The sequence below is a fragment of the Eschscholzia californica genome, unplaced genomic scaffold, assembly GCF_041429995.1.
Source record: "Eschscholzia californica isolate CP2 unplaced genomic scaffold, dmEscCali1.0.p SCAF_3, whole genome shotgun sequence".
Taxonomy (NCBI): Eukaryota; Viridiplantae; Streptophyta; class Magnoliopsida; order Ranunculales; family Papaveraceae; genus Eschscholzia; species Eschscholzia californica.
Window position 1 is genome coordinate 43,998,490 of NW_028238420.1, and position 235,859 is coordinate 44,234,348.

At 35.6% G+C, this 235,859-nt stretch overlaps 22 protein-coding genes, 2 long non-coding RNA genes and 3 other non-coding genes across 33 annotated transcripts; 8 read left to right on the forward strand and 19 right to left on the reverse strand.

Annotated features, from left to right (window-relative positions):
* Window positions 1–10,037: 10,037 nt before the first annotated feature.
* LOC147550661 (uncharacterized) lies at window positions 10,038–14,136 on the reverse strand. Its single transcript, XR_015236714.1, has 3 exons — window positions 14,048–14,136; window positions 13,829–13,928; window positions 10,038–13,035 (listed from the first exon to the last, which is right to left on the reverse strand). It is a non-coding gene; the product is annotated as an uncharacterized LOC147550661 (long non-coding RNA).
* Window positions 14,137–27,932: 13,796 nt separating this feature from the next.
* LOC147550662 (2Fe-2S ferredoxin-like superfamily protein) lies at window positions 27,933–29,888 on the forward strand. The gene is made up of 6 exons (XM_086665656.1): window positions 27,933–28,211; window positions 28,304–28,405; window positions 29,048–29,101; window positions 29,283–29,345; window positions 29,443–29,505; window positions 29,609–29,888. The coding sequence occupies exons 1-6, from the start codon at window positions 27,978–27,980 to the stop codon at window positions 29,642–29,644; spliced, it is 552 nt and encodes a 183-aa protein (XP_086521782.1). The 5' UTR covers window positions 27,933–27,977; the 3' UTR covers window positions 29,645–29,888.
* Window positions 29,889–30,010: 122 nt separating this feature from the next.
* Window positions 30,011–35,527, reverse strand: LOC147550663 (aromatic aminotransferase ISS1-like). Of its 2 annotated transcripts, XM_086665654.1 has the most exons (9): window positions 34,845–35,527; window positions 34,691–34,738; window positions 33,678–33,806; window positions 32,995–33,054; window positions 32,214–32,370; window positions 31,497–31,600; window positions 31,310–31,368; window positions 30,985–31,093; window positions 30,011–30,724 (listed from the first exon to the last, which is right to left on the reverse strand). In XM_086665654.1, the coding sequence occupies exons 1-9, from the start codon at window positions 34,905–34,907 to the stop codon at window positions 30,272–30,274; spliced, it is 1,182 nt and encodes a 393-aa protein (XP_086521780.1). In that variant the 5' UTR covers window positions 34,908–35,527; the 3' UTR covers window positions 30,011–30,271. The 2 variants fall into 2 exon arrangements, with proteins under 2 accessions (XP_086521780.1, XP_086521781.1); XM_086665655.1 differs by lacking the exon at window positions 31,497–31,600 and having other exon boundaries at window positions 31,310–31,358; window positions 34,845–35,444.
* Window positions 35,528–38,608: 3,081 nt separating this feature from the next.
* LOC147550664 (cyclin-A2-2-like) lies at window positions 38,609–45,089 on the forward strand. Its single transcript, XM_086665657.1, has 12 exons — window positions 38,609–38,817; window positions 40,127–40,480; window positions 40,797–41,094; window positions 41,857–41,984; window positions 42,123–42,215; window positions 42,884–43,017; window positions 43,464–43,539; window positions 43,642–43,718; window positions 43,812–43,845; window positions 43,942–44,091; window positions 44,195–44,329; window positions 44,637–45,089. Exons 2-12 carry the CDS (start codon window positions 40,199–40,201, stop codon window positions 44,688–44,690), a joined length of 1,461 nt encoding a protein of 486 aa, XP_086521783.1. The 5' UTR covers window positions 38,609–38,817; window positions 40,127–40,198; the 3' UTR covers window positions 44,691–45,089.
* Window positions 45,090–45,580: 491 nt separating this feature from the next.
* LOC147550665 (integral membrane protein (Protein of unknown function DUF92, transmembrane)) lies at window positions 45,581–50,581 on the forward strand. Its single transcript, XM_086665658.1, has 5 exons — window positions 45,581–46,015; window positions 46,109–46,222; window positions 47,997–48,219; window positions 49,359–49,607; window positions 50,360–50,581. Exons 1-5 carry the CDS (start codon window positions 45,876–45,878, stop codon window positions 50,489–50,491), a joined length of 858 nt encoding a protein of 285 aa, XP_086521784.1. The 5' UTR covers window positions 45,581–45,875; the 3' UTR covers window positions 50,492–50,581.
* Window positions 50,582–50,954: 373 nt separating this feature from the next.
* LOC147550666 (uncharacterized) lies at window positions 50,955–55,678 on the reverse strand. Its single transcript, XR_015236813.1, has 2 exons — window positions 55,444–55,678; window positions 50,955–51,240 (listed from the first exon to the last, which is right to left on the reverse strand). It is a non-coding gene; the product is annotated as an uncharacterized LOC147550666 (long non-coding RNA).
* A 2,079-nt stretch (window positions 55,679–57,757) lies between these two features.
* On the reverse strand, window positions 57,758–61,320 carry LOC147550667 (serine/threonine protein phosphatase 2A 57 kDa regulatory subunit B' kappa isoform-like). The gene is made up of 2 exons (XM_086669050.1): window positions 59,640–61,320; window positions 57,758–58,413 (listed from the first exon to the last, which is right to left on the reverse strand). Exons 1-2 carry the CDS (start codon window positions 60,780–60,782, stop codon window positions 58,069–58,071), a joined length of 1,488 nt encoding a protein of 495 aa, XP_086525176.1. The 5' UTR covers window positions 60,783–61,320; the 3' UTR covers window positions 57,758–58,068.
* Window positions 61,321–76,776: 15,456 nt separating this feature from the next.
* Window positions 76,777–77,286, forward strand: LOC147550668 (uncharacterized). Its single transcript, XM_086668483.1, has one exon. The coding sequence runs from the start codon at window positions 76,777–76,779 to the stop codon at window positions 77,284–77,286; it is 510 nt and encodes a 169-aa protein (XP_086524609.1).
* Window positions 77,287–83,419: 6,133 nt separating this feature from the next.
* Window positions 83,420–88,521, forward strand: LOC147550669 (diacylglycerol kinase 5-like). 3 transcript variants are annotated; one of them, XM_086665686.1, is made up of 14 exons: window positions 83,463–83,679; window positions 84,089–84,235; window positions 84,336–84,549; window positions 84,657–84,779; window positions 84,870–84,998; window positions 85,388–85,473; window positions 85,597–85,720; window positions 85,896–85,944; window positions 86,487–86,569; window positions 86,700–86,767; window positions 86,977–87,051; window positions 87,152–87,239; window positions 87,391–87,507; window positions 87,946–88,521. In XM_086665686.1, exons 3-14 carry the CDS (start codon window positions 84,349–84,351, stop codon window positions 88,270–88,272), a joined length of 1,470 nt encoding a protein of 489 aa, XP_086521812.1. In that variant the 5' UTR covers window positions 83,463–83,679; window positions 84,089–84,235; window positions 84,336–84,348; the 3' UTR covers window positions 88,273–88,521. The 3 variants fall into 3 exon arrangements, with proteins under 3 accessions (XP_086521811.1, XP_086521812.1, XP_086521813.1); XM_086665687.1 differs by having other exon boundaries at window positions 84,089–84,224; XM_086665685.1 differs by lacking the exon at window positions 84,089–84,235 and having other exon boundaries at window positions 83,420–83,679.
* A 2,144-nt stretch (window positions 88,522–90,665) lies between these two features.
* On the forward strand, window positions 90,666–91,279 carry LOC147550670 (uncharacterized). Its single transcript, XM_086672076.1, has one exon. It carries the CDS (start codon window positions 90,898–90,900, stop codon window positions 91,174–91,176), a length of 279 nt encoding a protein of 92 aa, XP_086528202.1. The 5' UTR covers window positions 90,666–90,897; the 3' UTR covers window positions 91,177–91,279.
* Window positions 91,280–96,300: 5,021 nt separating this feature from the next.
* Window positions 96,301–98,202, forward strand: LOC147550671 (uncharacterized). The gene has a single exon (XM_086669044.1). It carries the CDS (start codon window positions 96,638–96,640, stop codon window positions 97,991–97,993), a length of 1,356 nt encoding a protein of 451 aa, XP_086525170.1. The 5' UTR covers window positions 96,301–96,637; the 3' UTR covers window positions 97,994–98,202.
* Window positions 98,203–99,218: 1,016 nt separating this feature from the next.
* On the reverse strand, window positions 99,219–101,048 carry LOC147550672 (ARM repeat superfamily protein). The gene has a single exon (XM_086669043.1). It carries the CDS (start codon window positions 101,046–101,048, stop codon window positions 99,279–99,281), a length of 1,770 nt encoding a protein of 589 aa, XP_086525169.1. The 3' UTR covers window positions 99,219–99,278.
* Window positions 101,049–109,285: 8,237 nt separating this feature from the next.
* Window positions 109,286–111,240, reverse strand: LOC147550673 (uncharacterized). The gene is made up of 4 exons (XM_086668484.1): window positions 110,496–111,240; window positions 109,823–110,225; window positions 109,516–109,603; window positions 109,286–109,300 (listed from the first exon to the last, which is right to left on the reverse strand). The coding sequence occupies exons 1-4, from the start codon at window positions 111,238–111,240 to the stop codon at window positions 109,286–109,288; spliced, it is 1,251 nt and encodes a 416-aa protein (XP_086524610.1).
* A 3,010-nt stretch (window positions 111,241–114,250) lies between these two features.
* On the reverse strand, window positions 114,251–123,569 carry LOC147550674 (cyclic nucleotide-gated ion channel 4-like). Its single transcript, XM_086668889.1, has 7 exons — window positions 122,629–123,569; window positions 121,470–121,685; window positions 120,980–121,299; window positions 120,731–120,839; window positions 115,794–116,030; window positions 115,420–115,506; window positions 114,251–115,216 (listed from the first exon to the last, which is right to left on the reverse strand). Exons 1-7 carry the CDS (start codon window positions 123,208–123,210, stop codon window positions 114,701–114,703), a joined length of 2,067 nt encoding a protein of 688 aa, XP_086525015.1. The 5' UTR covers window positions 123,211–123,569; the 3' UTR covers window positions 114,251–114,700.
* Window positions 123,570–139,604: 16,035 nt separating this feature from the next.
* Window positions 139,605–144,946, reverse strand: LOC147550675 (external alternative NAD(P)H-ubiquinone oxidoreductase B2, mitochondrial-like). The gene is made up of 10 exons (XM_086669400.1): window positions 144,090–144,946; window positions 142,809–143,085; window positions 142,345–142,551; window positions 141,832–142,082; window positions 141,472–141,691; window positions 141,265–141,369; window positions 140,894–141,157; window positions 140,686–140,807; window positions 140,391–140,540; window positions 139,605–140,032 (listed from the first exon to the last, which is right to left on the reverse strand). Exons 1-10 carry the CDS (start codon window positions 144,179–144,181, stop codon window positions 139,945–139,947), a joined length of 1,776 nt encoding a protein of 591 aa, XP_086525526.1. The 5' UTR covers window positions 144,182–144,946; the 3' UTR covers window positions 139,605–139,944.
* A 3,871-nt stretch (window positions 144,947–148,817) lies between these two features.
* Window positions 148,818–153,820, reverse strand: LOC147550676 (external alternative NAD(P)H-ubiquinone oxidoreductase B1, mitochondrial-like). 2 transcript variants are annotated; one of them, XM_086669402.1, is made up of 11 exons: window positions 153,653–153,820; window positions 152,921–152,955; window positions 151,513–151,789; window positions 151,189–151,392; window positions 150,841–151,091; window positions 150,197–150,416; window positions 150,001–150,105; window positions 149,637–149,900; window positions 149,418–149,539; window positions 149,193–149,312; window positions 148,818–149,095 (listed from the first exon to the last, which is right to left on the reverse strand). In XM_086669402.1, the coding sequence occupies exons 1-11, from the start codon at window positions 153,707–153,709 to the stop codon at window positions 149,008–149,010; spliced, it is 1,743 nt and encodes a 580-aa protein (XP_086525528.1). In that variant the 5' UTR covers window positions 153,710–153,820; the 3' UTR covers window positions 148,818–149,007. The 2 variants fall into 2 exon arrangements, with proteins under 2 accessions (XP_086525528.1, XP_086525527.1); XM_086669401.1 differs by having other exon boundaries at window positions 151,189–151,395.
* A 1,516-nt stretch (window positions 153,821–155,336) lies between these two features.
* Window positions 155,337–157,804, reverse strand: LOC147550677 (mitochondrial carnitine/acylcarnitine carrier-like protein). 2 transcript variants are annotated; one of them, XM_086671255.1, is made up of 4 exons: window positions 157,595–157,804; window positions 157,420–157,475; window positions 156,234–156,625; window positions 155,337–155,967 (listed from the first exon to the last, which is right to left on the reverse strand). In XM_086671255.1, exons 3-4 carry the CDS (start codon window positions 156,623–156,625, stop codon window positions 155,466–155,468), a joined length of 894 nt encoding a protein of 297 aa, XP_086527381.1. In that variant the 5' UTR covers window positions 157,420–157,475; window positions 157,595–157,804; the 3' UTR covers window positions 155,337–155,465. The 2 variants fall into 2 exon arrangements, with proteins under 2 accessions (XP_086527381.1, XP_086527382.1); XM_086671256.1 differs by lacking the exon at window positions 157,595–157,804 and having other exon boundaries at window positions 157,420–157,556.
* A 2,296-nt stretch (window positions 157,805–160,100) lies between these two features.
* LOC147550678 (uncharacterized) lies at window positions 160,101–163,674 on the reverse strand. Its single transcript, XM_086669663.1, has 7 exons — window positions 163,114–163,674; window positions 162,727–162,791; window positions 162,589–162,618; window positions 161,137–162,493; window positions 160,923–161,057; window positions 160,619–160,843; window positions 160,101–160,349 (listed from the first exon to the last, which is right to left on the reverse strand). Exons 1-7 carry the CDS (start codon window positions 163,240–163,242, stop codon window positions 160,278–160,280), a joined length of 2,013 nt encoding a protein of 670 aa, XP_086525789.1. The 5' UTR covers window positions 163,243–163,674; the 3' UTR covers window positions 160,101–160,277.
* Window positions 163,675–171,947: 8,273 nt separating this feature from the next.
* Window positions 171,948–173,651, reverse strand: LOC147550679 (uncharacterized). The gene has a single exon (XM_086669963.1). It carries the CDS (start codon window positions 173,306–173,308, stop codon window positions 172,616–172,618), a length of 693 nt encoding a protein of 230 aa, XP_086526089.1. The 5' UTR covers window positions 173,309–173,651; the 3' UTR covers window positions 171,948–172,615.
* A 953-nt stretch (window positions 173,652–174,604) lies between these two features.
* On the forward strand, window positions 174,605–174,677 carry TRNAF-GAA (transfer RNA phenylalanine (anticodon GAA)). Its single transcript has one exon. It is a non-coding gene; the product is annotated as a tRNA-Phe (tRNA).
* Window positions 174,678–174,872: 195 nt separating this feature from the next.
* LOC147550681 (F-box protein At1g61340-like) lies at window positions 174,873–176,370 on the reverse strand. Its single transcript, XM_086671904.1, has 4 exons — window positions 176,139–176,370; window positions 175,673–175,907; window positions 175,499–175,573; window positions 174,873–175,415 (listed from the first exon to the last, which is right to left on the reverse strand). Exons 2-4 carry the CDS (start codon window positions 175,877–175,879, stop codon window positions 175,158–175,160), a joined length of 540 nt encoding a protein of 179 aa, XP_086528030.1. The 5' UTR covers window positions 175,880–175,907; window positions 176,139–176,370; the 3' UTR covers window positions 174,873–175,157.
* A 566-nt stretch (window positions 176,371–176,936) lies between these two features.
* LOC147550682 (uncharacterized) lies at window positions 176,937–177,494 on the reverse strand. The gene has a single exon (XM_086668485.1). The coding sequence runs from the start codon at window positions 177,492–177,494 to the stop codon at window positions 176,937–176,939; it is 558 nt and encodes a 185-aa protein (XP_086524611.1).
* Window positions 177,495–187,567: 10,073 nt separating this feature from the next.
* TRNAF-GAA (transfer RNA phenylalanine (anticodon GAA)) lies at window positions 187,568–187,640 on the reverse strand. Its single transcript has one exon. It is a non-coding gene; the product is annotated as a tRNA-Phe (tRNA).
* Window positions 187,641–188,266: 626 nt separating this feature from the next.
* Window positions 188,267–190,212, reverse strand: LOC147550684 (Tetratricopeptide repeat (TPR)-like superfamily protein). The gene has a single exon (XM_086669664.1). It carries the CDS (start codon window positions 189,957–189,959, stop codon window positions 188,682–188,684), a length of 1,278 nt encoding a protein of 425 aa, XP_086525790.1. The 5' UTR covers window positions 189,960–190,212; the 3' UTR covers window positions 188,267–188,681.
* A 4,102-nt stretch (window positions 190,213–194,314) lies between these two features.
* LOC147550685 (myosin-1-like) lies at window positions 194,315–206,604 on the reverse strand. Of its 2 annotated transcripts, none has more exons than XM_086665254.1 (24): window positions 203,959–206,604; window positions 203,303–203,404; window positions 203,072–203,215; window positions 202,830–202,980; window positions 202,673–202,700; window positions 202,323–202,488; window positions 202,070–202,133; window positions 201,931–201,944; window positions 201,759–201,843; window positions 201,502–201,605; window positions 201,263–201,401; window positions 200,937–201,055; window positions 200,691–200,843; window positions 200,512–200,601; window positions 199,605–199,682; window positions 199,106–199,264; window positions 198,776–198,985; window positions 198,060–198,265; window positions 197,840–197,975; window positions 196,984–197,113; window positions 196,713–196,859; window positions 196,521–196,636; window positions 195,785–195,985; window positions 194,315–195,261 (listed from the first exon to the last, which is right to left on the reverse strand). In XM_086665254.1, exons 1-24 carry the CDS (start codon window positions 204,463–204,465, stop codon window positions 194,779–194,781), a joined length of 3,732 nt encoding a protein of 1,243 aa, XP_086521380.1. In that variant the 5' UTR covers window positions 204,466–206,604; the 3' UTR covers window positions 194,315–194,778. The 2 variants fall into 2 exon arrangements, with proteins under 2 accessions (XP_086521380.1, XP_086521379.1); XM_086665253.1 differs by having other exon boundaries at window positions 195,785–195,997.
* A 21,976-nt stretch (window positions 206,605–228,580) lies between these two features.
* TRNAQ-CUG (transfer RNA glutamine (anticodon CUG)) lies at window positions 228,581–228,652 on the reverse strand. The gene has a single exon. It is a non-coding gene; the product is annotated as a tRNA-Gln (tRNA).
* Window positions 228,653–231,716: 3,064 nt separating this feature from the next.
* LOC147550687 (uncharacterized) lies at window positions 231,717–233,785 on the reverse strand. The gene is made up of 2 exons (XM_086672252.1): window positions 232,946–233,785; window positions 231,717–232,282 (listed from the first exon to the last, which is right to left on the reverse strand). Exons 1-2 carry the CDS (start codon window positions 233,601–233,603, stop codon window positions 231,855–231,857), a joined length of 1,086 nt encoding a protein of 361 aa, XP_086528378.1. The 5' UTR covers window positions 233,604–233,785; the 3' UTR covers window positions 231,717–231,854.
* Between the last annotated feature and the right edge of the window lie 2,074 nt (window positions 233,786–235,859).

A 235,859-nucleotide genomic window follows, 5' to 3' on the forward strand; every position in this document is an offset into this window, starting at 1 on the left:
ATAAAATCTCCCCAAATTAACGATTATTGAATCCCTTCTTTCAAATTTCCAATACGTTTCTCTGAGATCTTAATAATTTCCACCATGGTTCGATCTCATTCTCGTCATCTCTTACCAATGAAAAAAAGGAACCCTAAAAATTACACTGTGTTTTTCTTTATTCAATGAATCAATCCGTTCGACCTTCATCTTTAATATCATCTTTGACAACAAATTAATTCTCTAAAATCCTAACCCCTAAACGACTTGGCTGATTCATCTCTATCTCTCTATGGGTTTGGCAATCCTTATGGAAAGATATGTTTAGAAACCGAGGCTGACTTCTCTAAGATCCGTCTGTTCTTGGTCTGTTCAAGAATAGACCGTGAAGGTCTGTTCTTGGACAGATCGAACTCCGGCGAAGGGTTTCCCTTCACCGGAGTGTTTAGAGAGAGAGGAGAGAATTAAAAAAATAATTTTTTTTTAGAGAGAAAAAAAAAAGTTTGAAGGCCGCCGGCCGGCCCCTGCCGGTGAAGACAATGATGTGGCGTGCTCAAATGATGTGGCAGAGAGAGAAAATGAGACGGAGGAGAGAGAGTAATGGAAAGTTAAAGATAACTGAAAAAGGGGGTCATATGGGTATTTTTGCTAAAGTAGGGGGCCAGACAGGAAGCTGGTCACAAAGTTGGGGGTCATTTGGGAAATAACCCTTTAATTTTAGATAAATTTCTATTTAGGTTTACGAACAAATTTTATTTTAGATAAATTTTTATTAATACATTTATTTATTATCTTCAGATTCTAACCCTTTGATGTATCGTGTTATTATTTCATATCTACGAATTTGAAAAATAATGCTGATTTTAATATATAACAAAGTTGATGTGTATATTTTATGCAAAAAAAAACGGGGGATGAGATTTAAGTCCAAAATCGCATGATCAACGAGTCTAGAGACCAAAGATAAACTGAAATAGAAAATAAATCCACTCAAAGTAAATTACATGTTTATCCTCTTAATCTCTTTTACTGCCTAACCTATCCTAAGTTAAAAAAAAAACATCCCAAAATAAAAGATACCATAATATATAGAGATTCATTACATTTATTTCTTCAAAAACAAACTTTCTTTCCCTGAAAAAATTTGCCTTTTTCGTTTAGAATAACAAAAAAAGAGTAGCCTTTTCTATTTCAAAAAAATAACCAAAAAAAAAGTGGTCTTTTCCTCAAATATCAAACCAAAGAGAGAGAGAGAGGGAAACTCTTATCTTAAACACGCCCAAAATAAACCTAACAGAGAGAGAGTGCATCGAGTAGGAGAGAGGGAGAATCCATTGTTGGTTTCGTTCATCATCATCAACAGTAAAGAGTAAGTTATTTTAGTTTTCATCATTTTTGTTGTTCCTTCAACTTTGTTTATGATTTAGATTGATTTCTACAACACAAAACGAATTAGGCTTTGATTTTTACAACTTTAACTATGATTTATTTTTCTGAAATTGATTAGTTAATAACAAATTTCTAGAGTTTAGTTGTTTCGAAGTGGTTTAATGGAAGTTATTTTCAAAACCCTAAATCAGTGCAAATTGAAGAGTATGTTTCTTTTTTGCATACAACAAAAAATTTGTATTGTCACCTTGTCTCTGTTGTTGTGTAATTTCTTTGAAGAAATGGTTTCTACTTAAATTTTTTATTTTAGACCGACAATTTAGGGTTCAATCTAATTTAGGATTTTGTATTGTAGACTTTCAAGCATAGTGTTAGATCCAGAATATAGTTACATTCAATAAAAACTTAATATTTTGTCTAGCATTATTAAGTTTCTTATAAAACTTTATCAATGGTTACCTGTCAAACCTGATTTTTTGACAACCATAGAACATTAAATTGGATTGTAAAAACAATGTCATTTTCTTTGTCTAGCATTTTTGAAGTTTATCATAGAACCTTGAAATGGTTACTGTTCAAAACTGGTTTCATAAGAAAAATGACTTGTTTGACTAGCATTTTTTAGTTTCTTATAGAAACGCATAAATGGTTACAACCCAAAGATGTTGAATTGGTTTGTTGTTTGAACTTTGACAGGTCTGATTGTAGGTTGTATGTGATTTTGCACATGGAAGAACTTTATATCGAATCGAACTATAAACATTTTCCTAAAGAGATGCCAAAAGATGATTGGACAAAACTAGCACAAAGGAAGAGGGGTGAACTAAAATGGTTGTTGCTGAATGAATCGAAGGAGATATAGAGAAAAAATGTTTAAGTACTTTAACTTGTATTTTGTAACGGACTATGTGATAAAACGTAGCAAACATGTTTATGTTTTAAGTTTGAATAACATCTTGAGAAGTTATGGGATTATTTATCAATGTTCTATAATACCACAATTAAATTATATTTTAGATGTCGTTCAACAGATTTATAGATACGATAAAGATGTTACTCAAATTTCTTGGACACTACTGAAACTATACAATTATAATACGTGGTAGGGCAAAGGCATGATGAACTCAAACAGTTAATGCTGAATCCATTGATAACATATATAACTAAGGAAACAAATAGTTCGTACAAAACAATATCAAAAATCTGGACATTTTGATTAAAATATAAGAAAGGCTAAAACCAACCTGCTTTGATTGTATTGAAAATTGCTAAATTGCTAGAAACATCAAACAAATTTTTCTAGCATGGTCCAATGGTATAAAGATACCAGTAAGATGTTGACAAAATTTCTCCAACACTACCAACATTTTTCAGTTTTCGACATTTTGTAACTTACTCTAGCCAAATGCATATGAGTATAACTACGATAATATCGCAACCACTGATAAAATTTAATAGGAAATAGGAAAATCCTCTTGTTTAAATACGATAATCTGGTAACATTGATCAAATTCTCTAAACATATAAAAGACATAAGTAGAATATTTATGTTTCTAGCAGAATAAGTAAACCTGCATAATCAAAATTTAAGTTAGTTATTATATAGCTGCCGTGCATGAGGCACTATTGTGATAAGCCGGTTTTTTACACCGACCGCAAACCCTCATTTTTTTGGGTATGTTTCCTGAGCTCTCTCTTCTTACTCTCTTTGGTCTTCCCGGTTTTCTCTTTGTTAACGGAGGTAGTGTTCTTGTTTCATCGATGTACTCCATTGGCTCATCATAATTTGGTATTGGGTAGACATAACATTGATAAGTGTTGACGAACGCTTGTTTGGTGAAAATGATCAAAAAAAACTTGTCGTATCACCATCATTATTCTTGATGCACAACATGGCATGTTGACAAGGGATACCATCTATCGACCACCTACTGCAACTACATGTGAGATCAATGAGATTGACAGAGTAGAATACAAATGTAGAAAATGCTAGTAGATGTCACTAGAATCGATAAAATGCTAGTAGAATACGAAAAATGTAACAAAAACAATTTCACCTTATACATTTTAATTACTAAAAAGTATTTGTTAACCTACTGTAACAAATTCATTCAACAGATACTGATAGAATGTAGAATATGCTAGTAGAATCAATATGATGCTAAAAAAATAGTATTTGTATTTTAACCTACTGCAATAAATACATTCAACAGATGCTAATGGAATGTAAAAATGTTATTAGAATCAATAAGATGCTAACAAAATAGTATTTGCTTTTTAAACTATTGTAACAAATTCATAACAGATGCTAATAGAATGTAGAAAATGTTAATAGAATACCGAAAATGTAGCAAACACAATTCCACTTTATAAAACTTTTTTATGAAAAAAATATTGAATAAATAGATATTTCAACATTCACTTTTTACCAAAAAGTGATAAAAATGTTACATATAAGTTTTTTGTTAGAATAAATAATTTTTTTAAGAAGATTGTAGTAATAGAGATTTATAGATTCTGACGATCAATTTAAGTTGGACATACCTCACAAACAAATTTGTAGATGTCTAATTAGATCGAGGTAGAGATAAAACGCAAATCACAACTTCATACTTTCTTGAAGTTCAATGAACAAAGAGTTACAGAGAGAGAAATTCGTTTTTGGGATTGAGCATCTCGTTTTTGGTAAATATCCATTGATTTGGTAGGTTACTTTAATCAAATACAACGGATTTAGAAATAATATACTTTCTTGAATTCAAAGAATATAGAGTTACATAGATGGAAACTCGTCTTTTTTAGAGTGCAACTCATTTTTGTTAAATATCCACTGATTTGGTTAAATATTTATGGAGTTTATGGAAATAAAGATTGGTATTAAATATCCGACATAAATATTCCTTCATAAAATATATGGAAAGAGTTATTAACTTAACCAGTATAAACCTTTGGTTTACCAATGGTTAAAAAATATTTATGAAAGGGCAAAAATGAGAGATAATTAAAGGATTGATGCATGGGGCCCACCAAATAGTTAATTTTTGGACTTATCTTACATTTTCGGTTTATTTTGGTTTTATTTTATTTATTAATTTAAAAGTGGATATATGACTCATTACCCCTCTTATTTTTGGACCTTAAACTCAAAAATCCAAAAAAAAATGACTATTAGTTTAAGTAAGGGTAAAAGTGAACTTTTATAAATATTTACATTCCTATTCCTATACGAACCAAACACCTAATTAGGAATATGTCAGGAATCAAATTCTCATTCCTGGTCAAACCAAACATCAAACTACAGTAATCTGATTCCCAGGGATCACGTTACGAGAATGTGATTCTTGGGAATCACATTCTATTCCCGCGCGCCGAACATGGCCTAATTAGCTCAGAGCATTTCCAATGCAACACTCAATTTGAATTTGAATCTGTTAGATGATATGTCGAATGTGGAATCAGAGGCAGCCCGTGATCAAAGCCACCAAAGCGGTCGTTTTGGGCCCCAAATGATCAAGGGCCTCATGTTGCCTATTTCGTTTGCAACTTTCGAAAAACTAATTATACTTTAAACCAATTTCAAACAAAGTTTAAGCCGTAACTTAGTTGTAAAGAGTTTAGATCTTGGTTAAAAGGTCAAAGGTTCGATTCCTACCTTTTGCATTGTTTAAATTTTTTCTAATATCTATTGTATGGCGCCCTAACTTGTAATTTCGCTTGGGGCCTCCAATATACTTGGATCGGCCCTGGGTGGAATAGAGATAACTCACGAGGACACTCCATTTCCAGAGTGTCCTCTTGAGATATATCTAATTGTCTAACTCATCAATCTTTGATTTCCAACCAATAGAAATCTAGTCTTCTATATTTTTTAAATAACTAATTATTTATTTACGAAAATAACTATGTCACATAAGTAAATAAGATAAGTTTGGAGTTTTGCATTGGAGACATGAAGATCTATATTTTCGACACTTAGGAATGAGAATCTCAATTGGAACTTGGAACATAGGATGATTAGAGTTTTTTGTTTTAGTTTTGTATTGGAGATGCTTTTATATGTGAACTCTCAATTGAGATTCTCTTTCCTATATGGCTAACTTGAGTGTCTCTAATTCAAGTCATTCTCCAATGCAATCAGTGGCGTATCCAGAATTATTTTGAGGGGGGCCTAAAATATTTTGTCCCTTCCAAAAATTACAATGACCAAAACATAAGTAAATAATAAATATTTTGTTGATAAAATTAATAATTAGAAATAATTGACACTAAGAGATTCAAAAATTAAATATTTTTGATTAAAAATTGATACTTTTATATAATCCCCAGATTCATAATTGACCTCAAATTTTCATTGCAAGTTCTTAATTATTATGTCATTATCAATCTCGAAAAAATACAAAATTTAGTTGTGGGACTTGAACCTACGACTAATATAGTTAATCTAGGAATTAACTTAATAATTTTTGAGTTTATAGCCCAAAAACGGGTCCTAATAGGAGAGATATAGTCCTCTATAATCCTATAAAGGGTTTCAAAACCAAAATAATAATATAAATGGATATCTAGTCTATTTGGTCTCATCTAGAGAGAAAACACAAATCTCTAGAATACCAAATAAATCATAATTCCTAATCTATCCTTCCTCATATATTATAACTGATTTATCTTCAAAATCCATAAAGATCTTCTTCCATTTTTATCTCCCACATTCTCTCTCCAATCACGTTTCTAAACAAAGAAATATATATTATAACTGATTTATCTTCAAAATTCATAAAGATCTTCTTCCATTTTTATCTCCCACATTCTCTCTCCAATCACGTTTCTAAACAAAGAAACGTGATTCATTATTTTCAGTAACCGAAACCTCTTTATTCTCTCTCTCTAAATCCGATTCACATTACAAAACCTCCATTAAACTCAGAAATCTTGTTTCATCTTCATTAGATTGTTTTTCAAACATTCGTCTTCTAATCCAAAACACAAGCTCAGAACTCCATTTCCATTTATATCTCTTCATATCAAGTTTATTTTCAAGATCTACAGTTTCATCTTATTATAAGGTAAGAAACCATCTTTCAAATTTATGTTTTCGCTTAACATCTTCTAACATTTATATTATTTTGTTTATAAATGGTTGTAATCACTTTATCATTGAATCATCATATCATATTTCATTAGATTTAGTTTTCCTATTGATAATAAATCGTTTTAATTATTTTGTTTACAAACCAGATTTTGATTCTTTCTAAAGCCGAAATATCTTTCATTCTCTTTTTCATACAGAAGATTTCAGATTTGTAATTTAGATTTTTGATTTTCTGATATTAGGTTTTTAATTTTCTGACATTTCTTCACATCAGAACTTTGCATCCGTACAATTTTTTTATCAAGATATTATTCCGTACGATTTCTCTTAACAGAAGGCACATTATAAGTAATTCGTATTAAATTTTTCATACTTTAAAGTACATTACGCCAATTTCGGCCGTACTGCAACTGTATAACAGAATGTAAAATATATGTAATCTGTTAACAGTTATACATACTTTAGCAGCCTTATCTAAAAAGAATGTTTAATTATTCATAAAGTACGTATAATTGCGTAGTATCTGAAACAGTACATGCAATTTATAGCAAATTACACATATTTGTGTTATATTACAGTGTCAATGTGATTCAAACTAAAATACTATTTATCTCCAACACATGTTGAAGTTTATCAAACATTATGGATAATTTATTCATTGTTTAATGTCGTTTATGATCAATTATAAGTTTTTCTAACTAATGTACATGTTTTTTTTTCTTGTAGTAAACCAGCACTGATGGAATTTCCTACAGAATCATCACATAAACTATAGAAGTATAAATTACGATGAAGAAGATTGTTTCTATGATCCTGTTTAGATAAGAAGTCTTATGTGAAGACTTACAAGGAACATATAAGTCCCGCCCCTAACTTTGATGAACCACGTACATTTAATGAAGAGTCATAAACACTACCATGTTTGATTCTCCGTAGACTTGGAAGACCAAAGACAGTAAGGATCCAGAGCTCGGGCAACATTCCAACGGAGTTTGTTTTTAAGTTACCTAGTCTACTATGTTATTTTTATTTACAATAAAACACAGATTATTGTTCAGTAAAATTTCATTTCAGTTGTACAAAGGTTGTGTTATTTGCTATACAGTATACGTAATTTATGATAAATCACATACTTTATAACAAAAAACATGATTTCAGATTTACATTTCCTAACATGTTACCATAATTTATGGTACATAATAGACATGTACGCGTAAAAAACAAGTAATTTATGTCAGAAAATAATCTAAGTATTCAATGGTACATAATGGACATGACACACGTACATATGATAAATTACGTTGTATACATGACAAATGATGGTTTCCTCGTCATAAATAACACATAATTTACGAACTTGTTTCATAATTTGTATTCGATGTGTGTTTATGTATGAGTAAAAACGAAAGTTAAGTGAGAGAAAGTTGATATATATGTTTCGAATATTAACCCCCAAATCACGCTAATTGATCTGTTACTTCCTATAAAAACCCCCAAATCACGGAAGATTGGATCCTAAACCCTTTTTGAACATTATTTTGGGGGAAATTTGGCCAAAACTCCCTAAAAACTTTGGCCTTTGGTTAAAAAGGATTGGACAATTTTTTATGGGCTTCAGCTCCCTGTGGCATTTTTGTAAATTATCTAATATAGGGAAAAGACAAAACTGACCTTATTGCAAACTAGTTTGCAAACCAGTTTGCAAACGAATTTGCAAAGCAGTGCAAACTAGTTTGCAAGGCAAACCAGATTGCAAACTAGTGCAAACCAGTTTGCAAATCAGTTTGCAAAGCTTTGCAAGGCAAACCAGATTGCAAACCAGTTTGCAAATCAGTTTGCAAATCAGTTTGCAAAGCTCTGCAAGGCAAACCAGATTGCAAACCAATTTGCAAAGTAGTGCAAACCAGTTTGCAAATCAGTTTGCAAACTAGTTTGCAAAGCTTCGCAAAATCAAACCCTAACAAAATAAGTAACTAAGAAGTAAGATTATATAAAATGTGAGGGTTTTTGGAAAATCTGAGGGTGTTTTTAAAATTTTCCTTTATACAAAGGTCAATTCAGGTATACAAAATTAAGGGATTTTTAGAATTGTCCTTCAAGCCTATTTCCAAACTTTTCATGGTGCCTAGAAGGAAAAAAAGATAACTTGTCTTTTTGACAAAAAAAAACAAAAAATTGGGTCTCCAGCCCAATTTCCTGTTATTTTGGACTATATACTCATAGACTCTTAACTTAACTCTAAGCATTCTATTATTTAGCAAGTTATATTTATGTAATAAAGGGGCAGTTATCTCCTTCCAAACAAAATAGTAACGTAATTGCATACAGGTGTTTTCGAACCCGTGACCTGAATGACAAACAGACGACCCTTTTCTGTTGAGCCAACACCCAAGTAGTGGTTGAACGGGCAACTAAGCTACTTATATATTATAAATGATAATAATTTTTTTCTTAAAATTAAACATCCTATGCTTCGCCGTAGAAGTTGAGAGGGGTCTATAGACCCCCCTAGGCTCTACATGGATCCGCCACTGAATGCAACACTCTAATAGTTACACATGTCACACATACATTTAATAGGGAAAAATAGTTATTAGTCCTAAAATTAAATTTAATGACTTGGACACTTATAACTCTCAAAAGAGATCTCAAAGATAGAGTTTCTTGTCCACCGTCCTTTGGGTAGTGGTAGGACATCCCTCTTAATCCCATGAGGCCTTGGTGGAAGCAGTTTATCACCAAAATTTATCCCATATAATTTAGGCACTAAATAAAGTAGATGTTGTCGGGCTTTAGGCTTTTTATTGTCGGGTTTTAGGCATTTTAATTATTGGTTTAACTTAGGTGGTTATCGGGTTTATCACATATTAATGATGTACCAATGTCTTGCAACGACTAACGTAGATCTTAGTCGATTTCTCAAAAACAATAGAGTTTTTAATTGAGACATCGTAAAATTAATTGTTTCCACATCATCTTAAGATCTCAATTGAGTTCTGCAATGTAGAAATTTTCTCTTCAAAAATTCTAAAATCTTAAGTGTCACTTAAGATTTTAAGATAGAATCTTGCATTGGAGATGCTCTTATATTACGTAGGAGATGCTCTTATGCTAGAGAATTTATTTGGTGTCGGAAGTTTGAAACTGACACCTGAAAGTGGCTGGGTAATTTCAAAAGCGCTTCCATAAAGTGTTATCAGTCCATTTTCTTCACACTATCTAAAATTTGTCTCCAGAATCACACCAATAACACTTGAAAGAGACGCCTTTGTATAACAGAAAATTTGCTACAAAATGTTATCAAAATTCCCTTACAATTATCCAGAGCGAAAATCAAGGTCAGGGCAACTTTATTGAGAAGTTCTTGACAGGTGATTGAGTCCAATATCTAATTTTATTTTATTTTAAATAGAAAGGACAATTTATATATTGTTTGGTTAAAAACAACATTCATCTTGTTTATTTAAAAGTTCAAATATTTGTATTTTGTTTAGTTAGTAATTCAATTTTTTTGCAACTCTTTTGCAAGTTATCGCAAATTTCTTGCAAGCTGTTACAAATTATAAAAATACATAAGAAGTTGAATACTAGAGAAAATTGAGTAATCTTTTTTCACCAAAATATTATACGGCGGAGGTTTAACAATATTCGAGAAAGAAAATGATCAAGAAAAGAAAAAAAATTAACGGCACATCAGCGATTTGTTCGCCATCTTGATTGGTGTTGGAAAGAAATAGAAGTAGGACGCTTTGAGAAACAAAAGAAATTAACTTAATATTATTGATGTTGGGAAAAAGTAGAAGTGGGACGAAAGAAAAAGGAAATAATGTATTTTTGAAACATATCCATTGTCTTGTCAACAGTTGGTTGCCCAAGTGGTTGATAGTGTTGGCATAAACTCTAACATCCTAGAAGTTTTTGCTTCGATTCTCAGAGGAGGTGGAACCCATGGTTATGGAATTTAGATTATCGGCACGACGGAATCCATTGAATATGTAACCTACATGAATTTCCGTGCTGGTAGAATATATCTTGATAGTATTTTTCATGAATTTTAATTGGTAAATGACTTTATTAAGTATGAGCGAATAATACTTCTATTTAAAAGTGCAAGTGTCGTCTAATTAACTTTGTCAAAATCAAAGAACTTTGACTGAGATATGTTGATTAAAGTAAGAGACTATAGAAATGTATCTAAGTTGTTATAAACAAAAAGGAAAAAAAAAATTATCCAAGTACAACAAATAAAGGGAGCCAAAGACTGTCTAAATATTCGTGTAAATATAAATATCATACAACAAATATGAATTAACTCGAACATCACTTTTGTTTGTGCAGAAATTGAAATTTCTCACTTTGTAATATGTTTTGTACCGCTTTATAACCCGTTTATGTACAATTTATGATCCACGGTTCACCATCAAGTACCACAAAACTCAATAACAACAAACATGTGTTATTGGCAAAAATAAATAAATGTAAAAACTGTTTTTTTTATGTTACAAGTTAAAAATATATGTAATTTTTGCACTCAAAACATATAATCCTTCATGCAGTGGAGCATCACCCTTAATTGTTCATCTCTCTTTTGCCGAATTTTTTTTTAAAACAATACTAAGATATATGATTTAGGTAGATAGATACAAATCGAATATAGAATATAAAAAAAGTCAAGCGTCTCAATGGTAAACTCGTGGTCGAGGGCGTCTTTAATATGTTCTTCAATTCACCCTCTAATGAGTTCATAACTGGAAATGAAACCCAAAATCAAAGAAAAAGAATAACAGAAGTCATTTTATTCTCATTAAAATAAATTAAAGGCCAAAAATAAAAGTAGTTCTTCCATACATATTTAAGAGTATTTGTCCGTTCTAAATCGATCGACATATGAAAATTTGATAAGATTAGCTAGTTTGAAAAATCCATGTGATTATATAAAAAAGCGATCAACCAATTAACACAAACTTGAGGACTAAAACAATAATAATAAAGAAGTAATCTTAAAGAATAACAATAAAATTTATACTCTAAACTTCAAAACAAATGGAACCACAGAACTTAGAACCCATGAGCCTCACAAATCGAACTACACTGTAACAAACTCGTTCTGATATTCAGACTTTTCAATCCAAATAAACTAAAGATTTGATCACAATAGGTAATATTACACTATTAAGATGATGGTTGAACATGATTTAGGCCTTATTAAGATGATTCATCTAGCTAGAATTGTTAATAAGATAAAAGGTTAATTTATGTGTGTCTGTGTGGGCGCTTGTGTGAATTTGTTCATCTTTCATCTTTAAGCCCATTTCTCTATTGCATAATCTCTCTTTAAGTGCATACTACGTTTGCCTCTTATGATTTAACGAACATAGAGTACTCTTCCACCTTACTTCACTATTTTCCAATATTTAACATTCAATATAGGACCAGACAGACGAAATGACGAGTTTCTTACCTCATTTCAGATATAGACTATAGAACAAGAGGGGGGAACAGAATTGCCCTCAAACAGGGGCGGACCCACGTTGGGACCTATGGGGTCACGTGCCCCACAGGTCCCAAAGATCAGAGTCTAGTATTTCAGTATTTCACCTAGAATAAACTTTAATAAATAAGAAATAACCCAGTTATTTATCTTCAAAGTTGAGATGGTGTAGTGGTGTCAGCTTGGGTTGTACGCATTTTACCTCTTGGGTACGATTCCCCCAATCCGCATCATTTTTTTTTACCATATTGCCCCTTAATTTTTACTTAGCTATGGTTTTAGCCCAATGTTTTCCATTTTAGCCCCTATTTAAAAATGTATTCACCGGTTAGCCTTTTTCTTGGTAAATTCCATAGTGACTCCCGTTAACATTGTTAGAGCTATTTTTTTTTCTCTCTCTATATATATATATGTGTGTGTATGTAAATTTTTTATTATTTTTCTAGAATGAGCATGCCCTGTATCTTTCCTTATCTGCTTTATATAATTCGAATGTGTATAAGACTATTATTTATATTGATTACAGTCGACACAACTCATAAATTAACAGAGTTGAATTGGCTTAGAATGTCAATGAATGTATAAAAATTACCCGCTCGGATGTCAATCGAAACTTTTGGACGATTTCGAATTTTTTATGATAACTAAAAGTGCCCCCACAATGAACTTTTTTTAGGTCCGCCACTGCCCTCAAACCCATCTTTCCTTCACTTATTCTGTTATCCAAGTAGAAAATAAATTAAGTTCGAAAATAAGGCAGATGTATTTTATCATGTTTTGCTAATGATTTGTGTAGGGACTTTATTTCACCAATAGATATACCTATTTGTTTAATCAATATTGAATTATCGATAACGGCTAAATCTTCGGTCATTAAAAGTTAGTACAAAACTGAAACTCAGATCCAATAGAAGATATTTTTCATAAATCGGCAATCATCGTATCAAACTTTTCCAATTTCAGAAACTCAAACCCAAAATCATAATTTAGTAATAATTATTCATAATAAGATCAACTTTTCACCTTCCATTGGTTCTGAATCCTGAACCATTTCTGAATCCAGAATTAATATCTCATCGTCTTCTTACTGTAGAGATAATCATAAAAGAAAGTTTAGATTCAGTAAAAAAGAAACTCTGTAATAGATTTTCCATATTAGTAATCATAACTACTTACGATATCAAAAACTAAAACCCTAAAACAATCAAATAATAGATAAAAAGACTGAACAAAAAAGAAAAATAAACTTTTGTAGGTTGAAATTTGAAAGTGAAGATAGAGAAAGAGACGGGATTTGAGATTATACCTAGACCCAGAAACAACAATTTGACATTGAAAAATGATGAGATATTTTACCTTCAATGTTGGCAAAGACACGAGAGAGAAGGGAGAGAGAACGACCTAAAGAAGATGAGAAGAATAAAGTCGTGATGAGAGGTAAAAAGAAAATGGAGGGTTTGGGAGCGGAACGGACATTGGAGCATGGACCGTCGGATTGATCCGATATGTAATATAGATGGCTGGATTTGTTTTTGTCTTAGTGAGACTGCCTAGTCATATTGATTCACATTAAATTTGTCCTAGTCATATAGATTTACATTAAGATTTTGGCTTCAAAGAGAAAAACTGATAAACTAAAATCAGTCTCAATCAACAATTCAATGAAATTGGTGAAAGAGTCGCGAAAAACTCAAAACAACCTTAAATCCACGAACTCAATTTCAAATATCAAATTAGATTTATGATCCAATTTGAATAAAAACAAACACTACCTAAATCTTCGCAATCGAGAAAAGAAATTGGGTAAAGAAAAAAGATTGATCTACAAAAATAAAATTACATGATCAAATACCATGAATTATAAGGAGAGATTTAGTTACCTTATTTTAGAGGCAATCAGGTTGGCAATTGCTTTCCCATACCACACATTCCTAGTTTGTTTCAATTCACCAACATCGCTACTGGGATGACATTTCGATTCTATAAAAAAATGTGAAAGAAATTTTAGAAGGAACTTAGATCTAAAAATAAATTATAGGATAAAATTCATTCAAATTAAAATAAACTGGACAAAATCAAAATCAGAGAAACTTAATTACCACCATTTTCGAGCCCCTTAGACTTGCTCTTTGTGTATCTCAAACGCCATATCCATCATTCCAGTTAGAAATTTTCTTAGGATGACAGAAAGTGACTATGGTGTATCCTCCTTTTATACAGACCTAAAGCCCATAGTTATTTCTCCAACCCGCGGTGATGAGCCCCTAGTTTTACAAAACCATGGTTTTCAAGAAATACTTCGTCCGTCTAACGTGGATCCTAAAGTTCTAGTTTCCAGAAATACCTCTCTTACTCAATGTGCTTCTATTTTATAATATATTGTTTTTCATATCACGATGTAAGAGGCTCAATTTTTAGAACTATACAACTTTCATCTCACGTGACTCCAATGCAGTAATTTTAAAAATAATTCTCCAGTCTCTTGTTATCCAAGTATCTTACGTAATAATAAAGCTCTTCGATTCAAATTTTTTTGTTAAAATGTAAACTTTTCATGTCATTCTAATTTTCTTGTAACCAGAAAAAAGAAGGAATGGGATGCGATGATAAAACAAGATTTTTTTTTTTTTCCCCTAAGGAGCGTGGATAATCTCCTCATTTTGTGAAAGAGCCATGATATTTTGTTTAATTAGGAATAAGGTCATAAATATTAACTTTAACTGATAGTCGTGGGTGAATTTGTTAAATACAAGAGAATTACTTATCATTTTGTAAAGGCTATGTTAGGTATTGTTATAAAGGTTCCGTAATCACGACAGAAGATATGCTACGTGCGGAAATGCAGTTCTTCATTCACATGTTTTTTTTTTGGAAGTCGACTACGATTTACGTATGTCGTTACATTTGGCACTTGTTATAGTATCATAAATTGTTAAACGGTAATTACTAATAATTATTAGGAACAAAACAAAAAATCTTAAAAATTAGGACGTTAGCGTTTTGACTATATTCTCACATGTTAAGTTATAAATTATAAAGTTCCGATGCAGCTTTTGGTTAGTTTCTCTTGGTGATTTTAGTTATATGAGAATGATATTGCATGCTCCTCTAGGGCTCTTATGAAGGTGTGAGACCCCATATTATTCAAATTTTGCATAGTGCGATATTCGACTCCAGATATGTTCAATCAGATGTTTCATAAAATTAAGAAAAGTTCATATGTCCATGAATCATAATGTAGTGTAAAATAACCTAGAATTTTTAAGAGGTGACAATTATTCTTCGTGTGAAAACTAAGAAGGGATATTCATTCATACCTAATTAACAACCCTTAAAACAAATCAACCATTGCCCTCCCTACACCGAAGGGAAACAATTTTTTTACCACTTACTGAGAATAGTCCCACATGGGAGAATGGGTAACTAGCAATCAAGAATATAAAGTATAGGTCCTCTCCACTCATAGCCAATTAGTTTTGAGTTGGATGGCCACAAACATGGTATCAGAGCTAGGCCCACACGTGATAGGCTTAAAAGTCACACGTGCTCCACGTCACCCGTAACGAAAAAAAACACGTGTTAGGCTCAAAGAACGCCACACGTGAGGGGGCGTGTGAGAATAGTCCCACATGAGAGAATGGGTAATTAGCAAACAAGAATATAAAGTATAGGTCCTCTCCAATTATAGCCAATTGGTTTTGAGTTTGGATGGCCACAAACTTAACACTTACCAATCAAGTAAGAAGTTGGTCTTTAGTATTTACAAAGAAATTGGTTTAACCTCAAAAAAATCTTTGCAATATTAATATGTTCGTTTGGACAAAAATTATATAGTTTAGTTGTTTTTTTTTTGTTGAAATGATACTAATATATTAAACAACAAGAGTTCTATTACAATAAATTTTTGAAATACAGTAAGGGATATTCTTCCATGACTGTGATTTTTTCCTCTTCCTAGCCCACTTTGCCAGCTTATCTGCAACTTGATTGAAGTTCTTGTTCACAAACGAAAATTTGACTGATTTCGATAGGGATCTGATTTCTCTTATTTTTTGAATGTTCCTTTTGGTTTGCCATTGTATTTCATTTCTATTATTTTGAAGATATTGAATTACATTGATATTGTCGTTTTCTATGATGATTTTCCTGTAGTTATGGGCCAACGCCCATTCCATTCCTTTTAAAATGGCTAAAGATTCGCATTCCTCTGCACTTCGACTTCTAGTGGTTGTAACGTGAGCTTCTATGTATTCCGATTCATGGTTATGTATAACTATTCCGATACCTGCAGTTTCATTTATGTTACTGAATGATGCATCTACGTTTATTTTTACCCAATCTTGCATAGGCGGTGTCCATCTTTCTTGCACCACATTTGTTCTGTTTTGAGAATTCTTTTTATACTGAGGGAAATTTGTAATGATTGATATTATTTGTTCTAATGAGTTGATTTCATGCTGAAAGCAATGATCGCATCTAATTTTCCAAATGATCCACATTATAGTCGCCAAGTGAATGCCATTATGTGTTTGATTGAATTCAGGGTTATGTTCCCAAGAGAAAATCCAATCTCGAATCGAAGGAATCTGTTCTGAGATGATATTAAAGTAAAACCAAATGTTTTTAGCTAAAGGACAGTGTAGAAGTGCATGTTCCATAGATTCCACTACGTTGCAGTTAGGACAATTTAGATTATTATCAATGTATTTTCCTATCCGCTCCCGAACCGGGAGGGCTTTAACACATATTTTCCAAATAAAAAATTTAATTCTAGGAACTACTTGGAGAGACCAAATAAAATTCCAGTTGGGTTCCAGCTGAGGAGGAGAGTTCATACTGATGGAGAGATGTCTATACATAGATTTGACCGAGAAGTTACCTGACTTGGTAAGGGATCACCTAAGTTGGTCTTCATTATTACAGTCGATAGGAATGGATAGGATTAAGTTTTTGTTTTTTCGTCGAAAGTGCTATTGAGAATATCCTCATTCCAATGGTTCTGGTCTATTAGTTGAGAAACCTTAGTAATCTGTGAGTTGTAAATATTCTCCGGGGGGTTGTTAAGAGTTGGAATCCAATTATCTTTCCAAACCTCTATGTTCTTCCCGTTTTGGACCTCCCAAAACGAGAGTTTATCTATATTATGCAAGTGCTTACTGATGTTTTTCCAGTGCCACGAGTGATGAGTCTTAGCTAAACCCGGGTGATCGCTATTGTTATAATATTTTGACTTAAGGAATTGAACCCAAATAGCTTTAGGCTCAGATTTGATCTTCCAAGCTAGTTTGCTCATCAAAGCTTGATTGTCCAAATCTGTGTTGTGAATTCCTAGCCCCCCCCCCCCCCCCCATTTTCTTAGGGGAACAAATGGAATACCAACTTTTAGTGCATATACCCTTAGACTTACCCCACCAGAACGACTTTTGCAGAGTCGAAATGCTTTTGCTTATGCCTTTAGGAAGGGCAAAGCATTGCATCTGGTATCGGGGTACAGCTGCCGCGACTGTCGAAATGACAATAGTGCGACCCGCCTGAGAGAGAAAGTTATAATTCCATTTATCTAATTTGTTTTTAATTTTCTCAATAAGGTCATTAAAGACCTTCTTCTTTTGTGCTCCTATGAACAATTGCGCTCCTAAGTATTTTTCCGATGTGGAGGCGTATTTAACTTTGAGGGTTTTCGTAATTAATCTCTTGAATTTAGGGTGTGAATTCTTAGAATAGAAGATGTTGGACTTATTATAATTAATCATTTGACCCGACGAGTCGCAAAACATCTTAAGGATGGATTTGAGAGTATGGATATTATCTAAGGAGTTTCTCCCAAAAATAATACAATCATCAGCGAAGAGGAGGTGAGGTATGTTTAGGCTGGGATTATTAGTGGGAAAACCCTTAAAATTGCCCCCTTCGTGATTAGCATTGATGAGTCTGCTAAGAGCTTCCATGGCGATGGTGAACAGAAAGGGAGAAAGAGGGTCGCCTTGTCTAATGCCTCTCGAAGGGTGAAAAGTTGGACCTGGGCGACCATTCACAAGGACTGCCATAGTGGAAGTGGAGATACAATGAGTGATCATGTGAATCCAATGACTCGAGTACCCTAGTTTAGACATGATATCAGTCAAGAATTTCCATTCTATTCTATCAAACGCTTTGGACATATCCAACTTAAGTCCAAAGTATCCGGTGGCTCCTTTCAAAGTTCGAAGAGAGTGGATGATTTCCTGACTTATAATCACATTGTCCGTAATCTGCCTACCAGGGATGTACGCTGCTTGGAATGGGGATATAATATTTTTTAAGGAGAACTTAAGTCTATCTGCTAGTATTTTGGTGATGATCTTATAAGTGGTGTTTAGAAGGCTGATAGGTCTAAAGTCTGCCGGATTCTGTGGCGTTGTGGTTTTAGGAATGAGACAGATATGGGTATGATTAGTTTTCGCGGGAACTCTGCTGAGGTGAAGAAATCTTGCACGAAGTTCAGAGTGTTTTCACTGACTGTGTCCCAATTTGTCTGAAAGAAGTAGGGGGGATATCCGTCCGGTCCCGGAGCAGCCTCTTTTTTTAGGCTATTTATAGCCCTATTAATTTCTTCTAGGTCAGGGATTTTGTCTAGTTCTCTATTTTGTTCTTGTGTGATCATACTGGTGAAGAGATCTAAGGTTTTTGGATTGGGTTTATCCCCAGAAGAGGTACTAATGTTAAGCAGGTGCTCGGTGAAGATTGTCTGAATGTCACTCAGTTCCTCACACCAATCCCCTATTTTGTTTTTGATCGCCCTAATTTTATTGCTCCTATTATTTTGAATCGCCTGAGAGTGAAAGAATTTAGTATTCTTATCACCTAATGATGGGCCTAGAAAGTTTCCTAAATAGGTCACCACCCGCAAGTATACGGGCGTCAAGTGATAATTCCGGTAAGTCCAGTTCGTTCCTCAGAGACTAGTCAAACCTATTCTAAAATTAGGAAGTAATAAGATTGTAAAATGATTTGGTTTTGGTTTTTAAAATAAAATAAATAAAATATTAAAATAAAATTACGGAAATGAAAATGAACTCAAATGGGGAGAGGAGTCTAGGGTTTAGGATTTCACCACATAAAATCACTTTTAGAAACAAATACTTAAAATGGTTAATTCTCTTTTTTATAACTCAGAATTTCGGATAATGAACTATCCTAATTCCGGGAGATGTCTTCGATAAAATCGGTTTTTAGATCATAAAATGGTATTTGTCTTCTTTTGAAAAATATATTTCTAAACTACTATTTATCAATTAATAAGTATGAACCGTCAAATGATTTAACATAAGCACGATGCATCAAATCGAAAAGTATAAATAGTGAAAAGATAACCGATTTAACAAATTAAAACAAATTAAACTTTATCATTCAATCAAAAGAACTAATCAATCAAGAATATATCTAAAAGATCAAGAATTAGTTTCTTCATAAAATCCTAGATGAGAGATTATTAATTAATCATGATCGAGATTTAAAATAAATACGAAAAGTAAAAGAGAGAATGGAAGAAGAATCATAACTTTTCTTGCTGATTTCCTGTCTGGCAGCCAAACAGACCCTTAGGGAAGAGTTTTCCTTTTGTTTTTACGATTTTCCAGGAGAACAGACCAAACAGACCCTTAGGGAAAACGATTTTCTCATCTTCCCGGAATCGATTTCTCTGTTGGAAAATGATTTTCCCACTGATTTTCTCATCTTCTCCAACTGATTTTCTCTCTCTACTTTCTGGAAATTCTCTTTAAATCCTTCTAAAATGTTCCTTTCTCTCTCTATAACTCTCTGTTTCTTGATTTCTCTCACAAAAATTCAGAAAACAGTTGCAAAAGAAGAAGAAAAGATAATGAACTTTGATTTTATTGGATTTCTCTATCTCTTTCTCTCTCTATACAATCACTCAATCCCTCTCTATCAATCTCTGTTTCTTGATTTCTCTCACAAAAATAAAGAAACAATATAAGAAGAAATAGAAAAGATGAAGATAATGATGATGATGGTTTCTCTCTCTATCTCCCTCTCTCTCTGTAATTTCTTGTTAGTTGAGCTTGAGAGGTTGTCTTCCCAAATCCGAGATGTTCTAAACTCCCTGTTCTCCCCGATATATATAAGAGAATAGAGAATAAAATAGCAGCAGCTCATCCTCTCTCTCTAAAATAAAATCTTCAATCTTCATTCGAATCTCACTTAAAATCAGTAGCAATCTCCTTCTTTCTCCATTTCCCGGTTTCTTCTAAAAGAGAAAGAGATTTCTTTCTCTCTCTTTCTAACAGTATATCTCTCTAGAATCAAGCCAATCCATTGCTTTTTTTAAGAAAACCTTCCATCTCTGTTCTTGTATACTTCTTCCATATTTAAGAATAGTGATATTCTCTCTCTAGATATATTATAAACCTTCCCCCTTTTCAATCAAAAATAAAATAGGGAATAAAAGGAATTCCCATTTTTTTGGCATCAAATTCACGTGGAGATGCTGTTATAAGAGAGGTTTGAATTTTAAATTCAATAAAATCTCATACGTGATTGATGGGTGATGTTGGCGTAAGATTAAGTGTAGCCAGGTCTACCGAGTTAATACGCAACTACGTAGGGAGAACCGTCCGATCAGCATGAGTATTACCTACTTCGTTACATATGCATGGGGTATACCGAAGCTTGGATACGTCTAAGTACTGAATCATATTCTCGGGAAAATCCCGAGCGCCGTCCTCAAGGACCCGAAGGTGTACCACGTGAACATCCCACCATCCATCTTTTGTTTCTGAACTCGCCACGTGTCGATGAAAGGATATATGCTGACCTTTGGTCAATTAATTTTGACTCGAACTTTGACCTTATCTATTTTTCTCATCCGACATCCGAATTAACTTCTGTTTTCACCGTTGGGATCGTCTTGGGTTCTACTTTTCGTCCGAGCACTAATGTTAACCCAAATTACCAGAATCAAGAAATGACCAAAATACCCTCAAGTGTGTCTTTCTCCCGATTTTATTCGTTTTCCGCATTCAACTCTGTAAAAGACACCTGGACAAAAGAAACGCACAATTCATCAGAGTAACTGCTCGAATTGGACTAACTAACCTAAATTAAGATATTCAGATGAGGCATTTTCATGACTCATCACCTAACTCTAGAAAATTATTTCTCGATTTTTCTTTCCAAAGCGATTCTTGAAGATTATAAATCTCTTCTAGCTTTTGACTTAATTTATTATACTCACCTCTATCGGTCGTATTGTTTATCTGTGCAATAATGTTTTTAATATTGTTCTCTATATTACTAAAAACTTCCTTGTTCCATTTAGTTAGATGTCTACTTAGATTTTTAAGATTAACTTGAATATTTTTATTATTTGTCCATTTAGTGGATATGAAATTATGGCAGTCTGGATGGGACATCCAGGTACGAATAAATTTGAAAGGTTTTGGTGTGGCGTGGAGAACTTCATCTACTGAGAGGAAAATAGGTAGATGATCCGAACCCACTGCTTCTAAGTGTTTAACACTGAGGCTCTTGTTCTTGGAGAACCAAGAGAGGTTCGCCAGGGCTCTATCTAGACATTCTTGGATAAAGTTTTTCCCAAATTGCTTGTTATTCCAAGTATAGGGGTATCCTTTAAAACCTACATCTAAGAGATTAAGTTTGTTGATATAAGATAAGATTCGGGGGATGTGAGAATTCGATGCCAAAGAGCCTCCCTGTTTATCTTGGTTATCTAGAATCGTATTCAGGTCTCCTATCAAGAGCCAAGGCGAATTCTTGTCTATATTCAAATTGTCTAATATTTTCCAAGGTTTACATTTGTTTTTATGGTGAGGACAACCATAAAAATCGGTAATCGAATATTGAGAGTTGTTACTGTTATTCTTTATGGAGGAGTGAATAATATTATTATCAGAGAACTCGATATGTAATTTTAAATTATGTTTCCAGTACATGACAAGTCCTCCCGCTTTATTAATAGGTTCCACAAAATGATTTTTATATTGTTTATTAAGTTTGACATATTTATTAATATTTAGCGATTTGGTTTTAGTTTCAGATAAAAAAATGATATCCGGGTTGTGCTTATGTATCAGATTCATCAAGTATTTTCTGGTGATGAACGACGATATACCTCTAACATTCCAGCTTAGAACCGAGATATCATAGTAAGAGTCGGTCGCCATAAGGAAGAGCTCTGATTAAATATTGAGCTAAACTAAAACGGTTAGAGGGCCCAATAGTCTAGCTGCTAAGGATCCTATCTAAAGGCACTCCTATGTGAGTTCTCGATTATAGGCCTCTATTGTAGTGATTAATGTGGGTGATAAGCAGGACAAACCTAATGAGGGATAACTCCTAAGGGCTCTTATCAAAAGGAAACCGCTTGCTTAAAACTAGATTTTTAGGGGCACCTACTGTTTTGGCTGGTAACTGAAAGATACCAGGCCCTATTGTTATCCTGCTAGGTCTACTAAAGCCGCCTACTTTGAGTAAGTAAAACAGTAAAACGAAGAGAATCTAAATCTTTCCATTAGGGATTTGCCTAGAAGGCTCTTCTAGCAGAAAGGCTCACGAAGATCTAACTAATTAAGCTAATGGTGAGGAAAACCTAACATAAATACAGGAATAGACAGAAACAATTTCACTAGCACCATCAACTATTAGCAAGATCTGTAAAACCTTAACAATTGGGATCAAAGATATAATCTTAACTACTTAACAAATTGAAATTAGAACTTAACGTTGTCTTATATAACCATTGAAACCCACAAAACAGAAGTAAGTATTATCGACTTCTATCCTTTAAGAAGAAATAGAAGTCACAAAAGACAAGTTTAATACTAAATTAACCAGAAAACAAGATTAATACCACTTAACAGTGGCAAACTGACCAAATAAACTATAGCTTTAAACTAATTAAAACATAAACTTAACCAACTGGACTGAGATGCAACTGGACCAAGAACAGACTACTCTTTATCACCATCACTTTCCTTATCGACTGAAAGACCCTGGGATTCAAGCAAAGAATCTGCGAGTTTGTGCCTACGCCTTTCCTCAGCACTATCTATAGACTCTGGAGGAGGAGTATACCAGCTAGAGGGGCCCATACCCAGTGAAAGAGGACGATCCTGAAGAGTTACCTGAATTCCAACTATGCTGACTACCCGAGAAAGGAGAGGAAAAATCCTCCCTATAATCCTTCAACCTCTTGGTCATAAGTTGTCTCCTAACATCTTCTTCTATTTTAACTTCGACTAACTTGTCCAAGTCCTTCCTTTTTCCCTTCTGTCTGAACAGTTCATGAGGTGGGATAGGATTGGAATGAGCATGAGAGGGAGGGACTATAGTGAGAGCCCAATTATCTGCAAGACCATGGGCTACGAAATTGACCTCCATAGGGACACTATCCAAATGATCTCGAGTTTGAATGCATGGAGTAACTGGGTGTTCCACTATTCTACATTTGTGACAAATAGCTGTAGGGAACTTAAAGTAACTGAAGTTTACAGGCTTTCCACCGTCTGTAAAGATCGAGTTGAGTGTAGCTAGAAGTGGGGTACGAACATCATATAAGAATTGGATACGGATATTAGAGTTAGTGACCTTACTGAAATTTTTCGGTTGGATTTGTAAAATGAAGCCCATGCATGAGAATATGATCTCCAAGTCATGTCTATTCTGAATTGAGGATGGAAGACCTGAGAAACTACACCACATAGGTTCCTGCATGAGAGCAGGAACCTCTCCCTGAAAAGGAAAGTCCACTTCTTGAATGACTACCAGGTACCCTCTAATGATCCAAGGACGACCTTGGTTAATTTCGTTCATGGCTATAAGGTTCCTGGGTTTGATCATGAAATGGTTTGGACCATTCGATGAAGGGATGATCTTACTTTCTCGAAAAAATCTAGACTGGGCTGATAGATGCTTGCGAATGAATCCTATACCATAGTCATACTGACAACAAAGACGGGCCAAGAAACCAGAAGAGATGATGGGGAGTTCTTTGTTTACAGAGGGTTTGGGGTAGTTGATGGTGAGCTTGCCATAATCAGACATACTTAGTTGTATCGACATGAGCCTACCAAATGGAATTTTTGTCCCGGCACGTGAGTCCAGTGGCGAGGCCAGAACTTTTTGCCGATGGGGGCACAGGTTAAGGGTAGTAAATAAAAAATCAAGCGAAAAACAAGATCTTTAGATACACTAAATATTCTAACCGATTAACATATTCACTAAATTAAGCAGGATTAAGCCTTCGTGTTTTTATTTTCCAAAGTTTGTCGTAGGAAAAATATGGTTTTGAAGTTTTTTTTTTTTATGAGAGGGTTTTGAAGTTGACAAAGCCTAAAATATTTCTCCATGAGTTTTGAAAAACGAAGAAATTAAGTCGAAATTAAGTTTCTATTCTCCAACTTTTAATATTAAGCAATTCTAATATATCATATATTTATTGTTGATGAATTCAATTAGCTAATATATCATATAATGAATAAAGAATTTAAGAGACAATGAGAGTGAGAGGTCAAAGGGTCCGAAGCACACGGACAATTAAAAAAAAATTACTATAAACTCAAATATAGAAAAAACTAAATTATTATTAAAAATTAAAAAGAGAGCTGAGATCGAATAAAAAAACCGTTCAAGAAGAAATGGGAAGAACACAAAAGAAAAAAAAGACAAAGAACGAAATTTTATGTTTATGAATTGACACAACACAGAGATAAAGCCGCCAAACATAAAACTAAAAACCCCTGAGACTTAATAGATTGGTGGCTTGTTTTTGTTTGAATTTGAATATTGAGGGTAACATGTGAAGTATGAGTTGGGTAACAAAAGTGGGGTTAAGATTAAAACACGCTGGAGTTTTATGTCAAATATTGGGCTGAAATATGAGTTGCCCTTTACAAAATGTTTAGAGTTAGGTTTTAGTTTTATTTTTCAGTGGTTTTATTTCTTCTCTGCCTCTTTTTCTCTTAATTTTTTAATTCTTTTTCCATCGTCTAAGCAAAACTAGATTAATTTAAAAATGAATTTGAAAATAAATTTTCTACATTTCTTCCGGCAACAAATCGAACAACAATCAAAGTCTTTTTATGAAGCTCGATTTAGAGAGAAGCGATATGGAATGAGATCTTCAAATTTTAAACTGATTGTTTCTCTCACTAGATTATATGATTTGAAGAACTTGATCTTATAAATATCTTCGATTTCCTAAACTAATAAGAGAACTTGTGATGAAGAAGAAGATAATACGATTTGTTATTTATTTCCTTACTAATAAGAGAGTAGTTGTTTGTTTGATACAAACTGTTTTTTTTTTGTGACACCAGTACATGGACAATCAAATATCTTATATGAGCAACAATTTTCAGATCCGGTAAAATCAATTATGCTTGAATTAGTTGACTTGTATATAATAGGGGGACACAAGTATGAGACCTTAAATGTGAAGACTGAACAAATAAAAAAAAATCTAAAGTCTGGTCTTCTTCTTCTTCTTCATTTTTCACGTTCACATTCTGTCTCTTTCTGTAAAATCAAAACCGGCACTCTAAATCTTTCTCTCTAGAAAAATTCCATATTATATAATGGTGACCCATCTAAGGCGGGATCAAGCTTATCAGTCAACAAATGTTGTGTATGAGTTAAATTGATCCACCCGCTACGAGGGTTTTTGATTTTGACTGCGGCTTTGGGGCATAAAGAATAATCTCTGAAGAATAAATTCTCTAGGCTCGGGGTCATATTTTATTTTACCCCAAAAATCCACTTGATCAAACATTGCTCCCTAATCTTCATCTTATTTATCACCTTCACCACCAGAACTTCCCACCACTATTGCCACTTCTCCTATCTTCTCATCTCTCTCTCTCTCTCTCTCTCTCTCTCTCTCTCTCTCTCTCTCTATCCTTCTGTCTTTCTTTCTTCTCTCTTGTTCTTTCTCCATCAACCTTTACTGTTTCTCTCTAGGTTGCTTTTTATCTCTCGGCATCTCTCTATCTCACGATTTCTCCCTCTCTCACACATGATCTTCGGCGAAGGCGAAGTGATGAACCCCCCTTTTTCTTGTATTCATCTTGGGGTTGAAGATTCGAACCTTGGAGGGTTTGAGACATGTTATCTTCTTAACTTCCTTGGATCTCCACAATTCTCTATTGAGCTTTCTCGATCGGTTAACCGGTAATATTCATCTCTGTCTCTCTCTATCAATCTTCCTTCAAATGTTTGTCATAGCTTTGGATCATCACAAATAGGCAGTTTAAAAGATTCCTCAAGCAGAGAAAATTCCTGGTAATCTTACTTTTGTTACTAATCTTAATGAGAGTAGTTCTACCATTGTATACAAGTATTTCTCCAATAAACTTGGTGCTACAAAATTTAGTAATGTAAGTACTAAATTTGTTATTTAAACTATAATGAGGGTAACAATATTTGTTTTAATAATGGAGATAGAGAGATGAAGAAAGCAAAAATTTTGGATTAAAAAAAAAATATGTCCCTAACTCATTGTTTACTGACTAAGTTTTTATGTCTAGGAGGTTTTCTTTTATTCCCCAAAGTTTTTTTTTTTCGAATTGAGTTTTATTCCCCAAAGTTACCGGCCTAGATTTTTTATGGAGTTAATTCCTATATGGCCCCCCTACTTTGTGACCAGCTTCTTTTATGGCCCCCTTTTTTTCGTAAATTCAAATATGGCCCCCTTTTCTTAACACTGTTAGTCAACTTTTATGGTTAATCTTTTTGTTTCCATATTTACCCTTCTTATAAGAATGATTTCAAAATTCAAAATTGACCCCCTTTTGAATTTGGGTCAATTTCCAAAAACTTATAACTACTTTAGAAAAAACTAGGGGGCCAAAATAGAATACATATAAAAAAAATTTGAAAACACCTCATCTCTCCCTCTCTCTCCTCCATCTCATCGCCTCTCTCCTCCACATCATGTATCTCGCCACCTCATCATCTTCTCCGATGAAGGTCGCCGGCCGGCAAAATTTTCCGGCGACCTTCAATTTTTTTTTTTTTTTTTTTATCTTTCTCCAACTAATCTCTCTCATCTCTCTCTCTCTCATTTCTCTCTCTCTCTCTCCCATCTCTCTCTCTCATTTCTCTCTCTCACCTCTCTATAATTCCGGCGAAGGGGAGGAGCCCCTTCGCCGGAATAACCAGACCTTCAAGGTCTGGTTAACGACCAGACTCGGTCTGGTTTCAAACCAGACCGAGATCTGGCTTCAACCAGATCTCGGTCTGGTTTGAAACCAGACCGGGATCTGGTTTCAACCAGCCAGACCGAGTCTGGTCGTCAACCAGACCTTGAAGGTCTGGTTATTCCGGCGAAGGGGCTCCTCCCCTTCGCCGGAATTATAGTGAGATGAGAGAGAGAGAAATAAGAGAGAGAAATAAGAGAGAGAGAGAGAGAGAAATTAGAGAGAGAGAGAGAGATGGGAGTGAGAGAAAGAGAGAGATTGGTTAGAGAAAGATAAAAAAAAAAAAAAAAAAAATTGAAGGTCGCCGGAAAATTTGGCCGGCCGGCGACCTTCATCGGAGAAGATGATGAGGTGGCGGAATACATGATGTGGAGGAGAGAGAGGGAGAGATGAGGTGTTTTTAAATTTTTTTTATATGTATTCTATTTTGGCCCCCTAGTTTTTTCTAAAGTAGCTATAAGTTTTTGGAAATTGACCCAAATTCAAAAGGGGGTCAATTTTGAATTTTGAAATCATTCTTATAAGAAGGGTAAATATGGAAACAAAAAGATTAACCTTAAAAGTTGACTGACGGTGTTAAGAAAAGGGGGCCATATTTGAATTTACGAAAAAAATGGGGTCATAAAGGAAGCTGGTCACAAAGTAGGGGGCCATATAGGAATTAACTCTTTTTTATGTTATCTTGGTCCTCTTGGATATAATTTTGTACATCATAAATGACCAAATTGCCCTTCAAACTGGAAAAGAAAAACAAAAACAAAATCAGTACATAAGAATCACAGAAAAAACGAGAGGAGAAGAAAGAAGAAGAAAAATGGCAGCCATATCTTTGGCCTGTTTATCCATTACACACCCAGAAATCTCATCATCATCAACAACAAAAACAAAATCAGTACATAAGAATCACAGAAAACCCAATTCATCTTTATTTCCGTCATTACACAAAACGAAGAGATCAATCATAGTTTCAGTTGCAGGAAATTCTTCAGAATCATCAACTCCATTACCCATACCAGAAAAACCAGAAATTGAGTTTCAGTTCATAGGAGTAAGAACTGTTCTTTCTTCTTTGGTTCTCAATTTTCATTTTTGATTTCTATTTATGATTGGAATTGGGTTTATATGATTTGAGGGTTAAAGCCAAAAGCAGGAGATCCAGTTTTGAAAGCTTCTGCAATTAGTGGAGAGAAGCTAATGAGAGATATCATGGTTGATAATAAGATTGAACTTTATGCTGCTTATGTATGTACAATTACTACTTAAGAGTTTGATTTTAGAGTCTTAATGATTGATTGGTGAGACAATTTTGTTCGTTTTATTTTAAGGTATTGAGCTTTTCAAACGTATTCGATTAGAGTATGTGGTCAGGAAGATGTTACATTAGCTCCCGAGTCAAACTCTTAGGCCATGTTTGGCAAACGAGATAGGAATGTGATTACCAGAATTTGCATTCCATAATGGTGTTTAGTGCGCGGAAGAGTGATTACCATTCCCTTGGAATTGTTAATTAAATAGTCTACGAACAAAATCATCTCTCTACCAATCAAATTCCTGATTAAACCAAACAACACAGTACGAAATCTCCCACATTTCGGAGTTCTATTCGCGGTAATTGCAATCTCCCACATTTTGGAGTTCTATCAGCGGTAATTGCATTCAATTCTCACGCGCCAAACATGGTCTGAGGGATGAAACTATTTCTATTTTAGGAATAGTCTCTAGTGTTTCATCTGATAATGAAGATCAGCCCAAAATTTGTTCAAACGCACATTTTAGCCCTCAACTTTATTCAACTTCTTCAAAAGGGTGCACACACACTACTGAGTCTGATATAACAAATTGTTGAAAGTAGTCTAAAACAGGGAATTTGTATCTGTTTTGTAGGGAAAGTTGATGAATTGTGGGGGTGGTGGAAGCTGTGGAACTTGCATTGTAGAGGTAAAAACTATGAACATTTCTCATTTTCTCTAATTAAGAACTAGTAGATAAAGAATGTACTGTGCACACATTAATCCACAACCCATGTTAGATAAAGATCAAGAAATTTACAACGTATATTTTGTTTTCGGACGATGGAGTCTTATAGACTCGGAAATCTATATTTCATGTCTCACTGCAGATTATTGATGGAAATGATCTTCTAAATGAAAGAACAAACACAGAACTTCGGTATCTAAAGAAAGTATGTACTTGGTTTAAACTCATTATCGTTTTCGGGAGCTTCCTTTTTCTCTCATCTCTCATGCTCATGTATGTACATGTTCTTTCCATTATTACAGAAACCTGAATCTTGGAGGTTAGCTTGTCAAACTATAGTTGGAGATAAACAGAATTCTGGCAAGGTAAGAATAAACTCGTACAATCAAACTTGTTGAGTTTTTACAGGAGAATACCTAAATATAGTAGATTCATCTAATGAAACTGTCTCACTAAAACTGGTTTCAGGTTGTCGTTCGGCGATTACCTCAGTGGAAGAAATGATAATCCTCAACCATTTCAGTTTTTCATAGAAGTGAAGAATGCAGATTCATCTTTATCGCTCACTGCAAAGAAAAACCACCAAACAAAATCGAAGTTAGCTTGGGACTCTTATTTGAGAGGATTACAATGAATAATATATGTAAAAACCCATAGCCCAGTGTCAATTTTCGCCCGTAAAGAGAGAACTGGTTTCTTCAACTTATGCCCTAAACATTAATAATCAAAATCATGAGCATTCTCGTTAGGGTTTCATAATGTTTCAAGAGCTCAAATAAGAGCTTCCCTGCAAATTCCATAGATTAATTACTAAAATCAGGCAGCATAACCTCTGAAATAACCCTGACATTCAATACAAGAGCTTTTGAATTGCAGAAGAGATGATTTCATTATAAATACTGGAAATACAGAAGAGTAGACGAATTTATACTTCAATAAACGATAATCTAAGACGTAATTCCTGCTAGGTATTTATTTAATGGACATTTAGAACTGTTACTAATTTTTAATCCGTATCTTGTGGAAATGATCACTATTGAGTCCTACTTGGTTGAACAAGCCAGACAAAGGACAGATTAATCGATCTAAGAATCATAGACACGTCTGGGTTCTGACCACTGATTTTTTTATTCACTGTATCATCCCATTTGTCACCAGCTCTTCCAACCCTTTCCTCAACCTTAAAGCTGCAACTTCACAATCTGCCTCTTTTAACCCACCGAAGGAGACACGGATGCACCCAGGGCCACCACAAGCATTTCCAGGAATTACGACTACTCCATGCCTCTTGGCAAGCCAATGGGTAACCTCAAAGTCGTCTTGATATTTATCTGGAAGTTTTGCCCAAAGGTAGATTGCACCTTCTCCGCCTTTCACTGATCCCTGTCCAAGGGGTGATAATGCCTCAGTTAGGATGTCTCTGTTCTTGAGGAGACCTTTCACCTGTTCGATGACCCATTCGCGCCCTGCTTCTAAGGAATATAAGGCCAGGTGTTGTGAGATTATCGGAGCACAAATCGGTATGTTATCCTGGATTTTGAGGAGTTGAGCTCCAAGGCCTTCTACCTCTGATGAATATGCTATCTGCGTACAAGATTGAAAAGATCGTCCAAATTTAGGAAGATAAATAAAATGAAAAAAAAAATGAAGTCAAGATCTACTAAAAGAGTTGATGGCTATGTCAAGGCGATTGGTCCTTATTAGTCTCCCAAAACAAATCAATTTTTTTTAATCCCCATACCCTCCATGGACGGAGAGAAAGTTTTATTAGTAGCTAAATTATGTACTTATTCAAAAACAAAAACTAAAGTCCACTTTCGAAGTGACGGAAATAATGTTCTTACATATCCAACACGCCATCCCATCATTCCATAGGCTTTTGAGAAGGAAAAGATATTGATTACATGGTCACCCTCTATACATGAATGTTTCAATCCATCATACATGAAGTACCTGCAGCCATGAACTCAAGGTGATCTTCATCATCAACAAGACAACAAACGAACAGTTTAGCTTTCAATTCATATTACAAGTATTGTAAACCAATACTTGAGAACACTATAACGATGATTAATCATCTCTTTCTGCAACTAAGGAAACTCAATCACAATTATTACTATCGCCAAGAACATGTTTAAAGCAAATTTGGTTATGTGAATGTCTGCTTACTCGTAAGTGTTATCTACGACAAGCCAAGAGCCAGCTCTTTCGCATAGATCTGAAATTCGCTAGATAAAAAAAGAAATCCACCAATTAAGAGAGTTGACAAGTTGAATCAAGAAAGCTAAATGTTTCTTTCAACTACTTGTTTCACTGCTGTTTATTACATATTATTGGCTAAGGCCAGAGAAGTTACCTTGAGAAGAGGCTTTGGTATGTAGGTCCCAGAAGGGTTGCCAGGATTTACGACATTAACAAACTTCGGGACAGGTTTACTGGATAGAACCTTTTCTAACCAATCTACATAAACCACCACAATATTATTGTCTGTGAGAATAGTCTCACAAGGAAGAGGGGTGATCTAGTGACCACAAATATAATGTCTAGGTCCTCTTCACTCATTGCCAATTGGTTTTGAGTTGGATAACCACAAACTTAACATAGTATCAGAGCTAGACCCACATGTGATATGTTCAAAAGGCACATGTGTTCCGCGTCACCCGAACAGAAGAAAAAAAATCGTGTTCGGCTAAAAAAGTGGCACACGTGAAGGGGCCTGTGAGAATAGTGATACATGAGAGAACGGTGATCTGGTTACTATGAATATGTCTAGGTCCTCTACACTCACTGTCAATTGGTTTGGAGTTGGATCACCACAAACTTAACAATGTCAACTAGATAAGCAGACTGAATCCTTCTAATTGAAGTAACGGGTAACGTGGGTGGGGATGCTGACCAATTGGGTTTAGGGAGTTAGCTTGTTAGCACCTCTGTGTGTAAGATAAAGACAATAGCGATCTAAAGTTTTAAACAGCAATGGAACTCTACAAATTTCCGTGGAAGATGGATAAAAGGGAAACAAGTCTTGTACCCATGCCAAGTGAAACGATAAATAAGAAAGGAATACTAAAACCTGCATCAGGCTGAAGAGTTTTGGGATTTCCAGGTCCGACCAGTATGTTAGTGACTCCAGCCATCTGGAAGGACATATATGAGTTGAAGTAATATGGTGCAAACATAACTACAGAATCCCCAGCATCACACAGAGCAAGCACCAGATTCACAAAAGCCTGAGAATCAGATGCACATATCTTAGTGAAATTCATGAGTTCTGATACAGCAATATATTCAGAAATGAAATCTACAAAAAAAAAAAAGAAAAAAAAAAAAGATAATAGTGTCACAAGTTTAGGGTTTTAGACTAGAAGATTGAGTCATAACGTCGGGACTTTCATTATAAAACCTCCAATTATTATTCCTCTCAACGGCCAAGGCAAGTCCTACAGGAGCTACGAATTTTGTCTGTTGTTTATACAAGGCCAGGAATGGGAAAGGAACAATAAAAAGAAACATATTGTGAACCTCTTTTGGGACAAATAGAGTAGCTACTGAATTACCAATCTCAGATAATTGCATTATAATCAACTGATCTGTGATTTACTCTCTCTATGTTATAAGAGATGTGTAAGATATCCAACCCATTGGAGATCCAAACTCAAAATAAGGTCCATGAGTTCATGTCAACCCGATACCGAGATATTCTAACCTGATCAGAGATACAACAGCATGGGCAATTTTGGTGTCAAACATGGACATAGAACCTAAAACTAGAATTTGGACACGCATAGAGTTGCATGAAAATACCATCAAACCAAATATGTGTATAAGAGAAACAGAGAAGTTAAGGCAGATACCTGATTCGCACCAGCTGTAATCATTACTGAAGACTTGTACAGCTTATTTTCCTGCTGTAACTGTAGATGCAGGAAACAACAATTTAAAGAGGATACACAAATCTAACATCACAGATTTTCCATCAGAATTCTTAAGACGTTTTATGCTTTCCATCTAAAATAATTTTAAAACCTTCATTTTGCATACACCGATAAAGGATGTCACAACATAAGTTCTTGGAACAAGTATATCACTACAACAAAAAATTGTCATCACTTGTATTTCAATTTTCTAATGGTTTTCTCATTTTTTTATCGTGATCAACTGTTAGGCTAGGACAGCATATTTTCGGCAGATACTTGGAAAGTAGAAGATTATTTTTCTTTGGGTAGCAACATGTATCCAGCGGAGATATTAAAGCTTGAATCTTGCTGTTCCCAAAAAAAGTTCTTTTGGAAACCACAAATACCCATCCATAAAATGAATTCATTACTGTTAACCTAAGCAGACGTGATTGCATATGGTGGGTCAAGTGATGTATCAAAGCAAAACCAGTGGTTGATGCTAATAGAAATTAGGTTCTTACTGTTATTGTCATTTCGTTTACTAAATTCTTAGGACTCACCTTGATGCTAACTCGTATGTGACATATTTGATCAATATATAGAACTAGTACCCTGAAAATCTGCAGTTAAATGAATACCTTTTTAACCAATGCCTCCCGAAGCTCTGGTAGACCTTCATCACCACCATAACGACTAGTGAAAGGTTCATCTACAATTGTTTTAACCTTCTCCAGAGCCTTTTCAGGTGGCTTCCAGTAAACAACTCCCTGCAACAGTGCAGCAACACCAACACCATGAAAGAATGAATATTACCAATGAGGTTGAAAAAAAGTTGTTTCTTCAGATTTCGAGGTTTCCTGTGCTCTATGCATATTTATGATGCCATCCCGGATTAATGAATAATCTTATTACTACTAGGATTTTTAGAGTGGTGTCTGTCTGAATTTGACTCGTCTGGATCTGAAGCGTCTGACTCAAACACCGGCGCAAATTTAGGGGTGGGCGACGGTTGGTTACTAACCAAATTTTCCTCAACCAAAAAACACCAAACAAGCCTTCACTTCATTTGGTTCGGTTGAGTTTAGTTTGGTTTGGCTTGCTTCAGTTAATTGGTTTAACTGATTGCAAAATTTTACCTTTTCCATCGCATTAAATTAAATTTATCCATATAAACATGGTCAAATTGCATTTTTCATTCCTTCACAATAAATATCATCTTTATATAAAATCACATGATAATATAACTTGGGAATAAGATATGAAATTCGCCACATAATCTTTGTTATGGACTAATAAGTATATAATTTTGTTATGGACATCACGAGCCAGATAAAAACAAACATTTTAACATCTGACTCAAACTCGTGTCAAATCAGACTTCAATTCCAACTCAGAAGAAACTAAACACTATTTCTACTCTGCTAGGATCCACACAATTCTCTACTACTTATCAGACCCTAAATTTTCCCAGTTTGTGTCTTTATGATCAATTGGGCTAAAGCCTCTAAAAGCTAAAATCCCAGTTTTCATAGAAACCTTCTAAACTATGCTCTCAGATTTTAGTAGGAACTAAACCCTCTCAAACTACAAACTATTCATAATTGAAAATTAAAGATGAGAAGGAAAATTTGAACTGCTATAATTAACATGCCTGAGCAAGCGAAACAGCATCTTTAACTCCTCGAAGAATTTCTTGTATCTGCACAAATTTCATACCTTAAGTTAATTTCCTAAACTGGATTCTCCCTAAAAAGTTCACTTTTTGATGGAAATTGTCTCAAAAGAAATCTAATTCAATTCAGTACCTGAACCATAACGGGTGATTCCGTTTCCAAAGCTCTCCTAGCAAGCTTCCCATACGTCCCCATCTTCTTCTTCTTCTTCTTCTTCTTCTTCTTCTTCTTCTTCTTCTTTCTCTATCTAAAGTCTAAACCAGACAGCTTTTCAGAATGAATAGTGATTTTTGAGGTCGGCACTATAGGAGGCACAGAAGGCTTGCCTATTTGCATGTAAGATTCTACTAGTAACAAAATGTTTTTGACAGGAAAACACCAGCTAATGCTAAAAACTTTTATCCGTACATACATGGGGGTGAAAATGGTTCCGGATGGGCGTCTCATGAATAAATATCCATCTGGTTAGGACCGAACAGACACACTTGTTTGTTCGAACAACACGATGAATTGGACCAACATTTTGGGGTTCTCTTCTACGAATAACATCAGGTTTGGGAGGAATGGACACAACTCACACTTGTGTGTTCGGACAACAAGATGATTCAACGGGTATTTTAGAAGTTCCGTTCGTAAAAGTGTTTGTTCGTATGATGCCTACACATGGAGTCAAAATTTTGAATTTTTAGAACTTTGGACAAACAATTTGGTAGCTACTCTTCACATTTTCACGAATACCTTAAGTAATGACTTGGTACAGAATAAATAGATAAAAAGTAGATTGAAATCAAGCTGAGTGTTGACATGCAAAGAGCAGGACCAAGTTGGACACAAACCCTAATACTAACAAAAAAAAACTAGTTTGTGTATGTCGGCTGAAGAGGATGCAGGTTTTGCCCAACTCGGTTACTGGGCGCCCACAGATCCTTCGGACGCAGGTATCTCGCGGGCGAAAACCTACCCATGCCCGTAGAGAAAGTTGTATCATTTGGTCTGTCATGAAGGTGGAGTTCACGAACGGATATCCATCCTTTACATATAGGTAGAAGAGAGAGATAGGAGATGATCATGGGGGTTCTCAAGGTTATGGATCTTGGTGGTGGTGGTAGTAGTGTTGCTGCTGATGGGGATGTTGGTGGAGATAAATTCCCAAATAACTCTTACCATTTGACTAAATCGAACATTTAACCCACATATTTTAATCGATATACTGTTTGATCTCATTGTGGAGTTATCTTTTTCTCTTTAAATTTTTGCTTCGCGTGTCCCTCTCTCTTTTCCTCTTGTATATTTCCACCTGATAAAAGAAAATGACGAGACAATACAGAAATTAGAAAATGACAAAATGCAAAGCGATGAAAACAAAAAGGTAATCTAACATAATAGTGATAATTGATAGTTACGTCAAATGATATATTAATAAAATAATGGTCAAACAGTCTTTTAGTCTAAAGAAACACTAACATATGAGGTGGCCAAATATTGTTGTACATTTGAGTACACAAATTTATAGAATAAGGGAAAGTTACAAGTATGTATCAAATAAAATTATCTTCTATATAAGGAGCATGGACTTCAATGTAAATAGGTAAGACATCTCTTCGCTAATATTTTGAATTCTTTCACTATCTAATTCTAAGTAAAGATGTTTTAACGTGATTCTACTGTGCAATTGTTATCTTTCCGCAACAACAAAATTTCAATCATGAACTCCACAAGGAAAGTGACGCATAAATTATCACACAACACCTATTTGAAAGTGGACTTCACAACTATATAATTGTGATTGTCAATAGTGAATTGTCATGTCTATACTTTTAGAATCTCATTTAATTACCAATTACCAAAAAATGAGAGTAAAAATCTGTCATAAAGTTGGAGATCATATGCAATTCCAAATCCCTTTTATATCTCATGATTCCCATCAAAATTGGGGTGGACTCTTTGAAATTTTCAGATCAAGCTTAGTGGATTATAGTAGGAACTTTCATAAACCGTTTTAAAATATTAAATACCCACTTCCCTCCAATCTCAATTTAAATTATCCATAAATGACAGGAATACCCTACACTTATGAATATTTAAATTGAATTGTAGTTTTTTTTTGTTGAAACAAATTGAATTATAGTTGTATATATAAGTAACCTTAAGGTCAAAGTTTGTCAATTTCGGAGTATAACAAAGTCTATTTTATAAAGTAAAGAAATTCTATTAGGTCGAAGTTGAAGAGTGACTACCGCTCAAAAGTTGATATGACCAGTTTCCAGCGGTCATGGTGTTTTTGTTTCCACATTTCCTGACCGATGAAGCCGATCATATCAGTTTTCAGTATGTAGTCGGCTCTCATTTTGGGGCCAAACATTTATGTATAAAATAAATCTACATAATGCATCCCACCCTGCCCCTTAAACCATCTATGTATCTCAAGGAAATATAGGGTGAGATTGCTGAAGGTGGTCTAAGTGACTGTCTTAGAGTTGGTTGGTCTAGCATTGTCATTATGTATACATCCTAGTGTTAGGGTTTAAATTTAGATAAATTTAACTAAATCATGAGACTAGGAGTAAAGATAGTCTAGATCCCGAACAAGTAGGAAACACACAAGTTCATCATTGACCAATTTGACACACCAACCAAGCAGTCTAAAAAAATTGAGTTGGATGAGTTTTTATTTTATTTTAGGTTAATTGCAATTTGGTCCTAAAAATGTAAGAACTAGAAATTTTGGCCCCTATGTTTGTCCAACATACTAAATTGACCCCTAATACCATATTTTCGTTAGTGTTGCCGACAAACATCCGATGATCATGGCGACGACCTCCAAAATTATCTTTTTTTAACTCTCTTGTTGTTCTTCCTTTCATAACCCCAACCACCAGGTCCGCCACTCCAGTACGACCATTTTTCTCTTTACTTATCTGTACTTGTTATTCATTTCATCATCACCACCACCACCGCCACTTTATTGGGGTTTCTTCAATTGAATGTGTGAGAGATAGAGAAAAAGAACAAAGTTCTTTTTTTTTTTAAATAGTTATGGTTGTTTGTCGAACCTTTCCGTAAACACTTCCTGCAAGTAACAAAGAAGAAAAATATAGAAGGAAAACTTTTAAAGTAGGGGTTAAAAGAAAGAAAAGATAAACCACTAACTTTAACGGATGGAAATATGGTTTTGGAGGTCGAATAAGGACCAACCAATTTTTCAGTGGGTGGAAATTGAAATCAACCCTTTTGTTTATTTTTATCTCACTCGTGTGACGGTGTTAGCATCGAAATGAGATAAACATTTTAATGGGTTTGTGTTTCAAATATGTTTGAAATCGAATTTAGTGACTGTAAATATTCAAGCGGTACCACTGAATGCTCGAATATATTTATATGTAAGATTAACTCATGTCCCTGCATTGTTATTTGACTTCTATCTCGATAATCCACAGTTTATTATCAAACTTGCAAAATATAATGCTGCCACAATTTTTTTATTTGTTAACTACGTATCAAATATAATTACTAATATATAACAAAATACGAATAAGGTAACTTACTCCAATCAAAATGCAACCAAAATATTTGAGATGATTTATAATCGAACCAAACAAGATCATACACAGACAATCTTACGCACACGTGCTTAACCATTCGATTTTTTTCTTCAAATCTCGAGAACGACTGAAAAAGAATCTTATCAAATCAGCCGATCAAAGAGTCACAAGCAAACCACGTACGGTTGTACAAACCATTACGTATGCACATTGTACTTATTACCATATAAATAATCATTTAAATTTGTTTTAATTATTATTAGAAATTCTTAATTGTTTTGTAATTTTTTAATTTTTGAAGTTTAAACTTTGAATAGTATAGTTATCCCGCTCAGCCAGGGCACAGCCTATTTCAAGGAAAGTTTGTCACACACCATCCGTCTTTGCATTCACTCATTGGTGGTGTGCACAGTTTCTATCTCTTCCCCCCTTTTCTTTTTTTTACTTTCACTTTCTCTCTCTAAATTTCTTCTTCTTCTTGTATGCTTATAAATATAAAACCCTACTTACTCTGTTCTTCGGTGACGCCAATAACAGTCTCGGAGTTCAAAAATCAGAGTAAGGTTAGAAGTTCATCCTCAATTTAACTTATTTATCTCTTTATCTTTTGAATTTTATTATTTTTTTTGATATTTTTTTTAATCGATTAGGGTTTTGTGGATTTATTAGAGCTTTTGAAATCCATCAGTTTTAAGAACATAGATCTATTGTGGAGATAGTTTTGATCTCTACATTTGTTCTTTTGATGCCTTCAGCTCAATTTTTGCATGTTTTTTTTTAATCAACTCTTTCTACTCATCTATCTCTAGCTGTGGGTTAATTCTTGTTTGTGATTGAGCTATTGCTAGGCATTTGATGATTTAACCTTTACTAAATTTTGGGTAGATAGTTTAAAAGAAGAGGGGAAGTTGGAATTCTCTTTATTAGAGGTGTTGTTTGATTTTTGTAATTTGTTGGATATTTGTATCATTAGGTATTTAGGTGAATCTTATATACTAGATATTAGAATTGGGTATTTGATTTTAGTGTTTGCCCTTTGAATTTTATGAAAATGTCTTTTTCCTTGTTTTTTCCTTTCCCTTCTTTGATTTTAGTTAGAAGACTCTGAAGCCACAACTTTCTGAGACTTATTTAGGTTTATAGTGGATAAGTATCAGTTGTTGAGAATGGTGGATCTATTGTTGTAAATTTTCATTTTAATCTGATCATCAATATAATCCTATTTATATGTGAATATGGTCTCTACATAATATTGTACAAATCAAACTCAAGAAAGCTTCTAGCATACCATCTATTGTTGCGGTGTTGAATAGCAACCACAATCGTGTTCGGAGAAATGTGTGTGTAAAAAGTGTAAGAGAATAAGTAACTAATAAAAAGTATATATGAATGAATGACAGGAGTAGCTTGAATAGGAGGTAAGTGAAGTGTACAGTCTGTATAACATGGATTCATGAACAAACTGGTGAGAAGGGGTTCTTTAGTTCATGATCATGGTTCTTGAAGGGCATTAGGACAGTAGAGATGAATTTACTTCAAGTGGTAACTAGTAAAGGAACACGATCGAAAACTAATTCAAAATACGAGCTTTAATATAATGTTAAAGGTGAAAGCAAGTTGTTTGTGTTCTTGAAATGGTAGGAGTGTGAAAAATCACCTCTCTTATCTGAACTGTGCATTTGTATTCCGGTTGGGTGAGAAAGAGGGCCATATATATCTGATATCATTTATCATGATGTTTATTCTGGTTTTGCCCGTTTTAGTTCATACATTTGAATGCCATTTGCTGAATTTGAGTCGTCTTCACTTGCTGCTGTTGTTGCTTTAAGTGTCAAAATATTTATTAAATTTCAAGTTTTCCTGTATATGCAGGTTTTATCTCTGTTGAACTCTTTGTAAAGCTTAAAAGGGTTTGAGTACTTTTACAAGGTTGACAAAAAAAAAATGAAGAGAGAAAACAGTCTTGCCGCTATTGCCGAAGAACCTCCTGTCAGAATAACAAGAGCTCGTGCTGCGGCAAACCGTGCATCTGGCTTGATTCTTCCCCCTAAGGCACCCACGAAACAGGATCAAGATGAGATACCACGCAGAAGTTGCAAAAGAGCTGCCTTAGATGCTCCTGTTGGTGCAAATCGTCAAAATAAAAGGAGGGCAGTGCTTAAGGATGTTACCAATGTTAGCTGTGATACTTCGTTCAGGAGCTGCATTAATGCATCTAAAATGCAGGTTTGTTAACTGCCAGTTAGTGGCCACGAAACTTAGAGTTTAGATGAAAATACAAAAGCAGTTGCTAAACTTTAGATTGCTGTTGCTTTAATCGCTTATGATCATTTCAGCACTAAAAGTGAACTAAACATTGAACTCATTGACTAGTGTGATGTCTCACTTGCTACACAATTCCTGAACTTGGAGATCAAATTCTGATCTCGGGAACTTTGTATTCTATGTTCCTCTTTCTTTTCTCATAATTCTTAGTTCCAGAAGCTTATTGTCTTGTTTGCACAAAATCTTATTCCTTTTTTGCCATCTCTATTTGTTTCAGAAGAATAACCGCAGTCAGGTCAAAGGGCGTCCGGTTAAGAAGGATTCAGAGGCGATTCTTGCCGTTTCCTTAGAAAATTTGCAGGTTCAAAAGGATACAGGAAAATTGATGTCTACAGAAACAGTGAAAACTGGCTTTTCTGAAGCACAAGATAGTATGTCATCAATGAATGTGGAAGAAAATGTTATGTCCCAGCAAAGTACAGGGAATGACCTAAGAGAGTGCACTTCAGCTAATCTCCGGCTCGAGGAACAGATTTCCAGAAGGGCCTCTCAACATCTGACCAGTTTCAGGAAAGGTGTGTATTTCGTCATTCTATTATGTGACGATTTGCTTTAACCAGAGATAAGATTAAGTGGCGTTATGAATCTGGACGCACCAAGCTTTTTAGTTGATAAATTTAGAGATTAGCGTTTACCACTTGTTTTTCATCACGTATTTTGGCAATAAACTATGTATAATATGAAACGTGTCTCTGCAAATGTTTCTCATAGGAGTTTAAGAAAAGACCTTTGAAGTCTAAATCTTGTTCCTATCGGTGCTGTTTCAGTTCTTACCCACCGGAAGTGAGACCCGTTACGATATAGGGTCTGGTACCATAATATGAGGATTCAATACGTAGACAGTGTAACCTAGCTGCAGTTTGGCATTGGATACTTTATGCTTGTGTACGCAACTACCCATTGCACACCAACAAATTATGTAATAAGTGGTGGTAGATATGAGAAGATTTTGCTGTTCGGTCTGTTTCTATTTAGCAGTTGTTGCCTATAGAAAAAGCAAGAACTCTTTTAGCTGAAGTGGTCTTATATACAATGTTTTTATGTTTAGGAATCCATAATCCCACACGCACTATGGTGCCAGCTCAAATGGGGGATAATGGGAATGATTTACTATAGTATTACATTCATAACTCCAGGAACGTGCTTGATTTTCTGTGAATAAATCTAAACTGCACGAAGAAGTTGTCGTACATCTGAATGTGACTATTTGTATGGTCAGCTCATTTTTCTGTAAAACACTATGTTCCTAACAGTATGTTCTGATTTGGATATTGCAGAGAAAAACTGTCTTTCCCAGAATGTGGAGCATGATCCCGACATTACAGATATTGATTGTGACGTTAAAAATCCTCTAATGTGCAGCCTCTATGCTCCTGATATCTATAGCAATTTGCGAGTTGCAGAGGTTTGTAAGCACAATATATCCCCCTTATTTCATAGGGAGTAGGGATAAACTATATTGATTTAACTTGTCCCTTTCTTAGATATAGCCTGATTTGCGGGTTGCAGAGGTACTGACTTATTCAAAATTTTATTTTCTCAGCTCATCCGAAGACCTAGTTCTGATTTTATGGAAACATTACAACGAGATATTACTGAAAGTATGCGAGAGATTCTGGTTGATTGGATCGTGGAGGTTAGTTTATAATACCAAAGCATGCATGGGTTCGTGTTATGGTGTAAACTCATCATGTGTATGCAATCCTTACAGGTTTTTTTCTTGCACACTTTGTTATATGGACGATCTTGGGATGTAGTGTACAGTAATTTCCCTTTATGAAATGGAGCAAATAGACAGTAGTGCCTCTTAGGCAATCCGAACGAGAGGGTCTAGCATCACATTTAGAAAGAACTGGCTGATAGTTCCTTGCTAGTGTGTTCTATTCATAGGGTCGTAGGGTAACATTGACGAGTTGGGACTGTTTAACAACGCACTAGTTTTGGCAGAACCAGATCCTGTTCCAATAAGACCTTATCTTCATAATCTATTTAAACTTTGAATACTTTGTTCTAGTTTTCGCACTCACCACTCTAATCTCGTGTCATTGCTAGGGTTGTAAGAAGTTTATACCTGTTTTTTTTTTAATTATGAAGTTCTTGCGGCTTTAAGAAGATAATTTTTTGTTTTTATCGTTGTAGAGGTATGATATAAGTTACTAATAGAGAAACAGTTATGTGCTTGCATGTGGTTACATGTGTAACTTAAAAACCATTTCCTGTTTTTTTACTTTTCACCATAGCTTTATGGGAAGACCCATACTTGATGCTAAAGGGTGTTCGCACAAACCATCTTTTCTGTTTCAGGTTTCCGAGGAATATAAGTTAGCTTCAGACACACTTTATCTCACTGTATATTTCATTGATCGGTTTCTCTCGCAAATTTACATAGAAAGACAACGTCTTCAACTGCTTGGGATTACTTGCATGCTCATTGCCTCGTAAGTTTTCCCTTTGTCATCAGATTCATAGTTCTTTTTCTGAAATTGGAAATCTCTAATATGTCATATAATTAAACATCGAATGTTCTAAATGAGATTTGAGAAAGGTCTAGGAGTTGGAACTTTACCTTTTCTTACTTCCAAATAAACAAAAGCACCACAATCAAACAAGGCAGTATTAAGGAATAAGGATACAGGCTCAAGGTAGATGGCATAGGCTTGGTGGATTTTGCCAAACATCAATTTGACTATAGTTTGTGCCTAAGAAGTAATCAGGACCAAACGGCTGATCCCCGGTCTGCGCCCAGCTGAGTAATCAGGCCAAGTTTTCACTTACACGGAGATACTATATAATTTTATGCATCTACAGAGTATGATTATTGACATTCTCGGGAATCTGCACGTTTAATGCACTGATGGTTATCTTACTTCCTTGTTTTCTGAAGAAAGTACGAAGAAATTTGTGCCCCTCGCGTGGAAGAGTTCTGCTTCATTACCGACAACACTTACACGAGAGCAGAGGTATGCAACTAAGCTTATTGCCGCTTGAATTATATTTTATCCTCAAACTCCTGCTTCGGTATGTCGACATATCCACTTTACTTACGTATTTTACCTTGGCAGGTACTGAAAATGGAGACTGAAGTGCTGAACTACTTAAACTTTCAACTATCAGAACCAACAGTTAGAACTTTTCTCAGGTAAAAACTAACAAATTTCAGTCCCCCTAAATTTTTTTCTCTCAGTGGTGCGTAAGTGACTGATCCATACGTTTTCTTGACCACAATTTTCAGGAGATTTCTTCTAGCGGCACATGCTTCCTATAAGGTATTATAGTTACTTAAAACCGTACCAACATGAAACAAGCAAGACTTATGCCTTATATCTGAACAGTTCTCTTACGTTATTTACTCGTATTTGCAGGTTCCAAGTACTGAGTTGGATTTCTTGGCATATTATTTAGCCGAATTAACTTTGCTTGATTACGGGTTCTTGAAGTTCCTTCCTTCTCTCATTGCGGCATCTGCAGTATTTCTTGCGAGATGGACTTTAGATCAATCAAGCTACCCATGGGTTAGTACTCTCTTTCAGATGTCTTATTTCCTTCGCTTTTCTTTTATATGTCAAACCCACATTCTAATCGAATTTGCAATTTTTTCTTTTCTTTTTGGAGCAGAGCTCAACTCTAGAACACTATACAAATTATAAAGCATCAGATATGAAAGCAACAGTTCTAGCATTACAAGATTTGCAACTCAATACCAGTTGTTGCCCTTTAAATGCTATACGTGAAAAGTATAAACAACAAAAGGTAACAAAAAATAGAAATTCAGCATTCAAGTTGAACTTAGGTAGTGGATTTTTGCTTTTCTAAGAACTGAAATCTGACTCTGAGGTCTGAAATGACTTGAGTAAGATTTCAGAACGTTTGTTTTTGCCTAACTCGTCTGAATGGTTAAGTTGGATTATTTTCGGTTCCATTTGAGTCAAGACTTTTCAGATTCAGACAAGTCATATTATGCGAAAAAACTAACACCACCTTATAAATTATCAATTTATTTGAAGGCATTCGCGTCCTAGAAACACTTCTAAAACACAATCTGTTTTTGTTTGGACAGTTCAAGTTTGTGGCTACTTTGACATCACCAAGAACACTGGAAAAGCTCTTCTAAGTTCTTAAGATCAAGCACAGGACTTCTCCATTCTGTCGAAGACCCATATCGTTATCAGTAGAAGTCATCTATTGCATATCACTATGTTTCGATACCGAATCTTCACATTTCATTCGTTTGTTCTCTCACCTCCTGTGTTATGGTGTTGTTGTTAGCCTCTTTGATCAGTCGTTTGATCGATCTTTTTTGGGTTCTGGCTCTCACAGACCTATTGAGTTTGTAATTTTCGAGTTATAAGTGAGTGGGGGTGTAAGTTATGAAATTTAATGGCTTAAAAACACACTGATTTGTCTCAAGATATCTCATCTTTGTAAAGAAATCTCAATAGAATCGGATCAATTTTTTTGGGTCTGTATTAAGGATTGTAATTAGTTGAAGGTAATTTTTCTCTCTCGCTCAGATCGCTATTCCTATTTCTCTATAGGTTGTGTTTAATTACATTTGTTCTGTGGAAACAGTTGGATTCTAAAGAAATAGCCTAGTTATATTCTTGATTGACTGCAGTTTTATGTATATAAAAGTGTGAGCCCATTAGTTTAAGATTTCAACTAAAATGTAGTTTAAACGATTTCATTCGATACAATTCTTATCCTCCACCAATACTTCTACTAAACATTTCGTTGTTATCAAACACATAGTTATACAGTTATACATACGAATGAAAGAAGAATGTTAAAAGTTGGACCTTTTAGCTACTTCCATGAAAGAGGAATGTTAAAGTCGGACTTCTTTAGCTACTTCCATGAACGAGGATTGTTGAAGTTGGACTTCTTAGCTACTTCATTATTTTGGATTCTCAACTAAAATTTTTTGGACCTAGTGGCGATTGGGGATTGTTCATACTTCTATCGTTTGGATGAAAAAAAACCTCTTAGAATTGTCGTGCCTTTGGGCATCTAAAATGGTCTCCGAGAATAAGACTTGATCAATCAAGATTGACTTAGGAGACATCTTCAATTTCACCCCAATTGGACCGGACACAGATCAACAAAAAAAAAAAATTGGACCGGACACCACCACCATATTTTTTGCATTTTTCACCTTACTTTGGGCTTTGAGCTTGAGATTCATTCGTTTGTTCTCACTCTCTCTCTCTCTCTCTCTCTCTAAGCAGTTGCCAGTAAAAAAACGATATCACGCTTACAGTAAGTAGAGAGAGAGAGAATTAGTGGGCGAAAGAAAGAAATGGAGATGGAAAGATTATTAGTTAGTGTAATAATCTCATCACTAATCGCTATTAGATCTTACAAGAAAAACTCTCTGGATCGATCAGGTGCTATTGCTGGATTTCTAATCATGTCTGGACATATCTCAATCGGATACAGGTTTATTATCCAAATCCAAACTACTAACTTATTTTCATTTCTTCTTGAAATTTAAGTTTTAAAAAAGTTCTAAATGATTTAAGACTGAATTAGGTTCGGAGCTCTTATACTTGTTTTCTTCTTCACTTCATCTAAGCTTACCAAAATTGGAGAGGAAAAGAAACGAATTATCGACGCTGATTTCAAACAAGGAGGACAGAGGAATTGGTAATAATATTATTTGAAACACTATTATTACTTTCAACTGAATTTTGTGAATTTGTAGTGAACTTTTTATTTGATGACATTTTCTAAATCTAAAGCTTATTGAACTTTTTGGGGGGCTTGAATAAACCCTACTTACGATTACTAGGGATCTGGAGAAGCTGGTCATTTTGGAAGAATGATTTGAGTTCTTAGAGGACTCCGATTTCTCTCAAGTATCTAGAGCTAGGGATTGCTTTGAGCACTCTAATTTCTTCAAAGTAACAATGCGGGAGGCATGACCCAACCACTTAAGGTCAGGAATGCATCACTGGCAAAACTACCGGTGCACGCCCGAGGTTGAACCGGACGACCCCAAAGTCCAATTACAAATTTTTTAACTGCAACAACTTAATTATATGCTATTGGAGTTGAAATTACTACGGATGTTAACACCAGACTTGTCCTCCAATGGATCCTCGTTAAGGGATTTAGTACTGAATCCAATGACTGGACTTGATGAGCCTGATTACTTCATACTAGTATCCCCATCACAATGAGATTTTCGAAGATTACGCGGGTTTCTCGGCCGAGGCTATATACTCGTCACATACATTAGTTTAGCGTGTGTGCGGCCCAAAACATCTAAGGGCATCACATACTTGTTATTGCCTCAACCTTCTGTGGCCTTAATGGCCATAGTCCATATGAGTGGAACCTTGCTAAAAGACTAGGAGGAACTCAATGTTGTTAAAGAGCATTTGGTTTTCCATTTTTAAAGGTTTCTTATGTAAATAATTTGGACAATTTCTGTGAGGAAGGGGTGGGAAAAAGATCCGGAAGACCGCTATCCGACCCGTTCGACCGAGATAAAAAGTGTCCATGGACACCCGATGGTCATAACGGTCAGTGTCCGACCGGCCCGAAAGAATTGGCGGACGGTCATGGTCAAAATTTTATGTCGAAGGACCGACCGCTGACCGACCGGTACGAGTGACAGAATAGGTTGACCGACTAAATTGTCCTCATTTTTAGAAATTGACCGTTGAATTTTATAGACATATAAATATATGATGTTCGTTGGCTATAGTCATATAGTCCTCTGGAAGACCAAACATTAGTGAATGGCTTAATTATATCTTGTCGAATGATGATCAACTGTATTTTTTCTTTTTTATATTTACTTTTGATTTCTTGGCTAAACATCTTCATTTGTAAGTAATTTTGTTTGTGGTAATAAAAATAAAGTTCTGAATTAAGTAAATTTATTGGAAAGTCCGGACCGAGACCGTCCGGTGTCCGACTGAACCGGTAAAATAAACGGTCTTGGACGGTCAATGGACAAAGAATTCTTGAGAGTGACCGTCCGAGTCCGCCCGAGTAAATAGGTGGTCACCAATAGTTTATGTCCGAGCGACCGGTTCGATGAAGTCAGAGTCCGATACCGACCGGTCCGGACCGATTCCCACCCCTAAGCACCAATAATGGAATGGTAGTTCTAAAGTAAAATTTGATCTATATGTCTTATGGAGAGTTATGTTACTGCTACACCATGTCAACTGTTTCTGTGTCATGATTTCGAAGAGTGTATTACAAGGTCAGAAAACTATTGATGTTTGCCTTAGATGTTGATCGACTTGTTTCTAAATTTTGTAACTTTAAGATGACCAATAATCAAACTGAGACGAACAAATTGCTAATACCAAATACAGATTAGTTTTGATATCTGTGATTTTGTGGTTCTAGAACATTAGGATTTAATCATGGTCATGCACTCATGCTCTTTTCTTCTTGTCAGGATTCAAGTTCTAGCAAACAGTGGCATAGCGATGGTTTTGCTTGTGATTCTTGGGAATTTGACTGGATGGCAAGATAAGTGCTTAGACTCTAAAGAATCATCACTTGTTACATGTCTTATTGGTGGTATTATTGGACACTATGCTTGCTGCAATGGTGACACTTGGTCGTCTGAGATTGGCATGCTTAGTAACGCGCAACCTCGACTGATTACAACTTTCAAGGTATTCACTAATTATCGCATTTTTAATAGATTTCTCTAGACATCAATCTAACTTCTAGTTCGTGTGATTTGGGACTCGGTTTTCTCTTATTTGTTGCAGTTAAAGAAAATGGGGTTAGAAGCAACCTTTTTATCACTCGACTGAAAAATACTTCTCTATGTAGCGTTTTAGACCCCTTGAAGCAATCACTGAGGAAATAGTGTGCAATTGAAATGAAACTAATTTACATATACGAAAATGACTACTGTCATGTCATGTTTACTTGTTACGTTCGCATTTTATCTGCTTTTCTAGTGAAACTATTAATTTTTTTTTTCACTTTTCGTTGCTTGCAATTTCGGATGCACGTATGAGTATATGACCGAACTTGCAATAGTTTATTGGCAAGAACTCTTTGACTGAACGACTATGTAACATAGTTACTTCTCTTTAACATCTTACTTCAATATGAACTTAGATATTTATCTGATACTGATAGTCACTTCAATGAGTATAATGTGAGATTATGATGTATACCTTGTGCCTACTTGCACAACATTGTGTTAAAATGCTCTAGCTTAATGCCTTTAATGTTTAATTTAGCAATGGTTGAACCTAGTAACTAAGACGACACACTTGCACGGACATTTATATATATACATATTTCTGAAACCTCGTACTGGTACGCGACACTTCTCAAAGTTCAATCCCAACTCGCAAGTACTTCAAGCATGCTAGCTTTTTGAATCACGATGCAGAACGTAGATTCCGTTTTCTACTGCGGTTTCTTTCTTTAACGACTCGGCTCATTTGTTCCAATAGTTGTTTGTTCATTTATTTCCAAATTTCCCATTTTATAAGAATGTGAATCCCACATTATCTTTTTTATGGATTTCCCTGATGGACATACTGACATACCTGTCGGGCTAAGTTCTCCATCACATCCTTGCAGCCTGCTTTTCCATTCACGTGCACAAGCATTCATGTAGTGTTTGTGAACTACTTTTTAATTGGTAATCATCAACTTACTGAAATTCTTCAAGGAACTTTCATATGACACTGAATTTTTATACTCTCTATTTACTATATCGGCACTGATAATGCTTACTTAATCAACATATCGAAATCACAAACTCTAATATTCTTTTATAACTTTTCAGCCAGTTCGGAAGGGTACAAATGGTGCAGTGACAACAACAGGGCTCCTAGCAGCTGCAGCAGCAGGCGGCATCATCGGAGTAACATTCGTCATCATTGGCTTGTTTACAACAAAATGTTCTTCTGATGTAGCTATAAAACAGTTACTAATTATACCTTTATCGTCACTGGCGGGACTATTGGGAAGTGTGATAGACTCTCTATTGGGAGCAACACTACAATATAGCGGCTTCTGCACTGTTCGGAACAAGGTATCAGTGATTTCTCAGGTTACCAAGCTTTATTAAATTTTGATATAACCTAGTACAGTGTAAAACCGGAGTTTCTTGTGCACGGCTCTTGTTTACGTATTGCATAAGAAAACCTCCCAGACCTAGGTTATAGCTTATAACATAATACTTGGTCTTAGATATTGGTTACAACTTTTTGGCAGGGTTGGCACCTAGATTGATCATGTGGAAAAGCCTGGCTAGGGTTGTTTTAGGCAGTCCCGTACCACGAAAAAAAACCTTATAACATGTAGAACTAGGTCAATGAATGTATTTTGCCCCAAATCAAGGACAATATAATTGGTACCAAGACGGAGTTACATCAGACTTTCTGGAAAAAAAAGGCTCATTAGTGACACTGGAAAATTGTTCAAAATAGTATTTGCGGCGTTTCGGCTACTAGCGCCATAAAACATCTCCCTAATGAGCCTCGTTGCTGTAGTGATAGTGATACATCATATCTTGCAAACACGTTTCTTCTTATTAAGGGGAAACATTATGAACTGTGAGAATCACCGCCATGAGATTTCTGATTTCATATCGAAGTTCAATTAAATTCCTCCATACGTTTTTGTTTTCGTTGTCATAAACAAGTGAAGATCTACACATTCTTTGCAGGAAAACATATTTGCCAAGTAAACCTAATGTGTTTTGTGATAATTTTACTAGGATCTTTTAATTTGAAATACGAAATATGTAACTTGGGAGAGTTTGTTTTTGTTGGAAATCGGTAGGTGGTGGCAAAGCCTGGACGAACGGTGAAGAAGATATCAGGACTGAGCATATTGGACAACAATGCTGTCAACTTCGTATCGATTTTGCTAACATCACTTCTAACTTCCATTTCTTTCCTCTATATTTTCTGATGCTAAGGAAATTGTAGAAACGATCAAAATCTTCCATTCATGTACAACACCATAAGATTTCTGTTAAGATAGTGATTTTTTCCTCTGAAATATTGATCTTAACCCGGTGTTAACCTGTCACTTCTAATTCAACCTTCATTTCTAAGGTAGTAAATGTTTTTTCTTTCTGTAAGTTAGATATGAAATCTGACTAGAGGTGTGTGCGAGTCGACTCAAGTAAGATTTCAGAATGGTTGTTTCTTACTGACTTGTGATGTTAGATTCATCTGAATGGCTGATCTGGCTGATTTGGTATCAGTTTGAATCAGACAATTCAAATTCATGATCAGTCTGAAGGAATTAGGTTGGTAAATGAGATAAGACAACCACCATCTAAGCTAACTAATACTTTTTTATTATCTTAAGAGTACTTAAAACCCTAAAGCCAAATGAAAACCCAACTACTAAATCAAACCATTCTTAATTTGCTATGATAAAATCATGCATGTTTATTGATCATTAAAAATAAACACATACACATCTGATCCATCAATGACCTAATTGATGTTTTTTTTTTATTAAAAGAAACACAACAACAGTGACCATAAAATACTTTGAAACAAACTTCATCGTCGTCCATCAACCCCCAGCATCATTCATCGTCATCCATGTTCAAGGAAGAGAAAAACTAAGAGCAGCAACAACAGAGAGTGTCCAAGCAACACTCACATGTCTCAAAACAGCAGAAGCAACAACAAACTGCAAATGCACTGCAACAACACAACCACATTTTTTAATCACCAAACTAAACTTGTCGTAGTGGTGTGATTCTGTCTCTGGGTAAACAAACTTAATATAGTATCAGAGTCAGACGCTTAATATAGTATTAGAGTAAGACGTTTATTAGTTTATACTTATTTTTAGACTCTACTTCACATGATACAGCAAGATAAATAATTTCTATAGGCACCCATTTACAAGTTAGGCCTCCGGCTGAAAAGTTGGTTGTGAAAGGGGCCTACAACAATTATACTCAAAGACAAGGCCTCTTGAAAAATTGGTTGTGAAAGGAGCCTATGAGCAATTATATTTGGCAGCTATAGACCTTCCCACATTTAATGACAGCTTCACTCCAAAAATCCTTTACATTTTCTGTTTCTCCAATAACCTCATCCATATTCATCTTATCTTTTTCGCGACCACCATCACCAACCACCCTCACCACCGGTACCATTATCAACCATCACACCACCACCACCACCTTAGCACGAGATAGAGCCACAGAGAGAGAGAGAGAGAGGGTTCGATTGTGGTGGTTGCTAGGAGCGGTTGTGGTTGGCTACGGTAGGTGGTTGGCTGGTGTGTTTGGTTGCAGGATTCCTAAGTAGGAATCCTATCAAAAGAGGAATTTGGTAGGAATTATGAATCCTTGGTCTGTTTGGCTACCAAGAATCCTAGGACTCTTGAATCCTAAGGATTCCTAATTCCAAAATTTGTATTGGACCAAAATCCCACCCTACCCCTAGGATTTGCTAGGATTTTGGTTTAATGAACCTAAATTTCAAACTTAAAATCAACAAAAAAGTATTTCCTTATACAAAATCATTACTATTTTTCAAAATCATTATTGTTTTCAAAAATCATATTTTTTCTAAAGACGTTTAAAAATACTCAAATAATACTAATAAATCATAGGATTCTTAGTTGCCAAACAAGCCAAAAGATATTACTTGGATTCATGAATCCGTGGAATGATGAATCCCAAGGAATCATGAATTTGCGGATTCATGATTTCGCCATTCAAACACACCATTAAAGTTAAGTTCTTAAAATAAGTTTGTTATCCAAATTAAAATAGGCAATTGGGTGAAATTAGATATGAAAATCTCCCTTTTATCCGAGCCTTGTTTTCTTTCGAAACAAATGGTTTCACACCAATCAAACGGACCCTTAATAAACAAACAAAAAAATCATAAAATCAAGGTGTGTAGAAAGAGAGAGGGAGGGAGAGAAAAACAACAAACCAGGCATAAAGGCAGCCTTTCTCTTCTCTGCGGTTATTAATATGACTAATGTATGAAATTTCCTGATAATCGGGTGCATCCATTTTCTCTCTTTGATTCTTCTACTTACCCAACTCTCTCTAACAGATTTCAAATTCTCTCTCTTTCTGGTTATGATCACTTAACAAGAAAAACTGACTCACTTATTCTTAGGCTGGATATATAATGAGAAGCTTAAGAGCTTAATAGTACTTTTATAGGCTAAATAATAACAACAAGACAAATACACTTGTTAATATTTGTGATCTTTAAGATTTTTTCAGTTGTGATCTTTAAGATTTTGTTATTTTAATGTTGTATTCCTTTAGTTTCATGTTGTACTTTACTTTTGTAAGTTTCGTGTTGTAATTTACTTTTGTAAATCTCATGTTGTACTTTAAAGAATCTAAAGTCTCAAAATCATGTAATGTAATGGATTGATTTCCTACGTATGAATGAAAATTCTGGTTTTAATTTAAACAAAAATCATGTTGTATTCCTACGTATGGATTGATTTCCATACGTATGATTTCCTACGTATGGATTGATTGCCAATTGGTTTTGAGTTGGATGGCCACAAACTTAACATGGTATCAGAGCTAGGCCCACACGTGATAGGCTTAAAAGCCACACGTGCTCCACGTCACCCGTAAAGAAAAAAAAAACACACGTGTTAGGCCCAAAGAACGCCACACGTGAGGGGGCGTGTGAGAATAGTCCCACATGGGAGAATGGGTAATTAGCAACCAAGAATATAAAGTATAGGTCCTCTCCACTCATTGCCAATTGGTTTTGAGTTGGATGGCCACAAACTTAACAGTAAGTGTGGATTGAGAGGGGCATTTCATGACAACAATAATGGACTTAGTCATTTCTGATACAAAATTGTTTTTTTATACAAAATTGTTTTACATTGAGAAACATGACAGAAGATCCAATTTTATGCGTTCTGATATGTTCACGATTAATGTCATTCTTTTTACAGGAAATAGGACAGAAGATCTAATTTTTATTTTATTTTAAGTTAAAAAGACTAGTTATTTTTTGTAAAGCTCTTTGCAAGTTGTTGTAAAGTTCTTTGCAAGTTGTTGCAAAGCTTTTCAAAATTTGTTGCAAAACTCTTGCGAAACTGTACAAGGTGTTGCGAACCTCTTGCAACGTTGTTGCAATATCCAAAGAGCTGAAGATTTAAAAAAAAAAGTTGAGTGACTATTGTTCTCCAAAACAAAAAAGTTATGAGGAGTTTTGATAAAATTTCTCATCTTTTTATTTGATTGAAAATTTCAGAGAAATTTGGTCGAAACTCCCTATAAATTTTTTTGTTTTGGTGAAAAATAATCAGTCAATTTTTAAGACTCTACTTCACATGATGCGACAAGATACATATTACATGCTAAAGACTGACTTCTTGAATTTTCCCATTCACACTAAGCATACATAAATTAAAAAATCCCTCCTCTGTCATAGATTGAAAATGAATTAGGAAGCCAACAAAATTAACTGTTAGGATAGGCAATTTTTTTTCGGGAAATAAACAACGATCTACGCTAGGCCACTGGTTTCGGGAGGAAATAGTGAGAGGAAAATTGCTATAGGTACTCATTTACAAGTAAGACCTCGCGAAAAATTGGTTGTCGAAGGGGCCTACAACAATTATACTGAAAGGTGAGGCCTTCAGAAAAATTGGTTGTGAAAGAGGCTTAGAGCAATTATATTGGGCCACTATAGACCTTCCCACATTTAATGACAATTTATTTTAGGTGGGTGATTTGGGGTAACAAGAAAGTTATCCGGAGTACAAAATTTTGGGTGGAAACAAAATTTTTTTGACACATTTTGTTTCTTCCAAACACTGCAACCTTTCAACTTCTTCTTCCTCAACAGAAATTTCGGCAACCCTCCACCATACTCCGGCGACATCCACCATTAACGCCGGCCAAACACTTAAACCTTCGTTTGTCTGTCTGTCTGTCTGTCTCTTTCTCCCCTCTTCCTTTTCTCTTACCTCTCTTTCTTTCTTTTTCTAAGATCCGACGAAGGGGTTCTTCCCTTCGTCGGAAACTCATCTCCCTTTCCAGACGAAGGAACCCCTCCTTCGTCTGAAAATCAGACGAAGGGTTCGGACGAAGGGACTCTCCTCTTCGCCGGAACTTACAGAAAGAAAGAGAGAGAAAAGCCAGGCAAGGGATGGAAAGAGAGAGAAAGAGGAAGGGGAGAGAGAAAGAGGAGAGAGAGTTGTTGCCAGCGAAGAGTCGACTCTCTGTCGGCAACAAGTAAGGGCGTGTTTGTTTATTTTTGTTTTGTTTTTCGTCTTTTAAAATTTTGCACCCGGATAATTTTCTTATTTCTCTAAATCATCCACCTTTATTTTATAAATTCTTCCATTGTTTTTTTTCAGTTTACAATAACCGTCCATATTTATCTTCTTCATGACCACCATTACCAACCACCACTGTCAGCTGTACCATCACAAACCACCACACCACCACCTTAGCACGAGATAGAGCCATAGAGAGAGAGAGAGAACGGTCAGGAGAGAGAGGGCTCGATTGTGGTGGTTGCGAGTGGTGGTTGTGGTTGGCGGCTGTGGTAGTTTGTGGGCAGTGATGATTTTTAAGGAGATAAACAAGAGGAGAAAGAGAAGATGACCAATTAATATACTACATAAACTATAGTTTGAAGTTGTTCTCCAAATAAAAATAGCCAATTGGGTGGAAATTAGATGGAGAAGTTCTGAGTCCTATCTATCAAGGACTTCCTAGCTCCTTTCCCTTCCCCAGTCTATAGAAGGAGATGGAAAACACCAGAAGCCACCAGACAACAATGGAAAATTATCATCTGACACAGATGATGCATGATGATGAGACTAAATAAACAAACAAAAAACATGATAAAATCAAGATGTGTAGATAGAAAGAGAAGGGAACAAACCAGGCATAAAGGCAGCCTTTCTCCTCTCGGCGTTTATTAATATGATCAGTGTATGACATTTCTTGATAATCTGGTCCATCCATCTTCAATCCTCTCCTCTTTGATTCTTTCTACTTACCCAACTCTCTAACAGATTTCAAATTCTCTCTCTCTCTCTCTCTGTAGTCTGGTTATGATCACTTGACAAGAAGTGACTCACTGTCTCACTTATTGTTGGTTGGATAATGAGAAGCTTAAGAGCTTAATGGTACTTTTATAGGCTAAATAATACCAACAAGACAAATAAAGTGATGGGATCCCTAAAGTGATTAACATTAGTTAGTGAGGGTAAGGGGTGGATTGAGAGAGACATTTCATGACACAACAATAATGGTGGACCTAGACACCTTGTAGTCATTATACAAGCCATACAAAATTCTCTACACTCAGAACAAACTTTAAAAATGTCTACAGAATCATTCTCTAAAATTTAAGATTTTTGTTCTGTTTTGATCAACATGTCCAAAATTTATGGTATTTTTTTTACTCGAAATTTGACAAAAATATCTAATTTTAGACTTCTTTTAAGTTACAAAAACAAGTTATTTCTTTTTAATTTAAATTTAAAATTTGTATTATTTTTTTGTTAAAAATTTAAAACTTGTTTTGTTTGATCAAAAAATTAATTGTGTTTTTAAAGCTCTTTGCAAGTTGTTACATAGCTCTTGCAAATTGTTGGACAATTCTTGTAAGGTGTTCCAAGTTGTTGTAAAACTGTTTGAAGGTGTTGCAAATTTCTTGCAAAACTGTTGCAATACCTATGAAGCTGAAAAAAAAAAAAAATTGAGTAATCATTTTTCTCCCGAACAAAAAGTTTATAGAAAGTTTTGACAAGATTTCTCATTTTTTGTTTGCTTGAAAATTTAATTGCATTCTTAAGAATACATTATAAAATGATTGATGATATTCTTTAATACTATGTATCCCTGTTTAACTGTTTTACATTCTAGATGCTATTATTTCTTACGAAAACATGTGTTTGTTGTGTTTGAAATGGGTAACTTACTACTAATCTGAACTCTCCTCTAAAATTTTACCATAACAAAATCCCTTTCGGGTTTTCTCCCTTTTCTCCTCACTTATTTATTTATGTAGTCAAAATATTATAATAGAATTTGTAGGTGTGTATGTGTGAGTCCACAAGTCTACTCTAATTTAATGTTATAAGATAAGAAGTATCAATCACCTTTTATTTGTGTTCTTAGTAATGTTGGTGGAGCCACTACATCAACCATTGAGATTGATTTCATCATGTCAACATCTATAATTCAAGGATTCAAGAGTGGCCTTAGTAAATATCTGAAGAAAAATAGAAGTCTGGTTTGCATTAAGATAACATGTGAACTTGGGGAATTTTATAAACTAGTTAGATTTACGATAAATTGATCTAAATTACCCTAACATTTTCTTAAAACATGAACTTATGAAAAGTTATTTTGGATTTTCTCACATTAATTTACTTACACACACATAGTGAGAAAAGGAAAAACCTAATTCAAATGATGTTATCTCTAGTCCTCGGAAACTTTCATGGTCGCCGGCCGGAAAATTTTCCGGCCGGCGACCTATCGGAGAAGAGAGAGAGAAGATGATGTGGAGAGAGAAGATGATGTGGAGGGAGAGAAGTGAGGTGGAGAGAGAGAGAGAGCTGAGGTGGAGAAGCTATTTTGCTTTCCCCCTAAATAAAATTGTCAAACAAAGTTGACCAATTTTTGACCCAGTCTTCACACCCCGGAAACAATTTAGCTTTCCCCAAAGCGCTGGCCTTTATTTATCATACCTAGAGTAGGAATCTACCTTCCCTTGATCACATAGTTGTTGGTTTCTTAATATATTAACTTTCTTTGTTACATTAGAAGACTTTGAATGATTTTGAAAATAAAATTCTAAGATGAAGAATTTTTTAACAGAGATTAGGGACAATCACAAGTCTATGTCTTGGTGACACATTAACAAAGAGATTAGTAGCCTGCCTCCATCAGAGGTTAGGTATTTTGCTCATATCAAGGAAATTGGAGAGAAGGACAAAATCATAATTTTTAGACGAGATTTGCTAATATCCACTCTAAGGGAAGTCGTTCGAAAAATCATAATTTTAGAAGTCTCGTGTTTCATGCCAGGTTATCTTATTTGGAGCAAGGCGGAGAATGATTCGTTGAGATGAAATTGTTTACCCCTTTAGAGAGCCTTGAAGAGTCATCCTTGTTTTCGGACGCAATTAGATAGAACGATAAAAAACCATTTACCCGATTCGGTATAAATTAATAGTTCAGTGTTGAGGATAATTCAGATTCATAAACTAAAAACACCATCTAACATATAAAGATCAATAGATACATTTAAAAGGGGAAAAGGAGGAAACAAGAAAAGAAAAGCAATGTATACGTAAAAGATGTAATGATTACAGATTGGAAGATGACTTCGAATTTTAGGGTAAGAAAAATCACATCCAAATCCGATCTCCCACTCATAAGACCATCCGGACTATACTTCCCTTGCTATCCTAAGAAAAGAAAAGCAAGAAACAAATTCGAACAAGCTTGGTGGTATATATATATATATATAATATGGTGAACCCTTGGAAGATTAGCCTGCAATAGATGGTACAAGAACTGCAGTATTTTCTGTTACTGGCTGGAATCCAGCGACATTCTCTAGGCGTTCCCATGCAAACTTCCGCTTCTCGGCTGCTGCTACTAGTTTTGTTGCTTCCTCTTCAAACTTTCCTTGGTAAGACATGACTAGGTCATTGTCCATCTCTGAGAACATCTTCTGAACGTTTAGAGTCAGATTTAGCACAGATTGGTTCCAGTGGCTCTGGGTGTTCCTCTCGAGTGCTGGGAAAATTAAGGGTAGGATCACCTGTCGGTTGTGCGCTACCAAGCTCACAATGTGATCGTTGTTCCATAAAAGTAGTGCTCTTTCAGCCACCTGAAATGAATACAAAATGCATAGGTTACTTGTTTTCTCCCTTGAATCTGTAACTTCAACTCACTGATATGCTCAAAGATTAAACAGATGATAGTATTTAGGTAGCAGAAAGACAGACAACCAGTAATAGTGTTAACAGTGTTTGAAACTCACAAAATTTCTACATAAAAGTAAGCCTGAATCCAAAGTTCTTTCTTCTCAACCTAAAATCTCTCTTGAGATCAACTATTTGATCATACAACTTACTCATATTTTGGCGAGTTTGGTACAAGTGCAACCTAAGCAGCAGCAGCGAGACTCAAGTTCTTAGAGACAACAAAGTTACTGTATCTAGAACCTTACAAGTATACTTGCTCAAATTGGAGCATAGCATGCACCAATACAACTTAATATTCAATGAGCGAAAAGAGCATCCTACACCAAATCCTGTAGGTGAAAAGAACATCCTATACCAAACCATGTAGGGAAGTTATAGATATTAATATATCAGTTTCCGTCTGAACAAAGTCACAAACAATATAATATCTTTAATACTAAAAGGAATCCAACGTTAATTGGTATTTGAACTTAGCCCAAGTACAAAAAATCATGTAGTATGAAAAAAAATAAGAACATGATTACGGATTATCTCAGCACAGAGATGAGCAGGAAGAGTCCTTAAGTTATCTAGTGTCATCATTTATCAACATTTAAAATTTTGGCTACACCAACCAAGAACTTCGGTTAGTTGAAGAAAAAAGACATCGCAACCAAACGTAGTAGTAACACAGAATACATTTGGAAATATCCTATAATCTGCAAGGATAGATAGCATTCCCCTACAAGTACACACCAGCAGAAAACAGTTTACGCTGATAACTACATAATCATGAAGTTTTAACCATGACAATAATGATCTTTACAACTTTCTTAGGAGCTGGTTTCTTCTTCATAAGCTTCAATAAGCAGTAGCCTTGTCATATTTTAACCATTAGAACATTAAAATTCAAGTTGATAATACTAGACTACTAGAGAATGAGATTATTCCAAGATTCTACTTATGGAACTCTTGAGAAATTATAACAGTATTTTCATTTCAACTAATTGGTTCTTCCACAATGAAGAAACCATCACAGAGAGTGCAGAAATAATAATATAAACCCTAATTCACTCCTGGGTCGGTCTACAGTAAGTGGATACAATATAACCGAAAAAAATAGGTAAGGGTGGAAAAATAAAGAAAGTACCTGGAAATGAGAACTACTGAGACAGCATCCAATCCTCTTGAACAATGGGACCATAATCTTTTGGAATTCAACCATGTTAGTAGCTTCCAAGACCTCTTCCAACTCACCCAAGAACATTATTTCCTTCTGACTACTTGTTACTGGCCAATATTTCAATAACCCTCTAATCACAGAATTTACCAACTTTGGGTCCTTTTCTAGATACTGAGATATACAATACGATAACGGTTGAAGATAAAAACCCACAGATTTTGGTTTATGTAAAGGAATCAAAGCCCTCCATAAAAACATCTTGTGCTCCTCCTTCAACGGTAAAGCAAACCCACTTATTACACTCCCAAAAATCTCCAGTAGTTCAGCAATTCCATTATGTCGTTCAGTTTCAAACGCAAAACGATAAAAGATGTTACTTACAGCCTTTCGAATAAACGGTCTGTGAATCATGAACTTCCCATAAATCCTGTGTAGAATTGTTTTCAAACAATCCCTTTCTCTTGGATCATCAGAATCAAAAAGTTCTAGCAATTTCAAGATAAATGAATGATCAAAATGCTTTTTTGCAACTTTTGCATCAAGTGAAGATGAAGTGATAACTCTAAGCAGTAACTCATAAACTAATTGTAAATGAGACCAAGCAGGATCAAACATGGGTTCATCATCATCATTTTCCCCAACATTCGAGTTTGCTCGATAATTAGGTGGAAAAACCCTAAACAAGTTCACGGCAGACATTCTACATATAGCTGCAATTACTGGTTCAGTAAATCTAGCAGAACCAGAAGCAGCAAAATCTACAAGCTCTAGTAATGTCTGACGCTTAATATCTTTCTCTACAGAGTTCTTACTTGGATCACTGAAATCAAAAATCACACAACATAGGTTTAACTTACTGAGTACCAAGTTCTGTTTCTCCGGATTCGAAACATCTTTGAATGTTAAAAAAGGTTCAATTCCAGCTACAACACTTGACGGAAAAACTGCGGATGACATTCTTTTAACAACGGAAACAGCATTCATACTATTACCACATTGAATTTCATTACCACCAGACAACCCATTGTTGCCAGAATCACTTCCAACAGAATCACTATTATCAGATTTTGAAGACTTCCGATGAAGTTTATTGAGAAATTGCTTGAGCATTGTTGCCAATTGATGTCAAATTTAAGAGGGAAACCCTAGATCAAGGTCATGATACACCTAAAAACAATCCCAATAAATACACCTCCACCCAGATAACCTAAATCTGATCCCTAATATTCCAAAATTGAAGACCTAAACCGCAGATCTGATTCATAAACAACAAGTACCATGAAGATATTAATCAGAAACCCTAATGGTATTGCTGAAAATCCCAATTTTGATTAGAAATATCAGATCTTGCTAGAAATCTCCATAATGTTGACATATAAAGAGAGAAATAAACGAAAAATCTTAACTTTTTTACTTTCTGAGATTCGGTTAACGAAGGCAACAGAAATCAATTAGGGAAAAAGTTAAGAGAGAGAGAGAGAGAAAGACTTCACATTAATGGCTCAGGAAATAATTATACTCAAACGTGAGGATTCCGATTCGAATGAGACGACGGCAGTGGCGATGACGGCGGTGGTGGTGGCGGTGGTTTTAAGAGAACTCCTCCGTGAGGAACAAATGGAGGTTTCTAACTAAAATGAAGGTGAGTAAAGTGGGGGTGTAAAATGGGGCATTATTAATATTAGGGCTTATTGATTTGTTAATCTGGAGATGGAAGCCACTTTATTTCATTCTTTTTTGTTAATTTGTTAAGCCCAAGTTTAGATAATTTGGTTCAAATTCTAATCCTATTTGTTTGTTAAGGCCTTTGTTAATTTGTTCTCTTATCTTAATGGAGTAGAAAATTTTGTTTACATGCAACGTTCGTCGAATTAATGTTCTCATCTCAAAGCAGTGACCGATATTATTATAGTAAGTTACTTTCGTATAGAACGAAAAATGAACTTATTACAGAAGCATGAAAATAAATATGATGATAAAACGTATAATATGAAAAGCACATAACTATATCGAAATCTATATGGTTGTAATTCATTAAAAATCCATTCAGAAGCTTATGTTCCAATTAGGAATATAATTAAGGTGGATTTGGGCATTATGGCATATGAATTGCGCTTTTAGTTTGTGAACAGTTGATCTTAACCTTAATCCAGATTATAAAGGGTGGAAGCTACATGTGTGAATTGTGATAGACCGAATGGTAAATCTTATAAAGGCTAGAGAGTGCTTCTAAAGGTACCATGGCAAAATGTTCTTAGCATCCAGAAATTTTATTGTCTCGGGTCAATGACCATTGACCCGAGTTCTCTATAAACATCTGTTTTTAATGTGGTGACGTTCACCTTCGTTTGCTTTTTTTTTTTTTTTGATTATGATAAGCGGGAGAAGCCCGATCGAATACAAAGAAATAAGATATAAAAAACAGCTAAGAAATCAAATTACATCATATCGTTAGCCCCACCCTTTCCTCATTCTCACTGTTCATCTAGAATCCGCATTAACAATATTGACTAATTCCACTGGAAGTTGACTAATATTCAAGTGAGTTACCCCCGGTCCGAGCTTCATCTTCGACAGGAAATCAGCAGCCTAATTGGCTTCTCTATAGACATGAAAAACCCGAAAACTATGAAATTGACTCCGAAGCCTCTGAACTCTCTTCCACAGACGCCTCGCCCTCCATGGTAATTGCTGATGTGAAGTAACTTGATATTCATCGAGTCAAGACCAAGTTCAACTTCCTGCAATCCGGCACTAAGTGCTAACTCCAATCCCAACTCAACACCCTGTAGCTCGTGTATGAAGATAGTCTGTCCATCAACCTGACCTGTGGCTGCTTCACAACAGTCCCCTCCGAGTCTCGAATAATGGCTCCATACCCCGCCTCCACCTCGTTGAGTGCACCATCCGTGTTAATCATATATCTCCCGGTTGTCGGCCGAGTCCATTTACATGAAATATAAACCGGCTTGTGGAGAGAGATAGTAAGATTCCAGCGATCGATGGTTCTTCGATTCTCCTCTGTGTCTTCAAACCGTTTGGTAACGGTATTCAGCTTGATCCTCACTTCATCACAAATAGTGTGTATAATCAGCCTCGCTGACATCACATTACTTCTAAATACCCTATTATTCCGCTCCTTCCAAATATGATAGACATAGGCATTTAGAAGCATACGACCCACTCGGGCAGCAATAGAAGGCCCACCAAAGTGATTAATACACCACTGTAGCTCCCCTTCCCAATCAGCAGCACATACTCTCTGAAAACCCATCTTGAGTAATAGAGATTCCCATATAATCTTTGTGACCGAACAACCAAAGAATAAGTGGAAATCCGTTTCTTCATCTCCCCCACAGAATACACATGTAGTGTCTATAATCATACCCCAACTAGCCAGTAACGATCTGGTTGTGAGGCGTCTTCGACAGGCAAGCCACGTGATGAAGCAATGTTTGGGTATACCTTCCGGTGACCATACTAAGGAAGTCCAGCTCAATCGAGTCCCTTTAGGTCGAACAACTTCATACGTCTCTTTGAGAGTAAACTCTCCATTCTGGTTGGGCGTCATGGGTTATGTCTTTGTTGACATACTCCACGAAGAGAGATTAAATTGGGGTGGGGTGAACAAGAAGTAAAAAAGTTCCTTATTGGTACCACAATAGGTTCACTTGTTTGATAGCTATGACATGCTTTTTCAACGGTAAGATTCATTTTTATACTTTCTCTTGATTTGTGTTCCAGATCACGAGGAAATCTTAGCTGTTGATTTGGGATTCCGTCCGAAATCTGCCTACAAATTTCATGGCTCTATCATTACTCATAACAAAATTATTGTCAGTTTTGGTAAAACTTCATAATTATTTATTATGTTTTCCCTTTCAATTATAGCCTTGGATTTTGACTTTTGAGGCATCATAATCATAGATTGGAAAGTATAATGCGGGTCTGTCCCATGCCTTCTGTGTGATGGGCAAATTAGGGTAAGAATCTGTTGGAATTTGACAATAGCTTCCACACTATACTCCAAGGGTCTGTTTGATACGCGAGAAAATGTATGGGTAAGAAAACGGCTTTCTTTCCTATTAGAAAGAAAATAGATTTCTTACCTCAAAGTCAAATTTTAGGTGTTTGATGAGAAGGTGAGAAAAAGAGTGCCTTTAGACAAATATTTATTAATTATGTTTTATTTATTAGAGTTAATTCCTATATGGCCCCCTACTTTGTGACCAGCTTCCTTTATGGCCCCCAAATTTTTGTAAATTCAAATATGGCCCCCTATTTTCATGGAAATGTCATAACTACCCTTCCCATTAATATATTTTCAAAATAAAATTAAAAACAAAAACCTAAATTCCACCTCACTTCCCTCTCCACCACTCATCTCTCTCCACGTCACCTCTCTCTCTCCAAGTTAGCACTCTCATGAAGGTCGCCGGCCGGAAAATTTTCCGGCCGGCGACCTTCAAACTTAAAAAAAAAAAAAAAAAAATTTTTTTTTTTCACTCACCTCTCTCTCTCTCCAAGTCAGCACTTCATGAAAGGCGCCGGCCGGAAAATTTTCCGGCCGGCGATCTTCAAACTAAAAAAAAAAAAATTTTTTTTTTTTTTTTCACTCATCTCTCTCTCTCTCTAAAGATTCCGGCGAAGGGGGTTTCCCTTCGCCGGAATCTGGTCTGTTGAAGAACAGACCAGATCGGCCTGTTCTTCAACAGACCAGTTCGGTCTGTTCTTCAACAGATCTGGTCTGTTCTGTTGGAGAACAGACCGTCTGTTCTTCATTTAAACCTATTGCAGGAACTTCTTTAAACCTTTTCATCCATGAATTCAAGTGAGGGAAAGTATGGGCTTCAAATATCTTCACTCCAATTACTTCTTCAAAAGGTCCTAACCAATGAGCTATAACTACAAATGCCAAGTCTGCTAATCCAATTTCATTTCCTCCAAAGAATTTCTTCTCACCAAGTCCTGCATGTTCTTCAATGGTCTTCAAAATTTCTTGGGTTTCTTTTATGGCTTTCTCTTGTTCTTCTCCACTTGTGAAGAAACATGAAAAGATAGCAACCTATATGCCCCCAAAAGAAAGAGAATATATAGTTAGGAAGGCATCTTATATGAAACTAAGATTGATTTTAGCTATGGGTAGAAGTTAAGTCAGATAAAAGTTAGAATGAAAATGGAATTTTGCCCATCATATTTCAATGAACCCGTAGCAAGAAAGAGAAGGTGATAAAGTTCTACAAATTAGAGTTCAGAGTAATAACTAGATGCAATCACTTGTCTTTAAACATGTATGATAAATTGTCAACAAAGAAAGATTGAAATCAAAATGAAGAAAGGGTTTTGAATTCATTTACTTGCTTGTTGCTCTTAGATTGCTGATCATTCTATCGAAAAACGACGAATCCTCCATATTTGATTGCAATAACTTCACAGTCCCATGAACTAAACTGATTCTAAAGAAACAAAATTATGTATTAAATTGCTATATCTTTACACTTCAATATTTCACATACTAATATTCTATGAAAAAACAAAAATGGGGAAGTAGAAAAAATCAAATTTGAACTCATACTTGATAAAAATCAGTTCACATACTAATATTCTAGGGTTTAGGGTTTAACAATTCCATGATACTGAATCTTTTACAGGACTTTCATCGAACAGTTTCCGTGCATCTCTCATATCCCCACAAACACCATACGTAGTAACCAAAGTAGTTTATAACATGAACATCTAAATGAAAACCCAGTCTTCAAAACATGATTATGAATTTTAGTAGTTTATAACATGAACATCCAAAGTAGTTCGGTCCGTTCTTCAACAGACCGAACTGGTCTGTTGAAGAACAGGCCGATCTGGTCTGTTCTTCAACAGACCAGATTCCGGCAAAGGGAAACCCCCTTCGCCGGAATCTTTAGAGAGAGAGAGAGAGATGCGTGAAAAAAAAAAAAATTTTTTTTTTTTTTTAGTTTGAAGGTCGCCGGCCGGAAAATTTTCCGGCCGGCGACCTTCATGAAGTGCTGACTTGGAGAGAGAGAGAGAGAGGTGAGTGAAAAAATTTTTTTTTTTTTTTTTTTTTTTTTAGTTTGAAGTCATGAGAGTGCTGACTTGGAGAGAGAGAGGTGAGTTGGAGAGATAGGTGACGTGGAGAGAGATGAGTGGTGGAGAGGGAAGTGAGGTGGAATTTAAGTTTTTGTTATATATTTTTTTTGAAAATATATTAATAGGAAGGGTAGTTATGACATTTCCATGAAAATAGGGGGCCATATTTGAATTTACAAAAATTTGGGGGCCATAAAGGAAGCTGGTCACAAAGTAGGGGGCCATATAGGAATTAACTCTATTTATTAACTAGGGTATATCTCGTGCCCTAGGGCTCGGACACTTGAAAGAGATTTTAATTAGTTATTATTTTATTGAGATAGAGATTTTAATTAGTTATTATTTTTTTGTATTATATTTTTTGTTTATTTTCTCTTAAATTAGTTATTATTTTATTGAGAGAGAGAGATTTTTATTTCTTTTTTTAACCCTTGAAATTTATTTTGTTTCTTTTTTTCTTACATGAAAAGATTATTGTTTTTTAAATAGGTAACTTTATTTCTACGAAGGACTATATTTTAAATTTTGAGAAGGGCTTCAAAACAATATCCTTTATTAGAAAAGGATGTTTGTCCCAGTCATCGTTTTCCCTTCTGTTTTATATAATAGATTGGGCCTTTAACCAATATATAAATGCCTTTAGAATTTAAGGGGTGCCTTTAGAATTTAAGGGGGGCCTTTAGAATTTAGGGGGGTGGCTTTAGAATTTAGGGGCCTTTATTAATTGGGTCTATTAACTAATATATAAATGTTAAGCATTTCAGGAGTGCCTTTAGAATTTAAGGGGGTGCCTTTAGAATTTAAGCTTGTTTTTTAATTCGGTTTTATTTATTAATTCGACAGAGATGAATGGAGAGAGTTACGGTAGGACATAAATAAAGAGAGAAAGTTACGGGAGGAGAGAGTTATGGGAGGAGGGAGAGAGTGAGAAATCAACTTTCACATCTAAAAGGTGGGAAAAAATTAGACCATTTGAACACTTTTTTTTTAAAGGAAATCGATTTTCTTACCCAAAGTGGCCAACCAAACAACAGAAAACTGATTTTCTTAGAAAAACGACTTTCTTACTCACATTTTCTCACGTATCAAACAGACCCTAAAAGTAAGTTTCCCTAGTCACAATAGCAATAGCTTTTGAATTATTCATTCTTTTTCAAATTTCAAAACAAATGATTATGGTAAATAAACAATAGTCATGCCAAATGAAATCTTTGTCACAAGCTACCTCAAGGCTCAAAGTCTCAAACTATGCCCAGCTGTATCATAAATTTTTTATTTTGGAGTGTTGGGTACTACAGTTCTTTTACCTCCTCATTCTCTTATTTTTAAGGGTTATTTTGAGTTCGCCCCGAAATGTTATGCTATAATTGACCCCCCATTACATTTTTTTGTGCCAATTTAGTGTTAAGTGGTGGCGTGTGATTTTCATGATTTCAAGACGACCTTTGTACCCGTCATGTCTCTCTCTCTATAGTGTTTCCAGAGATGAAAACGATGGACATGATGAAGACGTCGATCGGATGAATGAATTTTGATTCAATCCTAAAAATCAACCGCCCCTAAAAACAGACATAAATGAATTTGATGTTTCTCATAATGCACAAGATCCTTACAAGAACAACATTGGTAGTATCCAAGAGAGAGAGAAATTAATCACTTTTTTCTCTTTTAATCTATGCGCGGTCACATAGCCAAGGAGGGATCAAACCCAGATAATAGCATGGCATAAGGAATATTTCTAAAAATTTGGTAATTTTGAACCATTTAAAAAATCCTGAATTTGGTGACGGGGCTGGCTTCACGACTCGAGATATGTTAACAGGTGGTTCTACGATCGGTGGGATGGTAACGGGTGGTCTTACGGGCGGGTTTTTACAGTTGCACCAAGATAAGGTACCACAAAATTTAATGAGATATTGGAGTCGAACTGATCGGATTTGATTCAGACATTTTGGTTTCATTTTTTATGTTTTCAAAGGATCGGATTTTGCCGAAAATCATTAAAAAAAAAAACTTTTTTTGCAAACAAGAGTAGTAATAAAAACGATATGCATCAAGTAACTCTGGCCAATTTCATAAAAAAAAAAGTAACTCTTGGCCAATATAAATTTAAATAGTCTAAGGTTGGAGGATTATTTGGAAAGGCCGTAGAAGTCACGGCAGGGCCGACCGCAGCCCAAAGACACCCAATTTTATGGGGCCTCCTGATGAAATATTTAACATTATTTCAATATTTTTGTTCAACATCTAACACAGAAATTTAGTTCCTCAACAAAAAAAAAACACAGAAATTTAGTTAGCCGATTGGTCAATATACTTTTTTTTTAATAAAGAAGAGAGAAAAGAAAAAGTGTAACAACTCAATAAATGACAATAACAACCCTCTTGAAACTCATACTGAGGCAGTTAAGCGGTTATAGTTGTTCTTTTAAAGTGATTGTTTCTTCTTGAAACCGTAATTCTCTGAAGGTAGTTAAGCGGTTATGGTTGTTCTTCGCTCAAAACAGTCGTTTCTGTTAGTTGAAGGCTGAAGGCAGTTATTCTGTTACTTGAAGACTGAAGGCAGTTATTCTGTTAGTTGAAGTTTAGGCTACAACTAAAACTTGTACTGAACTGGCGATCTCCCACTGAAACCCTAGATTTTACAACGAAGCTAAATCCATCTCTCTCTCTCTCTCTCTCTCTCTCTCTCGGGTTAAATTACAAATATATCCAGAAAAAGAGAAAATTAGAGGCAGTTAAGCGGTTATGATTGTTTTTTAAATTGATTTGGTTTCTTGAAACCGAAATGGCGGTTATGATTTTGTTGTTATATAAAGTGATTGCTTAGTCCTGTAATCTTGTCGTCAAACATTATCTTCTATTTTCTAATTCTCAAGGACGAAGAAGAAAATTGGCGACTCCTACTGAAACCCTAGATTTTCCCCTACGAATCTGTATTGGCAAAAAATAGCATTGGGCCTTCCGTATGCGCCCACCCTCATGTACACGAGAGGAGTGCTTTCAGTAGCCTCTATGGTCTAGCAAGGAAGCTCACCGGAAGCCCAACACGCCTCGCAAGCCCAGAAAGTCTAAGTAGGCTTACCCAAGCCCACATTCCTGACATGCCAAGATAAGGTCTGCCATGACGATCCACACACACTCCAGCTAGTTGTGCGTACACGTGACCAAGTTGTTAGAGATTGAGTCAGTCCAATCCTAGCATTCTGCTACACGTTGGAGTCGTGGTAAAAGACCGAGTCTTGCGCTACTTTAAAGGAGTAGTGGACCATTTCTACTGGCAACGAACAGGTTAGGGCAACGGGTATCGTAAGGCTACCCTTCCCTCTCAAGAGATCAACGGCTACGGAAGCAGTCTAGTGTGATCCTACTATTGCGGATCCAACAACCCTGCGCCCCCAAGAGCGGTTATTATCCCCTACACTCTATAAATAGAGGAAGCCTCACTCTTGGAAGGGGATCAGACTCTCCCTCGAAAACTACTTACTTATTCTCTATTTAGCACTCTAGAAGCTCTACTCCGATCACTTCACTCATTCTATATTGAGCTCTGGCTACAAATCACCTACCCCGACGACCTCTGGTCTAAGCTAACCTGAGGCAGTGATTCCGGCTAGAAGCTTCCACGAAACCACATCGAAACTTGCTAGAGGCTTCTCGTTTATCTCATTCCTCGTCAGTCTATCCTTCTGTAAGCAGAGATCTACCCTTCCGTAAGCAGAATCCTACTCTTCCATAACCAGAAGTCTACTCTGCTGATCAAGTAGTCCAGAAGCTACCACAACTCATCATTCCGTAGAACCGAGCTCCGGCCACTCTACGAGTCGTGCCACCCCGACGCTACAACGACACTACCATCATTAATAACTCTATCTTCGGTTTATTCACTTTATTACATCGAACTAAGTTACTGACTTGACCGTCGGAGGGTCCTTGGCCGACACCATCTCCGGTGCCCCCTTGGGCTTCACGGTTGTGTTTCCCTTGTGCAGGTTTACAGGCTACTGGTACCCATTTTCTACCCTGACGTTAGCCCGACAGTAGTTGTTTCCTTCTCTGACGTTTGCGTACCCATCTACCCGACTACCAGAACCGACCTTCTGCCCGTCAACCCGTCTATTTGAAGGCCCGAAGCCTAGTTGCTGGTGCCCACCCGACGATCCTTCTAATCATGTGACTTTCTATCCGTCCACAGTTTGACGCCCACCGTGGGGCCTCAGCAACAACTATCAAAGACGACCTTTGCAATGGCAGATGACACAGTAGCCACTCCGATCAATGTTTCAGCCCAGATAGCTGCTCTCACAGCCCAAGTACAGGAAAATGCCCAAAAGTTCAAAGCTCTAGAAGAAGAGAATTCTCTGGTGAGAGCAGAAAACCAGCTACTTCAAGAGAAGATCACCGAGTTCTCTGTACCAGGATCAACAGGGATAAGGTTTTGAGCTCCTGTTACTTCGATGCAACCTTTCACTCTAGAGCCAGGAAGTTCTTCCAGCCAACCACTCATGCAATCGACTACTATCAGTGGTTCTACAACACTACCCGCAACTCAAGCTGGCTCTGCAACACCCTTCATAATGTCTCTGCCTTCATTCCAGAGCTCTGGTATGCCCCTACACTCTACTCTGCCCATACACTCTACTACTGCTCCTCTTTTCTCCTCTTCAATGTTTACTGTTCCCCCGTCACACACTGTGGCAGGTGGGACAACCCTTAACTCACAAGCTGACATCCTAAACTTGTCGCTTACAGGATCTCCTCTGGAGCAGATCATGGCTAGGAAACTCGCAGAGATGAAGGCAATGATCACTAGGATCCATGGAGTTCCAGCCCCGCTAAGGAAGAGTCTGCCCGAGAGCTACGCAGACTCACCTTTCGTTGATACTATTGCCTTGGTAGAAATGCCTAAGAAGTTTTTGTTCCCTAACATGAGGATGTACGATGGAACATCCGATCCAGACGATCACATCGCTTCATATAAGCAGAGGAAGTTCACCGCTGCAATACCCAGAGATCTCAGAGAAGCGTGTATGTGCAAGAGCTTCGGTTCAAGCCTCGTCGGACCAGCTTTGCAGTGGTACACAAATCTGCCCAACAATTCGATCGCCTCTTTTGCCCAGCTCACAGACACATTCGTAGAGCAGTTTGCCAGTAGCAAAAAGCTAGAAAAGCTATCTGGCGATCTCTACCGAGTCCACCAGAGAAAGGGCGAGCCACTCAGAGACTACGTGGGGAGGTTCAACCGAGAGAAGGTGTCGATTCCCTACTGCAACCAAGAGACTGCCGTTGATGCGTTCAGAAAAGGCTTACTGCCAGAAGGAGAGTTGTACAAGGAGCTTACCAAATTCAATTGCACTACTATGGAGGATGCCCTGACTCGCGCTTGGGTAGAAATTCGGTGGGAGGAAGATGAAGCCCACCGAAGCAAATATTATTCTTATGATGACAGGAACAGGGACCGTCGCTCTAGACGACCAGATCGGAGAACAGATAGCAGACTAGGGGAGCCCTACCTAACTTCCAGACGTGGCCCTCCTAGGGAGAACAGAAGGCCACTTGACCCTCCATCAGGTCGCCCAACAGAGAAGCCTCAAGGACCCGTTCGTACCAGGATTCCAGAGTACAACCTAAGCATTGAACCAGTCGAACTAGTAGCGGTTATGAAGGGCATGGGCAGTACTGTAAGATGGCCAAGAAAGACAAAGACTCCTAGCGAGAAGATAGACACAACCAAGTGGTGCGAGTTCCACGGAGATCACGACCACAACACTACAGATTGCAAGAATAGAGTTGTGTGTGTTGTACTTTGTTTTGGTTGATTGTATGTGTTAAAAAAAGGAAAGAAAAAAATGAAAAAAAGTGATATAAACAAGAAAAAGAAAAAAAAAGCGAAATAAAGTGATTTTTGTGTATGTTTGAGCATGTGTTAGCTCTTTTGTGTAAGTGATATGTGTTGGTGTTCGTGTTCATGAATAAGTATTCGAAGTAAGAAACAAATGTTGAGATGCTTAAGAGGTTCTACCATCATGAAGAGGTCAAAATTCTCGGGAATCCACCATCGTCATCCATCTCTAGTATCCGCTAAACTTTAGAAGGCATTTTTAGAGGGTAGAATGGTTGAGAAGGGCGAGCGAGCTTCCCCACTCTATTTAGTGGCTAATTCCTTTTCGAAGATCATTTGTTCCAAAATGTTGTCCTCACCCCTTTTTATGTGTTGAGTCCTTGTTAAGTGATCACACTCACACATACGAGCGAACCATTCTTGAGTGATTTTATTTTTGGAGTGTATGTCCGTGAGGCCGAAGTCGAGGCGAAATGTACTAACTTGGGAATCAACGTTTTGTGACTTCGGAACATAGATGTGCTCATTATGGTATGACACTTGCATTTTAGGGTAAGACCATTAGTGAAGAGATCTTTAGCTTTTACAAGAGCTTATTTACTTGATTCATTATGTGTTGACATGCTTAAACCCTTTACTATACCAATCATGCTTATCTACGATTTGGATTTTGGACCCTTGTGTATTTGAAACCATGATGTTTGTGGGTGTCATCTATGGAAACCCTCACGAGACCACACTTGTCCACTAGGGAAACCTAGGGGTTTAACGGCTGGTTGCATACGCTAAATGCAACCGGGATGCCTCCGAAAGTGAGTTAGGTTTTTCTTTTATTTTGTTTTGCTCGAGGACTAGCAAAATCTAAGTTTGGGGATGTTTGATGGGTCATGAAAATGTCTCATCTAAGTCGTTTAATTTAGCCAAGTTAGTCGGTTTCGAGTCTTTATTATAATAAAATGGTTGGTTTTCTTGATTAGGTGTCTTTTGCAGAGTTAGGTGTGAAAAACGATTAAAACGAGGAAAAGGTGCATGAAGGATATTTTGGTCATTTGGAGTGAAGGAAATTCTGGTAATTTGGCCAAGGTCAGTGCGTGGTTGAAAAGTAGAGGTCGAGACGAGTCCGTAGGAGAAAATGGAAGTCAAATCGGAGTCCGGACGAAGGAATAAATCAAGGTCAAAGTTGAGTCAAAGGATGTTGACTGGTGGGACACCTTCGGGCAAGATTCTGCCCCGCGGTATGCCTAAGGACACGTGGCGCGCTCTAAAGGACGGTATATCCAATTCTCGTGTTAGCGCTGAGCAGCGAAATGGACCCTATAGGTCTGATCTGGTGTGGCGCGTTGCAACTTAGTCTGGTAGTCCCGCTCTCACGTTTTAATCGTCACCGTTACCTTCCGTGTTTTGTAGATCCAATGGCTGATGTGTGTCCCGTCCTTTATCATTATCCCGTGTTACCCGGAGCTACTTAGATCCGTGCTCCCAGACGCATGTCTTCACTCCCGTCCCTCCGGATCCGCGTGCCTCAAGATCTAACGGCGGTTGTTTCATCCCATCGTACTATGCTACCTCCGGTTACACCCTAGCATCCGGATTTGAACCAATATTAACCAGCCGCCGACCATACTTGTGCTTTAGGGTTTTTTTATATTTTAAACCCCCATAATTCCAAATATAACCCTCTCTTTTATTCTTTTTTACCATTTAACCCAACCAAAACCCTAACTCTATTTAATAGCACTTGTTCCTCCATTAAAACCTAGACTTGGAAACCCTCTCAATCTCCTCTTACCTATTTCTTTCTCCAACCTATTTTCTCTTCTACCAAATCCATTTTTTCCATTCCTTTTCCATCTTTCTCTACTATTACTACTACTTCCTCTCTACCACTATTATTCTTCCATTAGTAGTCATCTCCTACTTTCTTCCATATTCTTCTATCATCTTTATCCCCTTTCATCTCCTCTTTCCAACTTCTTTCTACATCATCTTTCTTTTTCTTTTTCTTATTTGGGTGGCAATAAAATAGCTATTACTTGGATTTCTTGGAGTAAAATTCTTGAGCACAAATGGAGCAAATCTTGGACAAATTGGAGATACATGGGGATATGGAATTTGAACATTCTTGGTGATTTCTTTCCATTAATTTCTTAGTATTTTCATTTATTTTACAATGTCAATGAATGTTACTCTAGATTCCATGTATAGTTAACTTAGCAGTCTAAGGTTGTGAATGAAACCCATTTTGGATCTTTATAATACTTGTTCTTGATTAATTAAATCCTTTGATGTGCTTTAATGTCTATTGATTGTTTATATATACGGATTGGATTTTCTTTCCATTACTCATGCCTCATAATTAGATATTTCATACTTTCGTTAAGTTGTTAGATGAAGTATGCTTTTTAGATGATGAATAATAGTTGAGCAATCCGAATCTCTATAAGGTACACAATTAGAATTAGTAATTATAAAAATTGTTTTATCTAGAACATCATCCGGAATCTAAATAGTTCATTATATTGGATCCCGAGTAAATACAAAAGAGATTTAAGTAATTAAGTACTTGTTTTATAAAGTGAAATTATGCGATGGATTTTATAACCTTAGATATCCTCTCACCTCTCTCTTAGATAGTTTATTTAGATTTATTTGTTTTCTTATTTCTTACAAATCAATCATCAAATTTATGAAGTGGGGTGTGTGTGTGTTTTTTTCTAAGTTAGTTATTGACATTTTGATTATTGGGCTAAACTCGCCGTCAATATCCGAAGTTCCTAGCTATCCCTTGGGACGATTCACGAATTTACTAAAATACTATAACTTGACCCCGTATACTTGCAGGAATAGACCTATTTTAGGCCTATCAGTGTCCGAGAGATCAGAGGGGAGCAGAGTACCTCAAGGAATTGCTACAAAAATGCAATGAAAGCCCCGAAGTCAGCCTTATAGCAATTACAGAAGGAGAAACTCAGTAGCACCGATCCAGACTGCCCAAGTATGGAAGAGCTAGATGAAGTCCAGATCCACCCAGACTTTCCGGATCATAAAGTACAGATTGGTTCTAAGCTCAATCCTACCCTACGGAGCAAGCTCGTCGAGTTCCTCACAACCCACCACGATTGCTTTGTCTAGTCTCATGCTGACATAACTGGAATCGACCCTGAGGTAATGGTACATAAATTGCAGGTAGATCCTAGCCATCCTCCAGTAAGACAGAAGCGTAGAAAATTCGCTCCAGAACGAAACAGGGTAATAAATGAGGAAGTCTAGAAGCTGATCGAAGCTGGGTCTTTCCGAGAAGTCAACTACCCCGACTGGTTGGCTAACGTAGTCGTGGTGAAGAAGAAAAATGGGAAGTGGAGAGTCTGTATTGACTTCACAGATTTAAACAAAGCTTGTCCCAAGGATTCATTCCCGCTACCTCACATCGACATACTTGTCGATGCCACTGCAGGCCACCAACTACTCAGCTTTATGGACGCGTTCTCTGGGTACAACCAGATACTGATGCACCCTGCAGATCATGCTCCTGACGGGCTTCGCTCCTAGCTGGATCAGGCTTGTCCAGTCTTGTCTCAACTCTAGTTCCATGGCGGTTCTGATCAATGGGCGTCCTGGGCGCACTTTTAATGTTAGCAGGGGGATTCGTCAAGGCGACCCGCTTTCGCCTTTCCTCTTCGCTATTGCGATGGAAGGCCTTAGCCATCTCCTTGATAGTCATAACAGTCAGACCCCCTTCATTGGTTTCCTGGTTGCGAATTCGGATCTCACTATCAATCATCTTCTCTTAGCAGACGACTGTATTATCTTTGACCAAAATTCTCTTGATAACATTCACAATCTCAAAATGATTCTTAAAGAATTTAGTGATGCGTCAGGACAGATGATTAATTATTCGAAGTCCAACATTTTCTTCTCCAAGAACTCGCATCCGAAATTCAAACGGATGATCATCTGTGAACTTAAGGTCCACCAATCCTCGAATGGCGACAAATATCTCGGCACTAATCTGTTCATTGGGAAAAACAAAAAAAACTATCTTTCAACCCCTTCTCAACCAAATAAAAAACAAACTCGCCAAATGGCAATCTAATCTTCTCTCTCAAGCTGGTCGCTCGGTAGTCATTTCAACTATCGCAACGGCTGTTCCCCGATACAAAATGCAGTGTTTTGCTATCCTGAAAGGAATATGCAACAGCATTGAGTCCCTCCAAAGGACTTTCTGGTGGGGAAAATCCAAAACTTTCCATACTATCAATTGGTCGGCTATTTGTAAGCCTAAGAAGCTAGGTGGTCTAGGGTTATGCCTACCTCATCTTGATAATCAGGCCTTTCTCAACAAAATAATCTGGCGTATTATTCATAACCCTAATGCTGTGTGGGTTCGTGTGCTCAAAAGTAAATACTTCTCTGATACCCATCGGCCCACTCCCCCCAAAACCACTCATTCTTGGCCTTAGAAATCTATTATTAAGCATTATACTACTATGGAAGGTCTTATCTTCTGGGACATTAATACAGGAACTAAATATACATTTGGTGTGATTATTGGATCCTAAACCACCCCCCTCCCATAACTAATCATACGAGGTCTAGCATTAAATGGTGGCCCAACTTATAACTAATAATACTTGGAATTTTCAGATGTTGCGCAATGTTTTAATGATGAGATATGCAGTGCTATCCTTAGCATCAACCTCCAAAGTAATCAAGAAGATATACCAAGATGGACATTAACCAAATCAGGTAATTTCTCGATAAAATCAATGTATTACTATTTAAGAACGGAAAACATGAATGTTATGCAGGAACAACTTGACTGGGGATTTATCTGGAATTTAAATACTATACCAAGGGTGAAGCTTTTCCTTTGGATCATGTGATGAATACGAAACTTTAGATCGTGTGATGCTTCACTGTACTTTTGCTAAAGCAATTTGGTTCAATTATGGCGTGAGAACTAATCAGATTAGCTCGACTAATCAATGGATAAAACAATGGAAAACTCTTAATGAGGATACTACCAACCAATACGCCAAAATACTATGGTTCATTTGGAAAGCTAGATGTGAAAACAGTTTTAACACGAACAAACAGAATCCTCGACAAATCATAGACCGTATTAATAATGTGTCTATCACTCCACTCAAGATTGAGATGGCGATCACTAACAAATGCAGGAAATCTACTAAGGAACAAAAATGGAGACCTCCATCGACACCATATTTAAAGCTAAATGTTGATGCTTCGTTTACAAAAGCTACAGACCCGACCGGAGTTGGATGTATTATCAGAGATGAGGAGTCAAAATTCATTATAGCTGCAGCATCGTCTGTGCGCAGCCAGAACGCGGAAGAATGTGAAGGATTGGCTATCCTATCTGGAATGCAATGGGCATTACAACTAAATATTACCCATGCTCATATAGAAAGTGATAACCAAGCACTAATAAATTTCATTAATGGTCAGAGTATCGGTCTACACTGGCAATCCTTAAAGATGATACAGCGGATTAAATCCCTTATGAACAATTTCGAAAGAATCATGTTCACCTATGTTTCTAGGGAATGCAATGCTCCAACTGATGCGATTGCGAAATGGGGAAGAAGGAATGTAGTTAGGAAAGAGTGGAATTCTGTACCGTCTTTTATTTTGAATTTACTTTAGTTGGTGGGTTGGTTTGTAGTACTCTTGTTTGTTTAATGCAATGTTTCCTTATCAAAAAAAAAAAACTATAATTTTTTTTTAGTAAAACAAAAAAAGCTATAATTTTTTTTTAAAAAATTTTGTATACAATGTCCTAAGTTATAGAAGGCAAATTTATTAAAAGCAATCCCTCCAATGGTTAAAAGATACGTGTAAATAGGACTCAACCAATATTTGACCGACACAATTGACGTTAGGTGGTAACCAACCTACAATCTTCAACCGACGACCTTCGTACATTTAACAAAAAATCTTGTCTTTTCCCTTTTCTTTTCTATCCTCTTCTTTTTTCTTCTTCTGTTAAATTCAAGATTGTATGACATCGAAAATAGACATTGAAATAACGACACGATATTATAACGTGGATCAGTCTGTTAATCACGACCTACATCCACAAAGAAATAATTGTTTCATTAATAATCACCACAACTCGTGCATTAGATCGGTTACATTGATCAACCATAACTCGATAATTAAATTCTAGGACCCTACTCTTATTTATAAAGATGTTAGGGTTTAGGGTTTCCCAGTTTTCCCTAACTAAACTAGGAAACTATATAAACTCTATCTAATGATAATATTAGATACATTAAAAAATACTAGGGTATATCCCGTGACTTAGTGCACGGACAACTGTATTAATCAAATGTGACGAAATTCTAACTTAGTTCTTCTAGAGTCGCCCCATAGTATTGTTTTAGGCGTTCTTTCCAAACATGTCACCCAACTTTCCATGTTTAAAAATGTTATATTGTGGATAGTGGATAATTTTTTTGTATTATTTTATTTTGTTTCCCTTTCTTAAATTAGTTATAATTTTATTAAGAGAGATATTAATTTCTTTTTTTAACCCTTGAAATAGTTTTTGTTTCTTTTTTTAATTAAATTAGTTATTTTTTCTAAAGATACAGTTATTTTATTTCTAAGAAGGAAAATATTTTAAATTTTGAGAAGGACTTCTAGACAATATCTTGTATTAAAAATGGATGTTTGTCAGAGTCATCTTTTTCCCTTCTGTTTTATTATATAGGTATTTTCAAATATTAAACTAAATATTCTGGATCTTCATATATCTTGGAATAGTCTTGATCGTCGGATGCCTTATCTCATCCGTCTTTTATATCACATGTTTACACGTCCATGTCAACATTCGAACTCATCTTGATTTTCAAATATCTTCATATCGATCTGTCTTACATCACGTATGGTTACATGAAACGTGTATGTAGGAGGCAATGCCTCAACCAATATTTGACCTCCGACACAATTGACGTTGTTAGGTCGTCGTCGACCTACAATCTACGACTGACGACCTTCGTAAATTTAAAAAAAAAAAAATCTTGTTTTTTTCCTTTTCTTTTCTTCCCTCTTCATGTTTCTTCTTCTGTTAAATTCACGATTGTATGAAAATCGGAGATATACATTGAAATAACGATACAATTTTATAACGTGATTCAGTCGGTTAATCACGACTTACATCCATGCAGAAATAACTGTTTTATTAGTAATCACCACAACTCGTGAGTTTGATTGGCTACATTGGTCAGACATAACTCGATAAAACTCTAAGACCCTACTCTTATTTATAGAGAAGTTAGGGTTTACGGTTTTCTAGTTTCTCCTAATTAAGCTGGAAAATTATATCGAATCTACCTAATAATAATAATAGATATATTACAACATATATTACCAATATATTAAACTAAATATTCTGGATCTTCATATATCTTGGAATAGTCTTGATCGTTGGATCTCCTTATCTCATTTGTCATTTATATCACATGTTTACACACGTATCTCAACATTTGAAGTCATCTTGATTGTCGGATATCTTCAAAGTGATAGTGTGCATACTATTTACACATGTACAATCACAAACAAGTGAGAGAACTATCTTAACTATTCAAGATGATACATATATAATCTTAACGTTATGATAAAGTCGTGGTTCAATCTTCTAATGAAGTTTCTTAGGTTTACTTCCACAGTATATAATTTCAAAAACAATATTGTGAAAAAGCTTAACATAAACTTTATTTTTCTAAGAAATCAAAAAGTACAATTTCAAATCTATTTTCGGTTTCTCTCTCTAAAATTACGTTTTTTGCATATCTTGGCTTTTACCAGACAAATTGACGGGTGCTTTAAGCATTTTAAAATATGTTGTCAATACAATATTAATACAGCGAGCAAACTCAAAAATGCTTTAGTTTTTTTTATAGATGTTACCATCAAAAATCAGATTTTGTATCTTACAGAAATCGGTTGGTGTCTTAAACACTTTACGTATGTTTTAAGAACTTGTAAACATTGTTCAACATTTTCTGTAGTGTTATTAACATAATGCTTAAGTTCAAATATTTTGTCTTTTGCATTTTTCGACATTTGTAAACATTTGATAAATTGTTATGTGCATTCTTAGAATTGTCATGTGTATTTTGTCTTTCCCGTAGGCATATAATTCTGTGTTGATTCTTCGTTATACAGATACAATCATATTTACATGAACATTTTTTGTCGTGTTTTAAACATAAATCTTAATCATTAAATGTTTTCGTTGCTATACCGACACAAATACATCAATTAGAGCATTGTATCTTATGTTATTAATATAATGCTTAGTTTCAAATATTATGACTTTTACATTTTCTCAAATTTGTAGACATTTAGCAAGTTGTCGAGTGCATTCACAGAAAGGTCTTGTGCATTTTGTGTTTCTCATAGGCATATAATTATGTATTGATTCCACTTGCAAGTCTTATATCAAGAGAATGATAAGAAGGTTTCTAATGCTGCAAACAAATCCAAAAAATCTGTGAATGGGCTTCTAAGAGAATGATAAAAAGGGTGTCGTGGCAGAACCCACACGTAGAAAATGATAAAGATGGTGTCGTGGCCGAGAGAATGATAAAGAGGGTGTCCTGACGGATCGAATTGAAAAATGCTTTAGTTTTTTGGTGTTATGCATACACAATCATGTTTACGTAAACATTATTTAAATTGTTTTAAACAAAATCCTTTGTTTCTGCAACATTTTGTATCCTCCGTACATATTTTGAAAATTATTCCTAGAACTACTCTTTTTGTTCTGAATACTCTATTGTTGTGTAAACATTTTAATTAGTTGCTGAAACATTATATAAAATGCAAGAAGCATTATGTCCAAAATGTTTGAAACAGAATCCCAAATGTCTTCAACATAACTGTAAATGTCTCCAAAAACCCCCAAAATGCTTAACGATAAACAAAAGATTATTTTTACCAAGCAAAACACCCCAAAATCACCTACAATACCCTAAATGTTTGAAACGGAATCCCAAATGTCTTCAACATAACTGTAAATGTCTCCAAAATCCCCCAAAATGCTTAACGAAGAACAATAGTTATTTTACCAAGTAAAACCCTCAAAAATCATCAACAAACCCCTAAATGTTTGAAATATAACTCAAAATGTCTTCAACATAACTTTAAATTTTTTTCCAAAACCCCCAAAATGCTTAACGAAGAACAAAATTTTTTTTTACCAAGTAAAGCACTCAAAAATCACCAACAATAACCAAATAAATGTTTGAAACAAAATCTCAAATGTCTTCAACATAACTGTAAATGTCTCTAAAAACCACCAAAATGCTTAACGAAGAACAATAACTTTTTTATCAAGTGAAACCACCCAAAAATCACCAACAATACCCTAAATATTTGAAACAGAATCCTAAATGTCTTCAACATAACTGTAAATGTCTCCAAAACCCCCCCCAAAATGCTTTAACGAGGAGCAATATTTTTTTCTCAAGTAAAACACCCAAAAATCATCAACAAATCCCTAAATGTTTGAAACAGAACCAAAATGTCATCAACATAACTTTAAATTTTTTCCAAAACCCCCAAAATGCTTAACGAAGAACAAAAGTTTTTTTTTTACCAAGTAAAACACCAACAAAACCCTAAATGTTTGAAACAGAATCCCAAATGTCTTCAACATAACTGTAAATGTCTCTAAAAACCCCCCTAGAATGCTTAACAAAGAACAATAGTTATTTTACCAAGTAAAACCCCAAAAAATCATCAACAAACCCTTAAATGTTTGAAACAAGACCCAAAATGTCTTCAACATAACTTTAAATTTTTCCCAAAACCCCCAAAATGTTTAACGAAGAATAAAAGCTTTTTTACCAAGTAAAACACCCAAAAATCACCAACAATACCCTAAATGTTTGAAACAAGATCCCAAATGTCTTCAACATAACTATAAATGTCTCAAAAAACCACCAAAATGCTTAACGAAGAACAATAACTTTTTTACCAAGTAAAACACCCAAAGATCATCAACAAACCCCTAAATGTTTGAAACATAATCCAAAATGTCTTCAACATAACTTTAATTTTTCCCAAAACTCCTAAAATGCTTAGCGAAGAACAAAAGCATTTTTACCAAGTAAAACACCAAAAAATCATCAACAAAACCCTTAAATGTTTGAAACAGAATCCCAAATGTCTTCAACATAGCTGTAAATGTCTAAAAAAAACCCCAAAATGCTTAGTGATGTGAAATCTAGTCAACCTAAATAATAACCTAACTAGACCAAATTAAAACTCGCAAGTGCATGAACCGTATGTGAATATGGAAAGTATTACGAAGTCGATCCCACGAGGATTTGTTTGGAATTAAACCTAACCTAAAATTAACTAACAAACTAGGAAAGTGGACAATTGATTTTAGAGAAGATATTTGAAAAACTAAAAATTGGAGAATTTGGAAAATAAAATAAAGTTGTGAGGAATAACTATGAGATGGTAAATCTAGGATATTGGAATTCACCACTAACAATCATATTCAAATCTAATATCTAATTCAAATTATTATCCCTCTTTTGATAACTCAAAAATTGTTAGAGATCAATCTTCAATTTTCGGAAAATAAGATAATTAAACACTTTAACAATGATCAAAACCCATAACCCACTTCACTTAAAATATATTGCAAGTCAAATCCAAGTTGTTAGATTATTAGACTAACCGAAGTACGATTAATTATGAAACATTAAGGCACATTAACAAGAGATAATAAAATAAATATGATACTAGAATTCAAATACTCTTGTTAGGGTTTCATCCTCTATCCTAGTGGAAGAGTTGGAAACCCATGGATATTAAATACATGGTTCAATTAATGATAAACAAGTAAAGGAAAAGAGTGAAGAAGATAAAATCGAATTGATATTGATGAAGCTCGTTCCTCTCGTCTTTCTCCAAAACTTGTCTTCGATAGAGCCCTTGAATCTCCCAAATTCTTGCACCCAAAGAAACTAATTTATCTCTAATGTTGCTCCTCTGAGCTTGCTCTTTTCACTAGTGTGTGGGGGTGTGTTTTTCTTCATTGATATTGGTTGGCTTTTATAATGTCCTAGTAGCTAAAAATTTGTAAACAATTAAAAAAAATAGGAAAGCATTGAATTTAGAAAACCTGTCAAATTCCGGAAACAATACCACCACCTATGTAATTTTAACTGTTAGTGGATGCTGGCGTCATCTAACTTCTTTATTTGAGGATTGTAAATTCTCACTTCTGCAGGACAACCCCATATGTGCAAATGACTAAAACTCAGTTTCCATCCGTTCCATAATTCAAATGGTGTCTTAGGAACAACCTTAAATAGAACTCTGTTTAAGATATACACAGCGAAAATCGTGTGAGTACATAAATTGATGATGGAATAAGATGTTATTGTTCTCTTGATTCAATTGATGTTGTTAATCATCTCTTGATTCTCTGGAAAAACTAATCGCCGATTCTTTCTCCATGGCAACCACTCCAATTCTTTCCCTCCAACATGAAGATAAGCGATGATGCAAATTCAGTCAAGAAAATCTTAAAAAAAGTTTATTTGATCCGGCGAACGAGGAGAAGATGAATCATCAATCGAAAGAAATCGTCCCACACATCAACTTACTACGTTCTTTCATCTACAACAAATAACTAAAGTTAGAAGATGGATAAAATTGGAAAATAAATAGTAGATAACACTTCAAAGGTAGTTAGTGGGGGAAACCAAAAAGTATTAAGTATTAATCACATTTTAGGGGGCAAACTAACAGGATTAAACCCTTATAATAGTAACTGTAATATAGGTTCTGACGTAATGAATTCAATAAGAAAAACGTGATCTCTAAACAACAATTTCAACTCTAGAAACTCCTCGTTGAGAGATAAGACCTTCATTGGATTGTTCGATCGAATTCATCAGATCTGACGAACAAAATCATCGAATACCCCAAACTCCCTAATCGAAAAGTAAAAAGCAATTAGAATCGGAATTCACTTGAGATCTTCCCAACTTTTTCAACCTCGTTCAGGTTCTTCTTCCTTTTCATCTTCTTTTGTCTTTGCTCTTAATCTTACTTTTTCTCAAAAAAAAATTACCACCCATGAATTCATCATTCATTTTGAATCATGGGTAGTCATCCTAGACTTTTCATTTTGTTAATGTCTTAAGTAATACGCTGATTTGAGACTAGTTAGGTTTCGACATGTTTTTGAATTGTATATGTGATTAGTTTGAGAAGGTTGATCGGGTTTTCTTATATCTACATTTTGATTTTAGGTACTATAAGGTTTTTGATTCAACCCTGATATTGAACGATTAAATTCCTAAATGAACTTCCCCAAATCTTTAAATTTAATTACACTTTGTTAATTCCACATCACCTTGTTTAGATAGATTGGTTGGGTGGTAATATATATGCGTGTCTCTCCTGTTTCCAGTGGGGAGACCAGGTGTAATAATCCCATATTGGTCGGGAGAGCGTTCCTAGTCTGGGTTCTTTGTGTCTGCTCAAACTTAGTAATTGTCGCGGCCTTTTCGGTGTGCAAGTGGAGCCTTCACCAGGAACAAAACCCCGTACCTGTCAGGCTAAGTGTCAAAACTGGGGACAATATACCAGGTTTCTAATCTTATTGTTTCGAAAAAAAAATCAAGATCTTGACGGTTACTTCCAATGTTACTCTGCAGCTTGGACGTAGTAATGGGTGAAGGCAATCCTGAGACAGACTCATTCTTAAAGGATTTTTATATCCCAAATTACATACTTTTGGGGGATTCGGAAGGTGAAACTAGTTCCCATTTTCCAGCCTGCCCAGTAATTGTGTTCATCAATTCCAAAAGTGGAGGTCAACTTGGTGGCAGTCTGCTGGAGACTTTCCGTGGTCTGCTGAACGAACATCAGGTTTTACTTTCAAGACTATAAGAAGGATTCTTAGAGATTAATATCGATTACTTGAAATACTATCAAAGCTAACATATCTTGTTCTTTGTGTTCCCGTATTTTTTCAGGTTTTCGATTTGGGTGAAGAGACTCCTGATAAGTCACTTCAAAAGCTTTATGCGACACTAGAAAAGCTTAAGCTCAGTGGAGATGGTTTTGCTGCAGTCATTGAGAAGCATTTGAGATTAATAGTGAGTTCAGATTGGAATTTTACTACCTTAAGGATAGTGATGTCCTTTGTTTTGTCGTGGTTATAGTTTCGAGATTTTTGTGCTTTCAAGGTTGCAGGTGGTGACGGTACAGCTGGTTGGCTTCTCGGAGTAGTATGCGACCTTAAACTATCTCAGCCCCCTCCCATCGCCACAATGCCTTTGGGTACTGGAAACAACCTCCCATTTTCATTTGGCTGGGTAAGACGCTGACTTAATTAAAAATCATAGGTTCTTGAAAAGTGCTCGCATTGTTGTATGAACTGCCTCCTCATAGCTTGATTACTTAAGCACGACAAATGTTTGAAACTTTCGCTGCCTTGTCTCCATTTAACATGGATCTTTTGCTCTTTCTAATCCAGTAACAAGAAATGTTTGAAACCACGCCTCATTATTTTGTACTTTACATTCAATTTTTTGTTTGAACTGGCACTTTCATCTTCCCTAAATACTTTGGGTCGCAAGATAGCTTAATCACAATTATAATAATATTTTGGACAATAATCATGTGAGTGGCTCATTCGTCATATCAAATGCATCTTAGTGCAAGCAATTGTTAATTAGATAACAAGTACCTGGTTAATATGCAGGGTAAGAAGAATCCTGGCACGGATGTCCAATCTGTGAAATCATTCCTGGAGCAAGTGAAGAATGCAAAAGAAATGAAAATTGATAAGTAATGTTTTTTACTTTGTGCAATTGAAGTAACAAAACTAGACGAACTATGATGAATGAATTCTTCAGATGATTCTCTAATGAGATATTTGCTACCTATACTGATTCTTCCCGTTTAATCCAGCTGGCATATTCTTATGAGGATGAAAGCTCCCGAGGAAGGAACATGTGATCCTATTGCACCACTAGAGTTGCCACATTCCCTACATGCAGTCCATCGTGTCTCCCAGACAGACTCATTGAACATGGTACCTTTAATATCTTATGCATCTATATACCTTATGTTGGTCACATTTTTTGTCAAAACAAATAGCGTTATAGTTGTTCCTAGTTGCATAAGTCTCAAGATATATTTTCTGCATCAAGTGAATTTTCATAAATATTACGACTGATACGCATGTTTTCTAAACGGTTGCTTATCAGGAAGGTTATCACACATTTCGTGGAGGATTTTGGAACTACTTCAGCATGGGTAAGAGGAGTTCCCCTTTTCACTACAACCTTTTATAACTTGTCTATAAAGTTATATGAAAGGTTTGAAGCTAGTATGTAGCTTTAGAGATAGATAACAGATCCTATTCAAGGTACGGTTCTTGCTAAAACTATTGTTTCCACACAACCAAAATACACGCTATAGTTTACGGGTATTACCTGAGTTGGGCGCAAGCAGCAAAAAATGCTCTTTCTTCGAACACGATGGACCCGAAAGCATATACTCAAGTACTTTAGAAACTTGTAAACTATGACAGGATTAGTTATACATAAGAAAAGCTCAATAACAATAACTAGTATATCCCAATCTCAGTGTCGACTTTGTGTATGAATCTAGTCCTGTAAGAGATTTGTGAATCTAAGGAATGAAAGAGATATTCTGCATTTTGCACTATCAGGTATTACTCACTGCTTTCATAATGCCTTCAAGATAAATACCAAAACAAAATTAGTCGTGGTTAGTTAATAGATCCATTGTTTTAGCTAATTATATTCTATATGATCCGTACCTATTTGCTGCAGGAATGGATGCTCAAATTTCATATGCATTTCACTCTGAGCGAAAATTGCATCCTGAAAAATTTAAAAATCAACTTATTAATCAGGTAGTTTTTAATGACAATATTTATGCCTACAATTAATTCAAATTAAAATTACAGAATTTAAAAATTAGGTATACGAACTCATCAGCTATTACATGGTTGTTATGTAAGGAAAATTTTCTTTTGTATTCAGAGTACTTATGCAAAGCTCGGATGTACACAAGGATGGTTTTGTGCTTCGCTATTTCATCCTTCCTCGCAGTGAGTTTTCAGTTTATAGTTTCTGCTGGAATTCCATATTGCTCTTATCTTCTTATTCTCTGGAAACCAACAAAAGCTATATCGAAAGATCTTAGTAAAAAAGTCAGTCGGGCAAGCAATGTCTTTAAGACGCACGGTTTCTGTATAACTTGCATTAGGCTATACATTTTTGATTTATCTGATCAGATTGATGTCTATATTGTGTGCAGCAACATCGCTCAGCTTGCGAAGGTTAAGATCATGAAAAGACAAGGTCACTGGGAAGAGCTCACCATACCTCACAGGTTTGTGTTATTCTTTTTCTTTTCTCCCTTCATTTTTCGGATTGGTTATATAGATGTTAGCTATCATACTGCTGACTTGGATCTGCTTATGATATTTCAGCATCAGGTCAATTGTTTGTCTGAATTTGCCTAGCTTTTCTGGTGGACTAAATCCTTGGGGGACACCGGATCAGAGGAAAAAGAGAGATGTAAGTTTCAATTCACAAGTCGCTTTCACCAAATTTGTTATGAAGAGATAATAGAAAGCTGATTTAAGTCGGTTCAATTATTTCTGTTTCTTTAGGCTTTTTTGATACTAATTAAACTGTCTGCCATGAAATTCTGTTTGTGTTCTTGCAGAGAGACTTAACTCCGCCATATGTAGATGACGGCCTTCTTGAGGTTGTTGGTTTTAGGGATGCTTGGCATGGACTTGCTTTGCTTGCTCCAAACGGACACGGGACTCGTCTTGCACAGGTTTGAGATTATATTTTTTAGCAGGAGTTTGACTTACTCAATTTCACGCGTACCATGAACATAAACCCAGCATCCCCGAAGCCTGAATCCAGACCAATAGTTACTGACGACCCAAGCCCTAGCAGTTCTCGCTTTTGTCACCCAGACCCTACCAATTAGGCACAAAGTTTTGTTTCTGGCAAAGGCGCTAGGAGCCCACCCAAAAAGGCCTTGCACACTTACTAAGCCTGGGCTGATACGTGTAAGCCAGTCTCCAAATGCTCCCCCAAGCAATGTGGGATATTATATAGGCTCACCCAAATCACGCTCCAGGAAATAGGACCATCATCAATGGGCTACATTACCTAATGTGGCATGTACACGTAAGCTGTCATATTTACGTGATCAAATAATGTTGTCAATATAGCACCACATTAATCCAATCATTCCTTTATTCAGGCACATCGAATTCGCTTTGAGTTTCACAAGGATGTAGTAGACCATACATATATGAGGATCGATGGTGAACCATGGAAACAACCCCTTCCTCTTGACGATGATACCATTCTGGTCGAAATTTCCCACCTCGGTCAAGTCAACATGCTTGCAACACATGACTGTCGCTCCAAAAGTGTTCAAGATCCCTCAACTCCTATGAGCAGCCATCATGGTGAAGATGAAGGCCACGATGAAGAAGACTCTGAGGAGTTGGAAGAACAGAAGAAGTTTGGTGCTGCAGATACTTTCAAAATCCCTGATGAAGTCGACATAACTCGCCTTGTCTAATAATTTCTGTGACACCGTCCTCAGTCTAGGTGGGGAGTTGGATTTCAATGTCTCAGTTCTTGAAAGAGAACAAGCTACGTATTTTCGAACAACGACTACCAGTATATAAACTATAATTGATATCCCTATTTTAGTATTGTTTGTTATTTGATTTCAATGTTATTTGTGAATTGCTTGCCACATTTACAGTAAGTTTGAGTTTCAATCAAAGACTCCAACTTCAAATTGAAAGTTGCTTATTGTTGACAATGTCTACTGTTGTATTGTATCTATATGCATGTATTTAACTATGGAAAGATTGGGCCAAAACTCCCCAAACCAATATTTAATTTTCTCGATACAAAAACACTATATACCACAAGATTTTTTTTTATGAACAAGGTTGATTCACCACATTTTCATTAATTATTTTTGTAGTTTGAAAATTTGTTGAAGAAAAAGATTAACCACAGAAATAAAATTTGTTGTATATTTGTTGAATCACTCTTTACATAGATATGCACAAGGAATAGTTGGCCGGGGTTGATTTGTAAGAACCTACACCTATTTGTAAGAACCTACACCTATTAGTAAAGTTTAAAGTTTGCATAGGTTGCACCTCTGTGAGATTAAACATCGGCACCTAAGAGCATCTCCAATGGGGGACTCAATCTCTAACATTTAGAGTGCCATATATGACTTTTTGGAGTTTTTGTTAAAAAACCATATTCAATGGAGCACTTTGTTAGACACTCTATTATGAGGTGGACACATTTATCATAGAGTGTCTAGAGAGAAAAACTCTAAAATGAGAGTGTCTACTTGGGACTCTCTAAGAGCATCTCCAATGGGACACTCAATCTCTAACACTTAGAGTGCCACATATGACTCTTTGGAGTTTTTGTTAAAAAATCATCTCCAATGGAACACTTTGTTACACACTCTATTATGAGTTGGACACATTTATTATAGAGTGTCTAGAGAGAGAATCTCTAAAATGAGAGTGTCTACTTGAGACTCTCTAAGTGTTACTTTAAAATTTCAACCAATAGAAAACATTGTTTTTCAACTATTTTTTATCTATTGGATTGAAGAGGGACATGTGTATTAAGTATAGAGACTTTAGAGATCTTCATTGGAGACCAACAAAAATTAGAGTGTCTCTATATTGACATTTAAAGGAAAGAAAATCTCTTTTAACCCTTGACACTTAGGATTTTTAGAGTGTTTGTTAAGTGTCCCATTGAAGATGCTCTAAACAAAAATCAATCGTATGTCATCAGAATTCAAACCTTGGGCGAGGGTCTGCAACAATACTTTAGCCCAGACACAAAGACTAAAAAAATTTGCCCATCGTTACAAATTATGCTTTTTAAATGTAAACGAACTTAAAAATCAACTGGTCTAATGGCTAAGACCATGGTGAGCCGATTTATAAGAAAGTAGTAACTCGAGAGAGGGGATTCAAACTCATAACCTACATGGTGGACAGTCTTATTTATACCCAATAAGTCACTCTATATTTTTTAATATGTACCACCTTTTCTATTATTAATATGCTAAATCCAACCCAGTCAGTTGCACGGTTTGGTCGCTAGTCGGTCTGCCTCTGTGTCTATTACAAGCGAAAAAATCTATGAAGGGAGAGAGAAAGTGAAGTGAAAAATTGAGGCGGTTAATTTCGTAAGGATGAGTTACCTTTTCTACCCTTTGGCAGGTCCAAGAAAAAAATAATTATTTCCCAAATAACTCCCAACTTTATGACCAACTTCTTGCCTAGCCCTTTACTTTATAAAAAATACTCAGACGGCTTCCTTTTTCAGTTATCGTTATAACTCAGTTAACTAGTCATCACTTCTCTCTCCTCCATCTCATCACCTCTCTACCACCTCATCTTCTCGCCAGCATATCGTCTTCACCGGCGAAAGTCGCCGGCCGACCAATCTTCCGGCCGACGAGCTTCAAGCATTAAATTTTTTTCCTCTCTTTTCTCTCTCTAGATCTGGTTCACCATGAACCAGATCTAGAGAGAAAAAATAATTTTTTTTTTTAGAGAGAGGGGAGAGGAAAAAAAAATTTAATGTTTGAAAGTCGCCGGTGAAGACGATGAGGTGGCAGAGAGAGGTGATGAGATGGAGGAGAGAGAAGTGATGACTAGTTAACGGAGTTATAATGGTAACTGGAAAAAAGGAGCTATCTGAGTATTTTTGATAAAATAGAGGGCTAGACAGGAAGCTGTCATAAAGTTGGGGGCAATTTGGAAAATAACCAAAATAAAATGGAGAAAAAGTTGGGAAAAATTGGATGACAAGTGGTATAAGAAGACCCAAACAATCTGGGCGACCGTACATTTGGATTTGGAACTATATAGTGTTTTCTGCTTGTTTGTTTGTTTGTTTGTTTGTTTCCTTCCTCGTAACTCCACTTTTTAGAGTCTTAATGAATCGAATCAAAATCCACAGTATTCACCCCAAAACCACTAGCAGCAAACACCTGCCACCATTGTTGTTTTCCTTTTTAAATTCAGATCTCTTCTTCACCAACCTTCAGTAACTCTCTCTCTCTCTATACATATATATAAATACCCATCTCTGTTTCTTTCATTAGAAATCAAACATAAGAAAGAAAGAGAGAAGAGGAAGAAGAATGAGTGGGTCAATGAGCAAAGGTTGGTTTGTTGCAACAAGCATGGGAGTAGTTGAAGCATTGAAAGATCAATTGGGTATTTGTAGATGGAATTATGCTTTCAGATCCATTCACCAACACACCAAGAATAATCTCAGATCTTATTCTCAAGCTCAAAAACTCTCTTCATCTTCATCTTCTTCTTGTGTGAATAATGTTATGAATAGAGATGGGGAAGTGATCAAGAAGGTTAAGGAAGAAGCTAGAAGGAATATTATGTTCATGGTTGATATGGCTTAATTAGAATATGTGTTTTCCTTAATCATGCATGTTTACCTAGTTGTTGTTGTTCTGTTCTAGCTAGCTAGCTAATAGATCTATGAAAATGATCTAATTACAAGTATATTATATTTCTCCTTGAGGAGTGTGACGCTCCAAGGTCGTAGTTGTCGAAATTGTCTTTGTTTTAACCACCTTACGCAAGTACCGGGTTTTGATTTTGGGGAAAGTTCCATGAGCCTCCTTAAAGACCTTGGTACTTACCAAGCTTGAGCGTATATCTATAGCGCAATCTCAGGACACTCTCGTGAGCGATGTGAGACTATGTGTGACCGTAATTAGTTTCAACTTGTTTATGAATTTGTGGTCATGAAAAGAATGATTTACACTTCTCTCTTTTTAGTTACAAGCCAAGGTAAACAGGGGATGCCACTCTCGTTTCTCCCTCTCTCTCTCTCTCTTCACTTTGTTTCTCCATGTTCTTCTTTTTCAAAGGGTGCACATGTCTGAAATAGGAAAAGGGTGCATTTCCCTATTGAAATTTAACATAGGAGAAATTCTATTCAATAGGAAAAGGATGCATTTCCCTATTGAATGTTCTCCTCCAGTGATATGTTGCCACATTGGCGGAGGGCTGGGGGAGAAACTAAAATGGAAGGACAAATAGAATTTTTGTTAATCATAAATCAAAAGTAGGCCACTGCGACCAAGACTGCTCCACGTCATATAACAGAGAAACGACCAAATGCCCTCCACGCCACATAACAAAAAGAAGACATGATAGGGAAACTTCCTAACGAAAGGATATGATAGGGAAATGACCAAATGTACACCACCTCACATAACAAAAAGACATGACTCAGGACTCAAATCAAAAGACCTAACAAGAAAGATAATCACTAAGTAGAGAAACATGAGTTGGGCTAGGAATCAAATGACTTAAATAAAAAACTAGGGAGCGGCTAAAAGTACCATTTAAAAATGTTGTTAGTTCCCTGTGGTGGAGATTGAGCAAGGTCAATCTCTTTTAACCACAAACGACTGTTGGCACCCGTTGAAAATTTTGTACACAAATCAATCTATCCGAAAATCACAGACTAGGTTCGGATTCGTGCCAATCTGACAGATTTCAGAAAGGACGGTCTGAACAAACTAGGTTCGGATTCGGGCCAATCTGACTGATTTCAGAGAGAACAGTCGGAACCCTGTCGGACTAACCAGTCTGAAACCTCTCGGACTGGCCCGAATCCGAATCTAGTCCGTAATTAGAGTTCTCGGGAGTATTTTTAATGGTGGTTTTGAATCAAGATTCTTTCTCTCTCTAACGCCCCATCATAGATCAAGGGTTGGTTTGAAATCAAAGTTCTTCCCGTAGTGGTTTTACTCTCTTAAACAAGATTCTTAATCTCTCTAACTCCTCATTGTTGATTGACGATGAAAGTATTCATGATAAAAAGTTTATTATAATTCAAAGAAATAGAATAAGAAAGAGAAGAAGGAGAAGAACAAGAAGTATTGAAATAAAAGGGGGTTTGAGAGGGTGCCTACTATACTGAGTACCCATAGAGGCCAGGGGCTAATAACACTTTTAGCGGGTGCTATTATCTGCTCCCAAAAAAAACTATTCACTCGATAAAAATAAATTGAGTTGGGCTCAAAAGCAAAGAACTTCACTAAAAACTATTTACTCCATGGGCAAATTTTTCTAAGGACTTGATACTAAAATATATTTGTTTCTAACTCCTGCCTCTTCCTTAACAAAAAAAAACTCCTGCCTCTTTTTTCTCTACTATTCACCGTTGTTAACACCAACCACCACCGTCAAAGAAAAAGGAAAAAGAGGAAGGGAGAGGGTGATTGTTGTGGTCAGTGGCGATGGTAAAGTGTAGATGAGAGAAATAAGATATAGAGAAGGCGAAATATTTTTGCAGAAAGAAGAAGGACAAGGAATTTTTAGTTTGAATGATCAAAAGGTTGACCATATTGTTCAACAACAAAAAAAATTGACTATATTGATTGCACACTCAAAGATTTTTAGCTGAAAAGGAAAATAATCTTTATATCCTTTTTTTCTTTGAATTGTCAATTTGTCTCAAACCAATAACATCTGAAGTGGAGGATTAAATTTCTTACGATTCCAGAAAATTAAAATTCACTCTTCTACGAAAGAAATAGTTAGGAAATCAGAAAGAAATAGTTAGGAAATCAAACAAAAATGTCGAATGAACAAGTTGGTTAAATAGATTAGTTGGTCACGAAATCGATCTAAAATGTTCACGTGGTCAGGCCAATTCAAATTTAACAACCCCATAACTAAATTTGGTATTCAACTACAACTCCAAAATACTTTCACAAACTCATCCAAATTCATTATTTTGTCATTAATTCCATCACGTGAACAACTTCATGTGTACAAAACAAATTCGGATTGAATTTGTGCACAAATCTCAAGATGAAATCCTCAATCGAATTCAGCACGTGGATTTGTTATTGTCATATTCCTGATTCCAACAACACAACGTGTCTATTCTTCCTCAAAATCGAAATAAGAATTCCTTAGAACATTCGGCTACCGGTAATACCTGTAACCACTTTTGCATACTTTGGGGTATGTAGTTTTGGTTGGGGCATTGGGTCATTTGACCAAAATTGACTAGAGGATAACTTCATTGATGTCTCAAAAATCAAACATGCTAGTTTTCTTTACCTTCTAAAATCTTCATCTTTACCCTATGGGCTATGGCCCATCACCACCACCACTTTCGACCATATTTAGTACTTCTGATGACAATAACTTCCGACCAGTCCACCATCGTTTGGCTTAGTGGTTAGACACTCACTCTTCCTACCTGACGTCTCAAGTTCGATTGCTATGGAAATAGAAATTCATGATTTATAGAATTCAAATATAAATCAAATAAATTTGAAAATAAATGAAATCTTATGTCCGATGACTTAAGAATATCTATATAGCCCTCAGGACCCAAGATCTCTTTGAGATGGTAGTTTTTATGCGATGTGATGATGTAATGACTCTTGAGGGCATATAAAAAACTTTCGATCACATTCACCTTCGACATCGTCGCAGATTTTTTCTTTCTATCATCCTTCTATTCTGGGCAAAGGAAGGATTCTCTTCCTCGAAAGAGAGAGAGAGAAAGAGATGTGAGAGAGATATGAAGGAAACCACTTTCGACCATCACCACTAATTTTCTGCTTATGTGATCTCTTTGTTTCAGCGAAAGAAATTTTCCCTCATCGGTACAGAGAGGAGGAGAGGTTTGAGGAAAAACAAAGAGAGGGAGAGAGAAAATGGTGGTGAAGATGAAGATTATGGCAAACCCACCGAATGTTTATTTTTATGCATAAAGTCAAATCACCCTCTAGTCAATTTAGGTAAAATTACATACACCAAAAGAAGTATACATACCCCAAATCAAATTGTATGCCCCAAAGTACCCAGCCTACTTTTCTCCTTAGGCTACTTACATATCTTTCTCTATAAAAATATTCTATATAGTTGGGAGAGAGAGAGAGAGAGAGAGAGAGAGAGAGAGTATAGTAAGGGGGTGGAAAGAAGAAGAAAATGGATGAAGAAATAGAATGGAAGAGTGGGTTGATAGGTTCATATCGTCAAGGAATGACGGGTAAGAAATGTTTAAATAGGTCTATGGATAATCAATTACAGGTAGGTGAGCTTTTGGAGTTAGCAAGAGATTATCAAAAAAAAATTAAAGCAGCTGAAAAGAAGATCATTAATGATGATCATAAAAGAAGAGTTCATCATAATCTTGATTTACAAAAACAAGCTGCTGATGAATCTTTTCAGAAGTTTATGTATGTTAATTGTTGGGGTCAATGTTAATTAACAACTAATTAAGTTCCTAGGTGGTTAAACTACTAATAACCCTTTGTTTATTACCCAAAAAAACCACTACTCCTTAAGTCTCTTGTATGATTCTTCCCGGAACCCTTAAATTACACGTCTGTATATTTTGCTACACGACCTAACAATTCAGCCCGCTAGTTAACAAATTCAGATCTGAGTCGTTCGTTTTGAACGACTGACTGTTCAACTTGAATGATTCAAACGGGTCAGCGTATGACTAGTGGGCTAAATTGTGTGAGTTGTTTTAGCATTTTTCTTTGTGTATTAACCATTGTTTTTGTTGTGTTGTGCTTCAATTTTGTAATTGTGAGAAAGAGTAAATGTAGTTATGTAAATTGAATGAAATGGTTGGAGAGTGTTTGTGTTTCAAATTATGTAGAGGTCCAATCATTAAAGTTATTTTGTGGAGAACCCCAAGAAACCAAATTTCATGGAAGTGCAAACCAAATGGGTAAGAGTGGTAATTTTGTAGCCAATAGGTTAGATGATCATCAAAGTCTAGGTTAGACCGCTCTGTTCTTGTTTACTTATAAAAGTGAATTGTGAAGAGGATCTACTTCCTCCACTAAAGTACACAAGAAAAATATAAAGCGACAAGACCCATAATTTATTGTATGAATAATTGTACATGATTTGCTATTATATGGATATAGGTTACATCGACAAGACGTAAGTTGTTTATGGTCCTAGAGGCATAGATAAGGTTTATGACAATACAAAATCAGAAATCAATCAAGAAAAGGAGTGTTATTTTCATTCGTAGAATCTAATATAGGCACGGGTTTGATCGTCCATAATGCGGACTCTAAATTCATAGAAACTGCAGCGGCCTACACCAGAACTAGAAATAGCGAAGAGAGTGAAGCGATTGTCATTCTTAAAGGCATGGCTTGGGCGAAAGATAATGAACACAAACACATTATCATTAAAAGCGACAACTGTAATCTCATCAAGCATCTCCAAGATCACAGGCACATAATCCAATTGCAATCCAAAATGCACATGAACAAAATTCGAGACATAGAAAAAAGTTTGGACAACACCATTTTCAAATATACCAAGAAGAAGTTAAACTCTCAAACAGACAAGCTGGCTAAATGGGCTCGTAAGAAGAACAAATGCAAGATGTGGAAGAATGTTCCTTTCATTTTAATTAAGCAGTATTGGGCAATGACGTAATGTTTGGAAATTTAGATCAAAACAACTGGATTTCTCGATAAATGAAGATTGTAGAAATCCAAATATATTTTGGTGGCATAGTAACATTTTCATTCCATTTGGGGCTGTCTAGTGGTATATCTATTGAAAATTATCATCAAATCTTTATTTGTTTAATTGAGAATAATTGACCTTTTTATTCTTATGGGAGCGTTTGAGGAGGAGCGGTTTTGGATCCAACGATAGGAAAACAAACGTTACCCTCAACGGATAGTTTTTCTTCTCAACGGTAAAAAATCTCAAATATTCCCCCTTCTTCTTTAATGATCTCTTCTTTCTCTGTTTCAATCTACCAAGAAATTCCCTCAGAGACCAAAGATCGAACAAGAACCTCATCATCATCATCTCTCTCTTTCTCTCTCTAATTTCTCCAGGATGCTTGAAATTTCAGAAACCCTAAATCTTCCAGATCTCCAAATATGGAACAATGCCGCTTTTGACAGTGGATCTACAGATAATCACACTATCGCCATTAAAGCTTCTTCATCTCCTCTGAAACCCATCGTTCTTAATCAGTCAGAACCTTCCATATTGGATTCGATTTACACCAAGGAAAACCAAACCCCTTCTTGTTGCATATCTCCTGTTCGTACTAAATCTCCATTACCCATTAAACCTCTTCACCCTAATGGTGCAACTGAAATCTCTCAACCAAAACCCATTAAACTCCTCTTTAAACAAGGTCTTCGTTTTCCTTCACCAACCTCTACAAATCTTGAAAACCCACCACCCATTGATGATGAAAAGAAACTGGATGTTGAGATCAAAGAAATTGAATCAGAGATTAGTCGATTATCATCTAGATTAGAGTCACTTCGTCTTCGAAAATCAGAGTTGAATCAGAAACCGAAAAATTCGGTTACCCAAATCAAGAAATTCGAAAAGACACCAACTTTATACCCTAAATCGAATTTTCGACAGAGAGGGGTTAGTCTTGGTCCATCAGAAATTATGGGTATCAGATCAAAACAAAATTCGTTGAAGAATGAAAAAACCCCAATTCAATCTTCACAGAATAGGAGAAAATCGTGTTTTTTTAAGCTTCCAGAAATTGAAGAAGAGAAAGTTCCTAAAAGGGGAGGGAGGAGTTCAAGTGTAAGCCCTAAATCACGACCTTCTGTTTCAAAAATTCAATCTTCAAGACAAAGTATCACAACAATTGGATCAAAGAAGACTGAGAAAAAGGGTAATTCAATATTGTCAAGTATTCAACCAAAGAAGCTTTTTAAAGAAGAAGAAAAACCAGGTTTAGTGAAAAATCCAATCAAAACTGGAAGAGTAATTGCTAGTCGGTACAATCAAATCCCACCACAATCTGCCGGAAAACCAACACAATCTGAACTCAGGAAGAGATCATTGCCTGGAATAATCAACAAAGATAACACCAATAAGGGTTTATTTGATCGAAAACGAGCTTCTTTGGGTGGAATTTTGATTACTGAAAACTGGACTAATAAAGCTCAATTGGGAATTCAAAATGAGGAATTGAATGAGAAGAATGCAGATGATTTTCAACCACCATCGATCTTGAAAATCGACGATATAGTACCAAGAATCAAGACGCTTCGATGCAAGAAAGATAGTCCTCGAGATTCAGGACCAGCAAAGAGAGTTTCAGAGTTAATTGGAAAGAAATCATTTTTCAGTGCTGAAGAAATAGATGTGTCAGATAATTCAGTTTGTCAAGCTTTGAGTTTTGGTGATGATGATGAAGAAGAAGAAAGATCATAAACACAAGAATGAGTTTGTCTTCTTCCTTTGCTTTCTTTTTCTTTAAATTTTGTGGGTTTTCATGTTTTTTTACTACTTTAGACTTTGTGATGATTTTGTTGAATGAATTTGTGATCTTGATTTTGAAATTTTATATAAGATCCAATCTATGGATCTTCATAAGTTCTTTGTAATTGTGTTTGTTAATAAAAGTATGAGCTTTCTATTGATTTCCCATTCTACTTTATTATATAACAATGTCTTTAGTAGAAAACGAAATCGAAAACTAAATTTAGGTGTTTATTAGGGGGGCTAAACGAAATAGACCCATGTTGTGTTATATAACAATGTGGAAAATGAAATCGAAAGTTACAAACTTTAGGAGTTTATTATAGCGAAAATGAATTTTATCCGTGATGATATATTATATAGCGATGTCTCTAGTACAAAATGAATCCAAAACTGTCAACTCATAGGCGTATATAATGGTGAAAACGAAATTTACCATGATGCATTATACTAAAGAAATCGAAATAACATATTTGATAGTTGGAGTTAGGTGTAAGAGAGACGTTGTTGAGAAGGAACGGCGGAATTTATTAGAATAGATATTAATCAACATATGGGCCTCCATGTCTACCATGAAATCAACTAGATATAGAACCAATTTGACCAAACTCTTAACTGTAATAAGATAACTAGATATAGAAGTAAAAAATCATGACTCCTACCACCCCAAAACATTATACCCAACCCTTTCTTAACTACAAATTGAGCAAGAAAAACAAGAAGTAATCTAATCTTATCATTCTTATGGCCCAATCTTGATTCTTATCTGTCTGATATTGAAATCTTAACAAGAATTAAGTACAACAATTCAATAAGTTCCCCGAAAACATCTTTTGTCTAGAGTTAGTGTAAAATCCATGAGAAAAGTTGAAGGAAGATAATTTTTCGTATCAACTGTCATGACAAGGAAATGACATATTATCACTCTTCCTACCATAAACAATTAAGAAAGACAAAATTCTCTTGTCAAGTTCTATCTATTGGCCCCCCTTTTCATGTGCCTCCTCAACAGAAATATCCAAATCTACCTTATCCTTCTCTTCTGTTTTACTCAACTAATCAATGAAACTCAGATCACCATCAACACATTTATCTTCGAATTCTTAGATAAAAAAGTGAAATTATATAAAATTCGCTCGTTTTATGTTTTTGCAGAGATTAAGGTTTACTAGAAGAATTGACAAATGAAAATGTAATTAAAAAAACAAATTAGATACACACAAAAGATGAATCAAATTCAAGATTTCCACATCCCATTCAATATATTTCGAAATCTATTTGTCGATAACTTCTTTATGATTTTCTTTGCATCGATAATATCGCCTTCTGCAAGTTTTTCCAAGTTTTTGATATAGTTGGAATGTGTGATCTTTCTCCTTCCATTATTGCAATTAGTTAATGTCATTAAAATAGATAGTAGGAATTTCTTATTACCTGATTTTTCTTCGTCTGGGTCGAGTAATTGTAGAATTCGATTAACATTGCAATCTTCTTGCATGAATCTTCTCTTGTTTCTTGGGACTAAAATCATCTTTGAGATTACTTCAGAAGCCAATTCTCTAACTTCGAACGATCTTGCATCTAGTAATCTTATAAACTCTGGCATAAAGTTCGAATCTCCCATCGCCTTTTTAGTCTCTTCGGATAACCCACAAAGATGAACCGATACCTTTAAGGCTAGTTCTTGAGCTGAAACTTCATTACTTTGAAGAATCAATAATAATCGATCGAGAAACCCATAATTCATAAGTGAATTTAGAGAAGTAGATGAATTGAAACATAGTTTCTCAATTGCTCTAAGTGAAATTTCTCGACTTTTCGATGAGAATGAAGATTTTGGATCTAAAACTTGAACAAGTGAATAAATACCTCCTTCTCTAACGAAAATTTGACGAATATATTCGTTTTCGTCTCCAGAAGCCATGATCTGGAGGAATTCGATTGCGTTTATCTGTGAAGCTTCATCTTCCGATCTTATCAACTTGACGAATGCCGAAATTGCTCCTTCTTCAACCATGAATCTCTTGATTTCTTCAACTCCTGCTAGGTTTTTTAGAACACCACAAGCTATACTAGTACTAGTTAAATCAGTGTCATCACCATTAGTGCATATCTTTAATAGAGCTGTAACTCCACCTTGAGCTGAAACTAACCAAGCATTATCTGAATTCTCTGTTAGTTTCTCCAAAACCCTAGCAGATCTTTCTTTACCCAAATCACTTCCTGAATCCAAAACCCTAATTAAAGGTGCTACAATCCCTGCTCCAATAAGAACACCTTTATATGAACTAAATCCTGCAATAACAGAAATAATCTTCATTGATTCTTCTTGAATACCCATTTCTGCAAAGTCAAGAAAATCAACCAAAAGATGAATAATTTCACCTATATCAACTAAAATCCTCACATACTTTTCATCTTCCATTATAACTTCACTCAGAGCTATCAAAGCTTGTTTCTTCATCTGGGTATCTCCAATTTTTAACCTTGTCAATAAATCATTCACATAGAATTTCATATCATCTTTACTAGCTCCAAAACTAGGTCTCGAAACAACAATGGCAGAACCTGAAGTTAGAATCCCAGTTGTATAAATTCCTGTTAGACTCTTCAGATGAACATCAAATTTTGAACAGAGTATATCAAGATCACTTTGCATAAGAAGCTTCCCACTATAAGAAAGATTAAGACATCGATTTGCAAGATCGAAACAATCATTAATTGTTACTAATATAGCTGGAATTAACTCAGAAAAGACTGAATTCTGATCAAAATCACAATTTTCTGCAGCTGTTAAACCTGATTTTAGCTCCTCCAATTTGCTTCTCATCAATTGCCATTTCCCCTGAAACACCTTTATTGAATTAGAGAGAGAAATCAAAGAAGATAAACTTTGGACTAATTTTTGAAGATTAGATTCTTCTTCTTCTTCTTCTTCTTCTTGAATGGGCAGTTCTTGGTTTTCTCTTTCTATCTCTACTTTCTCTTCTCCCATCTCTATTCTCATGAGTTTAGAGCAAAATTCATCATTTCCGGCAACTTGGGTATGATTTTTCCGGCTATATCTAGAGAGAAAAAAAAATTATGGGTTAGTTAGAGACTAGAACAAAAATCAAAGTGATGGATGATAGCTTAGGAATAGAATTTTTCTATTTATAAACTCATAATTACCTCAGAATTTACAGAGATGGGGATTGATTAATTTGACTTCCTTATTCCTTATAACAGTTTAATAGTCAAGTGAATTGTACTTCAGAAATTAAATTTAGGTGTTCTGGTTCTTGTGGTTCTGGTTCCTCTTTTCCTTTGAAACAAAAGAGAATTTTGTATTGAATTGACTTGATGTTCCTACCAATTACATAAGATCTTTATAAAGAGTTTTACGAGAAAGAAGTTTTACTAATTATATAATGTGAGAGTATATTACTATTCTAGTATACTGAATATAGGTAGGAGATTAGGATGAAGTTAGGAACCTTGTGGAGCTGTGGTTATACTGATGAAGGGTAGTTTGGTCAACTAAACATAGAAATTCTTGCTTTGATGAGTATGTGAGAAGTGAGAGTAGGAGATTATGATAAGAGATATAATAAAAGAAGTATATGGTGAGGTATCACTTTCATGAATACCTTGTTACAGTTTTTTTTATTGATCAACAAGGGTATATAAAGCAACCATAAGCTAAAGATAATTGAGAGTTTTCAACAACAAAAAATAAAATAATTGAGAGCATTCGTACTTCATATTATCAGAAATAAATGAATTCATAAAAGAAAAATATTACTGTTAAAGTGTTTATCAAAGATTTTTTTATTAATCAAAGACAAAAATTTAGAGTTCAGACGACCAAATACAGTTTTGTTTCAAGTGTTTGAGTTTAGTGAATTAAGGCAAAAAGTTATCAATGTAAGAGAGGAGATAATAGTTCAAATTTGTAAGGACAAGATTAGAGATACTAGGGGAAGTCATGTGAATTTGTTGATTTGGAAAGAAAAAGAACAAGGAAAAGGAAAAGGAATGTGACTTTACAATAACCTAGCCAAGGTGATGAGAAAACCTCACCCCACCATGTGACCTGCCTTGAGGTTGGGGTCACTTGTGAAGAAGTGGGGATGACCAATCAATCTTCTAAAATGTTTATCTAGAAAGAGAAAGTGGTCTATAGAGAGAGAAAGTTCTTATACCTCTTTCTTCTAATATCAAAGAGTAAATTGTGGAAGGAGCCACAAAAAGCCAAAAGCAACTCCCCATGGCATGCCAAAACAAAAGCAAAAGGAAAGCAATCAAAACGTTGAATATGCAAACAAATTTTATGTTTAGAACTTTGGGTTTAAAGAGGATTAAGAAAGTTTTTTTTTTTTTTTGTCGAACTAGAGGATTAAGAAAGTTTGCATGGAAAAGTGGGAGGCATGAGAAACATATTGCCCCATATCTAATTAAACTTAATCTTGTTGTTGATGATCATTATTTTATCTAATCTCTTTTAATAAATTCTATTTTTCAATCTCAATTTGCTTTGGGACTATGTTTTTGTTTTTTACTTTTTCTCTTCTTTCGAAAAATAATTTGTAAAGTGAGGATGAGTTGTATAATTTAATCTTTTATGTTATATTGCGTGTAGACGGAAAGAGCATATCACGGATTGCTAGTAACACTAACATTTAACGAAGTCAAATCGATCTTTAGGTTTTCATGAAATGATTCCGAATCATGCTAATTTGTTTCCCTAAGGCAAATGGATTTTAGTCTTGTGGGATCACGGATCATATGGTTTTATAATCCAAACTAATGTTTTACAAAATGATTATTTTTATCAGTGGCGAGAGACTATTATATTTTCATTATAAATAATTTACCTTTTCTATATTTTTCTCAAATAAAACAAAGATTTGTCCTTTATGTTTTCATGGTACTCATTTGTTTAGATGAAAAAATAATTTTAGCTAATACTTTACATTGCTACAGAATATAATATTATAACAAGAGCAAGTGATGGAGACATCACTTGAGGTAGGAAGAAGGTGGATATTTAATGAATTCTAGGACAGTTCTAAAAGAAAAAATTGAGTAAGATAGAAGTAATTTCTTTTAGGGTTAAGTTATAGATACCAAGAATACCTTAACTTTGAAGACTTGAGTTGATAACAGTATTTCATATTCAAGAGAAATAAAATGGAAAAGGTGCAACCTAAGTTTGAGATGAAGGACCATGGGTCCATCCGTCCATGGATTTTTTAGAGTTTGTTAGAGGTAGGGCTATGAATTCACCTATTCTAGGATTGGGCCCTAAGTCTATATACAATCAGACCCTCAAATCCACCAACTCTCACCAAATCTAGAAAATCGTCTAGTTCCTAGATAGACTATGGATCCGCAAAGAACCACAACTCTTTCGTCTTCGAATCCTTCTAGGCTAGTCACAAGAAAATGATCTGTCATTCATTCCATTCATTAGATATCATATAAGTCGTTGTTATGAAAAACAGGTATAAACCACTCATAGATCGTGGTTGTGTTTTTTAGTGTTTAAACCTGGCTAGTCTGAGACTAATTTGTTTTAACTTATATCTGATTTATCAAGATGTATACGACCTAGTTTCTTGTATAGAGTAAACTCAAGAGTCCATGGGTATATAGACCAAAATCAATTTGATAATAGGTTTATAGACCATTCTTCTTAGATTATGGATTTTTAGTCCTTTTACAAGAAGGGCATAAAGTATGGATAATTTTTTTGATATTACCCAATGTATCCCAAATCTAAAAACCCCGGGATATTTGAATTTCCGAGGGTTTTAGGAAACTTTCCTAAAACCCGCGGGCGTGATTTGGGGCGATTCTATAGAAGGCGAAACAGAAAGTAATTGTCACTCTTCATAAATACGTTTTCTCTCTCTAAACCTACCCGATTTCTATTTTCATCCAAAATCTTCTAAAGATCGCGACGATAAACCCTAAATAGATCAAGAAACCCAGAAAGTTTGCATCCTTTCATCTTCTCCATTCATCTTTTACATTGAAGAATATCTTCAGGTGAAAAGGTAAGCTGGTTCATAAACCCCTTTTCGTTATGAAATCGATTGAAATCGAAACGTGAAGTTCTTTCAGTTTAAATCGTTATAAATAGTTGTTGCATGTCAGTTTAACTTCATATTGAAGAGGATTTGTTGATTTTGGTAAAGATTTCTCTGTAGATATGAAGTTTCTTTTCGGTTTAAAGGAGATTCAAACAGATTTAGGGTTTTTTCGTTCGTTCTTATTTAAAAAAAGGGGTACAAAATCGTTTTTGTCTCATGAATAATAGATCTTTAGATGTTTTCAAATAACAGATCGACATTAAAATCTTTAGTTTTACTTGAAAAACCTAAATATTCTTTTTACACTTTTATTTCTGTTTCATAATAAGATAACTTTGTGTTATAAAAAACATATAATTTATGGAAAATTAAACAATATTTTTTATTTATGGTTTAATGAAATATTTGATCTTGGTTTAGGGTTTAATGAGATGTCCTTTTCATTGCAGCAAAAGGTACAATATGGCACCTAAAGGTAAATCTAAAACGAATGTTACCGAAGAAACAAGCACATTAAGAAGGAGTCCTATGAAAAGAAAGGCCACTGTCGAAGAAGTAGTTGTTAAGAAGAAATCGAAAACAAAAGAAACATCAGTATCTGAGGTAATGTATTTGGAATTTGTTATAATTTATTGATATTTTGAAGAAAAATTGATAAATTATGATTAACATACATATATGTATTGATCTTTTAACAGTTTATGCCTTGTTGTATGTACAAATTTGTGATATACCTTAAAAATATTCATTCTGTCTAAAAAATTTCCCATCATGTTAGGTAAAGTATGCGTACTTTACATGATTAATGGCTGATAGTTTACAATTGTGTTTTTTTGTCATATTTGCAGGCTGGTGGTAGTTCTAAAAGTTTGAAGTTGAAGGACAAAGGAAGCTCTAGTAAGTGGGTTGATATAGTAGGGGAACAGAAATTAATACCGGTGCAAAAAACATCGGCACTATTCAGATACACACTCAGCAAACCAATAGAGTTAATCAATAGCATACGTTCCTATATGACTGAAGAAATGAAGGAGGAGATTAGCAAAACTCCTTTCAGTCAATTGTTTGATGCTATGGCAGAAGGTACAATATTAAGGGAGAATTATACGAGTCGTCCTACAATTGCCATTTTGGATGTTCTTTGTCGATATAAAAAATCGACAAAGAAATTTGTTATTGGGGGTAAAGAGTTAGAATTCAAACCTGAAGATGTATCTTTGTTGTTGGGAATGCCCATGGAGGGTTCTGAATATGAGGCATTCCCTAAGAAAAATGATCTAGATCCTTTGAAGTGTGCGTTCTTGAACAAATACTTCAAGGAAACACTTGAAGCATCAAGAAACAAAAATATGGGTCTCTCAAGTGCTGTTGTTGGGAATGCACTTCAGAAATGCGTGAGGAACAGTGAACCAGCAATAGAATTTGTTCAACTTCTAATTATGATGTTTTCGGCGAGCTTCCTATTTGCTACTTTGGCTGGTTTCACTGTATTGCCTAGTATTTATAAGAACATCCAGTCTAGAAGAGCAATCAACAGGGTGTCATGGCCAAGAGCCATACATTCATATATGATGGAAACGATCGACAAACATTCAGAAGACCCCACCAAAGCATCTGGTTGCTTGTTACTGTTGCCTGTGAGTATTCTTTTTTGAATTAATTTGTTATTTAAATAGCATATTCTTTCTTATAAAGCATGCGTAATTTTGATTTCTTTTTTTTTTCTTTAGTTCTGGGTGTGCATGCATACTAATCTGTATGCGAAGAATGCACTGAATGAAACAAGAACCCCAAGGTTCTTGAGGTGGTCTGTTGATGGATTCAAGAATGGAATGGAAAAAGATTTAGCTGGACTTGAACCTGAGGAGGTAAAATCAACTTTTTATGTGAACTTTTATTAATGAAAGTTTAAATTCTCTATAAATATATTGTATTTCTTTTTCCAGTATATGTAATTTATCATAAATTACATATAATTTATGATAAATTATTCGAATGCATCTACAGAACACCCTATGATTTATGTAACTCTTTACATGCAGGTTTATGAGGATGTTGTGGATGATGTGAGTGAAGAAGAGAAAGAAATGTTGAAGTTTACAGAAAAGGTAGTTGTGGAGATACCTTTTGATGAAGAGTTGAATAACATGGAGATGATGGAAGCCCTAAGTAGAGAAGTAAGTAAACAAAGAGAAGAATTAAAGAAAAAGGATGAGGAACTTGAAAGTTTGAGAAATGAAGTAATACAATTGAAGTTACTTCTAAAGTCTGAAAAGAGGGAGGAATCATTGATGGATGATTATCATAATGAAGGAATGGGTCAAGATAATGGGGACCAGAATGAGGAGGTAGATAATGTTGGGGAGAAAGATAATGTCAATGATGAGATGTCTGATGGAGTAGAACATGATGATAAAGTACAGGAAGATGAAAATGTTGAAGACCAACAACAGGAAGGTCAGTATTTATTCATACTTTTACTGTTTTCAATTATAATTTGTGGTAAAGTATGCATACTTTATATAAAATATTATTATCACAGAATAAATGATATATTATTTATTTGTCAATTTTGTGATGAATCTATTTTTTTTACATGATTGTTGTTGTCAGATGATGATGGACACGTGCCATGCACGGCCATTGTGTTGGTGCCTAATGAGGAAGAGAAGCAATATAGTTCAACTCCCAATTTTGATTTGGGAATAGATTTCACAAATGCACCCGACTTCACCGACGTTGTTCAAGTTGCTCAAACCTATCAAGAGAATGCTGAAACAGAAAGACTCATAGATGATGACTTTGTCCAGGCTACTCCAACATCAGTAAAGAAGAAGAGAACAAAATCAAAAGCTGTTAAGGGTGGATCGGACAAAACAGTTGATCGGGGTGAAACACCAAAACAGAATTCACTTATTAAGAGAATCAAACAAGCTCCCAGAACAAGGAAACAAACTGAAAAGGCCGAGCCAAAAGAAAAGGCCGAGAAAGAAAAAAAGAAGGAAATTGCGAAAAAGGAGGTAGTCAATGTTGAAGAATTGGATAAAAAGGGGAAGGGAATTTCAATTGATGATGACGAACCACTTAGTAACTGGAAGAAGAGCAAAGTTTGGAAGAAAGTGAAAGATAATGAGAAGGCTCTGCTGGAGGAGTTTAACCAAGGAGTGAAGATGAAGTAATGAATTAAAAGTTTAATATTTAGCTGTTGTCTATGTTATGAAATGTTTTGTTGTTTGTGTTACATTATGATGATTGTAACAAACATATTCTGTTATGTCTAATATAATATAAATATTTGCTATAAATTCATTTTATTAAACTAACAACAATTAACATGCAGAACAATTGTATGGGAATCAAATCTGACAAGTGATGTTAGAGGAAGAGAGGTGAATTGGCTTATGATGAACTGTGAAACCGATGCTCAGCTTATAAATTGGTGGTCAAAGCATCTATCTTCCAAAGTTTTAAACGGGGCTGGACAAGTGTTCGTTCTCGCTTCTGAATTATGGGTAAGTTTTTATCTTTATTAAAATGTAATGTAAAGTATGTATAGTTTACTGTATGTTTCTTGTTTAGAAAGTAAATTATGCATTTTTTACTGAACATAAGTATTGTTTTACAAAAAATTATACATACTTTACTAAAAAGTATTTATAATGAAACTTACATAATGATGTTTTTTTTTGACAGACAATGGTAAATTGCAAGTCATCTCAGTCAAACATAGACCCCCACCTATCAGATAGGTTAATAAATGAGGCTGAAAGAGGGGTTATAGATTATATATTGGCTCCAATGTGTCATTCGATGATTACAGATGTTAGTAGGGGTATTCATTGGACTTTGTTAGTATTTGATGACTTTGATCAGTCTTGGACCCATTACAACTCGTTATACTTTGACACAAAGCTCCGTAAACAATGTGAAGAAAATGCTGCAAGGTATGGACAATACATATTAGATGTGCTTCACAAAACTAAATATGTGAGTCCTGAATTTAAGAAAAAATGTAAGGTTTCGAAGACGCCGTATGATCATCAACAAGGAGAAAAGTAAGTACATAATATTTTTTACTTTTGTGATTACAATAGTACATACAGTTAATTTTATAGTTTATAAATTATTTGGTGTTTTCATAATAAATGTAATATCAATGATTGACAGTGCGGATTGTGGACTATTTGTTATGCTCCATATGGAATTAGTCTTCATGAAACATTACAAATGGGGAGTACCAGATGAATACCTTTCTGAGGATTGGATTGAATTAGCTCAGCGTAAAAGAGCGGAAGTGACGTACGAGCTATTGTATGAAACAAGAGATGTGTGGAAAAAAACTTTAATCTAGTTTGAATTTATGTAAGATTTTATTCTTTCGATTTGAAAGTATTTGTAATGAATTATATTTGGGTGTTTGAATTATTTAATCTTTAATTAAAAATTTCATATTTTATGAAAATGTTTCTTAAATTTATCAAGTTTGTTCCTAAACTTTTTTCAACAAATATGGATGAACAACATGATATATATGAAATTTACATGAAAGTATGAAATTAATTCTGCAAAACATTTACTTTCTTAAAAAAGTATTTGCTATTGTTGAAAAAGAATTCCGATATAATACGAAAGAATCTATAATATTACGATATACAGTATTAGAAGTATTTGGTGTTGTTTATCAATATTCACATATGTTGAGCAACGTTCATACCACAACCGCTAAAGTTCAACCTTTCGATAGAGAATAAAAATAGGATAGTGTAACAACACGTATAATTCAAAAATCTTCTAAAAATTTTATTTATTTGAAACAGAAGTTGTAATGTAACATATGTGAATACATCAAATGTTTGCCCTACATGTTTTCCGATTGTGGTAAGAAGGTTGCTTACACCTACCACATATCCTTAATTTTCTTGACATATTTCCCGAGCTCTCTATCCGTACTGTTCTTGGACGACCTGGTCTACGACGAATCAACGGTGGGAGAATTTTGGTAGCTTCATCAAAATTTCTTGGTTCATCAACATTGGATATAGGCATGATATGTTCCTGGTAAGTCTTCACATAAGACTCAGTTGTCCATATAGGATCGTAAAAACAATCTTGTTGGTCGTCAGACAAGCTTTTAATGCACAACATTGCGTGCTCACAAGGAACACCATCAACTTGCCATCTTCTACAAGTGCAAGAAATTTGGAGAAGATTAACACAATGAGAAGGTTCTGAGTAAACCTCGAATATGAATGGGGCTGCCTGTGCAATATTCCAAGTTGCCGCACTATCATATTTTGCTTTCAACAGATCAGTGATGGTTGGACACAAGAATGTCGTCCATTTTTTAGACAATTCGCGTGCTGTGTTCATTTTGTTCATTATATGAATACGAATTGCCTCCAACATTGCTGTAATTGGTAGTGCACGAGCATGTCGAATCTGATTGTTAAAGGATTCTGAGAGTTGAGATGATATCGCCGTGTATCTGTATCAAATAAAACGTATATAAATTTTAAATATTTATTTCTAAATCGAAATTTTTTATCAAAAAGAATACATACTTTACAGTACATTATCAAAATGCGGTGTAAAGTACAAGTTATTTGTAACACAAAGTCAAAACTGTATATGATATAATATATAATTTCAACAAAAATTATCAATATAGTTAATGAAATGAATACACAAATTTATCTGATCGTACCTTATACCGGGAAAGAAAGCATCTGCCCAAGAGGCAGGGTCTGAGGAATTAAAAAATGCTGCAACTTTTGAACCACCCATTTGTATCATCTGATTAATAGTTGCGTGATATTCAGATTCGGGGAGAGCTCTAGCAGCCTTGAAAATTAATGTTTGGAAGAATTTTGATTTTCTAGCTCCATTTGCCAATCTTAAATTCAGATTGTTCCTTAGATGCCATACACAGAAGGAATGGTGTGCTGTCGGGAAAATGTTCTTGACACCGTTGATTATACCATTGTGACGGTCTGAAATAAAGATATACGTCTTTTCCATATTCAGAGCATTGCGCAAATGCCTTAGAAACCAGTCCCAATTTTGGTCATTCTCAACATCAACAACAGAATATGCTAACGGAAATAGACCTGTAATTTGTAAATATTTTAGTGAAAGTATGAAAATTTAAATATTCATCAAGCATACTTATGTAAAATTTTCATATTGTATGGTAAATTTAAAATAATGTTCATACTTTAAAGTATGAAACCTTAATAAAGTATAACGGTATTATGTACAATTATGCATACTTTATTGTACATGTAAAATAATGTACATAAAATGCTGAAAAATGATGTTGAAAAATGAGATACTTTTATAGATTAAATTGGATGAATTCTAGAATGTTCAGAAATTACCATTGTTACCGTCTTTAGCCACAGCAGCCAGTATGCAACCGTTAAAACGAGTCTTGCAAAATGTACCATCTACATATAAAACTGGTCGACAATATTGAAAGCCAGCTATACAAGCATGTGGTGCAATGAAAATTCTTTTAAATCTCCGAGACACATCGTCAACTTCAAGTTGTACTATGCTGTTTGGGTTGGTACGTGAAAAGGCATCAGCATACCATCTAAGTTTTGCATATGAGTCTCCTTCTTGACCAAATGCTTCATTCATTGCTACTTTCTTCCCCTCATAAGTGTAGTAATATGGAAGTTGGACAGCGTAATCTTTCAAGAAGTCTTTTTTCAGACTTGCTGTCGAACGATCCGGGCTTCTTGTAACATCATCTAAAATAAGTTTCCCAACAAATGAACTGTTTAGTTTGGGTTTCTTGGTCTTCTTAATGAAATCTTCACAGTCATGTTTCATTTCCATGTCTTTCAAAATAAACATGGATTCGCATTTCAATGGCGCACATCCATGTACTCTCCATTTGCAATCTTCAACAGGACATACAGCAGTTACCCGCTTCGAATCATTTTTAATAAATTTAAAATCATGGCCAGTATTTATACTATATTGACGAAGAGCAAATCGAAAGGCTTTAGCACCCCCGGGAAATAATTGACCAGGTTCAGTAAACATTTTATCCCAACCATCAGATTTTAATATCGTCTTCTTGCTTTGTAATGATGAATCTGCTTGAATCTCCATCTGTTCTGTAAAACATAATTATTGATATTGTAAAACAGACAAATTGTTAAGATACGTAAACAATTCAAACTGTAAAGAACAAATTACGTACTTTGTTCTGTATGTATGAGAATATCAAAATGTTGTAAATAAAGTACGCATACTTTGTAGCATGTAAAACTGTAATTTATACCTATTACAACATTTTATAGACCACTATGTAAGAAAGTATGCGTACTTTGTAATGAATTTTATATATGTACATGTTAATTACAACACCATATTATTAAAAAGTATAGATAATGTAACATAAATTATACATAATGTATACTACAGACCAAGTGTTTTCCATATAGATCTGAGATTAAATAACTGAAATCTAATACCAAACATTATCTGTACTATCAGTTCAATTTGATCTGAAGATAATCAAAGATGTGAAAAATCTAAATATTTGAATGAAACCATCAGATCTAGATTACATGGATTCAATAAAAATGAAACAGAGATATCAAATACATGAAATAACACTTTAGTTATGGAAAATTACAGCAATACAGATTCATATTAAATGATGAATGGAAAAGACGATCATTTGATATTTATGCAATCTTCAATATGAATCGTTAAACTATAAGCAAATGTACATAAGATTTTAAACCTGAATAGTTGTGGTTAGAATAAAGAGATAATCAGTAAAAACCCTAAATGACAATGGAGTTTGTGATGATGGCTCTTGATTGAATACTAATCAATGGAGTTTTTTACAGCTGGGCGAGAGTTTAATGATGATTTCATTTTTAGAGAGATAATGGGAAAGTTACTGGATTTCGGTTACGGAATTATAGAGAGAGAGTTGTTAGTTACATAAAGAACGTGATTGGAGAGAGAAAGTTGAGATAAATATGGAGAGAATCTAATACGGTTTAGAAGGAAAATCACGATTAGATATTAAACGAAGGTTAATATAGGTATTGCATATATAATAAGTATTATATGGATTTGTGTAATCTCTCTAGATGACACTAAAAGGACCGGATATCTATTAAGATTATTATTTAGGTTTTCAAATCCTTTTTAGGATTATAGAGGATTAAATCTCCTATTAGGACCCTATTTTTGGTCTATAGACTCAAAAATTATAAACTCAATTATGCACAGATGCCATTTATAAACTTTTAGGCCAATTTTTAAGCATTTAGAAGTTAGTTGTGGCCTGTGGGTAAGATGTCCCTTTAAGTCTAATCAAGAACTTAATTACCCAATTATGACCACCCAAGGATTAAATATTTTATTTTTGTAAATTTGCCAGCAGAGAATCTGTTAGTTTGATGATATGACATTTTCTTTTGACAAATGATGATTTGATTCATTTGAATTCAATGTTTGTTTTACTTGTTAGGGATTTTTTTTTGTTAAAACTTGTTAGGGATTTTGACTTGGACATTCTACCAAACATTTATGAGCATAGTGTAATGTGGTTATAGTTAAATCGATTCAGCTGGCAGGTGGGTGGTGCTTTTAAAACTATAAAAATTGACCAAACATCGAACTAACAAATAACAAACGGGAATTGTTTAATGCACTCGCCAGTTTTATTATATGCACTCACATTTCCTCTCACTTAAATAAGTATTACCTTTGATGTGAGTGAGTATGACAAAAATGGTGAGTGCATTTAAATTTTTCCATAACAATAAGGAAGTATTAAAGATACTTCTCGATAATTTTATGGGTTATTTTTCAAATGGCCCCCAATTTTATGGGTGATATAACAGTAAGTGATATCACTTGTAAGTGTTATGGCGTTTGTTTTCCATCACTTCTGAGTGTTAGATTTTTGTTTTTATATTAATGCTAAATGTCATAAAAATGAGCAACTGTCTATTTTGACCTTAAAGTATTTACATATTAGTATTTCATACTAATTTATTGTGCTCACGAGTTTGGATACAAGAGAAATACGATTTATTAATACTTTGTGTTGAAAACATTAACCTCAAATAATTAAAAATTATGAAGGAGAAAGAACTTATGTTGCATAATGGAGTTTAGGTGGTTCCGTGATTAATGAAGGAAGAGATGTGAAAAAAATTAAGGAGAAAAGCTTAGGTGAAGGGTGAGTTAAGAAGGAAAAGAGTCACCGTGAAAGTCTTAAAAAATTTTTTTTACTTATCAATTGTTTAAGATTTTCTTTTTAACTATAATTATATTGGTAATTATTATATTCGGAGAAGGATAAAAATGTCTTTTTTAGCACTTAGAAAGTAAGTGCAGAAAAATAAGCTCCAAGTTGGAGCTTACTTTTTTGCACTTACTTTGACCCCACTTACAAGTGATATTCACTTATTAAGTGAAAAAACAAACGACCTAAAATTGCCGGCCCGCACTTATGTGATAGGAGAAAGGTAGTTCTACCAAAATTTGCCCAAGAAAAAGTTATGTGAGAAAGGTCGTCTGACCGGCCTAGCCCAGCCCAGGGGCGGGCTAGGCCCAAAGCAGCTGCTTTGGGCCCCAATTTTACAAGGGCCCCTAAAATTAACATTTTAAAGGCACCTGTATAGGTGAGATAAAAAAGAAGTTTAACTGACTGCTATGAAGTATTCACCAAAGGCCAAAACCACTACATTTTTATCTCTCACCTATTTCATCTCCCCCTCTCTCTCCCACGTTATTTCTTTCTCTGTATATGCTCTCTCCTTTTCTTTTTAGTTTTTCTTATTTTTTTCTTCCTCTTGCATTTTAATCTTTGTTTTATGTCTATTAATTTTTTTTTTATGCAAATGATAAGTTTACAAATACTAATTTTGTAACACTATTTTTTGTAAATGAAACTTTTTATCTATATTGGTATAGTCTTACATTTAGACAATCCTACTACTGTATAACTATGTATTTTAGAATTATTTTCTTTATACTAATATAAAAATGTACTTAACTTATACTATTTTTACTTAATTTATACTGAGGCAAATAAAGTACTCCTCGACGGATCGTGGCGTCTAAAAGCGAAAAAAGAACAACAAAAATATAAGAAAATCAATGAAGTCTCAAAAATATTCTCTTGACAAATCTTTTGCGGAAAATTTACTACATTTTGCGTTAGTACACAATAGGGCCCCTATTTTTATTTCGCTTTAGGCCTCCCAAACACTTGGGTCGGCCCTGGCCCAGCCTAGCCCGATGAATGATCTGCCTGTCGGGAGACCCAATTTGCACCTAGAGATCATTCTGCTTGGATTCGAAGTTCGAACCTATATACTGTTCGGAGGAGAGGCTGGAACATTTTTGTGTCATGAAAATCAGCTTCATTTTTAGCTCATACAGTTTCATTTTGGTTCTTCTCAAACACTCAATGTGGGGGCAAATCCAAGTTTCTTTTTTTTTTCTTTACCATATACATTAGTTTCGACCATATGATATGAAATAACCAATATACGTTCAAACAATATTGGCAGGCTAGCCCTATTCCGAGTACAATTTAGTAGGAGAAATCATCTTGGTTGGGCTTAGGTGAAGTCAATAGTGCAGTATAAAGCCTTAGCTTATCTTCCCCTAACGACGAACACCTTGACAATGGTCTTCTTGGTCTTATAAACGACAATGAAGTGAGTGTTAACCGATGTCTATATCTTCTCCAAGCTAATTGAATTGCTACAGATGCCCAAGTTCTCCAACCGGGGGAGTAGTATCTAGCACTTCTCTTAACTTTTTCGTTAACAAATGTGTAACGAAAATGTTGTGTTACGTACTTTACGTCTGAGGCTTCTAACCCAAATGCTTCGGTTGTTTCCAGTGTAACCAGTGTTGATGACGAGGGGGGTAGTCGTTCCACAAATGGGCGTCTAAGACACCATGATAAGAGCTCATCACCACTAAAGTTTCCTGGACCAAGCATGCAACAACTATTTACTCCATCTCTTAGTACTTGACTACTTTGTAGGTGTCCTCTTACTACAAATATCATTCTTTGAACTGGATCACCTTCTCTTGTTATCTACATCAACAAAAGTTAGAAATCAATTAGCTCTTCGCACTTAATCATTTGACGAAGTGCCTTGTCTATACACAAATGTCATGTGATCATGTGGTCAGATAATATCGTCAATCTGGTATGATCTGCTGATTAATTCCTTATTAGCTAATTCTTAGATATATTTACTGCAGAAGTAAAAAAAGAAATGTATTAGAGGAACTAACCATTTCACCCTTTGGAAATATAAGGGACTTCACTCTATCACATATGTTCTCCAGAACCAAATCATCCATATGTTGAAACAATGGCACCTGCATATGACATTTAAATTAGTTAATAAAATCTTAAAGACACCTCCCACTTCTCCGATCTACAAACACTGGGCCCATCCGCCCGTTTCACTTGGATCATGTCGAAGAGAGCTTGAAGATAGGTCCATTCAACTCGATGACGGAAGAACTAGAGGGTTCATATAGCCAAAAAGACAATGCCGATAGACTAGACCTTGACTCCCTTGACAACTAGGTCTGGTTGGGCTCAGTAATGTCGTTTGCGCCCATAGGACCCCTAGATACTCAAATTACCAAAGAAATATTACCTGTCTAACCAAGTCCAAACAAAGATGATATTTGATGTCTCTCCTGAGACCCTCCGGTAGGTTACGAATCATCTCATATTCATCTACTCCTCTCATGGCGGCCCACCGTTGTCGTTCATACTGTCGAACTCTTTGTTTGTACTCTGATGGCAAATGTCTACGTCTCATCCACCACTCGATGTTCCTCATCTTCAACTGCATTGCTTGTTTCTTCGATGTCGTTGCATGCAAGAATACCTGCTCATGCATCCATGTTCCAACACCCCCACAATACAAATTAAAGGTATTATTCAAGGTGGTGTTTTTTTCCCCTTATTATCTGTATTTGACACAGACTTGTTAGGAAAAATACCCTAATTAACTTGTTCAGGAATATGAAGATAAACGATGTGAAAGTAAAAGTAGAGACACCAAGTTTATTTAACGTGGCAAAAAACCCCTCCAAACTAGAAGGTAAAAAACCACGGGACCTAGTCCAGAAATCTTCCACTATAATTAAATAATGGGTTACACAATTCTTCAAGATGTGTAGAAACACTCTTGGACAACTCTTCACCAAACCTATGGTGGATAAACTGAACAAAGAAACAAAGAAATAAAATCTCTTACTCCTTAGGATTTGAACAAATCCTAGATTCCTAAAGGTTGAAGAAGATAACCACAAACTAAATTGCTTCACAAGATTAATAATCTTCTTTTCTTCAAACCAATATTCTGCTCTTTCAATCTCTCTTGAAAGAACCACTTCAGAAATCTCTCTTTCTCTGACTTCTCTTTGTTCTGGAAGTTGTTGTGTATAATCTCTTCCCTTTCATTCCCTTTTATAATGATAAATAGGGAGGTTTACCAAAAGAAATAGGAATTCCTTTTTAGGCTTGAAAAAATAGAAACTTCTATTTTTTCCCCAAACAAGGAATAAGGGAAATCCTATTCCAACTAGGAGTCCTTTAATTATAAGGAGGGACCCCAACAAACTCCCCCTCCCGACTTATGAAGAGGGACCTACCATCCCCAAACCTGCAACACTGCTACATAGCTCATGTTTGCCTTTGGGTAATGGTTTTGTCATCATATCTGAACCATTATCTTCAGTATGGATTTTCTCGATCTTCAACACCTTTTCTTCAAGAACATCTTGGATCCACTGGTATCTCACATTTATATGCTTGGACTTGGAATGGAAACTAGAATTCTTACTGAGGTGGATGGCACTCTGACTGTCGCAATGAATAACATAATTATCTTGTTTCATACCAAGTTCTTCTAACAGTCTCTTCATCCATAACATCTCCTTGCAACATTCTGTAATGGCAATATATTCTGCCTCTGTAGTAGATAAAGCTACACACTTTTGTAATTTAGATTGCCATGACACTGCTCCCCCTGAAAGTGTAAATAAGTAGCCTGATGTGGACCTTTTAGAGTCTACATCTCCTGCCATGTCTGCATCTGTGTAACCGACTAATACTGGCTTATCATTACCAAAACATATACGAGCTTTAGACGTACCTCTAAGATACTTCAGAATCCACTTCACTGCTAACCAATGCTCTTTGCCTGGATTAGCAAGAAATCTGCTTACTACTCCAACTGCAAATGCAATGTCCGGTCTTGTACACACCATTGCATACATCAAACTTCCTACAGCTGAAGCATAAGGAATTTTCTCCATTTCTTCTTTCTCACTTCTAGTTGATGGACACTGATCACGAGTCAACTTGAAGTGACTGGCTAATGGACAACTCACTGGTTTTGTCTTGTCCATATTGAACCTTTCTAGAACCTTCTCAATGTATCTTTCTTGTGATAGCCAAAGTTTTCCAGCTTTCCTATCACGAGAGATATGCATGCCAAGAATTTGTTTTGCTGGACCCAAGTCTTTCATATCGAAATACTTGTTTAGTTCCTTCTTTAACCTGCTAATTTTATTAGCATCCTGACCAACAATCAACATATCATCAACATAAAGTAGAAGTATAATCAAATCTCCATCAGGAAATTTATGAACGAAAACACAATGATCTGAAGCCGTCCTGTGATACCCTTGATCCTTCATGAATGATTCAAACTTTTTGTACCACTGTCTTGGTGCTTGTTTCAGCCCATATAAACTCTTCTCTAACTTACAAACCAAGTGTTCCTTACCTTTAACTTCAAACCCAGTTGGTTGTTCCATATACACATCTTCCTCCAAGTCACCATGAAGGAAAGCGGTCTTGACATCTAGTTGTTCAATTTCTAGGTTCATACTTGCAGCCAATCCCAATACTAACCGTATCGAGGACATCTTCACCACCGGAGAGAAAATCTCATCAAAATCAATACCCTTCTTCTGCCCAAATCCTTTCACCACTAGGCGTGCCTTATACCGTGGTTGTGAATTTCTTTCTTCGGTTTTGATTTTGAAAACCCACTTATTTTTAAGAATTTTCTTATTCTTAGGTTTTTCAACCAACTTAAAAGTGTTGTTTTTATGCAATGATTCAATCTCATCTTGCATAGCTTTCAACCACTCCTTCTTGTGTTCATCATCTATGGCTTCTTCATAACACTGTGGTTCTCCACTATCTGTAACCATCACATACTCGTGTGGAGGATACTTGGTAGATGGTGCTCTATCTCTAGTCGATCTTCTCAATTCAGCTGGTGGTTCATGTTGAACTTCCATTTCCTGCTCAACATCATCACCCATAGGAACATCTTCATGAGCTTCATCTTCATGATTTTGTCCTTCACCTGCATTATCATGCATAACCTTAGAAGAGATATGTGGATCTAGATCAATGTACTCCCTGTGCTCGTCTCAATTTTCACTTCTCCAATTCCTACGATTTTTGAGAAACCTAAGTTTCCCATCCTGACTTTGCCAAGGTCACCAGTTCTGTAAGAGTTAAAGAAATCCTTACATGGAATAGCATGATACGAAGCACCTGAGTCAACCAACCATGTCGTTTCTGGTTCTGACTCAGCCATACTTAAGCAAGTGTCTCCACAACCTGAGAGTAAGATAATGTCATCACTTGAGGCAACTGCCGCAACATTATCTTGTTTTTCATCATCCTTTTTATTTTCCTTCTTTGTTTTCTTGCAATCGCTCTTGTAATGACCCATTTTTCCACAACCAAAACATCTAACTTCTTTCTTTGGTTTTGATCTCCCCCTTGACTTATCACGGTTATGAGGTTTTCTACTTTTACCTCTCCCCCGTCTTTCTGTAACAAGTGCCTCTGAATGAGACTCGTCTGACGACGATTTCCTTCTTGTTTCTTCATTCAACAAACTACATGTTACGTGATTCATACGCATTATGCCATCAGGAGCAGAATTGCTAAGAGACACCACCAATGTCTCCCAACTATCTGGTAAAGAATTTAGAAGAAGTAAGGCTTGCAACTCATCATCCAAAACTAACTTCATTGTAGAAAGCTGGTTTACTAGACTTTTCATCTCATTCAAGTGTTGAGCAATTGAGGTTCCTTCTTTATATTGTAATTTTCCTAGCTTTCTGAACAAGTAAGCCTTTTTGGCAGCTGTCTTCTGATCATACAATTCTTCTAATTTCCTCCATAGACTATAAGCGGAAGTCTCCGTCGATACATGATGAAAAACACTGGGTTCTACCCATTGTCGAATAAATCCAACAACCTTACGATCTAATACCTTCCAGTCTTCTTCATCTATCTTCATCGGTTTTGTACCGTGATTTTCAATGGGTGCAGCTAGGTCTTTGCAGTATAACAAATCTTCCATTTTTGCTTTCCACATCAAGTAGTTTTCTCCATCTAAACTAATCATTCGATTAGTATTCACTTCCATATTTCTGAACAATAAATCCAACCTTAGCTCTGATACCACTTGTTAGGAAAAATACCCTAATTAACTTGTTCAGGAATATGAAGATAAACGATGTGAAAGTAAAAGTAGAGACACCAAGTTTATTTAACGTGCCAAAAAACCCCTCCAAACTAGAAGGTAAAAAACCACGGGACCTAGTCCAGAAATCTTCCACTATAATTAAATAATGGGTTACACAATTCTTCAAGATGTGTAGAAACACTCTTGGACAACTCTTCACCAAACCTATGGTGGATAAACTGAACAAAGAAACAAAGAAATAAAATCTCTTACTCCTTAGGATTTGAACAAATCCTAGATTCCTAAAGGTTGAAGAAGATAACCACAAACTAAATTGCTTCACAAGATTAATAATCTTCTTTTCTTCAAACCAATATTCTGCTCTTTCAATCTCTCTTGAAAGAACCACTTCAGAAATCTCTCTTTCTCTGACTTCTCTTTGTTCTGGAAGTTGTTGTGTATAATCTCTTCCCTTTCATTCCCTTTTATAATGATAAATAGGGAGGTTTACCAAAAGAAATAGGAATTCCTTTTTAGGCTTGAAAAAATAGAAACTTCTATTTTTTCCCCAAACAAGGAATAAGGGAAATCCTATTCCAACTAGGAGTCCAAACAAGGAATAAGGGAAACTTCTATTTTTTCCCCTTATTATCTGTATTTGACACAGACTGAGTATGACTTGTGACTCTCATGAATTTGATTTGATTTGGTCAAAGACACAATAGACATTTCATGTTACTCTAGAAAGTGTATTTTTTCAGAAACGCGTAACATATTTGACAAAAGTGTATTTTATTTCAGACTTATTTTATATACGCTTCATCAATAAACCTAAAATCAAACTCAATTCCTAGAGGTCAAGGGTTCGAGGCACACGCTGAACAATTAAAAAAAAAAAAAAAAATCAAACTCAATCGTGCTTTCCTTGTGATAGTTAAGACAGATATCCAAAAAAACAATAAACATCATGAAATATGATAGCTCACTGATTATTTTTTGGGGGAATATATACCGATAGGGTTACGATGTACATACGGTACACTACGATATGAATGTGCTTGGAGTTAATAATAGTTAAGTACCTTAATGTTTCCTATCAACATTGTCACTAGGACTAGCCCACTTGTTAGAATAATGATATTGAAGACCACCTCCAACCAGTCAGTTGTGCTCTCCAAGTTCCCAAATGTGCTGATCATCAAAAAATGGCCATGAAAACATGTAATGTGCTAGCTAAAGATGGTTCAAATCAAAGCATCATACGTAGATTATAGCAATAAAAATGAATTAATTGAAGTAGTCTTAACTCAATGAGATAAATGCTATATTACCTTAGAGTCATTAGGCCCCAAAAGATAGGGAATAATATTTTCTCCAAACGACTATCGTTGGTAACCAGAGGAACCGTCCATTTAAACGCCCCATATCCGAAATTATCAGCGCTAGCGATACACATAGACCTAACATGATTGTTTTCACCCCAAGCCAATCTTTGTCTATCTCTAACTAAGTTTTTAATTGTAGTACCATAGTATATAGATTGTTCACATGATAATGTCCTTAGTCCACAGCCTTCTGTCACTCTACATTGCTCTTTTAGACACTTAGCTGCCCTCTGAATACCTAGCAAGTACCAACATGCTCCTGCTGCCTGTGAATATCAAACAACAACCCAATTTTTTCTGAAATCCATAAGATTTGAATTTTCTGTCTCCACAGTGAAGAGATATACATGTTACCACTCAACTACGGTGAGCTTCACGACAACAATATATGTATGAGATATCAAACAACATGGGGAGGAAACTATTTAGTACTTACGTGCGAAGCAACGAAATAAGCTATCATGTTAAGAGCAATACCCCACCAAACAGTTCCGAAAATGTAGCCAGAGAAGTTTTGCATTCGACGTAAAAAGCAAACGGAATGATAGATCTTAGGAAGGTACTGGAAAAGGAACATGATCAAGAACAATGTCATCACTTCTGTCGTCTTTCCTCTTTCAAGAAGAAAAGGAGTTGCTACCCATAACACAACCTGTAATTTATACAAACATCTACTTCAATGAAACTATACTCATTATTAAGAAGAATGTAACATTATTAGTTTATTACTGTGAATATCAGAGTTCAAATCTTATTATAAAAAAAAATTAAATTAATATTCTTCTTTCTATTCCTTTTCTTGTATAGATTTGAAGTCAGACAATTTAAACTTGTGGTTGTATAAAGGAGAATCAATCAACCTGCAAGAATGTGACAAGTTCAAATAATACCACAGATCAAGAGTCACATGAGATGATAACACTAACTGTTCATGCTGACATGAATCTTTTTGTAGTTTTATATAACAACAAAATAAATGCAAAAGGGTATCAAGGGCTAAGCATTTAATGTTTTGTGTCATATTCTTGTTAAAATTTGGACATATTTAAACTCGAATATGTTTCTTCTTCAAAGTAGTTAATATTCTTAGAACTTTTAGGTTCCAAAGGGAGTCCTTCATTAACTAGTAGTCTACTTTAGTTCAATAGAATTGAAACCTATATCTATCTTTGGGAATTGAGTCGAATCATCATAAATCGGTGAGTTCGTGGGTGTGGATGCGTAAAAATAGTATAAGTACTAGAAGCACATCAAGCAGAGGGATCCACATGTGAAAATGACATTAAGCCTGAACTAACATAACATCTTTACACGCATTAATTGCAGGACTAGAGACATAAATAATATTTACACACCATTTAAACTCGAGAAAGAGCGAAGACCTAATGGAAGAATTGAGAGAGATGATGTTGTTTACCCCGCGGTTATGCACCCCTCTCAAATCCTAGAGGTCATTGGTTCTGTACTTTGTAGCTCTAGTTCATATGGCCTTACAGAGTTAGTTATTATTATAGCTTTTAAGGTTTACTCTAATGACAGTTTATGAGCTATTCTATCCTTCGATACATGTATATATCGTAGTCGTACGGTCGTACCTGAGGGACTGGGAGGATGACAAAGAGATCAAAGAAGAAACCCTTTCTATCTTTCAAGTATTGTATAGCCAAAGATTTAGAACTCAAATTTTGAAGTTTTTCCCTCTCTTGTGCCCAAGTAGAATAAGAACGTCGTTTCGCCATCTTAAGTTGTAACCAAATGTTCCATACATGCAATGAATCAGTCATGCAACGAACCACGGTCACGGTTGCACCGAACCACCCGTCAACGAACAAACACATACATGTCTCACTTATTGATAGTGAGTAGAAAAATAGTGGATCCACAAATAGTCCAGTTGCACAAGCTAGTAAGAAAATTTGGTTCCATTCTTGAACCCATTTTGCTCTTGGATCTAAAACCCTTCCTAGAAATGAACCAATTAGTCCTTTACTTTTGGTTCCATATTTTCTCTTCATGTTATTATGTCCATGCAAATTCTTCTCATCATCTTCTTCATCTGTTTCTGTTTGTTCTTTTTCAGTTTCCTCTTCTTCTGCTTCACTTATTTCTGTTTCTTCTGATTCACTCTCTATATCAATATGTGAAATATTTGATGTTTCTCTTACTCTCAAGGCCATTGGTACAGAGAGAGAGAGAGAGAGAGAGAGAGAGAGTGCTTAGTTATCTTGGGGGATGGTTTCAATGTTATAACACCAAGTGATTGAAAGAGCTTCCAAAAACAAAAATTGAGAGTTTAATTGTTAAATTACTACAATGCCCTGTAATCGTAAATGACCCCAAAAAGCAAACCACAGGACGAACACCAAAGTGGCCAGCTCCCATTGCATTGGCCACTTCTCTCTCAAGAGAGGCTGTCCAATGCGAGCCGGCCACATCGACGCCCAACCTGTGGTTGGCTCAGTATTATAGGACATTTAGCATTTCTCATAGTCAAATTACATGATATTGTCCATATTTCACTATTCATAAATTGATTGAGGGGAGATCGTTGTACTTGTGAATTTAAAAGAGTTTTGAGTACCAAGTAAATGTATGGCCGCGACTTTAGGGTGTAAAGAATAATTTTCGGAGATAAATTCTTTAGGAAAGTCTTTTTGTACATTTTTGGGGGCATTTTATTTTTTACCACCACAACTTCCCACCACAACTTCCCACGACCACCATTCCGGCCATCATTGCCCCATCTTCTTTCTACTATTTTCTCCTCTCTCACTCACTGTTACACTTTCTCTCGCTCTCTCCCTCTCTCGCTCTCTCGCTCTCACTATCTCTCTCTACTGTGATCACTATCTATGTCTCTCGATCTCTCATTGTCTCTCTCTCTCTATCACATACACCGTTCAGCGAAGGGCCAGATCTCGAGGACGGTTTCTAGCAGAACCCTCTGAGGATTTCGTGACCACGAACTCTGAGATCTCCCAAGAGAGATCTATGCAGACCGCAAGAGAGAGAGAGGGAGAGATGGAAACTACCAGAAAGAGAGATAAAGACTGCGAGAGAGAGTGAAAGAGAAAGAGATAGACAGAGAAATAAAAATTAATGTACAGAGAGATATGTCTACATCAAAAGAGATGAGAGTGATCGACAACGAAAGAAAGAGAGAGATCTAGAGTGAGAACGACAAAAAGATAGTCAGTGAGAGCGAAAGAGATAGTTAGAGAGAGAACGAAAGAGGGATAATGTGAGCCAGTGGGAGAGGGAGAGAGAGAGAGAGAGAGAGAGAGAGAAGATGAAGATTAGGGAGCATCGTTTGATCAAGTCAATTTTTGGATTAAAAGAAGAATATGCCCTTCAAATTAATGTTTATTGACCTATTCTTTATGTCCTAAGAGATTTTTCTTTATTCTTCAAAGTCGCGGCCAAATATAATTGCAGGTAATCTATTCAGATTATCCCAAACCAAAAGTATAAATAAAACACATCGCGGCATTTTTTGTCATTTGCCAAATGAGCACCCTTAGGGCTAAAGTAGAATAGTAGGGGCTGTAAGGGAATCTTAATAAACTAGGCAATGAAAGTGTGTTTTGAAATTGGATATTGTGTGTTTTGAAATTGGATATTGGACCAGGAAAGGTGGCAGGAGGATAAGTGTTAGGAATGAGAGTACTGCCAAGACTAACTTCCAATTCTCAACCCCCTTCAAGGAATTGCCTAATGTGATTAAGTTTGGAAACATCTACCTCAAATCAAACCTAATCCAAACTTAATAGAAACATAATTTTTTTTTTTTTCTTAGTGAAACTGTTCTCACACACGTGGATCAGTACATACCGGAATTATTTATCATCGTATATAGACATATATGTATTTCTATATATGATGAGCTATTGATAAAACTCTTTTAACATATCTATGTTAATTTGAACAAGTTATCTTGATCTATACTAGTTTTCTCCCGCCTCATAACCCACTTGACCCTAAATAGTTGAATACAAATTTCAATTTATCTGAAAAGAATCAATAGAACAGGTGACATGTAAGATAGTGTATATGGGTGAGCCATGGCATTTAGTACTCATGAAATTAAATAAAACAAAATGATCGGATTATCGAGAAATGAAATGAGGGTTGAGAGGATCAGAGTGAGAGTGAGAGTGATTTTGGAATGTCACAAAGGAGAAGATCAATGATGTTTCCAGGCAGCTTCCTCGTTTTTGTTTGCTTATAAATTATTTATATGCAACTAAAAAACAGGACTTGCAAAAGATTGATAACCACCCAAACTCTTCTATGTTTAACCTTTTCTTAGCCTGTTGGACCTTCCTAGAAACCACAGTATCTTTTTCTAAAATATATCAGCCCTGATGTTTTGTCCACGACATATCTCGGTCAAATTCCAGTTGGGATATGTGTTTGGTCAGGATTTAGAAAGAAGAACTAAAACACTTCTTCTCTCTAAGATCATGTTCGGACTCCTACCCTGACCAAGATTCGGCCGTGATATGTCATAAACAGATAGACATTTTCCAAATTATATTGTAATTGGAGCATATTTTACCCAGAAATTCTGGAGAGTTTCTAAACAGAAATTTCGATGTGGCTTCTCATGATTGGAACTTCTAATGATTTTTGTTCAATTCTACTCTAATCATTGTAAACCACGTTGGTTTTTTGCCTAGTGTCTGTTTTCGAATTTCTTATTCTCTATAGCTTTCATATGTGGTGATACCTCATTTTGATTTAAATGGAATATAGTACACTCCATCTAATATGTATAAATTTAGTTCTCTATATTTTTCTTTCTGATTCTGTATTTGTTACTCTGTTTATTAGTCATATACTCATAATATTACAATATCGTCCCATATAGCATAATTTTTGGACTCCAATTACGCTAATACTTCTACATTACCCAAGGATACTCCATTTATATGAAGGGAGATTTTATAGGCAATGCCTAAAGTTGTTAAAAGTAATCTTACTAAAAGCAATTTCTAGTTTGGCAATGTGTGTTTAGGAGGCAATGCCTTAGTCCTCAGATAACGTTTGACCTAATGGCGTCAGTTGCTGCTAGGTTGTCGTTGGTCGAATCAGATATAGAAACCCTTTCTATGCTCCCCTTCGTCGGGGTTCTTGCCGGCAAACGAAGTTTTAGAGAGAGAAGAAAAAGAAAGAAGGAAGAAGAAGGTGGAGGAGGAAGGAGGGAATGTTGGGGTCCCTCCTTATAATTAAAGGACTCCTAGTTGGAATAGGATTTCCCTTATTCCTTGTTTGGGGAAAAAATAGAAACTAGTTTCTATTTTTTCAAACCTAAAAAGGAATTCCTATTTCTTTTGGTAAACCTCCCTATTTATCATTATAAAAGGGAATGAAAGGGAAGAGATTATACACAACAACTTCCAGAACAAAGAGAAGTCAGAGAAAGAGAGATTTCTGAAGTGGTTCTTTCAAGAGAGATTGAAAGAGCAGAATATTGGTTTGAAGAAAAGAAGATTATTAATCTTGTGAAGCAATTTAGTTTGTGGTTATCTTCTTCAACCTTTAGTAATCTAGGATTTGTTCAAATCCTAAGGAGTAAGAGATTTTATTTCTTTGTTTCTTTGTTCAGTTTATCCACCATAGGTTTGGTGAAGAGTTGTGTAACCCATTATTTAATTATAGTGGAAGATTTCTGGACTAGGTCCCGTGGTTTTTTACCTTCTAGTTTGGAGGGGTTTTTTGCCACGTTAAATAATCTTGGTGTCTCTACTTTTACTTTCGCATCGTTTATCTTCATATTCCTGAACAAGTTAATTAGGTTATTTTTCCTAACAAGTGGTACCAGAGCTAAGGTTGGATTTATTGTTCAGAAATATGGAAGTGAATACTAATCGAATGATTAGTTTAGATGGAGAAAACTACTTGATGTGGAAAGCAAAAATGGAAGATTTGTTATACTGCAAAGACCTAGCTGCACCCATTGAAAATCACGGTACAAAACCGATGAAGATAGATGAAGAAGACTGGAAGGTATTAGATCGTAAGGTTGTTGGATTTATTCGACAATGGGTAGAACCCAGTGTTTTTCATCATGTATCGACGGAGACTTCCGCTTATAGTCTATGGAGGAAATTAGAAGAATTGTATGATCAGAAGACAGCTGCCAAAAAGGCTTACTTGTTCAGAAAGCTAGGAAAATTACAATATAAAGAAGGAACCTCAATTGCTCAACACTTGAATGAGATGAAAAGTCTAGTAAACCAGCTTTCTGCAATGAAGTTAGTTTTGGATGATGAGTTGCAGGCCTTACTTCTTCTAAATTCTTTACCAGATAGTTGGGAGACATTGGTGGTGTCTCTTAGCAATTCTGCTCCTGATGGCATAATGCGTATGAATCACGTAACAGGTAGTTTGTTGAATGAAGAAACAAGAAGGAAATCATCGTCAGACGAGTCTCATTCAGAGGCACTTGTTACAGAAAGACGGGGGAGAGGTAAAAGTAGAAAACCTCATAACCGTGATAAGTCAAGGGGGAGATCAAAACCAAAGAAAGAAGTTAGATGTTTTGGTTGTGGAAAAATGGGTCATTACAAGAGTGATTGCAAGAAAACAAAGAAGGAAAATAAAAAGGATGATGAAAAACAAGATAATGTTGCGGCAGTTGCCTCAAGTGATGACATTATCTTACTCTCAGGTTGTGGAGACACTTGCTTAAGTATGGCTGAGTCAGAACCAGAAACAACATGGTTGGTTGACTCAGGTGCTTCGTATCATGCTATTCCATGTAAGGATTTCTTTAACTCTTACAAAACTGGTGACCTTGGCAAAGTCAGGATGGGAAACTTAGGTTTCTCAAAAATCGTAGGAATTGGAGAAGTGAAAATTGAGACGAGCACAGGGAGTACATTGATTCTTAAGAATGTGAGGCATATACCAGATCTTCGATATAACCTAATCTCTACCGGAGTATTAGATGATGAAGGGTACCACAGTCACTTTGGTGATGGAAAGTGGAAGCTCACAAAAGGGTCAATGGTGATAGCAAGAGGGAAGAAGTGTTGTACTTTATACAGGACTCAAGTAAAACTGTGTAAAGGAGAATTGAATGCAGTTGAAAAAGATTCTTCCACTGATCTTTGGCATAGAAGACTCGGGCACATGAGCGAGAAAGGACTTCAAATCCTTGCTAAACGACAAGACTTACCGAACGTAAAAGGTATAAATTTAAACACTTGTTCTCATTGTTTAGTAGGAAAGCAACATAGAGTTTCTTTTCAAAGGAATGCATCTGAAAGAAAATCCAGTGTTTTGGAGCTTGTTTATTCTGACGTTTGTGGACCTTTAAAGGTCAAAACACTTGGTGGTGCTTTGTATTTTGTTACTTTTATAGATGATGCTTCCAGGAAAGTTTGGGCATATGCCATAAAGACCAAAGATCAGGTACTTGCAGTTTTCAAGAATTTCCACAACATGGTAGAACGGGAGACAGGAAAATCATTGAAGTGCATTCGCACTGACAATGGAGGAGAATACATCGGGTCGTTTGAAGAGTATTGCAAAACCCATGGTATTCGACATGAACAGACAGTTCCCAAAACTCCACAACAAAATGGTGTAGCAGAACGCATGAATCGCACTATTGTGGAGAGGATCAGATGTATGCTCTCAGAAGCTAAGTTGCCTAAAAGTTTCTGGGGGGAAGCAATGCGTACTGCATGTTATCTGATCAATTTATCACCTTCAGCACCATTAGATGGAGATGTAGCTGAGAGAGTGTGGGCTGGGAAAGAAGTCAGTTATGAACACTTAAGGGTGTTTGGTTGCAGGGCTTTTGTGCATATACCTAAAGATCAAAGAGCAAAGCTTGATGATAAAGCCAAGCAATGCATCTTTTTAGGGTATGCAGATGAGAAATTCGGATACAGGTTATGGGATCCAGTCGATAAGAAGATTATTAGAAGTAGAGATGTGATCTTTCTTGAAAATCAAACTATTGAGGACTTCGGGAAAGTTGAGAAGCATGAGAATCATAGTAATGATCTCATTGATCTAGATCCACATATCTCTTCTAAGGTTGTGCATGGTAATGCAGGTGAAGAACAAAATCATGAAGATGAAGCTCATGAAGATGTTCCTATGGGTGATGATGTTGAGCAAGGAATGGAAGTTCAACATGAACCACCAGTTGAATTGAGAAGATCGACTAGGGATAGAGCACCATCTACCAAGTATCCTCCACACGAGTATGTGATGGTTACAGATAGTGGAGAACCACAGTGTTATGAAGAAGCCATAGATGATGAACACAAGAAGGAGTGGTTGAAAGCTATGCAAGATGAGATTGAATCATTGCATAAGAACAACACTTTTAAGTTGGTTGAAAAACCTAAGAATAAGAAAATTCTTAAAAATAAGTGGGTTTTCAAAATCAAGACCGAAGAAAGAAATTCACAACCACGGTATAAGGCACGCCTAGTGGTGAAAGGATTTGGGCAGAAGAAGGGTATTGATTTTGATGAGATTTTCTCTCCAGTGGTGAAGATGTCCTCTATACGGTTAGTATTGGGATTGGCTGCAAGTATGAACCTAGAAATTGAACAACTAGATGTCAAGACCGCTTTCCTTCATGGTGACTTGGAGGAAGATGTGTATATGGAACAACCAACAGGGTTTGAAGTTAAAGGTAAGGAACACTTGGTTTGTAAGTTAGAGAAGAGTTTATATGGGCTGAAACAAGCACCAAGACAGTGGTACAAAAAGTTTGAATCATTCATGAAGGATCAAGGGTATCACTGGACGGCTTCAGATCATTGTGTTTTCGTTCATAAATTTCCTGATGGAGATTTGATTATACTTCTGCTTTATGTTGATGATATGTTGATTGTTGGTCAGGATGCTAATAAAATTAGCAGGTTAAAGAAAGAACTAAACAAGTATTTCGATATGAAAGACTTGGGTCCAGCAAAACAAATTCTTGGCATGCATATCTCTCGTGATCGAAAAGCTGGAAAACTTTGGCTATCACAAGAAAGATACATTGAGAAGGTTCTAGAAAGGTTCAATATGGACAAGACAAAACCAGTGAGTTGTCCATTAGCCAGTCACTTCAAGTTGACTCGTGATCAGTGCCCATCAACTAGAAGTGAGAAAGAAGAAATGGAGAAAATTCCTTATGCTTCAGCTGTAGGAAGTTTGATGTATGCAATGGTGTGTACAAGACCAGACATTGCATTTGCAGTTGGAGTAGTAAGCAGATTTCTTGCTAATCCAGGCAAAGAGCATTGGTTAGCAGTGAAGTGGATTCTGAAGTATCTTAGAGGTACGTCTAAAGCTCGTATATGTTTTGGTAATGATAAGCCAGTATTAGTCGGTTACACAGATGCAGACATGGCAGGAGATGTAGACTCTAAAAGGTCCACATCAGGCTACTTATTTACACTTTCAGGGGGAGCAGTGTCATGGCAATCTAAATTACAAAAGTGTGTAGCTTTATCTACTACAAAGGCAGAATATATTGCCATTACAGAATGTTGCAAGGAGATGTTATGGATGAAGAGACTGTTAGAAGAACTTGGTATGAAACAAGATAATTATGTTATTCATTGCGACAGTCAGAGTGCCATCCACCTCAGTAAGAATTCTAGTTTCCATTCCAAGTCCAAGCATATAAATGTGAGATACCAGTGGATCCAAGATGTTCTTGAAGAAAAGGTGTTGAAGATCGAGAAAATCCATACTGAAGACAATGGTTCAGATATGATGACAAAACCATTACCCAAAGGCAAACATGAGCTATGTAGCAGTGTTGCAGGTTTGGGGATGGTAGGTCCCTCTTCATAAGTCGGGAGGGGGAGTTTGTTGGGGTCCCTCCTTATAATTAAAGGACTCCTAGTTGGAATAGGATTTCCCTTATTCCTTGTTTGGGGAAAAAATAGAAACTAGTTTCTATTTTTTCAAACCTAAAAAGGAATTCCTATTTCTTTTGGTAAACCTCCCTATTTATCATTATAAAAGGGAATGAAAGGGAAGAGATTATACACAACAACTTCCAGAACAAAGAGAAGTCAGAGAAAGAGAGATTTCTGAAGTGGTTCTTTCAAGAGAGATTGAAAGAGCAGAATATTGGTTTGAAGAAAAGAAGATTATTAATCTTGTGAAGCAATTTAGTTTGTGGTTATCTTCTTCAACCTTTAGTAATCTAGGATTTGTTCAAATCCTAAGGAGTAAGAGATTTTATTTCTTTGTTTCTTTGTTCAGTTTATCCACCATAGGTTTGGTGAAGAGTTGTGTAACCCATTATTTAATTATAGTGGAAGATTTCTGGACTAGGTCCCGTGGTTTTTTACCTTCTAGTTTGGAGGGGTTTTTTGCCACGTTAAATAATCTTGGTGTCTCTACTTTTACTTTCGCATCGTTTATCTTCATATTCCTGAACAAGTTAATTAGGTTATTTTTCCTAACAGGGAAGAGTAAGAATAATAGAGAAAAAAAAAAAAAGGTCGGCGACTTTTGGCCTGAAGGGGAGAAAAAAGGGCGTAGGTGATAAACACCCTCAAATTTAGGCATTGCCCTAACAATACTTGGTCAAGCTAGTCTGACAACTAAATTTCGTCTTCCTTCAGAAATCTTCTCATCTTCGTCTTCTTTCCAACTTTAGCTACGAGCAGCAAACCAACAATTGCTTGGCAACTTTTCTGTTTCATGAACAGATTAATAAACTATAACTAGTTTTACTAATCTGGTAATAAATTTTAGTTTATTAATAAACTAAAATTTTAATGTGTTGATGAACAGATTATTAATAAAATAATATTAATAAACTAAAATTTTAATAAACTATTACTAGTTATAGTTTATTAGTATATGTTAATAAATTTTAATGTGTTGATGAACAAATTATTACTAATTTTAATAATATTTTGTATCTTAACGAAATGTTAATATGTTGATAAACATTAGTAATATTTTAATATGTTAATGCAATTTTAGGACGGGATCTATTTCTTTCATAAACAGGGGTTGTTTACATAAACACATGGTTGTTTACATAAACACATGGTTGTTTATATAAAGAGGGGTTGTTTATATCCACAGACCAACCTTTGTTAAGAGTTCTCAATCGTCATGATCCCGTCGCACCAATTCTATGTCTAAAATGTCTGTGCTTCTGGCTCATGAGTGAGGTTTGAACACATTAATAAACTATAACTAGTTTTATTATCTGTTAATAAACTTTAGTTAATTATTTAGTTTATTAATAAACTAAAATTTTAATGTGTTGATGAACAGATTATTAATAAACTATTACTAGTTTTAGTTTATTAATAAACTAAAATTTTAATAAACTATTACTAGTTTTGGTTTATTAATAAACTATTTATAGTTATATAGTTTATTAATATTTTAGTATGTTAATAAATTTTAATGTATTGATTAACAGATTATAACTAATTTTAATAACATTTTAGTATGTTAATGAAATAGTAATGTGTTGATGAACATTAGTAATATTTTAAGAGTTATATTTTTTTTCTTTTTTTTTCTCTCTCTCTTTTTGTCAACAGTTGGTAGCCCAAGTGGTTCAAAGGTGTTGACATAAACAGGGTGGTTATCGAGCTCATCACATCATTGATGTATCAATGTCAAATGTATGACTATAGTTGATGGTAGGGGTGGAAAAACGGTCCGGAAATCCGAGATCCGACCCGGTCTGCCCGGACCGTTGGAACCCGGTGACCGAAATAAACCCGCCTCGGGCTTACCCGGCCCGTTGAGACGGGCTCTAGTGGTCAGGACACGGGCATAGCCCTTTGCCCGACGTCCGGCCCGATGAGCCCGCCCGATTCAGCCCGCACTTGTTAACCGCCAGATTTAGGGATATAAAATCCAACGGCTGATGCGCTGACTACTCTTTCTCCCGTGTGCTTTAGGGTTAGGTTACATATAAATTAGTTTGAGAAAAAAAAATTTCCTCCTAGGGTTTTCTTCTAAAAAAAGAGAGAGAAAGAGATTATTCTGCATAAGATCAAGGCATCTTCATCAAACCATCCCCTCTTCTTCCTTCCCCTTTCCTCATCTTTTCTAACCCTAACCCTAATTCCACTGAATCTGCCCTCTTCATCAACCCATCCCATCTTCATATTTTTGTTATATTCTTAATATTTGTAGATCTGTTGGGAAGTTACTTTTTGTCTTCAAGAAACAAAGATCTTACCTGATAAAGTGTTGATCTTTGATTCAATTGAGAGTATTCCAGAGGTGAACTATCCTAATCAAACTTTACAGCTCAAGCTACAAAATTGAAGAAGACATTTCAGAGGCAAGGTTTATTTCTTGTTGCCAGATTAAGAAAATTCCAAGAACATTACTAGGTTTAGAATTTGATTTCCTAGAGACTTCCCATTTGAATCTCAAATGAAACCTAGAAAAGTTGATATTATTGGGTTTGATTCTATATTCTTTAGGAAATAATGGTTGTGTATTTTGGTTCCAATCTTTTTATTTATGAAATTTTTTTGTTTGGGTTTGAATCTTGAATGGGTTGAGATTGAAATCAGTCATGAAATCTTTTGTATTTCTCTGGCTTAAACTAATATTATACATGAAATTAAGTTAATTAATGGTGATTATATATCGTTAAAAAAAATTATCATTATATATTTTTTTTTTTCTTCTGAAAAACCCGAGCCCGTCCGACCCGTGACTGGTGGAGCCCGCTCGGGCTGGCGGGCACAGACGGGCTATGGGCAGTCTATAAGAGACATTTGCCCGGCCCGATCCGCCCGACTATATATAGTGGGCCTGTAATTTTGGTGCCCGATCCGCCCGAGTCCGTCTTCAATGAGTCCGAGCCCGACCGAACCCGCTCTATTCCCACCCCTAGTTGATGGTAGTCAATTTTCAAAAAGAAAAAGTGTTATTTCTTTTTCTTGGACCCCTACTTTGTGACCAGCTTTCTTTTTGACCCTCTATTTTTCATAAATTCAAATTTGACTCCCTTTTTTTAATGTAAATGACATAATTACTCCTCCTATAAAAATATGCAAAATAAAATTAATCAAAAAATATCTCCGCCTCACTTCCACCTCACCTCTCTCGTCTCTACCGAAGATCGCCGATCGAAAAAAATTTCGGGTACCTTGAAACATAAAAAAAAAAATTGGTCACAAACTAGGGGTCAAATAGGAAATAACTTATATTTTAATATGTTAATGTAAGTCAACAGTTGGTAGCCCAAGTGGTTCCAAGGTGTTGACATAAACTCCAGAAAGTCCTGGAGGTCTCAGGTTCGAATCCCAGAAAAGATGGAATCTTTGGTTATATGAATTAGGATTATGAGGGTATAAATAATGTTGTTGGGGTTCAGACCATTGTCTTGTTGGGCTATAGGCCCGTTCTTGTTAGTGTTTGATTGGGCGGTTATCGTGCTTATTAGTGCTTATCACATCTATGATGTATCAAATGCCAAATATCGACTCGTAGTCGTCTTCCAAGTTGGCGGCTGACTCGGACCCCAAATCTGATGTGGCCCGCCAACTCTGACGAAGAGGCATATTCATGAAGAGATAAAAACTGGTTTTATTTCCAACTCCGACAAAGAGGCATATTCATGAAGAGATAAAACAGAACTCTGGTTTTATTTAACTTCAGTCCCCAATTCTCGCTTATTTCACTTTCCATCCTTCCCTTCTGATGTGGCCCGCCAACTCCGACAAAGAGGCATATTCATGAAGAGAGAAAACAGAACTCTGGTTTTATTTAACTTCAGTCCCCAATTCTCGCTTATTTCACTTTCCATCCTTCCCTTCTTTCTTCGTCTCGATCCGAGAGAGGGAGAGAGAGAGAGAGAACGAGTGAAGTCGAAGCCGAACTCTTGTGACCCAAAAGAGAGAGAGAAGTCGAAGTAAAGTTTCTACACCTACATCTTGACTTCGGTCATTGTTCGTTTTTTTTTTTAAATTAATTTTTTTCATCTTCATTGTTAGGTTACTTTAGTCATTGTTAGGGTTTAATTGAGTCATTATTAGGGTTTAATTCAGTCATTGAAGAAGTCCTTGCGATATTTCTTGTGGAATTGAAAGCCATGGTAGAAGTTCAGCTAAGTAGACAGATTCGAAACATTATCATCACTGTACCAACTTCATTTAGTCGATTAATGCCCGAGCCAACAGCCGCGACACTTCTTTATGCACAAAAACAACAGCAAACAGAACATGATAGAATGGGTAGTGCTAGTGAAAAAATGACATTGATTTTTAAGGGCAACAGCTGGTGGTGTTCGTTCCACATATAAAATCTTTATTACTTAGGTTCTGCCATTGGAGGTGAAGACATTCTTCTAAATTTAATGCACTATCTCTTGCGTAACACCGATAATCTCTTTGCTAGTCATGGACTTAATGAAATAAAATCGATTGGGTTACTTAGGATTGCGACCCAAAAGGCAATGCATGATCTTTCTTCTCAGAACATAACAGTACACAAATAGATGTTAATTACGGCTTTGTGTCTAAACTAGAATCCTTACTCGAGCCGAATTCGAGGAAATACACAAGTATTCTACAAGTGTGAGAAACTAGCTAGTAATGCAGTGGATGAACACCGCGAGAATAGGCCGGGGGAAGATATAAGTGAGTAATGCTTGTTGGTAGGTGTTCAAATGTACCCAAGGTTAAGAGTCTAGTCTTAGGCTGCCTGGTACAAGAACAAGCAGTCATATCCTGAGATCAACGAATTCGAAGCTGATGTTTATGGAGTTGCATTGGAAGGCGCAGCAGTGGCTTCAGGAATCAATGATCCTTGGAAGCTGATTTGTTTTTAACTAATATTTTTCAGTTGTTGGTGTTTCGCAGATAACATCTTTATCAGGTTCTGCCATTGGAGGTGATGAACTTCAAAGTGTAATGCACTACCTCTTGCCTTTGATACTCATGGTCCATGGACTTAATGAAATCAAATGGGTTATTTCCCAAATGGCCCTCAACTTTGTGACCAGCGTCCTGCTTAGCCCCCTACTTTAGCAAATATTCCCATATGATCCCCTTTTTCCGTTATCTTTAACTGTCCGTTACTCTCACTCCTCCACCTCATTTCCTCTCTCTGCCAAGTCACTTAAAATGCCACATCATCGTCTTCTTCGGCAGGGGTGGCCGGCCGGTGACCTTCGAACATACAAAACAAATCCCTCTTTCTCTCTAAAATAAAAATAAAAAATTCCCCTTTCTCTCTCTAGATCTGGTTCACCGTGAAATTTGGCAGAGAGAGGAAATGAGGTGGAGGAGTGAGAGTAACGGACAGTTAAAGATAACGGAAAAAGGGGGTCATATGAGAATATTTGCTAAAGTAGAGGGCTAGGCAGGAAGCTGGTCACAAAGTTGGGGGCCATTTGGAAAATAACCCAAATTAAATTGATTTGCTAGTCATGACTTGGTGAAATCAAATCGACTTGGTTACTTAGGATTGCGACCCAAAATGAAATTCATGATCTTTCTTCTCATGACAGTACACAAATAGATGTTGATTTGGGCTTTGTGTCGAAACCAGAATATATCCTTAGTCGGTTCGGAGATCACTTAAACATTTAGAAAAATGAGAATGAAGAGATAACACAAGAAGAATGGGAAGAAATAACTATTACTTCTTGCTCGGTCTGGTTGTTCGAATGAAACCTCCAACTTGTGAAAATAAAGGAGAAGGGAAAAATGTGTATGGAGTCAAGCTTTTATGATCCTATGCTGTGGGAGCATATCTGATACAGTGAAATTGGAGTACGATTCTGGGATGTGGACTCTCTTTCTTGTGACATGTTTTTACCTTAGAAGCAGCAACAACAAAAGAAGATTGAGGAAGCAGTTTAGGAGGCCAAATCTATTAGGGTTATTTTCCTAATGGCCCCCAACTTTGTGACCAGCTTCTCGCTTGGCCCCCTACTTTACGAGAAATACCCATATGGTCTCCTTCCGTTATAACACCGTCACTCTCTCTCTCCTCCATCATGTTTTCTCTCTCTGCCAACTCACGCCACATCATCTGTTACGCCACCTCATCACCTTCTTCGGCAGAGGTCACCGGCCGGCGACCTTCAAACTAAATTTTTTTTCTCTCTCTCTTTAAAAAAAAATTCATTTCTCTCTCTCTAGAATAGATCTAGAGAGAGAAGATTCATCACGAACAGATCTGTTCGTGATGAACACCATCATGAACAGACCTCTGTTCGTGATGAACACCATCACGAACAGATCTAGAGAGAGAGAGAGATGAATTTTTTTTTTAAAGAGAGAGAGAGAGAAAAAAAAAATTTAGTTTGAAGGTCGCCGGCCGGAAATTTGGAATCTTCTCTCTCTCTCTCTAGATCTGTTCTAGAGAGAGAGAGAAATGAATTTTTTTTAAAGAGAGAGAGAGAGCAAAAAAAAACATTTTTTAGTTTGAAGGTCGCCGGCCGGAAATTTGGCCGGCCGGAGAGGTGATGAGGGCGTAACAGATGATGAGGCGTGAGTTGGCAGAGAGAGAAAACATGATGGAGGAGAGAAAGTGACGGTGTTATAACGGAAGGGGGCCATATGGGTATTTCTCGTAAAGTAGGGGGCCAGGCGGGAAGCTGGTCACAAAGTTGGGGGCCATTAGAAAAATAATCCAATCTGTTAAGGGTCGATGACTAAATGAAAGAATTAGAAAACATTCGCAACCCAATTATTGCAAAGATGTATAAGGGTGGTGCAGCAGTGCAGGTCCTCACATGGGTGCGGTTGGTGTATGGGTGATGATGTTCCTCCTGCCTATGGTGGTGGACGCAAGATCGAAGAAGTCGACTAAGCTATGTCTTCTTCTTGGTTTATTTCATGTTTTTTTTGTTTTTTTAATCGAATCTTATATTTTCAGAGGATTTTTATCGATGAAATGCCTTTGTGGAGACTACATTCATGATTAAAAACTTAGATTCATCCTGCTCATTTTTTATTCATCGCTAACCTATTACGCGTAACACGGAAGGCTGATAAAAAGTGAGTAGGATTAATATAAAGCAGTCCTTGGAGTTACACATAAGATCATCTCCAAAGGTGCTCTAAAACTCCATATATAGAGTTTTCCAAGCTCCAAAAGAAACTCTATTACTCTATAATTTAGATATTTGTGAATAGTGAGGCTTCAAAGTAAAGTTTTCCAAGCACCCATATGTCACCCACTAGTTGGAGACCAAAGTAGAGGGGCACACTGGACGTTACTTGTGTACGATGTGTATCTCGCTGGGTGGAGCCACTACAATTCCATATTATTTGATAGAAAAATGTGGAAGGTCTGTTTGACAAATGCTAAAGAGCACACCGAGGTCATTGAGAAGGCAATGGAAGAGACCAGGCTCATGGCTTATGGCAATAAGAAAAAGAAGCCAAAGATGCCAAATTTGGAATGTGAGGCGCAAATTATTAATTGGTCTAGAAATGTGATGAGTAGCCTCCCAAAGAAGAAAAAAAAAAAAAGCAACATCAGTAATGTTTCTTGCAGCCTAACTTTATGTAAGTATCAGTAAGGAATTTGCTTTCATTTTCTTGTATATGTTGTAAACAAGTTGAAAAAAGTTGGAAACATTGAAATGTGTTTATGGAACAGACTATGATCAAGTGTAACGTTAACAGTTCATCAATCTTGAAGATGTTGCATGACCCGTTAAAATCTGATGTGGGTGTCCACGACATCGAGTACATATGTGCACCCATGTGTCACCCGACAGTTGGGACCAAAGTAGAGGGGCACACTAGACGTTACTTGTGTTTGATGTGTACCTTGCTGGGTGGACCCACTACAATTCCATGTCATTTGATAGAAAAATGTCGAAGGCCCCGTTGGTGAATGCCAAAGAATACGCCGAGGTCATTAAGAAGGCAATGGAAGAGACATGGTTCACGGCTCATGGCAAGAAGAAAGGATGAAGAAGATCAAAGCACTAGCCAAAAATGGATGAAGAACATAAAAAATGTAAACATGAATTATATAATGTTGAAGAAAGGATGAATGATATAGAAGAGGATGTGAATAAATGGAAACATTACCTGAACTTCTCGCTCAAGAAGATGATTGTATGGGTCTGTTTAAGAAGTGTTGAATGCCTCGATCTGTATTTTAGAGACGAAGATGATGAAGATGGAGACTCTCGGCCTAAAACAAAAGAGAGATGAAGATTATGAATATCTCGGTCTGTTTCGAAAATGGGATAGATATTATGAAGCTCGGGAAAAATGGAGAAAGATGAAATGTCTGGTATAGATTGTAGAGAGTTGAAGTAAGGGAAGTTGGGTTTTATAGAAAAAGAGAATGAAAATGAGAGGAAATCAAGAGAAGTTATACATAAAAAGGGTAAAGTGGGAAATATGAAAATAGTGATGGTCTTAGAGATGGGAAAAGGTGCAGAAATCCATAGTTGGGTTTGATGTATAAAAAATTTAGAATTTTGGATTTTTTGGATTAATATTCCGGGCAGGTCATAATGTGGGATTTAGGTCCAATTTTTTGGGTTTTATCAAAAAATTCTTTTTTCTTTAGCCATGTAGAAAAGAATGGATATTAACTACAACTCAAAATATCATCGTTTAGAATAGAGCTCAGAATAGTTATGTATTATTTCATATGCATCTCAGATTATATATCATAATCTGTATTAAACAAAATAAGAACACAGATATAGATTTTTCTTGCTCAAAATTCTTTCTAAGAAAGCAATGAACTAAACAAAATTAAGCCACAACAAACACATAGATATGGATTATCAAAGGAATTCAACAAAAATAAGCCATCATCAAAATTGGCAATGAAAATAATATAATAAAGCAATGAAGTTTCCTGAAAAATGAATTGTTGGTTTGGGAGTTTCAACTATAATCGCTTTCTCGAAAAATGTTTGGATTGTCAATATAGGTAAGAACCAGAAGTTGATTTTCTCAAATACGACTGGAGTCTCTTCCAAAAATGAATCGCCTTGTCCAGTCAGATATCACCATCACCCTTGTACGCCAACTCACTTGTTTGCTGCAACACAAAATTATCAATAAGAAAAACACATGAATATCAAGTTTGCCCGAGTCAGACAGTTGGGTCGAAAAATGAGCATTGGCCGAGCAAAACCCAAGCTCCAGCCGATCTACATGTGTATTTGAATGGAAACAAAAGAGGTCTATGTTTCATTTCTCATTGACTGAATTTGACTCGTCTGAATCAAATAAGTTGAAAATAGCCTGACTGAGCGATTCAGATGAGTCAGACAAAAAACCAACTATCTGAAGTCTTGCTAAAGTCAATTCAGGCCTTCCTCCATTCAGATTCCAGATCTGACTTAAAACAAAACACTACCTAACTCTTATACTAAAACTTGGGGGTTTTGGTTTACCTTGCATAAACAGAATACCAGAGCCACTGAGAACTATGACCAATTGATACCCAATCACCAGGAAGTTGTCCTACTGGAACCAAATCCCCAGCAAACTGTGCAGCTGCTTGTTCTCCACCCAGTGGAGCAAACTGCCCGAAATGCTTGTACCTTCAAAATAAAATTTAAAAAACACAAAGCATCAGACACTGATAGATCAATTGACTCGGCCCATATAAGTAAATATCGGAAATTGTTGGAGCCCATTAAGGCCCATTTAACATGTAGGCTTTTATAGTAACAGAGAACTTCGTACCTGAATGGTAGAAAACGATGACGTCCTTCTCCTCTAATCCTAGGAGGACCTATAGGATCCAATTCACGTTCCTCCATATGGTTAAAACAATCCGCTAAATATGATCCTTGCTGAGCAGCAACCTGTAATATCAAGACCATATCATCGAAATTCAGAAAATGCTTAATGGATTATATGAAGTAGTTGCGTAGTTGATTATACTACTCACCTGAGCTGTCGCGGGAAGATTCTTCATCTGAGAATCTACTTGAGAGAGAGCCGATTTAAACTTTTCGATATCTAGCTCAGCATTATCATTCCCTTCATACTCTTTCAGAAGATGTCGAATATCTTTCATCCGTTTATTCTTCAAATAGAGTTCCACTTGAGGATACCTTTGTGAGATATCTTTAACCACAGCTTGGAAGTCTTTCACTGTTAACTTACCAACATTTTGTTTGTCTGCTTTACTAAATATAGCAGAAATGTCTTCCTAAGAACACAATATGAACAAGAGGAGAATGAGCGAAAAGAATCGGAAAAGCTAATTGATAGTACAAACAACAAAGGCAGACTTTGAGAAAATTAGATTCTATATACCATGATTTTTCGCTGATTAATGGTAGCACAGTCACCAAGTGCGTATATACTATCGCATCCCTCGACTCGTAGCCATTCATCAGTGGCTAAAACACGGCGATTACCCTGCGGTGACAAAAGAAGAATATTCAATACATTTATGAGGTCGAAATTGTATATATACTGAAGGAAAAAATACGGGCTAAATAAGGTCTACACCATATATACCTGACCAACTTCTTTCATAAAATCAGCAATGATAGGTCGGGTTCCAATACCAGTAGACCAGACAACCATTCCATAAGGTATTGAAGAGATTGCTCCAGTTGATCTTTCTTTTGTACAAATTGCCTTATTAGTTACTTCAACCACCATAGATCCTGTTTTCAAATTAATACCATCTCTCTGGAACTTATCTTCAGCAAAAGTAGTGATTCTCTTATCGAACCTGCCGAATCAGAATTTTTAACAGCATAAGAACATTTTAGAAACCAAGGAAAATTGTCATAAAAAACTATCTTGCATCAAAAATTATATGGTAGTTAATGAGATTCTACTACACTACAAGGGTAATAATTTCTTGCTTACATGTTCAAAATATGGTCTCCTGCCTCAAGAAGTGTTATCTTGACAAAGTCTTTAACACTAGGGTAGAGTTTGCACAAATCTTCCTCAATAAAGTCATGAAGCTCAGCAGCGAACTCCACACCCGTTGGACCACCACCAACTACTACAAAATGAAGATGCTTCCTCCTCTCTTCGTCACTTAGGTTGGGGAGGCTTCCTTTTTCAAAACAATCAATCACACTCCTACGAATATTCTGAGCGTCCTCTACTTCCTGCACAAAGAAGAACAATAAGAGAATCAGATTCCAAAGATAAGCCCCAAGCTTCTGTATTGTCTCAAAAAGGAGCAAGATTGTTTATTGTACTGATCTTTTATGGAGCAAAGGTCACTGAGGCAATTCTCTGGTGGTCCTCTAACATGAAAGACCACATTAACATCCGAATCAAGGAGCTTTCTATACAGTCCCATGAGCTATCAATCAGAAGCTTTTTTTAGTCTATCTAAGCAGATATACATTGAAGCACTGAAATTACCTTCAAGAAATGACAGTTTTCTACAACACCAGGAGTGTTAAATGTATTTGAACGAGCTCCCAACGCTACAACTAAGTAGTCATAATCAATAATAAGCTCTTCTTTCCCTTCCAATTTCGATTTTTGGGTAGAGCGGCAGTGGATTTTCTTGTTTTTTGGATCAATCTTGAAACATTCAGCTTCCCAGTATGTACCTTGTCCGTCTTTCTGCAAACAAATTGATTAAACTAAATGTTTAAAACTGCATAATTATCTCGTTATGCCGTGAAGGATGGAAACAAAAATTAACAGAAATCATTCATGTATCATGTTAGGCCATCAATTGAAACAATTGACTTTATCTGCACTCACCATGATGATCTTTCTAAGTTATCTCAAAAAAGACTGATAATCTCTAAGTTACTAATGGCCCACTAAATAGGCACAATGCAATATCACTAATATATCTTATGAAATTCGCTTACCCTCTTAATAATGTTACGAATAGGTTCGACAATACTGCGTGCTTCGACTGTTCCACATGTGACACTCGGCAACAATGGGGTAAAAGCAAAATAATTACGAGGCGACACTACTTGAACATCGTAGGTGTTGATATCAATGTTCTTCAAGAAACTTGTGCCTGCCCATCCAGTTCCAAGGACAACAACCCTTTTCCTTTTGCCATCAACAGGAGATGGTTCGACATTGCCCAGACCGAAAAACGACTTAGAATCAGAAAATGCCACGAGACCACCACCACTGGGAAAACAAGAAAATTGTCAATAAGAAAATTCATGAAAAAAAGAGCATGAAAACAAGAAAAAAAAACAACAGAATTTGGATTAAATGGGTAATCAATCAAAAACAAATATACAAAACCAGCCCATAAACTCCAAAACCCTGGACCTCCCAGGTTCGATTCTTAGAGGAGGTGGATTCCATGGTTATTGAATTTGGGGTATTAAAGGTATAAATACTGTAATAAGTTGTCGGGCTCTAGGCCTCTTTCATGTTGTTGGGTTTTAGGCCTCTTTTATTATTGATTTAACTTAGGTGGTTATATTGGTTATCACATATTCGTGATGTATCAATGTCTTCTAACGACTGACATAGATCGTAGTCGATTTCTCAAAATAAAACAGCCCATAAACTCCAGCATAACATGAACTCAACATAACAAATGTTCACAAACAGGGTGTGTTTTTTATCTGACTCAGATCTGAAATCTGACTCGATATCACAATGGAAGTTGAGTCAGATTTCAAACTGTTTGCTTTTTGTCTGACTCGTCATAATGGCTTGTTCGAGTTGATTTTTAGTCCTTGGGTCACACAAGTAAGATCCATACGAGTCAGATTCAGACAAACCAAAAAAAAAACTCTCCAGCCTCCTCTGTCAAATACATAAACAACAGATTTCTCAAAAAAAAATATACATAAACAACACATTCCAAGAAATCGGGATTAAAGATCTGAATGAATAACCGTTCTAATCAGATTCAATCATATAAGTTCTCTGCTCGAAAACCTTTAAGTATTCTATTAATGGATTCAAGTATATATTTATTCAACATTAACTTTAAATCGAATCATAATAAACTTAACAATCTAGCTTTTCTATTTTAGATCCAAAAATCAAACTAACTTAAATCGTAACTGAATCTAAAATCCAAAAAAATAAATAAATTATAAACGTTATAGAACAAGTTGAATCAAATCAAAACGTAAAACACAAGATGAATGAATGAAAGAAAGAAAATAAACCTGACGACGGTACAAACGACGAGAAACTTTGGAAGCAGAGGATGATCTTTGAAAGCTTTAGAAGCTCTATCAAAGAACGTAAAACCTCTCATTCTCTATGAAAACCTAGGTTTTTTTTTTCTTCTCCGCCGTCTAACAGAGAAAGTTTAGAGAGAGAAAGTTTAGAGAGAGAGGGAGGATTTCCTGTCTTCACGTAATATTGGAAAGAGAAGAGAAGACGAAGAAGGTCACAAAATATTTTCCAACTGAGTTTCTTCTTTTAAAATGAATCGGACGGAGGAGTGAAGCAACTCAAACACGTGTTTAATTCTAGCACATTGAAACTAAAGCGTTAAGAACTAGGGTTAATTTCTTTTTAACCCCCTCAAGGTGATCAACTTATTAAAATGACTTCCTAAAAATATTAAGCTTTCGTTTTTAAAGTTTTTTTTGGTAAGTCACTAGGTTGTGATAGTTCACTATTTTTTTTCTGCTACCGTGCTCTTTTCAAAATTAATTCCCTCGATATCTCTCTCTTTCCATGATTTCACTCAATTAGTCAAGAACTTAAAGACTTGGTCAATATAGTCGAAGACTTCATTTTATAAAGATATTTGCTGCTTTCTTTCTTTATCTAAATTTCATTACAATTTTTCGTTCGAAGAAGGAAGATGGTGGTTGCCCAATGGTGGTTGGTCGGTGGTGTGGTTGGTATAAAGAAAAGACAGGTGGAGAAAAGAGGGTGGAAAACGTTGTCCTCCATCACAACTTAGTCGTTGACCGTTAGCCTATTACCATCTTGGGCTAAAACAAAAAAGTAAAAAAAGATAAGGAGAGAAATGATTACAAAAATTAAAAAAGAAACAAAATCAATAGATGGAAAAATGAGATATTTGATGGGTCATTTTATAAGTTGGTTATTTTTAAGGGGTTAAAATGAAAGTACCCAAAAAAAGTAAACTAAAATAAAAGGAAAAAATTTCTCCTCCTTTTTCGGAACTAAAAAGACGACAGCGAAGTCGTATATGAGGGAAACTTTTCCTCCAAGAAATCTTCCAGCCTGGCAGGTTTAAGAAAACTTCCTTTCCAAACCAAGATTTTCCTCCGACAATACTGCCGCCTGAAAACGTACGACTTTTCTGACCTGCTGGCAGCTAGGGTGGAAACCGGAATCATAGCCTCTTTCCGGCATGTGCTGGATGCGTGGGCTGGTGGGGGATTATTTCTTGAATGTGAATGTAGACTATATGATTTCCTTCCAAATTAAAGTAACCCGCTAACAAAGTTTAATTGTATAACATGATTTCTCAAAAAAATTGTATGATCCAATCATTTATGACAATTTTAAATTTTTAATGAGTTACTTTAAAATGTAATTATAGAATCATCTATAAATGTTAAAGGCATGGGACTAGACATTTTGTGGTAATCTAATGAGGAAATAGAGAAAATGGAATGGTAATCATTGGTCAATATTAATTCCCCGAAAACAGATGATTCCGAATGCAGAAAAGCACTAGTGATAGGAGAGACAAAACTCTGGGCCGATCCCAATAGGAAAACTAGATGGGCTGCTGAGATTTTGCCTTTTATAGAGTTTCTACTTTGACTCACAAATATCGACCGACCGTTGATTTTGTTTACTATTAGGGTAGACATTGACATTTAAGCTGGTTTATCATTCCACATAGAAGATTAGAAAGTAGGTAATCAACCCATGGAAAAACAATTGGCTACCAACCACTTGGTTATTTCACACATTTTTAGTACTTCCAAGTTTCTTGGTGGCATTTGACTTTTGACTTCTCCCCATTTCTTGGACCTAAATTCTTATAGAAAGGAAGAAACTTTGATACTAGCAAGACATCATAAGATCACACATGCCAAAAGAAAAACCTCTTTTGAAGTTTGATTAATCAATAAACTATGCAACCACACTATTAAGTACTCCAGTAATTAGTAAATTATTCCAACATTCTTGTATTAAATCAACACTTCTGATTTCTAAATAACAATAACTCAATTTTCTACTCGATAAAAGAATATTCAAAAGAAGTACATTTTGAAAGCTAAAAGAACAAAAAAATTTGCTAGGGTTTCTTTACTACTAGGTAGAATCAATCTCAGATCTTGTCTGAAAAAGTTCCATAAATTATTAAAAAAATCAGGAACAGCCGATATATTGGTCATAAAAGCCATCACAAAGTCAAGATCCTGTTAATCAGCATATGCTTATATGTTATAGTATTAAATTTTAAAGGTTTTTGGTATAGGAAGAGCACTTTTTAGCAAAGGCAGTGCATTAGATAGGGAGAGCACTCTTTTTAGAGTAGGGAGGGATAATATTTTTTTTAAAATATCTCAAATTTAGACTTTGGTCCCTCCCATCAAACTATTTTGGACCAAAAGAGAGAGAATAGAGTATCCTCCTATTCAACTAAAAACCTTCGAGAGAAGAGAGAACCCTGTTCGACCTAAAACCTTCGATCAAATCAAAGAGAGAGAAGATAAACATCCTGAAAAGGAGAAAATCCCTAAATTTGTTTGATTCTATCAAAAAGAGAGATATAGAGATAGAAACCTAAGCCCTAGATGATTAACACAACACCCATCTCCATAGAGAGTTTGTAATTTTTGTTATTGCTAGATTTCTCCATAGATTTTTAGGGTTTTAACACTAACTAAGTAATTTTGAAGATTTCAAGTATCAATATTGCAATGAAGAATACAAATAAGGATGTAACTCGAAAAATATATAAGTGACATTTACATAAAAGAAATTTCGCTTAGCATAAATAAAAATTCATTAATACCAACTGAAAATTTAAAAAATATTCGGCCAGAGCGGTTGAAAAACAGACTAATTTCAGCCATCTCAGCCGAAATTTATTACTATTTTCAGCGGGAACCGACCGAAATTTGTTATATTTTTCAATCGACCCAACCGAAATTTGTCATCTTTTTCAGCCATTATGACCGAAATTTGTTGTCTTTTTCAGCCGACCCTAACGAAATTTGTTGTTTTTTTTTTTCAGTCGATCCAACTGAAAATTCTTTACGAGAAAAAGCGACCTAAAACCCTAAAACGTATGTTCAACCATAGAGAAAGACAAGAAAATGATATTTCCTTACCTGAGACATATTTTCTTAAGGCCAGCGCTTTGGGGAAAGCTAAATAGTTTCCGGGGTGTGAAATTTTAAAGGGAATATGCAAAATTTTGAAAAGTTTCCGGGGAAACATATTTTATGGGGAATATGGCTCAAAATAAAAAACTCTCCCCCTCACCTCCCTCCACCTCACCTCACCTCCCTCCACCTCATCTTCTCTCTCTCTTCTCCGATAGGTCGCCGGCTAGAAAATTTTCCGGCCGGCGACCATGAAATTTTTTTTTTTTTTTTTTTTTCTCACATCTTTCTCACCCCCTTCGCCGGAGTTTAGAGAGAGAGAGATGTGAGAGAAATTTTTTTTTTTTTTTTTCATGGTCGCCGGCCGAAAAATTTGCCGGCCGGCGACCTATCGGAGAAGAGAGAGAGAAGATGAGGTGGAGAGAGAAGATGAGGTGGAGGGAGAGAAGTGAGGTGGAGAGAGAGAGCTGAGGTGGAGAAGCTATTTTGCTTTCCCCCTAAATAAAATTGTCAAACAAAATTGACCAATTTTTGACCAAGTCTTCACACCCCGGAAACTATTTAGCTTTCCCCAAAGCGCTGGCCTTTCTTAATTATAAATGTCTTTGTTTAAGTCGATGTCCTTGTTTAAGTCGATGGTTTCGTTTAAGTCGATGTCTACGTTTAAGTCATAGAGATCTTCTTTCTTAATGTAGGTTGCCTCCTTCATTGACGGTGGTTCCTCATCCATGAGATCTTGAGGCATCATTAAAAGCTCGAAACTAAGACTATAGTGATAGTAAACTTTGCAAGTTTTTTAATACTAATGGTGATGTCGATAGTAGTGACGATATTAGGGTTTTGGTTGTTCATGTGAGAGAAACTATAAGTTAATAAAAAATTAGATTTATTATTAATTTTTATCTAAATCCTTCTATTTTGGCACTATTTATTAAATGATCCTTATAACGCCCTCCTTAAACTAATCTAGTAAAGGAAGAGCAAATACATAAATTGACATTTCCAATGCACTGCCTTTACTAAATAGTGCTCTTCCTATACCAAAAGCCATTTTAAATGATCTAGTCGGTGAGAATCTAGGTAGATTTGAGAGGAGAATTCGAATCAATGGTCTAGATTGATTCGTCAACTTTCTCAAAAATTTGTCCCCCACTTCGTGACTTCGGGGATTCCTCTCAAATCCGCGTGGAATTTTGGTGGTTGTATCACGATTAAATTGAGGATTTTGTTTAATCAATCGAATGGCCCAAGCCCCAAATTGATGATTATGTCAGTTGTCATTGTGATAGAGAATAATTTGGAAGAGTTTCTGGAATTTGGACTATGCTGAAGCTTACTAAGTTTCTGGATCTTTTGGAGGTGCTCGTAGAGCCTTTGCCCAGGAAAAATACATGTAAAATTGAACTTGGCAAGAGCGTAAAAAACAGAGACAAATATCGATAACTGCTAAGACTTGAAGTAGATGTACAAACCTATAAACTTCGATATTTCATAATTGAAGTGCATAGCATATATTAAATGGAAAGCAATCTATTTTCTTATTGGTATTAGAAATTCCACTTTCATCAAGAAATAAGAGACTCTTTCAACTAATAAAAAAAAGAAAAGAAATAAGAGAGTCAGATAATTGTTCAGTTTGTAATATTCTATTATCTTTTGAATTATTTTAAGTATCCAATATTACATATTAAACTTTGGGTTTACACCCTGCACAAATAATAATACTAGTATACTGTTTAATGTAGATGAAATAATAACAACAACAAGAACTATGACGATCAATCGAATAAAATCAATGTATCAACTTTTTTCCTCATATTCGGCTCGAGTCCCTTCCAAAAATGAATCGTCTCGTCCAGTCTGATATCACCAATACCCTTGTTCGCCAACTAACTTGCTTACTGCTTGCCCAAACATATTGAAAGGGAGATAGGTTAAAATTCGATATAACAGTTCGGCGCTTTCATACAAGTTAAAGGTTTAAAGCCGAAGACTTACCTAGCATAGACAGAATACCAGAGCCATTGTGTGCTATGACCAATTGAAACCCAGTCCCCTGGCAGTTCTGCTGCTGTTTGTTCTCCTCCCAAAGGTGCAAACTGCCCCAAATGCTTGTACCTTTATAATATATATCCATGGAGATTTTTCAAGTCAGGAAGTTTATTTTTATATCAAGCATATTGCGAAATAGACCACATAAGAATTTCCCAAGCAATTTTGTACCTGAATGGACGGAATATATGTCGTCCAGATTCTTGAAAAATAAGTGGACCTTCAGGATTAACTGTGCGTTCCCTGAGATGGTTAAAGCACTTCGCAAGATACGTGCCTTGTTGGGCAGCAACCTAATATGCCGAAAATATGCTCCTAGATTAGATAAATTTTCGGTATCGGAGATTATAATTAGAAGGGTTGGCTCGACGAAAACGATAGAGATATGACCTGGGCAGTTGCAGGAAGACTCTTCATTTGTGAATCAACATGAGAAAACGCTGATTTAAACTTTTCGATATCTAAATCCTTCATATCATTTGCTTCAGAATCTTTTAACAGATCTGTAATATGATGAAGATGCTTACTCTTCAGATAATGTTCAACTTGGGGATACCTTACTAAAATGTCTTCCATTACTTCTCGGAATTCTTCAACGGGTAAGGTACCACGGTTGTCCTTGTCAACAGCACTAAATATATTCGAAATATCTTCCTATATCATGAAAATAAACACGTTATCATAATAACTTAGTGGTAAAGCGATATTTTCCCAAACTGATATACCTGACGCATCAACAAAAATTTGCACATACCATGACTTTACGTTGGTCGATTGTGGCACAGTCCCCAAGTGCATAGACGTCTTTGCAGCCCTTGACATGCAGCCATTCATCGGTTGCTAAAGCCCGTCTGTGGCCCTACATGGAAAACCTACAATTGTAACCGACCGGAAAAATGATAAAGACTTCATTTTAGAAAGTCTAGATAGTTTCTCGTTTCTTAACAAACCTGACCAATTTGTTCCATGAATTCCCTTATAACAGGCCGGATGCGGATACCAGTTGACCATACAACCATCCCATATGGCATAGGAGACACCTCTCCGTTCGATTTATTCTTAAGAGTAATAGCCTCATCAGAGACACCAATAACACGATTCCCTGTTAACACTTCGATGCCATCTCGTTGAAACTTTAGCTCAGCAAACGAACTTATTCTGCCATCGAACCTACAAAACCAGATTGACAATTGTTCAAATGGCTTATTTATATGATGCAAAAAATTAGTCCTTTTTGCTGGACATTGTAGAATACAGGGTGCATACGAAGAGCTCATAGTAGTACATGAAATAAATAGAGTTCTCCTTAAAGTCAAATATTGTAAAAGCACGCCTAAAATAACATTCTTATGATATCAATCTAAATTTTAGGAGAATGCGCCCTCAATTTGGCTATTGGCATCCCTGAGGGCCTATAACTTTGAGGCCTAAGCTCCGTAATTTGCTAAACAGGATGGAGGTTTTGGCTCTGTCTGGTGAAGTGGAAGCCAACTTCATATGGTGCCCAGATGGGTCCAAGTGAAAGGCACACAGGGGGTGTCTAAAAGCGGGACAATTAAAAGTGATGAGAAGAAAATATCGTTTCGTCTCTTACGTGTTTAAGATATGATCTCCAGACTGGATCACCGTTATTTTGAACAAGTCTTTAACTTTAGGATATAATTTGATTAAATCTTCTTGAACAAAATCATGCAACTCCGCGGCAAATTCAACACCAGTAGGACCTCCACCAACGATTACAAAATGAATGTTGGTTCTTCTCTCCTCTTCACTAAGACCCGGAATAGTTGCTCTCTCGAAGCAGTCAATTACACTTCTACGAATCTTCAAAGCATCTTCTACTTCCTGCATTAAGATGTATGATTTACTGAACAACTAATAAACTTTCACACTGGAAACAGCAAATTACTTTTATCTCATTAATGGTTTACTGAAAATTTACCTTCAAGAAATGGCAGTGCTCCGTGACACCAGAAGTATTAAAAGTATTTACTTCGGCACCCAAAGCTATTACCAAGTAGTCATAGTCAAGAAAGAATTCTCCTTTCCCTACTGAATGCCCGTTATCATTAAATCGACAATGAACTTTCTTGTCTTTTCCATCAATCTTTATGCATTCTGCTTCCCAGAACTCAACCTCTCCAGTCTTCTGCCAGAGCAAAAGAACAAAAATCATTTGTCCAGTAAGTTATGATCTTACCTCTATGAGGAGGAAAAGAGCTTAGATACGGATTTATATATTCAAAAGTTACTTTTCCGGGTTTACCTTCTTTATGATATTTCGAATTGGCTCGACTATGCTGCGTGCTTCAATAGTACCACATGTAACACTTGGTAATAATGGGGTAAATGCAAAATAGTTACGGGGAGAGACTACTTGAACATCGTAAGAGGAAATATCAAGATTCCTAAGGAAACTTGTGCCTGCCCATCCAGTTCCAAGAACCACTACCTTCTTCTTTTTGCCTTCATATGGAGATGATTCACCGTTATTTGTACCCGATTCTGATTTTGATTCTGCGTATGCAAGAAGACCTCCACCACTACAACATGAAAGTAACTATTACTACTAAGGTTGAAATTGATAAAATCAATAGAAGATACATCAAAGGGTATCAACATTAGATGGATCTATTCCCATAAATTTTAGCAGGTCGAATGGTTATGGACTTATGGATGTTGATTATGTTCCAAATAAAAAGCTGATAATCATGTCAGTATGTCACTAATAGATTTTTGTTGAGCTTACCAGAATTCGTAGGGCCTTCCAATGCCAATTGAAACACCAAACAAATATAGGTCATGATATTCTGATTGAGGACCCAAACTAGCCTCTTGGGGCACTAGTCCTTCGAACTTTAAAATCTGGCTTAATTCTGACGATTCCAAGGATTTTTCCTAATTAACATTGATACTCCTTTTCCAAATTTTTAATTTTGTCATGTCGGAAACTCTGATACTCAAATATGTACTCTTCTAGGATACTCGTGGCCACTTGAATTGAGGTAACGCCAGATTTTCTATATACATCTTGTTACTACTTATACTAAATGTTGTTAGCTTATGAAATGCCAAAGTTAAGGTCTTTTGAATGATAAATCGAAAAGTAAAAAGTATTTTGTTGGTCCTAATAACTAGAAGAAGAAAATACAAAAAGACGCATAAATTCGTATCCTCGTTTGCCCTTTTCCACTAACATATCCTATGCATATCGACATCCATGCTAAATAGGAAATTTTCATGTTTTGTTACCTCAGTTAAGTTTCTTTTGCACACCCCAAGTCCCATAAATCGAAATTCTAACAATTTATAAATATAGATCATTATGAATTATATACAAGAATAGCTTGAAATACGAAAAGGGCCCCAAATTGCATTCTTCTATATTGACAAGTGTGGACTGAGACCCATGGAAATAAATACTAGGTTTATAATAACAGTGAAGAAATCTATAACTCAAAAGAGCATAACCTACCATTAAAATAAGGGGATTTCAGATTTTCTTAGGAGGTTTTGATGCCCAAAACCTTAATACATGATATCTATAAACTTATTAAAAGACAAACTTCACTGTTTCATTATAAACCCAAATTTACAAAGTGGGTAGGAATTTAAGGAATCAAGCACTATAATCTGAACCAAAAAGAAAATAAAACAGAAGAAAAAGCATAAACCTGACAGTGAAGAGGATCAACAACTTGGAAGGGTAGTTGTTAGCAAGGGCGGACCTACATAGAGGCAGCCCCTGGCTGCTGCCAGGGGACCAAATTAAGAAACTAGTGTTTGCCAATGCTCTTTTATAACGAGTAAGAGTGCTAGCCAGGGTGGTGTTGTCCTTACCCCACAAGCAACAGGTCAGGGGTTTGATGCCCCTTCCCCTTAACGAAGTTCATTTTTATCTTTTTTGAATGAGTTTCACTATCCCCTTCCTTATATTATGTATTTTGCACTTTTGGTCTCAATTTATGACTCTTGTTTCTGAACCACATTCAATTTTGACCCTTTTTTTTTTTTTTTTTGCTGAGTTAAGTTTTATCTAATTCTTTAGGATTCATCCTATGTCCTAATAATTCCTTTGTTCCCAAATTACAGATGATCACATACATTATAAACTCTTGATTGTTCATTTGTCTTAAGTTTTGTTGTTTAAACTATTAACGAAATTTTCACGTGAATCTTATTTAGTTTTAGAATCACTTGGTTTTTATCGAAAAGTTATATATATATATATATATATATATATATATATATATATATATGAGAATAATAGTCGAGAAAATATCATATGCGGCAAATTTTTTGCTTTTGAAATACTACTTATTAGTGCATATACATTGAAAATGAAAATTTTGCTCTCTTAGTGTTAGGCTAGTCCGGGTTGACACAAAATCCTAACTCCGCCCTTGGTTGTTAGTAGTAATAGGTCCTGATGAATTCCTCAGGAAAGAAGTAAACTTCCACATTTCTTGATTGATCTTACTTCTTCTTAGAGTAACCAAACTTACCCACTAATTGATTGAAGTTGTTCTTTGTTGTTGTTATATTTTGTTTGACTTCAATTTTTTGTAAAAGGAAATTTGGAATTTATCAACTCAAATTCACACATTCCGTCAAGTGTACTTTTCTTCCTTCCACCAATTAGGCACAGGGATGTGGGACCATCACACACTTAGGGGGGGTAGGTATCCATGCCCTCTTTGGTGGGTATCTCTTACAATGAAACACATACTTCATGCCAAAAGTAAAGGAGTGTCTTGATAGTCAAAACAACCCCAAGGTCATTGATACATGGGTAGAGAGTCCTATAGAACAAAATTATGGGTAGATAATATAAGGGTTAGGGAGATTTTAAAGGGCCCCTCATTGTTGTTAAAAGGCCCCTCCCAAATCATTACCCCTTCCAAAAAAACAGCTCATCTTTTCTAGTTTGACCTAACGGCAAAGTTAACGCCGTCAAAGTTATTCAACCCAACTATATGGCTGATCAATACAGACCACTCCTCTTCCATCTTCCTCATAAGTCAACTAAAAAGTCAAGTTAACAATTCCAAAGAGAGAATTCACAATTCATCTCCTCGGTTTAGAATTCCCTTTTAAAAGGAATCACATTCTGGAGGGAGGCTCTAAATAGGCTCGTTATTCGATACACGTACCACATTTTCAGCCATTTTGTCTACAGGCACCCTCAGCATTCCTTGGCTTCTTTTCCTTCCTCCATTTCCATTTTGATTTCTCTCTAAAAACTTCCATCAGAACTGGTAAATCCCTTCGTGTTTTTGAAATGTATTATCCGTAGTTCGTTCATTGAGGAAAGAAACTAAATAAAGGCTTCAAAAGATCTGCATTTCTTATTAAAATCCAGTTCTAGAAAAGAAATGTAATTCTATTTCTTTTTTATGATTTTGTCTTGTACTCTAGTGCTTGAAAAGTTTTCGAGATGGTTAAATCTTTGAAAAGTGACTAGCATCCATTTTAGGTTGATTTCGAGTGGTTTTAGAGTGATTTGCAAGTGTTTATCTTTTAATCGAGTAGACATTTTGGGTTGACTCGTTCCAGACCAAGAGCCTAAACCAGACCTCGTACTAGAACCCATTGGAGACCACTCAGACTAGACAATGCGGGGGAAGTGTTCCTAAATTTTTTTTTTGTCAAATTGAGATATTGAATTGACTGAAGTCAGTGACTAAAAAGTGGGGCATAAGCACCCTTCCTCGAAATGTCATTCTCGACTCATTCAAATGTACCAAACATAATTTTGGAATGCCCTTCTTGGTAATCACAATAACCAACTAGGTCTGTTGCATTTTATGATCATGCAGACTAGGATATCGGGCTACAAGCAGGCTTTCAAGGCTACAAGTGAAGTTTTGTCGTCTGCTTTAGCACTTCCAGATTTCACGACTTTAAAATGTGTCACTGTGAACGGTCCCTAATTCTTGTAAGGAGAATTAGATCTGAGATGTACGCCCGAAATAATAATTCGTCTTGCTCTACTTATAGCATCGACCCCTCTCGAGCCTTGACAAGAAAGGTTTCTTTCCTTTTCCTTTCATGCTGGTTCAGAGATTAGAAAACTTGGAGATTCAAAACTGAACTAGAAAATTGTTGAAATATAATTTGCTATCTATTTGTTCAAAAGGCAATAATACTTCACTGAAATTATTTTGCCAGTAAGAAAATGACAAAAGAATCAGGACTCTACCGATCAATAGGGTAAATTCATCCCAAGCTAGATCTTGTAAGTTCATATACCAAGAAGCAAGCAGCATTTGCAGGAACACTTCTAGCCATGGCAGGTCCAAACCCTTTATAAAGTCCTTTGACTCCTTCTGATGCCATAATCTTTCTGAAAGCATCAATCGAACCTTTGTACTTCGGATTCTTGTAATCATCTACCTGCAATACACTTTTCACAACGTCGGTTGGATACACCGAGAGCCAAAAGGAAGCTCCTCCTATACCTCCAGCAATGACTAAAGATCCACTACCCAGCTTTGACGTGTCAGGACCTCCGGCGAGGTATTGTTTGACGGCTTCGTAAACACCGAACACAACGGCATTTCCGGGGATTTCTCGTGCAAAAGTGGGAACAAGACCTTTAAAGAGACCTCTAGCACCACCTTCGACTCTCATGACTTGCCTCGCTACGTCCATTGGCCCACTGTATTTTGGAGGTCCACCGGAGGAGAGCCCATCAGCCAATGTACTCTGGGCCTGCAACCTGTAGTTTTCATTTTTATTTTTCGGAAACTGGTCAGAACCAAATTTTTTTTTTATATTCTTGGAGTAAACCAAACAAAAGTATAAAACCATAATATTGCGTTTACACAATTTCTTGACATAGGTCATCTGACTGTTGCTTCTACTGTTTTCGATTTGACGAGGCACGTCTAGGTAAAATGTCAATAACGAATGGTCAAATGACAACCATGTGTCAAACTTGTGTCGGTCAACAATTGTCGTAAATAAAATTACAATTGGACTAACCTGCACTTAATTAACTCTGTGGGGCAAGCAAGGATAGAAACGGCAACTCCAGCACCGGCACCGCAAAGAACTTGTTGAGAGACTGTAAGTGAAGCATCAGGATGAGATCTCAATAATGTTTCCATTTGACCTCTCACAGAGAAAAGGACGGCATTGAGAGCTGCCACAGTAGCGAGTGGGGCTCCCATGCCTTTGTACAAGCCCTGTGCGCCTTCTGATGCAATGGTCTTCTTAACAGCATCTATTGCTCCAGAATACTTGGCAACTTGGCCCGGAATAGGAGCTGCCTGGCTTTGGAGCTTAACCTTTATGGTGTCGAATGGATGCCCACATACTAACTGTGCCGCCCCTCCGACAGTCCCGGCAGCTAAGTCCTTGGCTACGTCCCCCATCTGTAATGCTCAAAAGTTAAGCCAAGTGATACTTTTATTATTTTCTCGTAAGAAATGGCTGGATGAGAAGGCGATGATTTATAGGCAGAAATAAGAACTAATTAAACATATTTGTAATTTATTGTATGGTAAGGAAGTGCAACAAACATGATGATATATCGGAGAATCAACAATCCAATAGGTTAACAAATAAAGATGATAGAAAAATCGAAAGGATCTCTTAAGATAAAATTATCGTAGAGTTCTTTGATTAACTCCATTAAGCTAGCGAAGTCATTAGAAACAAACAAATTACACGTGTTAAGGGCTAAAACAACCACACTAGCTCTACCCGAGAAGCAATATATTAAGACATATACATCATTACAGAGCATTTAGTCATCAGCGGAGAACAATCACATATATTTGAAACTGCTGCACAGGCATTGTCTACGGTTTGCCAGCGACTCAAACCCATTTCTTTCCGTACCTTAATCTAATCACGAACGTTGCCGATCACAATAGATCAAATAACAATGAATACAGTGTAGTACTCCAACAAGTAGACCTCTATCTACTTAGATGGATGATCATCAAAAATAAGTTTTCTAAATAATCCATGATAATCAAATTTAGTACATCTTTCTTCATAAGCCCAAGATTTCTAATACTAAGAATAAGTGAACCCGCACAAATAATTATGAACAAGATTACCATAACTTAAGAACAATACATATTCTCTGACTGCAATAAATCTAGGGTTTCTAGGTCATTAGAATGAATCAAGAGAAAATAAACAAGTAGAAGAAGCTCACCAGAAAAACACAGAACCAATCCTTGTCTAGTTTGATCTTCGACTGGTCACCCTAATCTGTAAAGAAACCCAATACGAAAATGAAAGTTCAATATTAATCAAACAGTTCCCTAAGATCAAACCCATTTTCAAAAATGTAAAAATAGTAATGGGTCATCTTTAATAAAATAAAATACCGGATGATTCTTTGGGTGATAAAAACAGGGGGGGAAGTCTAGGGTTTCTCTGGTTCAGTTCTTTAGCTAGACAATCGGATCAATGAATCTGAATGTGGGTGATGGAACAGTCCATATTCAGTTACGTCTACTATCAGTCTTCTTGCCTATAAAAATGATATCTTTATTTAATTAAATTTACCAAACATACCTTCTTACACCTAGATTCCCAATTTTTTTAAAGGGCAATTGCTGTTTTTTATCACACATTAATGTATTAAACAAAATTACCTTTATCGATCACTTTTGGTTAGTAAATGGGATTATTCTCAAGAAAACGTTTTTTGAGAATAAACCCATAAATGGAATTTTTGGATCTTTTCGCGACATTTTTTGTTTGACAATTTGTCTTCCCTAACTCTGTGACGGTTTTCTGAGGTTTCCTAGGTTTTTGTGGCCATTCCTTAAATTTGGCATTTTAGTTACAGTTTTTTTCCAACAATTTTTTTGGAGTATGTCCATGACTGGCTTCTTTGCTACGTATTTTGTGTTGTAATGTCTTCTTACCTCACAAATTCTTTCGAAAAGCTTTTTGGTCTTCTTTGTGGCTTTTAAGAATAATTTTGTATGCTTTTCGCAATGGTTCAACATAAAATGTCTTTGTGATTTTCTTTCATGAACACTCTTAAGCATTCTTCGTGACAGTTGTCGCAAAAATCGATGTTGTGATGTCGCAAGAAAGTTATAAAACGGTTGCCATGAAAAGTGGCATAGTTTATAGGTGAAAAGTAAGACGAAACGTTGTTGCAAAAATGTGAGGAACTTCGGTCGCAAAACAGACAAACATCGGTCTTAACAAGTTAACGTAGCTTACGCCACTAGAATGACCAAGTGGTCTTGGGAAAAAAAATAGAGGGACTGCCACTAGAAATGATGGAGGACCTTTGTCAAAAGTGACAGTGTCTATCGCGAGAAAAGTAAAAGACTAATCGTCTCAAACTTGTGAATGATGGACTATTGCTAAAAAAGGAGGTGGCCGTTGCAAAAAGTGAATGGCCAATCAACGCATAAATTGGCAAAAAGTAAATGAGTGATTGTCGCAAAAAGTAACAAGGGACAGCTAACAAAGAGACAGAGCTACCGTCAGAGGACAGAAACAATTGTCGCAAAAAAATGGCGGAGTGACCATTGCGTAAAATTGACCGACTGACCATTGAGACAGCTTGTGACATTAACGTGACGATGTTTTTCCTAAGCATATTTTCTAACAGTCTTCGTATTAAGCATTTTCTGCGAGGATCTCTGCGACAGCTTTTACTCTAACGTTTTCTCTACATGTGACGGTCTCTGCTACATGTTTTCTTCTAACATTTTCTAGGGTTATTGAGACGGTTTTCATCGTTCAGATGATAAAATTCCACTAGACGGAATGGGATGTCATTTTTCGGCATTTTTCTGCATGTACTTGTGTAACTGTAATATAGAAAATCAAAATGTGACAGGCAAGGAATGAAATTTCGGTTTCGGTGGAAATTTCGGTCGGTCCAAAAGTGGAAACGTTTCGTAGAAATGTTTCGGTCAGTGTGGAAATCTTACAAATCTACAGAAATGATAGAAATATGATGCAATTATGTATAACAAGATTATTAAACCGTAATGATGCATAAAAATGATGTTTAACATTATCTATTAGTTTGAGGGAGTATTAGCAATTACACAGTTACTTCTGGGGGTAAATTGAATAATTTTTTGGCTATAACACCCAAAAGATAGCATTCTTACTGATAATAATTAACAAACTATGTTAGTTTGAGAAGGTATCGTCAATTACGCAGTTATATTAGAGGTGTTACTAAGATAAAATCAATTTAGGCAGAATTGAAAACGTTAAGGGAACTATTTTCTCATGGGTTAGGAGAATTGATAAGTTTAAGATTGTATCTTATCTAGATGTTGTAGTTCATTGGGAGGCTTGGATGTCGTGAGATATCCGCTTTAAGCCACCCCTCTCTCTGTATATAGCTTTTTCTCCTTTAATATATTCATTCTAAGTTTCAAAAAAAAAAAAATCAATTTAGGCAGTTAAGTCAAGGCGTAAATCATTCAAATAGATCTAAAAACCATGGAAAACATAACATAAAAATCAAGAGAGATCTTAGAGAAATGAAGATGAAAAAGACGAAGAAATGGATATGTTTCTAGTATTAGTTTCTCCCGCTTTTTTGCTAGATTTCTACTATGTCGGTCGAAATTTCCATCATGTCGGTGGAAATTTCGATATTTCCAACAACTTCGGTGGAAATTTCGATCATGTCGGTGGAAACTATGCAGAAAATAGTTGTAAGTGTTATTTCGTGCACCTAATCTCATTTTAGGAAACGTTTCGCGGGAAGTTTCATTCCTTGGTGACAGGTTACATAAACAAACCCCCACCAAGTTCCAAAACCCATGGAAAAACTTGAAGGACTCAAAATCATGGACAAGGTTTTGACTCATTTGTTGGCGGTAAAAGGCGGAAATGCTGAAGTTCTGTTTAAGAGTTGAAATTTTCATTAAATGCCCCAAGAAAATATTCTCAGAGTAACAAAATCTACAACAAGTTTATCCTCATGAAAAATGGACAAGATATCCTCTGTTTTCTCAAGAACAAAAAACAGAACAAGGAAAAAAGAGTATATTTACATAATAGTATTCACATCTTCGTCTATCGAAAGTAAACCTTCTTCTGAACCACATTCTTTGGATTCTTTACTTTGTTTCTTTCATTAGCTTTTGCCTGCACAGATGAAAATCCCCAATTAAAACCTAGAACACGAAAATACGAATATAGAGACTATCAAGTTCCAGCTCATATCATCCATCACAGAAGCATACCCAGTATCAAATTAAGGGTTTATACTACTACTATAGAGACTGTCGAGTTTCAGTTATTTTCCTTTATCACAGAACCAAAGAATCGGATAAAGGGTTTATTTTGCAATAAGTGAATCAACTATCACTTATGATTTTCAATTTTTGTTAATATAATTATCGTTATGTATATACCTTGAGGTCCAACGACCCTTTGCCATCCTTTACTTCTGAACTGTTCTTCGGAGCTTTTCGACACTGAACTTTGTTCCCAGTAGTATTGACCTTTCCAACATCTTCCCCATTTAACCCAACAGGATTCACTTTCCTATTGTCAGCCACGTTCTTAACTTTCAAACCAACAGGAACCAAATCTTGCGTATTACGAACACGGCATTTTGTTTGAGCCTGGTTTGAAACCTGCAGGTTAATTTAGAGTTCAGATCATTTGTTCATGATTTTGGTGACTCAAATAGGAAATTAAGGACGTCGTTTGTACCTTAGTGTTTAACGTCTCTTGGCGGTTAAACTTTGGTACAAGAGCTACCCGATCCTGTCTAGAACCAGTAAAGCTAGGACCTTTACTTTTAGAAGACTTCAAAACGCATGTGTTTGTTTGAGCCTGGTTTGAAACCTGCAGGTTAATTTAGAGTTCAGATCATTTGTTCGTGATTTTGGTGACTCAAATAGGAAATTAAGGACGTTGTTTGTACCTTAGTGTTTAACGTCTCTTGGCGGTTAAACTTTGGTGCAAGAGCTACCCGATCCTGTCTAGAACCAGTAAAGCTAGGACCTTTACTTTTGGAAGACTTCAAAACGCATGTGTTCTGTTTTGTTGGTTGAGCCACTGTCACAGCTTTCCTACTGTCTGTTCTTTTGTTTATGCTCTTACGTTCACATCGAGAATTCGAAGAGGAACCCATACTTGATTTGCCCGAAGAAGAATTACGTTCTTGTCTACCAACAACTTTCTTGCTATCAACATTTCCACTTAAAATCTTGAGCTCGCAGCCAGAATTCGAAGAGGAACCCACAGAAAAGTTAGTTTCTTGTTTCCCCCCATCCTTTACCTCCACCCTTGATGCTTGTCTAGTGACTATACTTCTCCTAAGACTTATTATCTTCACAGCAGAAAGGAGTCCCGGTGTGTGACCAAATAATTGATTAGTTACCTCAGAAACTATCTTCGTCTGGCTCATCTGAACCGAAACTCCATTGTTAGAAGTCAAAAAGTTTTTCGAATCACCCAAGCTAGGAACACGATTTGGGGAAGTAGGTATATTGGCACCGACTGAATTGCTTTCACTTATCGAACGTGCATTGGCATTGGCTGAATTGCTTTCACATATCAAACTTGCATTGGCACTGACTGAATTGGTTTCACATATTGAACGTGCATGGGTACTGACTGAATTGCTTTCACATATCGAAAGTGCATTGGAACTAACTGAATTGCCTTCACATATCGAACCTGCATTGGCACTGACTGAATTGCTTTCACATATCGAACGTGCATTGGCACTGACTGAATTGCTTTCACATATCGAGCGTGCATTGGCACTGACTGAATTGCTTACACATATTGAACGTGCATTTTCACTAGAAGCACTCCCCGATTCTCCAGAGCTGGTTCTGGTTAGTGCACCACTTGTTTGTTTTGTCTCAGTGGAACTACTTTGACGGGCTAAAGTTCCTTTCGGATTTGAGGTGCATTTTGCATTTTTCGAGCTGCACATGGTTATGAGAGACTTGGGTTCAGCCCTGGCTTTCAAATCTACGGGTTGTTTAGGATTTACGAAACTGGTTTTTGGTTTTACTTCTTGTTTCGGTCGTGACACCACCGGCAAAGTTTTCCGCCCCAAAACCTTTATCGGATGCTTCTTAGGCACAAAAGTGGCATTATCATCACCTTTCCATTTTTTAATCCTAAAATCTTTGCCTCTTGATTTTGACACTGAAGATGGAAGCTTAGGAGAAGATGGCCCAAGTAAGTCACTGTTTGAGTTCGTCTTTTCTTCACTTAAATCAGAGAATGCTGATCTTAACTCCTTCGATGAACACTGATGGAACCTAAAATTAGAAACAGAAATCACATAGCATAGTACTAAATTAGGTCATCAGATAGTACTAATTGAAGTTAATACAGAAAGAGCGAAGATGCTTACGGGTGGCTGACATGAAACCAAGCATCATCTCTGCAATTTAGTACAAAGTGCACTAGGTATTAAAGATCGAAAGTGATTAAATTGATAACAAAAGATCAAATAAAGATCCAAAACTGTTTTTGTTTAGTTTGAACTTACATATCTTGGTTGATGAACTTAGACTCTAGAGTCAGATCAACCCACATTGGTGCATCAATTTCTTCCTGTAGATCAATTTGATAGAGAATAAGATTCTTCAGCACCAAACCCAAATGTTAATCTAAAGCACCAGACCTAAACCTAGAAACCAACTCTAATCCAAGAAGACAATTGGATAACCTAAATGACGAACACACATCCCAGATCTTACAAGATAGATATAACCCAGAAACCCTAAAAGCTCAAAATAAAGAAACCTGGATTTCTTTATCAGAGAAATAATCCAAAACTCAAATATTAATGAAACTTTAGGACATCGAAAGGAAAAGAAACCTAAATATCAGAATCCGCCAGTGAAATTGAAGAAAGAAAAAAATGGGCATTTACCAGAAACCGCCAATGATCTGATTCAATGCTCTTTCTTTGAGATCTCCCACCATTAACATTGCTTTTCTTCTCCTGAAACTCAACGCCATTAACAAGAGGGAAATGCGAATTTCTTTTATGTGGAAACATTTCCTCTGTATCTCTATCTCTATCTCTACCAAGACTTCAATCTCACAGTTGTGATTCTGAAATCTTACCTCCCCAACAACTTCATCTCTGAGAGACTAAACCCTAATTCCTGATTCCTGACTCCTGAGGTTCTTGTTCTGGAAAATTGTTCACGAGAGAAAGTTATCATTTTTCCCTTCTTTGATTTGTGGGTTTTAGCCCTATATTCCAACAATCTTGATTTTAGATCTTAACCGTTCAATAAAATGATCATCTTTATCCAATGGATAGTTTCTTATCGAATTAAGAGGTCAACAATTTCAATTGGTCTGTGGTGGACCCCAGGTTGTTCTTTCGACCGTTAGGAATTTGGGAGGATTCAAAATTGGAGAAGGAATGATATGGTGTCTCAGAGTTCTATGAGAAACAAGTACACCCTAGGGCAAGTACCCACAACTAGGGCTGGGAAAACGGTCCGGAAACCCGCGATCCGGCCCGTTCGGCCCGAACCGTGGGAGACCGATGACCGAAGCAGCCCCGAGCCGGGTTAGCCCGGCCCGATATAACGGGCTAATAGGGCCGGGCTCGGACAGGTTCTCAATTCCGAGTCCCGGCCCGTTAAGCCCGTCCGAAGCCCGGCCCGATGAGTAGCCCGATAGTTTGCCCGATAGTTTGCCCGTTAATGGAGCCCGATGAGTAGCCCGATAGTTTGCCCGAATGTCCGCGTGTTTTTAATGAATCCAACGGCTGAGATTACATGTAATCTCAGCCGTTGGATTAAATCTCACCCGCCTATAAATACCCCTCAATTCCCAGGTAAAACCCTAATGCCTCTCTCTCATTACGAACCCTAATGCCTCTCTCTCTCTTCCGCCGCTCTCTCTCTCTGTTTCAGGCGCTCTCTCTCTCTCTTTCCACCCCTATCTCTCTCTCTCTTTCAGCCTCAACCCTCAAACCATAAAGATTGTCTAGGGTTAAACGTTTTGGTCACTAAAGAACACATCTTCTGATCTTTATCATCTACTGTTGGTCGACTCTAAAAGAAAACATCATCATCATCGTTAAAACATCAATATGGTAAGATTTTCATCATCATCTCTCTGATTTTCTATTAAAGATTATGGTTATGATTACTTTGATCGAAGTCTCTGTTCACATCATCATCATCTACTGTTGGTTAAAGATTATGGTTATGATTAGTTCATGATGGGTATACGCCGATGATCTTTAAGATCAAATGAAGCGGTTAAGCCTTCGAACTAATCTTAGATAGGTTTTTTTTTTTATTTTGTGTTATTTGTTTATGATTTAAGAAATGTAATGTACTGTTGGTTATTATTAAGATGTAACAGATCTCTGTTTGATCAGACAGATCAAAGTTATAAACCTTTGATCTGTCTGATCAAAAGGGTCTGTTTCCTTTTCTGTAATGTTTTTTTTTTTTTGTGGTTGATGAATAAAGTCGGATGTAAGATGTTATTAGATCGCTTTTGATCAGACAGATCAAAGTTCTAAACCTTTGATCTGTCTGATCAAATAGATCGGATTAGGGTTTGTTCCTGTTGTAATTTGTTTTTTTTTTTTTTTTTTTGTGGTTGATGGCTTCAGCCTTCAAGTTGATGTAAGATGTACAGACAAAAATTAGTGGAAATTTTTTTTTTTTTTTTTGTTCTGAAACAGAACACTCATTTGATTCAACATATCAAACTCAAATGAGTGTTCTGTTTCAGAACCATTAGGTAATATACATTGATGAATGATGATAGATCATAGATATTAGATAAATTTTTTTATAGTTCTGAAACAGAACACAAACATAGGAGTTTGATCTGTTTAATCAGACAGATCTGAGTCATCTGACTATCGATCTGTCTGATTAAACAGATCTGAGTGTTCTGTTTCAGAACCATTAGGTAATAATGTAATATACATTGATGAATGATGATGATAGATCATAAATATTAGATAATTTTTTTTATAGTTCTGAAACAGAACACAAACATTTGAGTTCGATCTGTTTAATCAGACAGATCTGAGTCATCTGACTATCGATCTGTCTGATTAAACAGATCCGAGTGTTCTGTTTCAGAACCATTAGGTAATTGATAATAGTTGTAACTTCTAAACGAATCTCTTTTTTTAAACAACTTCAAACAACTAAGTTTCAGAGCCAACATAATGATCTTGCCTCCATTTCTTCTATTTTTAAAACTATTCTCCTTTTCTTCTTTATTCTAAAACTATACTCTTTTCCTTTTTTTAACAACTTTTTTTCTTAAACTACTTCTCTTCTCTCTATTTTTCCTAAAAAATTCTTTTTTAAAAACTTCTCTTCTCTCTGTTTTTTAAAAACAATTCTTTTCTTTTCTTAAACTACATTTCTTCTCTCTGTTTTTACAAAACATTTCTTTTCTTTTCTCTCTTTTTCTATCTTCTAAGTTCTTAAACTGGTCTATTTCTGACTTCTATGTTTCTTACCTTCTCTGTAGGACTCAAGATTTCAGACTGGATCACTTGTCATTCCAGTTTTGGTGCGTTGTTTAAACACTTAGAAGGACCGAATTGATGAAGAACCTAAATGGTTCTCTCAATTGTGGACACTTCTTTGTTGTTAGAACATTGTAACCAAAATGGGTGATTCAAGGAAGCTGGTTAGAAATTGAATGTCCGAACGAATATTGATGTTCCTACAAACCGATGATGAATTTCGTTATCTTAGATCTCTTCACTTGAACTCAGCTTAGTAGAATGACTTTCTATGTTGGCTGTGGTTCTGCTTAGGTTGATTTAACGGAGAGTCAGAGTGGTGCTCATGGAGAAGTATCTCCTGCTGGTACTGCTGATCCTCCTGTTCCTGGTGTGTCTGCCCCTGCTGGTTCTCCCGCAGGCGAAGTAGATGTGCTGACTGGAACGTCAACCTGTGCGAGAGGCAGAAGTTCTAAGGTTTGGGACTTTTATTCTTTTCATGATGCTCCTGATCCTAAAAATGGAGGCATGATCGTTAAAATGGCAAAATGTAACTTTTGTGGTGTTTCTCGAAATTCAAAATCTTCTAACGGGACAACGCATTTCAAGAGACATACATTTAAGTGTGCTAAAGCACTAAAAATCGACTTGACTCAATCAAAGTTGGTGCAAGATCCAAACAGTGGTAATATGGGATCATTTCAGTTTAGTCAAGCGAGAGCTCGCAAAAACACGATCAAGCTTTTAATCCTTCGCGAGTTGCCGATGCAATTTGTGGAGGACCCCTTCTTTCAATTTTATATTACTGATTCCTTCCATCCTGGGTTCAAGTCATTTTCTAGGAGCATTGTTAGAAATTTTATCCTTAAATACTTTAAGGAGGAAAAAGATGCACTCAGAAATGTTTTACTTAGTGCTCCTGGTCGAATTGCTCTTACTTCTGATATCTGGTCTTCGAACCAGAGGCTTAGTTACATTGCATTACAGCGCATTATATTGATGAAATTTGGTGTGTCCAAAAGAGAATCATCTCTTACATTCTCTTGGACAAGTCTCATACGGGGGAGCACATTGCCAATGTTTTGTATGATAAGCTAACTAATGACTGGATGATATCTGGCAAAGTGTTTTCCTTGTCAATGGATAATGCAAGTGCGAATACTGTTTCCGTTTCTCGTTTAATCGAGTTAATGCCTCATTTACCTTTGAGAGGCGAATTATTTCACGTTCGGTGTTGCTGTCATATCTTGAACTTGGTTGTTCAGGATGGTTTTAAAGTTCCCCAGTTTAAAGAAATGCTTACACGGTTGAAAGGTTGTCTTGAATATATCTCTGCATCGGAGACTCGAAATGCACAATTTCGAACACATTGTGAATCAAAAAACTATTCTCCTAAAAAATTGCAGTTAGATGTAAAACATCGTTGGAATTCAACCTATCTTATGTTGAGAAGTGCCCTTCCATTTAAGGATTCGATTGACTCGTTCTTATCTGATCGATCTCCGCCTTTTGTCTTATCGAGTAGTGATTGGCAGCACGCCAATTTGTTGTACAAGTTTTTGAAGCCTTTTTATGAGGCAACCAACTTCTTTTCTGGTGTTGATTATGTGACTTCTAACTCCGTCTTGGAGTATTTGGTTGATATTGGGATGGTATTTTTAGATAATCGGCACGATCCTATGTTTGCGGGCATTATTCATTTCATGGAGGCTAAATTTTGCAAGTATTGGGGTGAAACTCCTGTATTGTTTGGTGTTGCATGTATTTTAGATCCAAGGATCAAAATGAAAGTTCATATGCTCTTAACCGAACTTCAGAATTGTTTCGATACTTCGGCTCATGTTATCAAGTGTTCTACCGAGCAATCTGCCACCATGATCGGCAAGTTACGTGAATTATTTAAAGAGTATACGGCTGATTTGAGTGTGCCTACATCCGTTTCTTCGTCGTCTACTGTTGATCAACCTCAGAGTGAGCTCGATGGATCGTCTAGGCGTGGTGCTTTTTGGAGAAGTATTAAGAGAGTCCGAAAGGACCCAATAGCTACCGCTTCCGAAGAAATATCTAGATATGAGTCTGAGTCAGATCCTGCGGTCGATAATATTGAAAAGTTTGATGTTTTAGGTTGGTGGAGTGAGAACGAGAAGAGGTATCCGATTTTGTCCCGAATAGCACGTGATGTTCTTGCTGTCCCGGTTTCGACTGTTGCTTCCGAGTCGGCTTTCTCTTTAGGTAAAAGAATTTTGGGGGACTATCGGAGTAGCCTAACTCCGGAAATGTTGGAGTGTTGTGTTTGTCTTAAGGATTGGTGGAAACATGAGCTTAATGTTACTTTGAAGGAGTTTGATCCGTTAAACGACGGGTTTCCCGAACCAACTCCTAGTCCTAGCATTTCGCAAGTTCAATTGCTCGATTAATGAATGAAGGAGAGAAATGTAACTTTTTGTTTATATTTTGGACTTTTTGTTATTAAAGTGTTGGAGGGAGAGAAATGTACTTTTTGTTATTAAAATGGGTGATTATGTAATTTTGTTTATGATGATAATCATATATATAATGGTTGGTATTTTATTTAATTATTGTTTTTTTATTAAATTAATGTTTTTTTATTAAATTATTGTTAATTTTTATTTTTTTTAATAATTCAATAAACCCGAGCCCGCCCGACCCGAGCCCGTTGGAACCCGTTCGGGTAGTCGGGCTCGGACGGGCTATGGGCACTTCATGTCTTAGATTAGCCCGGCCCGATCCGCCCGGCTCACCACCTCGGGCTCGGCTTATGCGAGCCCGATCCGCCCGAGCCCGACACTTGGTAGCCCGAGCCCGACCGAGCCCGCCCGATTCCCACCCCTACCCACAACTACAACTATGTGATTCAAGGCCACCTATATGGTGTTTCACAACAACCGGTCATGACACCCCGAAACAACCCATATGACAGGGCACGAGTACGAGTGCACGACCCATACAATTGCAAGGCGTGTACTCCCACATGGCTATGCAACTTTTGATTTACTCTTTACGTCTGTTTTAATAGATGAGAAGTTGTGTTGTAGCTTATACAGTTGGTTGTATTGTATCATAAAGAGATGTATGAGATCATAACCCACAATTTGTTAAGATTGTTACGGTTAGTAAGAGTTATAAATTAAAGAGTTGTTATCTCTTTTCACAATAAATGAGAACTCAGTTGGTCACTATGGTATTTTCAAGCTTCCAGTCGTCTTCAACTTTAGTTTTCTTTTTCTAAAAGTTAACTTTGGTATCGGGATATAGTGGGATCTAAGTGGGTCTATAAGATAAACAAAGATCTGATGGATCTATTGAAAGATACGAGGAATGGCTTGTTGTCAAGGGGTTTCACCAATAAGAATTGATTTTACATATATTTTTAGTCCATCATTGCCTTCCTTCATGGGACATTGAAAGAATCAGTTTCTATGACTCAACCAAATAGATTTCAGAATCCTTCTAAACCAAATTATGTGTGCAAACGTTATAAGTCTTTGTATGATGGCTTAAAGCAGACCCTAAGAGACTGGTATGAAGAGTTGGTTAATTCTTTGATCAAACTGGATTTTCAGAAGTCCAATGTTGATTCATCTTTCTTCATCTATGAAAATGGTTCCACTATGGCTTGTATGTTGATTTACGTTGATGATATTTTGGTCACAGGTGATTCACCCATTATCTTCGAACAACTCATTTCTAAGTTAAGTCCAAAGTTCTCTATGGCTCCTTACATTACTTTCCGGGTCTTGAGGCTCTTAGAGACTAGCAAGGCATCACTCTTATTCAATCTAAAAATATTTAGATTTGTTGGAGAAAACTCAGATGTTAGGTGCTAAACCTTGTTTAACTCCTTTAGCTGCTAAAACCTAGCTCTTACACTGATGGTTCTCTTTTTGATGATCCAACCAGTTTTAGAATTATTATTATGGCTCTTCAATACCTTACTTGGACTAGACCGAATGTCAATTTTGTAGTGAGTCGAGTATGCCAATTTATGTACAAACTCACAGATATCCATTTGAATGCAGCTAAAAGGATTTCAAGGTATTTAAAGGAAACTATTGATCATGGTATCAGAATTTCCAAGTGTTCCGCTTTCGGGATTCAAGCATAGTTGATGCTGACTGGGCTGGCAGTCCTTTTGATAGCCGATCCATGAGTGGTGTTATAATCTATCTTGTTGGGAATATTATAGGTTGGCCTGCTAAAAAGCAACCCACTGTTTCTCTCTCTTCCACAGAGGCAGAGTATCGTGCCTTGGCTCAATCACCTGCTGAGGTAGTTTGGATTTGTTATCTTCTTAAAGATCCACATTGTCCCCTCTCTTCCCCACCTTTGTTGTATTGTGATAATGTATCAGCTCTTGTCTTGGCTTCTAATCTAGTATTCCACTCTAAGATCAAGCACCTTGCTTTGGATTTTCACTTCACTAGAGACTTAATTGCTTCTAAAATGGTCAGCCTTCATTACATTTCAACCATTGATCAACCTATTGATACTCTAACTAAAGCTCTTTCTAGTCCTCGATTTCATTCTCATAAGTCCAAATTGAAGGTCTGTTCACATCGTCAATTTAAATGGGATAATAGATGAGAAGTTGTATTGTGGCTTATACAGTTGTGATGTATTGTATCATAGAGTGATGTATGGGACCGTAACACAAAATTTGTTAGGGTTCTTATGGTTAGTTAAGAGTTAGTCAGCATTTTCTATATAAATAGAGTTGTATTCTATTTTTAAAACAAATGAGAATTCAATTTGTCACAATATTTCATAGCTACTTAATTTTCCAATGATATTGATTGAGAATGTTCTTTTTTTTTTCTTTTAATTTTGAATGATTTGATGACTTGAATCTACGTAAGAACATGTATTTTAAAACTTGTATAAATTTAATTCTAGGAAATGAGATCTTGATGTTGAAAATATCAAACTAAACATACCCAGTATAGTTAGTTGAAGGGAGATTTGCTGTTTGGACCCCCTTTCGCATAATTGACTTGCTGTTTGGACTCCCTTTTTCCAGAGTTGCATTTTAGACTCCCTTTTTCAAAAAAAAGGTTAAATATAACAGTTTAAGAGGAGAAAGGACTATATTACCCTCTACTTAACTTAACCCACCCTTAGTAGTCTTAAGCCCACAAGTAACCCACGAGCCAACCCGTCATTTCATTTCTTTTTTTGGAAATTTTCATTTAACTTTGTTGAAAACAAAATAGAGAGAATGAAATAGAAGGTAGAGAGAGAAAGTAAAAAACAACTAATAGATCACAGAGTAAGAGAAAAAATAAAAGGTCAGATGGATCAACTATGATTGTGATCGATGATCAAGAAGACGGCGACGATGATGATGAAATTATGATGGTGGAGAAAAAAGAAAAGAAGATTAATATAGGGTTGATTTGAGAATTCAGGGAGTTCATTTAGGGTTTAATTTAGAAGATGATGATAAATTTGGAGTTTGGGTTTGTGTAATTTAGGTTCAGATTTATTTGTGAAATCAAAAAGTTTTGAATTATAAAGTGAAATTCTGATTTCAAAAATCCTTCCTTGGTTATCTTTCATTACCATGTTTCAATTACATTACCAGGTTAAGAGGAGTTTTTGTTGGTTCTAATATTAGGATTATCTTTCATTACTTCTCATTCTAATGGTTATTGTTTCAATTACAAACAGCTAGTGCCACAGACACCCTCAAATCGCCTGAAATTGCCACTGTTCCGTTCTTCTTCTACTACTACTACTTTTTTTTCAAATGGTTTGTATTGTTATTAGGGTTTTTGTTGGTTCTGATAGTAGGGTTCTCTTTCATTACTTCTTATTCTGATGATGCAATTAGTTTGTGATGGAGGAAGAAGATGAATTTAGGTTATTGTTTCTATGGTGTGTATTGTTAATAAAAGAACAAGATGAATTTGAGTTTCTATGATGCAATTTGGTTGTGATGGAGGAAGAAGATGAATTTGGGTTAGTATGGATGAATTTGGGTAATTGTTTCCATGGTGCGTACTGTTAACTGGAAGAAGAAGATGTGAGTCAATATAAGGAGAAGATGGGTCCAAACTAGATTGGGTTAAATAAATTAGGGGGTTTAAACGGCAATATTGATTATATAAGGGTAAAGTGGGAATTTTTATAATTATAACTTTAGAGACGGAATATTCTCGAACTATTCCGTCAAAAGGGAGTCCAAAATGCAACTCTGGAAAAAGGGAGTCCAAACAGCAAGTCAATTATGCGAAAGGGGGTCCAAATAGCAAATCTCCCTTAGTTGAATATTGTAATTGTACATTTTCTTTTGAGGTTGGACTCCAAGAGTCATTACATTTGAATGATATTGATACATCATGATTAATATGCTATACACTATGAATTTGGATAAGCACGTAACTGCTAATTAAGACATCTTGAACCCAAAAGTCATATAAAGACCCTTAGAGTCATCCCAAGGGGCATGTAAACCCATTTACTTTACTTAGTGCCCAAATTACATGAGATAAATCTTGGTAATAAATTGCTCTCACCGAAACTCGATCTCATAACTTCATGGGCTTAAGAGGATGTCCAACCACTACATTGGTATAGTAGTAAGCTGTGTCCTATTATTTGTGTAGATATGATGAAATGCCGGTTATTTAGCACCTTGTGTATATTTGCAACAATGATGATAGGGGGATTCCCTGGACATACTCCCACGTGTGTTCCCCCATTCATTTTCCTATTTGCAATTCTGCACCTCGCACATTCTCAGGTGGCATGGCATTTGGAGTGTTGGTTGTTTGAGTACTTTCATATGATCGTATAAAAGGACTAAGTTAAAATATCAGACTAGGCCCCAAATTTCAGCCAACCCCTTTCAACCAAATTGAACTTCACAAAATCTTCCAAATTTTAATCCAGTCATTAAATTGACTGACTAAATTTTAATCTCTATTAAATTCTCATCATTTTCATCGTCAAAATGATGATCAGAGTTACTACTTTTCTTGAAGCCATCCAACTCTATCTCAATCAATCCATATCTATCTTCTTCCTCCAACCTAAATCTCATGTTTTCCGGCGAATCCCATCTTTCACTTAACTCGAAATCTCCATCTGATGAACTCTCTGTGTCAGATTCCGAGCAATTCTTAGCTAACGAACCTAATTCATTTATTCTAATTCCATTCAAATCCTCTTCTTCTTCTTCTTCTTCTTGTCCTTCGTAGTGTTCTTCATAAATAACCCCAAGTGGTTCTTTAAGATTCCACTGATCAACAAAAGATTCAGTAAAAATGGGTTTTTGATCACAACAACTATCATCAATTTCTGTTTGTTTTAGCTCTGGGGAGACGAAAAATTTCTTGTTTTGAATCTTTTGGTTCGTTCCTAATCGAAGAAGTAATGATAAGAGAATTCCAGTTGAAATCAAAACAGGGGAGAAGATAAAGTGAAGGAAAATTGGAGGGAAATAAAGAACAATTAGACTGTATAAAGCGATTAGAACAGAGAAGAGAGGATGGGAAGTGAGAGATGAGATAAAATTGTATATTTTGGTGAAGAACACAATGATTTCTATCAAAAGATTAGTTGAAATTGAAACTATTTGATCAAATTGTCTCTTCTCCATTGGAAGAATCAAAGTATTGGGTAGAGAGAAAGAGTTTCTACTTTTTTTTTCTTTTTGAGGTGTTTGTGGAAATGAATACAAGAGGGAAAATAGAGGTTGGATAATGATTTATATTTCTTTGATGGGTCTAAAGGTCCTCCAGGGGCAGGGGGATTGCAGACTGAATATGCAGCCCTTTGGTCAAATCTATTTTACCAAACTATATAAAAATGGTGATATAATTTCCGGTTCCCAATGAACAACAATAGACATGTCAAAGATTCTGTAAGGAAAATTTGATGGGGCAGACAAAATTATATCGTTAGTATTCAACAATTTATGAACAAATTTACATGTATATAAAAAAAATGTCGAACAAATGTAAACTATAAGTGTTTAAACTTCAACAATTTCAGAATAACTATTCTACTCAGCATTTGAGTGTTGTATTAGCTAAAAGTATTCGATTGTAATATACAGGACACCAAAAGAAATAGGGCTGACAAAGCGTGCTTTTACGTGAAAATGTGAAATTGTTGAAAGACAACCTCTCAATATAGGCCCTATTCTTGTAGATTTGTAGAGCCCCTACCATGCCCAAGATATATTGAAGTATCTTTATTTATGTCAAATAGAATGCTCTTTTTCTCTTTTATGTGATCATGCATGTGCTTTATGTAAGAAGATAGGTGCTTTGAAAGTAAGAAAGGAAGGTGAAAAGTATATCTAAAAGTGGTATCTAGTCATCTCTCTCTCTCTCTCTCTCTCTCTCTCTCTCTCTCTCTCTCTCTCTCTCTCTCTCTCTCTCTCTCTCTCTCTCTCTCTCTCTCTCAAATAAGTCATTAATAATGATAAAGTAAAGTTTTGTTGTTGATGGTCTACCATTAATTGACTCAAGAATTGAAAAGGATGAGACGAGGATGAGTGATGAATGTGTATGAATATGAACCACTAATGGGTCCTATCAGAAAGCTTGATAGAGCTATCTAACTTTGATAATGTGTATGTATGGGTTAAAGTTCATTGTTTTATCAAGATAAGACCTCAAACTATCATATACACACTTACCAAATACAACTAGAGAGAGAGAAGAGCACTGAACTTCTTTACCTTGATTAGGAGAGACAGAAAGACTTGGGGCCATTAGGCATTAGCTAACATGTGGTGTTGGTATTGTTGTTTGTAGTTGGAAAAGTTTGCATAATAAATTAGTCTATTAGAAATGCATGCATCAATTTTTAGTTATAATAGAGTGGATCCTACAACTTTTAAACTTTTGATTGTATAATAAAAGCTTCATCCCTAATTTAACAACAAGCGGGGATAGCTCAGTTGGGAGAGCGTCAGACTGAAGATCTGAAGGTCACGTGTTCGATCCACGTTCACCGCATTTTTTTGCAAATATGTAAAGATAATCCCCGAAGTTGTCAAAATCAACAAATTCATGTTCATGGCAGGAATCCCATTTCCATTTTAACTCAAGATTCAAGTTCCAAAAGTAAGCCATTTGGATGGATAGTAAGGCATTTGGATCATTCAGATGAAATATAAAACAAAGAGACGAAGAAGAACAATGTCAAAGATATGCAAAAGAACTTCAATTTTTATTTCATTCAAGTATACAAGTAGATCATTCACTTCGCTTCTCAAAGCGGAATGAAAATGAAAATCTCGTTTTACCGAGCTTTTCGTTAATTTGATACAAAGAAGATTAAAGGTAAACATATACCTTCAATGAAAGAATTGAAGAATGACTTGAACAAAGATGACTTTACATACACAATCTACTACTACCACAACTACTAGACCACTATTACAATGTCTGTACAAATTTGGTTATACCAATATACTCCCACGAATTCGCCAAATTTCAAACTACTGATTCCAAAACCAATCCATTTTTCGACCATTCTTCTTCCTCGGTAGAACGAAATAAAGCAATAGTGATTGCAGCTAGCTTCCTCCCTTTAATTCTTGATTTATAAGACCTATCTTGTTTGGGGGCATTGGGTGCTTCAATGCTTTCGAACTCGCTCGAATCTTCTTGTAAATCGCTAAAAACTTTCAAAGTTGAAGTTTTTGATGATGGGGTACTAAATGCGAAGTGATTTTGCTTGGCAATTAGACTCTGAAAATGAGCAAACAATCAATACTAATTAGAAAATAGACACTCGAAAAAAAGAATAACAATTCGTGGGTTTTTGAACTTACAGCTTCTTTGATTTTGTTCGAGACGTGGAAAAGTTGATCGAGATCTTCGTGGTTAACAGAGCTTAATATCTTAATCTGTAAACAACCCAAGAATCATTAAACTCTCTGTATTATCAACTAATCAAATTTAGAAGAAGATAATTAAATTAGGTTTTGATTAAGATGCTTGCTTACCAAAATGTCTTGTGGTAAAGTTTCAAGAAGAGATTCATTAATGGTTGATACTGAATTAAGCTTGTTCTTCCTTGGAGTTTTGAAAGGAGAATTCTCAGAAAATGTTTCAATACAATCTGAAATAACCCTTTTTCTAGTTGGAACAATGGCTACCAATTCTTTATCTGATGAATCAGAAATTGAAGTTTTCAAGCTTTTACACCTCATTTCAGAAATCAAATTCTTCAGTAGGATTCTGCATCAATAATAACACTAATCAAAACCCTAAATTTCATATATAGAAAGAAAGAGAAATCAATTGAAGGAAGTACCCCAAATTCAATTATAGAATCATTAATTAAACCCTAAATTCAAAATTAAACCACATAGAAGAAGAAGAAGCAAAATGTTTCCTATTGAAGTAGTCAACTCAATTTCTATGGAGAAAATGAAATTATGGTTGAAAATTCAAAAAAAATATTGGTACCTGATAAAATGGATATGAGAGATACTGTATCTCTTTGGATGAAACAATAAAAACTGAAACCCTAATTTATGGTATGATGGAATGAATAGTGCTTTCTTTCTCTCTCTAGAACTCAACTAAACTTCACCAAACCCCCGAAAAATACTCTCCCGCCTGAGAGATGAATTTCCTTCTTTTATAACAAGTTGAAACCGTCCAACACTAGTCCAACCTCTCTCTCTCTCTCTCTACTATTATGCTACGCGTTTTTCTCATTTTAAATACACCACTTTTCTCTCTCTCTGCCACTTGTCAAGCATCTACTCGTTGATCTCACATTGATCATGATGATCTTAACTTTACAAGTGTCTTTTACAAATTGAATTTCCAGTTTTACCCTTTTAAATGAGCTGTTTCATTTAGACGGCAGCGTATCGGGTACGTGTTAATTTTGTATACCCATTTAAAAGTGGGTGAAAAAAATTGCCATTAAAAAAGGGGGAAGTTTGGTAAGTGGTAGGTTAGCAACTTCTAAGTAACTTCTACCGCACACCTCGTGCGTGTCTGTTACGTCAATCATAGCCGTTTATGTTCATTGTGTTGACTGATCGTTGAATCTAATGAACGGTATTGATTCTATGACGTGTTTGTGACGGTGGAGGTCAACTATTTCTTTCACAAAGTATAAAAGTCAAACATGTGTGGCTAAGTACTGGTCAAATTTAAGTCAACTTGTGACAACGACCGGCTTATTTAAACTTTACTCCTTTAACTTTTTTTTTTTTTTTTTTTTGTTGAAGCAAACATAAATACACCAAACTAGACATTCAGCTCAAAACACATATTCTCCTTCGACTGCCACGTTCGACTGCCCCCTCGAGTTCTCGCCCACTTCGCTAGTGCATCCGCGAGAGTATTGGTTTGGCGCGGGCTGTATTGAAATTGAATGTTCTCGAAGTGGAGACGGCATGCTTTGATACTCTTCATGTGTTGAAGTGACTGCCAGTTTATAGATAGCTTTTCATTTTTGAGATGTTGAATGAGATTGTTGTTGTCACTCACTATGCAAAGGTGGTGGATATTGAGATCTTTCGCCCATTGAATTGCCTTCGGAATCGCCAAACATTCGCATTCCTCCGCAGTCTGTCCTCGCACAGGCTCTGCTTTTGCCATCATGAATTCTCCGTTTGCGTCGTGAATGATGCAACCTATACCCGCCAGATCTGATAGTTTGATGAAGGAGACATCTACATTTATTTTGATGAAGCGATTGGATTGATGCTCCCAAGCCGCGGGTGTGTCCCCGCCAGTGGAGTGTTGCTCTTCCTGGAGGCTGGTTGAGTAACAAAGAATCTGCCTGATCACCTGCTGCGGCATGTGAGCCTGCCGACCAAAATATTTCTCACATCTCGCCTTCCAGATAAACCACATAATTTTAGCGAGGATCGCTTTAGTGGGGTCATCCCATTGTTGCCATGACTTAATCCATTCAATAGCCGAGGTCACGAAATCCGAGCGTATGTTGAAATAGAACCAAATAGATCGCGCAAAGGTGCAGTGGAGAAGCAAGTGTGACAAGGATTCCCGTTCCTCACAGAACGCACATTGATAGATGTTGCCGATATATTTTCCGATTTTGTCTTTCACTGGTAAACTGTTGGTGCAGCACTTCCAGAGGAAGAGTTTGATTCTCGGAGTCGTTTTGATGGTCCAGATGAACGACCAGTCAATTGTGTCATTTTCTCCATTTTCGTTACTCAGAAAATTGTACATGGATTTAACCGTGAAATTGCCAGAGTTGGTGAGAGGCCATATCATAGTATCCTCTGCCCCAAGGTGCAGGTTGATACTAAGGATGGCTTTACGAATATCGTCATTGAAATAGAGCTGTAGCAAGCTTTCATCCCACTTGTTATCTGTTATCAGTTGGTTCACCGTATGAAAAGGACAGTTATTGAGGTTTGGGGTAGTCGGTTTGTGATTGGGGATCCAGAAGTCCTCCCAAATATTGATATTGGTACCGTGGTTGACATCCCAGAAGGTGAGGTTGGTAGTTTTGCTCAGGGGGACAGCTAGCGAGTTCCATACCCAGGAATGGTGTATTTTCGGGGTAGAGGGTTTGGGAGACTTGGGAAAATATTTGGCTTTTAGGAGTTGGGCCCATGGCGCCTGCGGAGATTTAAGGAGTTGGGCGGCCTTGGCCTACTCCTTTAACTATTAATTCCAAATTAAATCTTAGTCAAATTCCACACTGATGGTGTCAAATGGACAGGGTCGTCTGGGCTCGGCCCGTGGCCGACCCGTTTTGACGGGACAAAGACAGGGTTCAGCGACTTATGGTTGTTACAGGATAATTTGGGTAGCAACTTGACTTGGCCTAAGTTAGGCCACCGTCCCATCCTAGTGGGGCAAGGGCATAAGTCGACCCATGTAGGTCCGAGGTCATTTGGTCCAGGCCCAACCCAAGGCTAGAAATTATTGGGGCAGATTTGGATTCGCCCCCAATTTGATTTTACCCCAACAGCTAGTTGGGGAATTCTTCCCCGAACCAGCGGTGGATAGATAGGCCAAGGGTAGGTTTTCCAACCATCCCTTCCCTGCCTATCGTGCATGTTCTGCCGGTCTAGCCCAATCTGAGCCCCACTATGGGCCGAGAAAACATTTCCGGAAAAAATTTCTTCTTAGGTTGTGTTTGATAGGAAATTTCTCAGGGAAAGGAGAAACATTTTCTCTTAAATCCAACTTTTTCATGTGTTTGAAATGTAATTTAGAGAAAAAGAAAAGTCTCGTCACGTGACTATTTTTTCCACATTTTCTCTAAAAAGAGAGAAAAAGCTGACCCACCTTTTATTGGGTAAATTTTTTCTCCTCCAAAGTCTACCCGTGAAATAGCCAACAACTTTGCACTTTGGATAATGGTGATGTTGCCTGAATATACTAGCTCCTCATCTCTTTGAGATATTTTGAGATCATTCTCTTTCTAGATTCCTTTGGAGCATCTTCATTACAAAGCCATCATGTGTCTGACTTGAGCTAGTATTTGTAGTTTCTCTATTAAAATTACAGAGAAACATTCTAATTACAAAACCACCATCTCCATTAAATCCTCTTTCTCTCTCTCTCTCTCAATTACAAAACCATCATCTCCATTCTATTATTAACTTTTATAGCAGAAGTCCTCTCTCTCTCTCTCTCTGTTGCACGACTAGTAGCGCAGGACGACATTAACATTCATCTCACTTACTGCCCTCTCTCTCTCTCTAAAACTGTTAAACATTATGCTAGCCCAATCTCTCTCTATCTAACATCATGGGCAGTGATTGTTGATGATGTGTCCTAAAATTTTGAAGGTTTAATAGGATTTCTTCATGAAATGGAAAGGGAAGAAAATCATGTTTATGGGTGATAATTGAGTTTGAATAAATGAGAATCATTAATTTGTTTCATTCATGCCTCCCAAAGTAAAGACCACTGTTCTGAGAACTAATGTTTCTCTCTCTATAATAGCTGTGTATGATCTCTCTCTCTCTTAGATGAAAACATCAGTATTCTGAATTTGTTCTTTCTTTTTTTATTAGTCTATATATAAATACATATGAACTGAAATGAAGTTTTATGAATGAAGAACTGAATTTTAGACTATAAAATAAGAGTTCCTATTGAGATTGTTTCATTTTCCTTCTGGATGAACTGAAAAAAAAAAACAAACTGTATTCTCAATTTGCAAGAACAAAATGGAACCTAGAAAATATTGATCACACGACTCTTGAGAAGTGCAACAAGAGAAGAAGCCCTAAATAAGGATCGATGGTTAGCTTTAGAGAGTGATTGATGGTGAAGTAATAGTGATTTGAGCTAAGTAACAATAAGTAATTAATTATGGATAGAAGTAGTCTCATTATCTCTATACTTTCACTCTATAATTGAAATAGAGGGTAATCAAAATGTTTTTTCTCTTAACGAACTAAACAATAGAAAATGCGGAAAAATATCATGGAGAAAGTGTTTCTTGGTGAAAAAAAATTTCGGAGTAAAATTTTCTCTATTTTTTTTCCTTTCCCTAAGTTGGTATCAAACACAACCTTAATGTGTTTGACTTCTAGTATGTTTTCATCACTGGTAAATGATTGTAGCTAGTGATTTATGTAAGTGCAGTTCGTTTTGAGATTAATTACACATTCATATGGTCTCACTACCCTTCAACTTAGATGCACAAGGCCCTTACCTTTAAAAAAAAGCACGAGACATAAAATGGGTATCCTTTTACTAATTGGACATCCTTCCACTTAATCGGGTAGGTGGATGGACTTTATTTATGAAGTAATTTTGAGTCGGTGACAGTTCCAACTTCCAAAATTTTACTTTAGATCTGATCCAACCCGTTCACACCGAACACTCCAAGATATAAAACTGGAAAGTGAAATCCTTGTTGGAGAAGGAAGATACGAAGCTTATTGTAGACATGATTGTGGAACAGAGTGTATCAGACATGCATACTACGATAACACATAGGATTCAGTGGATCACACTCATGATCGAACTTATAAACTAATTGAAAATAGATCAAAACTTTGTTATCATTACTTAAATTATACACTTTAACTGGTTGGAGTAATGACTCATGACAGATAATTGTCTGCTCATTAACTTACTAACAAATAATATATTGTTTTAGATAGAATCACTTTTATTATTTACCTAGTGCTTAATTAATTAATTTTCATTACATATTAATTTACTATTTCATTTTTATGACTATTATATAGAAGCATTTTAGTGAATTAAATAAAACTATCCAATAATTTTTGGATGGGACAGGTAAAACTTAAGTGAGGTCCATGTTCAACAAATTATTAGTCATGGAAATACGGAATTTGGAAGCATTCCCTAGTAGAAAATTTTTTGCAATTCAATTAAGTATTATAAAGTTGATAAATTTTCCGAACAAAGAATGTATTTTCAACTAACATAAAAAAAAAAAAATTTCCCACTGCTTTTTCTTAGTTGACACAAAGGGAAATGTTTTCTTTTAGTGAAAGTTGACCGTCGAGACTTGAGATTATAATGCATAAATTCCTTTCTAAAAAGACAATTATATTTTTGGTGAGAGGGGGAATTGGGACATCATTTTCTCTTTATTTATCTTTTTATGCCAAATTCTTTTTGAACTTTCACATCAATTTGTTTATTTTTGTAAGTTTCTAGCAGAGCTGGTCAAGTTAAGTCACACAACTTGAAGTAAAACATAACACAACTTGAAGTTAACATTTTTGTGTAAATATTTCTTTTCAATTTTGAAATTCAGGTCGGACATTCTCCTAACTTTAGTTTTCTCACCTCCATAAATACATACCAATTGTACTTATTTTTATTTGATCATCTCATATGTTCCATTTTTATATTTATATGTAATATGTAATATATATTCTTATCCCAAGGAATAGTACTCCTTGGATGACCACAACTTTTTAGGACACTACAAAAATAAAATAATTCATATAAGTGAGATTCATCATTCATATACTTCATAAAAGAATATTCTAAGCACCTCCTAATAATGGAGCTCTTTACTTAACCATACTTTTTGACAGCTTCTCCCACCATTTAACCTCAAATAATACCAAAACAAAAGAAAGAAAGAAATAGACTACTATTACTTTTTCCATTTTATGAGGCAAGTGCATTTGTTCCAACTACTACGTAAATTTAATCAATAAAACTAAATAAAACAAAATAGTTCACGGAGCTAACGCGAAGTACGAGTTTTGCTCGAGAAATGCAATTTGGTGTAGTGGTTCATGTCTTGTTTTTACACAAAAGCGGAATAGGGTTTCAAAGATGTTTAATGTTCTTTCGAAACCGCATTAACCTTTTCAAAATGTAGAAGATAAACAACAAAACTATATCATGACACAAGCAGTGGCGATGCCAGAAAATTTCCTTTATGGGAGCACATTTTTCATTATAAAAAAATCTATGTATCATATCTATTTACTAGGGTATATCCCGTGCCCTAGGGCACGGACACTTGTATCTATCAAATGTTACGAAATTTATTGTTATATTTTATTCAGAGAGAGAGATTTATATTAGTATTTTTTGTATTATTTTTTTGTTTCTTTTATCTTAAATTAGTTATTATTCTATTGAGAGAGAGAGAGATTTCAATTTCTTTTTTTAACCCTTGAAGTTTATTTTGTTTCTTTTTTTCTTAAATTAGTTATTTTATTTCTAAGAAGGAAACGATTATTATTTTTTAATAGGTAACTTTATTTCTACGAAGGACTATATTTTAAATTTTGAGAAGGGCCTCTAGACAATATCTATTATATAAAACAGAAGGGAAAACGATGACTGGGACAAACATCCTTTATTAATAAAGGATATTGTGTAGAAGCCCCTCTAAAATTTTAAAATATAGTCCTTCGTAGAAATAAAGTTACCTATTTAAAAAACAATAATCGTTTCCTTCTTAGAAATAAAATAACTAATTTAAGAAAAAAAAAGAAACAAAATAAATTTCAAGGGTTCAAAAAAGAAATTAAAATCTCTCTCTCTCAATAAAATAATAACTAATTTAAGTGAAAAGAAACAAAAAAAATCTATTATATAAAATAGAAGGAAAAACGATGACTGGGACAAACATCCTTTTTTTATAAAGGATATTGTTTAGAAGCCCTTCTCAAAATTTATAATATAGTCCTTCGTAGAAATAAAGTTACCTATTTAAAAAAATAATAATCGTTTCCTTCTTAGAAATAAAATAACTAAGTTAAGAAAAAAAGAAACAAAATAAATCTCAGGGATTAAAAAAAGAAATTAAAATCTCTCTCACTCAATAAAATAATAACTAATTTAAGAGAGAATAAACAAAAGAATAATACAAAAAAATAATAACTAATAAAAATCTCTCTCTCTCAATAAAATATCTATTATATAAAACAGAAGGGAAAACGATGACTGGGACAAACACCCTTTTTTAATTATGCATATTATCTAGAGGCCCTTCTCAAAATTTAAAATATAGTCCTTCGTAGAAATAAAGTTACCTATTTAAAAAATAATAACTGTATCCTTCTTAGAAATAAAAATCTTTTTTTAATAAAGGATATTGTCTAAACAATAATAATTTCCGTCTTAGAAATAAAAATCTTTTTTTTATAAAAGATATTGTCTAGAAGCCCTTCTCAAAATTTAAGACATAGTCCTTCGTAGACATAAAGTTAACTATTTAAAAAATAATAATCTTTTCATTCTTAGAAATAAAAATTCTAATTTAAGAAAAAAATAAACAAAATAAATTTCAAGGGTTAAAAAAAGAAATTAAAATATCTCTCTCTCAATAAAATAATAACTAATTTAAGAAAAAAGAAACAAAAAATAATAACTAATAAAAATCTCTCTCTCTCAATAAAATATAAAAATAAATTTCGTAACATTTGATTGATACAACGTCCATGCCCTAGGGTTAAAATAAAATAACTAATTTAAGAAAAAAAGTAACAAAATAAATTTCAAGGGTTAAAAAAGAAATTAAAATCTCTCTCTCTCTCAATAAAATAATAACTAATTTAAGAGAAAAGAAACAAAAAATAATACAAAAAAAAGAATAACAATATAGTCCTTCGTAGAAATAATCTATTATATAAAACAGAAGGGAAAACGATGACTGGGACAAACCCCCTTATTTAATTATGCATATTGTCTAGAAGCCCTTCTAAAAATTTAAAATATAGTCCTTCGTAGAGATAAAGTTACCTATTTAAAAAACAATAATCTTTTCCTTCTTAGAAATAAAATAACTAATTTAAGAAAAAAAAACAAAACAAATTTCAATCATAATCTATATAATAAAATAGAAGGGAAAACGATGATTAGGACAAACATCTTTTTTTTTAATAAAGGATATTGTCTAGAAGTCCTTCTCAAAATTTAAAATATAGTCATTCGTAGAAATAAAATTACCTATTTACAAAATAATAATCGTTTCCTTCTTAGAAATAAAAATCTTTTTTTAATAAAAGATATTGTCTAGAAGCCCTTCTCAAAATTTAAAACATAGTCCTTTGTAGAAATAAAGTTACCTATTTAAAAAATAATAATCCTTTCTTTCTCAAAAATAAAAATTCTAATTTAAGAAAAAAGAAACAAAATAAATTTCAATGGTTAAAAAGAAATTAAAATATCTCTTTCAATAATATAATAACTAATTTAATAGAAAAGAAACAAAAAAATAATAACTAATAAAAAAATTTCTCTCTCAATAAAATATAACAATAAATTTCGTAACAAATAATAATCCTTTCTTTCTCAGAAATAAAAATTCTAATTTAAGAAAAAAAGAAACAAAATAAATTTCAATGGTTAAAAAGAAATTAAAATATCTCTCTCAATAATATAATAACTAATTTAATAGAAAAGAAAAAAAAAATAATAACTAATAAAAAAATTTCTCTCTCAATAAAATATAACAATAAATTTCGTAACATTTGGTTGATACAAGTGTCCGTGTCCTAGGGCAAAACAAATATTTCATTTATTAATTAAGAGTATTTTTAAAATCTATTATATAAAACAGAAGGAAAACGATGACTGGGGCAAACATCTTTTTTTAATTATGCATATTGTCTAGAAGCCCTTCTCAAAAATTAAAATATAGTCCTTCGTAGAAACAAAGTTACCTATTTAAAAAACAAGAATCCTTTCATTCTTAGAAATAAAATAACTAATTTAAGAAAAAAAGAAACAAAATAAATTTCAAAGGTTAAAAAAAGAAATTAAAATCTCTCTCTCTCTCTCTCTCTCAATAAAATAATACTAACTAATTTAAGAGAAAAGAAACTGATAATACAAAAAACTAATAACTAATAAAAAATAATAACTAATATTCAATAAAAAATAATAACTAATAAAAAAGAAATTAAAATCTCTCTCTCGATAAAATAATAACTAATTTAAGATAAAAGAAACAAAAAAATAATAATAACTAATAAAAATCTCTCTCTCAATAAAATATAACAATAAATTTCGTAACATTTGATTGATACAAGTGTTCGTGCCTTAGGGCACGGGATATACACTAGTCTATATCATAAAACAGAAGGGAAAACGATGATTGGGACAAGCACCCTTTTTGAATAAAGGATATTGCCTAGAAGCCCTTCTCAAAGTTTAAAATATAGTCATTCGTAGAAATAAAGTTACCTATTAAAAAAAACAATAATCTTTTCTTTCTTAGAAAAAAAATCTCTAATTTAAGAAAAAAAATAAATAAATAAATTTCAAGGGTTAAAACCTATTTAAAAAACAATAATCCTTTCCTTCTTAGAAATAAAAATTCTAATTTAAGAAAAAAAAAAAAAATAAATTTCAAGTGTAATTTAACAATAAATTACACTTGAAATTTAACAATAAATTTCGTAACATGTAATTTGTACAAGTGTCCGTGCCCTAGGGCACGGGATATACCCTAGAAGCCCTTCTCAAAATTTAAAATATAGTCCTTCGTAAAAATAAAATTACCTATTTAAAAAACAATAATCGTTTCCTTCTTAAAAATAAAATAACTAATTTAAAAAATAAAGAAACAAAATAAATTTCAAGGGTTAAAAAAAGAAATTGAAATCTCTCAATAGAAAAATAACTAATTTAAGAGAAAAGAAACAAAAAAGTAATACAAAAAATAATAACTAATAAAATCTCTCTCTTAATAAAATATATAAATTTCGTAACATTTGATTGATACAAGTGTCCGTGCCCTAGGGCACGGAATATACCCTAGTCCCTTATTAAAAAAGGATGTTTGTCCCAATCATCGTTTTTCCTTCTGTTTTATTATATAGATTACATAATATTTTAATTTACTACATCAAATACCTTGTGGATAGCATCAATGGAAAATATTTTGGCCCAACACAAAGTTTCCCATATTTAGGAATTTTTTTGAAAGTGCCTTCTGTTACGCATTCTCTTTGACTTGGTAAACGTGGTTTCATTGTCTTTAGTTAGAGGCGTCCGAAATTGAGTAGACTTTGGCCAAATTTTGTTACAAAACTCTGCTCAAATCCACCGAATTCAACTTCAATATGCTAGAGTTTAAATGGGTACTTAAGCCGAATTTCTTTCAAAATTTAGCCTAGGTCTGCCAATTTTAAATTATATGTAGTATAAAGTTGTTCCCCGCCCCCTGTTAAAATTGGTGAGCCAAATTTGTAATGAAAATCGGCTCGAGCAAACTGAACAAATTCGTGCTTAGAAAACGTTTTTCAAAGTTTCAGAATTTGGGGGGTGGTTTTAACTTAGAGAACGAGAAGCGTCTTCAAAATTTTCTTTAATCTTATTTAAAGGATCTTAACCAACATCTGGACTTGAGGTAGGAAATTACTGGGCTTTAGACTATTTCTACATCAGCTTAAGTTAGATCATTAATGGGTTAGGAGGTGGTGGGTATATAGGTACATGAACTTCCCTATAAGAGGGCTTATTCTGTGCCCCCACAGACTCCTTGGTGGCCTCACCCTTGGGCACAAGTAGAAAATGTCATAGAAAACATGAAAAAGGATCGAACACGTGAACTTCAGATCTTCAGTCTGACGCTCTCCCAACTCAGCTATCCCCGCTTCTTATTGTTTTTGATCAACTAAAGTATACAATGGAACACGCTGACTGGTATACCATCTGCAAAACTAAAGTTGTCAAATACATAATGGCTCTCTATCTCTCCCTCTTTAGCACTAATATACCTTACAAAATAACCACCAATCTAACCTAATCACAAGGTGACAACATCTCTGCCATGGTTTTGTAAGTCATGGCAATAATCAATACATCCACAGTGGCAAAACTAGAAGTCATTTCAAATGTTACTAAGACAGGTTTAGAGGCACGTAAAGTCACATTTACCAGTGGGAATAGTTTCACATTAACAAATTGTACTCTCGTCACCGAAAATATAATGTTAATCATGCTTTCACTTCGAACTGATTTTGAGTTGGATCTTCGCAAACTTAACACGATATCATAATCTAGACATGATATGCCCAGTGGTCACTTCAATCAGTTTTGAGTTGAAATCTCACAAGTGATGGGTCACGTGATATTGTCACATCTAGACAAAGGGTATTCTCACGACAAAAAATGTACCACTTATGGCTATGAACTCATTGGTTCATGGAGATGGTACCAATGCTTTACTATAAGAAAGGAAATAGTGTTTCAAAGATGCCTCTAATGTTCTTTCTGAACCGCTTAAGGAAGATGACGGGCGTAGTGTAGTAGTTTTTTGTTTTGAATTGGCGTAGTGTAGTAGTTCATTTCTTGTTTTTGTATCATAAGTGAAATATGTCTCTATGTTCTCTGGAAATAGCATTAAGAATATAAAATGTAAAACTACTTCATAACATATCCAAGAAGTGTCACAGAAAACAGGAAAAGAAAAACAAAATAAAAAATGCGGTGAACGTGGATCGAACACGTGACCTTCAGATCTTCAGTCTGACGCTCTCCCAACTGAGCTATCCCCGCTTGATGGTACTTCTGATCAACAGCTTTATATATCACACCTAACTGGTACTGTACAATTTAAGCAATGGAAACCTAACACAATTTGTCAAGTACATAATGGCTCTATATCTCTCACTCTTTAACACCAATATACCTTAACAAAATAACCCCACATCTAACCTATATCACACAGTTTTGTTGGTGACAGCATCTCTGCCATGGTTCTGTAAGGCATGTCAATAATCAATACATCCCACAATGGCAAAACTAGAAGTAATTTCAAATGGTACGAGGACGGATTTAGGGTCACCTAAAGACCTATTTACCTGTGAGGATAGTCCCACAAAAACAAATGGTACTCTCCTCACCAAAAATATGATATGAATTAGGGCTTCCACTTTCACATTGGTTTTGAGTAGGATCATCGCAAACCTAACATGGTATCAGAATCTAATTGAGGCGTGATGTGCCCAGTGATTACATGTGCTCTACGTCACCTACCGAAATAGACACATCCTTGGCTTAAGGAACCTTATAAGTGATGGGTCGCATGACATTGTCACATTGTGGACAAAGGGTACTCTCACAACCAAGAATGTAACATCTAGGGATCTTCACTCATTGGTTCATGGAGATGGTACAAATGCTTTATTTTCGAATAAAGACAAGAGTATATAAATTGAATAAAAGAGGTTACAAAAAGTTATCATATACAAGTAAAAACTATAATACCCTACACACTGACCAAAATTGCCTCCCAATTGCAAGTGAAATCTCTATAAGAAACGTATAGATACCAATTCTTATTCTTAGCCCGAAAAACATACTAGCGATGTAATAGAAGCTAAAACGTTATCGCAGTAAACCCGTTCTCCTTTGAACGTTCCTCTATTTCCCGCTTTCCAAATACTCCAAATAATAGCATTAGCGAGTTCCAAAGATTCCTACGATTGAACAGAATCGGTAAATGATCCCAAAAGGAAAATGGGGCTTTTAAAATCCGTCTATGGTACCAATGCTTCTTAGATTATGCTGAAGATCTGCAACATATCAATGGTAGATTTACATAAACCAGCTACTACCGGGCGAAGTCTTGACACCTCGTTCTTTCATCTTCCTCCTCACTCTCTCTGCGTCATCTAATCTTCCTGCAGCAGCATAAACACTAGCTAACAACACATAATTTCCGGCATTTTCCGGCTCTATCTCAAACAAAACCTTCCCAGCAATCTCTGCAAGCTCAACTTCTCCATAACTTCTACAAGCTCCAAGTAAAGCTCCCCAAGCTTTCGCAGTTGCCTTCATCGGCATTCCTTTAATAACCTCATAAGCTTCAAATAACTTTCCTGCCCGACTTAACACATCGATTAAACACGCATAATGATCACTTCCTGCAACTAGACCATAATCCTTCTGCATTTTCGAGAAATACTTCTTCGCGTCATCTGCCAATCCTGAATGACTACAAGCTTTCAATACCCCAAGAAAAGCTATTCCATCAGGCTTAATTTTCGCTAATTCCATTTGTTCGAAAACAAATAATGCTTTCTCAGCCTCCCCATGAAATGCATAAGCTGAAATCATACTACTCCATGAAACTACATCTCTTTCAGCCATGTTTTCGAAGACGAAACGAGCATTCGATAGAGACCCACATCGCCCATAAGCTTCTACGAGGTTACTGCTCAAATGGGTATCTGAATCTAATGAAATTCGAATCGAATACCCATGAATTTCCTTCACTAGATTGATAGAAGCTAACCCAACACAAGCTGGTAAAAGAGCAAGAACTGTGATTAAATTTGGCTTAACGTTAAACTTTTGCATTCTTCGATAAAAAGCAAATGCTTGCGAAGACCCATCTTTTGATTCGGATAATGCAGCCATTATTGAATTAAAAGAAGAAGGATTAGGCTCTACGTCCATGAGTTCAAACAACTCAAGAGCAGAGGAGAGATTATTAGAACGAGAGTAAAGAGAAATCATGGAATTCCAAACAACTACATTTCGTTGAGGAATTTCGTCGAACAAGTTACGAGCAGTAGAGATTGACAAACATTTTCCATACATATCGACGAGAGCGCAAGCCACAAATGGGTTAGAGAGGAGAGATGATTTAATGGTGTGGGTATGGATTGATTTACCAAAATTAGGTCGGCGAAGAGCAGTACAGGATTTGAGAGCGAGTGGAAAGACGAATGGGTCGAGAGAGAGGTTAGGGATGGAGTTCATATGGGTGAAGAGAGAGAGTGCTTGTTCATGACGAGCTTGGTTTACATGAGCAGCCAAGAGCTTTGTGTAGGAGAGTAGACGTTGGTGGTTAACACTGTTTGGTCCCATTATCTTTCTCTCTCTAGAATTACGAGAGGTTTTTGATGTTTGATGATGTACACAAATATATTAGAGAGGCAGGCAATCCAAGATTATTTTGAAAAAAAAACATATAATCTAACTCAAGGTCATACTTCAATCAAATCACATTTCAGATGGTTTGTTTTTGCTCAAATCTTCAAAATCTGATTTAGGTTGACCTTAACAGCAGTTGATTCAGACAATTTAGGTTCAGCCGAGTCAGACGATAAAGAAAAACAAACAAACATTGATGTAGGAGTAGGACTTCGATAGATATTGAAGTTCATTGCACTATTATATACAAAATTTTCAATTACAACATATGTTTGTGCTTTTGATGGAAATCTTCCTCGTATTTCTTCTCTGAAATTAGTATGCATATAAGTAAAATCGACTTTAGTTGGTTGGTAACATCTAGTTTGGTTCTGAACGTCACACCCAAGATGGAACCCATCAACCCGCGAACCTTAACAGAAAGCATCACTTTTTACCTTTTCAACTACATAGAAGCATTATTTCCAAGGGGAAGTTTTAAAGGTGCTTCTGTGTTAAAGGTGACCGTCTCACACCCTTTGACCTGATAAATCTAGTTTGACTGTAATTGATTATAGGCGTTCCCAAATCGATAGTCTCGGGTTGAATTTAGTTACAAAATTCGATTCAAGGTCAACGTTTTGAATTGAAATCGGTGGGGATTCAGATCGAATTTCGTACAAAATTTTACTCAAGGTCTACCGAATTAAAAAATGTTCTGGTATTGAAATTGAATTCAGTGGACGTGGGCGAAAATTTGTTGAGTCCACCGATTTGGGCAAAAATCTTGATGTATTTTTGTGTACCAAGCGGTACTGTAAAATGTTATTCTTAGAGCATCTCCAACGCAAGACTCAATCTTAAAATCTTAAGTGCCACCTAGGACGTTAGAGTTTTTTTTGAGAAAAAACTTCTCCAATGCAAAATTCAATTGAGATCTTAAGATGATGTGGAAGCATTAAGAGCATCTCCAATGCAAAACTCAAAAAAATCTCTATTCATCCTATGTGTCAAGTTCCATTTGAGATTCCCACTCCTAGGTGGCGTTAATAGAGATCCTCAATTTTTTTTTGTCTCCAACGCAAAACTCTAAACTTATATTATTTACTTATGTGACATCGTTATTTTTGTAAATAAATAATAAGTTATTTTAGAAAATATAGAAGACTCGAATTCTATTGGTTGAAAATCAAATATTGATGAGTTGGACAATTAGAGATATCTCAAGAGGACACTCTAGAAATGGAGTGTCTTCTTGAGATATCTCTATTCCACCCTCGACACGTCATCTTAGAGATCCAAATAGAGTGTTGCATTGGAGAGGATTTTTAAGAAAAAAAACTCTAAAAATCTTAAGTGGCACTCGAAATTTCTAAGATTGAGTGTTGCATTGGAGATGCTCTAAGTTTTAAGATGTCTCAACTAGAAACTCTATTTTTGAGATCTCTTTTGAGAGTCTTAAGTGTCCTAATCATCAAATTTAATTTTTGGACCAATAGAAAACTTTTCTTTCTCAACTATTTTTTCCTATTAAATGTATGTGTGACATGTGTATCTATTAGAGTTTTTTAGAGTGTTGCATTGGAGAAGGACTTGAATTAGAGACACTCAAGTTAGTCACATAGGAAAGAGAATCTCAATTGAGATTCAACACATAAGTCAAATAGAGTTTTTTTTTTTTAAATTTTGCATTGGAGATGCTCTTAGTAGCTACATTCTAAGACCCAAAGGTGGCGGCTCCCTTTAGAAAATTCTAAGACCCCTCCGTGTAACCGTGTAGGTACAGGCACTCTCTTACCTTTAAGGTACAAGCCGTCGCCGGCCCATATACCAACCCAAGATCATGTTTCTCATCACTCACTTCTCAGCCCAGTAGCCAAGCCCGTCAAATGACACGTTAAAGTGAAACATAAGTTAAGGGTCAAGTCTGTTTTGGCCCTCATTGTATAACCAAGTAGCAAATTTGGCCCATAATTCATTAATTTGTGACAAACTAGCTAACTGGCCGGAATTGACAATTTGTAGCCAAGTGTTATTTTTTTTTTTAAATAGAAAATTGACCCCTCTACGAACAAATTGTCATTAGAGTGAAATTTATACTCTTTTCTTTGAAATGTAACCCTATCTTAATGAGTTCGGTTTACCTTTCGATTAATGTCTTGGAATAAGAGAATAGAAACACGTGGTCGACTAAAATAATTTTTTATATGCTATAATTAAAATGTGCCCCCACAAACAAAGTTTTCTAGGTCCACCACTGTCCGGAAGACCTCAACACTTACCAAGCTTGAGCATACATCGTTAAACTAGGGCCCAAATTCTCTTCTAAATGATGTGAGACAATCATAATCCCGCACCCTTGACAAGGAGCTATCCTCGACTCTGATACCATCTGTGACGCTTCAAACTTTAGCAGTAATCGATATTGTCTTAGTTTTAGATACTCAGGTCCAAGTCTAGCGGGTACAAAGTTTTATTTTTGGAAAATATTTCCAAACTCACCTAAAAGACTTCAACATTTACTGAACATATAATCACAATTCAAGCTTTCGAGTCTCTCGGATGGGATTGTGACATCAAAACTTTCTCCAAACGAGAAAGAAAATGAACATTTGAGGGATTAGCACGTGAGGTACGTGGGATGCTTGAAACAAGCTCGTGTCTTGAAGGCTTGGAGAGAAATTGTTTTGCATGAATTTACATGTTTAGTGGGCCAACAGTATAAAAAGTACCCATACGCCATATATTGGACTTAATTTGGGCAGCTTTTATATAATATATGCTTTTAACCAGAGAGATATAAAGTGGAATTGTTACCAATTAACTTTGATTTATGTGTTTCAACAAAAAAAAAAAAAAAAAACTTTGATTTATGTGGAATTTTCTCAACATAGAGGGTATTTAAATTGATCATGTGTTAAGGTTTTTTTTTTTACACTGTTGATATAGAAGGTTTTGTCTTTCTTTTAGTCCACATAGGACAACAAGGTCAAATATGTTTTAGTTTATATAGATTTATACTCAATACTACTTGATTATAAATAGGGCGATTTTACCGCTTTTGTAGTTTCTACTTACAATGGGTTCGAAAAAATTGGGCTATTTTCTTATTTGGTGATAATTTTATTTTCATGGAAAAGTGGGTACTCAAAATTGTGAAAAAATATGTGATTTTTTAACATATCTGCGGAATTTATTTTTTTGCGTTCCCACAAATCCCTTCTTATAACTAAGTGGAAATGAACACATTTCCTTGGTCAAACACAACCTTAGTTCTTCAACTAAAGTTAGGACTACATGGACTATTCTTACTTTTTAATAGGAAGGAGATTTGTTATAAATTTCTATGGTAACTTGTACCAATGACCACTCATATTCAATAAGTAAAAGTTTGATTTACCAAATTGATTGAACTTAATATTCTACTAAAATTAGCTTAATCCATGTGACTAGAGATGGGCATATATTTAGATGCATGAGTTGGCTATTAGTATTAAGGTTATATTTGACTTTTTGTACCCATGAGAACCCATGAACCTACTTCATGTGGTCTTTATAAATGTAAGGAGATACTAGTACTACAATGACTCTTCTCTCAAGTGAGGAAGTTTTAACAAAAATGAAAAGTAACCCTAGTTTATCATCTTCTTCTTCTTCTTCTTCTTCCCTTCCAAAGTGGGAGCCTTTGTTATTATCTTATGATGATGATTATAATCAAATAAAGTTGTTATTGTTTGGTTTCACTCTTCCAACTATGGCTCTCATTGGCTTGTTATTCTTCTGTTGTGTCTTCTTGGAGATTATGAGTACTATCAGATTCAGACCACCAAAATTATCAAACCATGATAATAAGGGTGGTGGCTATGAAAAGCAAGCATTGATGAGGATGAGAATGTCTGGAAACTTGATGAGCTCATGGAATTTCTACAACTATATTAATGTATTTAATTACTTGGGTTTTTAACATTTTGTTGTGTAAGTTATTGTAATGGATCATGGACTCTCTCTCTCTCTCTTCCTTTTCTGCGTAAGCTGCCTAAAACAATAGGTGAAACCCAATTTCCTTTAGGTGAATGACAATATACGTATGCCTATCCGTAATCTGACTATTGGTGCACGCTCAAATTTAGTAAGTGGCGATGCCAAAGGGCTTTCTGGTGAGCTCATGGAGCCTTCATCAAGAACAATATTGATAACTGCTACGACTTGGAGGAAAGAGAGACAAAAAAAAAAGGATGAAAGAAGTTATGTCTTTAATTTCTCTCACTAGCTATTAGTGATGAAGAAAAAGAATTACATGCAGCAAGAAGTGGAACAACTGTTGTATTTCCATTGATTACTATACTTAGAGAATTACATCACTGACAACAACAAACATATACATACATTCATCCCAACAATGGGAAAAAAAATGGGAATTTCACAAAAGTTTCTCTTCAAATTCCTCTTTTGCTATAAACAATCATATGAATAATTCCACTCCCTCCACATCTATAAACTTAAGGCCGGGAAAAGGTAAAAGAAAAATGGAGTTTAGATACAAGACGAACTCGTTCCATTGACGATATAGCTATTCACAAAATGGTGCACGGTCGTCGATAATTTATCAAAATGGAGGGAACCATTCGAGAAACTGACCTCGAACAATAGCACCGCCTTCTCTCTCAATCTGAGGAAGGTTTCTGACTTGGCGTTTGTAAAGATCAAAATGGAGGGATCCATTCGAGAAATGTAGACTGGCCGATAAAGATCAGAATTTCAGATTTCAGAAAATTTATGTCATTCTCATGCTTCTCTTCCCCCACCATTTCTTACTTTTTGACCTATCTATCTCTGAAATTCCAATCTTATGAATAGTCGCCTTCGTTTCTCGTAACCTTGATTTGTACTCCTTTTTCCATGACTCAAATCTGAATTTAAGTCTACGAAGTTCGTCTTCAGGATTTGCAGAAGAAACTGATTGACCTGACTTGACCTCAATGATGAACTTCACATCATCTTCAAATACTTGTTTCCTCTGCTCAAACTCTTTCGCTAGGGGGCTGATTACAGTATGACCGGTACTATGTCGTGTCGGTTCGGGTTCAGGGGTGCGACTATGTTGTTTCATTGGTGTGCTTCCTTCTGGAGTGCGGGTTCCTGGTGTACCTTCAGAATCGTAATAAAGTGGTGATGGGGAAGGGGAAGCATCGGATTTTCCATTTTGTGCGGCTCTATCTTCAGCTTCAAGACGCCTCTTTGCTGCAGCTAGAGTAACCTGCGTTATTATCATCATTGCTGGAATATTAGTTCTGTACGAGTCATTATCAGTTCATGGGTAGGTCATTCTCATTCACATGTAGATGAAATAAAGTCGACAAGGAAAAATAGCAAGGTTAACAAGTTTGGCTTCCATTTAATAAAGAAAGCATAAGAACGAACTCATAACTGCTAAACTGCAATCCAAGATTGCCTAACTTCTAACATTTTAAAACCAACGTTTTCAAAGAAAATGTCATTTGCTCAAAACTTCCACAGAACTATGAAATAATTTTGGTCAGGTTGGATAGGTTTAGCTTCTGCAAATGATCTTGTAAAACAACCAATCCCAGTCATTTCTGAAAAAATACGAAGAATTTGGGAAGTAGTAAATTCGAGTATTTGTTTTATACGTTTACATGATGAAGAAATTGGCGATGTCCCTAACATACGGAATTTCATTATAGCTAGGATCTAAGTTGTCGTCAGTTTTTTTTTCTTTCGGAAACACACATAAACTTAAAAACTAGCAGGAAAATTACCTGCAGAGATGTCATCTGCTTTTGCCAAGTTTCTTCCTTGGATTTCACCTTGGCCTCATACTCTGACCACCTTGCCTCGAGTTTCCTAAGATGTTGTTGTAACATGGCATTTTCTTCTTCCTTCTGTTCCAGCGCAGCTTCTGCCTTCATAACCCGCCTCTGAAGTTCCGCAAAAGCTGAAGCCTCTACCTGAATATGTTCCTGTTCCGCATCCTGCCCAAAGAAATAATTAATCTTTGCTTCTCTTTTTCTTTCTTTTCCGTTTACTTCATTAGAATTCCATACAAAATGTAAGCAATCATTGAGAACATCGTAAAAGTATCAGGAACAGCGAACAGAAAACATTGAAAATCCACAAAACTGAGTAGATGATTAACTATGTAGAGATGGTTACCAATTTTATGACACTGATAATTGAAGCAGAAACATCTAAATCACTTCTTCACTTGGTAGCTTTGCTTCCAGGTAACGGAAACTAAAAGAAAGATTTCTGTTACCCATTTCAATTCAGTTTTTATATTACACTGTCCTGGTAATACTTTGACATTCATATCGTATACCAAAGAGAATGAACGTTGATGCATCTTAAGGGCTACAGTTTAAGAATTTGACCTACCACAGCCCCGGATTGTGCAACTCGGCCTTGGCCACGTCATTATAATTTTTAAATTTCATGATCAGAGACCACACTAGAGAAGAAAATAAATATCGAAACCAGTTTATCAGGAATCAATACCTTGGGTTCTTGAATCTTCTCATCTTCCAAACCTTCAGCCTCGGCGCTGTCAAGAGTTGATCTTTCCAGGTTCCTCATGTGCTCAAAATGCCTTCTGGCTAGCCAACCACGGGTTGCTGCAGAAAAAATGGAAAATAAATTAATTTGGTTGAATACCAAACAACAAATCCATCCCTTAACAAGAAAACATACCGGACTGCAAACATATAGCTGCCTTCTGTCGCTCATTGAGTATTTTCCTAGCAATCTGCTGCTTCCTAAGTTTCTGAATAAGAATAACTGCTTGCTTCTGCTTTACCATGAACTGATAATGCCTCCTTCTATTTTCACCACGAATAACTGTTTGCAGATAAAACTTTGAAAATTCAGATGTGCAAAGACATTTTATTTGGGGTTATCATGGAATTGGTAACTTGGTCTTTTTCAGCGAAACCATAAAATGAAGAGGATACATATGCATTACATGATTGTAGTATAATTAGCAGTCCCTTCATTTCATGAAATTGACGGAGAGCTTGGTATCGGCGGAAGCATTTTTGAACGATAAGAGTACCTTGCATCACCCTATTTCGTGCATCCTCCATTGCGGCAATCTATGAGCGACCAACATCAAGTCAGTACACTGAATACTCATTGAATAAAATACTTCAATTGTTTTTACGGTGAAGACCGTAAAATCAACGATTGTATTTTCTTTTCTTATTCTAACATAGATGAAACATAAGAACATAATCATCAAAGTACATTGCTTCAAAAGCAGAAGAAACAATAGTAGAAATTAGAAAGTCTTCTAAATTTATTGGAGAAACAAGCAATTGAATGTGTAGATTACAAGAAAATGGGAGGGAAAAAGGTAGGTTGTACTGGGCTGTATGGTTGGGCATAAGAAGCATTTGAACATATCCAAGGATATAAGTCACAGATTCTCCTCATTATTATGTTTGTTTGTTAAGAAAACCTACATGGCTACATCTAGCTTTTAAATTTGTAATCTTTTTTAAATTGACAAGAATGAAAAACAAGGTGTGCCTTCTAAGCTTCCAAACAGAATTAAGGAAAAAAATTCAAATCTTCAAACTTCTTCCTCCAGAAAACATCACTTGATGAAAGATCAATATTTGATTAGCTAGGCTCTGGAAGGTGTGAATTGCTAAAAGATTGCACTTTTTGACTTCAAAGCTACTGTGTACGAAAGAAGTGATGTGGTTATCACACTATCGTACGTAATTTACGAGACACTGTTAGAAAACGCAGAACCTCTTTGGTCACAGAAAAGTATAAAAGAAGATACGCTAACGTGCATGACGGGAAATAAATACCTGCCCTGTTCGGAAAAACAGCTTTGTATAGCCAACTTGATACATTTCTGGGTGGACGTTAAACTGCTGAAGAATAGCGACCGATATACTTAATGGATCTTGTGGTACAACATTCTCCACAAGGAGAAAGCGATACCTGTAAAATACATGAGAGAGGGTATCACTGGCTATAGATTTTCGCGAAGTAAATAAGAAAGACTAATAGGATTGCGTCGAGTACCTTGTTGCAAACTCTTGGTGGGTCATACGAGTTGGATACCCAGATCTTGAGATCCTGACAACCTCCAAAACTCCACAACATCTAAGCTGCTGCAATACAAGGTCTTTTTCGCACATCCCAGGAAGTTGCTTACTATTTGGTTTTATGCAACGAATGAAGTGGGGTGTGGTGTTCTCTAACCGTTGCATCAGTTTGAAGAGTTGGCCCTACAAGATATCGATAAACTTTTTGAAAAGCATGAAATAATGTCTAGAACTCCCAGAATAACAAATGGAAAAGCTATAACAGAACAAACATACGCATACCTATTAACAAACAGATTGAAATTTGATAAAATTGCATCTTTATGTTTCGTCTATGTTACATCTTGTGTTGTACTACTAGGTAAAGGTAACTGCATAGTACAAAGACAGTATTTCTTTCTCCGGTAGTTGCTATAAAGATAAATTCAACTTACCATTGCGAATGGAATACATTTGTTAAAACAACTACCAGTCCTAGATATAACTCGTAGACAGTAAGAGAGATTCACTATTCTTATTAGTCAATATGATTAATTAGCTTACTCAGGTTGAAAAAGAAAAAAAGTGTACAAATGGCATTTCTAAAAGTAAGATCAGTTCTTCTATCATCTTTGAGTATTATTATCACATATGTTATCAGTTTTGAATATTACGCAACACACTCAATACCTAATAAGCATAATAACTAGTCACCTTAAACTTTGTTCCGACACTTTGTTTCTGGGAGTCAGAGGAACCTAGCCGTCTTGAAGGAGTTGTTGGCTTCACAGTTGGCAATGGCTTCACCATGTTGGAGGCAAATAACTTTAGTAGTTCACAACTGCACGATGAGAGAAGCTGGATGGAACCAGAGTGTAAGGGGTCTCTGTTCTTCTCCAAGAAGCCATCTGTTTGATATAATACCTAATAAAAGTCTTCACTTTTAGTTACATGGTAACACAAATTTGTCACTTTAACAGAAAATACAGTCAGAAGCTTGACGGACTTGCATTAATGTGAAGTCAATAAATGAACAAAACTGACCTCTCCAGCATAATGACGAATACTGAAAGCACCGCCCCTTTCCCCTTTGAAGCAGGGATTTGAGTTCAAGTGCTGCTTAAGCTTATTGGCAAATGTCAAATCCGTGGCTTTCGGAAAATTTGATTCCTCGTCCAATAAAGAAAGCAGCCCTAACGGTTTCTGCATGAAACAGCACAACAGAGACCATCAATAACTCCAACCTTTCATACACGCTCTGGACTGAAGAACTTGTGAAGTAATTACACGACTAATGATCAAGAAACTATCTTTTGAAAGATAAAGACTGAAATAAGAAATTCTATAACTAGGATAAGATAACTAATGATACTACCGAAGTAAATATTGGCTCTTTAAACAATACAGCAGCTCCTTTTTATTTTATTTTTAGCAGAAGGGATGATAAATAGATAATTGCAACCAATCATTAGCTTTTAAAGTGAGAAACTGGGATTCTATGTCAAATTAGCCAATTGTGAGGAAAACAAAGGGAGTTACATACCTTCTCAAATAGATTCAAACAATCTTGATTGTCTTCAAAATCAACCTTTGTCCAATCAATCCCATCTTGAGTATATTCCTGAAATAAAATTCCATCCACACTAGGACTTCATGTATGTAATACAAGTAATGAAAGAAAAACGGAGAAATTCCTTGCCCTTTGGGATATTAGTATAATTTTTTTTTCCTTTTCGAAAAAAATCCAGAAAACAGTAGAAAACTCAAATAAAAGAGAAAAACTAATTAGAAAGACAAATTAGGTGTTACAGATAAAACGCAAAGAGGATCTGAGACACTCAGGTTAAGAACACGTATTACATAACTATGTAACAACTGTGCAGTATGTATTTGAATACCCAGTGTACGGAAGAGAGAAAAAGAATGTATAAAACTAATTTTCATGAATGTATGCTTTTTCATAACTACCCCAACTTCCAACTTATTTGATCCATCTATCTAATTGCCTTAAAGTTTCCTTCATTGACGACGAAGCTTCCTACTTGCTTGATTCCATTTGTTACTGTGACAGATCACCAACAACTATACATAGCGGATTACTTACAACATAAGGGGGACATAGTAGTTTCTGTTTCTTATGCCGTATGCATTAATAAGAATGAAATAATACAGAAAGCATATTCCTTTGTTACTGAAATTGTGTACGAAATCATGCCAACTTATGATGGGAAGGTACGCGACTGTAAAGAACACAATGCTACATATAATAAGGGACTATTTAAACCTTCATTAACTTGGAACCACTACAAAGCAGGTGAATTTTGGGCTCCCAAATCCCAATAGGTCAACCGTCAACATAGTCAAACCACAGAACCCAAGAGTTGCAGACTTGTTAGAAAGTCACCTATACATTCCCTACAATCTTTCTGCTATTATATCCAGATGCTTACCTCCTGCTCAAGTTTGAATAAATGTCGGTTGAAATGTTGCTGCAGCCTTTCATTTGCATAGTTTATACAAAATTGTTCAAAGCTGTTCTTCTAAGAAATTGTTAAAATGAATAATTAGAACAAAAAGGAAAAAAGGAAGAAATAAAGCCTAGCTAATTGCACAATGTCATGAAAGTTACCTTAAACGATTCAAATCCGTAGATATCTAGGATACTAATTGATCTGCCTGAGCAGTGTTTACCAACTTCAAGGGACTTGTTGATTTGTTGTACAAGCCAGTCAAACAAACATGCATAAATGGACTTGGCTAATGCATCTCTCGTGTCAATTGCCTAGAGAACACAGAGCAGCTCTGTCTTAGCCCATCAACAACTTCCAAGTAGAAACAGAAAACACAGGGAAACGGAAATAATTACTTATCAGACCTGTGGCAAAGTTAGCTTCTGAACAATATCATCTTTGCCAGCTCGAATTTTACGAGTAGATAAAGGTAACAGAAGATCCTCAGCACTGCAGCCCATCAACATCGATGCACTAGTTAAAGCTGCAACATATTGACAAAATTCAATGATAACTATCGGAAAGTTCTGAGGAGGAGATACCGTAGGAACCACAAGACATTTTGATGAGACATTATTATGAGTTCCAGGCGGTTAACAAATAACAAGAATACATAAATCCATCCAGAATGGCAGGATCTCATTATAACTCGGTAACTCCTTGCCCAACAAAAAAATTCATATATTGATACCTTCATCTAAGACAACTTCAACATGATTTTCATTGTCAATCACTTCAAAAGAGATGTTCCCGAGCCATAATAATGCCGCAAGCATAGAAAATATACTCTCTTGATCTTCTTTAGAAATTTGAACAATATCTAATGCTTCCTGATCAGAAAGAAAAGAGGATTCTTTAAGAGAACTGGAAGCAATTCAACTAACAAACTCATGGTAATCGAAATAAATTAATTCTTAATTCTGAAGTTACCGTCAGCATTTGGAAACGCCGAGCATCATCAACTTCATCAATTGTCATACATCCACTTTGTCTCAGATAATTGTACTCACTGGGCATTTTCAGATTCAATCTTTCTGCGAAGCGGTAAGATTTTTGACTTGTAAGGTTGCCAGCAAATTTAAATACCAATTGAATGTTTAAGTGCAGATGTTTTAGACAGGTAAAAGAAGAAAACTAAGTAACATACATTCCGTTTTTAAAGTAAGACAGGAAACATAATCGCATACCTTTAAGAGACGATGAAGCACCAGCACAAAGTTGATAAAAGATATGGTACGTTCTTTCTCCCTTAGCTAGCTGAACTACTCTTGACTGACAATAAACATACAATTTTTAGAAAAGGGGAACAAGACAATAAAGGAAAACTGAAAAAAAAATTCAGAAGCATCAGGGAGTTACCTTCTCAAGCAGAACTGTGTGTAAAATTCGTAGATAAGTTGAGATTTAATTGCAAACAATATAGAAGTGCATGAAGTTAGTTATACATTCAGAATGGAAATTGCAAAAAAAAAAGAATAGGCCAGAGGAGAATGCTCACATGTTTGAATCTTTGCGCCACAAATTTTCCCACTGGTGCTAAAATAAATTTCAATCAGCTTACCCTGTAAATTCCCAGGATAAATTGTCTGAGTCCAAACAAGAGTCTAGATTCTAGAATCATAAGGACTTCAAAATATGATAACGGCATATGCTGATGTTGTGTTGGATTAATCAATTACTATAACCGACGATTTTCAATAACCTTGGACACAATACAACATTTTCTACTTTGAACATGACATTAGACTTACAAATCGACTAGAATTGGCATTCCTGGAAGTCTTTGCATTGCCAAACGCTTCTAGTATGCAGTTTGTCTGAAGGATATCGTACTCTATTCCATTGGCCCCTCCAAGTGTAGCTAGGTACTGCATCGCTATCTTTGCCGTTTCAGTTTTTCCAGCTCCGCTCTCCCCACTACGGGACAACAAAATAAGCAAATATAATTTCTCTGCTAAATTGAACTTCCAAATTAACAAACTCTCTTGAGAGCTCAAAGTAAGGTGATGAGCGAGGAGATTAGGAGTAACCCCCATAAAAAAAATTAGCATTCAAACAAGAATGATTGACATGTATCTAAGACATAGACACTGTTTCTTACCTTATGATGATGGATTGATTTATCTCATCTGCAAAAATCAGCAGAAGAGTAAAATGTGTTCAATTAATTTAGTAACAAGTTACGTGGTTTCATTATGATAATTGGTTACTCCACCAAACAAACAAATAATCAAAGAACGAGTATTGGTTGTATTCACCTCTCATCATCTCCGTGAAAGCTGTGTCTGCAATAGCGTAAACATGAGGGTTGTCAATAGTTTTTTGCCTATAAGCTGTGACAAAATCATTTCCATAAATCGGAACATCTTTAAAGGGATTGATGGCAACCAAAACAGGCCCTGCTTTAGTCTATATTACACGAGAAACTAATATCAGTTGTAGGAGCTACCGAGAGATAGACATTTGCAAAATGAGCTTAAAATGTCTAGACCACACTTACATAAACCATATCATTTGAATATCTGTACTGGAGATTGTGAAGAACTGATGGTTCATTCAAATAACTGAGCTGTATAAGATCATTGACACCTTCAAGGATATCCGGATTAGCAGGTAACAAATTTCCATGGGAGACAGTTACAACCTGAGCAAAATTACAAAAATGCTTGAGATGCCCAAATACTTAAGATTTCTGAACTATGATAAACATGAAAAATAATCCCAAACTCACGCTGCCATCCGGAAGTGAAACAAGAGCATCATTTCCAGAAGTTGATTGTATCTTTCCTGATTCCCATTGTCCATTGCGAAGCAAACACCATACTCGAAGTTTCTGAAAAAGAATAGCTCAACGACATGCATGTGTAGCTAATGTACTACCTTAACTCTAAAAGCAACTGAGAGAATATATGAATCATTTCATTTTGCTATTTATGACACATAAACAGTTGAGTTTTCCTCTTTAACTAGGTCCACTTTACCGATGAAATGGGATTTCAAAGCGTTTCATAAAATTAGGGTTCTAGACTGCAATCTTTTATATGGTTCAAAGGCACTTCAAAATTCTCTTTAAGATTCCCAAAATAAACACACCTCCAGAGTACTTCAATAAGTTAGACAGTCAAATCTATCAAGCTTCATACAAGAGACGATGACCCAAATCGCGAATCACCTAGCATCTATAGAAACTATATCACTTAAACTTAAATTTGTTCTCTCATTTGTAATTCGTAGAAGAAAGGAACAAAATTTGATCTTACCAACTCAAATTCTCCCTATGATTGAGCTTTTATAAAGACATTAATGATGAAAAACTCTATCTTTTCCCCTTCATCATAGTTCCTAAGAATTAAAGTTAAAGTTTTTAAAAAGTGAAGAATGAATTACCTTCTTCAAAACAAACCCAACATTATCTGAATACTCCACATCCTCATTTGGAACTGCAAGAGTAGAAGGAGCAGAAGAAGGACATGAATCTCCATTTTCTTCCAACCTTTCATTAAGTTTCTCCTTTTCTACCTTTTTCCTAGCATATGGAGATTCAGCTGGATGATCAACTCCAATATTCGACCTCTTTTTGCTCCCAAAACCCCCATTTTCTAAACCTAATCCCTTTTCTTCTTCCTTCCTCAAATTCTTATCAATTTTATCCCCTTCCTTCTCTTTAATACCATTTGATAAATACTCAGGAACAGAATTACCAGCTCCAATCTTGAAATTAATCGGCAACGATCTTCTAGCTGACGGTAATCTTGCTTTAGAAGTTGGACGAACAGGTAATTTCGGAGGTATATCTTTTGGTTTCTCATCTCTTTTCCTTAACGAATCTAACATTTCTTCTAATGAACTACGAGCAGCACTGCTCGTTGATAACGATGGAGACGGAGATAACATCTTCTTCTTCTTCTTCTTCAAATTTAAAAAAAAAACCTAACTAATCTAGATCCAACATCAAACGAATAAACACCAATTCCTAGTAAGTTTTGTCCTCTCTCTCTCTCTCTTTCTCTCTCTAGAATCGCAGAAATCGTAATCCTTTTTGGATCTCTCGTTCGAATTCGAACTCGAATTCGGTAATTTGAAATACCGAATTCAACCTAAAATACAAATTACATTCCTAATATGAAATCTTCAAACGAGAAGAAGGTAAAACTAGTGAGAGAAAGAGAAAGTTAGAGAGAGAGATGAATATCATCCGCCATTGAAGTTGTTAAAGATCTTACTGAAAAACAAAAATTCAAACCTAATCGTTGGAATTCAAAATTTCCAAAAAAGGTCCCACTTTTTTTTTGTTCAAACAAAAATTACTGTTTCAGTTTGTTGATCTGAAAATGGATGGAAAAAGATTGACACGTGTGATTATAGCAGTTGGGATCATCACAACGTTAATCCCTATGTTTGACGTTTATGATCATCTCTATGTACTGAAAGGAAGATCTAAAGGCGCCTCACTTCAGATCATTTACATACCAAATTTATCTTCAAAGACTCTTCAATGAGACAATGATCTTTTACATGCCATTTTGACCATGATCTTGACTATATTTGATCCTCTAAGATAATATTTTGACCACAATAAAGAGTGGGTCTTTCATAATTTTGTTGCACGTAGAAAAATTAATAGTTTGACTATTTTTTTCAAAATGCGGGAAGGCGAAGTCGTTTTCTAAGAGGGTCGACCTGTGACTAACCAGTCAGGTTGGGCTCGGTTGGGCCCATGACATTTGTGTCAGCCCGCCCTGACCGTACCCGTCTGTGTAGGAGTGTCGGGTTAGACCAACTCGTGGGTTCTCATGGAGCTGTGTTTGGATGAGCCTTGTTAGCTCGACCTTATCTAGTGAATCTAATCTATGTGTTCCATTAGACATGTCATATGATATGCTCGGACAAGTCTTTTTTCATATGTAGCCCATCCAATTGAGAGGGTTGGGCGGACAAGTTGCGTTTCAAGCTTCGAGTAGGGTATTTTCTTTAATAATTTGCGCATTAGAAATGGAGTATCGAACTCTGGAACAAACTTCCCACCCTTAACAATGTGCATCTCTAAAAGAAATTAGGGAATGCAATTTCGACCAACTCGTGGCTATACAGATGATTTAGTGATGCCCCTCTTCAATGTTGGAGGCGTGCATCTTTACAAAAACATTTGGTGTATATGAATAGTTACCTGAAGAACTTGGAAATTTTTTTTTTTGTTGAAGGAAGAACTTCGTAATTTAAAAGTGTGTTCAAATACTTGTTGGATTCTGGTGACATATATGGATAGAAGAAAATAAATTAGTGTTGTATTTTGTTAGTAGAAGTCAACATTTTCTTATTATTAGGACTAAATAAAAAATTAAAGTCTTTTTACTTTTTTTTTTTTTTGTTGTTGAAAGAAGTCCTTTACATAGGTAATTGAAAAGTTGTACTACTACTTATTTTAAAGCTAACTAGTAGAGCATTGGATCTCTTATAGTGAGCCTAGATTTTAGACAGGCTTTGGTGGACATTTCAAATGTTTTGGATTTTCTAATTGTACCTTGTTCATGATTATATGTATTCATGAGTTTTAATAGTACTCAATTTATTTCTGTTTCATTCTATTTGGAGTATTCATATGCTGTTATTTTCATTCAAGTGGACGCCAGTGCACATGAGGGTGTTTGTTACCTAAATCCACCGAGTCCTTATCATTCCACCATTAGGAAGTTTTAGATGCACATATGATTTGGTGCACCAAAATGGTCTGGACCAAACACATTTCAAGAGCTTTCAGTATTTGTGTAGATTTTAATTGATTTTGTGAACTAAGACTGATTTAAACCTACGATTTTTTTCACTGGTCCGACAATACCGCCCAAACACAGAAATAGGATTTTGCGATTTTAAAATTTCAAAGATTAGATCTCTTGGTGCATGTGCTGGAGAATTTAGATAGAGAAAGAAACTTTAAAGATTGTTCCAACTGCAGAAGCTTCAACGACTTAGCGCACAACAAATCGAACATAGAAAAAGAGATATAATTTTGTGATTTTGAGGTTAGACCAATACAGAACGAAACAAGAATAATAATAATAAGAAGAAGAAGAATAAGAAAAACAAACAGAAGAGCAGAAAGTGTGCTTCACACCCTTTTGAAATAAGTAGGAACAAATCCATTTTGTGAACCAAAATTGATTCCACCCTACCAATTTTTTTTATCAAAGGGTGAAAGTTTTTGTTTTGGGAGCAGAAACTTTTAGGGTGATTTTTCAAATATCCTCAACTTTATGAACCGCTTCCTGCGTAGCTCCTTACTTTATCGAAAATGCCCAGATGATTTATTTTTTTCAGTTATCGTTATATGTCAGTTAACTAGTCATCCATTTCTTGGCATAAATTGTTTCGACTACAAGGAACAAAACTAAATATGAGTTCATCATATCATCCTTCATCCTCAAACTGACGGGCAACAACTAAAGTAGTAAATACATGTTTAGAAGCATATCTACGTTGTTTTACAAGTAATAGTCCAAAGGGTGGGTCATGTGGTTAGCGTAGGCAGAATACTGGTATAATACATCATACCAAACAACCACCCGAATAACTCCTTTTGAGGCGTTATACGGTATAACGCTTCCTTGTTTGGCAACATATGCATCAGGTGAAGCTAAAACAGAGTCGTTTGATAAAATATTGCAACATCGTAGTGGGGTTTTGAGAGAATTACAAAGAAACTTAGGCACCACATAAAACAAGATGTAACAACAAGCAGATCATGGAAGGCGAGAGGTGGAGTTTCAAGCAGAAGAGTTTGTATATCTTAAGTTACAACATTATAAGTAGATGTTGAAGGATATATGTCCATGGAGTCTGAAGGTATATCCTTTTGAAGGAATGCCCTTCGACCAAGATGGCAATGCTTATGATTTGGCTGATAGGATAATGATGACTTTATTGGAAGATCAATAAATCCGGTTCAATTAGGAGTCGTAATGCTTAGCTAGTAGCCGCTTATGATTGTCGGATCGCTTTGGTTATCCACGGCTAACATAGACCGGATCCTACAACGGGTTACACATAAGAATTGGTAACTAGAACAGTGAGAATAGACTGATGGGAACTTGTAAATAGATGGATATGATCCAGTCTAAAAGATATAAAGAATCGGGCTTGAAAGAGAAGTCTGAAAAGGTAAAAATACAATTTTAAGGGGCAACCGGGAATTCCCTTAAAGGGAGATCCCTGGTCGGCCAAGAGAGGGTTGGGCCGGACAGAGCAAGCCCATTAAGGGCCGCTCTGGCCGGCCATATTAGTGAGGAATCCTAATTAGGGTTTTCCCCATAAAAGAAGTCCCGGTTAGTTTAAACACTAACTTGTGCTTATCTTTTCTGAAAGAGACTTTTAGGATTCTTTATTTGAGTAGGAATCTACTAAGGTAATGCATATATAAAGGCTCATTATGAGTTCAGAAAAGGTGTGGAATTTTCTCAGAAGAAAATCATCTCTCTCACACATCTTAGAGAGAAGAAGATTTTAGAGAAAAAATTCTCATTCTTTCTATCAAGTCTAAAAGAAGCAGTTCTTCATCTCAATCTTCAAGAAGGTCCTAGCTGACTCAAAAGAAGGGAGTTCGAGTTATACAATTTGGTGTCTCAAGTAGAGGAGCTCCACTTGAAGCTCTTTATCTTCCGAATACTGGTCGGAATTTAGTTCGTGGGAAGCGAATTCAGGTATTCTTCTTCATTCTAGTTCATTGATATGTTCATGTATAGATTCTGGACAACCTAGTATTAATCATAAGATGATTGAGATTCCGCTACCAATACTAGTAACATGGTTAGGTTATGTATTAGATACATGTAATTCCCAACAGATGTGTACAGTTCGACGTGGTAATAACAATTTTCGCCCAAGTACTATGGTCATATTAAGTATTGGAGCAAGTAGGGAAGGTAGCGTATTGACTTTAGCTACCAACGAATCGAGAATCCATACAGTGTTTTCACGTGTCTTACTTAAACAGGCACTTCTACCAGGTACACCCGTTCAAGATGTTTTACCTATGAACGAGGAGGAGGAATCAGAGATATTCGTCTTAGAGGTGATCCTCGAGGGCAAGGATCTTGTCAACGAGAAGGTATTGATAAATAACCGTGACCAACCTAATGACTAGGGATATTTTCGATAATAGTAAGCTCTATAGTAATTATCTATAATGGGTATTTTATTTAGTTTATATACGTATTAGTAGTTACCTATTATAGTAGTTAACCATAATGAGCCATTGACTAAGTTTAAATACATATTAGTAGTTATCTAGCGGCATTTCAAGTTTAGGAAATTACTATTTGTAAGTCTATAAAAGGAATATAAGTTTCCAATAAAAAGATAGAGAAGCTAGCAGAAGCAATTTTTTAGAAATTATCGTTTGTTTACCGTAGGCTTAGGTACGAGCCATCTTGATTCATACCAACGAACTTCTTCCTATAAATGTCACATGGTATCGAGGCATAAGTTCTTTTTAAAACTCATTAACGAAAGAAGCATGTGCAAATATTTGTCCAACTTTATCTTCTTCTTCTTCTTCTTCTCACGCTCATCCTCAAATTTTGAATATTACAGATTTCATCTATGAAAAGCTCGACGAAATAAATTTCTTGTTATGGCGTGATCAAGTTGAAACAATTTTGACCAGTAATGATCTAATAGCCTATTGCGCATAGGCGTGCCATAGGCGACCAATTAAGGTGAAAGGTGTTTGAAGTCATCGACTCGCTTCAAATTTGCTCTTCCGGAATTGCCTAAGCGCGCTTAGGCGATCGCTTCGCCTCGACTAGGAGAAGTATTTAATCGATCTGAGGCGACATGCGCGCCCTTTAGAATTTCATTTTGGGTTGAAGCCTAAACCTAGAGTTCTTCTGCCCTATTCGACTAAAATAGGGAAGAGTTGAAGAGGGGCATTCCATTAACCTTAAACTATGCAGACATCTCTCTCTCTCTCTCTCTTTATCCACCATTGTTGAAGTTCATTATCGAAGTAAAGGTATCTTCTATCTCTATTAAACTAATTATTGTCACTATTCTTGTTAAAATGTATAAATATAATGAATATGATTATGAGGTATTTTTTTTATACATCTTTATTAAAACTCGTTAATCAGCGAGAGAAATTTAATAAATTTATACATTTTATATATAATAAAAGACAACTACACACGTAAACGGCAAACCATCATATCTCTAAAGTTTATAATTTATTGTTATGTATGTTAAATAAAATTTTAAGATATCTTTATTAGAGTAATTATTTTTTATGTAATTCATTAATATTGTCTTATGTAAATATAGGTTTTTTCTCAAAACCATTGCAACTCTGTCAGAGATTCAAAATGTTTTTTTGTTTCACTTACGACTTATATTGTAGCCATCCTCAACCATGTAAATTCCTTTATTTATTTTAACGATAATCATTAAGGTGACATGTCTATCCGACAAACAAAGTCATATATCAGTATTGCCTACAGTTAAATAACAAAATTTAGATAGTTTTAACATTATTTTTAATGTTCTTATTAAAATATATAAATATTTATTTATTTTTAATATATTTTTGTTAAAACTCGTTTATCAGTTAAGAAATTTAATTTGTTTATATCTTATATACCCTCTCCTTTAAAAAGTTTAGTTCCCCAACAAATTGATACATCATTAATAAGGAATAAGAATTGATTCGTTAATAAAATATCATAAACCTCTAATTTTAATGGGATACTATTATTTAGTTATCCATTCTGTTCAAATTTTAATGTTCTCAATAGTCAAGTGGGTAATGATACTTTTACCTTTTCTGGTGTTGGAGCTATGCATACGTTTACTGGAGGTATATCTCACACTGGTTCTTCTCAAGTTGCTCCTACTTCCCTTCATGGTGCTCAGCCAACCCAAACCCTTTTGGGTAGCCTTTCAGCTCCTCATGTTGGTAGTTGTTAGTTTCTTTCTTTTCAAACTGCTCAGCCCCTTCATGGTGATTTTGGTGCTGGGCCAATGCAAACCAATCGGGGGTCGTTTCAGCTCATCCTTCTCACAGTTTCTAGCAAACACCTTTGTTTTACTACTTAATCATCCCGAAGAAGTTTAATTAAGGTTACAAAAAGTAAATGAAATGACAAAGAATTTTGATTATGTTAACATAAACTTATTAGTTTCATTTTTTATGTAATAAGATTTTATAAATATGTAGTTAGCAACATGAATCACGCACACAGTAGTGATCAAAATATAAATACAATCTATCGATTATATCTCTATTAAATTAGTTATTTTTGATGTTTGATTAATATTATTTATTTTAAATATCTTTATTAAAATAAATAGGTATAATGTCTTGATTTAAATATTCTTTTTAATATGGTTTTGTTTTTTTTTTAATATATTTATACTTAAACCTGTAAATTAGTTGAGAAATTTAATTTATTTATACATGTAAATATGCAGTTTAACCCTTATAACCCAAAAATTTACTATTTAATTTTATATTCGTAATAAGATAAAATTTTAAGATATTATTATTGAATTAATAATTTTTAATCTTTTGATTAAAATATTAATTTTTAATGTTTTTATTAAATTAATTATTTTTAATTATAATCTACCCCATAGGTACAGAGATAGAGAGAAACTTTTCATTGAAAAATGAAAAAGAATGAGAAACCAATACAGGAAAGAAAAGAAAGTGCTTTGGTGGTGTTTGAAATATCGCGAGAGAAAAGTATAGAGATATTTTAGGGTGATCTTGAGATATTTTTAGGAGATTGTTATTGATTGTGGTATATTCAAAAAATAATTAATTGTTGACACTAATATCTTTTAATTGTAAATTGATTTACATGGAGAAGATTTTTATATCCGTCGTTGCATGTGATCTCTATTAAATTCCGAATAAAAATAGACCGTGTCAAATTTGAGTGTAGGTCTTTTGAAAAACAAAAAAATTGGAAACAAAATTTGCTCAAAGTATTTTTTTTTGTTAAAGGTATTCGTTCTTTGTACAAGATATAGTTTAGAATCTAAAAGTGAGTATCTCAATATAATATTTTTGTATCATGATTTTCACATACATATTTACATATTTTTGAATTTTTTATAATTATTAAAATTTTATTTCTGAAAAACACTTCAAACAATAGAAGAAACGTACCCAAATAACAAAATGTTAAAAAAAGTGTAGCAAAATTGAAATAAAGGTTCAATTAGCAATGGTAGTATGAACATCGGCCAGGAGAAGGCATATGCCTAAGTATACATCTTTGTTTATATATAGGTTAACGGTTAACACACTATCTAAAGTAGGCCCTTTTAGGTGGGTGCGAACGTCCTGCCCGCATGGGTCCAAACACGCCCCTACGGAGAACCTTTCCTTTTGATTTTTGAGTCATGGTCCTATGTAATGTAAGTACTCGTTCTAATGTTTTTGTCTTTTTCGAATCAAATACTCAGACACTCCGATACTTGTTTCTTATATCAATAATGTTAAATGACCCAAGAAATGGGGTCAACCACAGGCTGAACGCGATGTGACTGTCTCCCATTAAACGAGTTATTTCCCTCTCGACATAGTTCGTTTAATGAGAGACGGGCATGTGATAGTTCGCATCGCTCACGAGAGTGTCCAGAGCTTAGGTTATAGGTGGAAACACAAATTTGATAAATGTGGAGGCCTTTTAGGTAGGCTTACGGAGCCTTCGCTAAGAACAAAATATTGGTCACAAAAATAGAGACAACATCAATAACTACAGACGGAGATAACATCTTCTACAAATTTAAAAAACCTAACTAATCCACATCCAACATCAAACGAATAAACAACAATTCCTAGTAAGTTTTGTCCTCTCTCTCTCTCTCTCTCTCTCTCTCTCTCTCTCTCTCTCTCTCTCTCTCTCTTTCTCTCTCTAGAATCACAGAAATCGTAATCCTTTTTGGATCTCTCGTTCGAATTCAAACTCGAATTCGGTAATTTGAAATATCGAATTCAACCTAAAAAACAAATTACATTCCTAATATCAAATGTTCAAACAAGAAGAAGGTAAAACTAGTGAGAGAAAGAGAAAGTTAGAGAGAGAGATGAATATCATCCGCCATTGAAATTGTTAAAGATCTTACTGAAAAACAAAAATTCAAACCTAATCGTTGGAATTCAAAATTTCCAAAAAAGGTCCCACTTTTTTTTTGTTCAAACAAAAATTACTGTTTCAGTTTGTTGATCTGAAAACGGACGGAAAAAGATTGACACGTGTGATAATAGTAGTTGGGATCTTCACACCGTTAATCCCTATGTTTGACTTTTATGATCAATTGATCATCTATGTACTGAAAGGAAGATCTAAAGGCGCCTCACTTTATTGCGGCACGCATCAATTTAATTTTTTTTTGGGTTATTTCCCTAATGGCCCCCAACTTTGTGACCAGCTTCCCGCCAGGCCCCCTACTTTACGAGAAATACCCATATGGCCCCCTTCCGTTATAACACCGTTACTCTCTCTCCTCCATCTCTTTTTCTCTCTCTGCCATGTCACGCCACATCATCTGTTAGCCACTTCATCACCTTCTCTGGCAGAGGTCGCCGGCCGGCCAAATTTCCGACCGGCGACCTTCAAACTAAATTTTTTTTTTCTTCTTCCTCTCTCTCTCTCCTGTTTTCTCTCTCCTATTTTCTCTCTCTTCTTCTTCTTCTTCTTCCTCTCTCTCTCATCTTCTTCCTCTCTCTCTCTCTTCCCCTTTCTTCTCTCTCTCTCTCTCTCTCTAAAATGACCGGCGAAGGGGGGAACCCTTCGCCGGCCGTCGGTCTGGGTTTTTCCCAGACCTTCGTCGGTCTGGGGAAACCAGACCTTCGTCGGTCTGGGGAAACCAGACTTTCGAAGGTCTGGGATAACCAGACCTCGTCGGTCTGGTTTCTCAGACCGACGGCCGGCGAAGGGTTCCCCCCTTCGCCGGCCATTTCAGAGAGAGAGAGAGTGTGTGAGAAAGGGGAAGAGAGAGAGGAAGAAGATGAGAGAGAGAGAGAGAGGAAGAAGAAGAAGAAGAGAGAGAAAATAGGAGAGAGAGAGGAAGAAGAAGAAAAAAAAGAATTTTTAGTTTGAAGGTCGCCGGCCGGAAATTTGGTCGGTCGGCGACCTCTGCCGGAGAAGGTGATGAGGTGGCTAACAGATGATGTGGCGTGACATGGCAGAGAGAGAAAAAGAGATGGAGGAGAGAGAGTAACGGTGTTATAACGGAAGGGGTCATATGAATATTTTCGTAAAGTAGGGGACCAGGCGGGAAGCTGGTCACAAAGTTGGGAGCCATTAGGGAAATAACCCTTTTTTTTTTTTTAAATACCTTAAAATTAATAAATTAGAGTGTTATTATATTACTTTTTTTTTTGTTTGTTAAGATATTATAATACTTGTACGAGATAAAAAGTAGAGCTATGGTCCAAATGGTATTATACTTATGGTTTCTAGTCAATTTAGCTAAATTGTCAGCTAGATCGTTGCTTTTGCGATTAAACTTGAATCCCTCAAACTTTTTGCTAATGTAAGGTGTAAGAGGCAGTTTCTAAAAATTGAAGAGGAGGTTTAAGAGGCAGCAATAGGCAGTTTCCAAATTGGGATGGTTTCCAATTTTTGGCTCAATAGGCAGTTTCCAATTTTTTGGCTTATAATATATATAAATAGGGGTTGAGTGTTTTGTAATCAACACACCAACACAACTACTCAACAACAACTCTTCTTTAGAGAGCTAGAGAGAGAGCAAGAGTGAGAGAAATTTTTCATAGTTTTTGAGCGGTGTTAAATTTCTCGGTCGTCGAAGATTTAGTATAGAAGGTTATTACTATACGGTACCATCTTGGGACGAACTTGCGGATTGTGTTAGTCGTCTTCATCTATCCTTCAATAAAGATTTCTTGTTCGCCCGAGGACGTAGGCTTTAGGCCGAACCTCGTTAATTTCTGTTCGCATATTTGATTTTGACTTAGCTTTTCGATTCATCTTCATAATCGGATCAATTTCTAGGTAGGTTCGATAGCTTCCGCGACTTTTAGTTATACCAATTGTAAGAGGCAGTTTCTAAAAATTGAAGAGGAGGTTTAAGAGGCAGCAATAGGCAGTTTCCAAATTGGGATGGTTTCCAATTTTTTGGCTCAATAGGCAGTTTCCAATTTTTTGGCTTATAATATATATAAATAGGGGTTGAGTGTTTTGTAATCAACACACCAACACAACTACTCAACAACAACTCTTCTTTAGAGAGCTAGAGAGAAATTTTTCATAGTTTTTGAGCGGTGTTAAATTTCTCGGTCGTCGAAGATTTAGTATAGAAGGTTATTACTATACGGTACCATCTTGGGACGAACTTGCGGATTGTGTTAGTCGTCTTCATCTATCCTTCAATAAAGATTTCTTGTTCACCCGAGGACGTAGGCTTTAGGCCGAACCTCGTTAATTTCTGTTCGCATATTTGATTTTGACTTAGCTTTTCGATTCATCTTCATAATCGGATCAATTTCTAGGTAGGTTCGATAGCTTCCGCGACTTTTAGTTATAACAATTGTAAGAGGCAGTTTCTAAAAATTGAAGAGGAGGTTTAAGAGGCAGCAATAGGCAGTTTCCAAATTGGGATGGTTTCCAATTTTTTGGCTCAATAGGCAGTTTTCAATTTTTTGGCTTATAATATATATAAATAGGGGTTGAGTGTTTTGTAATCAACACACCAACACAACTACTCAACAACAACTCTTCTTTAGAGAGCTAGAGAGAGAGCAAGAGTGAGAGAAATTTTTCATAGTTTTTGAGCGGTGTTAAATTTCTCGGTCGTCGAAGATTTAGTATAGAAGGTTATTACTATACGGTACCATCTTGGGACGAACTTGCGGATTGTGTTAGTCGTCTTCATCTATCCTTCAATAAAGATTTCTTGTTCGCCCGAGGACGTAGGCTTTAGGCCGAACCTCGTTAATTTCTGTTCGCATATTTGATTTTGACTTAGCTTTTCGATTCATCTTCATAATCGGATCAATTTCTAGGTAGGTTCGATAGCTTCCGCGACTTTTAGTTATAACATAAGGCGCGTAATTTGATCTTCTAAGATAATATTTTGACCTGGATTTTTCATAATTTTGTTATACATAGTTAGTATTCTAAGAAAAATGCAGGAAAGCGAAGTCGTTTTTTAAGAGGGTCTGACCTGTGACCAAACAAGTCAGGTTGGGCTCGGCTTGGGCCATGACATTTGTGTTCAGGGACGGCCCCGACCAGACCCGTGCAGGTAGGTGGGTCGGGCTAGACCAACACTTGGACCCTCATGGGTCTGTGTTTGGATGGGTCTAGTCAACTCAACCTTATCTAATGGATCTAATCTATGGGTTATATTAGACATGTCATGGAGAAGTCTTTTTTTATACGTAGTCCATCCAATTGAGAGGGTTGGGTGGATAATGTGTGTTCAAGCTTCGAGTAGGCTATTTTCTTTGATTTTTGCGCATTCAAAATCTAGCATCGACCTCTGAAGCTAACCTCCCACCCTTAAAAATGTGCATCTCCAAAAGAAATTAGGGAATGCAATTTCGACCAACGCGTGGGTAGTTACCGAAAGAACTTCGTAATTTAGGAGCATGTTCAGATCATTTGTTAGATTCTCATGACATATATGGAGAGACAAAAATAAATTAGAATTCTTTTTTGTACTTTTGAGTAGAAAAAAGTCCACATTTTCTTATTATTAGAACTAAATAAAAATTAAAGTCTTTTTGTTGAAAGAAGTTCTTTTACATAGGATCTCTTATAGTGAGCCTAGATTTTTTTATTTTTTTTTGGTTAAACAGGTAATCGAAAAGTTGTACTACTACTTATTTTAAAGCTAACTACTAGAGCATAGGATCTCTTATAGTGAGCCTAGATTTTAGACAGGTTTTGGTGGACATTTCCAATGTTTTGGATTTTCCAATTGTACTTGTTCATGATTATATGTATTCATCAGAATAAGTGTGGTGTTTTGTTTCTGTTTCATTTTATTTGGAGTGTTCATATGCTGTTATTTTCATTCAAGTGGACGCCAGTGCACATGAGGGTGTTTGTTACCTAAATCCACCGAGTCCTTATCATTCCACCATTAGGAAGTTTTAGATGCACATATGATTTGGTGCACCAAAATGGTTTGGACCAAACAGATTTCAAGCGTTTTCAGTATTTGTGTAGATTTTAGAACTCAAATTGATTTGAACCTGCGATTTTTTCACTGGTCCGACAATACCGCCAAAAGACAGAAATAGGTTTTTGCGATTTTAAAACTTCAAAGATTAGATCTCTTGGTGCATGTGCTGGAGAATTTAGATAGAGGTGGAAACTTTAAAGATTGTTCCAACTGCAGAAGCTTCAACGACTTAGCGCACAACAAATCGAACTTAGAAAAAGAGATATAACTTTGTGATTTTGAGGTTAGACCAATATAGAACGAAGGAAGGATAATAATAAGAAAGAAGAAGAATAAGTGAAACTAATAAACATGAGTTCATCCCATCATCTACAAACTGACGGACAACAACTGGAGTAGTGAATAGATGTTTGGAAGCATATCTACGTTGTTTTACAAGTAATAGTCCAAAGGGGTGGGTCATGTGGTTACCATGGGCAGAATACTGGTATAACACATCATACCAAAGAACCACTCGAACAACTCATTCTAAGGCGTTATACGGTATACCGCCTCTTTGGCAACATATGCACCGGGTGAAGCTTAAGTGGAGCGGATTGATAAAATATTGCGACATCGTACTTGGGTTTTGAGAACTACAAAGAAACTTAGGCACCACATGGAACAAGATGTAACAACCAGCAGATCATGGAAGGTGAGAGGTGGAGTTTCAAGTGGAAGAGTTTGTATATCTTAAGTTACAACTTTATAAGTAGATGTGTACAGTTCGACGTGGTAATAACAAATTGTCACCCAAGTACTATGGTTCATATTAAGTATTGGATTAAGTAGGGAAGGTAGCGTATCAACTTTAGCTACCAACGAAATCGAGAATCCATACAGTGTTTCATGTGTCTTACTTAAAACAGACACTTTACCAGGTACACCAGTTCAAGATGTTCTACCTATGAACGAGGAGAAGGAATCAGATATATTCGTCTAAGAGGTGATCTTCGAGGGCAAGGATCTTGTCAAGGGGAAGGGATTGATAAGGAACCGTGACCAACCTAGTGACTAGGGATATTTTCGATAATATAGTAATTATCCATAATGGGAATTTTATTTAGTTTATATACGTATTAGTAGTTACTTATTATATTAGTTAACCATATTGGGTCATTGACTGGGTTTAAATACATATTAGTAGTTATCTAGTCGGTATTTCAAGTTTAGGAAATTACTATTTGTAAGCCTATAAAAGACCTTTAAGTTTCTAATAAAAAGCTGGTAGAGAAGTTAGTAGAAGTAATTTTTTTGAAATTATCGTTTGTTTACCGCTGACCTAGGTACGAGCCATCTTGGTTCAGACCAAAGAACTTCTTCAATTCTGTGATGGATGATGAAATATCCATTGTCGAAGATGAGGGATATCCGGTGTTAACTATGAGCAAGGATGCTGTCAAGGGCTCTTTATAGTTATTTAATATTAGGAGTTTCTATTTTTGGAAGATATTCTATAGTTATTTAATATTACGAGTTTCCATATTTTGAAAGATATTCTATAGTTATTTAATATTAGGAGTTTCCATATTTTAGAGTTTCTAAATAGTTTAGGAGTTTCTATATTTGTAAATATTGAGTCCTAGTTGGAGTCTAAATTGTTTGGTTGTAGCCTATATATATGGCCGAGTTCATAGCAGTTAAGGGATATGGATATGAATCTTGAAGTTATTAATAAAATTTTCTATTAATATTACGTTTATCTTTAGTTGGCCTAGAGAATGACTTAAGTTCTTATCAATTGGTATCAGAGCAGACGCTCCTATTATTCGCTTTCGCATTACTTTTATCTTCGTTAGAGAACTTCGTCTATAGTACAAATTCGAAAAAAAAAAGAAAAAAAAAAGAATGGAGAAGCAATTAGGTGAATTGGCGGAAAAGATGATTGAGATGACGGTAAATCAATCATTATTGATTGAGAAAATTGGTCCATTGGTCGAAAATAGAGAGATTGTGTCTCAAAGAAGTGATCGTTTTAAAGGCGAACGGTTATATTTTACACTGTTTAACGGATCAGATGTGGAAGAATGAATTTTTCAAGCTGAACAATATTTTCAGTCTAATGACACTGCACAAGACCAAAAGATTTAGTTTGCAAACAGGTACTTAGATGGAAAAGCATTGCAATGGTGTCGTTGAGCTAAAATAGGTAACTATTTTTGTTCATGGGAAGAGTTTATCGAAGCGGTTGTAGGTCGCTTCGGGAGAAAGACGTATGAAGATGTAGGGGATGCACTAGCAAAATTACGACAAACAAGGTCCTACTATGAATATCAAGAAGAGTTTGAACGTCTTTCAAACATGGTTAAGGAGCCCGGGAAAGATAAGGAGAATATAGAGAGAAAAACAACCAAAGCAGAGGAGAAGAAAGCTAGCAGAGAGAACAAAAAAACTCAGAGGAAGACGACATCGATGCCATTCTGATGAATATACAAAAAGAAGAATCCGAAAAGAAGGGAATTCACATTAAAGAAAATGCTCCTAGACCTTCTCCTCGATCAAACTGTTCCATGAACACCAATCCATTGAAGGAGACATAACTGATCATATATGGAGGTGAATTCTATAATGGAAGCAAGACTTTCGTATACGGTGATCTTTATCGTTATGATGTCGATAAGCAGGTGTGGAAGTTGATATCAAGTCCTAATAGTCTGCCGCCTCGTAGAACTCACCAAGTTATCGCTTGGAAAGACCATCTTTACATATTTGGCGGAGAATTTACATCCCCAAATCAAGAAACATTCCATCATTACAAGGACCTTTGGACATTAACCTGAAAATCAATCATGTTTTTCATGTTTCTGTTCTGAAGAAGACACTTATCCTCAATACTGTGATGGATGATGAAATACCAATTGTCGAAGGGGAGGGAGACCCAGTATTAACTATGAGCAAGACCATCCTTGAGGGCAAGGATGCTGTCAAGGGAGGAGGAATGATAGAGAAAGATATCCTCTATATTTAAAATTAAGAGTTTCTATATTTTGGAAGACTTTATATAGTTATTTAATATTAGGAGTTTCTATATTTTGGAAGATATTCTATAGTTATTTAATATTAGGAGTTTCTATATTTTGAAAGATATTCTATAGTTATTAAATATTAGGAGTTTCAATATTTTAGAGTTTCAGAATAATTTAAGAGTTTCTATATTTTTAAATATTGAGTCCTAGTTGGAATCTAAATTGTATTGTTGTAGTCTATATATATATGGATGAGTTCATAGTAATTAAGGGATATGGATATGAATCTTGAAGTTATTAACAAAGTTTTCTATTAGTATTACGTTTATCTTTGGCTGGCCTAAAAAAGGACTTTGGTTCTTATCACAAACCCAAAGTTCTTTTGCCTTATTCGACTAAAATAGGGGAGAACTGAAGAGGGGCATTCAATCAACCTTAAACTATGAAGACATCTCTCTCTCTCTCTTTATCCACTATTGTTGAAGCTCATTATCGTTGTAAAGGTATCGTCTATCTCTATTAAACTAATTATGTTTACTATTCTTTTTAAAATATAGAATTACATATTTGTTTTTTTTATATATCTCTATTAAAACTCGTTAACCAACAAGAGAAATTTAATTTATTTATACATTTTATATACTCCAACAAAAGACAACTATACCCGTAAACCTTCATATCCCTAAAGTTTATAATTTATTGTTATGTATATTATAAAATAAAATTTTAAGACATCTTTATTAAAGTAATTATTTTTTTAATGTAATTCATCAGTATTGTCTTATGTAAATGTAAGTTTCCTCTCAAAACCATTGCAACTCTAAATAAATATTTAGATAGTTTTAACAATATTTTTATTAAAATATCTAAATAAATATTTTCTTTTAAATATATTATTGTTAAAACTCGTTCATCAGTTGAGAAATTTAATTTATTTATATCTTATATACCATCTCCTGTTATTGGTGAAAAATTTGAGCTCCCTCTACTCCCATCTGCCCCCTAGATGTATTGTTGGAAAATCAATTGATCAAGAACCAAAAATAGCTTATGCTGCTTTTTCGTTACTCACCTTCCACAGGAGATTATAAGACTGTGGTGATCACAAGCTGCCCAAGAAAAAATTTGATATTAGTATGTAAAGTTGGTGATGATCATGTATGGAGACAAGTAGGAGAAGAACCAAATGTAGTTGATGGTCCATATTATTTAATCTATATATGGTATTCAAGTGAAAAGTTATCTCTATATATTAGGCTCGTTGAGACGGAAGGGTAGGGAGATTCAATATGAAAACTGAAGAATATAGGCTATGGTGACTGTACCTCCATGGTAGGGTTAATTGATGATGATCAAGTTATTCAAAATAATAGGTTATGGTTATACAAGGGAGGATTAGCAATGGTGGTTAAGAAACTATTTAGAGGTCTACGCCAATGGGAATGTGCTATTTCATTGTCTGGTTCAATATTTTGTTAATAACATGAATCACGCCCACAATAGTGATCAAAATATAAATAAAAATCTATCGGTTATATCTCTATTAAATTAGTTATTTTTAATGTTTGAATAATATTATTTATTTTAAAAATCTTTATTAAAATAAATAGGTTTAATGCCTTGATTTAAATATTCTTTTTAATATGGCTTTGTTTTTTTTAATATATTTATATTTAAATCCATAAATCAGGTTAGAAATTTAATTTATTTATACATCTTATATATAATAAGAGGTAAATATGCAGTTTAAACCTTATAACCCTGAAGTTTACTATTTAATTTTATATTTGTAATAAAATAAATTTTAAGATATTTTTATTGAATTGATAATTTTTAATCTTTTGATTAAAATATTTATTTCTAATGTTTATGTTAAATTAATTATTTTTAATTTTAATTTACTCCATAGTATAGAGATAGAGAGAAACTTTCATTCAAAAATGGAGAAGAATGAGAAACCATATAGAAAGGAGAAGAAAGTGCGTTGGTAGTGTTTGAAATATTGCGAGAGAAAAGTTTAGAGATATTTTAGGGTGATCTTGAGATATTTTTGGGAGATTGTTATTGATTTTGGTTTATTCAAAAAATAGTTAATTGTTGACACTAATACCTTTTAATTTTAAATTGATTTACGTGGAGAAGGTTTTATATCAGTCGTTGGATGTGATCTTTATTAAACTCCGAACAAAAATATATCGTCAAACTTCCTATAATTGACTGACATGTTTTATTATAATAGATGAGTGACCTTTACTAAAAGATAAAAGAAATTCTAAATTTGAACGACCCGGACCGTTACTGAGTGACTCATTAAGTCATAACTTGAATCAAGATCTTTTGTACACTTAGCTTACTAAAACCAAAAGATAGTTGTAGGTAAAACAATATTGACGGGGAACCTTTCCTTTTGATTTCTGAGTCATGGTCCTTTTTCAGTGTCATTGTCTTCTCCCTCGCAAATACAAAATAAAAAAAAAAACACACACACATTTAGTTTATCTAAACCTACGTAATGTAAGTACTCCTTCTAGTGTTTTTGTCTTTTTCGAATCAAACACTCAGACACCCATATACTTGTTTCTTATATCAATAATGCTAAATGACCTAAGAAATGGGGCCAACCACAGGCTGAACGGGATGGGGCCGTCTCCCATTTAAAGAGTTATTTCCCTCTCAACATAGTTCGTTTAATGAGAGACGGGCACGTGATAGTCTTGCATCGCTCACGAGAGTGTCCAGAGGCTAGGTTGTAGGTGTAAACTCAAGTTTGGTAAATGTGGAGGCCTTTTAGGTAGGCTCACGGAACCTTCGTTAAAAACAAAATATTAGTGACAAAAGTAGAGACAATATCAATAACTGCAGAGGTTTGGGATGTCTAAGGTCAAATTAGCTTTTGGTCGGTAGTCGACCATATTTTCAGACCATTTGGCATTCTGTTCTTATGTTCAGAATCCCTTTACAAGGTATAAGGTGAGATTTTTTAATTGTTGGCACAATCATGTTAAAGACCAAGAAATACATCTCAAGGTTAACTTCACTTGTGTATTAATGTAACAATGGTGATCTAAAAGTAAATACCATAGATGTGGTGGAGACTGGATACCCATACCACTAAGATCATCAATATACATGTTAACTATTAAAATAAAGGGAAGTTTTGAAAGAAACGTGGTTTTCTGTTGGGTTATTTATCGAAATGCCCCCTATTTTGTGACCAGTTTCCCTTGCAGGCCCTTACTTTATACTCAGATGATTCCTTTTTTTCGTTACCGCTACACGTCCGTTAACTCTCTTTCCCCATCTCATCACCTCTCTCTGCCACATCATCTCTCTCGTCACCTCATCTTCTTCTCCGATAAGATCGTCGACCTGTCAAAATTTCCGGCGACCTTCATAGTTAAATATTTTTTTTACTTTCTTTCCACTAGGGTTTGGGAAAACTCAACTCCCAGATCTAGGTGACCACTATTTATTGAGTGCTAGGAACACTATTGATGGAGTGGTAGGAACAGTGAATTCTTCTAAACCGATAAAGAAATCAGCATCCATTGCCAAATCATGAGGGATAACACAATTTTCTTCATCAATCATTTATTCACCATCTTCTTGAATATCCTGTTTAATTTCATCATTGGTGCTATCAGTGGTGTTGTTGAGAGAAATCTCTTGTTGGCTTCTGAGAAGATGAAGAAAAACATGTGGGTTTGTTAGTAATTTCTTCTTCATCACCTCCATTAATGGTGGTATCTTTCAGTAAGGTGGAGAAGTTGTGACAAGTACTTCCGCCGAGTGAGTTCCGGTGAGTTGGAACAAGATGATTACTGCCAGATGTATTACTAATTATGAACACTGATGGATTGTATCGACTTTTTTCTGTTAGAGAATAGTGTGTCATATGAGTCATGTTAGATAGTCCCACATTGGATGGGCTATCATTAGTGTTGGTTCCTTGAGACTATATAAAGGCTTCATATGTAATAGCTAAGAATTTAACTCACTATCAATATAACACTTCTCCCTCTCATATCTTTTATCTTACATGGTATCAAGAGCTTATAAACTCTAAAGAGTTAGATCCTTGGGTTTCCGATTAACCGGCGGAGGTAGTCCGTCAATGACTACCGTCCGCCGGAGTGTCGCCGGAGTATTACCGGAATAGTTTTCTACTTTACTTTTTCAATCTAAATAAGTTAGATTTTTTTTTTAGTAGTCAAGTGATGGGCCTAGAATGTTTCCTAAATAGGTCTACACCCGCAAGTGCACGGGTGTCAAGTTATAGTAAAATTCCGGTAAGACCGGTTCGTTCCTCAGAGACTAAGTCGAATTTCAACTCTAATCTTAAAACTATTAGGTTTTCAAAAAATGGTTTGATTGATAATATTTTTTTTAAATAATAAAAAGATAAACAATAATTAAAATTCAAATAATACTAAAGTTGATATTCAGATAAAGGGAACCTAGGGTTTTTCGAATCCATCCATATAATCAATTCTAACGACAATTTAATTTTGATCTAATTAGGGAGTTCTTTATATAACTCAGGTTTTAGTCCATGAATGGTCTAAAAACCCGGAAGATTTTATCGTTAAAATAATAAAAACTTTAATAAATTTATCGAGAATATAATTATTATGACTTCATCTAAAACCCTAGATAGAAAAATTAGTTTCTCATGATGATAGATGGGAGAAAAGTAGAAAAAGTTGGATTTCTTACTGATTTTCCAGCCAAACAGAGCCTTAGGGAATTGATTTCCTTCTGATTTTCCACTGTTCTGCCAAACGCACCCTCTGAGAAAACGATTTTCTCGTCTTCCCGGAATTATTTTCCCTGTGAGAAAATTGTTTTCTCACCTATTTTCTCGTCTTCTCCAATTAATTTCTCCCTCTACTGTTTTCTTTCTCTCTCTGTAAACTTAATAATATCTATCACTTTCTCTGTAATCACTCTCTTTCTCACAAAGAAACAGATTACACAAAGAAAAACTAAATAACATGAATTTTCATAAAACCGAGTTTTGGAATTTCTCTCTCTCTCTCTACAATCTCTCTGTTTCCTTTCTCTCTCTCTCTGTAATCTTTTCTCTCACTAAAACAAATTACAAAACCCAAGAAGAAGAAGAAAGCTCGAGTGATTTTCAGCTCCAAAACCTAAATCGATGAAGATGATAAGAATGGAGAATGATCTCCTCTGTTTCTGATTTTCTGCCGTGAGCTTCCCTCTTTCTCTAATATTTCGATTCAATTGAGCTTTTGACCCCCCAATCCAGAGATGAGATTAATCTCTCTTCCTGTCTTCTCTTATAACCGAGACGAACCACTCGATCTCTCTATAGAAGCCGAGAAGATATCTTCCTCTAGGAATTTCCTAAAGCAATCCATCTCCCATTATCTTTCTCTCTCTACTCTCGGTTTCTTTCCCTCTCGGCTATATTTTGTTTCCATTTCTCTCTCTCTAAATTTCTCTAACCAGTAGAGAGAGAGAGACGAGATGGGAGGGAAAGTTGTTCCCATTTTTAAAAATTGATTCCCAAAAAATCTTGGGGATCAACTAATCGTGCAACGCCCTGCTGGATATCAGATGTGGAGAGAACACGGTGTAGCACGCAGCAGTTTAACGAGGTGGCCCGGCTGTTCTGGATCGCGATCATGAGCGGGACGCGCTGTTGTATTTCTTGTCCGTCAGATCTTGTTAGACTACAACATTATCACACCTCGCGTCACACGGAATCATAACTTGGAAAGCATCCCAAAAGTCGTCCCGTGCAGCCCACCAATGTACCGAAAATTTATCCCACAATGTCAGGTTGCACGCCACGTGTAATTGAGAAGCCCAAGTCTTCCTGATCTTGACCAAAACTTTGACTTGCTCTAATTTGTTCATCTGGACTCCGATTTGACTTCTGTTTTCGCCGTTGGGTTCGTTTTGGACTCTACTTTTTCATCGGAGCATCGACATTGGCCAAAATTACTGAACTCCCCAAAAGACCAAACTACCCTTTTGTGTCTCTTTTTCCCGTTTTTTACCACTTTTCGTGCTCAATCACATAGAAACCTCCTGAGTAAGAGAAACAACCAATTCATTAGAGTAATCGCCCGAAATAGACTAACTAGTCCAAGTAAAGAGATTCAGATGGGACATTTTCATGTCTCATCATCAAGTTTCAAAGATTTTGAGTCTTCATGTAAGTCTTCAACAATGGTTTTCACCATTAAAGTTTGAAGGATTGAAGATTAATCTTTAACTCTTAGATTTATCTATCCCTACTTGTTAATAGTAGGAGATGAAGATCTAAAAGAGTATGAAGCAAACAACTATATTTGTTCAACATCTTCTTCTTCTTGGTAGTTATTTCCCCCAAATGTTGTTATTCTTCTTCTTCTTACAACTCAAAATCAAAAATCAAACATGTTCAAACTCATGTTGGCTTCTTTCTCTTTCATTCTCTACTTTAAATTTCTATAACCCTTTTCCCTCTAAAACCCCCTTCCAAATTTCTTCTCCAACTTCATTCCATTAAAAAAAAATCAACTTCTAAGTAAAGATCTCTTCAATAGTTCTTGTTCTTGAGTTAGAAAGGGTTACTTCCATAACAGTATTTGTTTATCATCATCAAATATAAGTGGTTGCAGATTTCATCTCTCTTTAGTCTTATCTATTTCTTAACTTTTCATCTCTCTCATCTTCTCTTTTTATCTCTCTTGTATCTCTTTTTCTCAACCTAAACATCGCACTTCTTTTCCTCAACCTAAATCATCTCTTTCTTCACTTCCTGAACTACTCTTTTAATGTTCAGATTTCTTATTAACTCAGTTTTGGTTTACAACCGAACTTCATAGATTCGAAGCTCAAAAATCCATAGATTCGAAGCTCGAAAAATCAATAGATCAAGAGATGTTTGAAATTGCATGAAAACCGGTTTTTGTACGATTGGTTAAAACATGAAGCCATGTCTTTATTGAGTTGTTAGATAAAGAAAGTGAGGGAAGAAGAAGGTGAAGGAGTTGAAGGAGATGTCCTTCGACCAAGGTGACAATGCGAACAATTTGTCGGATAGGACAATTGATGTAGAAGATCATCAAGTCTGATTGATTTAGGGATCGTAGAGTTGTAGCTAGAGACCAACTACGATCGTCGAATTACGAAGTAATTCGCGACTAACTTCGATCGGATCCTACAACGGGTTACACATAAGAGTGACAAATTGATCTAGGATATGACTAGTGGGAGTGAGATATAGTCATGGGAGTGTCTCATAAACATATCTCGTAGGCCTAAAAAGGAATTAGGCAAAGATAGTACAAAAAGGCCAAAAACAAGGTTTTTGGGCCTAGACCGGTTCGGGTATTTCTAAGACTCAGATTGGGCTGAATTCTGGAGGGTTAGTTGCTGATATAATAAAAATTATATCTGCCAATTTTCGTGGTGTTTGAACGCTCCCTTATTAGGGAATTGAGAAAATACCAATAGTTGCTATTTTTTGACTATTTCCCTAAATCTTATTCTAAAGGGTGTTTTAGGAAACCTAAAAGGAGGTGGAGTCTTATTAGGGTTCTATATAAACACTCTTGGGACAGAGAATAAGGTGTGAAATTTCACTCTAAGCTTTCTTACTCTACCACATTAAGTAGAGAGGAGAAAGTGAGCTAATTCCCATTACTTCTATCTAGTCAAGAAGAAAGGTGTTCTTCTTCCAACCACCATTGGTGTGCTAGCTAAACAACAAGGTGGGAGATCAAGTTGATTGCTCGTGTCCCAAGTAGAGGAGCTACGTTTGAAGCTCTTGGTCTTCTCAAAAGCGATTGGAAAGGTTCGAGGGAAAAACTAGCGAATAAGGTAATCGATTATCTAGTTTTGCTTAGTATTATTATAGGCTTATGCATGTGATCCTGGGATACTAATGTAGACATTAGATGTCTAATTTCCGCCATTGACATTAGTATAAGGGTATAAATTCCAACAGTGCGATTAGCCTATCTTATCTAAGTTTTGGACCAATTTCATGCTTTTCTAGATAGATACTGGTGTTTAAAAGTATTTCAAACACAAATTTGATTAATTGTGAATGGGATTCAAGAATTTTTCAAGTTGTTTTCAAAATTGTTCTTGAAAAAAGTTTCAAAAACCTAGATTTTGATCCAAAATTGGTTTGATTAAAGAGTTGTTTTTTTAGTTTTAGGAAACTCCCAAAAACAAAAATTTGGAATTTTAGAAGTATTCTAAAAGGAGTTGTTTTGAGTTTAGGAAACTCCCAAAAATAAAATTTGGAAAATTTAAAAGTTTCTAAAAGTTTTGAAAAAATTTTAGAAGTGTTCTAAAAGGATTTCAAAATTTTAGAAAGAGTTTTAAAATTGGAAAAAGCAACTTAGAGTTGCAAAAGAAAAAAAAAAGGGGAAACTATTGAGTTTCTAAAACTCAATAGGTCCGGCCAGGAAACTTCCTGGCCGGACCAGTAGCCTCGAGGACGCGTCTGGAAGACATTAGATATTATAGGATAAATCTTGATGCCAAACTGCTTCAACCGAGACTCGATTTCTATCTTCAATAGACGTACCTAGTTGTGAATCCCACTTACAATTAGACGATAATATCTTATTTCTATGTGAAAGCTAGATTTCGAGTCTTACTATATCGAAAAACAAACAACCATAATCTGCATCTTCCTTCTCTCACTTTCACTATTCTGACGAAGAAAAGAACTCCGACAATGTGAGGTAGGTTAGTATCTCTCCTCTCTTCCTCCTATTCTAGCCTCTTTCTCAGTTATTGGGGGGATTTTGCCAGTATAGATGCTCTTGTTCATTTTGGTCTGCCTTCTAAAGAGAAAAAAAGGGAAGGAATACAAAAAATAAAGGTCCCACCGAGACTTGAACTCGGGTTACTGGATTCAGAGTCCAATGTCCTGACCACTAGACCATGGGACCAAACGTGAAGATTTTCATGAAAGATCTTATAACAAAGAAGGACACCTTAGATTTTGTGGACTTCAGCTTACTGGCATTTGATTTCAAACTATGTTGGAAAATGGTTATAAGCGCTCCTTCTTAAAACAAACACTCTCAATTTTTCAGACTTAAAATCAGAAATCTCGAACAGATTTAGTTACAAAATCGGCTCAAGTCCACTAATTCCAGAGGGGTCGAACGCTTCTTCTCTTTCTTCCATCTTTTATGGCTCAAACTCTGAAATCATAATTCATTTTTTTTCTCTTATCCTCTAAGCAATAAAGCCATGGAAGTTGTGATAACTTTTGAATCCCCTCTCTCTCTCTCTCTCTCTCTCTGTAAACTAGTCAGTAAAGGAATACCAATTGGATAATCTTTATGGTTTTTATTTGGGTTTTTGGTTGAAGGCAAATGAATATTTTTCATTGAGCTACAAAAAACAGATGTTTTTCTATGGTTTTTGTTTGGGTTGTTGTTGAAACAATTAGTCACAACTATGGTGAACTCTAATAAATTGATTGGTTTTGAAGAAGTGTTTGGAAAATGATTGAATATGGCTAAACGGTAGGACCGAGCTGTTTTAGTAAAATTTCGATGGATTAGAACGATAGCTCAAGTCCACTTATTTCAACTTTAGAACATTGGTGTTGATTTTGGTTCAACTTGTGCCAATTTTGTAAGAAATACGGTTCGATTCCACCAACTTTGTCTCAGACCATTAGACTTGAACTCCCTTGAAAAAATTCAACCCGAATATACTAATTTAAGAATGCCTTTCAGCCTTTCCAAAAACTGTCAAACCCGATTTACCAAGTCGGAGGTGCGACAGACGCTTCTAGCAAGAACTGGGAGAGCTCTTGAAACTTCCCAGTACTCAAACTAGTGACAAAGTTATAATCAAATCAGTTATACTCTCTCTCCTTAGGTATTAAGAGGTGACATTGGACTTTGATACAAATGATTTTTATGCCCTAACCGACCACTCTTATAAAAGGCGGGATGAACAAGGACATATAGAAAAAGAGTGATGGTGCTCCTGTCAAATGGCATGGGCTGATTCAACAATTAGGGCATGCTTAGTCAGCCACTGACTATGAATATATAGATGAAGAGCTGCAACTCCAACTTATCAATTGGGTGAAATTTAGTGATAATCCTTTAGCAATTTTGGGATAATGACAAAAGAATATGTTCTTATGCTATTAAGGGTTATGTGGTTTCTAACTGAACTTGGGGTTAGTACATGGACAAACCTTGCCGGTAATCTTGACTTGGACTTCCTACGATTAAGAGATATGTCTCAAACTAACCTAAATACAGACTAAACTTGGCCACACAAATCCCTTTCACCAACTTTATAAATTTACTTTCAAGTATGTTGGATTGGTGCCAAAGTATAATCCCCACTTGTCCTTGTTTATTTTAGGTTATGATTCCCCCACCGAACAACTTTGACATAGCAAAAAACAAAATCACAACGTCTTCTGACAAGGAAATAAAAAAGTACTGTAATATTCGCCTCACAAAATCATTGAAGCTCTTCCCTACACCTATCAAATCTTTGTCTCCATAACTCAGGTATAACTAATAGAAGTCGAACCATACCGTCATTAAAAAGACAATAAAAAAATGTGGTATGGCCGTATGGGTAGAGAGAGCTAGATAAGTTCACTAAATTATAGGAATTTTAAGAAAGAAATTAAAGATTGCCCATCAACCATTAAAATGGTGGTTGGTATTGCCATGCTCTACCTCTTGGTCTCTCCCTATGTGGAAGTCAAAGATTATTCTCTATTGATTTAGTGACTCATCCTTGACATTTCTTTTAGTGAAAAATAATGATGATGTTGGTTTCTCTAGTGGGTCAACAAATATGTAAATGTTGATGTCCAATACCCCATAAATAGTTTGATTTTTGAACTTAATAATAATCAATTTTAGTTCGAATAGTTTGTAGGGGAACTCTACTTTCTCGGATCTATACATACTTTACGTCGGAATATCCTGCAATTTGTTCTTGAATTCATGTTGTATTAGCTTGCTCAGTTAGTTCAATAACTTTTTCATTGTCTTTTTTTGAATAAGATAAGTGGAGTAAGGACTCGACCCAATTACAAAAATGTCAAAAGAACTAACAAGAAATCAGAAATACAATCACGAATTGGCTCAATGACTATTACATTGTCTTTTAAAAAGAAACTCTTTTTCTATTATCGTACTATATATATATTATCACTAAACTAAACCAATTTTATAATTAAGTCAGTATCTTGAACTCTCAAAATCCAAATTAGGTAAAGTAAATATAAATTTCACGTCCATTTAGAGTTCATATAAATTGAGTTGTTAGATCTATGATAGGTCACATAGTTTTGATCAATTCTTAATGATTTGATCAATTCTTAATGATTTGATCAATTCTTAATGATTTGACGATATAACCAGAACGTAACTACAAATACGGTAATATTGATAGTGCCCAAAGGATGTGGATAGTGCTACACCTAAATTACAAAATGTTCTAGATCACTCCATTTTAGAACAGTACAGGGTATTCCAACAACTTTTGGCAGTAAACAAATAAATAAGGATTTGTCCCATACATAGAGTTACCCTCCCAAGAGATCTCATCTTACGATCTTATCTTCCTCCCCAACACAATTACCATATATGCTTAATTGGTGTTTATCTTATTTTTATTTGTGAAGACAAAAATATGAAAGAGATGGAAAATCAACCATCTCGAAATTGTTGGAAACTAATCTCAATTCTATCAGGAGACAGAAATGTAATATCTGAAGGGTTATGTATACCTTTTACTGACACGTTTTAAAGTCGTGGGATCCAAAAGTGTCAGATCAGTGAGCAGTATCACTTACAGTCCTTGATGCTGATCTATCCACACATTAGTATGAGACAAAGTGTGACACCCCTTATAAACTTTATGCATCTTTCTAAACTGACATGTGTTAAAATAATGAGTCTAAGTGACAAAACAAACAATATCGCTTACAACTATAACTGAATAAGATAGAGATGAAAATTAAAGTGAAAGTATTTCTACTACTGAGTACTTTCATTTTTCTAATAGTTTTTTCCAAAAAGAAAAACAACAGTAACAGTTATAATTCACAGTATCCACACACAATTTACCTGATATATAACCTAATTTTTACCATCTTCAGTATGAACGAAGACCTTGAGAAACCATCTCCTTGTATTGATTCAACGATTCTTGTCTTTGTAATCTCATGTCCTCGTTAAACTTCGTTATAAACGCTTCAACTCGTCGATTCAACTCATCTTGACTCAAGGACGGTTCTTTCCTTAACCTCATTGAACCATGCAAAGATGCTGATGAAGATTGATTAACCATCTGACTTTGACCATCTTTCAATGTCTCAGATTTCTTCATATTTTTCTTCTTCTTCACCCCATCCGAAGTATTTGATGGTGACACGTGTGAGCTAGAGTTATGAATTTCCCACGTGTCAGATTTCTTTAGATGTCTAGCGAGTGGTATTGATCGACCTTCTGTTATCGTCTTCCATGTACTCTCTAACGTGTCTTGTCGTTTTGGCTTTGTCACTGGTCTTAATCCTTTTCCAGCTGTAATTATCAAAAAAGATTAATTAATCAATTAAATTTTCTTAGCCAAAATACAATATCAAATACAAATTCAGCCCAAATGTGACGAGGACGGACTGAATTTTTGAAATGGGTCGGTCTGAATTGCCCCTCTGCTAGAGAGACGAAAATGTTAAACCGAATCGTTCACATCTGATTTCAGGCTAGATTTGGCTCCTTCTGAACTCTGAATCAATCATCTCACCAGAAATACGTGTTACTAGAAATTGACGACATAGACAACTAACAATGATAATGTTCTGTCTGAGAAAACATACGAAAATCTCGCTAAAATCCAATGTGGATAGTTAAATTACGTCCACAATTTTTCTCTTTATGGCTTGGGCAAAGTAGAGGCACCCAGACAGATTCTGGCAAGATCTCGACTAAGCTTTTTCAGATAGAGCTCGAGTCTGACTTTGGACAAAAATCTTATGTGGCTAATCGTAGTTTGCTTTTCATGGACCAAAGACTTTGGACAAAAATCTTATGTGGCTAATTGTAGTTTGCTTTTCATGGACCAAAATCATCAAAAACATGAATCCCACCCTGCCAAACAAAATTTGTGCCCAAAATCAGACCTATTTTTCTTGTTCGGTTCCATTTTTCAGAGCCACTTAGGTAACATTTAAGAGACGAACTTACCTTCATTATTACTTGCTTTAACAGTTTTCCGATGACTAAATCTAGTAGAAACAGGCGGTTTCTCCTCTGAAAATGGATACTCCGACGAAATCTCCATCACCGAATCTCTCCGTTTCAAACCACGATCAACAAAATCGTCCTCTTGATCTGTAACAGAGATTAGATTATTGTTCTTCTGAAACGAAGAAGAATCACCTTCAATCGTCTGAGCACCATACAAATCCAGGTTAAACGAAGACGATTCTTCCAAATCAGGCACAAAATCCACTTGTTTCTTCATCACCGTCACCAAATCAACATGATCACAATCCGTTGTACTTTTAGAATCAACAAAATCGAGATTCGACTCATCAAAATTCTTCAAAATTGGAGGATTAACAGTTTCCATGATCTGATATTCAATCTTATACTGAAACCTTGAAGAAGCAGCGATGGTGATGATAATACCGTTGATAAGTATGTATAAATAAGGAGGAGAAAGCCAATAGTTCATTGAATTCCATAACAGAGGAATTTCAGTAACTAAGAAATCTAAGGTCGTTGGAACTGAAAGTTTCAGGAAGAATGTCATCGTCGTGTATAAAGCAACAATCGATACGCATAATACCTGGAGAGAGAAAATCCAGTTGTTTGAGCTTATCCGATACTCAATTGCCATTTCTTTCCTTCAAATTTGGTTGAAACAGAGGTTCGAATTCGATAATTTAACCACTTTTTATCTGAACTTTGTTCAAATGAAATTGAATTCGTCCGTTTAGAGAGAGGGAGAGAGAGAGAGAGAGAGAGAGAGAGAGAGAGAGAGAGAGAGAGAGAGAGAGAGAGAGAGGATTTTGATTATGTGAAGTGAAGTTAAGCTTTGAGAGAGGAATATATATAGGGTTTTAGTGACAAACGCCTGACCACACGATTAAATAAAACGTTTTTTTTACTGTTTTTTATGAAGGTTGAGATTGGGGGGTAAATACCAGTAAGGAAAGTACGAAGTACGTAACTCAAGACTCAACCTTTCTCACTTGACTTGGAGTCTTGGAGACTTATCCGTACCGACACACCGCTATCTTTTTCTATGCTGTTCATCGTGAGTGTCTGAATTCATTCGTCCCATCTGAATACCCAAGACAGTTTGGATTCTTTAATGCTGATACTGAAATATGTTTTTCAGATCTAAGTTGAGCTTAATCAGATTCATAATATTTAAGGTGGGTGTTTAAGCGTTTTGAAAATTTGTCAACACCGTCAACCACCCTTCGGTGGAGCGGTTGGGCACCCATCTTAAGCCTATTAGGTTGTGGGATCGAGTCTCGGTGGAAGCAGTTTGGCATCAAGATTTATCTTATGTAATTTAAGCAATATATATAGTAAATAATATAATAATTTGTCGGGCTCAGGCCTCTTTCATGTTGTCGGGTTTTACATCTCTTTCATTATCGTGTTCATCACATCTTCATGATGTATCAATGCCTTGCAACGACTAATGTACATCGTAGTCGATTTCTCAAAAAAAGAAAATTTGTCAACAATACTCTTAGCATTCTCAACAGACTTCATATTGGTTTGAGTGTCACTTGTTCGTACTCAACAAGGATTATAACAAGTTAGATTGTCTTTGGACTGCTCTCTGTGGGGCGCTAAGAGTGAGGTCGGGCCTGTGACGATTTTTCGAAGCACAAGTTAGATTGTCTTTGGACTACTCTGTCTGTGGGGCGCTAAGAGTGAGGACGGGCCTATGACGATTTTTTGGAGCACCTGTGGAGCCTCTCTAATTTTTATTGTATTACTTGTATGTCTAGCTTGTTTGGATGACTTGTTTTTATTGATATTTAGTCTATTTTTTTATTTGATATTTAGTCTATTTACATCATAGACAATATAAATCTAAGTTAGATTAGAGGTTCATTGCCTAAAATAACCAAAATTGTTCATTGTGCCCCTCCTATAAAGAAGTTAGACTACATTACTCAAAATTTAAACAAATTATATAAGAAACTAGGTTTCGAAATATAAAACATGTGCCATTGTACGTGTTATTCCTATTAATTTAACGACTTATCTATCCATAGTACAACAATAGGTGAAACAGTACCACAACCAGTGAGATATCAGAGAAAAAAAATACCAGCACACCCAATGTAATATACTTGAGCTCAATCAGTTTTATCTTAACACGTAGTTGTATTATAACTACAACGTGTGAATTTATCATAAATGTACCTCATCCAAATATACACATAGATTTATCAATTGAACATATGGATTTGTCAAAGGAAGGATTACCAAATTTCTTGTATACCAAATTTAATTGCTATCAATCTAGTTTTACAAAGATTGACAACTAATCAGTTTATTAATCATCTGGTGTGTTATTTTTCTCCACACATTTAGTTAATTTCAAAATAGAAGCAAAAAGAGAATGGTATAATTGTGTAAGAGAAAAACTAGCCCACCTTATCAACTAAAAATGTAGAGTACAATTTTGCTATTACTAGCTAACTAGGGGGGTTGAAAGTTTCAAGTATTGAACCCATGTTGCTTAAAAATGTGGATCTAAATTACACTAGTAACCTAACTAGTCAAAATAAAAGGGGTAATGTCAGAGTAAAATGTGACTTGAAATACCTTGATAGTCAAAGTTCTAAAGCCACTTGGTCTATCCACCGTCTTTTGAACAAATAATCGACACGTGTCAAATTGGGGATCTTCTTTGAAGTCATTTTTCCAAGTAGGTATAAGATAGTACCTAGTCTTTTCGGGGAACTAGGGTTGTTAGTGTTTTAATTAATGAAGTTTAGATGTGGCAAACTTTAATTATAGAGAATGGGGACCAAATTTAGGACTCATAAACATAGACTAGGCATAATATTTGACTTTTGGTGTCGTAATAAAAGGCTTACCAATGTAGGTTAGGCACAATTAG

Bases quoted from the DNA above. Each gene is read 5' to 3' on its own strand.
- LOC147550662 (XM_086665656.1), top strand. From the start codon at position 27,978: ATGGCAGCCATATCTTTGGCCTGTTTATCCATTACACACCCAGAAATC. The intron at 28,212-28,303 runs GTAAGAACTGTT...TGAGGGTTAAAG, and splicing joins TTGAGTTTCAGTTCATAGGA to CCAAAAGCAGGAGATCCAGT. The intron at 29,346-29,442 runs GTATGTACTTGG...CCATTATTACAG, and splicing joins AACTTCGGTATCTAAAGAAA to AAACCTGAATCTTGGAGGTT.
- LOC147550663 (XM_086665654.1), bottom strand. From the start codon at position 34,907: ATGGGGACGTATGGGAAGCTTGCTAGGAGAGCTTTGGAAACGGAATCA. The intron at 33,055-33,677 runs GTATTCATTTAA...CTGCATCTACAG, and splicing joins GGGAGGCATTGGTTAAAAAG to TTACAGCAGGAAAATAAGCT. The intron at 31,094-31,309 runs GTAAGCAGACAT...TCATGGCTGCAG, and splicing joins GTCGTAGATAACACTTACGA to GTACTTCATGTATGATGGAT.
- LOC147550664 (XM_086665657.1), top strand. From the start codon at position 40,199: ATGAAGAGAGAAAACAGTCTTGCCGCTATTGCCGAAGAACCTCCTGTC. The intron at 43,540-43,641 runs GTATGCAACTAA...TTACCTTGGCAG, and splicing joins ACACTTACACGAGAGCAGAG to GTACTGAAAATGGAGACTGA. The intron at 43,719-43,811 runs GTAAAAACTAAC...CACAATTTTCAG, and splicing joins ACAGTTAGAACTTTTCTCAG to GAGATTTCTTCTAGCGGCAC.
- LOC147550665 (XM_086665658.1), top strand. From the start codon at position 45,876: ATGGAGATGGAAAGATTATTAGTTAGTGTAATAATCTCATCACTAATC. The intron at 46,223-47,996 runs GTAATAATATTA...TCTTCTTGTCAG, and splicing joins CAAGGAGGACAGAGGAATTG to GATTCAAGTTCTAGCAAACA. The intron at 49,608-50,359 runs GTATCAGTGATT...GGAAATCGGTAG, and splicing joins TCTGCACTGTTCGGAACAAG to GTGGTGGCAAAGCCTGGACG.
- LOC147550667 (XM_086669050.1), bottom strand. From the start codon at position 60,782: ATGCTCAAGCAATTTCTCAATAAACTTCATCGGAAGTCTTCAAAATCT. The intron at 58,414-59,639 runs GTACTTTCTTTA...TATTCATTTCAG, and splicing joins TCAGTAGTTCTCATTTCCAG to GTGGCTGAAAGAGCACTACT.
- LOC147550668 (XM_086668483.1), top strand. From the start codon at position 76,777: ATGGCGATCACTAACAAATGCAGGAAATCTACTAAGGAACAAAAATGG.
- LOC147550669 (XM_086665685.1), top strand. From the start codon at position 84,349: ATGGGTGAAGGCAATCCTGAGACAGACTCATTCTTAAAGGATTTTTAT. The intron at 84,780-84,869 runs GTGAGTTCAGAT...TGTGCTTTCAAG, and splicing joins AGAAGCATTTGAGATTAATA to GTTGCAGGTGGTGACGGTAC. The intron at 86,570-86,699 runs GTAGTTTTTAAT...TTTTGTATTCAG, and splicing joins AAAATCAACTTATTAATCAG to AGTACTTATGCAAAGCTCGG.
- LOC147550670 (XM_086672076.1), top strand. From the start codon at position 90,898: ATGAGTGGGTCAATGAGCAAAGGTTGGTTTGTTGCAACAAGCATGGGA.
- LOC147550671 (XM_086669044.1), top strand. From the start codon at position 96,638: ATGCTTGAAATTTCAGAAACCCTAAATCTTCCAGATCTCCAAATATGG.
- LOC147550672 (XM_086669043.1), bottom strand. From the start codon at position 101,048: ATGAGAATAGAGATGGGAGAAGAGAAAGTAGAGATAGAAAGAGAAAAC.
- LOC147550673 (XM_086668484.1), bottom strand. From the start codon at position 111,240: ATGGAGATTCAAGCAGATTCATCATTACAAAGCAAGAAGACGATATTA. The intron at 110,226-110,495 runs GTAATTTCTGAA...TACAAATTACAG, and splicing joins GGCTAAAGACGGTAACAATG to GTCTATTTCCGTTAGCATAT. The intron at 109,604-109,822 runs GTACGATCAGAT...TATTTGATACAG, and splicing joins GCTTTCTTTCCCGGTATAAG to ATACACGGCGATATCATCTC.
- LOC147550674 (XM_086668889.1), bottom strand. From the start codon at position 123,210: ATGGCCTTGAGAGTAAGAGAAACATCAAATATTTCACATATTGATATA. The intron at 121,686-122,628 runs GTACGACCGTAC...TATAAATTACAG, and splicing joins TCATCCTCCCAGTCCCTCAG to GTTGTGTTATGGGTAGCAAC. The intron at 115,507-115,793 runs GTAATATTTCTT...TGTCATATGCAG, and splicing joins GTTTGGACTTGGTTAGACAG to GTGCCATTGTTTCAACATAT.
- LOC147550675 (XM_086669400.1), bottom strand. From the start codon at position 144,181: ATGAGAGGTTTTACGTTCTTTGATAGAGCTTCTAAAGCTTTCAAAGAT. The intron at 141,158-141,264 runs GTATATAGAATC...TTGTGTTCTTAG, and splicing joins TTAATCAGCGAAAAATCATG to GAAGACATTTCTGCTATATT. The intron at 140,541-140,685 runs GTACGAAGTTCT...TTTATTTTGAAG, and splicing joins CATCGTTTTCTACCATTCAG to GTACAAGCATTTCGGGCAGT.
- LOC147550676 (XM_086669401.1), bottom strand. From the start codon at position 153,709: ATGTGGAAGTTTACTTCTTTCCTGAGGAATTCATCAGGACCTATTACT. The intron at 151,396-151,512 runs GTAAACCCGGAA...TTGCTCTGGCAG, and splicing joins TTCGAAATATCATAAAGAAG to AAGACTGGAGAGGTTGAGTT. The intron at 149,313-149,417 runs GTACAAAATTGC...TATATTATAAAG, and splicing joins CATATATTCCGTCCATTCAG to GTACAAGCATTTGGGGCAGT.
- LOC147550677 (XM_086671255.1), bottom strand. From the start codon at position 156,625: ATGGGGGACGTAGCCAAGGACTTAGCTGCCGGGACTGTCGGAGGGGCG. The intron at 155,968-156,233 runs GTTAGTCCAATT...TGAAAACTACAG, and splicing joins ACAGAGTTAATTAAGTGCAG to GTTGCAGGCCCAGAGTACAT.
- LOC147550678 (XM_086669663.1), bottom strand. From the start codon at position 163,242: ATGTTTCCACATAAAAGAAATTCGCATTTCCCTCTTGTTAATGGCGTT. The intron at 162,619-162,726 runs GTAAGTTCAAAC...ACTAAATTGCAG, and splicing joins AAGTTCATCAACCAAGATAT to AGATGATGCTTGGTTTCATG. The intron at 161,058-161,136 runs GTACAAACAACG...ATTAACCTGCAG, and splicing joins AAGAGACGTTAAACACTAAG to GTTTCAAACCAGGCTCAAAC.
- LOC147550679 (XM_086669963.1), bottom strand. From the start codon at position 173,308: ATGGAGAAGAGACAATTTGATCAAATAGTTTCAATTTCAACTAATCTT.
- LOC147550681 (XM_086671904.1), bottom strand. From the start codon at position 175,879: ATGAGGTGTAAAAGCTTGAAAACTTCAATTTCTGATTCATCAGATAAA. The intron at 175,574-175,672 runs GTAAGCAAGCAT...GGTTGTTTACAG, and splicing joins CTTTACCACAAGACATTTTG to ATTAAGATATTAAGCTCTGT. The intron at 175,416-175,498 runs GTAAGTTCAAAA...GCTCATTTTCAG, and splicing joins CGAACAAAATCAAAGAAGCT to AGTCTAATTGCCAAGCAAAA.
- LOC147550682 (XM_086668485.1), bottom strand. From the start codon at position 177,494: ATGCCGCAGCAGGTGATCAGGCAGATTCTTTGTTACTCAACCAGCCTC.
- LOC147550684 (XM_086669664.1), bottom strand. From the start codon at position 189,959: ATGGGACCAAACAGTGTTAACCACCAACGTCTACTCTCCTACACAAAG.
- LOC147550685 (XM_086665253.1), bottom strand. From the start codon at position 204,465: ATGTTATCTCCGTCTCCATCGTTATCAACGAGCAGTGCTGCTCGTAGT. The intron at 200,844-200,936 runs GTCTGATAAGTA...TGTGTTCTCTAG, and splicing joins AGAAGCTAACTTTGCCACAG to GCAATTGACACGAGAGATGC. The intron at 199,265-199,604 runs GTATGTAACTCC...TGTTTCATGCAG, and splicing joins GTTTGAATCTATTTGAGAAG to AAACCGTTAGGGCTGCTTTC.
- LOC147550687 (XM_086672252.1), bottom strand. From the start codon at position 233,603: ATGGCAATTGAGTATCGGATAAGCTCAAACAACTGGATTTTCTCTCTC. The intron at 232,283-232,945 runs GTAAGTTCGTCT...TGATAATTACAG, and splicing joins TAAAGCAAGTAATAATGAAG to CTGGAAAAGGATTAAGACCA.